The sequence below is a fragment of the Pelmatolapia mariae genome, linkage group LG20, assembly GCF_036321145.2.
Source record: "Pelmatolapia mariae isolate MD_Pm_ZW linkage group LG20, Pm_UMD_F_2, whole genome shotgun sequence".
Lineage (NCBI taxonomy): Eukaryota > Metazoa > Chordata > Actinopteri > Cichliformes > Cichlidae > Pelmatolapia > Pelmatolapia mariae.
Window position 1 is genome coordinate 5,266,028 of NC_086244.1, and position 236,076 is coordinate 5,502,103.

The window sequence follows — 236,076 nt, forward strand, 5'->3', positions numbered from 1 at the left end:
TAGCCATCTACTGATAACAAGACTGGCAGCACAAGAGTGTTAGGAAAAGAAACAAAGGAATAAATATAGAGTACCTCTGGAAATATAAGTTAAATAAATGCGGCTCTTATTTGTACCACATTTTTTCTCTTTGCTTCTGTTTTGCAAATCAAACGACCAGAGGTCATCCTGGACCTAACTTCACTAGGTTCAAGTCCCCCTAAGCGCCCTCTGAATCACTCTCAGAAATGGATTTGCAGACTTACAGCTAAGATTTCAGCTTAATGAACAGCTCTGCCCATCCTCGGCACAACTAAACCCACGTGAAGCTGAACCAGACCTCAGTCCAGGTTTTACTACTGTAGACGACAGTAAAACCTGGCAGGGTTGACCTCTGCGTAGGTGCGCTCCGGTTGAAGGCCTGCAGGGTCTCCGAGCGACATGCAGGCGGTTGATTGTACAAACTGGAGGAGTGCAAACTGTTCCAGATATTCAACATGAAGACACAATAAAAATAAGTCATTTCCCACTCTTTCATTAAGACTAAAAACTAAAATAAAGCTACTGTGAAAGTGGGTTTGGTTTGATATTAAAAGTGCTTCCTTTGGAAACAAAAGACTACGGAAAACAGATTCATCCTGGAAGAACAACTTGCTCTGTTGGACATACTTGGAAAAACCAATGAGGAGGCTTTTTTTTTCGCCAAGCAACTGACTCTGCTAAGAGGAATCAAGAACTCCTCACACTGTTCAGACATTTTAGACGGTATTCAGAATGACTCAAAATCATGGCCGAGTACAGTCACGAATTGGGTATAAATACTCACAGATTAGATTCACTACTTGTAGGAGGCATTCTGAAAATGGATGGAAAACATTAGTGCCCCCTCTCCGTTTATTGTTAGCTTAATGGAAAATGGGGACGAAAACAAATGATGAGATTTCCGAGAAACCAGTTTAAGGTGCAAACCGCCGCCTCACATCATCTCTGAGGCTTTCAGTCGAGGACTAGTTTCAGTAAGGGACAGTCAGTCAACAGGAGGAGTTAAGAGCAGGTTAAAAGTCAGGGACTGTCAGTCAGCAGCACAGCGATGAGTAAGGGACTGTCAGTCAATAATATCAGACTTTAAAGCTGTATAACAGAGACAAAACAATAAACTATCAAAATACTAAATAAAAAAAAAACAGGTTATATTCCGGAAGCAACGTTTCGTTCAGAGTAATGTGTTGTTAAGCGTTGGTTTTTAGTTCCAAACTACTCCCCCCCCCCCTCCCCACGGAGACTAGCGGGACACAACAGCTGCCTTTTGATTATATATACACACACACTTTTTATCGGTTTTTCCTTTTCATTTGTTTTTCCTAGAAAAAAAGACACTATCCATTTTCCACTCGAGGTGTCCCTCAGCGCCAGGTTGGTTCTCTAATCCAGAACTTTACAGAGTCTCCAGACAGAATCAAACAGAGAACAAGCTGCGACAGTCCTTCCAGCTCTGTGTGACGCTTTCCTTCTATCTGTAAACGGTGTAAAAACCATTACAAGGACATCCCAGTCATACTCCTCTTCTGCCTGGTGCTGATTCAGTCCGTCAGGCTATTGGTAGACGGCAGGTTCATCAGTCCAACCAATCAGCTGACTCTTTCGCTGACAGCAGTCCGTGACTCTACGGTTTCTTCTCGGCTGGGACAGGGAACAGCAGATTGCGGGACGATGTCTCTGAGCTCCCTACCCTCACCTGCTGCCTCTGGCTCCGCCCGGAGCCTAGCCCTACCATCTGCCCCAGGCACGTGACCAGCCCCAGATACTCCAGGAGGTCCAGGAGGCATGGAGCTGGGAGGCCTCGAGGTGCTGTTTGATCCTCTGTCTCCTCCTAAAACCTCTCTGCTTTCGGATGGCATGGCTGGCTCCCCTCTCCCCTCTGTCCTAACCCCTTCCACGCTGACGTCTCGGCTCGGGATCAGGCTCCCTCTGCCAGGCCTTGTGGTGCTCAGGTCTTGTGGCTGTTCGCTCTGGTTTTGCTGAGCAGGGACGAGGTTGGTCCTGGTTAGGCTGGAAGATGGTCGGCTGGATGAGAGGTGCTGCACGTGTGGCCTGGTAAGCTGAGAGTGGGGCTGGGAACGCAGTTGTGGTTGGATCCGCTGAAAGTGTGGTTGTGCTTGGGACTGGGGTTGGGACTGGGGCGGCCTAGGCTGGGAGAGAGATTGACTGGATTGTGGTCTGTATTGAGTCTGGAGTTGATGTTGCGATGGGGGCCTTGTCTGTGGTTGCACTTGGTGTCTGGGTTGCAGTTGAGGTTGGGCTGAAGTTCTAGACTGGGCTTGTGGCTGCATTTGGGTTTGAGGTCTGGGCTGGGATTGAGGCTGCATTTGGGCTAGGGTCCTGGACTGGGATTGAGGCTGCATTTGACCTTGGTTTCTGGACTGAGGTTGAGGATGAGTTTGGGCTGGGGTCCTAGCGTGGAGTGTCGACGGCATTTGGGCTGGGGCCCTGGATTGGGGTGTTGACTGCGTCTGGGCAGGAGTCCTGGACTGTGGTGCTGATTGTGATTGGGCTGGAGTCCTGGACAGGGGTTGGGGTTGCAACTGGACTGGGGTTCTGGATTGGGTTTGAGGCTGCGTTTGGCCCGAGGTTCTGGGCTGCAACTGAGACTGAGGTTGGACTGGAGGCCTGGATTGGGACTGACTCTGAGCTTGAGTTGGGGTCCTGGCCTGGGATTGAATTTGAGGCTGAAGTGACTGTCGGGGCTGGGGCTGAGATTGCTGTTTGAGCTGGGTTTGGAGTTGAGATGGGTGCCTTGACTGGGTTTGAGGTTGGGGTGCTGTGGGGGATGTGGTTTGTGGATGTGGATGCCTTGTTTGGTGCGAATGGATGTGCAGGATGGGGGGGGACTGAGGAGGATGTGACTGAGGTTGCGTATGCTGACTCTGAAGCTGGGTTCGGTGCTGGGTTGAGGAATGAACAGGTTGTGAGGGAGCTTTCTGGTTGGCAGCCTGAGGCTGACTATGGGTTTGGGATGGGGGCTGTTGGGGCCGTGGTTGTGTCAGGCCGTGTCGGGTAGGAGAGGACTGGGGTGCTGGGTAACGACTCTGGGCTTGGGACTCATGGGGAAACTGGGGCTGGTAGCGTGGTTGCAGGGTAGGATGTCGAGGTTCGGGCAGGGACTGTGGTGCAGACTTGGACTGCGGTCTGGGAGGAGCTTGCTGGGTGTGCTGCGACTGTTGGGAGGTGAGCTGAGGCACAGTCTGAGGCTCAACGTCAGGCTTGGACTGGCTAGAAGGTGCTGGGTGTCCAGAGGGTGGAGGAGGAGGAGAAGGTTCATCCAATGTTGAGACAGTGGACTGTTGGTGGCGATGCTGATGATGGTGGTGGTGGTGATGGTGGTGCTTGTGAGGTGTTCGCTCCTTCCTTTTGTGGCTTTTTGACGGACTAGTGCTACTGCTGCTACTGCTACCCCTTCCACCCAATCCCCCCTCTCCTCCCTTATCGCTTACATCTTCACCTACTTCTTCCCCTTTGGTTACACCATCACCTGTTGCCTCTCCTGATTTCTCCTTGTGCTTCCGCCCTTTATGTGTCTTGTGTCCATGTGGTTGGCTGTCATCTGAAGCAGAAGGCTGCTTCTGTGATTGTGACTGGCTCTGCTCAGAGGGGGCGGGCTCAGGCTCTGAGCTTGGACCTCCTGCCATTGTACTGCTCTCCTCCTCGGCCGCTGTTGACTTTCCAGTCTCTGTTGTTGTAGCCATTGGAGTCTGCACACTCTCCCTTTCCTCCACTGTCTCTCTCGTTTTACGTTTTTTGATTGGCAGAGCTGTTTCCTGGACAACAGGTTTGGTGGAAGACTCCTTAGCTGCTCTCCGTTTGGCCTCAGCAGCCAAGATGGCAGCTGCAGCGTAACTCCCTGCTGTTGAGCTACCAGAGGCTGATGCAGCGGAGGTGGATGCTGTGGCGACTGATGCTGCTGTGGAGGCGGACGCTGGTTTCCTGCCCCGTTTCTTGGGGGCAGTCTGTGGTGGAGGCGGAAGTTCTTGTTCTGATTTCCTCTTTCTGCCAGGGCGGGACTTGGTCACCAAGGCAGGAGACACCACCTGCAGGGGAATTGCCAGATCAACAGGAAAAACCTGCATTAGCATTGCTGCTGGAATTATAAAAACATATTTAAGATTTTAAAGCACTGACTAGACTACTTCCTGGATGCCTCCTAGGTGAGTTGTTTTGGAAATATCCAAATAGTAGGGACTCCAGGGTAGGCAATAAACATGCTGGAGAGATCATGTCACTCAGCTAGCTTTGGAACACCTTGGTGACCCAAGGTATCCCATATCTGTTTAGACTGCTTCCACCAAGATCCGGATCCAAATAAGCAGCAGATAATAGATGGATGAAAATACTAACCGTACTTCCTGCAACCACATACTACAGTCTATCTACTTTTACTCATCATTTGCCTCTGTTTGTGAGGATCTTCTCCAGGTAGAGCCCTAAGTTTCGAACCATGAAAATCATAAACACTAGTGCACAGCCAAGTCCTCAGTATCCACTCTCAAGACATTCTTGGCAGGACTACTGCCAGTCAAGATAAGTTGTTTATTTTAAACTCCTAATGAAAGTCTTTTCTACCTTCCAGATGGTTTGTGGATGGTGTTGACCTTATTTCAGTGTATGTTAGCTGTTTTGCCCATCTTCAGGACACAACTCTACGAAGGTAAACAAAGTCTTCCATGAATTCCCTTCCCATTCTTTTCACTGGGATATTCAGAAAGTCTTTGTAAAGATGGAACTGGAGACAATTTGAAAATCCTAGATTACTTCCGTCTTGAATTATTGAACTCACAAGATTTTAAGAAAAATTGACCTTGACCTTGAAGTCAAGATCACTGAGATTCAAACTTGTCCGAGGTACATACAGCTATGGCATCAATTTCAAAATCCTATGTTGCCTTGTTCTCCAGTTTTGCACTCACAAACTTGGGTGTCCATGTCGCCCACCCGCCCAGCAAAATGACGGCATCAGCCTTTCGCGGCTGAGGGGTAAAAATTACAGGACACCTACAAATATCCTTGAAGGTAGTGAGCCAGAATGGCAGGACAGCATGACCCAATGTTACTGGTTGGGAGTTGGGTCTTCAGTCTTTCCTGTCTTGCCTGATATAGGATGCTCTTTACATTACACCTGTAGGTCAAAGGGGGACCAGTTTTCCTTTGGAGGGACTCTCAAGAGCTGCTTTGAAGGTTACTGGAAAACACAAGTCAATCAACCTCAACAAAGTGGTGATTCATTGGATGACATTATGGTGTAGAGGTGTGATCATTTTAATCAAAATATCTTTAAATGATTATGTTTATACGTGTGGACATCAGTTTTGGAGAGATGCATATTTTCTCCTTGAAGCATATTTCTGTTAGCTTTCCTGGACAGAAGAAATGAGGAAAGTTGCTTAGGAAATGCATGTTTGAGTTATTCAGCTTACTGCGACAATCTCAACACTGTGCTTCTCGAAAATGTACGAATGACTAAACGACAGAGCAACCATACCTTTGAGGTGGTGGTCGTGGTGCCAGTGGAGGTCTCTGCTTTGCCGAAGGGCATCTTGACCAGCAGTTTGCCCGGAGTTTTCTCAACCACACGTTTCATTGCCACTCCTTCTGTAGCCTGCCTCATCTTCCCACTGCCTACAAAAACACAGATACACAATTACAGAAAAAACAAATACTCAAATAGAAATACTCAGGAACAGCTTTCCAGTATAACTTCTAGAATCACATCTTTTAGTACCTTTGGGCCTCCCACGACCACGCCCTGATGGTTTCACCACCTTTGGTTTCTTGGGTGGGCGCTTCTCGCGGCGGGAGGGGCTCCCACGCCCAGTAACAGTAAAGTCAAAATCATTAGGGTCGGTTGTTGTGTCACCGACCTTTTGGAAGTAGGCAATAAGCTCCACCTTGGAACGAAATGCTTTTCCCTCCGAGCTAAACAGCAAAAAAAAAAAAAGCAAAAAAAAAAAAAAAAAAGCATCACAAACGTTCACATTTGGGGGTTTTACTCCTCTACATCCTGGAAAACGAGCACACTGTCAGGGTGGCTCAGGGCATGGCTTACTTGATTAGGTAGACATCAAACTTCCCAGCAGAGCGTCCAGACTTTCTCTGTTTCAGTTTGCGGGTCCAGCCTTCGGGCAGAGATGGGTCATCATACAGCGGCCCTCGGTCCCGAATGATGGAGCGCCGCTGCCTGGAAGATCCGGCAGACTCGCTACCACCTGCAGACTCTGACCCTGGCTCTGAGGGACCGGCCACTGGCTCTGACATCTGCAAGGAAAAGGTGAGCAAAAACTTGTCCTTCATCCTGAGCAAGATGTGTCATGCTGTTCAGCAGCAGTGACGAAATTTGTCCCTCCATGATTCCACCGTTTCTACTAACTTCGAATGCAGTCTTTACCTGGGTCTGTTGCTCCAACCCTGTCTGTGGCTGCTGTGCTGTTGAGGTTGAAGCTGAGGCCATGGTCTCCGTCCCCCGCTCAGCATGACGACGTTCCCTGCGGGGTTTCTTGGTCTTGGACCTGTCTTTTTCCTTCCTTGGAGGCTGGGGTTCAATAGGTCCTTCATCACCTTCTTGCCCCTCCTCCCTGCACAAAAAAGAGAGAAAATCATGCTGTTGACATTATGACCACAACCTATTAACTGCAAGAATCCAAATAACTTCATAAATATAAAGTTAATCCACATAGAACACTTTCAGATCAGTGTTTGACTGAATCAGTAAGATCACGTTAGGCTTCCTTTAGCTTCACCCTAGGGCTGCCACAACCGATTATTTTGAAAGTCGACTGGTCACCGATCATTTTTGCGATTAGTCGACTAATCAGATCATGCATCCATTGGACGTAAAACGTACAGCTTATTGCACCAGCATGCGTCTGCTCTTATATAACTATCATTAGCTTACAGCTTGAAGTGTTTAAGGTATGTGCTGACTAAAGACAAGATGATAGTTTATTAAACTTTTGATGAGATTTGCAGATTGTCTCGGTGGAGTTTAATAAACTCGGCCGTCTGTTCTTTCTATGTAAAATTTAACAGGACATTGGAGTAAATTCTCTACCATTTCACACTTCTGTTTAATCAGTTCTGTTTGACATTTATTCAGCTGTGTAAAAACTATAACTTTAATCTCAGCCAAACCGATTTACTGAGGAACAAATAAAACACTGAAAAAAGCCAAACAATAACATTTTAAAATTATCTGAGTGACTTATATATCATGTTTAACCTGAGTAGCGAAAGACCGCGGGGGGTTTGAAAATGATGTGCCGGGAGTTCGCTGTTCTCGCCGGCTCTAGTGAGCCTTGAACCCCAGCTAGCTATCGAGCTGGTGGGTAACAGACGTCTCCGAAAACGTCGGAGCACTTTTGCAAATATGTGATGTCTTGATAAACTGAGCAGATACTTGAAGTTTACACAGCTACATTCCCGCCTGAAAATATGTTAAACGTTAATTTTGTGACCCAGACAGAGTAATAAGAGTAATATTAAAACTAAGTAGCTGCCGCCCTTGTTGAAAACTGGAATTGGCAGGGCCGCACTATGGATTCTGGGATAGGTTGGGCCACGAAGGATACACCCGACCCATCCTTCAAATCTGGGGAAATGAAGAATGCATTTTTTGGCCGTGTTTGGGGGAGTCTTCGAATTTGGACAGGCGTGCCGTGTTGCTGTAACGTAATTGACCTACAAATGCGGCCTCCGAAGAATGCGGCCGCTAAATTTGGACACAGCTATGAAACCGAACACTGCTTCTTCTTCTTCGGGGTTTAACGGCAGCTGGCATCCCTGGACATGCAGTGCTGCCATCTTCTGTTTCAGTCCGTTATTACACTCTTAAATCCTACTATTTATTCCTGCGTCTTTCTGGATCTTACAAAGCTTCAGTCGACGTAATCGTGACTAGTCGACTAATCGTGGCAGCCCTACTTCACTCTCATCAAATGTTTGCAGAACATTTAACTCCAAAGATCCTTCAGCCCTGATATCTGAGTTTGAACCATGTAAAAGCTGCATGAAGGCAAATTATGTGCCATTTTTCTAACTGCCAATACAAAGCTCTGACAAACTTCATAAAATTTAAAGCAGAACCTTCTTGAAGTGGATCACTGTCAGTGATTCCGACTGTATTACGTTCTTTGCATAAATGGTTAACAAGACCTGACCCTGGACCATTAATAAGCTGTTTTCCACTACAGCAATTTTGGCTGGGCAAAAAGTAGTTTAATAAGAAGTGATATTTTTAGTGAAAGGGAAACACTAAATTCCAGCATAAGAAACTAAACCTAATTCTGTTTGCCACATCCGTGGAGGACAGCTTGTTGTGATCGATTTCGGAATGAATTCTGATTAATTCCAGCAAATTATGTATGTCAGGACATCTGTCCACAGACTGTTCCTTAAAAGAAAATGGGTCAAGATATAACACGACACCCTAAAACACACAAATCATTCCACCTAATAATGTTCAATGAAAAGATAATGGTTTAACAATGTCCAACATAAATGTTGTGAGAAGGCCTGTAGTGAGGAAACCAAGCAAGCAGCAATCACTGAGGCTAAAAATTAAGTGCCAAAACCTCCACTTCCTCTAATGGCCAATTGAGGCTGATTCTAAAAGTGAGACAATCTTCATACACTCTAATGTTAAAAAGCTTTGGCTTCAATGGATATCTTTACCAGCAGCACCCGCTAATCCAAATATTGTCACTACTTGCTTAAAAAATTTGCTATACACACACTATAGCTGCCAAAATGCTAACGCTTCATTTAATGCCTTTAAATGAAGAGCCCAAAACCAATGGGTAACAAGGTGACTACATCCATCTTTTATGTACGGTTTGTGAAATCTTACTTATATAGTACCTTGCCTGACCCTTTACTCCTAGTTCTGATTGTGTAGTATTTCTTTTCAGTGTTGCACTTTGTAGACGTCCCTGTGCAGCACTTATCTCGCAGACAGCTACAAATGCTCTCTTATTTGGCTACTGGTGATTTGGTCTTCTATTTGCGAAAGCTAAAGCTGGCGAGACGCTGTGACTCCCCCTCCTTAATCCTGGTCTTGCCAGAGTATCTTTGTCTGTTTGCTAAATCTGACTGGTGTTTGTAGATTACAAAAGCTAACATGCGATCGCCTAAATGTTAATATAGAGTCCAACATCAGTGACACATGTCATGGTGGCTACTTCCATCAATCACTGAAAAGGAAAAAGTGGGCACCCAACATTATACATTATAACATTATTATTACTTTTAAGACTTTGGTTGTATTTATGCAAAATAAAGCAAATTCCAAAGGATTTACAAACTTTTTCTTGCAACTGTATGTAGTGAATGTTGGGATATTACACTATAAACCATGCATGTGATTGACTGGATCAATATCAGATTTCGGATAACCTTTCCAGAAATAAAGCCCATGTTAACAGTGGAGCTAAATGGGGTACAGACCTTTTTTTGGTGATGGATGGATGGTAAAACTCCCTGCCTTTGTGTGTGGACCTCATAGTGAGGTTATCAGCTCAAGCAGCCTGGTGCTCTTATCCGGTCTTTAAGTCGGACGTCATTAGCCGTGTCTGGGCCCAAACTACGCTGCAGGTCCCTAAGTCAAACGATCACTGCGGCATCATTGAGAGTTGAAAAACTGTCTAAATATGTTCATCTGTAATAAAATGACCAGTGTGGCTGCTCTACCAGGTATAACAATTAAGTTTAACATCCAGGCATCCATGAAAAAAATTATGAAATTTAACAGAGTTAGAAGTTAGCAAGGCAAGTTTATTTAGGCAAGTTTATTTATATAGCACAATCGAACAACAAGGTGATTCAAAGTGCTTTACAGAGACATTAAAAAAACAAAAACAAATAAAAAGCATGATTTAAAATTGCAGGGAGTAAGCTTGCTAGTTTCCATCTAAACATGATATAGCATGTGGTGACTGAGGGATTTCCGAAACAAATTAAGACATACAGCTCTGCTATCACTTCCAACATAAATGAAGACAGAAAACTAAACAGCAGTGACGTTTGTAGGGTTACTGAAGTTGGGCTAGCTGGTATATAATGATGTGCTACGTGATCGCTAGCAACACAGCTATGTTAGCATAATATAAACAGTGAAGCTGGAGGACGAAAACTAACTTTTTCCCACTCGATAAAAGTTAACGTGAGGATTCCTGATTGTTAGGAACAAATGCAATTAAGATAACCTTTATTAGTCCCACACGTGGGAAATTTGTTATTGTAATCGCATGGCAGGATGCTGTAAACGGACCAAACTTCAGTCAGAAGAACAACTGAGATAATCCATCCACAATACGAGGTTAGTCATTAATACACTGCTGCATGAGCTGGGCTGTAGTTACATCTTAAGGTTTTAAAAACTGAGCTTTAAAATGAATAAGGGTAATAAAAACCAAGAGAGGCCGACAGTGATCACTGACCGTTTTTAGGGGCTTGTAGATTAAATAAGATAAGATGACCTTTATTAGTCCCACAGGTGGGAAATTTGTTTCGTTACAGCAAAAGTGCAAAGTTATGTAGCAGAAATTAGAAAACACTGGAATGCAATAAAATAAAATACTATATACAATAGAATAAAATAGAATAATATATACAATATAATAAAATAGAACAAAATGCAAAGGATTAAAACCTGTTAAGAACACAACAGCCTTATTAAACGCAGAGTGGTTTGGGCCCGGAAGCAGGATTCATCACGTCATCACTTAAAGACGGGATTGTGAAGCAATTGCAGAAAGTGCTGAGTTACAGTGACTGACTACCCCTGAACGCACCAACAGGAAGTCTTCAACTCACGCTATGGTTCGTCTTTAAGTAATTGTAGGTCACTGTGGTGTTTTTTACCCACTGCAGCAGCTTTGTAACAAAAAGAGATAAACATCTAATGTTAGATTAGATAAGCATGAGCGGTGCATCTCCCCCTGATGCTTCTTGAAGTTAACAAGTGACGATGTAGTTTGTGCCCTTTGCTCAGCTGAATACAACTACTTTATCTAAGAAAGCTTTGGATCAGCTGCAGCACATATTTTCAGTGCAGATTAATCAGTTTTCACTTCCCTCAGTACACCAAATTAGTTTTTAAAGTTATATAAAACTGTGATGGTTTTTGTCTTGCTTTGACCGACCATCTTTATTTGGTGCAAAACGATGTTGGATTTCCTGTTTTTCTAACAGGGAGCAGAGGCTGTTTCTCATCATAAGTCTGACAGCTGGAACAAGATTAACCTTACTAAATAAACTCTGACAGAAACCAGAAGAGACCAAAATCAGAGTCACTGGTGGAACTGACAGCACAGGATAGATAGCTCTCTTCTGATTAAAAGACTAATCAGAATTCCTCATTAATATTTATGTGTTGATTGATTATTTCAGCTGCATGAGGGCTGAAGATGAGCCAGACCGGTGTTTACTTCACATTTCCAGTTAAATGTCACATTGAGACTGAAAATGTCAGACCCAACAAAATGCCTGTGTTTTCTTAAACTTTAAATCAGTCATTTAAAAACTTCAGTTCATAAAATTAATAAACATTGCTTCTGAATGCATGAAAACAAAAGCTCTGAGGTGGTTTTGAGACATCCAAAATCTGTAATAGAAAAGTCTTGTCTGAAATTGGCTGCATTCACGAGCACTTCCTCTTTTTCACATTCTCCTTCTCTTTTGCTTTAACCTGACAGATGTGTACAGATGGGTGCAATTGTTCTGTTTCTGAATGTTAATTGCTGGAACGAGATAAATCTGTGTAACACCAACTACTTTGTCTTTGCTGGCTATAAAGTAAAACCTGCATGTAGATTTATATATAAATAAAGATATTAAAGTATCTGTGTGTTGTGTTTGGGCGCAAGGAGAAACATTAGACATTCAGATTTCAATCACATTTATGTAAAAGCTTATCTGATCCATTATCTGCAGCACAGCCAAACTTATAGTTCACAAAGTCTATACATTCATGTATTAACTTATGAGGAGACGGATGTAAAATATATGTACCGTATTTTCCGCACTATAAGGCACACTTAAAATCCTTTAATTTTCTTAGAAATTGACAGTGCGCCTGATAATCCGGTGCGCCTTATGTATGAATTCTGGTTGTGCTTACTGACCTTGAACCGATTTTATGTAGTACACGGCGCTCAAAAATCTGTCAAAAAATGTTTTAGTACCACTTTGCTAAGCTACGAAGCCGCACCGCTTGATGGATTGTTGGAGCATTACAGCTACGGTAGTCAGGAGCCTCGCGGAGTGATCTGGGTCCAAAACTCCGTCTGCTTTAGGTCCCAAAGTCAAACGATCACTGCGGCATCACTGAGAGTTAAAAACTGTCTAAATTCTTTCATCTTTAATAAAATGATCAGCATTGCTGCTTTACCAGGTGTAACAATTAAGTTTACCATCCAGGCATCCATGAAAACAGAATTTATTACATTTAACAGAGTTAGAAGTTAGCAGGAAGTTAGCTCGCTAGTTTCCAGCTAAACATGATATAGCATGTTCTGACTGAGAGATTTCTGAAAAAATTAAGACGTACAGCTCTGCTATCACTTCCAACATAAATGAAGACAGAAAACTAAACAGCAGTGACTTTTGTAGGGTTACTGAAGTTGGGCTAGCTGGGATATAATGACGTGCTACGTGATCGCTAGCAACACAGCTATGTTAGCATAATATAAACAGTGAAGCTGGAGGACGAAAACTAACTTTTTCCCACTCGATAAAAGTTAATGTGAGGGTTCCCGATGGTTAGGAACAAATGCAATCGCATGGCAGGATGCTGTAAACGGACCAAACTTCAGTCAGGAGAACAACTGAGATAATCCATCCACAATAGGAGGTTAGTCATTAATATACTGCAACAACATAGGAATAAAGCAGCTGCAAGAGAATTCAACATCAGTGAATCAATGGTACAGAAGTAGAGGAAGGAAGAAGAATGAGTTGAGTCAAGTTTGACTTATCTGACTGTTTTGTTTCGCTTAATGCACCTTATAATCCAGTGCGCCTTATATATGAAAACAGACCTGTTCATCGACAGTGCGTCTTATATGGTCCGAAAAAATATGGCAAGGATTTGCTGGAGAGAGGAACCAAGCACAGGAAGCACAGGTAGGTAAACAACAGAACACCATCCAAAAAGGCCAAGCCAAGAAAATCCAAAAATACTGAAAGTCAAGTGAGTAAAAGTCCAACAAAAATCCACAAAGAGGAGCATGAGGAAGAAAGAAACAGACAATCTGACAAAGGGGAGGTCAACCTCAGTGATGACACACTGAGGTTGGAATACAATAAAATTGAGCAACAGGTGAAACTACCAGGTGAAGGCAAGCAGAAAGGAGGGAAAACAGCAAAAGTGGGAAGCAAGCCCATGAGACACCCGGGAAAAACTGACCCTTCAATATAAAACAGGAAGTAACAACATGAGCACTCACAGAGTGCAACTCTATTAAAAGGGTGTTGTACAGCTCTTTCTATCCCCTTTCATATGATATATTACTCAATATGGTTTCTTTAATTTTTTTTCCAAGGTAAACTTTGACCTGGGTCAAATACTTAGCCAAGGTACTAGGTACTCATGTTCCCCAATGCCTAATATACTGTTGTGAAGTTTGAAGACAATTCATAAAAAAAATTGAGGGTAAAATAAAGTTTTTACCCAGGCCTTGACCCGAGGTACACCAAAATAAAATCAGCTCGAGCTGTTATTGATATATCTACTGTCACACAAAATTTGAAAATGATATCTTGAAAACTGGATGCTAGACTGCTAACAGACAAACAGACAGACAAATGGGACTTATTGCACAGTCCCTCCCTTCAGGGGAAGAAAGATGAACAACAGAAACAAGAACACTAAAGACAAACAGCAACAGTGTCTCCCTGGTCAAAAACCATAGGTTGAACGGTTGTGATAGTCACGACACTGCAATAAAGAAGTTAAAGGCATGTGTCTATTTTTAACACTACACTTGACTGACAACTAATTTGGTTACTAAAGCCACACAGTGACCTCTCATACACAGACCAGTATTATCAACACCTGTTATTTTTTTCATGTAAACAACTTTACGTTAAAGGTTGTCAAGCTGTCAAGTGAAAATTCTGTCTCAGTTGCTGCATGGTGAACTTAACATGTGCAGGTTACCACAATGTCAGCATTTTAAAATCGATTACTGTGTAAGTAGCTAACAGTCACCTCAGTAAGATAAGAGCAAGAGGTCAAAAGTTTGATATTTTTATTTGATATAAGGATATAAAATGCACAGTGTTTATAATAGCAACTTTTCTTTTTTAGAAAGTGTAGAGAGGTTGAAAAACCACTTTGGTGAAACCTTTGTTTTGGTATTGTTTCAGTGCTCAAATGCTTAGTCCTATCTCAACGCAACACAAACTGTAATAGTCGAGATTCAACAACCATGGACATAAATCAGTACATATTAGACCACACAAATCAATAGAAGTCAAAAGTATTTCACAAACTGTTACGAGACTGTGTTAAAGTATTTGCTGGGTAATGAGAGAAGGTGGGGGAGGGACAGGAAGAAAATAACAGCAGAAGAAAACTATAAATGAATGGATACCACGAAGACCATGATGAGACAAGAGTAATCTTAAAACTAATCTTTTTTGGTCTTCCTGTCATTCTACCACTTCCTGTCCTCTGCTTCTTCCTCTGTCTCGCCAACCACCTGCATGTCTTCTTTCACATCAATAATCCTCCTGTTTGGCCTTCCTCATCTCCTCGTTTGCCTCATAGCTCCTCCACAGCATCCAACTCCCATTAATTCTCAATCACGCTTTTCTAATTATACAATAAAAGTGTATCTTAAGTGATTAACAACAACAAAGAACCTGTAAGCACCATCAGAACTTTAATATTTCACATCCTAATGTGTTGAAGCTGGAAGAGTTTCTCCAAAAGCTCAGTTCAGATGTGACAGACAAGTCTGAGCAGCTGACTGATTAGTCTGATCTTCATGGGGCTTCAGGCTGCGATGTAAACACAAAAAACAAAAAGCGCTTTTGGACCAAGTAGTTCTCTAGGTCCCTTTGGGCAATCTGGGAATCCATCTGCTAGTCTGCTGACTTAACCCCTGGAGGCCAGTCTTTTAGGTCCCCCAGTTTAGCTGGAGGATATCCGAGCCAAGATGTCCTCTTCCATCCAACGGTTATTGTTTACAAAATCAGAAACATAAAAAAACTAAATAAAAATAACCTGATAAAAAGTTAAACCATCATCAGAAAAACCTGTTCTAACCTGTGATTGGTGAATAGCGATCACACTACAAAAAGGTTTTAAAAATCTGATCCCCTTATTCTCCTTAAAGACCATTTTAAATGTATTTATTTGATGTTGAGTCTTTTAAATTTAGTCTTGCATATTTTTTGCAGTGGTTATTATGTCATGTCACTGAACTGCACTAGCCTGCATCTAAGATTACCCCTACTAACTTTATATATGTTGCTTTTTCTTAAAGACTCACATTTTACTTTAATTACTTGTATATAAACATGAATATTTGTTTATATGAACTGTATGCTGAAAACTCTCAAATGTCTTGTTTCTATCCAAACTGTGAAACACTCTGTGATCCTTACAATTAAAATGAGTATCATCATTATTATTCTCAGTAAGGCTGTGGTACTTTTGATAGAAGCTGGAATGAATGTTGGTTAACCTCACTTACATACTGATAAATGAGTCAGCCTGCAGTGAACATAAGTAGACGGATATCAGCTGAACAACAACAGGTAAAAAAAAAAAAAAAAGTAATTCTTTATATATATTTTCACTAAACCCTTCAGTCTTTTTAGGTTTAAAAAAGTAAAATACATTAGCTAACTTAAATATTGCACTTTGTGTCGCACTGGCAGAGACTAGGCATTGGTAACTATCCTTTTCTTAGTCTATGAAAATAGGAAGATGTGAGTTTAATGACAAATTGCACCTACATTAACAAGTGCTCTTGCTGGTTAAAGCCAGTGCTCAGAAATGCTTACAAAGATAACTCTGATGTACGTCTGAGAGGTTTCTTTTTTCCTTTTAACATTAATAAACACATTCTTAAAATTGGCCAGATGCTTTTGGTTTACTTTACTGTTAATTCTGAACTGACATCAACCAAAGAGTTTTAAATTTGGTTTATATTTCCATTTTAACTTCGGTCTAATGCTTAATTGAAGAAAATAATAATTTAAAAAAAGTATTTTCAGGTCTGATCAAGTAGTTGCTGGATGATGGGACTATTGAGAGTGTGACGCATGGAAGCCCTGACTGACTAGGAGGAGGTTAACAAGGCAGACAAGGTTAAAAACTTATCATTTTCTGACGTAGAGCAAACCACCAGTGCAGACAGGCCACTGCCTAATGAAAAGGGAAAAAGCATGGGAAAAGCTACCCATCATACGACTTCAGCTAGACCGAGGATGTTCCTTCAGCAGTCAGTTGGTGGGAATAGTTTGTTAATACTGACATGATGCCAACACTTCAAAACAGCACTATATCTGGACCAGAGGCAACCAGGCTGTTTGAAAGGCAATGGAGGCAAGGTGTATGGAGGTATGTGGAAATGGAGTGTCAACATGTCACATGACACCATGCTGAGTCCAGATAATGCAAATAAGCTGAAATAACAAGAGTCAAAAAAAGAACCGGCTGGATGCCATATGGCAAAAACGAAGGCCGACATGAAGTAAAAGCTGACCAGACATTGGAATGCAAGTCATCACATACAGTGTGGTTTTATTGAGCATTTAGACTAAATAAAGTCTGGTTTTCAATATCAGTCCATTACTCTATTATGTTCTATTTTATTGCTAGAATTTAGAGTCGTTTTATACAGCAAGTGTTTTACTTTTTTTCCGAACAACTAAAATCATCCCTTGTCCAACAGTGCGCAGATTTAAAAAAAAGGTAGTATTTCTTCCAAGAATCTAAAGAAATATTACACAGCTCCTACCTACTGAATTTTCAACAGGCATACGAAACCAGAATCAGCCAGCTCCAAGGACATTCAGAGTAGGAATGGGCGATGTATCGAATATAATCGGCGTATCGCGAGTTTTTTCACGTACAACGGCTAAAATGGCTTTATCGTAAACATCGAGAAAAAATTGACATAGAAATATTAAGCTGTCTGCCTGTAATTCAGAGGTTTTTTCTCCCACACGCTGCAAATGCACCATTAGTCCTCCCCTCCTAACCACAAAGTTTGCTACCCACACTGCACTGAGCATGCGTGTTTATTAGGGCTGCCACAAACGATTATTTTGATAGTCGACTAGTCACCAATTATTTTTGCAATTAGTCAACTAATCAGATCATGCATCCACTGAACGTACAACGTACAGTTTATTGCACCAGCATGCGTCTGCTCTTATATGACTATCATGACCTTACAGCTTTAATGTGCTAACTAAAAATAAAGACAAGATGATAGTTTATTAAATTTTAATGAAATTTGCAGATTGTCTCAGTGGAGTTTAATAAACGCAGCCGTCTGCTCCTTGCTATCTAAAATATAACAGGACACCGGAGTATATTCTCGACCATCTCACACTTCTGATAATCAGTTGTCTGCTTGACGTTTATTCAGCTGTGTAAAAACTATAACTTTAATCTCAGCCAAACTGATTTACTCAGGAACAAATAAATCACTGAAAAAAGCCAAACAATAACATTTTAAGTTATCTAAGTGACTTATATATCATGTTTAACCTGAGTAGCGAAAGACGGCGGTGGGTTTGAAAACGATTTGCCGGGAGTCCGGTGTTCTCAGCGGCTCTAATGAGCCTTGAACCCCGGCTAGCTATCGAGCTGGTGGGTAACAGACGTCTCCGAAAACGTCGGAGCGCTTTTGAAAATATGTGGTGTCTTGATAACCTGAGCAGATATTTGAAGTTTACACAGCTTCTTGCCTGAAAATATGTTAAATGTTTATTTTGTGACCCACGAAGAATAATAAGAGTAATATTAAAACTAACTAGCTGCCGCCATTGTTGGAAACTGAGCAGGGCTGCGCTATGAATTCTGGGACACAGCTTCTTCTTCTTCGGGGTTTAACGGCAGCTGGAATCCTTGTACATGCAGTGCTGCCATCTTCTGTTTCAGTCCGTTATTACACTTAAATCCTACTACTTATTCCTGCGTCTTTTGGGATCTTACAAAGCTTCAAACGACGCGTCGACTATTAAATTAGTCGTCGACGATTTTAATAGTCGACGTAATCATGACTAGTCGACTAATTGTGGCAGCCCTAGTGTTTATATACTACCAGATAGGGAAAAATATGGCGACAGCGGGAGTTTCAGATGAGGAAGGGAACAAGACGCGCTTTCGTTTGGATTTCACAAGGAGATTGTTGAACAAAATGTATTAATTTGCAAAACATGCCCTAAAATTATTGCTGCAAAAGACAGCAGCACCACGAATTTATTTATTGAAAAGTCATCCACTGCAAAATTAAGGATGTTTTACACTCTGAATGTCAACGTCCCCCCACACGCCAAAGAAAACGTTAAATAAACCAGCTGTGATACCTGTTCTTGGTCAGTCGTTTCTATGGTCACTATCTAGACTTTGTTTCTGTAATTTGAGGTCACCACATTTTTTATATTACTATTTTTATATTTTACTGTCATCTTTAGATTTACTGTCACAGTATTGTCATTTGTGAAAAACCTCTATGTGCAACTGATGGTTAAAAAATGGTTAAAATAAAACATTTCAATTCATTCAGATTTTTTGTATTCAAAGTAGAAAAAAAAGTATTGAATGATCCTTTTGAATGAGTATACCAGTGCAATTTTAAGCACTATATGGTTAAAAATAACATTTGTTTTTGGAGGTTATTTAAACATATCGCGATATATATATTGTATTGTGATATAGCCAAAAAAATATCATGATATTAGATTTTCCTCATATCACCCAGCCCTAATTCAGCGTGTGTGATTTCACTGAGTCTACTGTCTATCGAGCCAGAACAGCAGACAGGAATCCAAATGTGAACCTGTTGTCGGTTCCTGAACTTGAAGACCACCATCCACCACACGACACCAACCTACAATGTCCTCTATGATGCTCAGGTTGTTGAAAGACACATTCAGAGATAAACTGTTGTTCTAATAAATGAACAAAAAATTACTGAGGAAACTTTCTTGGCAAAGAAAGTTATCAAACCCTCAAAGGTCCAAATACTTTCGGATTCATTACCCTTATCACAGACAACTATCCAGCACCCGAGACGAACCTGGGGACTAAGGCTACGTCTACACTAATCTAGTTAAATTTGAAAACGGCGTTTTCGTCTAAAAACCTCCATGTCCACACTATCGTTTTCAGTTGTTTTCATCCACACTGAAAAGGCTATGTTACTGTACTACACATCCGTGAAACGTAAGATGATTGACCTGCATCACTTCCGTCTGCCGTTTATTTACTTTCCGGCTCTTTGAAAAGTCGCAGCAAAATGCAGAGGAAAAGTGCAGAGTTTTATCTGGAGCTATATGGTACAAACTGACATTAACCTTTAATAGAGCTGTCAAAATTAGGAGCAAACAAAACGACTCCTGTACAATGTCGTCTGCCATCTTAGTTGAATTCTTCACATGACTGCATCATATGACTAAAATGCGTCATCGTTTTCGAAAGCCTCCATCTTCTCAGTCCACACGGCGATGCGAAAACGGCTTTTCAAATTTATTCACTTTGGAGAGCGTCTTCAAAAAGTTCAGTTTCCCTTGACCAAAAACGCCATCTCGGTGTGGACGAAAGGCCAAAACGGAGAGAAAGAGATGCATTTTCAAATGAAAACGTATCAGTGTGGACATGGCCTAAAACACACACACACATATATTAATTTCAGTATATTTGGTTGAGATGATATGGTATTAGGAGCAAATTCTGAATTTGAATATTAACAGAAATTTGCTCTTTGTTTAACTGTTACATTGGATTTGATACCAGGTATCATAGCTGAGGAATAGCATACTGAAGCTGAATGAAAATACGTTGGGGTTTTTTGGTTTTGTTTTTTTTCCTTTTCAGGCTTTAATACTTGTGAAAACATTCATCTGATTTGAACCATTTTAAAGAACATTATGTGCCTTGTATATGAGAAGCTCTGAACTGAAATCAGTCCCCTACCTCCAAACCTGTGGTTTCCACAGGCCTCCAAATCTGCTGTCAGAGATCACATAAGGAATCTTTCTACGTTAACCTGAGCTCCACTCCCGAGAGTCCATATTTATAGAGACATGTCATGACATGTCTCTATAAATATGCTATGAATATGCCATGAAATTGTTTTTGGTTTTTTTTGTTTGTTTTTGCTTTTGAGAAAACTAATACAGTAGGGGTTGGGAATGTTGCATAACTCCTACTAAGACATGAATATTTCCACTGGAACTTCTTCAGGAAACTCTGAGATGGTCAGGTGGGAGGCACCTGGTAAACTGTCATGGAGTGACCCACAGGTTGTGTCTGAAATTATCCACTGATTCACTCCTCTTACTCCCTGTATCAGGAGTTGCTCTGGTCATTTTAATTATGCTGTCACAACATGACAGATCAACATTAGCTAGATTAATATATATCCAGGTGTATTTCTGTCATAAATTATATCATACTAGGGCAGGGAAATATGGCCAAAAATATTTATCAAGATATATATTTGAAAATTTGCGATAACGATATAACTGACAATATAATTGATGCGTGACAAAATACTTTACAACTCCACAACTTTATTAGTGCAAAAAACCCCATCAATTTATTTTCACCTAAACAAGCAGCTGTTTATATTAGTTTAGTTCATTAGTTAGTTCCCCCTAGTGTTTGCTGCTTTTGTCATAAGGCGTGCAGCTATTTTAAGCTACGCCGATTGTTTGTTGAGTCAGCGTCTTGTCACCATGCTAGTTACAAACCAATTCTGGTTCATCTGTTTCACTCAACGATCCGCTTTCGCCCTTCTCATTCTCCGCTGCCGCCATGTTTTTTGTACAATGTGCGTATGAAAACAAAGGCACTGCGCATGCGCGTTTTACCCATACTATATCGTGATATTTCATTTTTTTAACATTGCCTAACATTGTACTGGTATTACCGTGAAAGGTATAATATGGTCCAGCCCTATATCATACAGCAGTATTTTCCTTAAATTAGTAATTACACCATGAACATCTACACTGGTTGTTATTTTGAGATACTTCAAGTGCATATACAGGCTGTATAAAGAGTCACTATACATTCACACAGCACTATGAAATGGTGAACTCACCAAATATAGAGAGCTAACAGAAAAGCAGCCTGAAATCAGACAAAATTATCACCTTGTTGCACTTTCACTCTCACATTTGAAAAAAGTTGGACACAAAAGACAACAAAAAACATCCAAACATGTGTGCTGACTCAGCAGGGATCATAATAAATGTGAAAAGTTGAGAATAATTATTTTAAAATGCCACAGAATGTCTGATAGTTGAACTGATGTCAAGCATTCATCTGTGTTTTTCATCATAATTTGATGCAGAAAACATGAGACTGCAGGAAGTGAAGTGCATAACCTCAGAATTTCCTGGAGGGCCTTCAGACCCAGGGGTGTGTCCAGAGACGGGGCATGGGGTGGCACTGGCCCCCCTTAAGAGCTCCTTTCGAAACATTAGCTGCAGCTGTAAAATTTAAGATGTAAGTCAAATAAATAACTTAAATCCCTAAAAATCCCTAAACACTGAACACAATTCTTAAGACACACATAGTTTTGGTTGCACTACAGCTGCAACCAGTAAAATGCCATGACTGTAGTGATTCAAGTATTTATCCCGTGACTCATTCATCAAAGTACGTATTCAATATTTTAATACTTTACTTAAGACCCTTTTTTTCTCTGCTACTGTGGGTGAACAGTCAAGGCTTTGTTGATCCGGGATTTATTTAAAGTTTATCTTGAATGTGAACTTTACTTTCACGCTGGTTCTTTTGTTATGACAGTAATGTAAAATCCTACAAAGCCGGTCCACATATATGGATGTCAGTAAATTATTTCATTAGCACAAGTAAGAAATACTCCCAGACTGGCATTTCTCATTATACAACTTTAACAAATGAATTATATTTCATGCACAGATTGGAAAAGTTCTCATTATGCAAAAACAAACAGATTACATTACTGGACTACAATTACTGAACCAATAATATGTGTATATCATTTTAATGGGATTGATTTTAATTAGTGTGGATGCTGATTCAGCAAATTATTCTTTAATTGATTCAAATGGTCTAGCTTTTGTCAGATTGGTGTCATTTGGTGAGTTCAAACTGAATATTCCAATTGGCTGATTCAATTAGAGCCCATTCAAGCCCCATTTCCTGATTGGTGAATTACAGTTCAACAGGCAGCTGATGTGACCAGAGTAAGCAGAATGAGACAGACAACCACAGACTCTCACTACAGACATCTACAGCCAAGTCCTAAGTAAGATAGAACTTATTCAGAAGTTTGTCAGATTTTCCAAATAAAAATCCCAAGGGTGATTTTTCAAAAATAAAAAACTCCAGTTACTCACAGGAATATTGAAATAAAGCATTAAAGTGTTCAAAAAGAAAGTCTCCAGTTAATTACAGAAATTTACCAGGCCACTTTAAATGTGTCTCCAATTACTTTGGGGAATTTAAAAGTATGCATTAATATGTGCTATTTTCAAAATAAAAGCTTCCTGGATAGTTTTAGAAAGTTATCAGCATAGTCAAAAATATTTTTAGAAGAAATTCAAAATAAAAGGGCACTTGCATGAAACATTCATGAGAAAGAAATCTGTCTGTTCACGGAGAGTGACTTTTTTGTGCTAGCGCAAATATGAGACCAGTGTCTTTCAATAGGAAGTATATTCTGTGTCCGCAGTATGTATGTTATCCATACAAAACAATACATCAACATGGCAACCAGGACAACAGAGCTTTAAGAGTAGCAGTGACCGTTTTGGCCCCAAACCTAACCACTTCATATTTTATATATATACGTATATATATATATATATATATATATATATATATATATATATATATATATATACGTATATATATATATATATAAACGGGAAAAACAGGGGAAAGAGAAGGACACACTATTTAGTGTGTCCTTCTCTTTCCCCTGTTTTGTCTCAAGGCAGATTCAAACTCAGGCCTCATATTAGTTACACATATTTCTTAATGATGAAAAAAACTAAACCTTTGCCTGGCTTTTTTTTTCCACTGGCAGGAATGAGCTTCCATATAAATCAGTACATATGAGAACACAGTAGTGAAAAATTATTTTCAGAGACACAAAGAAATTCACATTTTTATCCACAAACACAAGTAAATCGACTGCAGAATGTGACATCTTTACAAGCTGAGTGTTTTGATTTGCACATAGACTCTCTATTTTGAATGTTAGCTTTTTGACTGGTACCATGGTGACTTTAGTGAGCCATTATATTATTGTATTATTCTTTTATCTATTATATAGATAAAAGAGTGACAATTTATCACCCAGTGCTAACATGTGCTAATTAGTAAATGGACTGATTCTTATATAGCACTTTTATGCTCTCCCAGAGTACTCAAAGCGCTGTATACAACATGCCTCATTCACCCATTCACACCCACTCATACAAGCACTTCTAAACACAAGTGCAAACTAATCTACATTCACACCCATTCACACTCCGATGAATGCATCGGAGGGCAACTTGGGGTTAGTATCTTGTCCAATGATATTTGACATGCAGACTGGGGAAGCCAAGGATCGAACCACCAACAGTAGCTGATCTGCTCTACCATCTGAGCCACGCCCACTAATTTGTACTAATTAGTACAACTGACTATTAAAACAAGCCTACAGTTACTTAAAAAAAACATCACCCTACTCATGAGTTGTTATGACAGGGGATACTATCCATAATAGTCTACAATGTATTTTGTACCAGTCTAAATATGATTTTGAATGCTGTAAAGTTTGGCATTTTAACACTGGACTCTAAGGAGATGGCCTCACTTTTGGACAGCCTCAAGTGGCCATTGGAGGAACAGTAGCTTGTAGCATCTCTTCCTGGGCTTCAGTTTTGCCCTGTGAATGTTTTTGGGTTTTTTTGTTTTTTCTTCAAGGGGGGTCGGCATGGCACCCAACCCCCAAACTTTTAGACACACCCCTGGATGAGTAGGAAACTGATGTGTTTTTATTTTGACAAATTCTGCCATTGTACAATGTGTGTGTACATTTAGTGCATGATGGCAGTGATGCTGTGGAGAGAAACGCTTAAGTGAGTGTTGGTGCTGCTGAAGCTGCAGGTGGAGGTGAGGAACAGGAAGTGAGCTGCTGAAGAAACTGGGACACACAAACACACGCACAGGGTGACGGGTTCTACTCCCGTCCTGCAGTTATAAACATCTACAAAAAGTGGCAGACACTCTGTGTCTATGTGGCTCAGCGGCACTAAGGCAGCTGGCCGCTAACAAGGTAATGATCTGTTTCCGCCCGCTTTGGGTAGGTGGGTGGGTGGAGGCTGCGAGTGCAGTGAGGGAGGTTAACCCAGGTTACTGGTGAGCGGGGTTAACCCGGGTTAGTGATGAGCAGTGTGAACAGCCGGACCCTCCTCTCATGAGAACACTGTTTGCTAACCAGCTAGCAACCGTTAGCTCCTGCCTGTCAGACGGAGCGCGGGAGGAGGGGTGCACCGTCGCCGCTAAGCCGCGGCTGGGATATTTGTGACAACTCCCCGGCCTGACTTCCAGGAGAGTTGTGGTAAAGTCGGAGGGGCCCGGTAGTGCGCGGAGGACGGGCTAAGCTAAGGCTAAGCTCCGCTCCGCAGCTAAAGTACAGACTGAGCAGTAAGTTGGTGACGTATTCCTGCTAACCCCGCTCCGCCGCGACAGGCCGGGGTAAAAATCAACGCACTTTCACTTCGATAAAACAAACGACAGAAACGGCTCTCGGCCGTCGGAGCCACGGTAGCGGCGGCACGGTAAGGGAGGATAAATGTAAAAAGCCACTTACAGTCTCTCCTCTCCGCTCTCCACGGCGGCCATTTTTATTTAAATAAATAATTTTATATTAAAAAAAAAGCTCCAAACATCTCTGCTCCCTCCTGCTGCACCCCGCCCCCTCCGACTCCATCTCCAACCGCCGTCAACCGCCAACACCGCGAGATTTGCTCCGACATGGGGTCAACAGCACGGTGCAGGGGCGGTGTAGTCCCGCGAGAAGACGGTCAAAGTGAGACGTTCTCGTACCGCTTTGAATATATCTGTAAAAATAACAAACGTCAAAATATCAGCGTCAGTAACGCAAAAAATATATGCAAAACCGATATAAAAATAAAACAATACATTTTAAAGTATTTAAAGTAAGTATTAAATTTGTAACTGTTTACAAGATACACTGTTAAAAATGGTTCAAAACAATAAATACGCCAAATCTTAAACTTTTATAAAATGTCTCATAATGTTTTTTATTACACTTTATTTTATGTAAATATTTTCTGACACACATCTACACTTTAACTCACGCCTCCAGAAGAATTTCTATTGCAACGGAAGACAGGGAGGCATGCTTAAGGTCTCCACTTTAGAAGGAGCTTTTTTCCAGAAGTTAGGTCAGTGCCTGTTGTGTCAGAAATCTAAGGACTTTCTGGTGGATGCTGACGGTGAAAGAAGCTGTCAGGCTAAAGAAGGAGGCCTTTGGGCTTAGTTGATCTGTGGGATTCGTGAAACACTAGAAAGGCACTGGAAGGCTAGAAGAGCTGAGAGTTTGGCTGGTTAATAAGCAAAAGTGTGGATTTTGGAGAAGTTTGAGACAGAAGAACCTTTGGTTAGCCTGAAGGAGCCACTCAGGAAGGAAAACAGAGAGTTCCTCACACTGTTTGCAGCCATGGAGGATAGTTTCTGACCTGGGCTTGGGATGTTCCTCAAAGTGCACTAGAATGAGAACGCTGAAGAATCCCTGAATGGTTCGATCTACGTTCCAATCCTCACCTATAGTGATGAGGTTATGACCAAAAGAATTACATCACAGATAAAAGAAGCTGAAATTAGTTTTCACCACAGAGTTCAGAGAAGCCCCCCCCCCCCCAATCACCATCAACAGCGCTGCTGTGGAGAGAGTGAACAGCTTCCGTTTCCTAGGTGTACATCTAGCGGAGGATCTCACATGGTCAGTACAGGTCAGTACACATAAACAAAACAGTTAAGAAGGCGCAGCAGCGCCTCTTCTTTCTCAGGAGACTAAAAAAGATTTGGCATGAGCCCCCGCATCCTCAGGACCTTCTACCGCTGTGCCATTGAGAGCATCCTCACTGGATGCATCACCACCTGGTATGGCAACAGCACTGCTTACAACTGCAAAGGTCTTCAGAGAGTGGTGCAGTGTGCCGAAAGGATAATTGGAGGTGAGATTCCCTCCCTCCAGGACATCTACAGGAAGCGGTGCCTGAGGAAAGCGGGGAGGATCATCAAAGACTCCAGTCACCCCAGACATAAACTGTTCAGACTACTTCCATCAGGCAGGAGGTATAGCAGTATCTGGCCCCGAACCAGCAGACTGAGAGACAGCTTTTTCCATCAGGCCATCAGATTGCTGAACACTTCATAGACACCTCACCTTCACTTACCGGAACTTCGACATTATGCACTCCATACTGTACATATAGGCCATTTCTTTTGCACAATATCCAACTGCTAACCTCTGTATATTTTATTTTATTTTATTTTATTGTATTTTATTTTAGATATATATGTATATACACACACACACACACACACACACATATTTGGTATACATATTTAGTAATGTGCATGCATTCTTATATTTGTACGTATATTTATTCGTATAATTCTCATATTTCTATTCTTATATTTTGCTTTGTTCTTATGTTATTTTTATTTTGCATATCTCTGTTGCTTGTGAAGTTTGCACACAAGAATTTCACTCGTATGTGCTATACTGGTGTACCAGCACATGTGGTGTGACAATAAAAACTTGGTTTGATTTGATTTGATTTGATTTGATTTGAGTGTCTGGGCTTAGCCTTAGACGTGACATCTGGTGGGAGCTTGGAGTAGAGCTGCTACCTTAAAGTTGAAAGGAGCCAGCAGAGATGGTTTGGGGATCTGATGAGGATGCCTGTCAGACATGGGCTGGAAGTAGAACCCAGGGGACACACTCTGGAGATAATATGTCTTATCTGGGCCAACGATTGTCTTGGAATGACTCCGGAGGAACTGGAAAACTTGCCGGGGAAAAGACTGTCTTGAATACCCTGTTGCTGCCACACTGACCCATCTTAACCTTTATTTAAAAATGAAGTGAAACTTGTTAAGAGTAAAAGTTTTTTTGGAGGCTTGTTTAGCACACATTAAAACCAGATTACCTGCAGAAGAGCCAAACACAAACACAATGCCCCCACAATCTGGCTGCACTGTGGGTAGACCCACACAGTCCATTACTGGCAGACCACTGTAGCAAGTACTAGCATAAAATGAGGGGACACCTGGACCCCACTGTGGGTCTGCAGCATACCCACGGTGTGGACCCAGGTGTGCCCCACATTTCAGACTGAGACCCAGTGGGCTGACTACCCGGCCACCACAATCCAGGGCACATTACCACCACCAACTGGTATGGAGTGTGACTCTTAATTTTTCAATGAATATAAAAAAAAAGCAAATTTTAGCCACTTCCTTAAGTATAATTTATGTCCTGGAATTGTGTCAGTCTGCGTACATATTTCCATTTGAACTGAGAGGGGTTTTCACTCACCACAGATGCGCTCCTGTGCAGTTCTCCAAAATCTCCACTATCCGTAGGTGTTGGGTCTGCCAAATCCTGATTGGTTGTTAAGTGGGCTGGAAGAGGGAAGAGAGCAACAGCGGCGTTCACCAGGAACTGGAGATGCACAAAGCAAACACTGAAGCTCAAAAATAAAGCATGAAAAGCACAGACAGTGTCTGCAGTGGACACTTTTTATTATTTTTAAAACTTGATTTCATTTCAGCTCTTTGTAACTTTGCCCTTTTCCTGGGCTGGCAGACAGACCAACAACAGCTGACGGACCAACAAAGAGTGAAAGTGACCCACAGGCCAGCTGTACCACATATTTTGTATGCTGCCTCTATCTACAACAGAGCGTGCTGTAGGTAGACGGGCCATCCTCGAGCTGCCAGCGGCCTGTGAACGCATTCCCTCTGCTGAGCCATAAATTCCACTTCATTCACATGTAGTTTGACCTATCAGCCTCGACAAAAACAAGTGATATAAAGGTATAAATCAATACAGTTCCAGCCATTAACAATTGTGAAGCTGTTTTGGAAACTACTAAACAACTTATAACCAATCCCCATCCCAAGGTCCAACCCAATATATATTTAAAAAAAGATACTCAAAATTAGGCAAGTCCAGTTGTTTTCAAGGAATTAAAATAAATGATAAAAAACTGCCACATCTGTAAAAACCTATTAGCGTTCCCTCTGAGTCTGAATTAGATTTTTGTCCAGTTTTATAAAAAAAACACTTAACATTTTTCAGCCAAAGTGATGTAGCGGCAGGATGAAGAGCTTTCAAGGACAGCAAAATGCTACAGTGCACCAACAGTGACTGTATGTATGAATGAATGTAAACCACTTCACTGTGGATCCACTTGCCCTCAAAGGGGTGAAAAAACCCAACAACAATAAACGCAAATCCTATCAAACAAATAAGCCTGACTTGAAAATATGAAAATTGGATATTCTCTGATATCTTTTACTTCTTGCCTGTGCGGACGTACACAGGATAAACAACAGTTTTGCCTGTTGGGGTCCCTCTGTAGGGACCCACAGATGGTTGACCCACAGAAAACTGTCATGGGGGCCCTGTGGGCTAAAACTACCGTGGCACCCACACAGGATGACCACAGGGGGGCCAATGAGCGTTTTTGGTGGGCAAGCCAACTGTGCAACGTCACCCATTTTATGTAGTATAACATGAAACTAGTGGTCAAGCCCATAAAGTCAATGAAATCATTCACTGAGGTCACAGAGCGGGGAATCTTAGGGACATTTTTTTCACAATGTGCTTCCACTTGAGTCGCCCCCTGGTGGTAATTATAAACATTGCAGATTTGGCCAATTGTCTTTAACATGGACAATATCAGAGTCAGAAAGGAGGAAAATCCAGGGTATTCTCAATGACTAATGACCCCGTGGCACGCTCACTTTCACAGTCATATCCACGCCTCACACGTCATGACCAGTTTCAAAACACTAAGATGGCAAAAACACTCTGTTTGGCTTTCAACAGTGGGTGGCGTAATGGTGGCACATTTTTTAGTCTTTTTTGCCAATCTGTCAAAGAGGTAACTCAGAGGGCCAGACAACCGTTCATGCTCATGATCACACAGTCAATTTAGAATCACCAGTTAACCTAACTCAATGCATGCCTTTGGGCTGTGGGAGGAAGCGGGAGCACCCGGAGAGAACCCATACGTACATGGGGAGAACAAGCAAACTCCATACAGAAAAACCCCAGACTGAATTCAAACCCACGACCTTCCTGCAGTGAGGCAGCAGTGGACTGAAATGACAATTATGTAGGGACCTCAGCATTGGAGGGGACCCACAAAAATTAATTCATGCTAATTTTTAGAATTTGTCTCAATATCCTTTAGGTCGAGTCAAGACAGCCACATAAAGGCAACGAAGAAAGCACCTTTAAAAAACAATCAAGCAAAATCCTCAGATATGAGAGCCCAGCTGCACAGGGTGAACATGAATCCCAGCGATCTTTATGCAGTCTCATACCTGACGGATAATTAATCTGATGACAAAACCAGATTCTTAAACCTGGAATTTTTTCAAATATCTCCACTGAGGTCAGCAAAACTACCGAGCTTCTCTGTTTTTCGCCGAGACGTGACTCAGTCCTTCGGTTTCACGGTTCTACTTCATGCTGTTATTTTAGCTGTATGTGGTATTAATAATAACAGTTTGCTGTTGTTAATCCTTTGACACAAACAAACTGAACTGAGCTAATGAAGCATTCAGGCGTTCCATTCAACGACTAACATTTAAAAAAATAAGGTGAGAAAAAGGAAGTGTGAAACGTGTGTGTGTGTGTGTGTGTGTAAGTGTGTGTGTGTGTGTGTGTGTGATGTAATGCAATGCAATGCTTCACATTTGTCATAGTTCAGACAGGAAAATGACTCATTTTAGTCAAAGCCACGAGGAAATACTCACTTAGGACTTCCTGTAGTGAAATGAAAGTCATATGTAGATACACAAACAAGGTCTTTACACACATCAGTCCTGCAGGATGTAAAACAAGTATAAAATGTGGTAAGCATAAAAATTTATATAAAATAAGTTAAAATATGATGAAATCTCTTAATATATTACAATAAAGTGTCTCTTTCAGGTGACATAGCTCAATGCATTGCAGGAAACATTAATTGCAATGTGAAAAGGACATTTTATAACCATAACACATCTACATGTTTTCAAAACTCTGTTTGTATTTGGATTCCATCACAGCAATCTCAGCACTGACCAAAATAACTGTGGTTTAAATCAAGCAGCTCTAGTTCTAATAATATCCTATTTTCTGACTGATAGTTAAAACAAAAAACAACAACAATCTGGAGTTTGTTATGCAGGAAATTATATTTAACCAGGAAACGGTCACAGTGGAGAAGCTGACACTTTGCATGTAAGAACGACTGATCTGATGTAATACACTGTTACAAATCATGGTATAGAGAAGAGTAATATTTGGATTTTCTGGTTATTTTTGGTGATTTAATAATCAAAAAGTACATTTTATGCTTGAGTAATTATCATTAACCCCCCCCCCCCCAAACAAAGAATTCATATTATTTTTTAATTTTTACTGTGCTTCATAAATAAAAATAATACATATAAACAAAATAAATCAATTGGAAATTTGGCTAAGCAAAGACTCCAGTCTGGCCCCACTGGGCAGCTTTTGAAAATGTGAAGGAATAAATTTTGGACTTTTAACTGCATTTTTCTACGTTTTACAGCTTTATTTTCCACAGATAAAGACCTCTCCCATGGCCATTTATGCTAAACCAAACTTATTAGGTAATAGGTAAAAAAATAGAGTGATAAGAGACGTTGCTGTTTTTACTACTACAGAAATGTCTGTTTGTTACAAAGGATGCACAATTTAAAGTGCCATTTTCTGCAAAAAGCTTTCTCTTTTATAATATCAGGATAGTCAATAAACTACCAAAACTTTTTTTTCCAGTCATTTTACATTTTATATCTTTATGTCTTACAATTTAAACCCAGAGTCATGCTGACAGATTTTTTTCATTTACCACGACAGATTTCTTTATCATGTAGAAAAACTGAGATGTCCTTTTATCTGTCGATCCGGTCCTAAGACATCTCGAGGATTAAATGTGTAATTAAACTGATTTAAACTGTCAGAAAGGGGAATTTCACTGGTGTGGTCCACTTGTGATCAAATGGGGGTGTATGTGGCTCACGAGGTAAAACATTTGTTTAAAAAAAAAAAAAAGAAGTAAAAAGTGAAGAAAAAAAGTTTTAAAACAGTGCATTTATTTGGGCTTTTATTTTGGTAGTACGGAGCGGAAGCAGCTAGCTTATTTTAGGCGGAAGCGCTGAAAGACTCAAACCTGTAGTTTGAGAGAGTTTTTGAAGTGGTTGAACAGGTTCGTTCCGGGCGGTTCTGATGTGATCCAGGTCCTTGTGTGAATCTCATACCCTACAGACCACCCAGAGTTCCCCGCGGTGGTCGCTGTCATCGGTTAGCTTATTAGCTTCAGCGTGGACTAACTTGTAGAAGGAGTTAGGTAAAGATGTCGGGAGGAGACCCGAGGGCCGTATTATACTACAACCTGCCCGCCTCCGTTGACTGTGAGTTCTGCCGCATCATGGACGGGCTGTCAAACCAGGACTGGACCCGCTTTGGTGAGTCAGAACCCGAACTTTGACTGAGAGCTAAAGGCCAGCAGCTTGGGGTAGGAGGGACGGTGGAGTCCACCGTTAATTGGGTGTTTGACCAAAATAAACTCTAGCGTGTTTATTCTGTGTAACAACTTTAACTGCTGCCATGTGAAATCACTACAGAAAATGAGAATTAAACAAGCTGTGAGAGCCTCAGCTGTGATCCATCCTTCTCAGTCTGCTCTCAGGTACAGGGCTTACCTGTCCCAACTATTTCCACAAAGTTGTAAAATATATAATAATAAAAGATTGCTTTAGCGTGAGTGTCAGCTGAGATTAAATCAGGTACAGTTTTCTTCCGATATCAGGTCACATTTTGACTACAGTTAGCCTAAATATAGATAAATTCACCGGTGACTGTTTTGAGGAAGTCTCTGGTAGACGTTATCTGTAAGTGCACTTGGTTAATATTGAGTAAATACGGAGCACAAGAATGTGACAGAAACTGAAATGCCTGTGTGTTCTGACACATAATGAAATGTGATTAGAAACAGTTTGAGGTTTCTCAAAAAATCCAGAAGTTTTCTGTTTTACTGTAAACTCTCTTAACTAAGGTTGTGCGGGGTTTATTTGACTAAAAATTAGGTAGAGCTCTGTTATGTTGGTGTACTATATTGAGTTCAGGTGACTTGAAAATCTTAAGTTTTCTTCGAATGAAATACACTTTTAAAGTTTTACATTGTATAAGCAGCATTTGGCGATGGTGGGGAGGAAGACCTCTGGCAGTTTCTCTTCTACTTAAATAGAAGTTTTACAGAAAAACGACAGCGTTTTGGCCACCTGTACCTCTTCTCTGATATCACCATCCGTTCCAATTTGCATCACCCTCGCAGCCATCAAAGGCAGCTACTTGTGATCCCCGAGACATCCTGCCATTGTGGCTTATCCTGGTCAACATAAGCCACAATGGCAGCTCTTTATCGAATTACCTCAAGTGGCTGTTTAAAATGGTAAATGGCCTGTATTTGTATAGCGCTTTATTTAGTCCCTAAGGACCCCAAAGCGCTTTACACGTTCACACACACATTCACACACTGGTGATGGCAAGCTAGATTGTAGCCACAGCCACCCTGGGGCGCACTGACATTGGCGAGGCTGCCGGACACTGGCGCCACCGGGCCCTCTGACCACCACCAGTAGGCAACGGGTGAAGCGTCTTGCCCAAGGGCACAACTACCGAGTCCAAGCCGGGGCTCGAACCGGCAACCTTCCGATTACAAGACGAACTGCCAACTCTTGAGCCACGCTCGCCCCCTAGCCACGATCGCCCCCTAAGGAAAATCAGTTTTTGATACTCGTTTTTTGTTTTAAACGTGAAGGTTGGCTTGTTGTAGCTGTCAAAAAAGAGACAAAGTACCACTAATGTGGGCTGTTCTAGCTCATATTTTTTGCTGTTGCTGGTAATTTCATTTTTGCCCTGCTGTGGAGACGGCAGAACAAGCAGAACAAGCACTTCTTTGAAATGAAATGAAACCAGTTGTTAGAACAATAAATTGCCATCGCCCGTGCTTCTCCTGTTTGCTTCTTTGGTCTATGTTGGGGTTTTTTTGCACCTCTTCCTCCTTGTGGTAAACTCTGGTCATTTTTTTTCTGTTTTCAAACTGAAAAGCGTCAGGCCCAGTTGTTGTGTATCCCACCCACATCAGGTGATGGAGTTGTGGTTTGTGGTGGACAGCACGTGCATTGATTATGTCCTTGAAATCTTTCAGACGAACTCTAATGCAACACTGCAGATGAAGCACGAGTCACAAGTGTTAACCAACAGATAAAGATGTTAAAAAAATATAAGGGCAAATGTTGCGTGCTGAATAAGACAAATAACACCAGATGCCTCAACATACAGTATGTGATGTTCCATAAGTATTTAGAGTAAATTTGTTTTTGTATTTTTGTGTTCTCGCCTCTGTACACTACCACGGTGAAATTTTAAAACAATCATCAAGATGTGGTTCTGGTGCAGATTTTCAGCTTTAATTCGAGCGCTTTAAAAAAAGAACTGCACTAGCTTTCTAGGAGTTACAGCCATTTTTACCCCTCAGCCGTAAAAGGCTGATGGGAATTGTCATTGCCCCGAACAGGCAGGTGGCGTGGACACCGAAGTTTATGATAACATTAACTTGAGAACAAGGCAACGTAGGGTTTTCTAATTGATACCATGAGTCCATCTACTAAAAATCTTAGACGAGCTTGAATCTCAGTGACCTCAACCTCAAGGTCAAGGCCACAGGTCAAGTTTTCTTTAATCATTGCATTCACAAGATTTTCAGAAGGAAGTCATCTAGGATTTTCAAATTGATACCATAGGTGCACGCTAGTGATTCCTGAATGTCTCTACTTTGCGAAGAACCAAAACAAATCTTCTTTTTCCTCACTTCTTCTGGAACGCCCTAATTTCCAAGTTCCGACATCTGGATTCAGAGGTATCTGGAATGCAGCATCATGCACAGTTTTAGAGGCTCAAAAGTGATTGGACAGTTAACTTGGAGGCCATGTCTTGGCTAAGGGAGGCTCGTTCCTTTGTTATTTCATGACAAACTAAGACAATAAGAGATCTGGAGTTGATTCAGAGTGTTGAAATTTGCATTAACTCTCAAAAAGAGGCACAAAGAGGTGTTGATATTAATGAGGGAAGCATTATTAGGCTGACAAACACAAATAAAGCTGTTAGAGAGACAGCAATCGGCATAACAGAATGGATGTACTGGCAACACCAGAAGGCCTGAAAGATCACAGAGGACAGCTAAAGTGTCACAAAATTATCTCTGAACCAAGAAAATCACAGAGTTATCTCCTTGGTTCAGAAGATCTTCACAGCATCTTACAGAGTCAGAAACATCCTGTGTTAGGTTGATATATCATTGTCAAAGTCTACAGTAAAGGGATGCCTTTCCTGTGCAAACCACTGGTTACACTCAAGAACAAGAAAGCCAGATCTGACGCTCCATGAAAACATCTGTTAAACATATTATGGTACGGTTGTGTATGGCTACCAGTGAAGCCAGGTCACTAGTTTTTAGCAGAATGATGAACTGTGACGTGTACGGGGAAATTCTCTGTTCGGATTCAACCAAATGCTGTTAAACTTTAGGTTTTAATATTTCACATGTTCTCTTTGTGCTGTTTTTGGTCAAATTTAAAACTCATTAGATTTTGTTTTTTATATTATTGTATTTTATATCAGTGATTGTTTATAGCGAGCTAGTGTTTGTCCTCTGAAGTCTGTGAGTGTCTGTAAAATAAGTTTACTTCATATTTCTGCAGTTTTTGATTGTACTGTTTCTGTCTCACAGCCTCTGGGATGCTGATGGATCAGAACGACGTGCGATTGGCTGAGAGGCAGGAAAGGCGGACCCACTGGGTGATGGTCAAATGCTCGAACAGGAACATTCGAGTCGGAGAGCTGATCGACTTGCTGGAGGGTCTGCAGCTGTTACGCCCCCGTGATGTCATCTTGAACTGTGAGTTTACCTCCAGACACTCATGACCTTTGACCCTGAGGGATAGTATATTAATGTTAATGCCACGGTGCACAAACTGGGTGCAGTTCAGCCGCGGTGCTTGTGAGATGGCCCTCGATGAATAGGAGTCAATAAAGAATTATTTACACCTGCATCTAGAAAAAAAGACCATATATTAAAAATTCTTAAATATAGTTGTTCCCAAGTGTCTTTTAAAAAGGAAAATAAGGTTTTAAAATGTGTTGGATTTCACAGATATATGCTGTAGGTGTTTACAGCTGATCACAACCAACATATGGTGCTTTGTTTTGTAAATGTTTTTTTAAGTTGTTGGGTTTGCTCAGAGTTGTTGTCCTTTAGTTATCACTTCATCTTGAATATGCTGCCTGTGGTTACCCTCATGCTTGACTTTGTTCACTCATAAGTTGATACTTAGCAATTTAAACTACTTTTGTAGTTGTAGCTTTAAAAAAGTGTCTATCAGTTGGGGGAGAATTTCAGAATAATATTCCTTAACATAAACCAACAAGACTTTGAATACCTCATCATCTACAGTACATATTGTCATCACAAGATTTAGAGAAGTTGTAGAAGTCTCTGTGTGCAAGAGAAAAGGCTGAAAATGAATATTGGATACTGTGATCTTTGGGCCCTCAGGAGGCACAGCATTAAAAACAGGCACGATTCTGTCATGGAAATCGGTGCATGTAGTTGGGAACACTTCCAAAAATTACTGTCTGTCAAGATAGTTCACTGCACCATCTGCAAATGCAGCTTTAACATACAAACAGGAAGCCATACGTGAAGAAGATCAAGAAAAACCTCCAGTTCTCTCTGAACTGAAGCTCATTTAAAATGACCTGAGTCGAAGTGGAAAAACTCTTCTGTGGTCAGATGAATTCAAATGTGAAATTCTTTTTGGAAATGTGCATCGCATCCTACTTACTAGAGTAGAAGCTTATTATCGGCACAAAAGCCTGAATGTTTGATTGTATAGAAGTACATCAGTGGCTATAGAACTGCTAGCCTTCACATCTGGAAAGGCGGCATCAGTGCTCCCACCTAGACGTCGTCTTTTTCATGTTTCTGCAAGACTATGCAAAGATAAGAATAAACTTGCCTCTTATCTTTGTTTAGTCATACCACATTAGATATTAATCTTGGACAGACAGTGCTAAACAAAGCAGCATTCGCACAATAAAACCAGCACCAAAAATTAATCAATCAATAAATTAATTATCCAAATTAATAATAAAAATTTGCTTCCCATATTACGACTCCAGCAAACATTTATGTACAGGATGATGTGGCTCCAGAGCTTTTAAACTGCACTGAGTCCTTATTTAAAAGTGCAATAGATGCTGGGAGTGATGAGAGCTTATAGCAGTTTGTTTTACAGTCCCTGCGGGTAATAACTCGTACTCTGAATAAAGAATATGGGATGGTTCATTAACAATTTTATGAGCCTGATGAACAACTGTTTCCTCATTTCGACATGAGAAACTGTTTCTCTTGGTTTCCTTTGCCTTTCATGATAGTTTTTATCAGTTTCTCAATCTTAGACTCTGAATTTACTGTAAGCGAGCCAAACCAGGCTCTTATCTCATATCTAATCAAACTTTCAAGTACTGAATTATATAAAATACCCATAACCACAGAGCTCACTTCAAACAGCCTGAGTCTACAAACACAGTGGAGTCTTTGAGCTAATTTTTCACATTTAAAAATCAACGTATTCTTCACAATTAAAGAATTTGTCCATATGTGCTCTATTGTACAGACATCAATTGCCACTGGGTCGTGTGCACATATACCCTTAGGGTCAAATAGCATTTTTTTTTCAGTTTTATCATTATTCAAAATGAGACGATCACGGTTACATCACACTTTGAAATCACTGATATCCCTGTGGGATAAAGACGAGCAGTCACCTGCATGTAGGAGATTTAAAATATAATAATAACGGGGTTATCAAATTCTTTGATGAGAATTTGATAATCCCATAATTAGTCCAGTTACCTCAACCGCCAGTAGTATACAAGGTGAAAAGGAGAGGGGAACTCACGGAGATTGAATTGTTTAACTTGTTGTGACCTGCTAGTCAAAAGGGATAAAAACCAATTTACAATTAAGGCATTTCTAAATTTAAGAGTTTTTGGACCTGCGGGTGTGGACGAACAATCAAATGCAGAACTAGAATCAGCAGATAGAATCTGATCATAAGCTTTTGAATCTTCTGAATGTTTGCTTATTTAAAGAGTGACACTTAGCACAGCATCCTCAGTGCTGTACCCGTCCCTGTACGCATATTGAAGATGTCTCTGGTTTGATCATATTCTCTTAAACACTTCATCACTACATGTTAGTGCAGCATGCCTGAAGTCCATGTTCTCAGTAGAACCTTTTGTATAGGACTGACTTTTTCTCATTCTGTCTCTCTGTCTGCAGGGGTGAGAAGTCTGGACCTTTACTCCTATGTTCCTGCTCCTCCTCGTCGTCTTCCTTCTTCGTCTCCTTTTTCTGACTCTCAGTTTGTCCCCCCTCCCAAAAAGCCTGGGGCCACGCCCATACAGGACACCTGTAGACTGGGCTCAATAGGTAACACAAGCATAAACAGACATTTTCGTATGTCCAGTCGGCTTGTTCTGTGACACTGATGATGTCACTACTTTATTCTGCAAATAAAGGAAGAGGAAGTCCATTACCCAGACCTGCATCGCCCCCCCCGGGGCTGCGCTCTGAAGTGCAACAACGCCACCAGGTCTCTCTCCCACACACGCACACTTACACACACATTACACAAGGTTTTGTTCAACAATCAATACAAACACATCACTACAACAAAGCCTGATGATGGTGGTGATGTCATCCCTCAGCCCCAGGTGATGGCGTCGGTGGCGGTGAGCAGCAGCATCCCAGTGATGCGCTTGTCATATGAAGAGGTGTATGCTGGAACAAATGGGTTCTCCCCCCGCCTGCAGATAGGGGAGGGGGGGTTTGGAGTCGTGTACAGAGCGACTCTGAAGGACATGAAGTGCGCCGTCAAGAAATTCAAAGAGGTCAGCCAATCACAACGCAGTTCAGTCTTGGGGAGTTTTCAGACGGCGAGCGGTTTTCAGGCAGCAACAGGACTGGTACAGAAAAACTCTGCTTACAGTTTACGCTGCAGTTAGAGTAAATTTATTTACGATGCCAACCGTCTGATTATTTCTGCGCTGAGCTAAAAAGTTAAAACTGTCGGGCACCAAAGAAATAAAAGGAAATGAGATGAAATACAAAAAAGTCAGAAATGGTGTTGCACACTTTTATTTTGAGGAAAGGGCCCTTTAAGTCTTTATGTAAGCAGAGGAGTCGCCACCTGCAGGCCATTAACAATGAAGTTTAAGCAACACAAAAGTTAGAAATAGATCAAAAAGGCTGTGCAGGCTTTTGGTTTGGCTTGTCACAGCTACGGACCCTATAAAAGATGAATGTAGCCTCCGGGACATTTGCCATTGGTTAGTCAAGTCCCCATGACGATACCTCTAGCTAAGCGTTTTAATGAGTGAGTAGTTGTTAGCCAATTAGAGTATTTTTTGATTCTTTATTTTACAAAATGATCTTCATGTTTTATTCAGCCTGACCTGGAACTAGTGACTGAGTCCAAAATGTTATGACGAAAGGTCACAGAGCAGAAGAGTCGCCCCCTGCTGGCTGTTAGAAGGCCGGTTTAGGTAACTTCTACATTTGCTTGACGTTTTAGACCGACCTGGAAGTCCTGCGATGGTGGTTGGGTCGGGTGATTCCCTTCTAAAGCCCGTCTCCACCCAAAACATGAGCTTCAATTTTAGCTTCTGGGTCTAAAAAGTGAAGCCAACGTAGAGGTGCCTTAAACCTGCATCATTTTTAAAGGCCACCAGGGAGCGACTGCTGCTGTTGAACAAAAAATTCCGCTCCTAAAGTGAGTCTGTGGGAAGACGGCGCTCTGTCAGGACCACAGTCGACGCTTTACTGCTGATGTTATCATCTCAGCTTCTCGTTTCAGTCACACTTAATGAAAAATTCAGTCCATTTTGTAAATTTGGGTCATTCTAAGTGTGAGAGAGGATTTTCCCGGAAATGCTCATTGTGTGTGTGACAGTGCACATCCTGTTTCAAAACACCAAGACGGTGTCAGCAAAATGGCTCATCTCGAGGGTTCAACAGACTTCACAATCCAATGGGTGCTGTCACGGTAGCTGGCAACATCTTTAACGTACAGTCTATGGTTTTGTCACAGACAGATTTTTAAAAACAACTGTCATTTTTGAGGTTTTTGCCGCCATGGAAACGGAGACAAAATTAGTCTGAAAGAGTCTTTTGGCTCTTTTTAGAAAAGTTAAAAGAAAAACATCGACTGATAATTAGAGAGGGGTCGACCGCTCACTGTCTGAAAAAGCCTTCTCATTGGTCCATTTTACTGCCAGGAAGTAGATTGTGATTGGTCAGAATTGCTGCTGTTGTTGACAGGACGGGCTGCTGGACTGGGCTCTGCTGAAGAAGAGCTTCCAGACTGAAGTGGAGCAACTGTCAAGGTGGGTGAAGTTCCTCAGTGAAATACAGCAGATTTCATCTGTTCTGATTAAAGTCACATGGTTGTTATTGTGTGTGTGTGTGTGTGTGTGTGTGTGTGTGTGTGTGTGTGTGTGTGTGTGTGTGTGTCCTCCTCAGATTCAGACATCGCAACATTGTGGATCTTTTAGGGTTCAGTGACGGAGGAGGTTCATTGTGTCTGATTTACAGCTACATGGAAAACAGATCTCTGGAGGACCAGCTGCACAACGTAACACATACACAGATGCACACAGCTCAGATAACTCCAGGGTTTTCCCAGGACTCGGGTGCTTTCTGGGCGTCATAGGTGGTCATTGCTGGGTCTTTTCAGTGTTGGCTTTTGCCATTATCCTTGCAATATTACAGAAAGAAAGCTGGCAACACTGAAACCTGATACACCCAGTGTATCAGCCTTCATCTGTTGCTCCAAGTAGATGTGAATAAAAGATTGTGATATACAAATAAATAAGATCCACTGATGAGAAGTGATTATAAATATGAAAGGCTTGTTAAATAATGATGGTGGCTCTTAAGTGTTTATTTATCACCTTTACCTCTTCATGTGCATTCTCCATGATGCTCTGTAAAAACACTCAGTCCTGCAGCCGAGTTTCAGTGCTTGGGGAAAACCCTGCACACTACATAATTTACAAATGTTTATTTGTTTCGGAGGGGTGTTTATTTCCATGGGTGTGTTTATTTCCGTGTGTGTGTTTCAGGAGTGTGCGGTGCTCTCGTGGCCTCAGAGAGTCAGTGTTGTTAAAGACGCATCAGAAGCTCTGCAGTTTCTCCACTGCCCCCCTGAAGGCGAAAAGCCACTGATCCACGGAGACGTGAAAAGGTGATCTTCACCCTGGAGCTCTTCGGTGTATTTATGAATCCATATGTGTTAAATGGATCAAAGTGAACAGCTGTATTACAGTCTTTAGGGTTATTTTTATTTGACATGAGTCACTGAAAAGTGCAGAAAGCAGAAGCTATACTGGATTATTTCCAGCAGGAAGAGAGAAATGACTGGACACGATGAGTAACTAATCTGAAAGTGACAAATATTATTTCTGCTTATAGGGCATAAATTCCCTTTTTCAAATTCCAGCCTTGATGATGAATTTATTTTTATTTATGTTATTGAATTGGAAGATGGGCTAGTACCTATGTAGCGCTTTTCTCACTGAGCAGTCGAAGCACTTTTTACTACAAGCTACAGTCATGCTCGTTCATACACATTTATAAAGTGCTGTATTCTACGCCTTTAAACAATGAAAATCACAAGGGATGGGACTGCAACATATGCACTGCAGGACCAGGGATTGAACCACCGTGTACGACCCGCTCTGTCTGCTGAGACCGAGCCTGCTCCATTTGTTTTCAATTTTTTTCATGATTATCCTTTTTTGTATGACCAACGCAGGAACAGTATGAAAGATGAGCTTTTTGTAGTCCAGGAGGTTGCAATTTCACCACAGCAGACCAACATTCACCCTCATGTTATTAATCAGTCTGTCGTGGACTGTAGTCTGTTCTCTTCTAACTTCTCACATTTTTCCTCTAGTCAAGGAAAAGTGATCAGGAAAATAAATATTTATGGTGTACTTTGTCATTCAGCCAAACACAACAAAGAGAGGAAGAAGTCCCACTTCTTCCTCTTCTGCTATGTGGAGGTCACCATCATTTATTTGTTTTCCTCTGAATTGTGTGTAAAACACGTCAGCGTAGGCAGACCGTCAGGTGAAATTTCAGTTGAAATCCATGCCTTCATTTCACAGTTCATACAAAGGTCACAGGAAAAAACATCAAGATGAAGTTTCCGTTGAAGAAGTAATGAAATGATTTGCATGAAGTGCATTTACCACCACATTTACTCATTTATCACAGTTGATGTGTTCCACCTGGTTATAAGGCTGCCTTATGTCAAAAAGTCATCTGTGATGTGTTTCTGTTGTTTCTGTTAGTGCGAGTATTTGCACTATTGCGACGCTCTGGCAAAAAGGCAGCCTCTGCTTTCACCTGGTGTGTTAACCTGAACTCTTTTTGTTTATGTGCCTCTGTTTCTCTCCAGCTCCAACATTTTGTTGGACAGTCACATGACGGCGAAGCTTTCAGACTTCGGTCTGGCTCGGCTTGTACCCACCGGCACCTCGGCAGCTAGCACGACATCCGTGGGTAAAACGACAACAGTGAGAGGAACGCTGGCTTATCTGCCGGAGGAATACGTGAGAGGCGGAGAGCTGGGACCCAAACTGGACGTTTACAGCTTCGGAGTGGTGAGATGACGCAGGGCCTCATGGGAAAAGAAGTCTGTTAGTTTAAGAGGAACTTTTAGTGCAGTATGGGAGGACTCTGTGTATTCATATAGTCCTAATTATAAAAATATTTCTGCTTTTCCAATAACGTTTTGTAGTTTGGTACAGAAACAGGCCCATTTCTATTATGAGAACAGTGGAAAATTGTGTGAAACATGTATGTTTTTAATATTATAGGACTTGATTTTTAATGCAGTTAATTCCTAATCACTATGATGTGATGTTTCGATGTGAACCATGGCTAACCGTTGAGGGGTAGCAAGATTTACAGCTGCAGGTCTCAATTTTGGTTGTTCCTCTAGAAAATGTTTTAAACACCACAAAAGATGTAAACAAGAAGTTGTAGATTTTGAAACCGAAGCACGGAAGTAAAAAAAAAAAAAGGACCTGGAAACAGAATGACTTCAATTTGTACTAAGTATGACGGTGTTATCGTTTGATCTGTAATACTAGTATACTGTAAAGCATAATTTGCACCCTAAGCTTCAAGCTTCTCCATAAAAATGTTTGAAAAGCATAATTAAATACACTAAAACATCAGCCATTAAACCATAAAAAATATCATAAACATAATAATTTGTAGGTGGTTTTGTTTATAAAATAAGTAACAACCATCTACTAGTTAGAGAAACAGCTTCGTCACTTGTAGGTAAGTTATAGAGTTGGCAACAGGAAATATCCTGTTTTAGGAACTGATGTGAAACTGAACATTTTTATTCTGAGACCAGAAAACAGAAGAGAAACACAGCAAGTGTCTGAAAATGGTGCGTGTGTGTGCCCACACATGCGTGTGTTTCAGGTGCTGCTCGAGGTGCTGACTGGACGTCGAGCTCTGGAGAAAGATGGGATGTGTAGAGATAGATTCCTGGTAATAACACACACCTGCTCACACAGTTGATTTGCAGATTGGGCTGTTTTGAATCTGAAGCTTTGGAAAATGGCAGAATTCTTCCAAACCCGGCTGGTGTGTTTCCTTGCCGGTAACCTGGTCTGTTTGAGTCGGGCTTACCCTGGTTTTGATTCTGGTTTGCAGAAGGACCTGGTGGAGGATATCAAGGAAGGTCCAGGTGGCTCAACTGAAGCAGTTTGGAGGAAGCATCTTGACAAACGGCTGATTTCAGGTCAGTGTTTCAGCTAAGACCACAGTCCCTGTCCTTGTTGTGCCTGCTCCATGTCCTTCCTGTTACCTGTTGTGTTCACTTTCGTTGCAGGGGGCACTGCTGAGCCTACTGGTAGCCTGCAACTGGCGGATCTGGCCTGCAGGTGTCTGGCAAAAGTCAGGAGGAAGAGACCGGTAATGAAAGATGTAAGAGCCAGCCACACTCACTTGGTTTCCTCTTAAACAGTTTCGCTAATCTGGACTTTGTCAGATGTAGTTTCAGTCTCTCCAGACCTCCTCAGATGTAGTTTCAGCGGTTGCAGACTCCTTCAGATGCATATCCTGTCAGTTCAGACTGGTTCTGGTGCAATTTAATTTAATCTGGACTTCTGTGACTGCTGGTTAGAGCACTCTGGAGTTCCTCAGGGCTCCTGTTTGGATCCTCCTGTTTTTCACCTCAGTGTGTTGTTTTGTTTTTTCATAGGTGTGTGCATCTCTTGAGGACGTATATAAAATGGTGAGGGAGCCTCCCTATCAGTCCTTCCCCAGACCTCCCCGCTCTCTGGACTCTAATATACAACAGCTTTCCAAAGAGCTGAGTAAACTGGGACCACTGGAGGATACCTACCAAGTGTCACAGTCAACCAAATTTTCTTCCTCTCCCTCTTTGTTCACCCTCGCCACTCCTGACCCACTTCACTCATCATCATCTCTTCCCCCGTCATCCATTTTCCCTCCTGTGTCTTCCTGTTCATTCGCTGGTCCATGTGAAACCGACGAGAGTCGAGGTTTCTCCCAGTACGACCTTCGCTCTCAGCTGAGATCAAACGGGACCAGCTGCAGGTCTTTATCTCCTTCCACCAAAGCCCAGTATCACAGTCCAGCTAGGCTCACAGAGGTTGAGTGCAACCAGCCTTCGGTGCCCACTGAGGACCAGTACAATTTCCCTCCCCAGCCCAATAGCACTAGTTTGAGTATAGCACCCGGAGCACTGAGAGGGGCCCCAGCAGGACCAGAGACTAGAGGGCAAACCACGGCAGGGGCCACTGCAAGGCTCTACGGCTTCTCTCCTGCAGGGTCCCTGAAGTCAACATCTCCAGAGCCCTCAAGTATGTGAGCAACTCATTAAAGGACCACACCTTAGTTTCTTCAGACATTATTGAACACCTGTCCTAAACTTTTCTGAAACTGAAACTATATCCATTTCCTGTTTGTTCAGTTCAGATAAATTCCAGCAAACAGCGACTCCTGGAGAAGAAAACTCAGTACGAGGAAGGAAGGATTCGTACTCCTGAGCTGCTGTCGTCTGAAAACATCTGTATGTAAACCACACTCAGGAGTTTTTATGATACCTGTTGGTTTTGTTTGTTTTTGGTTCACTCATTGTGTTTCTCCTGTGTCTGATCAGATGAAGAGAAGAGTTCTGGGGACATCAGAGGACCAGAGGAGAGCGATGAGCTGGATTATCTTCCCACTAAACACAAGTGACTGCGGTTATCTATTATGGACACAAAGTAGAGGACCAAAGATGGACAGTTTCTGGAGTGCAGCTGTGGATTTCATCATCACTAATGTTACAGAAAAAACTGCTGGATGGTGGAGCTGCTGGTGTGTCACATTTCAGACTGCTGGTGAATCCGGGTTTCATAGATTTCTCCAGCTGTGCATTTACCAAAAAACATCACTGGGTTCAAACCAAGTGATGCTCATGTCAGCGTAACGCAACATTCCTGTTATTTTAATCTAACTGAAATTATTTATTCATAAGTCTGTAATAATTTTAAAATTCACATGGAAATATTTTAATATTTGTAATTGTGTCATAAAATTCTGAAAACACAGTACATGCTATATGCTTTGAATGCCGCAGAGTTTGAGACGATGTTTTATGTTATTGAGCGCCAACAAAAACCTGCATCGGATTGATGGCTGTTGTTGAGCAAGACAAAGGTAACATCAGAACGTAGCCACTGTGATGTCACATGTTCTGCATTTTGAAGCTGTAATGTTATTATCGGTGGAGCCAGAAGATGAAATGTTATCAGGTACTGCTAGCTGGCTTTGATGGCAAACTGCATCTATACACTGTACAGGGCGAACACTGAGACACCGCTACCTGTGAAATAAAATATTAAATTTTCAGTCACCAAAACTGAAGCACGGAGAAAATATAATCAGATGATGACATTTTTGATTTGGAGCAGTCTCTAAACATGTTTATGTCTTCTATTTCTTGTAAAATTGGGCATTTTAACATTGGACCTTTTATACTAACTTCAAAAACTGGCTTAAGTTTGGTTTCTCAGTGTTCCTTTTTTCTGTCTTCATTCATCAGTTGCTTGTAGCAGATGTGCCCTTAGCCTGATCCTGGAGGGGCCTAACTGAGTTCTTCTTCCCCACTATTACTTAGTGCTTGCTCACAGGGGATTATCTGATTGTTGGGGTTCTTGTCCTAACATTTATCTTACAGTATAAAATGCACTGAAGCAACTATATAACACTGAAGATAATTATTGTTAATTAACTGGTTTACTTGGTTTTACTAGTTCTTCACTTGAGACAGTTTAATTAAATCAGCCAAACTATTTTTTATAATTTAATTAAATAAACAAGTTTTTAAAACCCAGTTGTTTTGTTCATCTATTTTAGATTGCTTTAATGACATTTAGTTTCCATTTCTACTGAAAGACTGTAGGTGTGTCTTTGTGTATGTCCTGAGGGGTGCGCTATTGTGCCGTGAAGTTGGGGAGGAAATGGCGTCTCTTTGAACGGCATGTCGAAGCTGAAGATGAGCGTTTGAAGCTACGGAAAGATTGCTCTGAGCTCAGTCTGACTGTACACGACAGAATCCGCAAAGTGAGTAAGTACTCCAGACCGGACCGGGCAGGACCGGGTCGAATGCTACTCGCGACTTTTCAGCCTGTTTGAGCGGTTAACGGTACTGCCGCCATGTTTGTTGAGGGAAGGGACGTCAGTGCTAACAGCCGTTAGCATAACCAGCTACTTATTTAATGCAAGCTCGTTGTTTAGCTACATTAACCGTTCCAGAGCGACTCAAGCCCGCGGGCTAAAGAATCATTTTTAACAGGAAGTTTGGTGAAAGCTCCATCAGTTAACCACTATTAAATTAGCAGATGCTAATCATTAATGAAGCTTCTGTGCTAGCTAAGCTATCCGTACGGCTACCTGCAGCTCTTTGTGGTAATTTGAGCTAATGTTGGACGCTATCTGATACAACGATGATAATCTTTGGATAGCACGAGAACGGTCTGCTAACAGCACATTAATAAAGTAGACTAGCATTAGCAGCCCTGCAGAATTGCTAACGTCTGCTTTTACGCTCCGTTTCCGGATCAGAATGGGCAGATAGCCCGCCGGCTTCCCGTAGAGAGAAAATGGTTTTGTTTTGGTTAGGTGGACAAATACTTGTTCCACCCAGGGGATCTAAAATGTCTCATAGAACAGCTCCTAAACGTTTTGATTTCTCCCCAGGTTTAATTTACAGTTGTGATAAAGAAGATACGAAATAAAACATTATACAAGTTAGCCGGTTAGCTTTGTGAGTGCATGCTAACAGCTTTATCCTAGCGGTGGGTTTTAGCATTAGCTAGCAAATAGCTGTGGCGCTGGATTCCACTTATGTTGTCATGAATGTTGCTGAGCAGCAAATAAAAGTGCAGCCGGGTGCGTCGGTTACCTGCCGAGCTAACCGGAAGCGGAGAACAGCAGGTGTACCTGAGCTTTTAATTGTTCCGACGTGAAACAGCCCGTGTAAGGTTTCAATGGGAGTTCAGGTGGCTGTGTTTGGATTGTCCACTTAGTCACAGCAAGCATTTCCATGTTTCTGAAACAAACAGCAGAGCATTAGCAGGACAGATTTTAGGACACGGTGAAAACAACGATACTGATGTTGTTAAAGTATATGTGTCCAAAAAATAAATATCTAAAATACAAATCTGTGTAAAGAATTCCAGCTTTACAAGCTCAGCTGTAAATTTTACACTATAGTAATGTAAAAATTCTCTATGAAGTTAAATGTAATAGATGCAGGACATAATACATGTGTGTGAACGAGAGGGAGAAAGGTGTAACAGTGAAACTGCAGCTTGATTTGAAGGTAGATGAGTTTAAATACCTGGGTTCAACCATCCAAAGTAACGGGCAGTGGACAAGAGAGGTGAAGAAGAAGGGTGGAGTAAGTGCAGACAAGCGTCATTGGGAACTTGTGACAGAAGGATAACAGCGAGATTGAAAGGGAAGGCAAGGCTGAGATGTGCATGGGAGGGATAGAGGATATATTGGACAAAGGATGCAGGATGAAGATAGAACTGCCAGAGAGGAGGAAACGAGGAAGACCACAGACAAGATTAATGAATGTAGTGAAGGAGGACCGTGCTAGCCAATAGGGTGAGATGAAGGCAGATGATCCTCTGTCGTGACCCCTGAAGGAAGTACCTAAAAGAAGAATGAAGCCAAATACAGTAAATTATATTACATCCATATTTAGTCTACAGTCATAGACTGTATGTTAAAAGTGGACACATCTACAGCAATATTACCAGTTGGTTTTGGACTACCAGCATGATCATTTTTTGATGGAAGTTGAGCAGGTCCCTAATGCAATTTGAAGCAACCTTTGATTGACCTATGAGGCAGTGGTAAAAAATATTATAGGGTTACCTAGGCAACCAGAGCCTTAATTGTCCTAATAGAAAACTAACAGTTAATTATACAGCAATGTGGTACAAACAGTTCAGGGGTGATTTCATATGAAATACTTAGCAAAGCTTAGGCAATGGGGTGAATTTGATGCAGCTGATGAGAATGTGCCTGTGCAAGTGAAAAATATTTCAGCTTAAGCAAAACGTGCTGCTGCTTGGATTATCCTGATTTTTAGGACACTGGAAGTTTCCGGTCAATGATGGTCTAAGCTGATAGATGTAGGATCTTCTGTATGGTGTTGTAAAGCCATGATAGTGCTGCTGTAGAATCCACAGTCTTGTGTCAGCAAGAATGAATTTTATTCGTAAAGTTACAGGACATAGGCTAGATGTCTTGGGTGGAATGGGTAGAACTTTTCAACCTATAATCCTACATCTGTGGTGGAGGCCGCTGTTGCCATGGAAATGTTTAAACCTATGATTATCAGGTTGTTTTGAGAGCGTGAAACTTTAGAAACCACAAGAGTGCTGATTGCAGTCAGGTGCAAAGCTCTGTGCCAGATCAATAAGGAGGCGATACTTAAACATAATGCAACACAAACTACAAAAATCCATTCAAACTGTTATTGTACAACATATTAACCATAGAAGCACTACAACAATGAAAGCATCGCATTTAGGGGGTTTACGGCCATTTGCTGTGGAGTCTTGGATTTGCAGTTAATTATGTTATGAGTGATTCCTTATATAATTATGTAATTATGTACACAGTTTTGAACCTTTGTCATTTTTTCCATTTTCCTTTATTTTTTTTAATACTAATAAAATCTTTTTATGGTCAAAGGTCACCTCTCAGCTGGTTGTCTCGGTTCAAGGATTAAAACTCTTTATAAAAGGATTTCCTGAAATAGGAAATGGGAAATTCAATTCTGGAAACAGAGACCTTATAAAAAAGTAGCTGTTGAGCTCTGTTGTGACATTTACTGTAGAGAATGTCAATACTGCAAAATGGCTGATTAAATATAGCATGTTATATAATGGGTGAGGTCAGGGTGAAGCTATCCAAGTGTTCATAAAGTTATTTTTAAAAACAACTTCATGTAAACCGTTCCTTAATACAATTTTCTGTGTTTATTTTGCAGTTAGTCTATTAGTTTTTTGGTGTGTTTATCACAGAAGCCGGGTGTGTTGTTCTGTTTGAGTATCTAAAAACGTCGATGCTATATTGGGTCTGCTTGGAGGGACCCTCCGCTTTGACTGGTTGTTGTTAATAGTAGATGACGGCAAACTCTCAGGGCCATCAGGCAGAGGCAGGCGAGGAACCAGGCCTTGGAAATTTGGGTCAAGTCCTGTTGAAAACATTCACGTTGTGTGGCATATTTAACTCTTTCACCCATAAAAACAGCATTTGAAAACCACTCCAGTAGGTGTCTAAGATGGAAGGTTATGGTGTTTTGACTAAATTCCTGCAGAACGTTTAGTTAATGTAATTATAAAATTTAATTAAATATAATATGCACTGAAAAGTGTAAGAATCCCAAATTTGCAGCTTTTCCTCTCTGCAAGTTTTAAATTTGTGTTTTTCTGTTGGGTGGATGAAGCAGTACGGCGATGGTGTCACTTTTAGCTCTAGGCCTTTTACGAATCCCTCCAGTTTTTTCGGGTGACACAGTCAGGGGGTAAAATCCCAGTTTGGAGGTGAAACATATTTATGCTACCTGTCAGCAGCAATGCTGTTTAAACAAATATTCAACAACCAGCTCAGTCAAGTCCACAACTGTCAGTTTTCCAGTGTCCAGAGCATCATCAGTCACCCGACAGGGAGGCAGCCAATCAGAGCAGGCCAGATCTCCAGGATCTTCTGCATTCTGACTGCAACTGCTGAGTTTAAATGCTGCAAGTCATTCAGGCACAAATAGTGACTTAAAACAGTCATTCAAGCAAGTTTTACACATTTCTTTCAAAACTTACACATGAAGATTAGCTTTTTTAATTAATCTTTTATATTAATCTTTTATATGCCTCGGGACTCCAGTGTAAAAAAATAATTATCTAAGAAGGTAATCAAATACATACTTGTAATAAATACACAATAATTAAAAAATGCAGTAATAAGATTAGTTAGTCCCAGGTTATTTGAATCTGCCAGCAGTTTTCTGTCATTTGGGGTCTATGTGAGCAGATGATGGCTGAACTGATCAAAGTTTTTGATTCTGTATTCAGATTATAAAGTGATTTTGAATTTTTCTGCAGAGTTTTAGAAATGAAGTCATTATTTTTTACTTAATATTTCTTCCCACTATTGTAAATGTACAGATTAAATTAGGTTAGAAAGTTTAATACAGTAGACTGAAAGCTGCTCACGGAGCTAATAAGTCACTGTTTTGTATATAGAGGTTACTACTGAGGACAGGAAGTTGTCTGTTAGCTGCTAGCTGTTAGCCGCCTAGCTTCACTGCCATTTTCAGCGGCTTCTGCTAGCAGCAAGATGGCGGCTCCCGCCCCGGCCGCTCTGCGTGTCTGATAGCAGCCTGCTGCCTCCGGGGCTCCTCACAGCGCTGCACACAGCAGCCGTATGCTCATTTGTGTTAGCCTGAGCTGCTATTGGCGGCTTCCTCCCGTCTCCAAGCAGCGCCCACTGGGCTGGATAGCATCCCAGTGGTCTCTGTCTCAGCCCGAGTCTGCGGCTGGATCTAGAAAGGAAGGCTTTTTTATATAGTGGGTCCAATAAAAGGGGACGGATCCGGGTTAGACCGCAGCTCACAGAGCGGCTCTTTAATCCTGGTAGCAGAAGCTAGTTAGCCATACAACAACGTCAGGGACATTAGCCGGCTAGTTAGCTTCTGGCGCTAGTTAGCGGGCTAATGCCAGCCGCATACCGTTTTAAACGCGCGACTGAATTTTGATCTTTGTCTGTCATTGAGGACCGAGAGGAGCGCACCCAGAGAACAGCCCAATGGAAGCCAAACCCGGGAGGCCAGTGGTGCTACAGCCCCGCTGGAAGCGCGTCGTAGGATCGACTGGTCCAGTCCCACGGCCCCGGCACGGACACAGGGCCGTAGCCATTAAGGAGCTGATGGTGGTGTTCGGCGGGGGGAACGAGGGGATCGTGGACGAGTTGCATGTCTACAACACAGGTACGATTCTACGATTCATATGCTCAATGTGTCCAAGTAATTATGAATATGGTCTGTGTGGCTGCATGCTAAATTAATTTATATGCTAAGAGAGCGGAGCTTTGTTCTGCTTGTGACTAATGAGGCTGAAATGCTCAATAAAGGTTTAGCCTGCTAGGCTATGCTACGCTAGGCTAACCTCAGACCACCAAATAAAACCTACTAGCCCCGCTCCGCATGCTAACAAGGTTAGCAGGCAGCTAGCGGCTAACCGGGCGGCTCTGGCAGAAGCACAGAGAGAAATGGCGCGTTTTTACTGAAAACATTGCTGACGTCACATGGACACACCCCCACGTTGCTGCAGAAAATAAAGAAAAACACTTAAAAACAAGCCAGTATAAAAACACTTACGTTTCAAAATTCGTTTTTAGTGTTTTTGTACTTGCGTCCAAGTGGTTTGTGGGGTCGTTATTTGTTTAATATGGTTGTCTTTATTTTATCATTCTCTATCGTGGTTCTGACCTGCAATCGACTGCGGATAAAAATCTGCATGTATCACTAAATTTTACATATTTGCGACTTTACTAATTTAAACAGAAAGCAAAGTTACTATTAAAAAACAGTTATCTAAGAAAACTTAATTGCTGTGTGTGAAGATTGTGTTGTTGATGATTTCCTAAAGCTTTAGGTTCAAAGCACAAATGTATTTTGAGCCAATTGGTGTCAAGCGTGTTTGTACTGTTTTATTTCCTTAATAACATTCTCTGGGGCTGCTGTTCATGCTTGTTGAATGTGTTTCTTTCAGTTGATGTAGATTTAAACATTTTTGTATGTAGTCTGTGTTTTCATGCCAAGTTCACATCTCGTTGATGTGAACTTGCAGGCTGCAAATGTTCCAAATCTAAATGAGCTTTTTTCAGGAAAAAACAAGTTCTAATAATATCATTTCTAAAGTTTGTAATGGGGTTTTCGCTCATTGTCCCTGTTTAAATCTTTTGAAATATTTGTATATTTGTCATGAAAATTTGTCACAGTGATCAGTAAACTCTGTGAATAACATAATTTAATAAAACTTTCCAGCAAGTGTTAGACCAAACCAATGACCTTCTTAGGTTCTACCATGTAGAGTGTGTATGTTCCACGTATCAAATCCCTCTGACTGAACATAAGACTCGAGAGGCTGGATCATCTTCCCATTCGAGCTTTTCAGTTTTGTCAGCGCACTTTGACCACAGTTTGCTGTTAACCAAAAGACATTTTGCGAACATACAAAGAAAAGGTGTTGGTGTAGCAAGTGCGAAAAACCTCCAAACTGCTGACACTTTGCTGTCCGCTTCCTCCACACTATGTCAGCACACCCACTAACTGCTGTCCTGCAACAAATGAAACATGGAGAAATTAAGCAGGTCCCGTTTTCTGAGTGGGGGTTGATCCGATGTTCCAACCAAATATTAGATTCCTGCATCCCTACTCGTAGTGTGTGTGGTGTCAGAGCATGTCTTAAGAGGTTCAGTACAGTCTCCCAGATTTCACAGTGACTCTTTTAACAGTCCCAACTGGGTCGAGAAGTTACATTGCTATCATGAAACACTGAAAATCAGGAACATCATGAATAACATCTGACCAATCTGACTTCCAGCCACCAACCAGTGGTTCATCCCTGCAGTCCGTGGTGACATCCCCCCCGGCTGTGCCGCCTATGGCTTCGTGTGTGACGGGACGAGGCTGCTGGTGTTCGGAGGGATGGTGGAGTACGGCAAATACAGCAACGACCTATATGAGCTGCAGGTCAGTGATGCTACTGCAGGGAGTGGGGTCTCTGGATGGTCAGACGCTAACTATCACAGATGACGATTGATGGTGTAGGTGTAGACAGCAGTGTGTTAGCCCGTAGGTACAGAGCTGATTAGCGTGGCTATGCTTTTTTTCTTTTTTTTTTATTCATTCATCCCAACTGTAAATGTAGTAAAAACAGTAATTCAAAGTGTCTGCAGAGCCTGTAAGTCTTTTTGAAGCTTTATAAAGCTCATGAAAGTTTCACTATGTAACACCTTATACCTTCAGGCGAGTCGCTGGGAGTGGAAACGTCTGAAGGCCAAAGCGCCAAAGAATGGCCCACCCCCCTGCCCCCGTCTTGGACACAGCTTCTCTCTGATTGGAAGCCGGTGCTACCTTTTTGGTGGACTTGCCAATGATAGTGAAGATCCCAAAAACAACATCCCCAGGTAGGAAACGTCGGGAGCCATTGCAGGTGCAAAACTATTGGTCCAGATACAGACCTTGAGCCTGTTCTTTGACCTCTGCCCTCAGATACCTGAATGACCTGTACTGTCTGGAGCTGCGGCCGGGCTCCAGCGTGGTCGGCTGGGAGATTCCAGCAACGTCCGGCCCACCACCACCACCCAGAGAGAGTCACACGGCGGTGGTGACAACAAACCACGCGGCCAGCAGGTTAATCATCTACGGAGGCATGAGTGGCTGCCGGCTGGGGGACCTGTGGGTCCTCGACATAGGTGAGGTGGCGTCATTGCTGAGTGTTTGTGTAGTTCTGTGGAGACGAGTGTCCTGATTGAACAGCTGTTAAATTTACAAAACATCTGGTCTGAAGTAAACAGAGCAAAAAAACCCAATCAAAAAATGGGACACTCTGGTCCAAACCAGCTGTACTGACTTCTGATTGGCTCCTGTCTTCTTCATAACACAGACTCTCTGGTGTGGAGCAAACCAGGCCTCGGTGGGACGGCCCCCCTACCTCGCAGTCTGCACTCCGCCACCACCATCAACAACAAGTACTGCCCCTCCACCACACACACACACACACACACACACACACACACACACACACAACCATTCAAAAGACTGGATTCACTTTGAGATCTCCTTGTTTATTTTTTAGAAGCACATTTGTTTGTATTTCAAATGAAGTGTCAGCATCCCAGAGCTTTTTTTTCTCTCTTGAGGACTTTAAACAACAGCGGATGAAGGGACAGCTCTGCTATCTTGCCATCAGGTTGCCACTGTACTGAACTTGCATATCAGCAGTGTGACTTTTACTATTGTATTAATTGCAAAAGCAGAGGTCACTCACCACACGCCTGTCGTAAAGGCCTAAGAGCCTTTATTATAATAACTTTTCTGTCCCTGAATGGCTCTTTTTGTTGGCAGTCACACAGGCGTTGGCTGATTTTTGTTAACAGCCCAAATTTGAAAGAAGCCAGCTGAGGTGGTCCTGGTGCTTCTATCTGGAGGTTATCTGGGGAAACCTGGAACTGGGTGGGAACACCGGGGAATACCCAGAAGTTTCTAGAGATATTGAATATATGATCTTTGAGCACTTCGGGTTTCAATAAGAGGAACTGGAAAACCTTTCTGTGGAGAAGGATGTTTGGAGTACGCTGGTTATTCAGCTGCTGTTGTGACTGAACTTTAGACGAGGAGCAGAAAATGGATAGATGCCAGAGTTAGGCTGTGTGACGGAGAGGAAATATGGCAGGTTAATGTGTGCGTTTTAGATGTATTTTGGTTACTTTGGTGACGGAGTAATCTATCATCTTGAGCACTGTTATAACTGAAGAAAAGTGAAATCAGTCTACTTGATGAACTTGGAACTTGTGGGAGAACTGAAGGCACACAGGAGAGATTATGTGTGTCAGATGGCTTGGAGACACTGTGTTTCTGCTTAAACTGCTGCCCTTACAATCTGGACCTGCATAAGTGGCTGAAAATGGATGGGGGTCAGATATCTAAACAAGGACTCTTAAGTGATCCCAGACATCTGAGCTGTATTCTACTACTGCACGCTGAAATCCAGACTGTTTTCTTTCAGGATGTATGTTTTTGGAGGTTGGGTTCCTCTGGTGATGGATGATGTTAAAGTGGCGACTCATGAGAAGGAGTGGAAGTGCACCAACACACTGGCCTGCCTCAACCTAGGTACAAATACACACTCGGATACACAGCAACACTCACAGGGGCACTTCACATGTGTGGTGCTGAGCGCTTCTGTTCATGCCGGGTCATGTAAATTATATTGCTGACATAACAGATGTTCTGCATGTGCATAAATAACTGAAACTTGTCTGCCTCCAGACACGATGTGCTGGGAAACGGTGCTGATGGACACATCAGAGGAGAACATCCCCAGAGCTCGCGCAGGTCACTGTAGCGTCGCCATCAACTCCAGACTTTATATCTGGAGTGGCAGAGATGGATACAGGAAGGCCTGGAACAACCAGGTGTGCTGCAAAGACCTCTGGTACCTGGAGACCGGTGAGTGCGCTAACAGAGGTGTACTAGTGCTGTTTTACCTGAGCTGACAGTCTGACCTGGTATAATTTGTCTGACCTGTTCTCAGAGCGTCCCTGTGCCCCCTCTCGGGTGCAGCTGGTGCGGGCAAACACTACGTCTCTGGAGGTGAGCTGGGGGCCGTCACAGACTGCAGACACCTACTTGCTACAGCTGCAGAAGTACGACATTCCTGCCACACCTGCGGCCTCCTCACCTGCCACAACCCCTTCCCCCACTATTGCCACACCTGGAGCCAGCTCCCCCAAAAGCTCTGCCCCCGTCACAGCAGTACCAGCCAACCAAACTGTCCCCCTGTCCGGCATCACACTCGTCCCTACTCCCACTGCATCTGTAGCTGGAACCCCGTTGGCTGCAGCTGCTAAAGCACCAGGTGGGTCTCCACACTTGCACAGGTAGATGTAGTGGTGGTCGAGCAGGTACACATGAATGTCCCTCACCTATCTTTTTGTTTCTGCAGCAATCTTGAAAGTGCCATCAGCTCCAGGTACAACAGGTGGAGCCTCCATCGTCACAGTGAGACAGGCCATGCCCAAGTCGCCAGTTGGTGTGACGACACTTCCTGCAGGTGTTCGTATGGTGGTACCTGCTCAGCCCGGTCAAACGGTAAACAGAACTTTTTCTTATGAGCTTTCACCTCACCTCCCACCCTCCTCAGTACAGGTGTCACACTTCGCTCAGCACTGTTTCATGTCTTCCATGTAAGCGTGGATAATCTGGTAAAACGGGCTTTGTTCCTGTAACAAACACTTTGTATACTGTCATAAACTTTGATATGGATTATCATTCATATTTTTCAAATGTTCCTGTTATAATGGCTTATTCCTGTCTCCCCTCAGCCAATCGGCAGCAATCCTCAGATGAGTGGCATGGCAGCATTGGCGGCGGCAGCTGCAGCGACTCAGAAGATCCCTCCATCTACAGCAACGGTGCTGAATGTCCCCGCAGGAGCAACCCTAGTGAAGACTGTCGCTGTCAGTCCAGGAACGAGCAGTCTGCCTGTCAAAGTGGTAAAGATAAAACTCGACTTGACGCCTCCAAGACGCAGGATTACATCAGAACACACGGCAGGTGACGTGTAACATCTTGCTCTTTTTCTCAGGTGAGTAACGTGGCCACGGGAATGTTGAAGACGGCTGCAGCCCAGGTGGGTGGGGCCTCTGTCTCCAACCCTGGGACCCCCAGCAGGCCAATCATCACGGTCCATAAGTCGGGCACGGTGACCGTCTCTCAGCAGGCTCAGGTGGTCACGACGGTGGTGGGTGGAGTCACAAAGACCATCACTCTGGTTAACAGCCCACTGAGCATGGGAGGAGGCGGGACACTGGTGAGTGATGTCAGCTGCAGCGCTGGTTTAGATGATAATTTATCTGATATCAGCATGTGCGTGTGGGTCAGAGTGCTGTTTATGACATCATCCCTCCCTCTGTATCAGCTCAGTAACCTCAGCAGCCTGGGCAAAGTGGTATCGGTGGTCCAGACCAAACCAGTTCAGAGTGGTGCTGTTACTGTCCAGGCTGGGAGCAACGCAGTAACTCAGATCCTCCAGGTACTGGTCCCAGAGTCCTGATGAGTTTGAACCCCCTCTTTAAATGAATACTGAGACACCCCTGACTTCAGTTTCAGTTCTCACTGGGACGATTAATAAACAATGTTTAGAATCGCCGTCAAATCCATTTAAAAACTGCTTAAAGTTTAGAAACTCTTGGCAAATTTTTTTCAAAACTTTTTTTTACGTCATTAATTTATCTGCATGGTGTTATACAACATTAAATGTAAGTTTCTTCTCTGACTAGAATTAAAAAATTTTAAAAAACTCAGTAACCCTGATTCTTCCTCCTCCGGCTTCCTGTCAGGCTAAGGGCGGTCTCCCTGCAGGAACCATCCTGAAGTTGGTATCGTCTGCCGATGGTAAGCAGACCACCATCCTCAGCACGGCACAGGCTGGATCCTCAGCAGGGAAACCCACCATCCTGGGCGTCGCGCCGGCAGCCTCCAAACCCGGAACCACCATCATTAAGACCATCCCAGTGTCAGCTTTGCAGGGAGGCGCAGGTACAACACCAGCACACACACCTCAAAGCCTTACATGATTTAAAGAGCCAGTAACACATCCAATAGCCTCACTTCAGTGTTTCAATGTTGTAGATTCTGCCTGGTTAGAACAGTTGTTTCATTGGTAAAGGAGATAAAAAAGTAGAGAAACCTTTTGCTGCATTAAGAGATCTCGACCAGCTCTTATTACGACTGCCACATTGGGGTCATTTCACTCCCCCAGGAACATTCCTGAAAGAAAGTCGGACCACTGTAAGTCCAGTTTAATGTTTAATGTGGTGGATGACTGAGTGAAGCTCCTCCCTTCCAGGTGGAAACAGTCCGATCACCATCCTGACTACCAAGATGGTGACTCCAGGGACCGCTGGAAAAATCCTCACCACCGTGCCAAAAGTGTCTGCAGGTGGCCAGCAGGGGGTCACACAGGTAATGCTCACACACACACACACACACACTGTAATGCGTGAACATGCAGACAGTAAAATTCTACTTTATTTATAACACTAATACAGCAGGCCGAACGAATCAGACTGATGAGACGTGTTGGTTATAGAATATCAGGAAAAAAACATAAGCTTAGAAATCTGTGAGAAACTGTCAGAAAACAATCCTCGGAAGTCTGTGTTGGTCGTGTGTTTGTTTAATAGACGGTACTCTGTAGATGTACTCCATGTATCAGCCACATTAGATGCCACATCCGCCACATTTGACACCACATCAGTTACAATAGACACCAACCCAAATGTATTCATTTAAAAAAATTATACCCAATGAGACACTTGAGGCTCCTTTACATGAACCCTCTGTTGCCACATCATTGTTATCTTTATGCTCATTTAGCATCAGGTTAAAGTGTCGTGTACAAAGTGCAGCAAGGAGGCCGCAAAGCTTTTCTCTTCAGATGTTCATGTTATTGGCTCACAGTCACCATGGTCCGCCTGTCATCACAGTTATTATAGTTTTGTTTTTTCTCATTTAATTTTTTTAAATTAATTACACATTAAATTTTAATTTGTGACATTGATATTTAAAATGGCTAAAAATATTAAATTCAGTGCATTTGTAGCTCAAGCCTCATCAGGCTGGTTGTGCTGACAGGTTTTAACAAAACTGTTAAATATTAAGACTAAATATATTTTCTTTTCATTTTAGTTTTCTAGTTCTAGGTCATAAAGTTATGTTTTTTCCAAAAATCTAGTACTTTTTTTTTTCTTTCAGTTAACTACTTTTTTTTTCTCCACTCTCAGGTTTAAATTGTATTAATTTTTTAATAACTGTAATAGCCCCAGTTCAAATACTGTACGGGCAGTGAGTTTTTGTGTTCGTTTGTTTTTGTTTTTGATGGAAACCCTGATTAACAAAGCTGTGTCTATTGATTTTTTTTTTGTTCTAAGACTGTTTTCACACCTGTAGTTCGTTTACTTTGGTCTGAATCAGTTGATGAGTTTGTAAACTTGTTGCTGTTTCCTGTGGTTTGGTTTGTTTACATCACTACAAACCACATGAGAATATTCAGTCTGCTCATTGGCCAGGTGTGTCTGGGGCGGGACAACAAGAGTAAATACAGGAAGATGATGCTGTGTTCTGGACTATAGGAGAACTGGAGACTTCTCCCACAGTAACTAATTTCACAGCTAGCTTCTAGCCCGTTCATACCTTTGCACATCTAGAGTACTTTGCTGCAAAGCAACAGAACTTTTTTAAAAAAATTTTAGCTCAAACTTGTAACGTACGCCTGGTAGTTTGTTCGAATCGAGGTCGGATTACATTCACACCGTAAACGAACCGCTATGGCGTTCATTGGAACCGCACCGAGACCACCACCTCCAGAGGTCTCACTGCGTTTGTTTTGGTCCGTACCCAAGCTCAATTACTGTGTTCACACCTGCACAAATGAACCGCACCAAGGAGGAAAATGAGTTTGATTTAGACCAACTAAACACCGCAGTTGTGAAAAGACCTAAGTCTTTTTGAGGGGTGTCAAAATTACCTTAATGAAGAAAAAACTGAGGATTGTCTTTCCAGCACCACCTAGGGGATTTAAAGCCAACTGAAGTATTTTCTGTGTGTGTGTGTGTTTTTGTGTGTGTGTGTTCAGGTGGTGTTGAAAGGAGCTCCAGGTACGCCGGGCACAATCCTCAGGACCGTCCCGATGAGCGGAGTCAGACTGGTCTCGCCAGGAGGTGTTGGCAGCAAGCCCGGCACAGTAACCACGCTGGTTGTCAAGGGAACCACAGGTAACCCACCTGCACTGACCCTCACAGCACGGGGATGCTGTCGCTACGAAGCTACAAACTAATGCCTGACAATGTATGATTTGTCACGTTTGTTTTGTCAGTGATGCAGTGACATGTCTACCAATCATACTCATATCAACTCACATTAGAGCAACATTGAGTTCCTCCAGACTCTAATGACACCTTTTTTCTAATAACACAAGCAGTATACACAGGGTGTGATGTTGAAACAGCTGTATGACGTAGTCCTCCTTATTGAAACATTTTGAATTTTCACACTTTGTGTTTTTGTCTGGCATTATTGATGCGTCTTTGTTGCCTCTGCTACTATATGTGTCTGTGCTTTAATATCCAGACAAACGCCTCCTTTCACTGCATGAGACGTTCTGTTTTTGGTATTAAGAAGATTATGGGACATAGGCCTCTAAGGAGCTTGACTTTTCACACTTAAAGCTGTCCAGTGGGCTACACTAGACCCTTTAGTGGGTCGGTTCTGGCACCAGGGCTCCATGATTAAAACTTATCTTCTACACTAAAAATATGTTACATGTATAAAATGTCTCACCAGTGAAACATTTGCATGCAAACTACAGCAACAGCATCCATCCTACATTATCCAAAAGTAGCAGGGTTAAAAATCTGAACCAAATTTGAGGTCAGAGATGATGACGACCAGCTGGCTCACGATTTTGTAGCAGCGATGATAGTGCTGTCCAAAATGTTCCAGCGGCTGTTGCATTGCACCCCCGCTAAGTCTGTTCAGTGTCAGTGGACATGTGACCAGTCCAAACACAGCACCTGTGATTTTACCTCTGCAGGTGTCTCCAGTCTGGGGACGGTTACAGGAAACATCTCCACTACCCTGGCAGGAACCGCCAGCGCTCAGGTTAACGCCTCCTTGGCAACACCAATCACCACCCTGGCAACTATTGCCACACTGGCTAGCCAGGTCACGACAGCCACAGCTGGAGCTGGACCTAAGCAGGTAATTTATCTAATACTGGAGAAATACTGGAATACTTTACTGTAGTACTGCAGTTACACTGGGCAGGACATGAAAAAAACTATCAAGCAGAACTTGTTTTTAGTACTTACAGTTTTCTCTCTCCATTATTCTGTAGTAATACTGTAATTTCTCTCTGTAGGTGACTCTGATCACAACACCAAGCGGTGCAGAGGCTCAGCCGGTCGTCCAGGATCTGCCAGTCTCCATCATGGCTTCTCCTACTTCAGAGGAACCTGGAAGTACTACGATTACGAGTACAACAACTACTGCACAGGGAGAGACTGGGGAAAGTGCAGTTGCTGCAGGTACAGAAACCAGTACCACAAGTATTCTATTTAGCTGCTGCATGAAATAAACTGTAATGCACGTTGAACTACATAATGGTTGTTTCAAAGTTTTTTTTATTCTGTTATTAATGATGCTGCAGTGACAATGGTCTGCTCCAACCCGCCCTGTGAGACGCACGAGACGGGAACGACCAACACTGCTACCGTCGCTAGCGCAAATATCGGCAGTAGCAACCAGGTGTGCTCAAACCCTCCCTGTGAGACGCACGAGACGGGAACGACGAACACTGCCACGGTCGCCACTGCAAATATCCTCAGTAATAACCAGGTGTGCTCCAACCCACCCTGTGAGACACACGAGACAGGAACAACGAACACCGCTACCGTCGCCAGCGCGAACATCGGCGGTATCAACCAGGTGTGCTCAAACCCGCCCTGTGAGACGCACGAGACGGGAACAACTAACACTGCCACGGTGGCCTCAGCGAGCATGAGGCAGGAGCTGCAGGTGAGTTCATGGAGTCTAATGCCTCTTTTTTTTCTCCGTAGTACCAACTCAACTTAAGTCGACTCTCCTCAGTCGTTCCGTTACAATTGAGTACCAGCTCACTGTGCATGTGGTTGTTATAGGAGCACATAGTCAAGTCTGTAAAACGGTTTAGCTAACAGTACAGGAAAAACTCAGTCCTGTAAGGGCTCGCAGGGTTTTTGCTGATTCTGTATGACCATCATGTTCCTGCTTTTCCTCCTCAGATGAGTTCAAACCAGTCTGCAGCTCCACCTGCTGTCATTCTGAACACCTGCTCAAATCCACCGTGTGAGACCCACGAGACTGGAACCACCAACACCGCCACCACTGCTGGAGTTGGTGGGCTCCAACAGGTTAGAGAGCGCTTGACTCCTGACACATGCAGGTTACTGGTGGACGGTCATTGGTTGAAGGTGTGGTGATGTCTGTAGTTAAACACCAGCTGTTTGTGTCTGCAGGTGTGTTCGAATCCACCATGTGAGACCCACGAGACCGGGACCACCAACACTGCCACCACTGCTGGAGCTGGAGGGCTCCAACAGGTGAGTCAGCTGATCAGAAGGTGAGTTGTGGCAGGTTAAAGACTTACAAACAAGAGTAACGGTGCACGTTTCTGGTTTCAGGTGTGTTCGAATCCACCATGTGAGACCCACGAGACTGGAACCACCAACACCGCCACTACTGCTACAGGTAACCTGCTCACACCTGACTTTTTGAAGACAAAGAAAAACGAGAGCTGAAATTCTCAGCAGGAAGTGACCTCATTTCCTGTCCTGTGGTCTTCAGCTCAGCAGGGTGGAGACAGCCAACAGGGAGAGTCCACAGAACCTTCCACATCTGAGCCCCCCTCCACAGCAGCCAATCAGAGCAGAGCTATTACTACTGTTACACAGGCCACGCCCACACCAGGACCATCCATACCTGTAAGAGGCAGACACGCGAACACACACCCGTGGCATCACTATTATGACACATTACACCAACATGTCTGTGCCTCTGCAGGAGATCTCCTCGTTGGTCGGACAGCCACGGGAGGAGTCCTCAGAGGCTGTTGCTATGGACACAGCAGCAGGTGAGGGGGAGGAGCCTATGCAGACAGACAGCCAAGCAGAGGATGTGATGTCATCAGCAGCGGCAGTGTTACACGTTCATGTTGAGGGCGGTGATACGGCAGCACAGGTAAGACGTCCACACACACACTTGCACAAACACTTACACTCACCTACAGGCAGCTGATTGGCTTGTCCCCACCCTCAGATGGCGTCCTCAGATGGTGGTCTTCCTCAGGAGCTGATGTCGTCTGAAGGGGACGGAGGCGAGGACGTCTCTGGGACGACGACAACCCTGATGGTGACAGGGGCGCTGATGCCGGATCAGCTGGCTGTTACCACGGCAACAGAGGAAGCAGCCCAGCAGGCGACGATACAGGCAGTACTGCAGGCAGCGGGACATATCGGTGAGAAGATGTCATTATTTTAAAGACTCGTCTGGCCGTAAGTGGACGTAAAAACTCCATGAATATGAAAAGCTGTTACTTCACTTATTTCAAACTTGTAGTTTTTTCACCAAAAGTGATACTTTCACTACCACTGCAGTTTCACAACATCACAGCTTCATTAATGTCTGGGTTCTGATTACTCTGCTCATCCCACAAGAGCACTAAAAACCAGCCATGATAATTCATGTTAAGCCAAGAAAAGAGTCCAAACAGCTGGAGCTATATCTGTGTCCTTGTATGTTTCCAGTTCCAGCTGTTTGCTCTTTGGGGTCAGGGATTTGATAAGCAAATTGCAGTGTTTCCCAACTCTCCCCTTTATTTGATCAAACGCCTCCTCGGGAAACATTAAGAGTTCAACGGCTCACTCACCTTGCTAGTTTCAGGTCATACTGATTAAAACATGAAGTTCATTTTGTATGCTACAGTTTTTGTAAGAATCACAGTGGGGGATTATCCAGGATAATCTCATCAGCTGATGACCTGCCAACCACAAGTCATTAGCTGATGGGTGTGTGGGTTCACAGTCAGGTCCACCACTCACTCATCACATCTGAGTGTGCAACAAAAGTAAAGGTTTAAAAGCAAAATGTGTGGATCAAGTGTGACATAGTGGCCTTCATGACAGATGTTATTCTGTCTGTCTTGTGCAGGTGACACTGAGGGCTCAGAGCAGTCTATTCCCATCGTTCTGACTCAGCAGGAGCTGGCAGCGCTCGTCCAACAGCAGCAGCAACTGCAGGGCATCCACCAACCAGAACCTGAGCCTGAGCCAGAACCGGAGCCACAGCACAGCAGCATCCCTACAGGTACACCTGCTGTCAGAAGTCTAAACTTAGCGTCATTATTGCATATTTAAATGTTGTCATTGTTGCTAGGCTGTTTGTTTTAGCTACAAACGAATCTCTACGGCTCTTACGTCTATGAATTTAGGCATAAAAACAGGAAAAAAATAAAACTGACGAGGAAATAAACAGATCAGTTTTCACTTGCAGTAAAGTAAATAGATCCCAACTCTGTGTGAGGAACAAATAAGTCACCTGTAAAGCTTTCAAACTCACCTGTCCATGGATAGATTCTCATTCAGCGTCATAGAGCGTTAGTTAGGAGACAATCGAAGGGACAGGCACACCAAAAATATTTTCTTCATTTCTAAGAGAACTGAGTTTGGCTCTTTTTAAACTTGATCACTTTTAATCTGTTCACAGGACTGATAGCTGATCAATAACTGATCAGATCTGATCAGCTGATGACTTTGCTGCTGCTTATAAAATCTTAGGCTTATAAACTATCTTGTGTTTCCCAGAGGGCCTTGCTCCCGCAGACAGCCTCAACGACCCGGCAGCCGACACGAGTAACGGACACGAGCTGGCATCATCGGCGGTAACGAGCGCTGTTGCGCGATTGGCCAGCACGTTTGGTCCCGCCCCCACTCTGACATCAGGGCAGGTGAAGAATGAAGCACCTGCCGCACTGCCAGAGGCACCCAACGGCATCGCACCGACTGCGCCGGTGAGTGACTGAAAAACAGGCTAATGACATGCTAACAAAACCGTAACGTCATGCTAACAAAAGGCTAACTGTGTGCCCCCTGCAGGTGAAGACGTCGGTGAAGGAGGATCGGTGGTTCGACGTCGGCATCGTTAAAGTCACCAACATGGTGGTCTCGCATTACTACGTCCCCTACGATGACAACACACCTGACGTAAGAACGCCGCCTTTAAATAAAGTTTTATTCAGTTTACAGGGATGTTCCTGTTGATCATGTCTTTGATGACGCCAATCCTGCAGGACGACTCGGGCGCGGTCCCGGACTACAGTCGAATGAGAAAGGTGGAGCTACAACCGGGGACAGCCTACAAGTTCCGTGTGGCGGGCATCAACATCTGCGGCCGTGGCGCGTTCTCAGAGGTGTCGGCATTTAAAACGTGCCTGCCCGGTTTCCCCGGAGCGCCCTGTGCCATCAAGATCAGCAAGGTGAGATGCGGGCTTTATGGCCGCCAATTATCCTGCAGTGTTACCAGTAGGGGGCGCCGAACCTCATGTTTTCATGTGACCTCTACTCCTGCAGAACCTGGACGGGGCCCAGCTGACTTGGGAGCCTCCCGCCGTCACGTCGGGGAAGATCACGGAGTACTCCGTCTACCTGGCCATCCACTCCAGCCAGGCTTCCTCCTCCTCCAGTTCAGGTTCTGGTGCCACCCAGCTGGCCTTCATGAGGGTCTACTGTGGCCCCAACCCGTCCTGCCTGGTCCAGTCCTCCAGCCTCGCCAACGCACACATCGATTACACAACCAAACCCGCCATCATCTTCCGCATTGCAGCTCGCAACCAGAAGGGCTACGGTCCCGCCACGCAGGTCCGGTGGCTGCAAGGTGAGAACCACCAGGATCAGGTGTGCTGATGTTTTTCAGAGAAAAATGGAGCTCATGTTTGTTTTTCTGTCTTCTGTAGAAACCAGTAAAGACCCCAAAGCAGCGGTGAAGAGACCAGGATCAGGACCCGCTGCAGACCTGTAAGAACATCTTTGACACAACTTTATTGTTCTATATTTAAAAAACAAAAGGGAACACCCAACATTCATTTGATTATGTGAAAATGTACCCGTCCATTTTACTGACTTTACACAAGTAGACTCCATTTGTGTTTCTCAGACGGTTTCCTGTTCTAAAATATTTTAGTTGTCTGTCATTTTTATGCAAAAAAAAAAAAAGAGCGAAGCCGACTCCCTCTGTGATTTCAGTTATTTTCATCGTGATTTTAGACTTTAAATATCAGCCTCAACGTTTCGACTGCAGTACATGCTGCCCCTCCACAGGGCTGCAGTCACCATGACTGCAGGCCGCCTGACCTGACGGAGCGGATAACAGAAAGATCCTGGATATGTTGAAGTTTCACAGCAGGAAATTATACTGTAGTGACTAGAAGGGAAGAAATTACAATAATTAAATTAAGCTTTTTTAAAATTAAGGTTTTTTTTGTTTTGTTTTTTAAGATAAAGAAGGATTATTCTGAGCTGTGAGTCATGCAAAGCTGAAATGAGTAGAATCATTCTTTAAATCTCACTGAACCTCTTTGTTTTGTCCCTAGTAAATCTGCCGGACCAAAGAAGTTCAGAACTGACCAATAGGAGGAGTCGACTTTCTCCTGAAGACTGTGATTGGTTACTGTTGCTTGGTTGCCAGAACCAGGAGGAGGCGGGACTCTGGAAACAAACAAAACAAAAGACTTGTAGGATATTTGTACATTTTTTTTTTTTTTGACCAATCAGAACTCTTCTTCCTTTGTTGTTTCTTTCTGCTGTTGTCATGGAGACAATGTTGGGCAGAGTCAACAGCATTTCTCCAAATGGAATTAAAATTTGAATTTATTTGAGTTATATGTAGGTAGCTCTCTCTCTCCCCTCTCTCTCTCTGAATGTCTCTCGCCCTCTCTCTGTCTGAGGTTGTTTTAAAGGTCACAGTTTATGGTGCTGTTTGTGGGCGGAGCCTCTGCAGCAGAGAGGGGCGGGGTTTAAACCAGCTCTGTTGTAAATTATTTTCTCCCTGTAGCATTGAAATGTTATTTTCATTTTTATAAACGTCTGTCAGGCTATTCAAAGTTCTTCTTCTGTGGTTTCTGTTTCTTCTTCTGTTGTTCACGGCATTCACAAATTGGTCAGTGAAGGAAACTCGAGCTGTTTGAAAATCAAACCAGATGTTTGTGAATATTCTCAGAAACAATAAAGATTTTTAGAACATTTCCTGCTCTTCGAACAGAAATCAGTGATTTTGCCACCTGACCCTTTCAGAATCAGCTGATTTGTAATCTACTATAACTTATTCATATCTGAGCAGTGTAGCTTTTATGTCCCTGATGTCAAACATATGGTCTGGCAGCTAATGTTGGTCCTTCGAAGGGTGTTGGATGGCCTTGAAAAGAAAAAGAGTGTAAATTTTGGACTTTTCTATTAAATAAAATAGGATCGTATAACGGGAGTAGGAACTGTTAATCTAATCTGAGCCAAAGGTCTCGGTCACCATCAGTTTTCTTACATACCAGCCACCACCAGGCTACACCAATCCAAGTGCTGGATCAAGCATTAAACATAATTTAGGGCTTTTTGAATAATTTTTTAATTTGTATCTCAGAAAAGACTCAAATTATGCAAAATAGTCTGCAGTTAAGTGTTTGCAGAACATAAAGAGGCTGATTGAAAGGAAGCCTGGCTCCAACAGCAGAGCTGTAATAATACAAAGAATTATACCTCCTTCAAAGGAGGAAGTCCAGCATGGATATTGGTTTTCGGTCAACTGTGTTCAAAATCTGGAACAAGTACAAACAAAATGTGACAGAAACAAACAATTGGGACAAAAAAGTCAACATGACTATTTAAAGTACTTTGTTTCATCTGTTTTACCAGGACGAAGAAATATTGAAGAATTGCTTTTGAAGTAGTGCCTAAATTCTGGGAAAGGAGACACAAATTATACTGTAAATAATTTAAGTACTGCGTCATTTGTACTGCTGTATCATGGAATGGTTTATTCTTGCCTAACCTCAGGAAACCAGGAAAGGAGATTCACCTTTAGAAAGTTTTGTTCAAACAGTGATTGTGAAAGGGTTGAAAAAAGGCTCCATCGTTACCGGACTTGTTACTCGTGCCTACCTTTAAGTATTTGTAGGTAAAGATAATTAAATTGAAATTCAGTTTAATTACAGGCATTCACAGCCTTACTTGTGGGCCTTATTATATAGTGTTACATTTTTTCCTTTGTTCATCACACCTAAAAAGGTAAACTCTAATATTTCTAGCACAGTCATGAGGAAGCTGCTAACTTCAAAGATGATGACCATCAGTGCCCTCCATAATGAGGTTAGGTCACTGCTGAAAAGGCTGGCTGTTCACAGAGTGCCGTATGGAAGCATATTGATGGAAAGTTGGGAAAAGTGTTGCAGGAAAAGGTGCGCAGGAAACTGATGTCAAGACAAGCTTATTCAAGAATGGGAGAACTTCACAAAGAGTGGACTGAGGCTGCTGTCGTTCCATAAAGAGCCGCCACACAGACGTCTTTAGGACAGGAATCACACCTGTCACATTCCAGATACTCCTGAGCCTGAGACGACATCAGGAGTGTCTTGGCCTGGCCCGAGGTGAAAAAGATCCGGACTGTCCTCTTTTCATTGAAGTACAGTTTGCACTTAATTTGGAGATCAAGATCTGGAGATAGAATAGAGAGGCACAGACTGAAAAGTCTTTGAAGTTTCCACAGTCTGTGATGGGTTGGTCTGCTTGATCGTGCCGGTGGTGGTCGGTCCACTTTTATCAAGTCCAAAGTCAACAAAGCCTCTGCCAGAAGGTTTTACTACGGAAGAGCATTCAGGCCACCAGGGAAAAAAAGTGGGCACATCTTTTTTTCTTCTTTTCCAGAATTCTGAGGAAAAAGTCAGAATTCTGACTTTCTCTTCAGATGCACTCTGAAGAGCCTGAAGAAGAAGAAGATGCTTCCTTCCTCCCCACAACCGCTCACAAGAGATGACCGCCCCTCCCTAACCCTGAGCCAGAGGCTCCTTCCTGTTGAAAGGGAGTTTTTCCTTCCTACTGTCACCAAAGCGCTTGCTCACATCATCAGACGCTGAAAGTCAGTCATATAGAATGTAATTGGAGTACAGTAGAGAGGAAGCAGCAGCAGATTTAAACATCATCTGAGCAGAAATCAGCGGAAACAGGAGCAGCTTAGCCTGAAGCCTCATTGTGTTTCTGCACATGTGGGTGGTGGTGGTAGGTGGGGAGCTATTCTTCTGGATTCGTCCCAGCGGCAGGATTATTCTCTGAATTAACCCTTCAGATGTGCTGCTCCGAGTCAAAGTGAGCTGCTCCGAGAATTTAGATGCACGTTTGTTTCACAGTTTGCCAGATGTCACCAGAGTTTGTGTTTCCACGTTTTCTGCAGGTCACCTGCTCATATTCATGTTTTTAAATATTGCTCACTGAGTAAAGTTCAACCTAAAATGATTTGATGTTTTTTTATATTTTTTCAACAACATATTTATATGATTAACAACACAGTGGATTTTAAATCCATCAGTCAAGACTTCACTTACTGAATTACTTTAAAGCCTCTAACAAACAGGGCGGATGGTGTTCAATAATGGCTTTAATCCTCGTTCAGTAAATGCAGCACTTTTGTTAAACCCCTGGAAATAAAGCTGGAAGTCTGCACTTCAATCACATCTTGAGTGTTTGACTTGAAACTAGAGATCCAGCCTGTTACAGAAAGCTGGTTTTCATGACTTTATCACTGAGTGAAGTTGATTTTTCGTGATCCCTGTGGTTCACGTAAAGGTGAAATGACTTGTTTTCCTTTGAGTTTTCAAGCTTACATATGATTTTTCTTCACCAGCTGATCACACAGACCTACTGCCCCGGCCTCCGTCAGAGCTGGAGCTGTTCCAGCATTCATCATGTGGAATGGGAGGGGTTTCCATCACAGAGGGAGCACAGTGATCGTACCTGGCTTCAAGTCTCTTCTGGCACACAGACATTCATCTCAGTAAAAGGAGGAACTGTGAAGAGACTGCACTGGTTGTGATGGAAAGTGTTCATATCATTTTCACTGATGCCTACAAGAAATCGGTATTTATGTATACAGTCTCTTGGAACACGTTCCAGCTTTTACGTCAAAGTCAAATGAGAAAAGGAAGCAAATTAAAGGAACACTTTTGCATACCTGACAACATCAGAGCATGCTCCTAATGAGGCTTCAGAGGTTGGTGTGTGGGATCTCCTCCCAGATCTGGACCAGGCCTTCTCTGAGCTTCTGGACAGTCTGAAGTGCAACCTGGTGGTGTCCGGTGGATGGCACTGTCCCACAGGTGAACTATTGGATCTAGAGGATGTCGGGGCCTCAGCCCACCCTCATGAAGTCTGTTGCTGATTGTTTTGTGAGAAACGTTCTCACCAGTGGCCTGCTGGAGGTCATTTTGTGGCTCTGGAAGTGCTCATTGTTCCTCCTTGCACAAAGGAGCAGATACTGGTCCTCCTGATGGATTAAGGGCTTTCCACAGCCCTGTCCAACTCTCCTAGAGTAACTGTCTGTCTCCTGGAATCTCCATGCTCCTGAGACTGTGCCACAGCAAACCTTGTGGTAATGGGTGAAATTCTGGAGGAGTTGGACTACCTGTGCAAGGTCCAAGTATCGCTTCATGCTACCAGTAGTGACGCTGACCCTAGCCAAATGCTAAACTAGTAAAATACAGAAAAGATGAAGAGGGAAAAATGTCAGTGGCTGTCAGCTGTAAAACCATTCCTGTTTTGGGGGTTGTCTCATTGTTGCTCCTCTGTTGTTAGTTTCATTAGTGCCAAAGCAGATGAAACTGATTAACAACCCTCTGACCACATCAATATACCTGGCGGTTTAACTGACCTGATGCTAAACTCTGATTAAAAAGTGTTGCAGTGTATAACACTGACAGATGAGGACTGGTCAAATACGTTTCATTGCTCCGAAAAGAACAGAGCTGGAGACAAAGCAGTTATTTTAAGGCTGACCACTGTCACATATTATAGAACTGTCCAGCAGTGCAGTCTTATTAGTCAGACACAGTAACACGAATAAGAACAATTAAAAGGTTTTTCTTTTCTTTCTTCGTGAAACCAGATGAGTCGCCCCCTGCTGGTCACGGAAAGGAAGGCACTTTCATCCATCCTTTATATCCAGTATATGACCTTCACTAAGACGTTTTTTAAAACTTAGTTTTTGGCTGAAACGTGTTTTATAAATCAAGTTATGAAAAAAGCGTGGTGTAAGCAGACTGATGTAGGTGTGCGGATGGATCTGCATCAGAAACAGTTTCCTCTGATTATCGTCGCGGATGAGAGGTGAAACGTCTTCAAGCAACTTAAAGAAGTCCAGACACTTTTCTTTCCAAGCTCCTTAGACTACGATGACCTGGATGACTGAGAACCTTCACAGACACGTCGCGTTGTGAAACATGAAGGGACCTCCTGCTGGAGTCGGGCGAGGGCGTGCGCATGCCCGCCGCATGGTGCTGGCGTCGTGAGCGCGCCTCGTGCTGCTGCTGCTGCTGCTGATGGAGCTTCACTGAGCACAGAGAGCGGCCGCCGTGTCGAGGAGGAGGATGAAGAGTGATGAACAGAGTGTCGACCCTACATGACTGATCGGATCGCTGCACGCGCGAGGCGACCGTCGGCGTCATCAATCGGCGCGCAGAGCCCAGCTGATGTGAGGCTGAGCGCGAGCCGCAGCGGGAGACAATCAGCTGAGCGGCACCTGGACGTTGTGACGGAGGAGCCGCAGGTGAAGGGTCAGGCCAGCAGGTAGGAGCTCTGTCACCCGCCTGCGCACCTAGACACGGCCCCGGCTGGCTGCCCGCCGCTCCGCCAGACTCCATTCAAAAAATCGCTGTTTTTAGTCTGCATGTCTGCGGGCTGCAGCCGAGCTGCACGAGGCGGTGCCGCGAGTCCACCGAGCCTCTCTTTAACAAATCGGGTCACAGTTCAGAGGGCGGCGGCGGGAGGAAGGCTGGGCCGGGCTCGGAGGTGTGCTCTGCAGCTGTGCCGGGTTTTTCCGCAGACACAGAAAAATCCTGAGTGAGGCTGATTTTAACACCGAAGCTGCTGCGATGATGAGATCTGACAGCAGTGTTGTTGTTGTGGCTGCGCGTCACACCCAGCGCCACGTGCTGCCGCCGCTGCTGCTCCTGCGCGCGCGCCGAGCTGTTACATATCGGTTTGTAATTATTTATTAATAATTATCTAATGAAAGGTTGGAGGGTTTTCCCAGCTTTGCTGCTCAGGATCATAAAACACTGACTTGACGGACAGACCCAGGGTATAGTGTGAGAGAGAGAGTGTGTAGGTGTGTGTCTGACTGTGTGTGTTTGTATGTATGTGTGTGTGTGTGTGTGTGTGTGTGTGTGTGTGTGTGAGAGAGAGCGAGAGGGAGACAGAAACAGTGCGTGTAGGTGTATGTGTGTGTGTGTGTGTGTGGTATATGCATGTTTGTACTCATATGTCGGGGTTCATCTCCTGTTTTCTCTTGAAACCAGTCCCTGTCTTAAACATGCATTCTCGCGAATGTCCAGTAGGGGGCGACTCACCTGGTCTCAATGGAATAGAAGTCTATGAGAAAACTTCTCCACTTCTTACCTGATCTACGAGCCCAGCAAACACATTCTTGATGAGTTAATTGGCTGTATCACTAGCTTTAGGTCTTAATAAATAAAACATGATCTTTGTTTTGTAAATTACGGCCCCTGAAAGGAGCTGGATGTGCTTTAAGCCAGGGTTGGGCAGCTCTTGTATTTTCTCCAGGGGGGACATAAAGACAAAATCATGATAGGGCCTCGCTTTGAATATCTAAATTAAAATGTGACGCACGCAAAAAACCTGAATTACTCCAAAAGCTATTTTAGTTAACTAAAACTAAATTAAAAAATAATTCTGAAGAAAATATGTTTAGTTTTATTATTTGTTACTTTGGTAAAATCTGTTATCTGCCATATATGTCTACAATACTGAGAGTCAGCTGCCATAAATCTGCAATAAATACAGTAATAATTCAAACAGAACTATATCATAAAATGTGCAAAATAAGAAGAAGTAATGAAAGCTTTAAAATAAATTTTTACGGAGTACAAAGTGCAACATTTGCATCTGAAATATAATGAAGTTGCAGCAGAAACTGTCCTAACACAGAAATACTTAGAAGTACATGAAAACTGCACCTCTGTAAAGTACTTTCTCCTTCATGCTCTCATCCAGTGGCGTTACCAGTACTCTACAGTACTGCAGGTGGGCGGAGCCCCCACAGCTGTGATGGCGGTAGAACCATTATTTTGACCTCCTTCTTTCTTTTCCCTTATTTTTCCTCCCTCGGATGTGCTCCCTGTGCAGTCGCTTTGGGACACACACACACACACACACACACACACACACACACACACATGTCTGGTTTGCTATCCTCGTGGGGACATCCCATTGACATAATGCTTTCCCTAGCCCCTTACCCTAACCCTAACCATTAAAAATGAATGCCTAACCCTAACCCTTACCCTAAACCTAACCATAACCTAATTGTAACCCTGACAGTAAAACCACATTTTGAGTGTGAAAATTGCTTTCAACCCCGAGGGGACCTGGATTTTGGTCCCCACGGTGCAGAAAGTCCCCACCAGGATAGTAAAAGTCAGATTTTGGTCCCCACCAGGATAGTACGAACCCGTACACACATACACACACACACACACACACACACACACACACACACACACACACAGCTATTCTTGCTGTCCTGCCTTGTGTGAGGCTCAAAATGAGCCTTCGGGGAGCCACTGTAAGCAGGGCTGGTCCACATATAGACACAAATATTGGTTTGTCTGCCTGAACACAAATCTGTGCATCCTGAGGATGAACAAAATGTCACCAAACTGAAGGAAAACTAAAATCATGTCAGTTAGATGTCCTGATTTGTTCCTGGTTTGTTCAGAGTATAAATTAAAACCAAATCGACCAATCAGAGAGGAGGTAGATCCGTGCTGCAGATATTTTTTTCCCAGACTCTTTATTAACTTTTATTACAAACAAGCAAAGAAACAGTGTCCTGCTTCAGTGTTGATGTAAAACTGAGATCAGAAGTCCAGCAATGAGTTCAGGAGCAGCTCGGTGACTTCATTCATCCGATGTGAGGAAAAAACTCAATGAGTGTGTTGAAGCAGATTAATTTAATCTGAGGAGATTTTCTCACATTAACTCAAGCGGCTCAGAAGTGGATTAGACTCTTCCTGAAGCTTAGACACAAGCTGAAGCCCACAATGAAACAAAAACCAGAGTGAAGAAGAAAGCCTGACCTTAACACAACTGAAATGCTGAGGCATGACCTGGAGAGTTCTGTTCAATTAAGACATCCTAGAAATGTCGATAAACTGAAAGGAACAAATCAAAGTTTTCAGTAAACTCTAACAGAGGCTGTAGCTGCTAATGGAGTTTTCTTCCTTTTAAAAAACTGTGTGTTTAGTCAGCTACAAGCTGCAACCTCCACATCAGAAACATGAACTGCAGTTCCTCGAGCAACACATGAGGCTAGCTCTAAAAGCGAGTAACTCCCCATATACTGTATATAAAAGATGGACGTAGCCACCTTCGAATTACCATTAGTTCTGGAATCCGGATTTTGAAACCTCAGTGTTACTGGTTGAGATCATGTTGGTCTTTTAGGGCAGGAAGTTACCATATTTACACCACAGGGTGGAGTGAAGCTATTAGCTAAAACTAGTTAGCTTAATTAGCAAGCCGCATCAACAAACTGTACGCGTACGATGCAGAGATACCCGTTAATTAGTTCTAATTAACCAAAACTGAAGCATAAATGTTTTGGATGAACTGTACCACATAGTAGGACACGATGTTTGTACGATAAATGCATTAAAACTGCAGTGAACAGGCTCCATGCAGCACCTCCAGCTAGCTGCAATATAGCTAATCACTGTTCAAAGTGATTAGCCATGCTCCCTAGCTTAATTACACAGGTGTATGAGAGGTAAAGAAAAAAATTACACCTCTTAGAGTTGTTATAATGGAGGAAACTATTCAAATCACTGTACTGGGCCTTGATACTTTCTACTGTTAGCACCACATAACAGGGACATGCATGTTAACATTACTGCATATAAATCCAGCGCATGTAGGACTTCTAGCCTCAGCTAATGTGTAGACCTCGTCTCTGCTTCTGCCTTTAAGACACAAAATGTCAGTGAAACAAGCAAACAAACAGTAACGGAGACAACAAAGACAAAAACCAGCCTGCATGATCACGCAGCACTCCGCCCTGTTGTCCTGATTTTGTCATGACTATGGGCTCCAACGCTGAGGCATCAACATGTTGAGTCCACTCACAGGCGGCGTGACGGTGGGTGTGTTCAGCTTTTACAGATGACATTAGATCACATTTTGAGTAATCAGTGGGGAAATCCTGGTGATTCCAGCTGGCTCACTACACGTTTACGAGTTTGCAGATTGACTGTGACACCGAGTAAGCGACTTTATCTTGTTTCGTGGATGGAAAAGCGTTGCAGCAGTGTAATGTTGTGTAGAAGTGTTGGTAGCAGGCTGAGATGTGTGCAGGACGTTTATTTCTGAGAGCAGGATGATGGGAGCTGAGGGGGACAGACTTGTTGTTTTGCTGCAGGAGCAGATGGATGTTTGTGTGTGTGTGTGTTTGTGGTAATCGGTGTGTGTTTCCTGCAGTTTGAACTCTCTTCTTCTGCTGTTTGTCTGTTTCTGTGCTCGCTCCATAAAGCAAATTAAAACTGTGAGAGAGAGAGAGAGAGAGAGAGAGGAGGATTAGAGGATTTAACGTGCTGGTCAGAGCTGAACATTAAATCTGATGAATTCAGATTTTCATCTCGTCTGCTCTCAGACTCACAGCCCATGTTTACTGTATTAATGAGGACCTTCAGGCTGACGTGGAGCCGGTCCTGCAGAACACCAAGTCTGAGTCTGATCACTCTGACGGGCGTTTGCACCTGCACAGAGGTCGGTGTGTCCACATTCGAGTCCGGTTAGGGTCAGCTGAACCAGCCTTCAGCTGTGTGCTTGTTTTAGAAGAGCCTTGAAGCTTCTGCTGGAGACAGTCAGCAGAAAGCAGGCAGCTCGAGGCTTCTGCGTTTGTTTTTCACCGGCAAGAAGCTGTCAGAGCAAAGTGATGCAGAGACTTTGCAGCATAGAGCCATAGAATAAAAATTTCACCCGATTCTTTCTTGCTTTTGTTTAGATCTTTTTCTTCTTTATATATTTTGCTTTTCCTCTTTCTTAAATTTTTTTGTGGCTTCTTTCAAACTTTCTTTTGCATGTTTGTTCCTGTTTCCTTGATTTTTCTATTTTTCTTCTTTTTTGATTTTTCTTTGTATACTTTGCTTTTTAATTTCTTTACACTTGTTTTTTTCTTTTCGTTTTGCTGTTTTGCTCCTTTTTTCACTACTTTTCACTCTTTCTTTCTTTCTTTCTTTCTTTCTTTCTTTCTTTCTTTCTTTCTTTCTTTCTTTCTTTCTTTCTCTCTCTTTCCTCCTCTCTCTCTGTTTTAGTAAAGCAGCTTATTCCGTTTCAGGCTCATGGCGGCATCGAGGGAGCCGAGGCACTCAGGCTCCTCTCTCTCTCTCTCTCTCTCTCTAGTAGCCTCCTTCAGCTCCTCTTAGGGGATCCCCTGCCACTCCCGGCTCAGCTGCAAGTGTAATCCCTCCTGAGAATCCTAAATCAGCCGCGGGCACCCCGCGCAGCTGGCTGGAGAGAGTTATACTTGTGGTTTTATTCTTTCAGTCATTACCCAAAGTTCATGAACATGGGTCAGTGTGGGAACATGAGCTGACATGACTCGCCTAACCGAGCTTCCTTTACCTTCTCTTTATTTGACCTTTAACCTTTTTATCCTGTTTAAAGTTCCTTTGTGATGCTTTGCGGTCGTTTCTGTGTGAACTGATATGTTGCTCAGAGAGATTCAATAAGATGGCCTTAGTTTATTTAAACAGGAAGTGATGTCAGATCCTCTGCTTCCTGTCCTTCCAGATGTCACCAATTCACTCGGACACCACAGATGTTTCAGATGCATAAAGCATATAGTCATGTAGAAGAGTGGTCCCCAATACCCAGGCCAGTCAGTGAGTCGTTTGGTACTGGGCCGCGAGAGTTGAGGCTCGGGTGTGAAATTTATGGTTTTCAGGGTTTTTACCATTTTTATAGTTAACTCGGTTTAGCTGGGTCTTTTCCTGTGTGTTATGAATAAATCTCCTTTTTTGGTACCTGTACTGGTTTTATTTTGTTGTATTTATCCGCGACACCTTAAAGGCCGGTCCGTGAAAATATTGTCGGACATAAACTGGTCTGTGGCGCAAAAAAGGTTGGGGACCGCTGATGTAGAACATCTGCAAACATCTGGTTTGAGATTAAATGCTGTCTCGTTGATTACATTATTGATTATAATGCAATTAACTTCACCGGCAGCGACGAACAGGACACACGGGGAGAAAGGAGCAAATGATGCGGAAGGTTACGGTGATAGGCGGGGATACTGAAACACTCATCAGCTGATCGAAGGTGCACGTAGTGTGAAAAGTGAAGGTCACGTGGAAGCGTATTGAACCTGCCTTCTTTCCAACGACCAGCAGGGGGCGACTTGTCTGGTTGTAAAAAGAAGTTTGATTGTATTGAAGTCTATGCAAAAAAGACCCAGCAGCTTCCCTGGTCTCTTTGAACTCAGTAAATTCTTTTGGTCTAGTTTATGGTCCAAGTCGCTTGTTTCAACTCTTATTTATTACGACACGAGGTTTGTGCTCTAAATTATGGTCCTCATTAATCGCAAGAAAGACAATAAGGTTTGGTATGCTTTAGGGTCAGCCGCAATAAGAGTGCAGCATTAATCACGTCCACAGTAAAAGCTGAGAAAAATTTTCAGCTTGAGGTTTTGAAGTCATGACTGTGCCTGTGTTTGTTTCTTATATTCAGTTTGTGCTAGTGAATGTGTGCTGCAGAGTGAATGTGTGCTGCAGAGTGAATGTGTGCTGCAGAGTGATGGGTGACAAGTAAACTGCTCTGAATGCGACCAGGACTTCACAAACCAGAAGTCCTCGGCTGTTACTGAGCGATCTGCAGGTGTGATGGTATTCATCTCTTTGCTGTTGCTCCTTCTTCTATCCCCAGCTCACGGCTTCATCGTTGTCAGCTGCAGGCAGCAGTGAAGAACATTTCTCAGGCTTCATGTTTGTATCTGTGGCTGTTTTCCGTTTTCCTCTCTCACGTGCATGGTCAGAGTAGAGGGTCTTCCTGTGTGTGGTTCTGTCTTACCTGCACTGTTCTCACATGGGCAAATATCAGATATCAGATGTGTTAAAGGCAGTTTAATATCTGATCATATGTCAGGTAGTCTCTAGAAAAGGTCAGGGCTGCAGTGCATGTGTGAGCCAAGAGGGGCAAGAGTTAGACCCCAAGTTTGCCCAGAAAGATGCAGGTTTCAGTGAAGCACTCGCTTTACTACGCTGTCATTTCAACGCGTCCCCCAATTATTAATTTTAGTTGTTTTCATGTGTTTATTTTAGATTAGCATGTGGCATGTGTGAGCCAGATGGGAAGCAGAAGTTTGTCCTCCATGCTGTCCTGAAAGATGCAATAAAGCTAATTCAAACTGGATGAGCGTGTTGACAGATGGAGAGAAAAGCAACGTCTCTTCTCCTCACTAGCCCAATTAGATTTAGCTAAACTTTGCCTTCACCAGTGTCTTTAAGTTTCTGGCAGGCAACATCTTCTACTACTACGGCTTCAGGATACACCCACTCATGAGGGCATCACCGTCATTTATCCTTAAACCCTGCCGATGTTCCAGGTGTCAAACCAAATTGTTTTGTGTCAAAATACCAATAAGACCAGGTGATAGTGCTGACAGACTCCACACTCGAGTCCTGTTAGGATCAGCAGAGCTCAGCCTTTCCCAAAGCTTCAGCAAGATTTAAAGAGCCTTCAAGCTTCAAGGCGGCAGAAGAAACCAGGCAACACCGTGATGAGTCTGGTTCTCCCGGGAGCAGATGATGCAGGTTTGAAATCAAAATATTTTGGGTCAAAATGAACAGAAAGTTAATTCAGGAAGATTCAGGGCAGCAGTGCATGTGTGAGAGCAGCTTGGAGGGGCAGGAGTTTGTCCCTGAGTTTGTCAGCTTCAGCACCGAGCCCACGCGCGCTCTGGCAGTTCAATAAAGGTTATTCAAACCGGATGACAGTGCTGACAGATGGAGAGAAAAGCAGCGGCACTGAGACAGCTCTGCTGGCTTCAGTTCAACACGAAGATGTCTCAGATTTTATTGGATTTGTTTTATAGATCCGAGTCTTTTCTCGCTGACGGGAAGCAGCGTTTGGTGCAGGAATGTTTTTTGGGAAAACAGACGCTGGATGGGATGATTTCATCCCGACAGAAACCGTCTCCTCCGTGTTTCCTTTGTTTCTCCTGCTGAACTGATCGGTGAATTGTGTGTGCACGGCGCTCTAGTTAAAGTCGTCATGTCCCTGCCTGTATCAGCATTAAAGCCATGTGATGATCTCAGAGAGCGAGGAGGTTTGGATGCTGCTCGGCTTTGTGAAGGACGCGTCCCGCAGCTCAGCCCGGCCCTCACAGAGACACAACAACACACGCGTCCTCCAGAGAATACACACATGTAGTATTGATGAAGCTGGTGCCTCTGTGCCTTTGAGCCAAACACACACTGATTCACACACTCAGCACCTGTGTGTGTGTTTCTTACAGTGTGTGTGTTTGAGTGTGTGTGTGTGGAGGATGAATGTAGGTCACGCTGCTGATTCTCTGCACAGCAACAATGCACAAAATCCCAACTCTGAATACTCGCAGTGGATTGGTTGAGAGATCCAGCCAGGCAGCCAATAACCTTTCAACCCCCGGGCACTGTCTGTGTGTGTGTGTGTGTTTGTGTTTCTGTGTGTGTGTGTGTGTGTGTGGACAAATTTCAGTTTAAAAACCGTGGTAGTGAGGACACCTCGGCCTGACTCGGGGTCAGACCTTTTTAAAGACTCTTTGCAGATTCAGAGTTAGTGTCCTGAACGATACAGCGTGGCGTTCAGGTGATATCGCAGTGACATCGCACATACAGCAGCTCAGAGGGCGGAGCCACGGATTGACACAGAAGACCATTTACAACTCCCCGAGACCCCTGCTGTGACACACGTCCAATCAGAGAGCTCAGCCTCTGTCTCTGTGCTGCTGCTGGTGAGGTTACAGGTTGACCTGAAAGTCACACAATCACAGGTCCTGGATCAGTTTTTCAGTTTCATGGGTCAAACGTGCTCGGAGGACGGCCTCAGATACTCTTTCTTTATCATCACATCTGACAAACAAAACATCACAAAGTTATATATCTCTTCAGTTCAAGCTCTGTAGCAAAAAAAAGAAACAGAGATTTTATGTCATGAGACGTCAAGTGTGGGTTTTTTTATCCATTTCTCAGCAAATCGTTTGAGTCTCCTAGAAAACCCGAACATATTTGGTGAAGTTTGGTTTTAGTCAGTGGTGGCATTGCTAACTTGTCTCGCTTGTACAACTCATCATTGCTTCAGTTTACTGAATTCTCAGAACACAATAAAGCAGTGTATGTACAGCGTCAGTGTCACCGTGCCGTGACTGCCTGATGCTGACCGAGGCCGGGTGGGCTGTTGGCAGGCTGCGTGTCCCAGCTGTTCCTGCAGACTTGCATGGACCAGGAGCTCCACCTCTGATCTGATTACTCGTGGTGCAAATCTGACTCGACGGAGATGAAATGCTCCAAGCTGTATTTGTGCCATTCTTGCAGCAGCACCCCGCCCTGTGGCCCTGTCAGAAGGACAGTGCAGGCGTTCGTAGATCAGCAGCATATTAAATCTCTTCCTTGGCCAGTGTGAACGCCTGGGACTCGCCCGGTCAGCATGTTCATTCCAGCAATTCCTCAACTACAGATCTGGACAGTTAAATTTTTTCATTGCATACTTCATATTTAGCATCCTGTTTATACACATATTATAGTGTTGCTCTATAAAATCCAAGCTAAGCTGATCAAATCTGCGGCACGCTGGCCTGGTGGTTAACTCTAGCACCTCACACCATGAAGGTCCTGAGTTTGAATCCAGGCTGGGCTTTTCTGCATGCAGCTTCTTTTCTGTGTACTCTGGCGTCCTCATGGAGTTCAAAGATGTGCGTGGCGTTAGGTTCATTTGTGATTCTAAATTGAACATTGGCGTGAACGGCGACCTGTCCGGGATGTACCCGGCTTCTCAATCTATGACAGCTGTGATAGGCTTATCTCTGCTGTAACATTGGACATTTTAACCTGGGACCCTAAGACAACTTATTTGGTTTTGGAGTCTGCCTCAAGTGGCCAAAGGTGGAACTGCAGTTTTTGGTACTCGGGCATTAGCTACTAAAGGAGGGGCTAGATGGGTCCAAATCAATTACTCCAAATATCTATACTATTGATACCAACGCTGGTATTGATATTGGATTGATAGTAGTGAGATATGATCGATATTTTGTTTCTATCCTTGAAGTTCAGATGTAGCCACTGAATTGTGTTAAATAAATATAAATAAAATAAAATATACCTCAAACATACACTATGAAAAATGGAATTTGGAGAAAATTAGTTTTATAACATCACACTTTTATCTATTCTGATATCAGAGCAGATTCATCTGAAGAAACAAAAACAACACACACACACACACACACTGAAGCACACTGGTCTGCTGTTTTATCTGCAGTTTCATATCTCATCTAAACATCAGCTGTTTGAAGTTCTCTCTCTCTCTCTCTCTCTCTCTCTCTCTCTCTCTCTCTCTCTCTCTCTCTCTCTCTCTCTGTCTGGGTCAGAGTCTCTCGCCCACTCTTATTTTCTGCCCCCGGCGGTGTCAGACACAACAAAACAGAGACCCTCGTGGGGAGAAAAGACCAGGATCGCGTCCTGTCACCAGTGTGCAGTGTGTGTGCAGTTCCAGCAGGGGGCAGCGGCTGCCTCACCTCGCCCTCTCTGACCCCAGTTAGTGCAGGGAGCCTCAGGTGTGTTATGGGAAATGTAGTACTACGACGACCTGGATGACTGAGAACCTTCACAGACAGAAATGTAGTGCTCAAAGCAAATGAGGTCCATCTGCTTCATGCAGGAGACACTAAAGCTGCGCAAAGAGTTTATAAATAAAAATGCTTTTAAATACCAAAAACCACAGAGTGACACTGATTACAGCATTTCTACAGTTAGTGTGAGGTCACGGCTCCTCCTTCCCACAGCATCTGCATGTGTGCCCTCTGTACCCTCTGTGTGAATCCAGTTTCTCATCCACGTTCTGTATTTAGACACTCAAAGTATTTGAAATCTCCGCAGTGAAGCCGGTGTTTATCTCTCTCTGTCTCTGTGTTTAATGAATACTCTCTCTGCTCCTGAATTAGAAGCCGGCTCTCAGCAGCTGCCCTGATTGGTCGGTGCCAAATTCCACTGTGTTGATTCTCCAATGGACCAACTTAACCACAGCTCCCCATAAACCGCCTTTATCCAACAGTGTCATCTGACTCTTCCTGTTAGAAACATGCTCAGTTCAACTTTGACAGACTGTCGAAAAGCAATAATACAATTCAGTGTAACGCTTAAGATTCTTCTATAGGAAGCAAAACGTTGCTTACTTGTTTTTATCTCATCAATAACAGCAATAAAAAGCATCAGGTTAGAGTGGCAGGGGTGTTAATATTGGGGAGGGAAAAAAAGAACTTTGTGGTTAAAGTCAAGAAAAAATCAGTAGAAAACTGTCTAATGTCAGTCAGTGGTGTTCTTCACTCTCAGTGGTAGTTGCTTCAGTTGCTGACCTGAAAGTTAAGATGTTTACCTCAAGTCCCGCCCACTTTGTGTTGTTATTTCACCAACAGTTGCTTAAAGTTGCCAAATATTGTTTACTTTCTCACTGCCATGTTGCTCCAAATCACCTCCATTGTGCTAGTTAGTCAACATCAGCTAGCTTAGCTCTGTCAGCCACACTGTAAACAGAGTTTACTAAGAGTGTGGCTAAACTATCTCTGACTGTTTCAAAATCTGGCTCAACAAAGCAACATGCGATTTCCCAGCAGGGGTGAAGGGGACTGGCCACCTCTGGTCTACATGAGCCTAGATCTGCTAAATTATTTTAATCCCTGGGGGGACTAAAGATGTACCCCCAGTCCTGGTTTTTAGAGCTGCATCTTTAAACAGTCTACAGAGCAAACAACAGTTAAGGGCCCCTTTATACCCACCGAATGGTGAACAGCACCTTACGACAAAGGTTATTCCAAAGTGACGTCATATTCACTGAAATAAGAGACTTAGAGCTTTCTATTGTCATTGTCATTATTTGTATCTTAATTGCCCCTTGGGGATAAATAAAGTCTCTCTGATTCTGCAGTTTCTTGCACAGCAAAATTGGGTAAAAACTTGAGGAAAAAGGGCGTTCCCATACCGGGAGTCAAACCCGGGCCGCCTGGGTGAAAACCAGGAATCCTAACCGCTAGACCATATGGGACAAGCTGCAGTTTCTGCAACAATACGTGCCAACACTTATTTGTTGTGTGAGATATTTTCTAAGCGGTGACACCTAACATCCAGGAGAATCTAACGGCAAACGAGATGATACTGGGAAATCATCTGATTTGTCATTAAACCACTAAGCACCAGTGTTTCAGTGTGAAAACTACTGTCAAACAAACAAAAGAGAAATTGACTCAATTAAAGAATCAGTAGACTTACAAAAAATCCTGGACATACTTGGGCTGCGTGACATCCACTTGCCTGATTGGTGACATCGAATTCCCTCCAAAGGTGAGATCTACAGCTTCTTCTTGTTGGGCTGACAGAGAGGAGCAGCCACATTGTATGAATGAATCCTAACCTCATTCATTCGCTGCATTCACAAGTTAGTACCTATGTTCCATGACGGTGTTGTCATCATTTATTTCATTAAACAAATATGCTACAATATTGTTGTAAAAACTGTAGTTTAAGTTCTAAAGTTATTGTAAAAAACATTTGAATGACAGTGGTGTAAAAATAAATACTGTAACAGGCTCTTCTGTTTTTCCACAAATCACACCCTGGTATAGAGCGTTTAAATAATAACCTTAGTCCAGATTTATTGGGGGCTAAATAAGCAAATGAAAAGTCCAAATAATCTATTAATAAGGTGCCGATTTACAAGCACAAATCCAGCCAGTTCATTTCAATAATCACCAATAATCTACCACAAGCAGCTCAGATTTGTTGGTTAAAAAACAAAAAGGCCTGATGAAGGAGCAAGAAACTAAAATAACATAATATAAACACATTTTCTCTCTGAAAGCTACAATCAATGGGAGGTAGCTGAAGGAGAACCAGTTTGTTCTGTTAGAAGTGCTAACCATTCTGATATTAAAAGGCACTGTGGGTTTTGGAGGTCGGAGCATAAAGGTTTCCTGATTAAAAGCAAGTCTGCCATAAAAACCTGAAATCTGTGTTTAACAGCTGACCCGAGACTTTTTACTGCAGGACTCTGAACGAGTTAGCGTGTTATTAATACAGCTCCATGTGTGTAAATGTAGCTCTGGTTTTCTTTTTCTTCTGCATGCTGTGTGAGGCGGCGGATATTTACTAAAGTCAAAGGAAGGAACCACTCACGGCCACCTGTGGGCAACACATGCAGAGAGCTGACACCTGGACAGATTCAGACATCATTTTAACAGGTTTAAGTCATGCTAATTGCTGCATTTGGACAGACATTTCAATATGTTATGTAACAGACCAGTGCTAGAGCAGATTTATGATGTTGCAGAGCCCTGTGTATGTGTGTGTGTGCGTGTGCGCGCGCACTGCTAAGTAGAGACTCTGCAGTTCTCATTATGGACCGATCTCTGTGAATCACCCTGTAAACATCAAATTTGCTGTGAGTAATAAGTGTCATATTCATGGCACATGTGCAGTGACTGGGGAACTCTAATTGTTTATTAAAACCTAACAAAAGTAATTTCACAAAGATGGTTGTTAATCTGTTTCTTAAGATTTTGCTGGTTTTTAGCAGCTGTTAAACTTGTTAGTGAACGTTACAGCATCAACTGCATGTTTTTCCAATCAGTGTTAACTCTGCACCACCGTCCTTCACTTTTAGATTTCAGCCTGCTGTAGAATCACGTTTGATCATTTGATAAAGCCTTTGACATGTTTCAAGTTTCATGTTTTTTCTTGAGTGAGATTGAAACATCTTTTGAGGAGAAACAAGAAGCCTTCGGGAACAATGAACAGAAAAACAGCAGAAGAACACAATAACCAGAGAGGTCATAAAAAACAGATGCAAGTATCATTAAAATCATTTAATTAATCTTTTTGAACTCCAGGGGGAGTGCAGATCTGCAGTTTGAGGGCGGTAAAAATAAAAGGAGCTGCTTTTATTCACTTGTGCCGCTGATGCCTCTGCCAAACAAGGAATAGCACACCCACATGTGAGACAAGACGCTGGTGTATGAATGCAGGAAGCAGCGATATCCTCCATCTGTGTGGTGGGTTGTTGTCCCTGATGCTTAAAAGCTGTCAGGTCATTCGAATCAGTATCTCTATATGATTCTGTATATGCCCCATTCATGGAAATATCTCTTCAAAGTCTGATTGCTCCCGATGATATAGAGGTTTTATGCTAAAATCAGGGTTTTCTTATCAATCAACCAGATTGTAAAGTATAATTTGGATAGGCCATCAACTAACAAGTGGCTTCAAAGCAGGACTTCAGAACAAACACACAGTAGCAATGTGTGTCTTTTATATTTTCTGTGATCCAGGAAGATTAATTTAAAAAGAAATCATGCCTTGTATGGATGTTATGAAGGCAAAAATTATCCACTGCAAAAAATATTTTTGCAGTAGGATCTAAACTACGGGACTGACTCACTTTTGAGGTCAGCCTGAAGTGGCCGTTCCAGTTTTTGGGACTTGCAGCTTTACCTTAAGTTATTTGAATTATCTGATAGAGTCTGCTTGCTTTTAGTTTGAAGTAAATGTCATTTACATCATTTACTAGCTTGATTTCTTGGCTGGGTGTGAGTTGCTGCACAGACTTGCTGATTCATGGCTTCAGATCTTCTCAGTCTGACAGACAGATTGAAAGTACAGCATCACCTCTCAGCTTTGATGGCTGCTCTTGATGTCATGTTTTACAGTTTAAATACTGGGCAGTACTCCAGTCAGCGACCCTTGTTTGTGGCTGTGCTCATAAATACTTTAACCAGTGTAACCAGTAAACACAGTAGAGCCAGTTTGTGTGGCTTCTGGGCTGTTTATGTATGAATAATGGGAGTGTGCAGAGGCACCGGCTCCAGACAGGCACTTGGTGGGAAAAATGGGAAAATCTGTGTATGAGAGAAAAGCCGACCTGCAGAAAGTCTGTAAGTACACATCAGGAGGTTTTTATTTCCCAGAATTCCCTGCTTCTGTCCTGCTGAGCTGGAGAATGTGAGAACAGACAGTTACAGGAGGAGTCTCAGTGTTTGTCTGTCTGAGTGTGTGAATGCCAGTGATTTATGTGTTTGTGTGTGCCTTTTGTTCTGCTAATGTTGGTGGGGGTGGGCACAGCGTTATCAAAACAGCTGGAAGCAAAGAAACAGTTTTCTGATGAGCATCAGCTCTTTGTCCTCTTAATTCATTTATTTTAATTCAATAAAAAAGTCTCACACATGTCCAGCAATCAATACACAAAATAAGATTTCATCACATGAAGAAATTGTAGAAAAATGTAAAAATAAAGTAACAATTTGACAAAGAAGTTCAAATTTTTTTTATTTTTTTAAATCTTTTTTATTTGTCATGATCACAGCTTTTTAGGATCTTCCCACTTGTAGTTATTTAATTTTTTTATGTAATTAAAGTTAAGTTTTATGTAATTACATTTTTTCACCATAATGTTTCAACATTTATAATATAAAGTATCAATGAAAATGACATAAATTTTCATATTACTTTTATTTTTAATGAAAGATTTTTTTTTCTCATGAGCGTTTTACATAAATAAACCTGAATATAGAAAAGATTAATAAAAAATAAACAAATGTGTTCAAATGTCAGTAATAGATTTTATATTTTACGTTGATTAAGTTTTTATTGACACATCTGTTAATTTCTGATGTTTCTGTGTTTCTGGGGCAGAAATCGATCTTTGAGTTTTGGCAGATTTTGCACAATCTCAAAATACAGTCCTCCAGCTTCCCGTCTTTAATGAAAATAGAGCCACATTAGAATCAGAAAACCTTCATCGTGGCAGAAAAGAAACCTTCAAGCTGCTGCACTTTAACAGGATGTTGCCACTTTCAAAATAAGAGCAGCAGGACAGAGTCAGGAACAGCAGGAGAAAAAATGGAGCTCGTATGAGAATAAAATAAATGTAACTTGAACAAATGTTTTTATTTCTTTTTATTTATATAATTTATTTTGTCTAAAGATAACAGACAACTTACCAAACAACCAACTTTAACTTGTATCTTTAGGCACTTACTGGCGATCTGACGGGTATAAAATTATATTTTTGTAACAACAAGGTGACTCCAAACAGCTATTAGCTGAAAACTTTGCAGTGTCCTCAAAAGATTTCAAATCGTCGGCAGTATGTACAGAGGAGGTCAGCAGAAAATTACAGTCAGAGTTTGATCCACCATGCAATACCATTTGGAAAGCATCTGAATGGCAACAGCTCCATTTTTCAGCATGTGAGTGATCCCAGACACATCCACAATCAGTCATGGATTGGCCTCACCAGAGCTCAGACATCAACACTACTGAAGCAGTGTGGGGTCATCTGGACAGCAGAACAAAAGGCAGACAACATCCAGAGAAGAGCTTTGAATGTCCTTCAAGAAGCCCGGGGAAATAGTTCTTAAAACTACTTAAGGAAAATACAGGAAAGCTGCGTATGAGAGTTCAAGAATAAAGGAATAAATAAATAAATGCCACATACTTGCTTCAAACTCAGTAGAATTGTACAAACTCTGTTTTAGCTTTACACTGTGCTTTAATTTATGTTTGGTTATGTTTCATTCCCGGGTCTCATTTCAGTAAGATTTTAAGATCCTCCATCGTCTCTGCTAAACTTTAAAACACTCAGTGGAAAGCTTAAGATTAGTAACATCAGTAAAATTAATCAACCACTCCAGGCAACAAGGTTTGCACCTGGTGGCGACCGAATTTTTATCTGCCGTTAAACGTGTTAAAACCTTTCTGACAAAACTGGTCACCATTCTTACCATGAGATAAACCAGTGCCCGAAACATCAGAGTCCACATGGAGTCACATTCATGCTGTGTATGAAATTTAAGCCTATTTGTTGTTGATCAGGATTCCCAGAGGGATCCAAACACCCTTCCAATCAAAAGTAGGGTTAAGCTTCAGGATACCTGTCTGCCAGACTGACTCTAGTGGGAGTGGGAGGTATGTTTCATTCAGAACATGCCAATGTAACTGGGAGATGTTTCCCCTGTTCCAGACACCTTAAGTAAGTGTGGTGTTAGCAGGGTTCAGAATTCGGGGTCATCATGTGTGTCATGTAGCCTTCAAATAGTTCCCGCAAGTGCTTAGCATACAGCTGGAATGAGTGCTTATGACATACAGACTTGTTTTTAAATTCTTACCTTTTAAAAATACATCTCAAACTTCTGTGCTGCCATAAGGCGCTGCTGCTAGCGTACGTTGGACTTTTATCCGGTCTTAAGTCTGACGTAATTAGCCGTCCAAACTCCGCTTCAGGTCCCAAACGAACACTGCGGCATCACTGAGAGTTAAAAACTGCCTAAATATTTTTCATCTTTAATAAAATGATCAGTGTGGCTGCTCTACCAGGGGTAACTATTAAGTTTAACATCCAGACATCCATGAAAACAGAATTTATGAAGTTTAACTGAGTTTGAAGTTAGCAGGAAGTTAGCTCGCTAGTTTCCATCTAAAGAGGATATATCACGTTCTCACTGAAAAATTAAAACGTGCAGCTCTGCTGTCACTTCCGACATAAATGAAGATAGAAAACTAAACAGCAGTGACGTTTGTAGGGTTACTGAATTTGGAGTAGCTGGTAAATAATGATGTCCTAGCTACACAGCTATGGTTAGCATAATATAAACACATTAGCACAGTGAAGCTGGAGGATGAATGCTAACTTTTTTCCACTTGATAAAAGTTAACGTGAGGGTTCCCGATGGTTAGGGAGAAATGCAATCGCATTTGTAAATGGACCAAACTTCAGTCAGGAGAACAACTGAGATAATCCTTCCACAATACGAGGTTAGTCATTAATATACTGCTGCATGGGCTGAGCTGTAGTTACATCCTAAGGTTTTAAAAACTGAGCTTAGGGTAGTGGTAGAGGCCAAAAGTGATTATTGACTTTTTTTAGGGGCTTGTTCAGATTAAGTAGAACAAGATACAAAGCATTAAAACATGTTAAAAACACAACAGCCTTAATAAACGCAGCTCATGACTTACGCAGTTCATACGTCATCGCTTAATGAATTCCCTTGGAAATGTGAAACGACTTCCTTTTGTCGTTTTATTTTGACACGGCAGAGCGGAAGTGGAGGGGTGGTGACAGCGGAGAGCTTGTTGGTGGGACTCAGCTGAGAGTCAGAGAGAGCGAGTCAGAGCTCAGAGACGCTGAGAGGAGAAAAGCGGAGTTTAACTGGCAAACGGGCGGGTTGATCCGCGGGACTGAAGCTGTTTTAATTCACTTTTCTCGGCTCCTGTTGCGGATGTGCCCGTCCTGAGGACAGCTGGAGCTGGACCACACCTGGTCTGCAAACAGGATGGTTCAGACTCGCAGGTATTTACAGCCTTTTCACCGCTGCTGGTTCGCCTCCGGCCTTACCTTCGTTACTTTCCTGGATGGACTTTTGTGCAGTTAAATAAGTTATGAAGTAAATAACTGATAAAGATGAAGGTCCTGGTATTATAAGAACTTTAACGCCAGAACAAAAGTAGAAAAATCAGGGAATAAAAAAATGTAAAAAAATAAATGAAAATAAATGTCTGCACTTTTTTAGAGAAGGTGCAGACTCCCTTTAAACGTGTCAGAGTAGCTAATAGATCTCAATAAATTAGCAGATTAATTATTCAGTTGATGCTGAGATTTAGACAGACGTGTTTCCCAGAATAAAATATAGAATACTGATTATCTAAACCCGACATTTAATTAAAAATTGTGCAAGGAGAACATAAAAAATGTTCTTAAGGAAAAACTGTGTTCCTTTTCAATCTGATGACGTCTCACACAGCTGGGACAGGGGCAACAGAAGACTGGAGTAAGATTAAAACAAAAATCTATTTACTTTTTTTTTTAGATAATTAGGTAACATGATTGGTAAAAAGAGAAGCGTGGTGGTTTATACGTTCACCTAACAGGCGAAAGCTCCCCAGTTTGAGCCCAGGAGGAGACAGAAGTCTCTTGAGGGTCACACTGGGTATAAAACGAAACACAGAGTAAGGTGAGGTCCTTCATTAGAACATGTGTAATAAAGCTACATGAAGGTAACATTTCATAAACTTTGGGGATTTTATTATCTACTGTTCATGACATTGTTAAAAAAACTTCATTGCTGACAGAGACAAAGCTGAAAACCTTTGCTGTGATCTTCAAGCAGCACAGCATTACAGACACACACGATTCTGAAGTGGAAATCAATGCTCGTGCTCAGGAACAAGCCATAAATGATCTGAAGAAACGCCGCTGCCTTCTTTTCATTAACGATGGACGGAGGCAAAGTGAACGCTGCCGTGCTGCCCCATCAAAAACCTGCTGGAAGCAGCTCATCCGGCTTGTTATCGGCACAAAGTTCAAAGCCAGCATCCACAAGGATGCAGGTATCACCACATCTGTGAGGGCAACATTAACACTAAACAATATGTGCAGCTTTTTCAATCTTTTTTTTTTTTAGAGAACGTGTTGCTTTTTTCAGTAACACAAAAACCAAACCGCATTCTGCACACGTATAAGGGAAACTGTCCGGCTGCTAAACCGGCCTGCCTGCAGTCCAGACCTGTACCAGCTGGAGGATTATGAAACAAAAACTGCAACAAAGGAGACCTGAAGTAGAAGAATGGGAGGCATGCAGCGAGCAGTGTCAAAAGGGAGAGGTGATGAATCACAGCGGGGAACTTGTTCCGACTTTACTGAAGCGTGTTCCTGGCACCGAATTAGAAATGGGCAGATTTTTATTTGAAAGTAAAAACGTCCAAGTTTAAACGTTTCATGTGTCACCTTTATGCAGTTTTCAAGTAAGAATTGGGCTTTAAAGAGTTTCAAATTAGTGTTTTCTCTTTATTTAAAGTCAAATTTTACACAGAGTCTGTTTTTTGTAATCAGGGCTTTAGATACGGTAAACTAACCGGGCTCATCAGGTAAAATTAAAAAAAGAGCACATTAAACATGTCGTCTTCTTGACCTTGGAACCAGAGACGAGTGTTGATGGTGAAGATCAAACACTCTGATTGACAGGGATCATAGGAAGGAGTCGGTGCTCTGTAAATGTATGACAAATGTGTGATTTTTAGTGGACGTCTGTGGCTGTGACATGGTGTGGAACAAACCTGTGGTCTTTCTGGACTCTCCATCAGGAGTCAGTTGTATGCAGGTGAACGTGTGGCGGATGTCTGAATTTTAAGCCGGTCCGTGACTGAGCTGTACTCAGACTGCTGGTGACTTTTAGAGGAGAGTTGATGGTTGATGTGTAGGTGGGGTGGACAGAATAGTAGGAACAGACTCGTGTGGACCCGCTGCTGCTGCGAGGACACGATTGGTGAACTCTGGGCAGCGTGATTTATATGTACGCCATGTTTCTCTGATTTCCTGCCCGAGTTTGGTGAGATGAATGTAAATGCAGCTGAAGCCGTGGTCACGCAGCACCGCACCGATCCGGTACTGGACCGGAGAGGGTCGGAGACGTGGTTCAGTTCCTACTGAGAGTGTTCGTGATAACAGGATTAGTGCTGCTGCGATCTCCTGCCTTCGCGGTTTAGTGTGAGGGCAGAGAGAGGACACACACACGCAGAGAGCATCCATCTCTCTCTCTGCTGAATATTTAAATCCTGTATTTGCATCTCTTTGTCTGCAGCTGCAGCCTTTCATCACCAACTCTCCCCGTGTGTGTGTGTGTGTGTTCAGTGTGAAGTGCTGAGCCTCTTCTGTGCATTTGATGTGTTAATCTCTCTCATCTTTAAATGTTCGATTTGTTGTTGACTTGTTTGGCTCATGAGCTCCTCTCTGTTTACATCATGTTGCTGTTAGCGGCGAACGTCAGATCCTGATTGGCCCGATGTGTTTCTTCTGGTTCTGGTCTTGCTCTGTGGGCGAGTAAAACTCCACAGTTGTGAGTCTGAGCAGAATCTGGAGGACGAATCCTGGAGCATGTCCAGCATGCTCAGGATATCTTTGCCTTATCTGGCTTCACTTAACAGCAGTCAGGCTAAGCAATCACATGAAGGTTGTTATCAGCTGGATGTGTCAGCTCAGGGTTTTCAGTCTAACTATCAGCATCTTCTCACAATCACAGGAACAGGTCTGCTGGCAGCGTTTCACAAACAAAGATCAAACTGAAATATTGCAAAAATATGAATGAGCAGCATGTGAGAGGTGGTTAGTTAAGCTGTAGTTCATTTAATGCTAGAAACAGTAATCAGGTACACTGCTCCTTCATTAATACAAGGGAAGATCTGGCTTCAAGTACAGATGTGTAGCCTGCTGCTTGAATAAAGGTTATTATGGTTATTCAGCTGCAGCCTTGTTGGTTTTAAATGGTCTGAGAGCAAGTGAAGAATTTTACAAGCAGAATTTTACCTGCAAGATGAACAAATACAAGGTTTAGGTATCCTGTTTTAAGGAAATATGGCAATTATTAGGCTTATAAAACAATGAAATATACTTGGCGTCTTTGTGGTGGGGGAGGTGGGGGGGTCACGAGTGAAGGAATAATTTGCTTCTGTGAATCTCTTTTTTTATTGGTTGTCATTCAGGAAAGACAAAAACCTTAGATCCTCTTACTCCCTGAGCATGGAAGTCTCTGGGATCTTCAAGGAATTCTGTCTCTCTTTTTTTTTTTTTCAGAGGACTGATTGGCTGGTAGTTTTACGCTTTCTCAGGTCAGTTAGGTCTGCAGCATAATTTCCAATAATTCAACTAAAGTTTTATTTATAGAAGACCCCAACAATCAGACAACCTCTATGAGCAAGCACTTGGCGACAGTAGGAAGGAAAAACTCCCTTTCAACAGGAAGAAACCTGTGAACCAGGCTCAGGGAGGGGCGGCCGTCTGCCACGACCAGCTGAGGGAGGAAGACGGGACGAAATGACAATGATGCGCGCTGATAAGAAGTGAACCAACATCTATTTTCTTAACCACTTGACCAGTTCACGGTTGCAGAGGTCCTGGAGTGTGTCCCAGGTGTCATTGGACGAAAGGCAGAGCACGTCCTGGACAGAGTACCAGTCTGATGCACGGCTCAGAAGTGACCCACCTTTGTAACATTGAAGGCGCAGGTTAAACCTGAGGTTCAGTCCTCACAGTGCAGACCTCTCGGGCCAGACGCATTAAACTGTAGAGATTCATGACTAAAAGTGCACAAAGGCAGAAACCTGTGCATTTTCTGTTTGACTTATAAAGCTTCACATGTGCTTGGTCGTCTTTGAATTCCAGTCATTTTGGAGTGTTGTGCTTGTTCACGAGCATCATTCATGTTTTCACATTTAGCTGTGAATGAATGTCATACTCTCTTAGGTCAGCAGCAAAGAAGAAGCACAATTTCACAGAATATAAAGGCGAGACATTCACCGGAGGGGCGGAGAAAAGGAAAAATGAGTTTTGGGTAATCTCAGATCTGATGCCACAAGCTGTATCGTTTTTAGTCTTTAGTGCTGAAAATTGGATGTAGCTGTAGTTCTTGTTCTGTATTTCTGAACTTTTAACACAAAAAGCCGTGTTTGTGTGTCGTCTGTGTGCACGCATCCTTCGTATATCCGACCCCTGGACTGTGACGTGGGAGAGCGTCGAGGCTCTGAAAGCGTTTGCTCCTCGGAGTAATGATGGAGGCTGTGCTGGTTCAGAGAGATCAGGGCAGGCACTCAGACTGGAAACAGATTGGCCTCAGCAGGCTGTTATCAGATCAGCTGTTCAGGCCTGCAACACCTGAGAGGGGGGAGGGGAGGTGAGAGTGACACCCCAACCCTCCCCCAAAACACACACACAGACAACAAGGTCAAAGACCAGGCTGTGAGTGTGAGAGTGGGAAAACAGATGTGATCGGTGGAAGCAAACCTCCGGTGACGAGATGCAACAAAACACCAAAGGATGCCAACGGTAAAGAGCGCGTGTCGCCCTCACAGCACAAACAACACGCTGGAGAATCAGAGCGGCTAAAGCGCTCAGTCAGAACTTCTGCAGCTGTCTCGGAGACTTCACTCCATCACAGCAGCACGTCACGGCGCGAGGAGACAGACGAGCTGAAGCCGATCAATCGAGCCGCTGATGGATGAAGGGAGGAGCTGCAGGTCTGGACTCGACCCGGCAGGACTCAGGAATGTAAGAGGCGGAGGAGGGTGGAGGAGGACAGAGAGGAGGGGGAGACCATTTGACAGAGCATTTGGTGTCAGAAAACCCCGTCAGTAAGCTCTGGCTCATCTCCACACTTGTTTGGTTTTCCCTGAGGGAAAAATTCCTTGATTAACGTTAAAATCCAGATCCAGTGTTTCCCACAGATTTCGATCTGTGCTGCATCTGTGCTGCAACTTTCACCTTTTATAAAAGTCTCCTCTGTAATGTCATACAAATAAATACCCGAGCAGTAAAAGCTGTGTTCGAACTCCATGGTCTCGGTGAGATCGGTGTAGTTCGTGCAGCAGATGATTTCATATGTCATGAAAATTGCTCACAAGTGGATACAGGTACCAAAATTGGCGCACACACCCGTTTTTTCACAATAGCTGCCAACTCGGGCAGGAAAATGTCACGTACAGCTGCTCTTTTCCCTTTTCAATGATCTTAGTGTCAAATTGTACATTTTTCTTTTTTTGTAGTAGTAGAGGCTGTAATTTTGTTTCTCCTCCGTCTCCTGGTGGACTCCTGGCACTCGTCCCTGCATGCCTGACTCACCAATGGCTCCAAGAAACAGTCTGAAAATACTGAAATAACTGCAGCGTCCGTACACGGTCAACAAATAAAGCTTTACTGCAAATTAGTTCTTGTTTTATTGTGATCAGCAGAACATTTTGCCCTCCTGGGCAGCTGGGTCAGTAGATGTGTTTTACTGGTCACAACAAAAGCCAGTTTAACGTTACATTTTGAAGCGTTTTATGAACATCCCTGCATCATCCACCCTGACCTCCTCCCTACACTGACTTTGTGTCTCTACACTAACTCTTTGCTCTAAAGGAAGCTTTCCAAAGAAACAGGACGTCAAACCATCTGCTGCAATCTTTCTTACACAGTTTCAACATCTGTGTGAAGAAGACGGTGATAATACTATAAGCTCCGCCTCTCTGATCCTCGCCATTTCTAAACAAGCTTGAATTTTCGTGTGAGACTTTATCCTCCGTTGCTGGATACTGTGGCGTGAATCACACCAGTGTTACCAACCATTTAGGCTGTTCCCAGTCAGTCCTTCCCATCCCCCCCCCAATTTCCCCTTTTTTTTTCATCACTCATTTCCTTCTTCCTGTTTCCTTTTGGGCTCCACTTCCTGTTCTCAGGGCTGTGCTGTCGGAGGACATCTCGTTCTCCTCCAGTTGGAGGGTAAAGGTGCTCAGAGGTTTCAGACTCCTTGTTGTTTTGTGATTAAGTAACACTTGTTGTTTTCTTCATGCCTGCTTTCCTCTGTTGGGCTGGAACATTTCCAGGATGGGAAGTGACGTCGTGCTGTGGTTTTATAAGATTTTCTTTAGTATTGAATCCCTGTTAGGAGGCAAACGGACAGGAGATGATCAAATCTGAACAGATCTAAAGCTAGCAAAACTTCCTTTTGCTCTAGTCTTGATTGCCTTGTTATAACAGATGCTCAAACAGGCAGGTAGATGTTGCATGAAAGAGGCTGTATGTGCACAACGTAGTCCTGTAAACACTACAGAAAGACATCTGCAGTGTGGATTCTCAGAGATCCATGAACTTATTTGTGCTTTTTACTAAATATTGTTAGGTTTGCTGTTCAGGTTCCTCAAGAAAACGTTTGCATGCTCCAGACGTGCAGTCTGCCACTGACAGCATTTAAAATTTAAAACCTCTTTATTCTTACAAAGAGCCTTGTATGGTGTATTTTTATCCTCTGTGGGCTTTTGAACTAATTAGGTTTAAACGCAGTGACACTGTCATCAGTCAGTGTTGCACATGTGGTTGGATTAGAAAAAACTGTTGATGAATGTTGAATAAAACCAGAGGAACAGCTGGAGATGGTTAAAGTTTACATGTAAAAATGTTACAAAAGCTCAGAGCCTGTTTCCATCGCGCTGTGACTTTGCTGCTGTCTGATGATGCAGATGTTTCTCGGTTTCACTCCTCCAACCAGCAGGAGGAGATCAAACACCTGCTCCCAGCCAATCACAAGGCAGGATACTACTTAAGCTCTCACTCTCTCTTTTTTAAAATTTGGATTTTCAAAGGTTCAGATAATATTTCTCCAGACAGAGGTCACACAAGCTTCAAACATCTGTCGCCTGACCACGCTGTCACTGTAAATGGGCTTCATGTGTTTTGGTCTTTCTCTGTTTTGGCTACAGACTGACAGATAAACCTTCGTGTGTGTGTGTGTTGTGTGTCTGTCTTTTGTCTGAGGCATGTCAGTACTCGTCGTTCGCTCCACATTTTTCCTTTAAACCCAGTAAATCTGGAGCCAGCTTTCTCCGTCTGCAGCTTCAGCACACAAACCTGCGTGTTTAATCACGAAGAAGCTCCACGAGAAAATACTTCATTGTTTCAGATCCATTTAAATCGTATCTCTGCTCATATTGTGCATTTAATCCCAGTTCAGAGACCGACCAACACAGGCTGAATCCCTAACCCGAGGATCTTCAAGGCTTTGCCTTTTCCAAACTATTAAAGCCTCTGAGTCATCCTTAGTGGCTGACATATTTAATTATCACCATGAACTCAAAGTATTTGTAGGTTTTCTTTGTAAAAACTCTCGAGAAAGCACCAAATGTGATTGTTTCATTCTCTAATGAACGCAACATCCTCTCCTGTTTGCTTGGTAAAACTGCAGAGACCGGCTACTTTAGGGCACGTTGAGCTTTTAAAGAATAAAACTGTATGAAGCATTTATGTGACGTGTGAACTTTGTGTCTTTATTTTGCAGTCAAACAGAAAATGGGTTTAAGGTTTTACCTGCACTCGGTCAACTTTCTTTGTATGTAAAACAAATCTGCAATTAAAATGTGAATCCAAACGTTTTGTTGGTGTTTGGGTCGAATCAGGTGGGCGAGATTGATGCTTCTCTGTTGGCCACTGAAGGCTTGGAAGCATCTACAAATAAGCCAGAACATCAGACAGATTTGTGAGAACCAGGTCAGGATATTTTCCACAGTGTCCCTGTGGGTGCAACACACTGGCACACCTACCTGCTAATTGGTGCTAATAAAGAAGTTTGTATCACAGAGCAAGCCGTGTTATTTGATCATCCATTAAAAACGCTCCAAAAGGCAGTAGCAGCACAAAAACATTGGGGAGGTCCAGTTCAGTGACTGCAGTTAGCTGAGATGAGACCCTGCAGACACCGAGCAGCTACATCTGTAGCAGATGGATCAGTTATTAAAAATCATCATTATTAAAATTATTAAAAATCCCCCCTGTACAGCTGTCCACAGACACCAAACCTTTCTTCATACCAGCCAATAAACGTGCTTTTTAATGCTGAGAAGTTGCACATTTTAATGAGAGTCTATGGTGAGCTACTGGCTTTTGCAGCCACCAACATGTGGCCAAACAACTGCAAGGTTTGATGCTGCTTGAGTTTAACAGCTCACTTAATGCACAGATGCACACATATAGAGTCATATGGAGTATACATAAATCGGCCAAATCAAGCGTGCAGAGCTACCTGCCGTGGCGAGCGCTGTGAATAAAGGAGCAGCTGAAAGTAGCTTTATTTTTTAAGCTTCATAACCCCCATATTATACGTGCATCTACGTGTTTCACTATTTAAACATTTGTTTGTGCTGTAGTTTGCTAATGAGACCTCGTCCTCCAGAGTTGGTGATTTTATTTCTTTTTTTCTTTTGGTCTTTATTGGACAGGACAGATATAGAGGAGAGTAGACAGGAAAGAGAAAGAGAGGGCAGGAAGAAATGTGTCTCAGGAAATGGTCCAGGATGGAATCAAACCCAGGCAGGGTCGCCTGCTCAGCCAGAGCGACTCCAAGTATTTCTTAGAAAGGTGTTTTTTTTTTTCTACCTTTATTTGTCATTGGTAATTTCTCGTGTAAATGTATTTGTTAAGGTTCTATGTTCAAGCTAACTGCATGTAGTTTTTACATTTTAACCTTCTTCTTCTTGTGCTTTTGTTCTCCTCCTAGGTCAGGAGCTCTGAAGACTGTTTGCCTCCCTCTTCAGGCCCATTTTGGAACTGCAGCTTCACTGTCAGCTAACAGCTAACCGAGCAGTGAGACGCCTAGTTAGTGAAGCAGTCCTGTGGTTTGTGTTCTGACTGTTGGATGGCCACAGGAGTGAACTACTGGAACTCTTATGAACCCAGTCGCAAGGTGAGAAAGTCCTGAAGGTTCTGATTGGCTAATTGGTCCAAACATGGTGCTGACATCACACGAGCAGCAGGGTTTGTCAGTGTCATCAGGACTGCAGGGAGTCTGTGCTAGCTTGCAGTACTAACTTTTATTTGTGATGACAACGTGTTGCAGGTGAGAGAGAGTGTGTGGGGAGGTGAACAGGAGTCGAGTAGTGAGGAAGGAGGAGGTGGAGAGGGCATATGGGACACACAAGCCATGGAGGTCAAAGGTCAACTCATCTCAGCACCTGGTGAGAATAAACGCTGACATGTGGTGATGCTCCACTCTCGAGTGTGTCTGTTCGCTGTCTCTTACGTGTGTGTGTGTGTTGCTTGCATGTTGCAGACCCTCTCACCTGCCCAGACAGGAAGCAGAGGGAGCGAATGGTGGAGCTACAGGAGAGGAGGCGGAGTCTCCAGGCGCTGCTTAGCAGCCGATTGGCTGAGCTGAGACGCATCTGTCTGCAGGAAGCTGTAAGTGATGTCATAAAAAGAGATGACAATATGACTAAGACACTGACAGAGCATTCCCACCTAAACCAAGGTCTTCTTAGCTCTGCAGCTAACTAGTCTTCTTCACTCTCCAACTAATCCTTTTATCCCTCTCTGCAACTAGTCCTCTCCATGTGGTCTTCAGATGTCTTTATCTGGTGCTTGAACCTCTGCAGATGCTCTTTTTATGTCTCTAACTCGTCTCCTCTATCCAGTCCCCAACCTCCGATTACTTCAGCCGACTCTACCTTAGTTTTTACTTTAACAATGACTAAAGTAACTGCCAGATAGCTGTAAGTTGGGTTTTCCTGTGTTTTCCTGGGTCAGGAGCTGACGGGTGCAGTGCCTAGTGATTTCCCCCTGGAGGCAGGGGAGAAGCCCCCCTGTGTTCGTAGGAGAGGTGGGACGTCCCACCACGGAAACAGGAAGTGTCGAGTAGAGGTGAGGAGCTGAGGAGTGATTTGACTCTAAATAATTTCAACAATGGTGGAGAATTTTACGGTCCCCCTGTGTGTGTGTGTGTGTTGTTTGTTGTTGATGGAACAGTTTTGACCTTTATGTGTGTTTCAAGCTGAGGCAGTCTGTTTGTATATCCCTGTGCGTGCATGTGTTGGTGTGACCTTTAGGTATTTGTGTGTGTTTTTTCTTTAGGAGGAAGACGCTCAGCGTTCGAAGCCGAAGAAAAATTTATTCAGCGGAGCTCTGAGGAAACACAGCGACTCTGAGCACAACGCACACACGCAGACACACACACACCACGGCAAGAGGACTGTCCACAGAGGCTGCCACACAGGTAACATACACAGACACACACACACTCAATACACATGCTTTCCCTAGGCGCTCTCCCTACCCCTAACCATCAAAAATGAAAGCCTAAACCTAACCATAACCTAACTGTAACCCTGACACTAAAACCACATTTTGAGCCTCAAAATCCCTTCAAACTCGTGGGCATAGTAGCATGCCAAATTTATGTCCTCACAAAGATGTCTAAACAAGTACACACACACACACACACACACACACACACACACACACACACACAGTATCCGGTTTCTGCTGCCATATTCACCTGGCACACATTTATGATACAGATGGTACCTGACCCATCTCGTTCTTCTATAGGGGAGCACTTGCAAAAAACAACAAGGACTTCGCAGGGCCAGTGCTGTTGTGCACTGGTGCTGTATAAATAAAATTAAATACTGTCATCCTCCAGTTGAGAGGTTTTCAGGTATAGTTGCTATGTTGTGTTTATAAGGCCTAATCAAAAACGTACATACATGTATCTCTAGAAACCGAAAGCCTGATTGAAGTTTGGGTACTATCCCCTTCAGAGTAGTCACCTCGCTCAGTGATACACTCGGGTCACCCTGGGAACTCTCTGTCAGCACATCAAACACCAACCACAACACGTCCTGCATCTCATGACAGCAGGCCATGAACTTGAATTTGGTTTGCATCAAATAACCTCCCCCAGATGTCCCAGGACATTATGAAGCAAATAGTATTCATTTATGCAACACTTTTCACAGATAGGAGGCACAAACTACTTTGCACTTTGCACTAAACTAGTTCCTAGACCTGTGCAGTGTGTACTCAGATCTTTGCAACTACTCTTCAAACCTCTGCAGTTAGTGTTACCGCTCTAACTAGTCCCGCTACCTCAGAAGTCCTCATACATCAGAAACGAGTCCCCAGAACCCTGCAACGAGTCTTCACACTCTGCAACTTATCCATCCATTTTCTAAATGATGCGAGGACTGATATGTATCCAGTTTGCCAGGCTCTGGACAGATCGCCAGTTCATCACAAGGCTCTCCAACTGGTTCACCAACCTCCAAAACTGGTCCTCAGATTTCTGCAACGAGTTCAAGAGGTTTAAAAAAATGTTGCTAAAAATCCCAAGTTAACGTAAATGTTTCTGACTGACTTTTAAAAGTCTACAGAATACCCCTGCCAGGGGTTCAGAAACTGCACTTCATAGGTTTCCGACATAACCTTGGCATCTCACTCATGCCCAAAGACACTAATCCCTTCCTAGGTGAGGAGAACTTTCATATCATGGACATGGAAGGCCTTTCTTATCTGCGCAAGTTTGTTCACATGCGAGTGGTCAGAGGCTGGGACCGGTCAACGTGAGGAGAGAAGGGGGATACAGTTTTTGCTTTTTGTAATCTCATCATTACTATCACATCTCACATGTTTTCATTTGAGTCCATTATGTAACGTTCGCGCAGCGAGCAAAACCCTGCAATCAGCTCTAGTCAAAGATATGAGTCTGTTTACATCACACTCACTGACCTCACAACTAAATTAATCAGTTTCCTGAAAGCCGTCCTCTTTGGAGGGTCTTCAAAGGACTAAAGACGCAGAAGGTGCAGTCAGTGCGATAGATGTGACGGCCTGAAAAGTTTCCATTCATAGATACACATGCATACATATGGAGACACTCACAGCTGGCAGTACATGAGAAGCCATTGTTTCAGGAAGATGAGGAAACCAGCGTCTTCCTGCTTTTATTCTTACTCTGTTTCTGTGTGTGTGTGTTTCCAGACGACACAGTGAGGTCAGAGAGCAGCTCGACATCAGACTCAACAGGACACGACAATGGTAACAAACACACACACACACACACACACACACACACACACACACACACGCGCGTGCACACCCTTCTATCTGTACGAGGACCATCACTTAATGTTTTTCCAACACTCCTGAGCCCGAACATAAACCCGATTCTGATGTTAACCCTGAAACAGAAGGTCTGTGCTGTGGACCTGCTCTCACTCTGAAGCTCTCAGTGGTCCTCGCAAAGATGGATGTACAAGCAAACACACACTGTAAAACTGGTAGTGTAGCTGCAGCGCCCTCAGCTGGCTGACAGGAGGAATAACAGTAAAAGTTAAATGCGGTTCTGGTCTCATTTTGGAGAACTGCAGGGCTGCTGGCAGTGAATAGGGGAACAGACTGATTCGGCATAGGATGTTTTGATTATTTAGCATTTTTTTTATTTTTAACAAATGTTTTTTCCCCTTCTTTTTATTCTCTCTCTATATTTTTATCATAGGACATTTTGTATACTAGACATCAGGCAAACACTAGACAGTTAATCAGTTAATTATTTTATCTATTTCATAATGTGCAGGTTTATCGATCTTTTTAAAGGTCGTGCTTATGAATGTGATGTATTCCCTACTACACTGTTCCGAAATTAAATGTCCTTAAATTATAAGACCTGCTTTTTTATGTATGTGTTATGTCTTACAAACATCGTGATATCTGACATAATCTTCATTGTGTACAGTTACCATGGTTACAGCTGTCTTTATCCTGACTTAAAATATCATAAGGAAAATATAAGTGATTGACAGCTTTTATAAGTTGAACTGAGGTATAGATTTCAATTAAAGTTAATATTTCTAGCACAAGTAAATTTCTGTCTATGTATCTGGCAGATGACGGTGTGTCTCAGTGTCGCCCCCTGCTGGTTTCTTCTGGGTCTCCAGTGGAGGTTTTCTATCAGAACAGAACCAGGAGGAACTCCGTGCACAACAGGTACAGCTCAGAGCACGTCCCCGTTAAAATCCACGAACAGTTTCAGCTTCTGTTCTTCTTCATGCCCCCGAAAACAGCGGCTCCATCAGGGCGAAAATGTCATTCTTCATAAATGGTAACTGTAGCAACATGTTTTATTGTACCAGAAGAGAAGCAAATGGAAAAAAAACTTCAAAAGCTGTTTTGACAACTATAGTAAATAGTAACTCATATTTGTCATTCAGAAGAAAGGAGTATTCCATTACTTTTCTTCACTTGGAAGAGCAAACAGATGTGTTTTTGTTGGGATACTCAGAACTGGCAGCTCAGATGACGTTTACGCTTCGAGGGAGGTGCATGTCAGGCTGCACTGTATGTTAAGGCGTATGGTTTCAGGGGGTTTGTGGTTAAGACGTAGCTACGGTGCAGATTTAGCTGATCTGGGAGAGCCAGTGTGCTGTCTGTTAACCTCATTGTACAGACATTCACTGCAGTCTATGAAAAGAAATGAACGGAGTTTGACATTAAAAAGGTTTTCACAACTGCTTCGAGATTCAGTTTTGTTCCTTATTGATATAGTTTTGATAATATGAGCAACCATAAAACGAAACTAATTTTTGCTGCAGAAGAGTCGATATTTGCATTCTGCTAGTACGTCCTGATTGGTCGGATAAGGACGCTCTGCCTTGATGGCATCTATTTCTAAATGATGACCTTATATTAGATTAAAATATGTCTGAAAGAAAAACGTTGTGAAGTTTACATGATTGAATTACATTCATAGGCAGCGCCCCCTGTGGGGAAGTCCAGAGACGTTCTTCTTGAGTATTTATTCTAACTCAAATGGTTCTTGTTGAAAGCATTGTTGAAGCTGCAGGAAACAGAGACAGAAGAGTACTGTTGCATTTTTAATATTCATTCATGGAAACTTAAATTCTCTAGCAGTTTTGCATGACAGGAAGTCTCATGTGGTAACAAATCTCTGCTGTGATGGTAGCTGTGCAGCGGACCCCTGAAGCAGCTCGCTGGCTAAAAGTGCTGCGACTGTGCAAATCTATTAGCAGTCTTAAATCTGACAGTAAGAATCATAAAGCAGCTTTCTGAAGTTTCCTGAGGTACTTGTAAGGTCTGCAAGCTCATAATTGGAGCTCACAGATTTCTTGAGGTTTCATGTTCAGTGTCACCTCATCATGTTTGGTTTTGGAAGCACGAACAGCCCCTCCCCTCTGTATACTGAAAATATTTCCTTTTGTCTTTCAGAACTGAGCATCCGGACACCCAGAAGCCCCTCCCACTGCCTCCCTCACAACCTCCTCCACCTCCCCCTCGCTCTCAGGACTCCTCTTCCTCTGGCCCCTCTGACACTGGAGCAGGAGGGGAGGCAGGACTCAAGGCTAACGCAGCTCGCCGTAGTAACAGCTCTGATGGCCTCCTGGACCGCATCACCCCTCCTGAGGATGATGTTGGGGTGCAGCAGGGGGGATTGTGGGTAAACGGGCTGCCGGGGTCCAGAGGAACAAACACAGCCGGCGCGTATTGGAACTCAGAGACGCTGACAGACGGACGGTCGAAGGCAAATAATGGAGTCAGCGATGGGAGAGGAAAAGGGGGAGGTGCAGGGCGAGGAAGAGGAGGAGGAAGGGGAGACAGAGGAGGAAGAGGAGCGGGGTACAGCGATGTCCTGCTGGACTATGTTTGGGGGAAACAGCAGCAGCTGCAGAGACAGCATTCTCAGCCCCACAGACAGCCAATCACATCGCAGCAGCAGCTAGTCTACAATGGCTACTCCCAGCAGCCATCGGGAGCCCCGCCCACCTACCGCGGCCCCCAAGGCGACCAGAGGCGGGTCACGGTAACCCGAACCAAATCGTGCGGTCCGTTCCTCCCGGTGCAGCAGAGCCAGACTGATACCCACAATCTCCCTCTGGTCGCCATTCAGCCCGACCCCCACCCCCACCTGCTGCCGCCCCGACCCCCTCAGCTGCCCCCCAACCAGGACTCCCAACTGGAGGAGGCCACCAGGAGCCTCCACAAGGCCCTCGCCCTGGAAGGTGAGTATTGTTACCCTTTAGCTGCTCTGCACTTCCTTTACAGAGGCTCTGGGGCTCATTAGCTTACAGCTCAGCCTCTCTTACCTCCTGATGTTTGCTGATCTGTGAAGCTGTGAAGCTCAAACATGTTGAATGTTTCATGGGATGGAGATAAAACTGGGTCAGTGCAGCAGAAACTGTCTACTGGTGTACTGCAGTGAGGAGGTGATGCCACCTGGTGGAAGTCAGACAGAATAACACAAATATGTTTGCTTAATCCATTCATCGCTTACCCAGGTTTGGATCTCGGGGCAGTCATCTAAGCAGAGAAGCCAAGACTTCTCTAGACGCGATTCTGCAGCATGTGCTGGGTCTGCCCCAGGGTCTCCTCCTGGTAAGACTCACCTAGCAGGCGTCCAGAAGGCATCCTATTCATCCTATTGCCTGAGCCACCGAGCAGGGACTCTACTCTGGCTCTCAATCCCTCTGTCGGTCTCACGATCCACTCTCCCTTCACTTATAAACGAGATCCCAAGATATTTAAACTCTTCCACTTGGGGCAGCAACTCATCCTGGACTCTCAGAGGGTACTCCATAGTCCCGGAGTTGGAGGTGCTAATTCTATTCCCACTCTTTCCCACAGTGTAAACTGGAGGTCACAGCCTGTTGTTTGTTTCATCACTTAATTTATCTACACTGCATCAAGTCAACTTTATTGTCTGTTATTAAGTGTCAGGCGCACTACCATAGAGTTTAAATAGAAGGGTAAACGGCGCTCACTCCTTCTGTGACCTCATTTCTAGTTTCACTTCTTGTTTAATGCAACCTGATGTTCATTTATTGAGTTATAGTCCCCAGTAGATAAAACGGGGTTTGTGTATTCAGACAGATAAGTTGTTACCACACGAGCGTGTGGTGACACATAATGAGGCAGGTGGTTTTAAAACACCCGGATTGTAACCATCAAAAGAATCAGAGTGAAACCTCAACCCGTTCATGAACCTTAGCTAACCAGCAAGTGATCGGTTAGCTAAGTGACGTCCTCTATTTTTTTAAATGTTTAATCTAAGAGCACAAGGTTCAGTACACGTAACAGTGCAACAGACCACTGTGGTTTTGGCTGATGTGGGTGTCATTAACAACTGTGGTTATATTGAGAGTCTTTGAACCATATCTTCTACCTAGACACAGCCGCTCTGGTGTTAAAGTCTGCAGGAGATTGAAAGGTTGGACTGAACCTGCTGAGATGGCTGACTCTAGTGCAATACAAACACTTTTTAGGTCGATTAAAGTCAGAAAAATTCAGCTCCAAAGCGTGAAACTTGCTCTGAGTGTGGTGATGGGAGAAGTTTCCATGGAGCAGAAACTGTGATGAGCTGTTGATGTGTGATTGACAGGTCTGAGGGACTGGTACCTAAGGAACACCTTAGGCTCCTCCCACCAGAACCAGGCCAATGGAAAGGTGACCGCAGGGACCAACGGCAGTAAGATGAATGGAGGAGTCAAAGGTCAGGTGGGAGGAGGCGGGGCTCTGCAGCGGAGACGGACGACACACGGTGTCATTCAGCAGTCGGCCTATCAGACTGAGACGAATCATCATCACGCTGCGCCGCATCACAAACACACGCTGCCGCATTCAGCCACGTTCCACGGACACCCGCTGCACGGCAGGTATGGGTCAGATGACCACGCCCCCTTTTATACTCAGAAGCTTGTTACATAGTTTAAGATGCAAATGTGTCCGGACTAAAAGTAGATTATAATTATAAAAACCTGCTAAAATCTACTTGATCCTTTTTTCGAAGGACGCTTTTTCTTCACTTCTAGTCTTTGCTTTGAAAGCCGGAGCGTCCGACTCGTCTTTGATCACAGCAGGTTCTTTATTCCAGACACGGCAGCAAAACTCGCTTAGATCTTCCAATATGATTATCCTCAAGCTCGATGATAGTAATCAGTGTAAATTAGTCAAAACGTATTCAGCAGAGAGCGCTTCTCCTCAGCTTTGAGCCTTGAAGTCTCCTCGTTACAGATCCGCTCCCACCTGCTGGTCACTGCGGTCGGTCCGAACCCTGAAGAACTCTTATCCTCTGTTCAGCAGTAATGTTTGTTTTGAAGCTGCAAGAGCGATATTTAAAATGAGAACAAATGTGTTAAAGTACCTAAAAGGTCAAACAAAATCAGCGCAATGAGTTTGAGGTGACTTTTAGGAAGACTTTCCTGCTGTGTGGGTAAATATCCATTTCTGCCCTTCCTACAGGTCTGTGGATGGCTCGCTCTACCACGACTCGTTCCCTGCTCAGAAGCAGGAAGTCCCTCTCAGAGATCCACCGATGGACCAACCGTCTCCTGGGACTCTGGTCTGACTCTCCAACCAATCACGATGCTGAGAGGCAGGCAAAGGGACTAATTCCAGGCTGGCTTCCTGGGATGAGCAGTATGAAGGAATGTGTGTCTTGGTTGGAAAACCCCGCCCACCTCGTTCTCGTCTGCCCTCAGGGTCGAGCTTCTGTTTGTATAAATGAACCAAACCCCAGACCAGGTCCAACCCTCCTCCCTCCTTTATCACAGCCTTGTTGGAGGTCTATCCTCCTCGCTGCTCGGGTCACTGCTGCTCTGCTCGATGAACTTCTTCTATCAGGGATGGACTTTAAGTCAACAGCTGCTTTTCCACCAAACTCTCCAGGAACATCAGTTCTACTAGGAACTAATGACAGGAAAAAGTTCCTGCAGCAATCTGTGTTGCAAAGAAGAAGATTGAGCGATTTCCTCTGAGAGTTGTCCCCTTCAGAAAGTAATCTGTCTCGTTCTGCTTCGCCCTGATTACTGCCACCAAAAGTGTCATCTGCTGTGGAAGATGCTACATTTCTGGACTAATTAGAGATGTTCACATGCACGACCTGCCCTGAGATTTCTCAAACTATCCTAACGGCTACTTCACTCTGAGGGATTTTAGTTTCTAACATGTAAACGACGTAAACGGTCGTGGCCAAATCTTTGGTTCTCTTCGCTCGATGGAGTCGCAGTTCTCAAAGAAACGAACTCAGCCCGACGATCAGTGGCCAAAAGCAGCCGTAACTGTTCAGAAAGGAAGGTCCAGGTTCCTACGGTGGCATCAGACTGATGCTGAAACACCAGTCACATGCTGTACGCGTCTTTTCCGAATACATTTTAAGATTTATTGTTAAAAGCTGCAGATGGACGAGCCGAAGATGATTCTCTGCTTTTGTGGAAGTCGTTATTTCTCAGGCGTTCAGATTGAAGATGGAGATACGGCGTCTCTCACAGGTTCCTGTTTCTGGGATAGCTAAAACAAAAGACTTCTGGAGTCCTTTCAGAGATGCAGCCATTTTCTGAAAGGTTTTAGATTAAAGCAGAAACTGAACAAGGTGTCCGTGGCTCTGTTTCTACACCCTCGTCTTCAGACTGTGCTTAGACAATCAGACTCTTTAAACACCAACGAGGAGGAGGACGTACCTCCTCCGAAGACAGATGACATCACCAGCTACCTGCAGCCAACCAGCAAAGCGCAAAAAGGAACTTTTTGGTGACTTGATCAGGTGACCTGTCGATCCCTCAGGTGAGTCCAGGCAGGGAGCGTCGCGGTGAGGTTCTCCAGCGTTCTCCCGGTTTGGACTCAACATCTCTGCACTAAAACTCGAGCACAGAGTTTACTCCTGACACCAGCTGAACTGTCGCTGCTGCTGTTTGTGGCTTTAAGCAGCTGCAGAGTCCTCGAGTAGAAACCAAACGTGAACAGAACAGAATAAATCCTCTGAAGAAAACGGAGCTTCCCACCTCACTGCTGCAGAGTGACTCACAGAAGCTGACGTACTCACGAGTCTTTTCTCCGAAAAAGGAAATATTTTCTGTACGCGTTAATTTATCTGACAACTTTAGATACTTGGAAACGAGGATGCTTGCAAACGGGACACTTTAATAGCCGATACAAACTGCTGAAATGTTCACTTGGTTTCTGAAAACTCGACTTTTTAACCGAGTCGAAGGATTTGAAATGTGAATATCTGACACTTTTCATTTTAGTAATTCACTTCTAATCATTTTAAGGTTTGGATAGTTTGTTGGTTTCCACTGCAGGAACACCGGAGAGGTTTTATTGTAAAGTTTTTAACTTTAGCAGCACTTTGCAGTGAGAAATTACAAACGCAGAAAGTTGAACCGGAGATTTTAACTGCCAGGCAACACCATCTGCTCCCCTGGCAGCTGTTTCTTATCAAAGAGCCATTTTCACACATGCAACTCACACAGCTTTACTATGACTTCAGCCCATGTCCAGCTCAGTCAGATCACAAACAAACCAGTATTTAATTCCCGAGTGCAAAGTCGACGCTTTAGCCGATGCATGAATTCTGGTGCATCGTGGCCTCCGAGCTGCCCATTCCAGGCAGTTTCCTAACTTAAACCCCAGAGAGTAATTTACATTATCCTGTTTTGTCCCCACATGTGACAAAGGAAACTTAAACTCTTGTAGTCTGAACCTAGAATTTGGACGACTAGCACATATTTTGTCAGAAACACACCTGGAAGACTCCTTTCAGGGCAAAACAAAGGCACATGCTCAGTGGTCGGTAAACGCCTCCTTTAGGGAATGTGCTTGAGGTGGCCCACAATGAGTGGGGCTCTATGGCGCTCTTCCACAGGTCACTGATTCGGTTTAGAGGATCCTTTTTAGAAATGTTAAAGGTGAAGTCATCAGTTTATCATTAGACATCAGTAGAACATCAAGACATCACAGGAATCCTCTCAAAATGTTCAACTACTGTGCCTATAAAAAGCAAAAGACACTAATTAAGTTTGGCTGCCATCCCCTTTGGTGTAGGCTTCTCTCATTTGTTTCCAATACTCTTTTTTATGGAGCTGAAACTTGGAGGGTTTGGATTGTGGTAAAATATCTTTTTTTAGTTATTAGGTATTTGGCAGCCTCCTGAGCTCAGTCGCCTTCATGCACCACAAACAGCTGCTTCTATATTTTCATAAGACCATAACAGACCAGTTAGCACACATTAGCAGAGTGACAGCTGAGAAAGTTGTTTGCATTTGTGAAAATTACAGAAGAAGAGTTAATAAATATTTAAGCAATTTGGCTCCGGTGACTCCCATTCATTGAGGGTTTTGCATTAACAGGAAGTGTAAAGGCTCTTTGTTGAATGACTTTGGCACCAATTCAAGGAAAATACCCCACAGCTACCCATAGTTCCTGCACTGGAAACCCCTCCCAAATTTTTGTTGTTCGTGTTTTTTTTTTAAACAGTGAATCCAGATTATGATCAGCAGATGAATCCATAATGAAACAGTCATCAGCTGCAGCTGCGACACAGTTTATTCTCACAGAAAGACGAAAATAGTCACATCTAAGGGAACCAGAGTTGTTTGATCAGACACTCGATTGATTAAGAGGGATTGCTTTGGAGGTTTCTGTATTTGTGGTTTAAATGAGATCCAGATGTGGAGAAACAGCATCAGCAGCTGGAAAGCTGCAAGAACCACTCAGACCTTCTGCCTCATTCGGAGCCCTCAGTGAAGCCATTGTCCTGCTGAGCTGACCGGGACTCCAAGTCCAGGACGACTGAAGCAATAAGAGGAGCTGTTCCAAGTTTCAAATTTTAACGCTGTTTCAGGAAAAAAAACAAAAAAAGCATTTGCAGCGACAATCAGGAAATGTCACAGTCGTCACAGTAGTGACTGGTTAATTGATGAATTTGAATTTATTCTGTTTTTTTCTTTTGTTTTTTTTGGTACTCTGCTCCAGAAAAAAGATTTTATAAAAATGCCCGTGAATGAAATGCAGCTTTTTCAGCGCTGTGAAGTCAGTGTTATTAATCCATAAGTTATTGATCAGGATCTGTGTCCACACGTTCCTACTGTCTGTATTTATTGATTGTCTTTCAGCGTGCGGTTGGCTCTGTCTTCATAAGTTGCAGCTTTGCCTGACCCAGTCCCAGCTTTGTATTTTTAAATTCAGCTTCACTGAAACCGGCCTGACCTCCAGCTTCCCCCACAATGAAGCCACGGTCACATGACCCAGTATGACGACAAACTCAGACCAAGTCGGTAGATCAGCGAGTGAAGACTTGAGAGGTTATGATACATCAAAGAAAGTTTCTCAGGTCACAGATTCACTTTAGAAGAAGGTTTTAAGACATTTTAAAGGTGAAAACATCAGATTTGTGTTCTATCACAAAAGCAAAAATCATATCTGATTTAAGTTTGGCTGTCGTCCCCGTTAATGTAGCACTATCCTGTTTCCAGCGCTCTGCTGTTGATTTCAATGTGGATCTCAAACTTGCTCAGAGAGCAAACATCAACTTTAATTTTGAGGATCAAGAGAGCTGGATCTCCAGTTTTCACACATGACCTGTAGCCCAGAACTGTTCCAGGACTTACCCAAATACATAAGCTGGTCTTTAATCTGCTCCAGCTCTTGGATGTCTGGTGTCATGTAGGAGAGCCGTCTTTGAGACAGTCCAGAGTGATTTGGTGCCTTATGAAGCTGAAGCTTCAGGCTATTTTCTAACACTGTTGAATCAGACATGAATGAGTATTTAACCTGCCAGCTGCCTAGGAAAAGTCATAGATAATGGGTTGTGGGTATGGCTGAATAGACCAACTAACAGTAGGGTGCATTCACCACGAGAATAAATCTATTTCCAGCAGTGTAAGAAGTTTAAAGTCTGTGTGAAAACAGCTGGAGACCAAATAGTCTCTTTACTGGAAGAGCCCACAGTGTTAGGAGGATGAGCTACGCCTGGTTTTCTTTAAAAAATAACAGGCCTGCCCATATTCTCTCCAGTTTCCAAGGAGCATATTTTATCAAGCGTTGTTGAAGGAGAACATTCGATGGAAACCAAATGAATTTAAGGAATTCAGCAGCAGGTGATTCGGGTGAGACTGGGAATGTTGTATTGACCTGGGAGTGGGTAATGGCCAAATCTAAATCAGGTCCATTTGTTTGCATTTTTTAGGCACGTTTGCAAAATCAGTCATATTTTGTGTAAGCATCGCCGACCTCCAGAGATCCAGGCAGGGTGTTGGATAGTTTTATTTTTCTGTCTGGAAGTCTGGTCATGTGACCCTCCGGCTTCAGAAAGTCTCAGCATGCCCCTCTCCTCACTCCACGCTCACACCAAAGCAGAAACATGTGAAGATACGATGTAAATACAGCACGCGTGTTCACGACTGTTTGAGCTGCCGTACTGCTCTACCTGTACATAATACTGCAGCGCCACTAAACATACTGCATTACTGCAGTACCAGGATATAATGGTGTGGTACCAGTCTGAATATTTGTCACATTCTGTACTCTCCAGTACCAGTATTAGCTTGAGTGCAGTACTGTACTCCTGTTGTAGTACTGGTAATGTGCAGTGCTAGTATTCAGGGACCAGGACTGCAGACGTGCTGATGTCCAGGTTCAGCGGAGCCTCTCTCAACCAAACCCTGTACAGTATTTTGATGATTTAACATTTATTTCTTTCTGTGTCTCAGTATGAGAGTAAATTTCCTCCAGCTGAGTTAAGCACTTGGATTTTTAGGTTAAAGCTCTGTCTCCTGTACTGCTGAAGTTGTACTAGTCTCCAGTACAGCTCTTTGCTCTGAGGGCCTCCTGCTGCCATTCTGTGTCCCAGTTCAGGTCCAGGACCAGCTGTAGTACCACTGTGTGGACTGTGGCTCTGCTACGATGCATTCAGGTGCACTGTGTACAGTCTGTTTTTTCTGCTGTACAGTAACCCTGTTTAAAAAAAGGTTTTCTATTGGTCGTTTGTACTTTTTCCACTCTGAACTCTTTCTGATGTTTCATGATGGAAATGAAGCTTGGTGTAAATAAAGCCTGAGGCTGTCAGCAGGTGCTTTTTAAATAAAGATTTCTCTTCCTTTAGATCTGCAGTGTTTTATTGTTGGATTTTTTTTTTCAGCGCAGTCGCACAGAGGAGTAAGTGTTCCTGGCTGTTTTTACTCGTTTCTCACAAGTAAATGCAAGTGTGCAAACATCACGATGCCAACAATGATCTGAGAAAAGAAAATCCACTGACATCTGTAGTTCAGTGTGTCTGAAACAACTTTACTGCGCGCACAGTAAAATAATACGATGCTGACAATGTAGGGACTCAAAAAATGTCTAAGGAGACAGTCTTACCTGCCTTAAGGAACTTTATATTGTAAAGTAGACTCTACTATAATACAGAGAAAACAGAGAAAACCCAAACAATTACATGGTCCCCTATAATCAAGCACTTTGGCCACAGTAGGAAGGAAAAACTTGCTTTTAACAGGAAGAAACCTCCAGTAGAACCAGGCTCAGGGCGGGGCAGCAATTTGGTTCGACCAGTTGGGGTTAGGGGAGGAAGACGAGACAAAAACATGCTGAGGAAGAGAGCCAGAGATTAATACTAACTAATAATTAAATGCAAAGTGGTGTAAAAACATACAGTGATTAATGAAGAAACACTCAATGCATCAGCAGCCTAGGCCTATTGCAGCATAACTAAGGGAGGATTCAGGGTCACCTGATCCAGCCCTAACTATATGCTTTAGCAAAAAGGAAAGTTTGAAGCCTAATCTTAAAAGTAGAGATAGTGTCTGTCTCCTGAATCCAAACTGGAAGCTGTAATTATTCTCATTATTAATATTATTATTGATAATAATGAATTATAGTAGTCCAACCTAGAAGTAATAAATGCATGAACTAGTTTTTCAGTGTCACTCTGAGATTTTGGTTCATATTGACATCAAATCGTCACACAGTTGTCATGAATTTTTCCTCTGAACATCCATGCACATTCGTGATGTGAATCCATTCCACCACATGTCAAAGGCGCTCTGTTGGATTGACATGCGGTTACTGTGGAGGCCATTTGAGTGCAGTGAACTCATCGTCATGTTCAAGAGAGGAGTTTGAGAGCTCTGTGACATGGCGCATTACCCTGCTGGAAGCAGTCATCAGAAGATGGGAACACTGTGGTGATAAAGGTAAGGATATGGTCAGCAACAATACTCAGGTAGAGTGTGGTGTTTTAAAATAATGATTATCTTTAAATAATGATCTGGCACCAGCAACCATGCCATGTACAAAGTCACTTCAGCCATCTTTCTTCCCTGTTCTGATGCTCTGTTCAAACTTCAGCAGGTCGTCTTAACCACATCTGCTTACTTCAATACATTCAGCTGCTGCCATGTGATTGTCTGATCATATTTGCATAAATAACCAGCTCGACAAGTTTGCCTGACAAAGTGCTGATGTGTTTTAGTGTGCGGTCCAGCAGTATGAAGTATTTGTGACAGAATATGCAAAGCAGAAACCAAATGAGTTCATTGTTTGTTTCTAAATGAAATCTTAAACCCTTTTAACTCAAACTAAGGTCTGTTTAATACAACTAAAGAATTAGCAGAAGATTATGAGCTACCTGTAAATGAACACTCAAGTTCATTATTGCTGCTATTTGTAATCAATATATTATAAACTGTATACAAAGGATGGAAGACACCTCCATGACAAACATGTTTTTAGGTATTGCTGAATTGTGGATGTGGCGGTTGCTGTTTTTGTTATATTTGAATATAATTTTGCATGTGCATTGTTCTTATTATGATTCAGTGTATGACTGCTACTTTTGAGCAGGTCTCCTGAGAGATTTTGATCTAAATGTAAGATCCTGGTGAAACTGGGTATAAATTCATGTTCTTTCTATCAAGTAGAAGTTATTTAGAGAATTTAGGCTTTCTGACTCAAATTGTATTTTTTAAAAATGAAGAAAAACGTTTATTCCTAAAAAAGAAATGCCATTTTCCTCCATAAATTTGCAGTTCTTTCTCAGACATTTGGCATTATTCTTCTCATAAAGTTCCAATTATTGTCAGGTCTTTTCATTGTACATTTGCAAATTTATTTCTCCAAAATTTCTTTTTTCATCTTTTAGTTTATAAATTTCCCATATTTTTGTCTGAAATTTGGTAGTATTTTTTTTTACATAAATTTGTCAATTTTTGCAAGGTTTTTTATTGTTAATTTAGAAGTTAATTTTGTAAACTTTAAATAATTTTATTTGAAATGTATCACTTTAACCTCCAACCATCAGAGGTTTTATTTCATTTATTTATTAATTTTTTTTAAATATCACACCCCCTCCCCACCACCGCCCAGCTACTTATATTTTGTTCGGATAAAAGCAGAAGGAGGAGAGGGAGGTCACGTCCTCAGTATCGGAACGCGGCCCGCCCTTCAGGGCACGTTGTGTCGGTATCCGGACGCGGCCCGCTGCTCAGGTAAACAGATGCTGAACTTTTCTCTGCCTCCGCCGGTGTGACCGTCTTCACACCGGTTCAGTGTAGCAGAAGAAGTTTGTGGAGGAGTGACGGCGGGTCGTGCGCGCGTCTGTCCCGGGCGGCTGTGAAGCAGGAGGAGCGATTTAAACCGGAACTTCGTGCGCTTTTCATGTCCACATCAGAGAAACAACAAAGTTCCTGTTAGCAGTTAGCTTCAGTTAGCAACCGTGGGTCCGCTGCCGGGTCACCCAGCCCGGGGTAAAGTTCGAGTCCGGGTCGAGAGCTGCTCGGCGGGAGGGCAGGACACTCTGCGAACGGCAGTAGTGTTATAAACGAGTTTGCACGACAGCGTGCCGTTAGCCGTTTGCTACAGTCGGTGTTCACAGGAGACTTAGAAGCTAGTGGGACCGGAGCTAACACACCGGAGCTGGACTCTGTACACCGACACACCGACTGTGGATGTTCAACAGGTCACCGATTGCTGCTGCTGAACCCGGGTGAGTGTTTACCAGAGTACCCGGAACACCGACAGGACACCTGCGGGACGTTAAAGTGGAGCCGGTCCTCCTGGTCGATAGTAAGTGAGAGAGAGAGAGAGAGAGCAAGGATCTTATTATTAATGTTATATAATCTCTATACGTTTATTAACGTTATATAACAGTGTGCAGTATATCACTGCACGTTTACTGACCTTATTTAACAACATTTTGTCAGATTATTACATATATCGCAGACCTAAATTCCTTCAGTCTGTTCACAACACTTATAATACGTATAAAGTTACACTAATCAAATCAGGTTACATGGGGGGGGGGGGGTCCACCTCATTTAGTTCATGGGTCACATACAGCTCAGTGTGGGCCAATGAAAGCATTGCGTAATAATCTTTGGGTTATTCCGTGTCAAACCAGTAAAAGCTGAAAATACCTCCACGTGATCCCCCCAGAATCAGCTGATTTCTTTAATATAATAACTTTAGCGTTTCTAATGAAGTAATGGAAATTTTTACCTTCATATTATGGCTGTTCTCAGAGTTAGAGACCCCCAAGCAAGAACACATTTGAGCCCTTTTAACTTAATAAAATCCCAGGACTGAAAACACATGTGAGCTCTGTTTAAACTGCACATGAATCAGGTTTAGATCCACTGCAGGTGTGACAGTCTACAGCCAACATTTCATTTTATTTAGATTTATTTTTCTATAATTAATTTTAAGCTTTAATATCATGAGATAAAACATAGATTCAGCAGTGAAAATGCACTAATTTAATGTGTATAACATGTTTTATCTGTGTGCTTATAAGTCACTGGAGAAAATTGGGAAAAGTACTTTGAGTTACCTTTCAGGGCTCAAGGGTCAGAGGACCACGTGGGACAGGTGGCTGGACAAACAGGTTACAGCATATGAAAGGTCTTTCCACGTTTTGATAGCAGGGTCGTCCTCTGGCTGATATTCCTTCTGCGTCAGAATAATTTTATGTTTTTAACAGAGCGTAAATGTGTTTTGTAGCTGGGGATGTTTAACATGGATATCCTTTTAAGGTATAAAAGAAGACATAACAAACCGCCTGCGTTATCTCAAGAAAGTAAGAGCAGTTGAAACAGCTTGTCTCGAGCTGACATTACATGTGTTTCACAGATTTAAGTGGCTCTTTAAAAGCTCAGGTGGAGTTATTTAGGTCTAAGTAACAATTTTATTTGATGTTTTTATAGAACAACAGATTACTTTATTAAGAAGATTAAATTATTGAAGACTTTTCTGCAATTTTCTCACCTTGCAGAGTCATCCAGGGTGTCGGATCAGACCCTCTGGCAGGCTGGGCTGCATGCTTGACACCCCTGCATTACACACTGACACACACGGGTGTAGATAATATAGAAAGGGGCACATTAATGTGGGGGTCCTGGAGGAAATTGTGAGAGTCAGGCCCTTAATTTCCTGAATTCTGCTGAATGGGTCATGCACCAGATTGTACTGCTAATGTCTTTATTTATGGGTGAAATCAAAGAGCTCTCCCAGTTAAGACTGGTTGGTCTGACTCCACCAGAGCAGTGGTTTAGTCTCAGACAAAGCAAGAAATGTTGATCAGTCATTACAATAAAAAACAAATGCACATGTCTTTGCTTTTTTTAATATAATAAAAATTGATTGATGACTACTTTTTTCACTACATGATTGTGAGCATGGAGCCGTGCGATCCTATCACTCATTCACAGCCACATGTTTTTTGGGTTTTTTTTGGAGGGCCTTGTTGGGGCCCCGTGCAGCTGTTTGCTTACTCTGCAGTGTTACGGAGTGCATGAACTGTCTAACAGTTACAGCTGGACTGAGGTGTAATCTAAAACCTGATCCTGTCTGTGCAGGTGGTGGCTCACGCTCTGAGGTCAGCATGACGTTTCCTTGACAAACCCGCATCAGTTCACAGTGGACCCGTCTGGGATCAGGTTCGGTTTGACCTTAGGTGACACGCTGCGATTTCTGGACACCAATTGGTCGTTTGTCGGCTACCTGTCAGCATGCAGCTGACCTATGAGAAGCTGCCTGCTCAGCTGAGGCGGAGCTCCAGACTCAGGAAATTGACGGCCATCCTGCTCACGGCATATGCCGTCAAAAAGCTGTCTCCATTTGTGTGGAGGAGGCTGCAGGTACGCACACACCTGTACACACAAAGGTCATTATTGTTGAATGAAACATTAAAACTAGGTGTGAAAAAAAACCCATTTTAGTCACCAGAAATAAAAAAATTAATTATACCTTAATCATGAGAAATTGTTGCGTAGCTAAACTAAAGATTTACAGTCAAAGTAAAAGCCCCAGCTTCAGGTTGCAGATTCTCTTTGATGTTTATCGTAGCACTAAAAAAGATTTATGACGCAATAAATCACGGAGTCACTAACAACAGTTTTCTTCCCTTCTGGCAACTTTTCTCACACACAAGCTCTTAATCAGGCTCAGTCACTCACATTGGAGCTGTTGTGTTGCTGAGCGAGGCACGGCTCCTCCCTTCTCCTCTGCTTTCCAAAGGTCTAACCTGTCACTGTGGTTAGCTTTGGACCCGTAGCAATGCACTGACATGGATATCTGCTAATTACTGCTAAGTAGTAACAGATCAATAAAACTCTAGACAGTCACAAACATCTTGGATGGTCTGTAAATCACAGCAGGACATTATTATTATTTCATTAAAAATGCTTTGAGAGGCACAAAGACTACAAACATGGTGGAGAGGTCCAGTTTAATGAGTGAGCCTGGCAGACAACGATCAGCTGCAGGTGCATGACAATCAAAGTGGCCACACCCCTAATGTTAACCTCATACTGCTATACAAATTTCACCCACTGAACAGTTCTTATGGTGGGGCACATTTTACATTACAGTGGGTTTCTGCTGTAACGTTGTACATTTTAACATAGGAGACAATGGGGATTGACTCCCTTTTGGAGTTTGCCTCAGGCGTTTGTTAGAGGAAAGGCAGTGTCAGCTTCATGTTTCAGCCCCGGAGGTTTTTACTCCTACTCTGCCCTCCACCTGGACTTATAGGTGTTTCTTCAGTTTGTGGGTCAACTTATAGCTGTGACATTTGTTCATACTGGTTTAATCAATGCTTTTTTCACTCATATTGGCAGTAGCCAATTAGTAAAGTGAAGTATATAAAATATTTTCTTTAATAGACCCTGTGCACGAGAAAATGCTAACTTCCTGTTTTAAGACCGGATGTAGGGTTGTACATTTCCGTTAGCTTTATTTTGCAGTCAATTGCTACTGCGAAGATGGACTCCAGAATCATGTCCAAAACACGAAAACAGAAAGATCGCGTTAAGTTACAAAGAGCAGAGGTGGGAACACTCACCACTGCTGTGTCATAAAAAAATCAAATGGTCAATTTTGACGTTTGAAGCGTGTAGATCGATCGGTTGTTTACGTCACGCAACACAAGCAGAACTGCATTACAGAATGAGAAGACACATCGGCCACATTCAGAAGCACATCTTCTTCATCATTTATTTATATAGCACTTTAAAAACACACCTGGTAGACCAAAGTGCTGTACAATACAAATATGCATATAGTAATAATATAGCAGAAACCAGACATAGCAATAAAATAAATAATAATAATAATAATAAAAAATGTCAGTTACCCACAGAGTTAAAAGCCAGGGAATAAAAATAGGGTTTTAATAAAGACTTAAAAACTGGCACTGATGTAGCCTGTCTAATATGGAGAGGAAGGTTATTCCAAAGCATCGGCGCTGCAACAGAGAACGCTCGGTCTCCTCTAAGTCTCAGCCGTGACTTTGGGACCGAAAGCAGCAACAGCTCAGCTGACCGAAGGGAACGAGTGGGGACGTGGGGCTTCAACAAGTCAGACAAATAAACACGTGCCAGACTATTTAGAGATTTAAAAAACAATAAAAGGACTTTAAAACGGATTCTAAATTCAATTGGAAGCCAGTGTAGAGAGGCCAAAATCGGAGTGATGTGATCAAATTTCCTTCTCCCAGTTAAAAATCGTACCGCAGCACATCTCTGTATACTGACAGTTCTTATGATTTAAACAGGCAAATGTTCAGCATTCAAACTACAGGCGAACAATAGTCAAATGTTTCCCCCGTTATGTTGATATCAGCTAGTCAAGAACACACCTACACAGCATGTCAACAAACCATGAAAAAAGCCACAACAAAATAAATGAATCATTGCTGGTAAGGATTTCTATACATTAGTATTTACGAAGGGTATGTTGTGACTTCAAAATTACAGTGGTCCCTCACTATAATGCGGTTCACCTTTCGCAGCTGCGCTGTTTCGCGGATTTTCTTAGTGCAAGTTTGCATGCATCATTGTGTTCTGCGTCCTGATCGGCTGCAGACCACTGTCGATCTCCTCCATGCCGTCTCTCCTGTACAGTACAGAATCGCTACATCGATCGCTGATTCATTAATGATTCATTGATGTTGAATTATCTCGCAGCTGCTCTATTCCCATGTTCTGGACCTGAAAACAGGGTTTGATCTTTGGTTTTATTCTATAATACTGGACTTATTTTTCTACAAAGGTTTGAACTTTGAGAGTTTAAACAAGAGAGAAAAGTGTGAAAATGTTCATGCCTGTCTGAGAAAAGTGTATAAAGTGTGTAGTGAGGGGCTTTACAGTCATAAAACATCTATAATAATTGTTAAAAATAAAGTTGGCTACTTTGCGGATTTCACCCGCTTGTTATTTTTAGAACATAACACCCGCGAGAAATATAAAATTTGAATCCTTTTTCTCTTTTGCTCAGAGGGGCGTGGGAAAAATATCGACAAGTCGACGAACATCATCTACAGATATATTCGGTAAATGCCCAAGACATCTTGAGAAATGTAAATCGCCGCTTGATCCGTCCATTTGGTTGACTTGTTTTGGAAAAACCGACCGTAAACAAGGAGCGAAAATCACACTGGAAACGAAGCGCTCTACAGGAGTTTCCCCACCGGAAGTAGCATATGCTAAGGTGCACAGAGTCTATTGTATATTTTCGGTAGACAGGGAAAATTCTTATTCTCAGGGAACGCCTTTCCTGATGCAACCTCGAAGGGATTTTTATCTCCTCCTGATCTCGAGCCTCTCACACGTTAGGCACATGTGTAAACCACCACACTGTGGAGCCACTGGAGATACTGTGCCATTCTTGATAGTGAAATGTATTTTAATTTAACTGTGGTCGGTGTCGTGACAGCCCTAACAAAAGATTCCTTTAGTTTAAGTCTTTGTTTAGCAAGCAGAATACAGGGAAGCATTAGTTCATGTGTTTGCTGAGGCTGGGATGTCTACGTGAAGGTGAGTCTGCCTACTTTTCTGTTTGGATTATTTGTTCTGAACTTCCTAAATACACAGACAAATCCTCCCCAGGATTATCAAAAGAACATTCACAAAAACACTGAAACTAGTAAAAACTAAACTAAAAATGAGATAAAAAAACAAAAAAACAAAACTGAAACCAGTAAACATATTCTGGACGCTGACTCAGAATAAACTGACCTGAAAACAGAACTGCACAAACCTGTTCACACCTGTACAAACAGCGCAGGTGACTGTGGGTTTGTCTTTGCAGAGGAAAGCAGCAGGTAAACAGCTGGGTGTATCTGATCCATCAGTGGGTGCAGTGAGCTCTGCTGATGATGGCGGAGAGCAGAACAAGAAAGAGAAGAAGCAGAAGAAGAGTGACAGCAGGTGTGTTTTTAAAACGGCAGAGGGTTTGCTCGCCTGTCTGGCTGCTCCGGGCCTTCAGGGTCGAGCTCAGGATGAACTTCTCATGTGTTTCTGTCCTCAGGTCTCCGTCGGTCAACAGGGACTTTTTCCTCAGACTTTCCCGGCTGCTGAAGCTCTTGTTTCCACGGTTACTTTGTCCAGAGATCGCCCTGCTCGCCTTACACTCTCTCACCCTGATGTCCCGGACCTTCCTGTCGATTTACGTCGCGTCTCTGGATGGTCTGTCTCCTTGTTTGTCTATAAAGTCATTAGTTATCCATCGCTATTATTGATCATATTTTTAGGATAAATGGTGATGTAGTTAGTTTGGGATCATCACTAATCAGCAGTATTGATCTGCTGTGTGTGTCAGGTGTGATAGTGCGGTGTATTGTTCAGAAGGATCCTCAGGCCTTCGTGCTTCAGCTCTCCAAGTGGCTCCTTGTTGCAGTTCCTGCAACTTTCATAAACAGCGCCATCAGATTCCTGGAGGGTCAGCTGAGCCTCAGCTTCAGGACCCGATTGGTTAACCATTCCTACCAGCTGTATTTCACCAATCAGGTAACACAAACACACACAAATAAACAGCTACGACAGGTGTGTTATCAGGACTAATGTCTGATTTTTACACTTCACTGGTTCAAGCACAGATGGACGGGGACAGTCTCGAGAGACCTCGAGCCTAAAAACTAGCACTGAATGACTGATCACCTCCATCAGGCTGTCACACAGCATTTCATTAAACCAGAAACTAAATCACTGAAGCACAAGTCCATCATACATCCATCACTGAAACCACAAATAGAAGTTTACAAACAAAAAACACAGACAGATCTAGAGCTCAGTTAAGATGAAGTGAAGTGGAGACGTGGAATCGTGAACTCCGCATCCTCTGAGCTGAAAATGGACATCCAGTTTGATATCAGTTAGAGTGCATGGGTAAGTTGGTGGTCTGTAAAAGCACTATTAAAGCTGAGTGATATGTGAAGATTATAAGGCAGCATGTGCTACCATCCAAACCTCCTTTTTGTATTTTTTCAGGCGAGACAATACCAATACGTATTCTGCACATATCCCATTAGCATGGCTCCGTAAACGAGTCTGTACCTTTGAGAACTGGGAGAAAACTGAGCTGTTGAGCAGCTGAAAACATGTAGCATTAAGCAGAATCGGGGAAACATTTGGCTTTGGAACAGCAGCAGCTCGACTCCTCGGTTCCCAAACACTTAATGAGTGTTGTTAAAAGCAGACGCAGTGAGAAACCTTCCCCTGTTGCTAACATCAAAGGAAAAAAAAGAAAGAATGGAAGTATTTCTCCTGTTTCAGGATCTGGGATTTTGTCTTTGTGCTACTTTTAATTAAATGTGACTTAGATTATCTGCAAATCTTCACATTTTCTTTGGAACTAGTTTGTGAACTGAACAGCTGTCAGGCACATTTTTCACACCTTTCTGCTGCCAAGTTCATGAACAAGACAGTCCGCAGAGCCCAGCAGGCCACGATTTCCTTACTTGGACAGCAGGGAGAAGCTCTATTTATGTTACCCTTAAGGAAGGTTAGCAGGGACAGCTGCAGCGCTGCCTCACCGAACAGCTGGTGGCTCAACTAGGTACTGCAGCAAATCTCCAGAACGTTTTCTGACAGTGAATGACATTTATCTTCCACCTTATCCGTTATCAATCAGTTACAAGCTAATCTTTGACCCATTATTATAACCCATTATTATAGTTGCATGTGTCCCACTTGAGGATGATCTTTGTGTCCTTTTTGTTATCTTTTGTTATCTCATCCACCGTGTTTTATCAGTCCCCATCCTGACGGAGTGTTCTGAAGTTTTTATGTTCTGATCATTAGTCTGACGCTTATTTTTGACCTATTTATACTCTGATTGGTGAACTTGTTGATCTCTGCAGACTTACTACAGAGTCAGCAACATGGACGGGCGTCTGTCCAATCCCGATCAGTCCCTCACTGAGGACATCGTCATGTTTTCGGCCTCCATCGCTCACCTCTACTCCAACCTGACCAAACCCATCCTGGACGTGATCGTCACCTGCTACACGCTGATACGCACCGCCCACTCCAAAGGTTGCTTATGTTAGCGCCAAATGATTTCACGCATGATGTGAACACATTGGTGTGTTGCTTGTAATTAATCCTTATTTTTGACTGAGGCTGAGGTTGTTCTAGCAGCGTGTCTGCGTTACATGTTTCTGCAGGAGCAAACACAACATGGCCGTCGGTCATCGCCGGCCTGGTCGTAGCACTCACGGCTAAAGTCCTGCGCTCCTGTTCGCCTCGATTCGGGAAGCTTGTGGCCGAGGAGGCGAAGAGGAAAGGAGACTTGCGTTACATGCACTCACGAATCATCACCAACTCAGAGGAAATTGCCTTCTACGGAGGACACAAGGTAAAGAAAACACTGATGTTTTAAGAAGTGATCAGTTTTGATGACAGGTAGGAGATTTTCACCATCGCTGTTAAACTTTGTGGATGGAGATCGCCATGCCTGCGGTGTGTTTGATTTGTAGGTGGAGCTGGCCCAGCTGCGGAGGAGCTACACATCTCTGTCCTCTCAGATCCATCAGATCCTGCTGAAGCGCCTCTGGTACATCATGCTGGAGCAGTTCCTCATGAAGTACGTGTGGAGCGCCTCCGGCCTGGTGATGGTCGCCGTGCCCATCATCACCGCCACTGGATACTCTGAACACGGTAAACGCAAACCTGTTGTCGGTGTACAGTATCACAGGGAGTCTGGTGCGAGTATGGCGTTCAGCTGCTTCACCTTTGACCTGTCATGTGCTCAGACTCGGAGGAGGTGAAGCAGGCTGCCATGGTGATGAAGGAGGAGGAGCTTGTGAGTGAACGGACGCAGGCCTTCACCACGGCCAGGAACCTCCTGAACGCTGCAGCCGATGCCGTGGAGAGAATCATGAGCTCCTACAAGGAGGTATGCACGCCGTGCTTCCTCCTCTTTTTCACCTCCTCTGATTCTCTGGCTGATGGTTAACAGAGGAGTATTTGAAGAAGGCAGCTGTTGGAGGGAGACTATCACTTCCTTTCTTCTGCTCGTCTTCCTCCAGTCTTTATCTTGTGTTTCCTCCCTTTCTCCTTCATGCCATGTTGATGTTTAAATGATGCACACTGACAACTGACTGCTGTGCAGGTGACGGAGCTGGCAGGTTACACTGCTCGAGTCTCTGAGATGTTCGATGTGTTTGAAGATGTGAATCAGGGGATCTACCGCCGCTCCGCAGACAGAGAGAAGGAGGAGTTAACAGCTGAAGGAGGAGGAGGAGCAGTTCAACACGGGCAGAGAGTCTGTGGTCCGCTACAGATCAGAGGTGAGTCTTGTATCATGTAACACCTCTGCAGCACTTTACTCCCAAACTCTTAGCTGGGTTATCTTTGGTCCTGTGTCATTTGTCGCTTCAGTCACCAAAGGGCAAAACCCCGCCCACACACAAACTCCAAACAGGAAGTTGAGACAGCTGTTTTGTCTGTTGTGTTGTGTGCAGGTCAGGTGATCAGTGTGGAAAAGGGGATTCGCTGCGAGAACCTGCCAATCATCACGCCTACCGGAGATGTAGTAGTGTCCTGTCTGAATATCCAGGTAACACACACACACACACACACACACACACCAAAGGCCTGTACTTTGAACCAGCTTTGAGCTTATCCAGGTGACTTCAGGGTTATCCCTGATATTTTGGTACTATGAAGGTGGTTCACTTGTTAGTGGGGTACATCGCCATGGTAACCTATCCTGCCAACCTGTTTTATCTTGTTTTGTTTTTCAACCTTTTGTGTGCAAACAATTTTACAATAATGTTGTTGTTCTGTAAGCATAACCAAACAAATTGAGACACTTATTTGTACTTGTGGCCTTCATATCGACTGCAGGTCGACTAAGCCAAGGCTAAAATGTATTAAATACAGTAGCTCGCACCTAGATCAGGAAACCCTGGTTTCCGAGTTAATTACTTTGTGTGACCGCTTATCCAGACTGCCAGTGTTAGCATGAGTGAGTCCAAATAATGCAAAGATATCCTGGGTATGTTGAACTTTCTTTGTAGCAGAGGACGTTGCTGTGGGGCTTTCCTTTTATTTATTTTTAATTTAATGTCTGTTACGATCCGAACCATGAATCCTCAGTGTGGTCAGTGTCGCCTCAGTGTGCAGCTAACATTTGTGGCCACATGGTGGCACTGCTGCAGTCCAGTCCTTATTTGGATTAAGCACAAAACCATCACAGATTTAAAGGGAGTCAACTGTACATGCTCGCTTTACAGACACACAAATGTATTTTTACTTTCTGCACATAATAATAATAATAATAGTAATAATACTACTACTAATGATAATAATTTCTTGGCACATTTGAAAGCCCTTAAAAACAATGTCACCTTACAACACAAAACTAAAAGGAACAGTAATAAAAAGGATTTAAAATCCTGGAATAATATGATTGTGAATGATATGAAACTAGATGGTTGAAGCTGACATGCTGATGAAAACAGATCGATTCTGAGCTGTGATTTGTCAGAGAGTCTTTCTAACGAAGGTGAAGTGTTGATAGGTTTCAAAGATGAGGTGCGGCACAGCTGAAGTCCTCCGGCACCCCTGGTGTTAAGTCTGAAGTGAGGAGCAGTCAGGAGAAGCTGAACATAGGGCACGAGAAGAGGTGTAATGATGGAGGTCTGACAGATATGGGAGTGACGAGCCACTGAGAGCAGAATCCTGCACTGAATATGCTTCTTCCTAGCTCTTCTCTTACAGATGGGACGAGAAGAAACAGTTACATAATCAGTTTTCTCAGTATAGTCAAAACATAATTGAGCAAAAATGAAAAAGAATAAACAACAAACACGGCATTCATCTAATTCTGTGTAAACATATTTGTACTTGTAACTTTCAGTCTGGCTGATCCGCCGATGCTTTCTTGATTAAGTGTTTTTCCTCTGAAGCATCCCCTGCAGCCTCCGTGTTTAACGCCACAGCGCTGTGAACTGTGGGTAATTTCCCTCAGGCAAAGTCTGCAGCAATTACAGAAAAGCATGAATAAAGGGCTCAAAATTTCTACCAAAGAGCCGTCCTGCAGCCTGTTTGACAGTGGGCGTCAGACACCGAACCCTCGCTGCCTTTGCGGGAGCAAGCCTCAAAGACTGTGAGTCTGTGGACATTGGGATTGGGCTCATTCTTTCCATATGCGCCTGGGGTCAGAGGTCATCGCTCATTAGCATGTGCCGAAACAGTGAGAGAGTGTGTTACTTTGTGTGTTTGTGCGTGCTCGCGGCATAGAATGAGGTTCCTGTGTTCAGCACAAGAGGATGAGAGAAGAAGAAGCAGCAGAGATGGAAACAGAGGGGAAGAAGAGGAACATTGATGGACACAGAAACTCCTCTCTGTTGTCTGGTTCTTGACCTTTGACCTCTCTGCTCTCACAGCCTGTGCTTTGATTGGTCTCTTCTTTCAGTGTGTTGTTGTGAGGGGGGACCTCCGAGATTCAGTCACATGTTTACAGGCATCATGGGGGCCTGCTCAGGGAACGAATTCAGCATCAGCATGCTTAGGATAGATTTGAGCTTTTTTTGGCTTAGCTAAACCCAACAAACACAACCACACTAAGCTAAGGACAGACGTAGCATAAAACAACAGCGAACTAAACAAATGTAAGGGATTTAAAAATATAATCTAGGCTAAAAGAAAGACAGCTGCTGTAGCCAGAGCCAAGAATTAAAGCTGGTAAAAGATCCAGACTGTATGGTTAATAATGCAGTATGTATTTGCCCCAGGTGGGTCCTTGGGTATTTTTACTGAACTGAAATAAACTTTACATGTTTGTAGATTTGTATTTTATATTAACAATCTAAACTACCACAATAATACTTAACCAAAGCTTAAACATTTACGCTGTGGAGCAGAAGCAGAACAAAAGCACGACATCGAATTGCAAAGTTATCAGAATTGTGCTTCAGTGCAGTGCTTGAATAAACATAATTACATGTTTTGAAGTGTCAGGAGGCTACTGCACACCCTTGCTTTAGACGCACCCGTGCCATCTGCAGGTTTGCAGAAGGGGGGGGGGTTCTCCTACAAGCTTACGAGAATCTGCCAAATTTGAAGATAATAGCAAACCAAGCTCGCATGCTTCTCATATTAGGCAAAAGCTTGTTGTACAGGTGGTTTGTACACCTGGTGTTTGTACCCACAAAGGCTTTGATTGCAGTTACAGTAATGGCCATAATTGTTGTCAACAAAGGATTATCTTCACAGTCCCGACTCTTTGTTGTCTGCTGCCCGCATTTCACCAAGAGAGAAGAGAAGCTACAGCTTCACTGTTAATTATACACACGAGGACACGTTATCAGCCTTTATGTGGGGAACAGATCGAGATCACACGGGATACGTTTTGTAATACTTTTTATTTTAATATGTGGGGGTTGGGCACTATGATAAAAGACAGTCGGTGAAAAAAAACAGGTTTCTTTGCAGGTGTCTGTGGTACTTTCAGCCGTAGCTCAGCACTACATAAATAAGGAGTCTGTGCTGTTGAGTAGTTGTGCTGTAGGAGGTAATTAGTTAGGTAGTTAATCAGTAAATAATACAACAAAAACAAAGAAAAAATTATGACTTTTAAAACCCTGCCTCATCTTTAAGACAAGGTCGATCTGACTGTATTTACCACCATAGTCTGCTAAATGAATCTGTTGCTGTTGCTAACAGGCTTATTAGCCGTAGCCTCGTTCTTTCAGCTGCAGCCTGGTGGTGTTAAACAGTGTGGAGAACAAGTAAAAAACAAATAATAACTAAATACAAGCCAGTGAGAAGGATTATTTACAAGTTTAGTGCCAACAAGTGCAAGGTTTTAGTGCTTTAATTAGTATCTGGAGTACACAGCTACAGAAAACAATGAGAACTTGTATTTTCCATTCATGCTCAACAGCCTTTAGATGCTCTCTGCAGACATTCATCTGTTGAGCTGTTTTCTCAGAGCAGATCAAACTATGTTTTCATGGCTGTGCGGGCCTGGCTTGCCTCAGTAAACCCCTTTGTCATATTTAAAACCCGGGTGTAATCTCACATCTTTAACTCCTAAATCATGCTTTGCAGTACAGGCTTCTGTGCACATATGTTCTGTAAAGACTTGGAGAAACCTTTCCAGAACCGAGTCCAATCCTGTGGATTTGTCTCTCTGTGTGTCTCAGGTGGAAGATGGGATGAACGTGCTGATCACCGGTCCAAACGGCTGTGGGAAGAGTTCCCTGTTCAGGATCCTCAGTGGGCTGTGGCCTGTTTATGGAGGAGTCCTGTACCGACCGGAGCCAGAGCACATGTTCTATATCCCACAGAGGTAACACTACTACTACTACTACTACTACCAAATTCAGTTCAGCACTTTATATTTATATGGTTCCAATTACCACCAACAACCATTTTTTGGTGTTTTACAAAGTTAAGGCCCTAGATTCACAGCAGTTGTGGTTTCCTGTTCCGTGTGGTTTACAGGCCTTACATGTCAGAGGGGACCCTCAGAGACCAGGTGATCTATCCGGACTCAGTGGAGGAGATGGTTCAGAGAGGAGTCACAGATTCAGACCTGGAGGAGATCCTTCGCACCGTCCACCTGCGCTACATCATGGACCGAGAGGGAGGTCAGTCCGAGTGCGTGTTTAGCTGTGCTCTGCGCTTTGTTTGGAGTAAACAGGCAGAAAAACCTCCACAGCAACTCAGACTCAACTACACAAACAAACATAGAAGACGGGAAACTCGTGAGGCAGATTATGAGGCGGTGATTGAACCAAGAATTAATTATGAGGAGTCATTTCATATCTAATGGTGCCTCGACCTCATTTCATTTCATAGGACTCCTTAATTTTGAGAACCGCTCTATCACAAACATTCATACCGGTTTGAATGCTCAAATCAAATTCTGCTAAATATTTAATCAGTGCCCCGTCCCCAGCCTGCCGTGAAGGGTGCTCGACTGTTTGACTGACACTTGCAGTCAGTTTGAGAGCTCGCAGCAGCTGCAGGATGATGCCAGGATGTGTCAGGTGGCAGGATTCAGGAAAGACTGGCTCACCTGTCACCAGTATTAAATATGAAAATACAGAGAGAGCTTTTCACTTCACCTGAATCAAGTTAATGAATGAACATATTTATCATTAGTTGTAAAAAAAAAAGTGTAGAAAAACGTATAAAATGATGTCTTAGAGAGTGGGAATCAATCAGTTTGATTGCTATAAACATGTAAATACTGAATTAGTAGTGTTACACGTACACTTGAGCCACATCATGTGTACATCAGCGCTACCAGAAGACTGTGTGGGGGGGAAATTTTACACATTTCCCTCTGGACTCGGATTCATAAAGCGTCAGTCTGCAGGTTCATGGACACACGCAATTGTAAATTAACTGGGATAATCTGTACCTGTTGTAATGCAGTGCTGCTGTGGTGACACCTGTGTATGTGCTTCTCAGGTTGGGAGTCGGTCAATGACTGGAAAGATGTTCTGTCTGGAGGAGAGAAGCAGCGGATGGGGATGGCTCGGATGTTCTACCACCGGTAAGGTCTCACTCTTTAATGAGCGAAGGATGCTCACAGCATCTGGCTGTCCTCGGGCTGGACTTTGGACAGAGACATCATGAAAAAGCGATGAGGTGCTCAAAGAGTTCTGAACAGAAATCTGAAGGAAGCGTTTTTAAGGGTAAAGGTGGTAAACCTGCCCTCTGCCTCCACAGAGCCAGTCAACAGCTGAACCGAGAAACATGCTAACTGAGGTGGTGTTGCAGTAGAGGTTTACTGCTGTGTAGTAGCTGTTATTATAGGTGATATGTAGGTGAGTGTAGGCTTACTTTGTCTATAATGTAAACTGTTGTGTTTCTTGGCTCAGGGTGGGAGGATCTGAGACGTTGCTTGTGTTGGTACTTTGAACTGAGCCCCTATAGAAACTGTAATGTGTTAACTTTGCATATGAAATCAGATTTGACTCATGATGATTCTGTATGTTTCAACGGGGTCCTGGTGACCATTGAGATTAAAGTTAACGGCTCTCTCCCTGTTCAGTTAGATAGCTGCTTTAAAATAACCACCCCAGTAACGCCCACATTGGACACGCTCCCTTCGAGCAGACTCTAAACGCTGGGCGTGCTCGGGTTGAGCTTCAGCGTAGCTCTCGCTAACTCGTAGCCCTGCCTCTTCGTAAGCTCTGGCTCTCTCTCTCAGTTTCACCTGGAAAAGTTTTTTTTGTTTTTAACATATAGTTTTTGTGCTTTTAGCTTTTATTGCATTAGGATCGCTCATGATTGGCCTCAGTATTAGCATTATGGCCTATTCATTATCAGGTCAACCCGGTGAGTTAAATTGGCACCCCCATGACCTGGTAATGTTTAGGACTGTGACCGCTGCCGTGTTTATTTTACACACCTCAGCACTTTTAAACCAACATGTTTCCGTTTTCCATCAGAGTGAAACATCCCTGCAGCTGGTTCAGATGCAGTCAGCGCAGGCGTCAGGCCTGTTTCTGTTTATTCTGTCAGATTATGCTCCGCTATTAAAATAATGGTTTCATCTGCTGCCACCTTTATGATGACTAACATGCTGTAAGTGGCATGTTTATGAGCCGTGAACAGATTTCGCACCAGTTCAGACAGCTGACGACAAAAAGATTAAAAAACATGTTTTTTTTCCTTCTTGTGTTTATTTTTTCCCAGACAAGAATAACAAATATTAAAGGACAGTTTAGCCCCAAATCTGTACAAATTCTGCAGTGAAAGGTCAAGTTTGCATTTAGCAATTATTTCCTTTCTGCCAAACTTCCAGCTGTATCACAGAAAAGCAAGTGTCTGTCTACCCAAGATGAGACGGCGTGACACATGAAACTTACACAAAATTAGTAACCAGGTCATCATTCCTGGAAAGAGACACTTTCAATAAGTTTTTTAAATGTGTTTTTTGGTGTTTCCATGAGGAAAGTGCAATTTAAACGTCTGCATGTTGTGTTGCTGAGATATAAACTGAAGTTTAAATGGGACTGTACTTTAGCGTACTGCTAAATGTGTGTTTACGTTTGTAGAGAATTCATGTTATTTTCATGCCGACTTTTTTTGGTGGCTAGAAAAACTCAGAACGTAGAAATAATAGAAGCTGCCTTTTGAGAAAGCCGTTTCAGACAGACCTTGCAAATCATACAGATGCTCAGCGTGACAGTGACTCTGTGTGCGCCCATAGTCACCCTGTCTTCTCTCGCTCTTTTCCTCTCTTTGTGTGTTTGTGAATGTCTCTCGCCCAGCCCAAGGTACGCTCTGCTGGACGAGTGTACGAGCGCTGTGAGCATCGACGTGGAGGGAGGAATTTTCCAGGCTGCGAAGGATGCTGGGATCGCGCTGCTGTCAATCACTCACAGGCCTTCCCTGTGGTCAGTACACACACACACACACACACACACACACACACACACACACACACACACAGAGTCACCAGAGCAGCTGTTTTAACAGGAAATAATAAATCTTTTAGATCTGTTGATTATTTTTTTATTTTAGTTTTCACTGCTCAGCCGTAAAAGGGAAATCGGTTAAATTGATATCATAGGTGACAAGTTAGAATCTCAGTGACCTTGACCTCAAGGTCAGAGGTCAAGTTTTCCGAAAATCTTGAAGGAGGAAGGATTTTGAAATTGATACCACTAGTAATCTGCTAGGAGGCTGAGGGGTACTGCTGCTAGTACTAAAAGTAAAAAGGTGTCATTGGTCATGTGGGTAGCTTCCAGTATCATGTGAGTCCAAAGACAACAGTTACACTGTGAGTGCTCATGAAAAAGAGGGCAACTCTTAAAATGTGGCTGGATGTTTTTTATTGCAGTCTGTAAAATATCATATCTGTGACCGGTCTTACATTTTGAGAGTGTGTTATAACTGAGACGTCACCGATTACACATTTATTTGAATTTTGTGGATTATTTCTCATGTCTTGCATTCAAGACGCAAAAGAAACAAGCATGGTGTCAAAATGAAAGTGTGGTATTCTAAAAGATCAGATGCCAGCTGAGTCTGTCATCTCTGCTGCTTCTGTGTCATCAGGTTAAGTTTTGTGGGTTAAATTTGCACAATTTCTAAACAACAATGACATTCAAACACTTTTCAAGGTGATGTTTCCTGACTTGGAACATGTAAATGCTTTCATTTAATATGTTTTTGTCTTTAAGTCTTTACAAAGTCTTTAAATGTCATAAATAAAGTTTTACACAGCGTGCAGCAAAACTGAAATCCACAGACTAGTGAAACTCGAGATGCCGAAACTGCAGATAAAACTACCTGACTCATGTGACTCTTACTCAGTTTGACTCAAAGATCAGGAGTGAACTCAGGTTTTATTTAATTTTATTTTCAGCCTGCAGGGGGCAGCATAGCTCTGAGCTGCTGCCGGCTGCCACACCCTCCAACTAATCTTCTCCTTCTCTGTCTCACAGGAAGTACCACTCTCACCTGCTGCAGTTCGATGGAGAAGGAGGGTGGAGGTTTGAACCTCTGGATGCCTCCACGCGCCTCTCCCTGCAGGTCTGTGTGTGTTTAATTCGAGCTCTATGATTGGTCCCCGGCAGCAGGTGTTTTATTTGAGTGTGTGCTGCTGTGAGACCGTGTCATGTTAGAAACAAAAAAGGTGTGCGTGGTTTGTTTGGAGGGTCCAGCCCCCAGGTGGCTCTTGTTCAGGTCTGTTTGTAAAACTTATACTTAAACTTAGCTGTAAGACATAAAATCCCTGGCTTAAATGTGCTTATTATTGATCCATAATTGTTAAAACAGCTTAAAGTGAATGCAGCTGTCTCTGATTTTCCTTCAATAATACAGCACAGATCAGGATTTAGTCAGGAATGGCTGTGGAACAAAAGAGAAAAGCATCTCAAAGTGCTGTCATCAGTCTCTTACAAAAATGCCAGAAAAGCTGTGATTACTTCTTTCTAATGCGACGCCGCATTATGCTTTTACTTCAGCACACCTGCATGTGGAAAATAACTTGTCAGATCTTTAATTTATGCTGGATTACCACGCTTGGACCCTAGAGCTACACAAATAACATTGCTGCACATTTAGGCTGGGTGACGACACGGCGACATGCCAAGAGTGCTTTTATTAAAAGACTGATCAATATGAAATGCACATATATGATTTCATAGTGCACATTAAAAAAACTGTTGGTTTCAGAAGTTTAAAACAAATGACAGCTACACAGGACAAACATGTTTGACGTTCTGATCTGGGGTGCTACCTGCAGAAACTCACCTGTGCAGTGCTGTGGACACGGTCATTAGCAACACTGATTTTAGCCAATCAGATGCTCTCTCTCACAAGCAGATGAAGCCATTAAACTCCACTGAACTGTTAGTTATTTGTGTTCATTTGGATCCAAACTAAAGTGTTAAAACTCAAAAGTCTCAGAGTACGAACAGCAGCTCTCATCTTCTGTTAGCTAAAAAGCAGAATTTAGCATTTGTCGATTGTTGCCACACACACAGTTTTAATATTTAACGTGTGTGTTCAAACTCTGGACTTGTTGGTGTTGCTGTGAGAGTGGGCACGGGAAGGTACGCTGACCCCGAACCACCGAAAAAGCTTTTATACGCAACAGGATGGGAGGGGACGACAATCAGTGTTCAGCAGAGACAAAATGTATAACATGAAGAGTCTGGAAGATAACAGTGGGTGACGAGATCAAAGGCTAAAACATACACAGGTAAAACAAAGGTGATCAAACGCACCACGGAGTCGCCAACTGCCTTCCGCTTACAGGGATTAAACAGCGAGTCGGTCTCAATATTCTTCATCATTCGGCCGGTGCTGCATCTCCCTCCGTGATGAAGGAGACCTTTGAGTCCGAGCTTGAGGCGTACAATGTAAAACATTCAGCAAAAAAATTTAACATTAAAATTATTTTGTCATATTCAACGTGTCCTTTGAGAAGCTCTATAGGAGGCGTAGTATCCCAAACTTCACCAGCACGAAAATCACTTTGCATAGAGTCAAGATTATGTCAAAGTAACTTTATAAATAGCTGTTCATACATATAAAAGTCATCTCGAGTGACCCCTGTAATCCCAGCTCCCCGCTCTGTATGTAAATCGGTGTCGGTTGTGTTTGCAGAGGCCAGAGGACCGCACAGGTTCAGGTTTGGAAACCCACATTTATCTGCAACCACAGAGCTCAAAACACAGAGGCTACACGGTCACTTCATCTTTACTCATAACTGGACTTTTTATTTTATTAGCCATTTGCAAGCTGAATTCTAATAACAGCTCACTGCTTAATACATACAGAACGGCAAGGCTGCTCTGCTCACTGGGTCATGAATTCCTTTAATTAAACTGAATCTCAGAGGTATCTAACTTATTTTTACATTGAGATCACTTATTGCAGCTTTATGGGCTCATTGGACTCTAACAGCTTCTCCTAATGTGACAGAAAGTGGAGAAACATGAAGGATCATGATTAGTGATGCCCCGTTGTTAGACAGTTTCCTCTTATACGTGGGATCTAAACGGTTCTCCCTTCGTTATGCAGGGTTATCAGAGGTCATTATCATTTGCAGACTTTAAGCTTTTACACACAGTTCAGTCGTTTCTGATATTTTGTTGATAACTTTAGTTCATTTTGGGATGTTTTTTACTGCTTTTAAAGACAGAAATGTACCAAAAGCATCTCCAAGTTTGGCAGAAATATCTCTAAACCCTGCCACGTGTCCAACATCATGTGGATGATTTGTTTCTGAAAGATTGCGTCTTGTTATCGGGGTTCAGAGTGCACTGTGGCTTTGCAAACTCCTCGGCAGAGTTTCATTGAAATGCTTCCCTTTCTCTCAGTTTCGTGGTCACATGATGGGATTTGTTAGGTGAAAGGTTGAGTTGATGGCATTCACAATAAAAAGAAAAACTAGGCCTGCTGATAGCTTTATAGAAATTTATATGGTTCAGATTTTTAGATTATAATTATTTCACACAGGGGAGGGGCTTTGGTGCCATACTTAGGGCTGTCACTGGAACACCCACACACAGCTCAATACCGCGCGCGAACAGAAACCTAAACTCTTTGCAGGAGTTAAACAAGCTCAGCGTCCTGACTGTGAGCCTTTAGCAGCTGCTGGATCAGTTCTGTCAGTGCGTTCCTGTTTCGTACCCGCAGGACGACCCCCCGGCGTCACTTACGGGGCGTTCAGCATCTGTAACTCCGTGAAAGCGATGTTCACATCCTGCTGTGATCATCCCGCTGCGCCGAGGAGAGAGAGCGGAGCTGATCACTGAACCCTCCTGACTCGTAAACACGCTAAAATTACCGCGACCCCTCTGACTGCTGCCTTTGCGCATGCAGCGGTTACTGTGGTAACCATCAGCACCACAACAACACGCCTGCGGCACATGATGTGTGAGCGAGTGAGGTCAAAGCGCGGAAGCAGCGAGGAGAGTGAGAGCAGCCAGTCAGCTGGCTCCTCTCTGTCATGTGACGGATCATTAGTGGCTGCAGTTTATCATTAGCCTTCAGATTTGAAGGTAGAGTTTATTAATCCAGAGCATGAAGTGTTTATTAACCTGCTCAGCTTCACCTGAAACAGTGAAAACAGGTTTCAGCAGGAGAAGCTGCTGTGGGAAGAACACACAGATCTTACTCTGCGGGAAGTCTAACAGACTTCACCTCCTCAGGGGTCGATCCCAACACCTCAGCAGTGATGATGATGCTCAGCCTGCAGCTTCACAGAGAAAACTATAATAAGGACAATCAGACAAAGATACATATATTTAACACACAAACACAGCAGCAGGATTCAAGCACATCATCGTACACTTAATCTGCGATTAAACACAGTATCTAATTATAGGATTGACTGGTGCACAAACAGGTCTCTTGTTCTTCAGTGCACGTTGGTGACTTTGTTTATTTTACCCTCACTTATGTGAGGAGCTCGGGTGAAGTACTGACTTCAGTAACTCAAGTCATTACCGTTTAGAGCGGCTAAAATATGCAAAAATATTGATATTAAGCACCAGCACATCAGCGGTCATGTCACACGAGGATCCATGCAATGATTTAGCATCGCGCGTCGTGTTTGCTGCCAAATACAAAAGGAAATAAAGGCTCGGCGTATACACATTACACTGATTGAACTGCAGAAATAACAAAAAAGCAATCTGTGTACTCGTCCCCACGGACTAAGGCGTTCCAGGATAACAGATGGCCTATCGTTACATCCCGGTATTTATGGGAAAATACCTGCTGGATAGTTGTATTATTGATACCAGGTGAAGGATCTGATACAGTCTCCTCTGGTGTGATTCTGGTAATTTCTGTAAGAGTATTACTTTCACTGCACTCACTAAAAACGCCGCGTTGGTGTTCACGCCCAAGATACTCAGCAGCAGTAGCAGAGCTGTGTGATTAGAGTCCTTAAGAACGTATCGATCGTGTCTGAGCTGACCCTAAGCAGCCTGGTGAGGTCCCAGCCGGGTGTATTGATAAAGGCCCGAGGATGCAAACATTGTTAATGAACTCTTGTGTCAGAAAAGTTCACTGTGACCAAAGTGGAGGTAAAAATTGGACCACTTACCGTTTCACTCTGTGCATTATGCTACGTTCACATTACAGATGTCAATGTAATGTACGTGCCATTATTTACAATTTTATTTCTGCATTTTTTTCTCCTGTTCTGGAAGAGAATGGATCAGCTCGAGGAGAGAAATCCAACCATGAGCTCGTGTTTTGGCTGTGAAAGTGTAGAGAGACACAGGCACACGAGAAACAAGTATAAACAACAGCGTGAGCTACATGTGTAGTCTAGATTAAACGCAGAGCTATAAATCACACATCAGCTGGCTCCCAGCCACATAGAAATGCGGGTGGCAGTACACATTTGTAGTAACGCTTCCTCGTGTTTCTTTGTTTTGATAAATTTAGTATTTAGTGAGTAACTATGACAGTCTTGAGCTTCTTCACAAGGCTCCATTGCATCATAACAGCGCTAAAAAGTTGTGGTATGTTAACATGAAGTTGTGATGGATCATGCAGTGTCGAGTGTCAGGCTTCAGTTTGTAGCGTCATATTTTCGTCTTCCATTGACTTGCAGTCAGTTGTTTCTTTGCCTGTAGAGTAAACATTAATGACTATTGTTTAGCTGGGGTATCAATCAGAAACAGGCGGCCACATTAAGGAAGCAAACACGCAATAACCAAAGTTATTATAATTCTAGTAGATGCTGTTTGTAGTAATGGTGGATAAAGTTGCTGAATCAGGAAACAGCTTTCAGGTACAAGTACAGACACCGGCGGATTTAAGAGTGACAGGAAGCTTAGAGAAAACAAACAAGTGCAATACCTGTAACAACAATATTCACAGAAAATTAAACATAATATATTCATTGTATTTCTATGTGTCTGTGTTTGTGGTTTCTGTGATGTGCTGTGTCTCAGGAGGAGAAGCATCGTTTGGAGAACCAGCTGCTGGGAATTCCTAAGATGCAGCAGAGACTTTCAGAGCTGTGTGTCCTGTTGGGGGAGGCCGAAGGGGAGAAAGAAGAGAAGCTAGCCTCCTGAGATTACACACTGATGGAAGAATGATGATTTTATTTACTGGTTAGCGTTGAGAGAAACGCACACACACGTTTGTATTCCTTCCTTGTAGGGCCCCGCGTTGACTTGGTGTAACTCCTGTAATGTGCACTGGACACAAAGTCCCCAGAGAGCGGAAGTGACCGCACATGTTATAAATACCCTTATGATGTACAAATGCCTTTGTAAAGCATAATTATCCCCAAAGTGTCCTCAAACTGCAGAAATGTCCTCATAATTCACAAATGTCCTGATTGTGAAGATATGTCCTTACAATTCAGAAGTGTCCTCAAAGTAAAAAAAAAATATCCTCAGAATTAAAAGTAGCCTAAAATTACCTCAAAATGTCGACGTCTCACCAGAGTTCAGAAATGTCCTCATAATACAGAGATGTAAATGCTCTGAGAAAGCACAAGTGCCCTCATAATGTAGAAATCCCAGTATAGTTCAAAGTGTTCCAAAATGTCCTCATAATTCAGAACTGTCCTCGTATTACAGAAATTCCATCACAGTGCATGGAAACCTTTTGCTATGCAGAAATGTCCTCATATTGCAGTGTGCCTTATGGATGGGCCACACAAAGATGGACAAACATGCGCGCACACACACACACACACACACGCTGAGCAGGTAAATCGTATGACTGAAGTGAGTTTTAACTGTGAGTTTTTTTAGATTTTATCTCATGAGCACTGCCGGGGTGCTGTCAGAGCTGCTGTTTCTCGAAGACGCCCATGATCAGTTGGCTTTTTTGTTCCGAAGCACTTCCTGTCCTGATTGATTATCTCGCTTATTTTAAATGGCTCGTTTCTACTGTTATGTAACCTTGTTTACATACATTAGTTGGCTGGAATAAAAGAGCACCTAGAGTTTTTATTCAATTCAGCTTTATTTACAATAAGAAATCGCAACAGCAGTCACATTAGAGCGCTTTGCATTGTGAGGCTATGAGAGGTTGGCTGTCTGCCTGAAGTGGTCCAGGTGAGGTGAGGGGAGGTTTTTTCTGCTGATAGCTCAAGTATTCTTGTATAGAAACAGCAGGTTTTTATACAATTTGATAAATGGTCTTGATCACCTGGTAGCCTGTGTTAGGAAAAATATGCATTCCTCGACCAGTTTGCCAGTATGGTAGTTGTGTAGTTGTGCTGCATCAAAAACTTAGTGATTGCTTTGGTCGCTGCCAGATTGCTGCAGTTGCTGGTGGTTTGCATAGAAGATGCCGTTTTGTGTGCAAACACTCGCTAAACACTGAGTGGAGGTGAAATGCAACTCGGAGACAGAGACCAATTTGCCTTCAAAGTAAAAGTTGTGCCTTATCGGTGAAACAAATGTTTCAAAATGTGCAACTTTTACTTTGAAGGTGAGCAGTCTATGTTAGTGAGTAGTTGGTGAGTGTTTGCAGACAGGTTGCCATCTTCCATGCAAACTGCATCCGTCTGTCGCAGTCTGCTAGTGACCAAAGAAATCTCAGAGAGGTTTTTGGTGCAGCACTGTATACATTTTTTAAACCAGTTTCATTTAGATACTACAAGCAACCACTCGCCAAACAGTTTGGGCCAAGTAAGCTGCTTTTGCAAACAGACTTTTAATTTGAAAGGTGAGGATCAGTTTATCAACATATGCCATTGACCTCTTTTCCACCAACTGGTCCTAAAACCCCCCACAAAAAACCAGAAAAACAAATAGCACCAGTATAGCTCCAGAAAAATAAGAGTTCCACTGGGGGAACCACTGATGTCAGAGGCTCTGGGCGGGGCTACACTGGATAATATCTACCTTTTAAACCTGTGAAATTTGTGCTGGTTCTCCAAAGATAGGACTGGCACAGTGTTGGTGGGAAAAGGCTTCCCGTAAACACTGATCTGACAGCAGCCGTCAGCTGACTGAGAACAAAGACAGGAGCAGCAGATTTGACAGAAAAGGATCAGCTGATTCACATGACTGCTAAGCAGTCACGTGACAGCTGCATCCATTTATATATATTTTTAATTGTGCCATATTTAATCCTTTCCCGCGTGTACAAATAAAAACTATATTATATACACAATCAGTAATATAAACAGCAGCTTCACTGATCAACAACAGAATAATCTGCTGCTGCAGTTTGAATAATGAAACTTTATTTAGAGAAATGTAAAGTACATGTTACAGTGCAATCAGAATGAAGAAGAGGAGGGTGATGAAGATCCAATTATAACGATGCTGTATGATGTCATGATGATGATGTCTGGATGTTTATTAAAAATAAATAAATAAAAAGTTTACTAATGCGTTTTGTTTGTTGTTGTTTTTTCCTCTGATCAGGTGACCAACAAACAGGATAATAAATTATTTCCTCTTAAGTGCGCAAAATATCGATTGATCACTGAAGCTGAAGCTCAGCTAACACTGACCTTAACACCACAGCCTGTCCAATGTTACTGCAGACTTTTTCACAGTATTACAAACTTAAGATTTAAGTTTGTAATCAGATCAAATCAAATCAGATCAAATTGAATTTGCTGAGCAGTCCTACCTTTGAAAATAATCTTCATCTTTCTTACAAATGTCTCCATGTCTGAGTCTGACGCACGTTAACAAACGTTATTTTTTGCGCTGGCTACCTTCTGATTACCACGGGCGCAATGAAGTTACATCTGCACCTTGACCGCATCACAGGGATGAGGACTAGAAAAGGTGCTGAAGGTGTATCCTGTTCGTAGGATGTCATTAGTTTCTGATTACTGAGCGAGTATGTGCATGCCGTCGCTGGAAACGATGCCGGGCTTATTTAAAAGGAACTCATTCAACAGAAATACGCACTAACATGCCTGTGAGACTCAACTGCGTTCCGGACCTTTAACCCCTGCCAGCCCGTGGTTTAAAAGCGCTCCTATCTCTGCCCAGTTTCACCAGTTTAATCCCTGTTGGCTTTTCAAATTAAGAGTTTGGCTAATAAAACACGTACTCCACTGTGGTTTAGTAAACTGTACTGGTGGTTTACGGAGACTGGAAACCACACGACTCTTTAAATAAACGTCACACGGGTACAAGATGTAGCATCATACTCGAGAATTTACTGTTAGGGATGCGTCTGTACTATACTAACTACACGTTTGCTTGTTAGTACTGCTATTAGAACAAAAGTATCTGGATACATCCTCATCCGCTAAAAACCCACATTGTAATATTAATAATAAAACTTTGCGTGTCGAGTTATTTAAACGTGGATTTAATTGGCCCATCTTAAGTATCAGAGGTAAAAGTCGCCTATTTTATTCATAATACTTTTTTTCTCATATTAAACCCACGCATGAAGTATTTCACTTTCAGAGGATCGATATTCTGACTGACACTGAGTGTTGACTGGACAGATGGGATCGATAGATTTTAATTATTAAAACCTCTGGATTTCTAAGCCAGGCTTCGCGGTGGGTTTTCGGCTGTGGACCTTGGAGCGCAGCGGGGCGGGGTCTCTGTCAAACCTGTTGTGCGTCTCTCCGCGCGGACTGTGCGGATCCGGGTGTCTGCTGGGGTCTTTTGGAAGTTTCTCTGGCTACTCTGACGCCGGGAGGACGGCACATCAGCCTGGCGAGCTCAGGTGAGTCGGACCCGGACCTCATCGCCCCCCCTTGTCACGGCTCTGAGTTGTCCCGCTGCTGTAGGAAGGAAAAGGCGTGAGAGTCAGGCGTGTCTGCCCGACACACGCCAGACTCCATTCAGGAATGTAGTAGTTTTAGATGTTGCCAGTTTTCCGTTAGGCTGTTTATCTGAGGGAGGCAGCTACCGATGGTTTTAGAACCGGGAGGAGATGCTCTTTGACTCCGCTCAGAAACATTGATAATATGACCAGCAGCAGGTTATGTTCCCCGGGTTTAATTTACAGAGCCGTAAATACAGAGCGGCTCAGACTCTGGACTGGGAGTTTAAAAGTGGACATTCCCGTCAGGGAGTCTGGCCGGCGGTCTGAGTGAAGCCGGTTTAACAGCAGGAGTGATAAATGTGGTGCTGGGTTCAGTTTGTAAGTTTGCCTCCTCACTGAGTGCTTCTGTGTGTGTCCGTGTCGGCCGTTTCCAGCCTGTCCTGGCACGGCACGGCACGGCCGCAGCAGCCACTGAATAGCTGGCATTCCAACACACACAGACACACACACTCACACTCTGCGCTGCTGTTATGGCTGGAGCGAGTTTAGAAGTCACCTTTGCAGACTTGCATAAGGGAAGTGAGCATCACGCGACACTCTGAGAACATAAACAAAAAAACAATACAGACTCCCCCCCCTCCACCCATCCCCCTCCCTCCCCGTCCTCCCCCTCTCCTCCTCCTACACAAACACACAGAAAGTTGCTGGACCTGCTCTTTGTTCCATTTTAAATTAATGTGGTCAGTTTTTCTAGGGAAACTGGGCAGGGCTGCTGATATTTTCTGTTTGGGCCCTCGGGGCCCCTTAAGCTCCTGGATACCACATGACTCCAGGCTGATGCAGATCTGCTGGTCCTGATTCAGTTTTTAAAGTTGCACTGTGTTACCCTTCCACAGATCCTGCTCAGGCTTTAACTGCTGCTTTGTTGGTGTATCAGACTTCCTGTCTGTGGTTGCACCATGTTGGCTCCTGCTGAATGTAGCCTATAGAATAGTAAAGTTGTTGGGACTCCTTCCAGAGGCAGAAGTGGCACTCTGGTTTAATTTGCAGTGACAATCTGGTTGATGGTGCTGAAGGAGATTATCGGTCTGAGTCTGTGGTTTGCTGACAAAGTGGGAAAAAGAGCAAAATGCTCCGTTATTTTTTAATTTAAGGAACAGCTGAACCTTTTTTTGTTCAAACTCTTGATGTTCTGCATGAAGGTTTGAATTACTGAACACAATACATGGAAAACTGGGGAAAATGGTTTGTTCAGATACTTAAAGTTCATGCTTTTAAAACAGAAAGAAACTGTGTTTAAATCTGGATTCCAGTGCTCAGTTAACTTGCTTCAGTTTATCCTACTCTTCTTCCAGACATCTTGCTATCTTGGGAATGTTTCCAGTCACTTTATTAGGAATGTTTCCAGCCACTTTATTAGGTACACCTGTTCAACTGCTTGTTAGCACAAATATCTAATGAGGCAACCACATGGCAGCAGCTCAATGCATTTAAGCATGTAGACATGGTCAAGCTGACCTACTCATCAGAATGAGGAAGAACAGTGATGGTTGTTGGTGCCAGAGGATCTGTCCGAGTATTTCAGAAAATGATCATCTGCTGGGATTTTCCCAAACATGCATCTCCAAGGTTTACAGAGAATGATCTGTAAAAGGGAAAATACCCTGTGAGCTGCAGCTCTCTGGGTTAAAATGATGTGTTGACAGGCTGCTTTGAGGCAATAAGAAAGCAACGTTTACTCAAATAACCACCCATTGCTACCAAGGTATGCAGAAGAGCATCTCTGAACGGCCAACACGTTGAACCTTGAAGCAGGGTTACAGCAGCAGAAGACCGCACTGGGTCGACAGAAAACTGAGGCTGCAGCTCCCTCGGGCTCACCAAAACTGGGCAGGAGAAGACTGGAAAGATATTGTCTGGTCAGTCTCAATTTCTGCTGCATCATTCACATGATAGGGACAGACTTTAAACAGCATGAAAGCATCCTGCTTTGTATGAACAGTTCAGGCTGCTGCTGGTGAAATGGTATGGAGCATATTTTCTTTGCCCACTTTGTGCACCTTAGTACCAACTGAGCGTCTTTTAACCATCACAGCCTGCCTGAGTATTGTTACTGAGCATGTCCACACCTTTCTGACCTCAGTGTACCCATCCTCTGATGACAGCTGCCAGTTTTTAATGGTCACCAGGACATGAAAGCTGCAGGTGAAATATGAAAGAATCTGCCTAAAAAGTTTGACTTTTCCTCGACATTAAGTTTTAAAAACCTTTCTTTTCCTCTCAGATTTACTTGTACCTCCATCTGTGCTGCTTTTCGTTTGAACACCACGTCTTTCTTATAATTCTGGTTGAAATGATTTTCTGTTTGAATTTCTGACTGTACACACTCCAGGTTTCATTTATACAAAACCTCGTTCTTTTAGAGAAAAACAGAAAAAAAAAATCACAGAGACTTTGAAAAAAATCCAAACATGAATTTTGATTATCGATTAAATTATTTCAGTTTAACTCACAAGTAAAGCCGTGTTATTCCTCCAGCTCCTTTTTATTTAATAGAACAGGAGCTGCCCACATGCTGCATAAGTAAGACAATAAGATTATAATAGAACAACAAAATGCATCAAATACATAAAAACAGTCCAAATAATGAAAAAATATCATAACCGATGTTTAATAATCTTGATAAGAGATAGATGGAATAAATGGAAACTGATGAAAATCAATTAACAGATTTAAAATAGAGGCGGTGTGGTCAAAGTTTATTGAAAACAAAATGAAGGTTTCGCTGCTGGCAGTGAGGAGCAGCTCTAATGCATGACTTTGTTTCTTTGTGCAATCATTAGATTCCTGGAGCAGCCTGACAGTCACAGTTCAGGGCCGCACTGATAAAACTGTTAAATTGTAGATTTTCTGAATGGACTCTGGTTTAAAGAGACAGCCTGAAGACTCTTTTACCCGATTTAACCCAGAAACCCGAATGAAGCTGACCCACTGACCACCCTGGCATGTGATCGGCGTGAGGCAGTGACATCATGCTCCTCCTCCTCATCCTCCTTTTCCTCCTCATCATCAGTGAGATGAAGATTACTTAACCGAAATGCCCATTTGACTAATCTGAAGGGTTTAGTCTGAGTCCAGCTTCAGAGTCAGATTACTGCTTCTGCTTAATCACGTCTAATCCACACACACACACACACACACACACACACACACACACACACACACACACACACACACACACACACACACACAGGGTTAATGTGCTTTAATCTGCAGTTTTAGTCCAACTGGGCTTGCACCAGTAACACCAGTACAGAGTGCTCTAGTTTCCTGAAAGTCACCATCGTGTTTCCTGCTGCAGAGGATTTGATGCAGTGTTAGCAGATGAGCTGATCTGATCAGCTAATTGATTAATCAGCAAATACAAATAGAGTGAGGTCTTTTTAAACGGGGCAGAATCTGCAGAATCAGTGACAACATCACTTCACAGATGTGAGAAATATGTGATCATTTTAGTACTGTGTGTGATCATTGTGAAGGCCACTTTGGTTGCAGGTGTTAATGTGTCATTTCTATATTTATATATGCTCTGGTTGTACAATGTACTTTACTACATTGTGCTGAATGTGTTTGTGGAGGTGCGAAGGCATAAATAACAGATAGAAAAAAGGTCTAAGTGTTCACGATGATGTGAGAGAAAGATCAGAATAAATAAATGTTAACGAGGAAGCTTCTTTCGGCTGCTCCCTTATTCACAGCGTGTCTGATTTGGCAGTTTTTACACCGGATGCCCTCCCTAACACAACCCGAAAGAGTTTTGTTTTTTCTCCTGGGATCGAACCGGGGATCTTTTGCTTGTTAGGTGAATATGTAAACTAATATTGGTCATCATATTTAGGAAACAAGTTGGAGACGGTGGAGATGGGGGGGGAATCCTAATACAGGGGAAGAGGATTGTTAAATGTCCCCAGGAAGCATGACTCCCTCGTTCCCAGACAGAGTACTGACTGTCGTGCTCACCTGTCATTTTTGAGTATCTTTCTCTGGACAGGATCCAAATAATTTGACGGAGATTCTTCAGAAATGTCTTGCTCAGTGGTTTCTTGCTTCTGGTTCTCCACCCCCCGCCCTGTGCTCCCAGTGCTGTGGAGAGACTCTGAGGGAGGATCTGCTTCTAACATCTGAACTCAGTTCGTGTATAAAGGTTTATAAAGTAACAACAAGATAATCGGGGTTAAAATTTTACTCTCATAGTATTTTATGTTTGCTTTACATTGCATTACCACACCCTCCATAAATAAAAGCCCACACTGACTCACAAGAGGAAGTGACATTTTCTCAGTGAGCCTGTGGAAAGATCATCAGGCGCTCCTGCAGCTGCCTTTGTCTCTCACAATCTTTTACTGGGTCATGTGATACTTTATAGTCCCAAAGATGTGAGTCATGACCAAGATAAAACAGCTGGATGTCCTCCCTCACACCCACCTCCTTATTTTCACTTATTAATATAAAATTAAAGTTCAATAAGTTGAGGAGATCCAACATAAAAGGAAACATTTCAAAAAGTTTAGTAACTGCACAATGTTTGTTAAGTTAGTGAATAATCATGTTCAGTCACCTTAATTACAATTATTACATTTAGATAAGTTTGACTGAAGCCATGTGGAGGCAGAAGACATCCAAGCAGGTTCTATTTTTCTTTCATAATCTACTCATTGTTCAGAAAACGTCAAATGACATCTCAATGAGAGCGACGGAGCACGTTTTTTCCTCTTTCTTCTTTTGTGTTTAGAAATGACTCACAATACTTATCAGTAATAAAACTGCTTCCGGATAATTTCCCGTCTATCTGCTAATTGAGTAATCGGGTCAGGTGTGGACTGCTCGCTGGTTTCTGGGGAAATAATGCTACTGACATGTGTGAAGGGGGCCAACGGGGGCCCCGCTAACAACTCCTTCCCCTCAGGAGGGGAATTATTATCGTCAGCCCTGCAGATAATGTGATAAAGACTTTTGTAATTATTTATATAACTCTGTCTCCTAAAGATAAATGACAGTTTGGGGAATATGAGAAACACAAAAAAGAAAAAATAAAGAAAATACATTTGAGTTGAAATGTGATTTGTTTCGTAAACACGCAAAAATAAAAGTGTTCGCCCGGTTTGCTGTCAGTCTCGAGGAGCTGAGCTGAAGTCAGTGTGACGTGACGGAAACAGCAACAGTGTGTGCGCTTCACTGTTTGTGTGTCTGATTAGCTGTCAGTTTCTAATACAATTTGTGTGACCATCTGTTTTACTCCACTGTACACACTGTGTGTGTGTGTGCGTGCGTGTGTGTGTGCGCTCCTGGGAATTGTTATCACATGTTCCATGTATGCACACACGCCTGCACAGGTGCTGTTATGTGTCTGCAGGTTCTTTTAAAGATAATTGGAATTCATTTAAGATCTAATATCTGCAGAAGGTTCAGTGAGCGAGGCTGATCTCCAGATCTGGATGATGTTTGGGAACGCGATCACTTAAGATCAGTTAAGTCTGGTTTAAAAATAGGTAGAAAAGTTTGGTGTGTTTGTCGGTGAGAGTTCCCGGCTCCTTCTCTGACACATTATGATGCAGTGAACCAGAAAGAGTGAAAACATACACTGGGCTATATCTTTGCTCTGATAAGGAGCAGCTGTACTCACCAGCACACAGCTGAAACAGTCATCAAGCTGTGTGCCGGCTGTGTGCCCCGTCACGATTGGCTAATATGTTGTAAAGCAGATTGGGTTTTTGAGAGGCGGCGGGGCAACCGCCATCACTCCATCACTGGCGTTGGGCATTTTTCCCATGAATTTCTACTCAAGAGTCTCCTGAGTGGCGACTCACCCGCACGCTCGCTGCTGTGTCAGCTGTAATCTTGCTTAGCGCAGCTACCAGTGAGCCGCATCTTCCCACAGAAAGCTTCCCCCGATCACTGCTCGCTGTATCTCTGCTTGTCTAAGTGTCTAAAAGTCTCCAGGTTTCATTTGTTTCCTCCGAGCGAGGAGCTTCGCGAACCAACTGAAAGTCGTCCCGCTCGTTTCTCAAACCGCCCTCCTCCATGCTGTCTGCAGCAGCTCCTCGTGATCTTCACTCAGACCTCCTTACTTCTTTATCGACTTATTTATAACGTTGTAGTCTTGAAAGTTAAGATATAAAGTAAACTGTGAGCATTTTTGTGGATGAGCAGCAGAGTAATGACTGCTGTAGCTGCTCTTGGCATGGTTTTCAGTTCTTCTCAGTTTTGTCACCTGAAGCTCTTTATTAGCGTTTATCTTGAACAAACATCAGCAACAGAAACAGCAACAGTGAAATAACCGGAGATTAGCTTCAGCGCTCAGAATATTAAAAACAGGATTCTCCTTCAGAGTCACATTTTCCAGCAAAGACCCTGAGACGAACCAGCAGAGCCGCACGTATCAGGCCGTAGATTGATCAGCTGATCAAAGGAGAATGACTGTTTAAGTGTTTGAATCAAGAACTTCTTAAACATGCTGACGTGAAGCGAAGTGTTTTCATGGTTTAGACTTTTGCTGACGTCACACGCTGCTCTGTGAAACTGAGCCGAGCTGTTCTCTGATGTTTTATGCACCGAACGATTAATCGATCTGTGGCCCGAATGATGTTTGCTGCTTTTCATACATAAAATCTGATTAGAACATAGTTTGACTTATAAAAACAAGAAATACAGAGAAAATCTGACTTTATGTTTTATCGATTTATGTTTCTGAATTCTTAATAAAATCAAATCTCCAAACATAAATTCCCCCAAACGGACCTCAGAGTCCACCTGGAACCAGAATCAGACCCTCTGAGCAGAAAACGGCACTGCTGGTTTGGGTGAACTGACCCTTTAATGTTATTAATCCTGTAGGACAACCACTGGCTGCAGAACATCAGAGGATCTTGTGTGTGTGTGTGTGTGTGTGTGTGTGTGTGTGTGTGTGTGTGTGTGTGTGTGTTTCATGTGTTCCTGCAGATGAAAGAGTTGCTGGTTTGATTCCTCAGGGACTCTCAGCCAGCGGCTGGCTGCTACTGATTTTAACCACGACGACGCACACACCAATCCTCAGGAGGCTGTGTGTCTGCGTGTCTGCGTGTGTGCGTGCGTGCGTAAGTGTGTGTGCGTGCGCGTGCGTGCGTGTGCGTGCGTGTGTGTTTCTCCTGATCCAGGTTCCATCATGTTTTTCTTTTGTTTTGGTTGCATTCTTCTGAGCAGCTTTACTTCAAGAGTACGAGTTTTCTTGGCTGAAGTTGTCTCACTCCCCGTGTTTTGTTTGGACACTGTGGCAGCCAGCTATCCCAGAATGCATTTCACACTCCCCCAGCGGCTGAATGGAGGTGCTTCATTTTTCCCTCCAGGGACTGCTAGTCAATCAGCGAGGACTCCAGCAGCTGCAGAGCTGAATTCAGAGCCTCAACTTTTACACTGAGGATTAATCAGATTGATCCAGTAAATTGAATCAAAGCGGACTGATTTTCTGTAAATAAACCCAACCTCAGGGTGTAAAGAGCATGAGCCAGAGTCAGTGTACTACAGGTGCAGTGTGACAGGTACTAAGTGGTGGTGGTGGGGTACCGGGGTGTGACATCAGCACAGGGGAAGCCTGAGATCAGCAAAGCCACAGCATTTAGAAGAAGCTGTCATTCAGTGAGTTTTTATTTTTTCTATTGTCCAAACACTGTATATAAAAGATGGACACAAACCCCATGACGACACCTCGTTTCTGGATGGACTTTGCTTTGAAACCTGGGTGGATAAAGCCAGCCAGAATCATTGGTTGACATCTATAATGCTGTTGGGTCAAACAGTAAACATCATTTAAATGACTGTTTGTAAACTATTACAATATCTATTCAAAATGTAACTGATTACGGGCCAACTGATACAGAATATTTAGGATAAGGACCCAAATGCAGGACTGACGAACACAAAGGGGTGGCTGATTCTGTGATGCATTGAGTATTTCTTCTTCAGTCACCTTTCTCACTCAGCATGTGTTAATAGACCTCTCTGCTGAATCACACTTGTTATTAATCTCTGGCTTTGTTCCACTGCATGTCTTTATCCTGTTTTCCTTCTCTCACCTCAACCAATCCTAGCAGATGGCCCCGCCCCTCCCTGAGCCTGGTTCTGCTGGAGGTTTCTTCCTGTTAAAAGGGAGTTTTTCCTTCCCACTGTCGCCAAAGTGCTGCTCATAGGGGGTCATATGATTGTTGGGTTTTTCTCTGTATGTATTATTGTAGGGTCTACCTTACAGTATAAAGGGCCTTGAGGCGGCTGTTGTTGTGATTTGGCACTATATAAATAAAATTGAATTGAACTGAATTAAACTAAAAGAGGCAGCTTTATTGCAATGTAGCAAAATTACTCAATACAGAAACCAACAACAGGAAACTGGAAATGAGGAACTGAGATGCTGGGAAACTATAAACTGGAGAGCTAGAAACTAGGAGCGTGGATGATGAGGACCACGGAGAAAACACTCAGGACGTGGGGATGCCGAGACAACGGGCAGAGGAAAACACACGAGGGACTAACGAGGGAGGTAGAAACACAGCTGGGAGAGATCAAACATAACAAGACGGGGAATACACTAACACAAGACGTGAGACTGTCAAAATAAAACAGGAAACATGAGACAAACACAAAGACATGGACTTGACACTGAGACAAGGAGACACAAAAAACATGAAACACAGGGAGACAGAAACCTAAAGACTATAAACTATAACATGAGCACAAAACCATGAAGAGAAACGAGACCACCAACAACAACAAATCAAAGAATATGAACTCAAACCAGAAAGAACCAGAACTGATATTTGGTTATTTAAAAATATGTATTGGCCAATTTTTGTTACCGTTTTTGCATTTCAACACACAAAGCACAAATATTTCCCTAACATCATCTTTTTATCCTTAGTTTTCACATGATGTCAGAGCTACTGGGACATGCCCACCTGGAGCACTGCAATCCTTTGCCCTCCAGCCATCCTTTGAACGTCTTCGAGTTTAACTTGCCAGATAGCTCCTGTGCAGTCGGTTGCACTAATCAGCGTTTATTTACAGCTGCCAGCAGGGCAGAGTTTGTGGAGTATGGCACCAACACCTCCCTCCACAGCAGCCCCGGCTGTGGCGGCTCATTTAAACCGTAGGAATGATTTACCTGACACTGGAAGAATACTCGGTTGACTTCACTGTTATGATGCGACATTAATGTGACAAATTAATACTACTGGAACTTCTCTGGCCCTACTCTGTCCAAGTCAGCAAAACATAACTGTGGTAGTTCATTTAAGCTAGCTATGTAGCACTTATGTTTGTCGTAGCCACACACAAGTTCTTGTTCTTCATCTCCCACACGGCCGCCTTACCTACCCATCCACAAAGAAAATGCATGTAGCTGTCTGTACTTTGAAAGCTTTCATCCTTGCAGTGGTGTGAGGTGAGCAAAGATACACGTAGATAACACTGAGCTGAAACTCTGGGGGACACATCACCACTTTCAGAGATTTAAATAAAACCGCTGGTTTTGGAACAAGTCCCCAAAATTTGTAGTTTCTCTTCACATCTTAGTTTTCGATTGATGGATGTGTGGATAGATGATCCAAGTCAGCGGTCCCCAACCCCCCGGCCACAGACCGGTACCGGTCCATGAGTCGTTTGGTACCGGGCCGCGATAGTTGAGGCTCAGGTGTGAAATTTATGGTTTTCAGGGGTTTTATCGTTATTTTTTAATTTGTTTTTATCATTAACTCGGTTTCCCTGGGTCTTTTCCCGTGTGTTATGAATAAATCTTCTTTTTTTTGTACCGTACTGGTTTTATTTTGTTGTATTTACCCGCGACACCTAAACCGGTCCATAGCGCAAAAAAGGTTGAGGACCGCTGATCCAAGTAATCTTGCCTTGAGACAGGTGAAAAAAAAAAACGATTTTGTTGTGCAGTACTCCGACTGTCCACAATCTGCCCTCATGATGGAGTAATGTTTGGCCCGCCAGGGTAGCGAGTTGGTCATGTGACTAAACAAAATATGAATGATCACATTAAGTCAAGGACTGCTTGGATCTACTAGTTGTTGTACTGTTGCCTTCTGTTGAACAAACTGTGTGATGTCATCATTTTATATCATTGATGGGAGTTTCTCCCATCTCTTCTTTACTGTTTTAGATTTTCATTTATTAAATATACAGGCCAATATATGGCTAAAATGGACCAATATATTGGCCCTCCCAGTAAGGCTCTAATGAAGGCACATCTTTCCCCGGCACTGCAGACATCCTGTCAGACAGACAGAGGTCCTCTTTAATGGGGATTCCCAGGAGCCCAAAGGTGGGGGCTCTCTTCAAAGACCTCCTTGGTCTTTGTGGTATTTCAGAACCAGGTTATTGTTGAACATTGTATGTTTTCAGGTTCTGATTCTCCTCCGTAAATGCAGCTTCATTGCAGTCTGATGAGCCTGATGGCTGTCATATCACCCGCAAACCTAACAATAGGTTTGGAGTGTGGCTGGGCTAGCAGCCATGCGTGAAGAGTGCATGAAGGTGGGGGCTCATCACACAACCATGGAGGGATCCCAGCGCTCAGGGTGGAGGATGTGCACTCGCCCAGTTGGAGAGTCTGGAGGCAGCTGATGAGGGAGCGGAGCGTGCCGAACAGCTTCTCCTGTGTGACTGTGTTAACACCAAGCTGTAGTTAAAGAAGAGCATCCTTATGTTGGTGCTGTGTCTGTAAAGGCCTGCAGGGAAAACGTACTCACCTGCTGCTAGACAAATTGGTGTTGGTCTCTGTCAGCTGGCACAGTCACAGCGAGCATTTTAACAATATATCTGTTAAAGTTTTGATAAACAAGGCAGTCCACTGCAGAACGTGGTTAGCTGTCACTGTATTCCTGTGGTTTCGTGCCGGTTTACTCTGACACAGCGGAGATAAAATCACTCATTTTTTAATGCAGAACTTGTTCATCCAAATGTCATCTTAGCTTGCCACTGTGGGTGTTTATAGCTTACCAGCACAGACAGGCACAGCTGTATGGGAATGCATCCTAATGAGGGTTTACTAGTGTTTTACACTGCTGACTTATGAGTGATTCCTTTAACCAACTAGTATTTTGGGCGATAACTCCTGAGGGCATTGATGTTCCCTTGCTGTGACGTCCCTAAAACTCACCTGAAGGTATTTTACTGCAATCAAAATCTGAACTATTGTGTCCAACTCGTTTATCAAAAACATGATGAACATTTTTCACTTCATTTTCTGGACTTCACGGCTTTTCCTTCAGGATTATCTCATGTGTGCCCTCTAAGAAATCTGAGAGAGTGCGAGTTACTGGTTATATTAGAGATTCTCTGGCTTAGACTGCAGTCTGCTTCTGAAGTCATTTAATGGACAGACTGAGGATAATCTCCACCTGCTGTGAGAACCAATGAAGTCAAATTCACACAAAGATGGTGGAAGAAAACACGCTTTAATTGATGTTTTTGAGATTTTCATGAAATTTGGTTACAGCTTGTTCTACATTTGGACAAAAGCCTGCTAATGTAAAATAACTCAGTTATTTAAGTTCTTATTCAGTGATATACTGAGCGAAACTTCTTAAGTTTTAGATGTATAAAAGACATAGAAGGATGTCCCCACGGATTCATGTTTTTACCGGTTTTTGATATTTTATTGATGAAATTCTCAATCGATGAATCCTGCGGAGAGTCTTTGGATAAGTCAGAAATTAAAAATAGTTACTTCTGCGATGAACCATGGCAGAATTTAGTATTCTGCGACGGTTCATTAAGTGGGCCGTGTGCAGTCTGCTGTAGCAGGTGTGTTTGATGTTTTTTGTGGCGTCTTGAACCTGAACTGACAGAACTGATAAGACGGAGGAAGAGGAGAGCGGAGGAGGGCGGGGTGCATTGTGGTGTTTGGGGGGTGGAGGGTGACCGGAGGACAAGTTGAAACAAACAAAAACTCACAAAGACAAGTAAAGGGGGGTTCTGCATGGGTGTTTGGGGGTCTATTGTTGATCCCAGATTAGGGTGGGGCCTCCACACCGATTATACACACACACATGCATGCACCGTAGAGTGGAGTGTGAATGAAGTGTCCTTGATCGCACCAACTGCTGAGCCCCCCCATCCTATTCCTCAAAATCATCCAACCCTCCCCCACCCACCCTCCCATCCTCCCCCGTTTGTGTGTGTGTGATTTCACACACACACACTAACTGTGTGTGTGTAGCTGGAGGTGATATTAATAATCCATAAAGAAGCTGGTTTCTCTCAATCGCTCCCTGTGGAGCGCACACACACACACACACACACACACACACACACACACACACACACACACACACACACACACACACACACACACAGTGCTAACCAGCTGTCTCGCTGCCTGTCAGACAGACAGGATGGTGGAGTCACTTTCTGCCTTCTCACTGTAACACTTCAGTTTACAGTCACATATTTTCAGCTAATTTCCTGGAAACTTGAGCCGAATCTTTACCGACTCTGTTCTCAGCAGCGAGCGTTCGGGAGGACGTGCACATGGACAAATTAAACGATCACCACATGTGATGCGTTTATATTTAGACATTTTATACAGAAATGAACAACAACAACAAAAAATAAAAACCCTTCTTGCTGTTTACCTGCAAATTTCCATAAAACATCTGTGAGGTGCCATATGTTAGGGATCTGCTTTAGTGCATCTTCATTTTGACTGACGGTTCTGCTGCACGTGGTGGAGCTGCAGACATGCTGCAGTGTTCAGCTGTTTGTGGAAATTCCTTTGGTTAGTGTTTCAAGTGTCCTCTATGCTGTGAAAGTTCAGCCACTCAGCAGTTACTCTGACAAACTGATCTTTAGCTTATCAACAAATGCACCTGTAGTGTTTCCATCATAGACTGTTTATGTGCAGTTCCCTCATTTCTCTGAGCAAAACAGGCCAAATTTTGGGGTGGAATGCTAATGCTAACTTACCAGCTGACGCGAGCAAGCTTGGTTGAGAAGCTGCATATCGTTAATATGCAATGATTTTCAAATTTGCTTAAAAAGCAGAAGAAAATAGTGGATTTGTTGTTTAGGAGTCCAAATTAGAGTTATTTACTTGGATTCCTGAACAGAAAAAAATAGTTTTAGTGGTTGATTGTTTTGATTGATTCATTTCTGACTTTTCAGAGAAGTCTGGTGTGTCGGTTAAATCTTGCTATAAAAACATGAATTCAGTTTGTAAATTTTTAAATAAATAACAATAAAACTTTAAATTTTAAAGAAATTATAAGGACATAAAAATGATTTCTTGTTCTTATAGCAGATGGTCTAATAAACCATTTACAATATGGCCTCTAATTAATTAATTCTCTCATACTCTTATATAATATCATGTATTTTATTTGAAATGACAATTTATTTATATTTATCTACAGATTAAAAGTATACACACTAGAATGAGGGCTAACAAGGGAGGTTTTTACATAAACAAATATATAATTACGTAATTTTAAATAAGGTGTAAGTAATATTGTGTAGACTTCAGATGTTTTACAGTAAAGGTGACACAAATATTAAGTAATTTTAGGTACTACATAAGTAAGAACCACGTAATTTCTTGTTAATTTTGCAGAAAAACAAATAATATTTCCCCATCTTACAAAATTAAAGTACACTGTACAGTTTGGGGTGTGGCCTTACTATGGAGTGACTTAACCTGGTCCAGGTATTTTACAGCAAGGTCGGCACACCTGTCCTGCACACTACTTTTGGAAGTTGTGTTTGAACAATGATTGTGATGGGGGGAAAATGAAGTTCATTATAAGATGGCATAGACATGCAAATGTTGATACTAGTGATTTTTTTCTTGTAACCTGGTAAAGTAGAACAGCACATTTATATTGGTAAAAATACAGGATAGTTGAGAAACAAAACCTCTATTATGCACATCAGCATAATGAACAATAAATAACGATGGAAAAAAGCAAATCAAAAAACCAGGATATTCAAAGTGTAAGATGGGAAAGATTATCTATTTTTCTGCAAAACTACCAGAAACGCAGTACTTGAAGTTACTTGCAGTGTAATTTTTCCTTCTTTCCTGTAAAATACATAAAGATATACACTACTTGAAATGACTTATGCAGTACTTTAAATTACTTGCTGATTAATTTGTCTCCTTTCCAGTGAAATACCTGAAGTTATGCAGTTATTAAAATTACTCAAGCACTTTGGAAACTTACATATTACTTAAAATAACTTGTTTATTTGTGTCCTGTAAAATGTGTAAAATGTGCTGTATGAAAAGGTTGTGAGCAGGTTTGCTTTCACCTTACAGTCTCCAGAGTTGCAGGTAGCAGCAATGTACCAATTACATGTACCATCACTGCCAATTAAAGGCTTTGTAGTATTATAAAGGATGGGTGTAGCCATTGTGACATCACCCACTGGTTTGCATGGTACAGTTCTCAAATCCTCAAACTAAGTGTCTTCACTGACGCCATTTTTGGCTTTTTAAAAATTGCATGACAGGAGTACGCCCATCTTTTATATACAGTCTATGCTGACAGTGAAGTAGAAAAGGAGAGCTATTCCTTCCTCGACTGCTTTCCAGCACTCTGCCAGTCAGTTTTGAGTGGGTACTGCTTTTCAGCAGCACAGGCAGAAAAAATTGTTGTGCACAGATTTGGACCTGGCACACAAACTGCCAGCACCAAGAATTATAACATCCTCATAACACAGCTTCTTATACAGCTTCATTCGGGTGGATGCAGTTTTCTTTTTGCATGAGTGAGATTCATTCATTCACTCATTGGTTTTGCAGTGAGGTGCACAAACACTGCAGTTACTGGCTCTCGATGCTTCTCATGGTCAGCTGTATAAACACCACAGACTCACGGCACACCAGTATGAACAGCAGCCACAATCAGCCAGTTATGCCTCACCTCATCGTTGTCTTTATGAAAAGATAAGAAGCCCCATAAACGACTATTTATGAGCAGAGCAGGTGGAAGATGAAGCTTTTATTGGGGCAAAGTCAGCTAACTTTTTAAGTATCAGATTTAATTGATTATTCTATTCATGCAGCTTTTATGTCCCTGTGTCTCTTGAAATTAAAAATGATTTATAATACTTCAAAATAACTGCCAAAAATAAGCAGCTGGAGGCTTTTCAGCATGATTACAGAGCAGTAAGACTCGCTTACAGAAGCACTCGGGTTTAATTTTGTGACATGTTTTATAATAAACAAAGAAAGTAAATTAGAGCTGAAACTTAATTTGCTGAAACTGAAGCTAAAGTGAAAAAGAGCCAGTGACATTTTCCAGTGCAGGAGCTTTTCCTGGCAAGCAGCAGAGACAATCAGGTCTGAGCGAGGAAGTTGTTTTACACCCAAACTGCTCCTGCTCAGGGGAACTTTTCAAAAAACTGTAAAATCTAGACTTCTGTTTTATAAGCATGCTAAAAAAATATTCAGTCTTTCACAACGAAGGCCTTAAGGCAAAAACTATATGAAAGAAATCCGGTTACAGCTGCTACAATATGAATCACTCGCAGGACTTTAACTGAATTTGCTGTTGTAATAAGCATTTCAGCCTCCCCGGTATCAGCTCACTGACAGTCCAGAGGTGTTTGGAATAAAACTGAGCATTAATGGGAGTGTTTCCTCCCGTTTAGTGGGTCCCAGTGGACGGCAGCCACACTTCCACCTAAAAGCGAACCTGTTGGGATGTTTCACTCTCTCTTGCCTCCCTGTGACAGCTTTCACACGTCCATGGTGTTGACTGCAGCCTGACAGCTGAGAGAGGAGTCACATCACTCTTCATGTCACTGGAGCCAGTTTAAAGTTCAGACTTGCGGCTTTGGGTGAGGACCAGGATCCGGACCGGGACCAGAATTACGCAGGGTTCAGTTTCAGGATTCCTGCACAGACAGGAAGAAACTCGCTCTGTGGTTAAAGTCAGGCGAGTTTCCATGGAGACGGTCGGGGTTACCATGGTGATGAGGAGTATGGCTGACGGCGAGCAGTGAGGGACCTCAGAATGATAGGAATACCAACACGAGCGTGTGTGTGTGTGTGTGTGTGTGTTTATAATTGGCTGTGATAAAATATTCTCTTTGATGTTGAAGTGAAGCCAGAACCAGTAAGCAAAGAACCAGTCACCCAGAACCAGCCGTCTCATTTGTGATATACATATACAGTAAGAGTCAACACAAACTTGAGCTGTGACACAAACATCAGTGACAAAACAGCGTGTGTGTGTCCGAGGACGCTCTCCAGCCTCACAAACGTCGTCCAGAGAGACGCAAGAACAAAGATTTCAGCAAGCTGAGGAGATTTCTGCAGGTGTGTTCCTCTTAACCTTGAGCTCTTTTCATCTCTTTCAGAATGACTTGTTATGCTCTTTGTGTAATATTTGTAGGACTTTCACTCTTAGGAAGGAGTAGCAGCAGTCCTGAATCTCTTCCTTTTGTCAGTGGTTTGTCTGGCTGTGGACTGATGAGGACTGTGGTCTTTAGAAAAGCTTTTGTAGTCTTTTATATCTGTGTGCATCTCTGTAATGGTTCCTCTGACGCCCTGTGAAAGTTCATGCCAGTCAATCTTTCCTAATAGGCAGTCTTTGAATGCCTTTATTTATAGACCGGCTCACCTCTGAATAAAGCAGTGTTGCCCAATTCACTCACTCCTTAACTTAAAACACCTGACTCCAAGTAGCTTTTGAAGAAGCCGTTAGCACAGAGGCTTGCTTGTTTTTTGCAGCCTGCACTGCACAGATGACACAATGTGTTCAAATGATATAAAAGTGTAGCTGTTGGTGCGCTATTAGTTTAGCGTGGGGCTGTCAAAACTGGTCAAAACTTGTGTTAAAATGTAGAAAAAAACGCCCACGCTGTCATGAAAACTGGGTGTTCCCGGGGTTTGAGCTGGAATTCTTTATTATTGTTCACTGTTTGGTTCTTTGTTGTCTTTATTGTCAGTTTTTGTCTGCGCGTGTGTGAAAAAGTAGTCGGTCCCGATCAGTGTTTAACTTCTGCTTACCTCTGTTGGGTATAGTATGTACATAGTGTGTAAATGTAAGAGTATTTCATATTGTTTCATATGTTTTCTTGATTAAATACTATATGCAGAATAAATTAGTGATGTTATAGCTGACCTTGGACCCCCGAGCCCCGTGTCCTGCAAAAGGGGCGTTTTAAATCAAACTCAGAGAGGATATAATATATATATTACACAGGACCTGATATGTGCATTCTGCAATTGATACATCATGCATCGTATGAACTTCCTTTTTGCGAAGCAATTGGCCAGAAAGATTCAACACGTTCATGGGGATTCATCAAACCATCCATAACATTTAGATATTTATAGATATTTAACTGCTCTCCTCTGGGTTTCTCTGTTTCTTTTCTTTTTCTGTGGCTTCCCGTGTCGTGAGTTATACTTCAGCAGGAAATTATACTTACATGACCCGAAACGCCTTTTAAACCTACATCATAACCTCACACGTAACCCAACGTGCACCTCCTGAGAAATGTAATTACATGCTGGAACAATTTTCATGGTGCAGATGGTTGCATTGTGGGGTTAAGAGGGATTTCTGGTTGTGTCCTAAGTTAAGGCTTAGATTACCTGCAGAAGTGTAAATCAAACTTCAGTCTGGGTCTCAGTATGTGTGTGTTTTAGTTCCTGTTTTATTTTTTATCATATCTTGTGTGCTTCATATTGAGTTTTACTTCCCTTGTCTCGTTTATCCTGATTTGTTGCAGATGTCTTCCCCAGTGTTTCCCATCTCCCTCGTCTCATATGTCTCATTGTCATTGATTGTTCACACCTGCATGTCTACCCTCACCTGTGGCTTGTGGCTGTTTCTTGATTAGCCCTCATGTGTATAAATAGTCCTGTCATCCCCTGCTACATGCTTTTACTTTAGTACATTTTATTATTTTGTGGACTTTTATAAGCCAAAAAATGGTTTTCCTTCTGTTAATAAGTATGCCCCCCCCCAAAAAAAGTTCAAAACATAACCCACAACAAAATGACATCAATAAAGTAGTACAACACAATTAAAACACACACACACACACACACACACACACACACACACACACACACACACACACACACACACACACACACACACACACACACACACACACACACACACACACATTATAACAAAGGTAAATAGCTCATTAAGGAAAAATACACACACAAAAGGAACTCAATGAAATACAAAACAAAATAAAGTAAAAATAGAAAGTAAATTACCTTTAAGTAAAGTTACTTAAAAAGTTAAATAAAATACAACAAAGCATGTAAAATGTCTCAAAAATGTTTTAGGAGGGATTTCAAGTCATCATATTTAAAAAAACGAAAAACAAAAAATGTAAAAATAGATTTGGTTTGAAGAAAGAAAACCAGGCATGAAAGAGGAAAAACAAGCACATTTTTAGAAAATATGAAATATTTGGCTGCCACACATAGATATAAGCATTTCCAACAACTGATATTATGAAACTGAGAGAGAGCATGATCACAAATTTAAAATGTAGAAATAACAGAAACTCACTCTGTCTAAAAAAAGTTAATTTGGATTTGGTACATGGTGTCCTGTCTGGGGAATATCACGCTGAAGTCCCTTCACATTCAAGCTGTAATATCTGTGAAACCATTCACCTGATTGGGCTAAAGAATATTATGAGCTTCGAATCTGAGAAGCTGTAAATAAAACATCAGTCGCTTCGCTGCAAACCTGTGGTTTCTACAGGCCTCCAAATCTGCTGTCTGTGGTCGGACATCCATATATTTTACAGAATTCAAGCATCCATCATCCCATGTTCACTTGAGCTCCACTCCACAGTGTCCATATTCATCGAAACACGGTACCAGATATTTACCCTAAAACATTTCAAGGACCTAGTTCAGGTAGTTTTGTGGATAATGGAATTTTAAAATGCCCCCCCTCAAACCCCACCCCCTGAAATGTCCTTAAAGCAAAAAAATGAAAAGTTTTACTAAATATTTCTACAGAAACACGTCTTATAAAAGATCCACATATCTACGTATCCAGCAGCTCTGCAGCTTTTGAGACAAACAGCTGTCAGAATTGGAGCCTTGTTAGATTTATTTTCTTGTCATTAAACTGCATCGTGTAACTGAATTTAGAATATCTGTTGTTGACAGTTTACAGTCCGATTGTGCTTGTCTGTGATTATAACTTAAATGAAGATCAGACCACATTTAAAATTACGGTAATTTTAAAGGGTTCGCAAACTTTTTCTGGCGACTGAATAATGGTGGTCCCTGTAGCCCCCTGGCACTTTAATCAGGGACCCCCTGGGAGTTCGGGGCCCCTCAGGGCTTTAGTCGGGCCTGCTATACAGAGAGAGCTGTTTTTGTTGTCGTTGAACATCTCTGTGTGTCAAACCGTCTCTGGACACGACTTGAGGAACCTCGCGGCCTGCTGGGTGTTCCAGCATATTCGGGACCGCTGAAGTGAACTTTACTGAAAACAGGATCTTCACAGCAGCACGCTGAATAGTTTTTATTGAAACTCCAGGCTTTGACACTGTCTCTTTATTTAAATGAGCTCTGCAGACAAAGACCGCCTGAACAAAAGGATGTGAATTTAAATGAACTTTATTGAAAGACTTGGGGTGAACAGTGTTAATGAACAGTCAGGCTTCAACAGGGAGCCTTTATTTAAACAAAGTCTGTGAACAAAGGGGAACAAAATGACAGGACGAAAAAATGAGCTCTTTGGAAAACCTTTATTGACAGCACGCGGTGTTTACAGTCTTATCGCTGTGTAAAGTTACTGGGGCGAGGCAGCGGAACTGATCGATCTACGATCAGTGAAAATGTTAGAATCATAAACTATATTTAAAACAGCGATAACAAACCGTGAAATGATTTTACTCTAAACGTGAAGGCGTCCAACAACGACTCGATTGTCTTAGCTGTGTGATTAGTCTTTGAGTTTTAAGGTTGGAGCTGATTCGCCACGAGTCTGTTATCATACAGTTACTGTTTGAAAGACCTCGCTGACCCTGGATCAGCCTGTAATGATGCACTTGGTTGTTACATTGTATATTTAGAGGGACAGAGCGAGCTTCAGGATGAGACGGTGACTAACAGGATAGTTTGTCCCAATGAGACACTGCTTCACTCTGATACTGTCAGTATACACACCGTGTGTTTGTGTTACTTTGTGTGTGTGTGTGTGTGTGTGTGCTTACTGTGACTGTATCCTGCTGTGTTTAATGAAGGAGGAAGTTCCTGTTCTGTGGTACAATGAGCTGTTTTTACTGTCTCTGTGTTTCCATTTCCTCCCCTTGTGCTGCTCTTCCTTCCTTTTCCCCTCTATTCTTGGCTCTTTCTGTGCGTCTGTCCATCTGTCTGTATCATTCTGTCTGTCTGAGGCAATATTTTATTAAAACAGCACAAAATCATCCATTCAAGGAAATGTCACATGTGCGGATTATAGTATCCTCCATTTTTTTAGACTATTTGATTTTGATATTCAGAAAAAAAAACATCCAAAAATTGTCTTGTAATAAAGACAAACTGATCTCGGTGGTTAGATTGACTTATCCATCCACTGGAGGTATTGATTCATTGATCTGTTTCTATGTGGTTCTTGTTATTTAACAGCTGCTGATTCCCAGTTTGACTCTAGTCAACCTTGGATTGTTCTGTTTGCCATGTTACAGAAGCGTTTTCAGGACTTCTATGTGCTGCTATTTATTTTAACATGACGTAGTTTGAGCCTCTGAGTGTCTCAGAAGCTTTTTCTCTGACTATATTTGTCTCATTTTTTAGCTCTGATGCAGTTTTGCTGTCTTCTGTGGTGGATGAAACTCTCCTGTACTCAGTGTTGGGAAGGTTACTTTTAAAATGTATTCCATTACAGATTACAGAATACATGCCCCAAAATGTATTCTGTAACGTATTCCGTTACGTTACTCAATGAGAGTAACGTATTCTGAATACTTTGGATTACTTAATATATTATCATGCTTTTTACAACTACATGAATGTACTATTGCTGTGATTTATTACTGTTACTGAAGGTCCGCGGCTCCGAACCGTAGTAAAGGGACCTCTGGCTAGTACGTTGGGTTCCGTGTTGGGCTCGTAGCCGAAAACTAGCTTTACTTTGTTGTGTGGGTCAACTTTGCTTGCGAGAGACAGAGAGAGGCGTTGAAAGGCTGCTCCAAAGGAACTTATTGTTTTCGGAGGAAAACACGAACACAGCGTACAGTCGAGTCTTAATAGCTTACTTACAAATGGGCTCCTCAGGCACTCTTCTTGGCTGCAGTGGTTATTATTATATTTACATGCTTCCAGCTCCCGTTTCTGCTCGATGACAACTCGTACTTTTCCACTCTCCTTTTTCTCCCTCCCTCGCTCACAGACACATAACGGGTATGGCAGTCCATTCTCGCTGCTGCACGGACTACACTGCCCATCAGGCTACATTCTTTAGAGCTATGCCTGTAGCATTCTGCCTATTAGCTTAGCACAAAAACAACAACAACAACAACAACAAAAAGGCGCTCTCTCACCCAGGAAACACGCAGAGAGAGAGCGTCGCCCTGTAACCATGGCAACCGTAACGCTGCCGCCTGGAACAACAGAACATAGCTGTCAAACAAAACCCAAACAGTCCTGACCCGCGACAATATGAAACAGGAAAATACAGCCGTGTAATCCATTTATTTCAACAAAGTAACTGTATTCTAAATACCACCTTTTTAAACGGTAACTGTAACGGAATACAGTTACTCATATTTTGTATTTTAAATACGTAACGGCGGTACATGTATTCCGTTACTCCCCAACACTGCCTGTACTTTAAAGTGTGTTAGGGGAACTTTGGACCCTCATGCTCTACCTTGGGTAGATGGGCTGTTGCATTGAATGCCAGTTTTTTTAATCCATCCATCCTTCCATCCTTCCATCCTTCCTTCCTTCCTTCCTACCTGGGATTGGGTCGTGGGGGCAGCAGCCCAAACCCAGACTTCCCTTTCCTCCACCTCCTCCTCAGGAGAACATCGAGGTGTTCCCAGGCCAGCCAAGAGATGTAATCTCTCCAGCATGTCCTGGGTCTCCAGATAGTACATGCCCAGGAGGCACCCAGGTATTCAGTCAGGGATTGGTCCGCCAGACCCTCCTTACTTGACTGCCTTCTGACACACACTATCGACCCCTACAGCGCCTCCTGCAGGTGGTGGGCACACATCACTGTAAATGCTGGGCTGTTCCTTTACATGTTGCTTTGGGTACGACTGTTCCCTGTTGGATTCCCATATGGAAAAGATATATATAAATCTTATCAAGTTTGTATCTGTCTTGTGTGAAACTTGTATGAAAAGCATACAAGAGTGAAAACAGATATAAGATCCCTTGAAAAATTATATAAATAAAACTTGTATGTTTTGGATACTTACTAAAACAATATATGAAAGTAATGAGAAAGTGGCCACTTCCATGAGTAAATCATATACGCCTTATATGATTCACTATATGAAGATGGCCACATCTTATGCAAGTCTTATAATTTTTTTACTATTTCTTTTCCATATGGGTTGTTTCTTTACACCTTAGACTTTGGCCTGTATATGTTAGGCTGTCCTGGTAAATATTGCACTTAATGTGTGCTGTTGCTTTAAATGTTGGGCTCAAAATTATATTTTAAATATTGGATTTTTATATGTTACACCCGTACTTTACATGCCGTTGTACTCTTCATTTAAATGTTGGATTGTTCCTTTTAATGGCCGCTGTCAGTGTTCAGATTACAGACTGAAATAATGTGGTGTCACTGCCTCACACTGAAGATTATACAGTCTGTATGTGTGTGTGTGTGTGTGTTAGTGTATAATTGGTATCTTGGAGTGCAGCTGTCTTCATTCACCAGCATCTGTTACACCCCCAACTTAGAAACACACACACACACACACACACACACACACACACACACACACACACACACACACACACACACACACACACACACACACACACACACACAGAGTGAGTGCACACATTCAGAGCTGCAGACGACACAAGCAACAAAGGCAGTAATGAATAAGTGAGAGTAGTGGTGCACGTGTGGCGGCATCGCAGGTGTGTTTCATGTTTGGAGTTTAGATTGTTGCCATACGTATTTACAACCACATTTGCCTTAGGCTGCTGTGTAACATGTAAACAAAAAGCAGAATGACGCTGCAGTGGAAGGTGAAGGTGTGAGAGTGCAGGTATGGATCACATGACAACACCAGGCGTAAACACAGCTTGAAACTGACCTTTCAGACTTCTGTGCAAAAAACCTGCATCAAAAAGACGCCGCATATAAGGCTGACTCTATGTGTGTGTGCGTGTGTGTGTGTGTGTGTGTGTTCCATATATGCAGATTATAGCTCTATAATGTCTCAGTTTGCAGAGTTACAACCATCAGATTAACTCCACAGATTAGTGTTTGAAGGCAGGCTGCCTAATCTACTCACTGTGTGTGTGTGTGTCTGTGTGTGTGTGTGTATGTGTGTTTTTCAGGGGCAGGTTTAATGGGGATTTAAAGGACTGGTGGCCTATTTGGAAGCTTCAGTTTAATTTTTTTGTGCACCAGAAATAAAAATTGAATGCCGAGTTTGGTTCAGTTTCACAGATCAGATAGAAGCAGCAGAAAGTAGAGGAGCACTCGCTTCCACATTAGGTGCCCTATTTCACAGTTTTAGTGAAAGAAATGTAGCTCTGCACCCAGATTTTATGGATTATGTCTTCAGCCATGCACTACATCTCCAAATTTTCATGAAATTCTGCCTGGTTTTGTGTAATCCTGCAAAACAAAACAAATTTGAACCTGTAAGAAGAACAACAAGATATCAAAATCTGAAACAAGCTTTTATTTAAAGTAATATTTTAGCAATAATTTAGATTCCTGAATGGATAGTTACATTTCTAGAAGAATATTCTTGCTTACTTTTCCCTACTATATGTAGCACGAGTGTTCATAAATATGAATTTGTGAGTAAACTAATGCAGTGGCAGCACCACTGCATTAGTTTGGTTTGGTGGTTTGAACTGTTGCCTCACAGCAAGTGGGTCCAAATCTTTCTTCCCCCACTGAAAACACCAACTTATTGCTGCCTTTCCTGGTCGAGGACACTTGCACAAGGTTAAATAAAGAAAAAGAGAACAAGAATTTTATTTTGAAGTCGCCCAGCTTCTGAGTTGTTTGATGCAAACGTATTTATCCCTGCCACGCACACACACATGCACAGTGTTGTGATCTCAATCAGCAGTGGCACAGCATCTCCTCCTCTCATCTGGAGCCCTGCACAGGCAGTCAGCCTGATAACTATCGAGGAGCGAGAAGAGCAAAGGAGGAGGAGGAGTTGTTTTAATTAAAATGAATTAATTCATCATTGATGTGAACATTTAACCAAAAACTCATGCAGACAACGCACAAAGTGGTGCACAAACATTCACCAGAGTGCGGGAAATAAAGCAGAGGATGCTTAAAATTTTACATGATGGGCAAGAGTAGGCGCATCGAGCCAAACACACACAATCGTGTTTTCGTGTCTTTGTGGGGACATCTAATTGACATAATGCTTTCCCTAACCCTTGCCATCAAAAATTAATGCCTAACCCTAACCATAACCTAACTGTAACCTTGACCCTAAAACCACATTGTGAGCCTCAAAAACACCTTCAAACTTGCAGGGGCGGGGTTTTGTCCCCATAAAGGTTGTTGGTCCACACGATTATAGTAAATTTCCAATTTTTCGTCCCCACAGAAATATGTGAACATGTACAGACACACACACAGAGCACTTTCAAGCACGGAAATGTCTCTCGCTTTAAGCTCTCATATCAGTGCATCAAGTTTTCCCTCTTTTTAATTGATTAAACATTTCTTAGCTGCACCAGAGTCTTCTGGAGGAGGTCAGGGTGGATGGAGGATAAACAGGAGGAGGTCAAATGGAGCTGCGTACGCTCAAAGGCAGAAGTGTGCATTGTTTTTGTGACATTTGTTAAATGGTGCTTGCACGCGGTCCACTGTCATAGATCTCAGTCTTTGCTGAAGTCTTTGGTGAATTAGTCACTGGCGGAAATGAAAACAGAAAGGAAACAGTTAAATTTCACCTAATGTGAAACCGAGACTCACTGAAGAAGTTTACGGATCCAAAAATGTAGTGACAAGTAAAAGTGATGAAAATGCAGATACACGCATGTGTAGCTAGAAGAAGTGTTCAAGCATGGTCTGATATGTGTGTGTAAGGTTGAATGTTTGCATGCTGATTAACCACACATCAGTAATAAGCGGTTAGACATTGTGGTCACGGTTGAATTGCATTTTCCTCAAAATGTGCTCACAGCTGCTTCTCAGCTCTACAGAGGCACCTTTGTCACAGAATACCAGCGTGTCAGTGACGAGCCTGCAGCCTGTTGTTCCCACATTAAAGCACATCTGAGCTGTTAGTTATGAAAATATTTGCAGATGAGTCTCCGTTAGCTGATGATGCAACGCTCAGAAACACTGTCAGTCAGGGTCGGGGCTCCCGCGGCGCCCCTTCCTAACATTCTCTGGGTCTGGCTCATCATTTCCCTGCAGAGTTACACGACTTAAAACATCTCAACCACCCCCTCTTGTTAATGAGATGAGCTCCACATCTGCAAGTTTAATCCAAACCTGAGAAACCTTCAGCACAGAGTCTGATAAACTGTTGAACCGGTTTGTCCGGTTTATTTAGAGAAGTGTGTGAGCAGGAGGACTCTGACCCAAACTGCCTGATGAAACATCCGACAGTTTACAGACACGCTGCTGCTTTATCTCAGATCTGCTGTCTGCTACAGAGGGCTGCACATGAAACGGGCGAGACTTCGAGACGAGATACAAGAAACGCAGGAGGATTCGAAAACAGAGACGCAGGGAGATAAAAGATAAGAAGATAAAACGAAGAGATTAAACACTAGAATAAAAATCACAGAACAGTGGAAGATCTAAATAAACCAAAGGCACCGACGCAGAATGAAAGTCTGGTTCTGGTGAAGAGCCAGGGTCGGTCTCTCTCATCCAGGATGAGGTTCCTCATCAGCTGCTCTCTTCTCCTCCGCTTGCTTGAAGGTTTAGAGGTGTGAACGAGGATGTTTGTCAGTTTCTGAAAGGCAGAGATTTTGTAGAAATGTGTGATTTTCACAGTAATGAGCCCTTGTGGTTTTCTCAGAGGTGATAGTGGTCAGAGCGAGGTGACAATTTTCAAGCATCACAAGTTGAAAATGTGACAGCTGCATTGTCAGAGTTTTTCCGAGTACTGCTCAGCCACTGCCTTCATATTAAACATAAAAGAAGAAGTCTGGGAGTCGTAATGAAACATATCTGCTGACCTCATGGAGACGGGGATCGCGTTTCATTATAATTATTATAGAATATATAGAGAGAAATGTGTCTTTATGCTTTAATTCAGCTACACTTGATCAGCAGGAAACATAACGCATACAGGAGAACAACCACAGGGAAGACGAGAGAACTAAAATGTAAGACACAGGAGGTAAAGTGGAAATTCAAAATCCACTTTTTTAAAATCCAGGCAGACGTCACGCACATAGAGGCAGTCAGTGAAAAGAAAAAATATCAATTTTAAAAAGAGAGAAATCAGACACAAAGAGCACAATAGGGATGGCAGGAACTGCTGACTACTGTTCTTCAAATGTTATACACACACACACACACACACACACACACACACACATATACACACACACACATATACACACACACACACACACACACACACACACACACACACACATATACACACACACACACACACACACACATATGTATCTATATCTAAGGAGAATGATTGGCTGATTGGACAGAAGCGTAAAGTGAGCAGGAACAAACAAGTCTGGTGCAATGACGTGCTTTACCTGGATGGATCGTTTCCGTAGCAGTGCTTGCAGATGTAACTTTCTGCATTAGCAGGAAATAGGCAACAACCCTTTGATCAGATGAGGATTGTCCAGAGGATTTTAGCAGCAGGACATTTGTAAAGTCAACCTGAAACTATAAAAATGCATCTATACCCACCGATTTAGCAGGTCTCCTACTGTGATGATGTGCTGTTCAATAATGATCAATATCACGGTGGAGCTTCAGCTGAACGGGCTGTTTCTGCCTGCTCGGCAGCTTGTTACAACCAACGCTATTTTTCTTTATCAGTTAGTGCACCCTGGAGTTCATGTGGACCCCATCTGTATACTCCAGGGCCATGAAGCAGTGAGGGAGGAGGATAGCTGGGTTTATTTTGACACACCTTCATCTGTTCAAAGAAAGACTTCACCTTATTGGCTCCTTGGAAGAAATCCTGACAGATAAGAGTCCGCTTTAAGTTCATCAAGTTTTTATTCAGTGGATTTCCAGCATCAACAGATCAGCCTCTGTTAGTGCGAGTAACAAGGTGTCTTCCTCTGGATCACCTGTGGTGGTGAGGAGCACCGAATGATCTTTACTAGGTCCAGTTTCCTTCCTTATATGAATTCTTTGGTTCCTATTTGTAGAAAGTCTCAGATCTTTTTGTTTTCACGGAGATGACGCCCAGCTATACTTTAAGTTTTTTTTTTTTTTTTAATTAGTTTCCCTTTCACCACATTGTTGTTATTCTAACCATGATGAAACAGGTCTGCTAACCTCAACAGAGTGTTTATTTCTACCCAGAATGCATCTGTTCTCTAAACTGCAGCAGGTTATTTTTTTTAGCCCCAAACCATGCATTTACCACAGCACTGTCACATAAGGAAGAGTTAATTACTGGTTTTAACAGTTTACCTCTTGCTGGTTTGCTGCAGCGGATCCCCTGAGAGTAACAAAACACCAATGTGGTGCATCAGGTTGGAGGACTTGTCAGTGGTTAATGAATAATATAATGCTTTCCTCTGGTTTCTGTGGCATTTTCAGATTGTTGTTTGGAGCTCAGCATGTGTGACGGTCGAGCTTCTTCTTTCTTTTGTGAAAATAAAACCCTTTACCGGAGTTAGCGGGCTAATCTGAGGCTACCACAGCAACAACCTGGGAAACCATCCATTATTAAACATTACTGAACAGGTTGTTGTGTAGTTCCCCACCATATAACCCAGTATATACCAGTCTCCATGTGTGTTCTGGCTCGTTTGACTTTGGGGCTGTATAAAACTGTTTAAGTGGCAGGGAAAACCCTGGATTTTGACTTCCGTAAACTTCCTGCTGCTGAACACTGGGCTGAATGTGAACACTGGGCCGAGTGACGAAAGAGCTGATATTTTACTCTGACGGATGAATGAATGCATGAGTGAATAGCCTCTGTGTGTTTGTCGGAGACCTTCTGACCTCACTACGGGATCACTTCCTCTGACGCTCGCGCTGTTAGATATCGCTACCAGGCCGACTGTAAATCAGTCACATGTGCAGAGTAAGACGCCGACCTCGTGTAGAACCTGAGCCTGAAACACCATCAGTCGGCATCTTCTGCTCTTTTAGCCTCTTTCAGCTCCTGTTTTTGGTTCTGTGTTTACTATTAGAACCCAGAGACATGATCTGAAAACCTCTTTAGCCTGCCTGAACTGCAAAATCCACATTCACAACAAATACGTAATGTCGTTTTTCAGAGAGATATTTCAGCTTTAATTGCACCACTTTTAATTAAACAGACTATAAACTGTGTTTATTATCCCACTGTATTTAATGACAGTGTGAAAACAGATTTAATTGTTATAGTAGCAAAGCTGCAGACAATTATGAGCTGATTCTGCAGCTCTGCTCTTTACAGCGAGTCATCCCTTTGTTCAGCTGTCCAGCTACAACTGTACAGCTCTGCCTCACTCTTGGCGGTGTTTTATGGAGAAACGGCTATAAAAAGCCACATGCAGCAAACAACTGACAGACAGAGACGAGCTGCTGAATATAATGGAGACTTTAGTATTCTGCAAAAAACAGCTCTGCAACAAACAAACAGAAATGTAAGTTTCCTTGAAGTATAAAAATTAGCATAAAAGAGCATTAAGTATGAAAGTATGTGCACAAAAAAGAAAAATTGCAATCCAAACAAACAGCCAACAAAAAGGCTCGATATGGAGCCTCGTATGAACAATAAACTGTGTGAAATAAAAGTTAATGATCCTCCAGGCTGGATTATTTGTCTTTAAAGTCGCCTCTGTTCAGGAGTTTATATCACAAAACAAAGAAAATTCCTCACATTGTCGGCAGTAATCCTTAAAGCGTGACTTTACAAGCTGCTGAGTCTTAAAATAGAACAAATCTACAACATCTGTGTCTGACTTCAGCTCAGCTTAAGGACGAACATCTTCAAAGAAAAACGCGAAAACATGAATAAGACATGAACTCTCCAAAAAATTAACTTCATGTACGTTTCCTCTTGTTAAAATCTGAAACAAACGGACTCTTAAGATCAGATTTTATTGCTGTAAGAGGGAGTGAAGGCTGGATTTATCAGCAGCGAGGACACTGATTCTCAAAAAGAGACAATGACAACACAAACACACAGCAGGGTCGTAATCCCTGGTTTTTGTCTTCAAGGTCACCGATTGCCTCAGCTGGCTCTGCGCTGTCGGTCGTCCTTCATTCTTTTTAAAGCGCCTGACAGCAACAGAGCGAAGCTGCCCTCAGACGCCACTTTAGTGCTTCAGCGTTTGTGACCTGATGACTGTGTTTGATTAACAGGGGGCGGAGCCACAGGCTGTGTTCATTAAAGGACAGGTTCAGTTTTTAAAGTTAGTCTTAAGTTGACTGCGAAGGGTTGGAGGTGGGAGGCTTTTCCTCGGCCTGTTCACACTTTAGCAGATGTTTCCGACCCTCAGTCATCATGTAGATATTAACCTCAGCTGAAGATGCCAAAATACTTATGACACTTACACATATGATTCACTTAGAGGGCAAGTATTGGTGAGCAGCTGTCAGAGAATCTCCCTTTTCCCAGTTTGGATTAAACTGGTGAAACGTCCAGTTTTAAAGAGAAGTTCTCAGTGCACTTTAGCCCAAGTCCTCTTTAAATGTGCTGATGTCAGATCTCGGGTGTGTGCAGGTTAATAAGCGAGAAGCGGCTGTATTGACGAGGACAGATGAGCAGGAGCAGCTCGGTCTATAGATCATCAATCAATAGCTGCGGTGATTGATTAGCTGTACACTCCACGTAGCTCATTAACTCATTATAGGCTCCGGCAGGCAAACAGGAAGTGATTCATTGCTTGACCTCACAGTTGGCCTTGAAGGCAGATGGCTGATGAAGAGCCAATAAAGGAGTAATCCACCCAAAACACGAGACTGTGGGCACATGGCCAGGAGATGCAGGAGACACTTTGACAGGGTGAACACGCCTGTTTCCATGGTTTCCTAGCTCGAATGATGACAGAAACCTTTAGGGACTTTAGACCCTCAGGGGCCCGCAGCCGCTGTCTGCTTTGCCCCGATGACAGCTCTGACATCTCAGACTGTGGACGGGGAAATGTCTGTGATTACACATGAAAATAATGCCGAAACCATTGATTTATCAGGGAGCCGATCAATAATTCATCTGCGTTGCTGACAATTGTTTTTGATTAACACCTGAACCCCGGGGGTCAGATAAACCTGCTGGATGTGAGAGTGGGAGTTTGTCAACATGATGACCAAGAGAAAAAGTCTTCTGCCTCAAGTTTAACGAAACTTCATTTCACTAACAGAGAGGGATACTCATAGACTGTATATGAAAGATGGATGCAGCCACTGTGACGTCACCAACTGCTTTCTGAAAGCTTCAAATCCTTTTTCATGAAAGAAAACTGCCTGCTTGTTTATCCCTCTTTCTGACCCTAGTATGACCATAATTTTCACAAATGAACTTTATGTTTTATCTAGTATAATGTGACACTTACGCCCATAAAGTCAATTTTACTGAGGCCAAAAAGCGAGGGAGCCCAGGAGCAGTTTCCCTTCTATACAACTGGAAGTCTTCTTTCAACCAGAGGAGTCGCCCCCTGCTGGTCATAAAAGAATACAAGTTTAAGGAACTGAGTTCAATTTTCAGATTAAGCCTTATGTTTAACACTTGTTTATATGTTTCTTCTAGTGCTGTCGGTGTTAATCTCGTTAAAATGACGTTAATGCCATAACCGCGTTAACGCCCCAAATCTCTGTTAGCGAGTTAGCGCGGATCGCCCCGTCCGTGGGGCTGCACTGCTTCAACGCGTTAGCGCAGTTAGCTTGTTAACGTGTTAGCGCCATCCAGTCCCATGCATGGGGCGATCCCAATAACTCGCTAACTGAGATTTGGGGCGTTAACGCGGTTATGGCATTAACGTCATTTTAACGAGAGTAACGCTGACAGCACTAGTTTCTACTGTTTTATCACCTGTTTTACTCCACACAGGGCCAAAACTTTAAAAAATTAGCATCATGTTGTATTCAATAAGACTTTAAAGTAAAGGCTGAGTTCATAAACTCAGAATTGTGTTTGCAGAGCTCATAAATCAGGTGAGAACCACAGTCATTTTCCCATAGACTTCTATACAAACTGATCTGATTTGAAGCCAGGGAGGTCACCCCCTGCTGGCCATTAGAAGAAAAATTGGGATTAACGCACTTCACGTCTGTGCTGATGTACATCTTTGTTTGTGTTCCTCCAGAACGTCCTCCTGATGAAGAAGGTTCCTCTTCCTCACAGCTCAGTTTCTACATCACAGCAGCAGGTTGCCTCAACAGGTTGGTGCAGCTCTAATCTCTGTCTTCTGATAAGTCCGGATGTCCTCACCGGTGACCTCACAGGCAGCTGCCACATGGCTCCTGATGATGTCATCATTCTTGAACATCACTGAGACTAAACGCTTGCCCCGTAGAGTTGCCTTTGTGTGATATTCTGCTGCTTATTGTGTCTGTATTGCATTTCACACCTGTAGCCTTGAACCTTTCTCAACTGACGGAGCTGCACGTGAGAACGAGTTGGACGTTAAACAGTCTTTAACCTGCCAGCTCCCTGCTACAGAGTCCATGTGATGCTTGATTGTGCCCATGTGAGAGTACCGCAGCTAATTGTTCAGTTAATTCACAGCGAGTGAGTGGGCGTCGTGTGTGCTGCCTCTGCGCCCTCGCCTAAACCAAACAGATTAGAAACAAGAACGAGTCTGAAGCGGACTATTTCCTGCTGCGCGCTGCACATTAGAAATGACAACTGTGGAATAAGTCCTGACCTGATTGTTCCGACGCCGAAGTTCACGTGTGAAAACGGCTTATTACAGTGGCTGGGAGTTCAGTGATAGATGGAGGATGCAGTGATCTAATTAGTTGGTACAGAGAATCTGCAGATTCAGGATCAGTGACCCAAAGATCATCAGAGAGAGTTACTGCAACAGAAGAGCCATTGTTACCAGGGCGCCTCTCTCTCTGTGTTCCTGTGTCTCTCTCCCTCTCGTAGGATAGTCAATCGCGTGATTAATCAAACTTTTGCGTGATCAGGTTTCAGCTGCCTTGCTGTTGAAATGAGTTTCTGCAGATTACAGACAGGAAAATTCAGACAGATGACTTTAATAAAAGAAACATTTCTACGGCCATAAATTCACCCAAAATTAAATTCCACATTCAGCTGTGTCATAAGAACATATTTTTCATTTCCGTCTCCTGTCTCTCATACATCTATATCTGTATCCATATCTATAAACACAGATGTATTTCCCGTCATGTGCTAGTTTGCGTTAACCTAATTTATTTCACTGATTGTTAAACGAAACGACCCCGAAGATAAATAAAGCTGAATTTGATTTTTTGATTTTTATCTGGGACACGTCGCCTCGCTGCATCGCGCACACACATTTCCCCCAATTACTGCGTGTCACCTTTCACCTCCTCCTCCCCTCCCCCCTCATTCATTACTCCGCCTGGTTGGTTCGTCTCTGTACAAGCTGCTTTTCACGCTCTCTAAACCTGCCCCCTCCTCTCACCCCCACCTCCCCCTTCATCACGTACCTCTCCCCTCCTCCCGCTCCTCCTCGACCCTTCCTCCGCCCCCTTTAAAGCCTCTTCACTCGTCCTTCATCTTTTGTTTCTACTGCAAAGCCTTGCATACCTGGGAAAAAACACACGCACCCCGAAATATCATATCTTATCTCATGCCGAAGTCTCGAGGAGGGCTGCGCTGTGAAGTTTGACATAGCCAGCCTTCTTTTGTGTTGGCTGCCTACACAAAACCTAAAACTCCAATCAGAGATAATGGGTATCACATCAGCGGTTATCAACTTTCTTTGTTACCCCAGGCTTTCTTCCTCAGGCTCACATAAAAGAGGGCTTTTGATGCATCAATTGACTCTTTGCAGAGCAAATCTCTACACTGGTGCCGAGAAAAGACGAGCTAGCAGGATGCTGGCAGAAAATAGTTACCTCTGTAAATTCATATATGAATATATTTTTTCTATTATTCATTGGCTTCAGTGTTGCCGATCATGTCTAACGTGAAACTGCATGAAAATCTGGTTTTAAGGCCCTGTGCGCGCCTGCAGACTGATTCCCAGCAGTTAACAGAGCTCTAAAATTTTAAACTAGAAATATTTAAACATGCTCACAAGAAGTGCATTTAGCTGGTTTTAGCTGTAATAACAGCTGCAAATCAACACTAAACATGACATATATTTATGCTCTTTTTATTTTTTCCCCATTCTGACCTGCATACATGCAAACTCCTGAGGGAATCCTGAGGTAAAAACAGGCTGCAGCCTCCTCGTGACTATGAAAAATCAGTGGTGACTGCACTGACGTTTTTGTGATTTGTTGACTGCAATTAGTTGTGGCGACCAACTGGTTCATAAACATTAGTGTGCAACACGCCCAAGACCTGGGTGACCACTTGCAATAACACGTTGATTGCACAGATTGGGTGGTGGGAGGCAACCCGACTCCAAACAATCACTCTCAGACAGATTGATGAAAACTTGCAAATAAATGCAGACAGACTGCGAACATATTTGCAATCTATCTAGGTAAGGAAATCCCAAAAAGTTGATTCTGTTCATCTGGACGTACCGTTTTCAGTGGCAGAAACGTACCTACGGGCCAGTGGACACTCTTTCATTGATGAGGATGTACACTTCCTGGACAGGGAGGAACGCTGGTTTGAGTGCGGAGTCAAGGAGGCCATTTATGTGAAAAGGGAAAGACCATCTCTGAATCGAGGAGGGGGCCTAAGGGTACATCTGTCACCATCTTACAATGCTGTGATTGCAGCCATTCCCCAACTCTCTGTGAATGGTACTCATGGCCATTGATCAATGGTCGTGACAATTTGCATATTAGTGATCAAGAACCTGACCTCACAGCCCATTGTTCCCTCAGTGGTGCTAGTTTCAGTTATTGTGCAAATGTACTGTTTATAAGATTGGGGAAACCTGCAGTCAGCTGAGACTGAAGAAGTCACTTGGACGAGTGACGAAACGTTTCTCCCACGTCCAGATGAACAGAATCAACTTTTTGGGATTTCCTTGCCTGGATGATTGAGCATCTACATGGAACCACAGTAGGCCAGGTGTAAAGATCCCTTTATGAAATATTGAAAACTCTGACTTTAGTCTCAGTGTACTTCAAGAATCTATTTATTTTCCTTCATGTTTACATCAGATGTTTTAGGATGCACGAGCAAGCCGGCAGCAGAAAGTAGCAAAGTTTTGAATTTCAAGTTAGCAAGTTTCAAGTTTTTTGTTTTGTTCCCATGGGTGTTATCTCCACTGTGATTGGCTCAATTTATTTTTTATTTGTCCAGTTTATTAGCAAGATTGCTCAAGAAGTTGTGTGTGGGTGGATGGTATCCAGAGCTCGGCCCAACATCATGAACTTTTGGAGTTGTTTCAGACCAGGATCTAGAAGCAGGAATCTTGAAGGAAAAATGTAATATTTTTTTATCCATCCTTTCATCCTTTGAGATGAAATATCTACTACTAACCCAAATATGATTCTGAATCGAGGGTGTAGAGAGACTTTCCAGCCTTGGTGGAGGTATGTGGTCTGTTGTTGTTTGTTGAACAGCTGCTGAAACTAATGGAAAAGCTGAGAACATGAGTGTGTGGCTCAGTGAGGACACAGTCCTGCAGTGGATTATTTAAAAAAAAGAAAGCAGGCTATAATTGGTCACATGTTTTATTTCCTTTGTGTGATTGGCAGTAAATTGTCGAGTGGACGGATTTTAAATGGCCTTTAAATAACGAGTGTTTGTTTGAGACGTTAATGCAGAAATATAAAATCACATCATGGACGCTGCTGCACCAGCTGGCCACACACACGGCCGTTCTCCTATCTTTGCGAGGACCCTCAGGCACACACTGCACTCCTGGGACACTCGGGCCCGGATTATACTGGGTTGCGGATGCACACACGGACAGCTGCAGGCACAACGGACGGGTAGCTGCTCTTATTATATGCACTTTCTGGTTTGCTTGGAGAAAGCGTTACTTACATGCAGAGTTGGGTGGCGGCAATGCAGACAAGTCTACACAACAACAGCGACAATGTGAAGTTCGCAGACAACCGCACAAAGAGCCCGATGACTTAATTTAGCCCACGAGTGCGGAAAGTGTGACGCTTTTGTAACCCTGAGCGTAAGCCTGCTTCTGCTCCACAGATCTGAACCCTGAGTGGCCCTTTGAGGCCCGTCCCAGAGTGAGGCCTGAACAAAATGTCCCCACAAAGATAGATAGTAGTTAATCCTGGGGTGTGTGTTTCTCTTTGTGTGTTTGATTGATGTGATCGGTGTGTGTGTGTGTGTTCAGTAGTGCGTGTGACCCTAAGTATGTGTGTGTGATTAATATTACATGAGGGCTCCTGATGAGAGGTGGACAAACACTCCCAGCTGAGCTCTAACACACACACACACACATGAATGAATGCATGAGTATATCGTCTCACACACACACACACACACACTGAGTCACTTGAGGTCACACACATGTTTTACCAGCAGAGTGTGTGTCACAGATAAGATGACGGCGATAACACACACACACACACACACACACACACACACACACACTCACGCACGCACCAAGTCTTCACGCTGTCTTCACATCACATTAAACAGTCGGTGGTTACCATGACGACCTGAACACTTTGGGATTCTCACCTGCTGTGACCTGTCAGGTGTGAACCAATCAGGCGACAGAAAACAGAAACTTTCACTCACCTTAGCAGAGACGTTTAGTTGAGACAGACTCTTCTTCTGAAGTGACCGATCAGTGCCGATCACTGTCGATCCCGAGCCAATCTGATAACGTGAGTCTGCTCGTTGCTCTGCTGCTGGATTTCATTTCTGTGTGGGACAAAAAAAACTGACAAAGGAATAACAAAGAAGAGCAAACAACATCAAAAAGACATGAATAAGACCGACCTCGGTCCAGAGCAGGGAAATGACGAGCACCTGCTGCAATTTGAAGACTGTGAGAACATGTAGGAGACTAAGCAGCTGGTTCCCATCATGCACTGTGGCTCGCAGTGGGATTGCTGGGCCGCCCACAGCAGCAGCTGATGGAGGAGAATCAAAGAGACGCGTCGGCTGTGGGACATCCTCAGAGAGACGTCCTCAGAGGGACTCTGCTTTCTCTGTGAGACGCTTCATTTTATCTGCAGAGGAGGTTTTACTGAAGAACACGGCGTTCCCCAAGCACGCGAAATCTGAGCCCTGAGCCTGTTAATTATGACTCAAATATCTCATAACATGTATAACACGGACAGATAACGTCCGGCTGCCTGCTTTGACAGGAAGTGGCTGCAGCGTTGTCAGATTTTGGCAGCTGTATCCTGTAATCCTGCAGGTAAATTGGTTTTGATTTGTTTCCAGTTGTGAAAAGGCAGTTTTCAGACTGTCAGCGAAACATGAGGCCAACATCCTCAATCAGCGAACTGCAGGTTATATAAGCAGAACAGGAAGTTTATCTTATACCTACCACACTCTAGAAGACTTTGAAAAGACTTGCTATGGTCTGGGAAATTGTCACGTCTAAAGATAATGTGTCGGTTTTTAGTCAGAGAGAAGGCCAAGTCGGAAAAATGTACATTAATATTAGAGAAATCTGAATTTATCAGTCATTCAAGAAAAGAAAAAGACTTTTTTATGCTCACTCTACACCTAACCATCAAAATGAGCTTCCACAAAACTGTCAGGATTTTAAGACCACGATGGAAATTTGTCTGAGACACTAAAAGTGCTTGAAAAGTTTGGTGCGAGGCAGGCATTAGTGTTAGATATGAGAACTTATACCTCACATTGAGGCGCACACACAGCATGTTTAGATTCTGTGTTACTTCCACTTCCTGAGGATGTCATTGTGTCTGATCTCTATCCAAAATAAACCACGAGAAACCCACAGAAAGTTCTGACTCTGCCTGAGAATCTTTTAGTATTTAAGTTTTCTTCAGCATCAAAGTGAACAGAGATAGATGTCTGAAGATTCACGATGCACTTCAGATAGCAGCTGCTCGGCTTTCACGCGAGAAAAAGTCGCTTCTGTTCAATTAAAGCAGTTCATGAGAAAGCATGAACTAAAAAACAGAACCTGAACAGCACAGAGGTATGGATGGTCTCCATCCTGGACATGCTAAATCCACTCCAGCCTCCTGCTGCAGCTTCTCTCTTATTCTTTTAGCAAAAATCAAATCTGGGCTTTCAAGTTTGGCTGAGATTTTGGAGAAGCTCATCAATAGTCAGTCAAATATCTGGAACACTTATTTATATAAAGTGTGTGATTCCACTGGGTTTGGTTGAGATTAGTCCGAATTGATTTAGCTGCAGATTGTCCCCAGTCCTATTCTGTTTGCATTTTCACTTCATTTAAACTAACACAAAGTTTTGACTAAACAAGTATAATGTAATAATTTCCCACTGCATGTATTGGTTTGTTCTAGTTCCAACAGCAGGAACTGCCTTTGAAGAGCCTCTTTTACTGCTATTTTCGGGGCAGAACAAACGGCCTACTCTGGGGTAGGTACTTCTCTGGGCACAAAAAAACTGCTGGGTGGAGCTCGACTTGGAGAAAACGATGACAAGAAGCACCAAATGTATTAGCGGTAGCATTCGTCTCCTCTTCCACTTGACTATCGACAACATAAAACTCACCATTTAGGTGGATGCAACAAACAGCAATGATGCAACTACATCACAAAGCTGTTGCAAAATCATTTCATCATCAGTTCGATCTGATGGATCCTACTTCACAACAGTGGAAGCATAAAGTCTAAAAGGGTCCGTTAGAGAGCAGCAAACCTCCAGGCTGAAAAGGAAACCAACACGGAAGTGGAAAAAAGAAACTGCAGTTCCTCCAATGGCCGCTTGAGGCTCTTTCTAAAACCAATTAAATTTCCATAGATTCCCATGTTAAAACTTCCGTAAAAGAGTTGTCATGTGTGCTACTGTGGGGTCTTTACCTTACAGTATAAAGTGCTTTGAGGCTAACTGTTGTGTTGATTTGCTGCTATTTAACAGTCCAACTTTCCTGCAGTGCAAAGGCACCCTCACAAAGATGGATCGGTGCCTTTCTACTCAACATGAGCACTCAAAGTGCTTCCTACTACAAGTCTCATTCTCCCAATCGCACAACTCCATGCCTGAACACTTTTTCTAACATCCACGCACACACCCCAATAGGTGCACCGGGGACATCTCAGGGTTTGGTATCTTACCCAAGGATACTTGGATACAACATGTGGACCGGGGTAGCCGGAGTAGCTTAAACACAAGTGCCACAGCCCTCTCGATAACCGCGTGCAAATAAAACTTTTAAACCACTTTAAAAATACTCAGAACTCTTGTTTGTGTGAGAAACGTTGTGTTTTTGAGCTTTGCTGGTCGGTTTCCTTTCAGGTGTAGCAATTATTTTTCATTCTCATAAAGTCGAATCTGGCCTGATGCTTGTTGAATATGTCGAAGCACCTGGTCTGATCGTGTGTAGCGATAATAATAATAGAAGTTTGGTGGTGCTGCAGTATTTTGGGGCTGGATTCACGGCTGGACTCCTTCAGCCCACAGCAGCTCACACAGTTGGAGGGGTGTGGCGACACTCTGATTTACCACCTCTCGCCCTCTCTTTCTCTAACTTCACGCTTCAACCTACCTATTAAATATTAATATAAGACCACGCCCCCTCTGACACCACCTAGAAGAGTGTGGCAGATAAGCCACGCCCCTTTTATTCCCAGTGGGTCTCTCTCTCTCTCTCTCTTCCCCGCTCTCTTTGAATGTCTCTCTCTCTCTCTCTCTCTCTCTCTCCCTGCTTCCTGTGAACGTCTCTCGCTCTCTCTCTCTCAGAACAATGTGTCGTTCACAATAATGGGATTACAGCCATCTAGCCGGCTGCTCACCCTCCCTCCCTTCCTCTCTCTCTCTCCTGTCATCCCCTCTCTCTCTCCATCTGTCTGTTGGTAGTCCTGCGTCCTCCCTCTCTCCCCCTCTCTCTCGCCCGGTGTTCAGGCTCTTTCAGTTCTTGTCGCCTCTTTAATTTTAATTTTCTGGAGGAATGAAAGAAAAACGGACTGTTTCCTGAAAGAAGTAAGTGCCCGTTTCTCTCCCCCTCTCTTACTCCGTCCCTCATGCGCTGTGCGCTCCTCTCGCTCGTTGAGGAGGCTTTGATTGACAGCTGACTCTCGTTAATTGCGCCGTTATTTAATTAGTGGAGCAGGAATCAGATCAGTGGGACAGAGCCGTGGACTCTGACCGTCGCTTTCTCTCGCTGTGCGCAGAAGTTTCCCGCAGCTGTGTTTCTTTTGCTCTGAAATGTGTCGCTGACTGTTGAATTCTGTTTTCACGCTGGTTTTATTCTGTGGTAGTGTAGTCACGGCTTCAGTAAAGTGTTCAGAGTGATGAACTTCAGTCATGTCAAACAAGAAAGAAAAAAAGCTACAAACGTGAAGCGTCTCCCTGTAAACATCTTTTTGTGTCTTCCTCCTGCTGCTGGCAGTTTATTCAGCGCTGTGCACATAAAGGTGCAGCCGCTGTGTCAAGCTCTGTGACAAAGCTGCTGCTGTTTGAGGGCTTTATTCAATTAAGATGTGGAAGAATTTCCCACGAAAACCCTCCCCTCCACTTAAAAATGTGCCAACCCGAAGATGCACGAGTCCATGTAATGCTGAAATCTGCGTGCTTCTTTGCAGCAGAGACTCTTGTCATGGTCTGTGTCTGAAGTCTCATTTGGGACAAAAATGTTTGACGTGAAACATGATAAAAACTCACCGACAGACACAGTGAAATAAAACAGAAACAGTAGATCCTGCAGTTTGAAATGAAAAGTGTCCCCGTGTGCAGTGATCGGTAACTTAACCCTTCATTATTGTGTCTGAGTTGTGTTGTTTCCTTTGAAAGCTGCTTGACAATGTACACTGTAGAAGAAGTGCGGCGGGTCTCCATCTATCCATCCATTCACCCATCTGTTAGCTCTGCCTGCTTTATCCTTTGGAGAGAGGCAGGGGGGCTGCAGCCTTTTGCAGCTGACATTAAGCGAGAGGTGGGGTTCACCCTGGACAGGTCACCGGTCGATCACAGGGCAGAAATGCAGCATTGCTTCAAAAGTGCAATACTGTGAAGTAAAACCCTGGAAATCTTTATTCAGAACAAAATATTTTACAGTAAAATACAAGTAAAACATCAAATTCAGGATGAAGCAGCATTTCAAAGCAAGCAGAACCATCCCAGTCAACAATGGACCCGCCCCAACCTGTTAGTACAAGTGTAACAGGATTTAAACGCAGTCAGTTTTACCTGAAAATGCATAGAAACTGGACATCTACAAACAGTCAGCTCAGTCTGCTTCACACAGCGTCAAACACTGCTGTTGTTTCAAAGCCCCTGCCACTTCTCAAAGCAGTTTAGATTTAGTGAAACAGGCCCGTCACTCACAGCTCATCACATGTGGACACTTCTAAAGCATCACGTTAAATGCTCTTGGTGGCTGTCATCGTTTAACCTACATGACAAATGCTGTGAAGGGTCTTATTTTAGCCCAAGAGTTTAAAGCTCCAGCAACTTTTAAGTTTTAGTTTTGACTGCTGCGTTTGGGCTGCCGGTCATAACATATGTATATTTTTAAATAGAAAAAACAAAAGGCAACCAACACGCGTGGCATCCTGCGAGCATCGTTCCCCACCAATGAGGAGTGCCCAAATGGAAAACATTGGTGGCAAGCCAGCGGTGCTTTCCAAAGCCTCAGAAAGTTTGTGTCTGATTCTCAGCCGTGAGTAAAAGTGAAACACATTTGTGGGTAAAAACAAGATCAAAACAAAAACATGCAAACTATCCACTCCTGGCACACAGACTTACGTCACACTCGCCCCTCTATGTGTGAACACCACACAGTACTGGACGCACGGGGACGGGAACGCTGCTCCAAACCTGCTGAACAACAGCAAAGCTTCTCGTACCGTCTTATGAAGCGCTTTAATTAAACTGAACCAGCTCATGACGTGGTCCTGCAGGGCCCCGAGAGAGACACACAGAGCCGGACAATAAAACCTGGAGTTAATAACTGAATAAAACTGTCTGTTTCTCAAAGGATCCTTTAACATCTTTACAAATGAAGGTCAGTTAACGCAGCTTTATGGGCTCATTAGACAATAACAGCCCCGCCCTGTGTGGCAAAAACAGCAGAAGCAATGAATCAAAGAATAATTAACCATATTTGTCTGATCGGTCATGTCAGGTTCTTTGCTTGGGTGTGATTTCTGAGGCGAAAGGTTGTAGAGTTTGGCAGAATAATTAATTAAAGCTAATTAAGTTTTGATGATGTCGGCTGATTTGGGTGTTTAAAAAACTCATTTTTATCTTTTTATCTCATGAATAAAGTTTAATGAATTCTGATCAGTGAATGTACAATCCTTCTTTTTATGTGTGTGTGTGTTATGCTGTGTGAAACCCTCCTGTGTTTATATATTTCATTATTATTGATGCATCAGTAATAAAGTAGCTGGAGGGGCAGATTTTAATAGCTCTACAGTGATATCACATTCAAACTGCAGTTTAGTTTAATAAATCTTTATATTTTATTATCTCATTGTAGTTATTGTTTGTAAACTATTAGGTTGCACAGCAATAACTGAGAGCAGTGTGGTGGGATAAATATTAAACGCGCTCTTTGAATGAAGTGCAGCGTTTTAATGCCCTTAATGAGTTTTCATGGTGACTGAATGCGTCACAGCTGGAGATTCAGACTGGAAGCAGCAACAATTAATTGATTAAATGGGAAAATAATCTGCAGATTGTTTGCAGATGTTGAAAGCGAACTCGCCGGAGTTCGGTTTTCTCTGCCGTCTGCAACACGCATGCACGACTGTCTGCAGCGTTTGTATTGTCTGTCAGTTCAGACAGAGGCTGAACCATCAGGACATTTCAGTGAGTCACTGAGGAAACTTTGAGCTCCGCCAGGAAACACAGTCGAGCGCTCTGAAGGTGTGATGCTGCCGTTGCAGAAAAATTTCCTGCAGCAACAGAAATGTGTCACATCTGAAGTATTTGGGCTTCCTGTGTTAACAGAGTGACATTTCTCAGTATGTAACATGCTCTGTGGTTTGATCATCTCACTCCAATGTTCTAAGCATCTGCTCACCTGTCATGAGAGAACCTGACCGCTTTGTGTCCACGTAAACACGCCTGAAGTATCCAACCATTTCCAAGAATTGAAAGTCTCACTAATGAATCAGGTCATAGAGGAGGAAACATCCCAAGTTTCAGGAGACTTGAGTTCAAATCTGGTTTGGGACAGTTTTTTTAAAGATCGGTCTTCACCCGTGTCCTCTTGATCAGGTTAGGAAAACATCAGGCAGCCCTTTAAAAGGTTAAAAGCTTTTGAAAGCTTGAAAGCTGTTTGAAGGCTTTATTTTCTGCGGGGCTAGGTTTGGATTAGAGCGGTGGTGTTTAAACTGGCAAGTGAAGACGCTGCAGGTCGTGTGCAAACAATTAGGTTAATAACACGAAGTGAAGATAAAGTGAATTTGATGTTTTTGGTGGGGGAAAGAGAGTAATAGCTCCCGCAAAAATAAAGGTGAAGTGTATTTAGATAAAGCTGTACTTGGATTTTTGTATGAAGTGAAAAAAACAAACAAAGCATGAAGTGTGATACAAGGACTATTTTCAGCATACCAGAGGAAGCCACAGGGTTAGCGATTAATTCTGTCCCATCTAAAGGTGATGAAACTGAAGCACTTGTTACATGCACTCACATTGCTGCACAAACAACATGCAGAGCTGCCGTTTGTCAGTAAATCATCCAGGTTTGCAAAAAGAATTTAACTTGAGCCATTTTCACACATTAACCTTGTGGAGATCCCTCTTCTCACACGTAGCACACAGTGGGACGCAGCCCACCTCTAATGCATGTTCATTGTATAAAAATACTGGGAGCTGCTGGGATGGAGTGTGCAGGTTGTGTTGCACTCATTTACCTGTGTTATTCTCACACTGGTGCATTCAGGTGTGACAGGGAATGTGTGCTAGAGAATTGGCAGGTTAAGGACGGTTTAACTTCTGCACTGACAGACTGTATGTGTTCAGGTGATGGAGCAGCCTGGATGGAGGTTAGAGGAGGCAGACACCAGCCTTTAATAGGGAGTGCACTGGAATTAGTTCCACTGTTTGCACATCTGTGGCTTTGAACAACGCACGGTCTTTGTGCCAGCGAGCTGGCAGGTTACGTTTATGTTCTTTGTTGGTCCAGAGTAGTTTCGAGCTGAAGCACATGTTTGAACGAATGAATGCTGAGTTTGGATTTCTCTGCTCTCGACATACATTTAAACGGATGTCGTCTCTGTAAATAACAAATTTGTTGGCTGCTGTCAGGTGACAGAGCCAGCTGTTGCTTGGACGAGGGCACGTTCTAGGATGAATCTTTGACTAGCGGTGGCATGACAACCGAAAGTGATAGGTCGTGTTAGTTATGCACGTATAAAAATATTATAAATATTTGTTCTTTTTGTACACTTTAGACTTATTTTACAGACTCTCAATACCTCCGTGCACCTGTTCTATGAGTTTAATTATCTTGCCACAGATAGTATAGTAACATAATCTGAATTTGACTGACAGCTTTATTGCTTTTTTTTAAATTTATAGCTGCAATAATGCCAAAACTATGATAATCATGAAGGGAAATCCTGATTCTGTTAGTGCCATTTTAAACCAACAGAAACAGCCTTTTTCTGCCATGTTTTCTGATTCCCTTTTGCACTGTTTGAGCTGCGATTGGAGTCATTTTAATGACCTCGACCGCGTGGGTTCTTCGGTGGTTCTGTGGTGAATTTTCTCCACCTGCTGCTCGCCCGACCGGCCATCAGCCACAGTGCATGGAAACGAGCATTCAGTAAGAAATTTCTTTTGAACGTTTTCTAGAAATTCAGTTAAATTTGAGCTGATTTTTGGTGGAAGGCTAACCATCTGATGTGTCGGCCTGAATGTGTCGGCGTCCGTCTCTGTGGGCGACCGCATCCAGTTTACATGTTAATGACTTGAATCTGTTCTCTGTAAGGGGACAGATCAACCAATCAGATCGGTGCTGTGGTCCACATGATGCTGCAGTAAGGGCCTTTTGTTGTGTGGTTACCTGTTTGTGCCAAAGTCTGGCACCTGACATCTTTGCATTCCTGCTCTGAGACCCTGAGAGATGCAGATGTGTGCAGCAGAGACGGTGACGGAGACACTTTACTGTTTCATCGCTGACAGTCTCTGATCATTTTTTTCTTTTATGAATGAACCAAAGAGAAAAATAGCCCGAAGCAGCTGGATTCTGGCCGATGGTCGGCGCATTCGCCTGTTTTCTGGCAGCAAAGACCCAGTGTTTGATGAAACTCAGGGTTTGAAGCACATCTACCGATTACTTAAAGCAGAACTTTGAGTTTGTGGCTGCTGATACAAATTTAATTTTAAAGTGTTTGAGACTCATTGAAAACAATTCAGAGTCTTCTCATTAACTTCTCTAACCTGATTTCTGCTCACAAATGAAGCCAGTGCTTAAAAAGAGCTGCAGTTCCTCCAATGACCACTTGAGGCTGGCTCCAAAACTGAGTCCCTCCCCATAGACTCTAATGTTAAACTGCACAGCAGAAATAAACATGTTTACAGCCTGATACAAAAATGGTTTTAGGATTTTAGGCTTTAGATGCAACTGTTTCATAACCCAGAGAGTTTAGATTGCATTAATGCCTAAAGTTTCATAATTACAGGCGTGGATTTTAGTACCAACCTCTAGCTGTCTGCTTGCACTGAACGCAACCAATTCACCGTGTTTGTAATGTGAATGCCTTTTGGAGCATTTTTAATTCAAGTACCTAAAGAATATTACATCGAGTGCAGTTAATTATGAATATCATTAAAAAGTCTGAGCAAAAGTTCAGCACGTTCAGCACTAATTAACTGCGTGATGACCTCACACAGACAATGGAAGCACCTCAGTTACGAAGTGCATTAGCCAAAAAACAACACAAGCATAATCACCACCTGAATTTCCACCTATCTGCTATCTGCTCTGCTTTGTGTGAGGAAGTAAAATATTTTAAATTCCTGTTCCAGATATCTGCTGGTGGGGAAACTTCTGTAAAAGCAGACCTACCACTTACATAAAAGCCACCTGAGGGAGAACTCTAGCGTAGCTAACTAAAGCTACTCAGATAAAGGTGATCTAAACTAGTTTGTAAAAAAAAAAAAAAAAAGATCAGTCTTTGCAGTGCAGAGTGTGTTTTACTCTCGGCTTTCGTTGCTCGCACACGAACAAAGGACTTGTTGGTGACTTTTGTGGCAATGCTTTTTTTAGGTTGAGATGCAGGAGATGTATGGCATTGTTGCTGTGTGAATGCTGGGTAACACCCGCTCTTTTCCCCAGTGGACTCCGGGGAAGTTAAAGCCTGTGGTGGCGGCTGACTGATGAATGATTGCATACCTTTACAGTGGTCAGGATGAAAGGAGAAGGGAGTGAGGCAACAGAGGAGCACTGGTAAAATGAATTAACACAGCATTCCTCTCTTTCTGTGCTCCTTATTCAATAGTTAACTTCAACAAAATGCTAAAAAGTAATCTAAATACCTGAAGGATGACTGTGATTGTAGCTGAAAGCTCAGTAAGATGCAGTGAAATGTAGTTCAACTACGGGTTTAATTACATTTCGCTGACTACTCCCCAACACTGCAGATACCACAGTCGGGGGTTATATAAGAGCAACTGAAACGATGATATATTAAAAATAAAGCTGCCATTGGAGCAGACAGAAGAGGGGAAACAATGTGACATAAAAAAAAGCAATAAAAACGGATCTAATGAGCAGTTCAGACAAGACTAGGTCTAACGTAATGGTTATGGAGATGTTAAAGGAGAGAATGTGACTATAAAAATCATAAAACTTGTAGCCATTAATGTGTTTTATCTTCATTTTATTTTCATATTCCTTCTTTTTTATTTATATATATTGCATGAGTGACTCCAACACTGGAGTCACTCGTGCATTTGGAAATTCAATTAGGTTGTTAGAGGAAATCTGTGCTCCACGAGGCTCATTGGCTTTAGTCGTCCTCCGGTGCGGGAGGAGATGATGGAGGTCCAGTTGTCTCCTCTCGTCCTGGTCTTCTTGTTTCTGTGGGGAATCAAACAGATTGTTAAATAAAGGAATCTCCTCCCTTTGCTTTTTCCCCCCATGTTTATTAGAGTTCAGATCTCCCCCCTCCTCTTTCTCCTCCTCCTCTCTGTTATTACAGTATTTTTGTCATTTACTGCCCCCCTCCGCCTCCCCCACCCCCCTTCAAAGCCTTGTTTTAATCTTGTAAAAAATTCTTCTCTCATAAACACATAATGAAGCTGGTTCACGCCTGTTAGCTACAGAGGGAGGGGCGGCAGGCAGCAGAGACAGCAGCTGTAAAACACAGTCAGGGTTTTGGTTTTAATATAACTGCACCTCCTCCTCTTTCTCCTCTACACGTCTCCACCCTGATGCAGGAAAATGTAGCCCTCTTTTTTTCTCCCCAGTTTGCGCCTCGGTAGTTTGAATCTGCTGATGCGTCACCTTCACGCTCGCACTGGATTATCGGTGTCAGCGGCGACGCTCTGAGGTCGACTTCCTGTTTCATTCCCGTTTTAACCATTTCTCCGTCCAGCTGTTGTCTTCTTCTGCTCGTCTTTGTGTTTGTTGTCATGACAACTGAATCTGGACCAACGTGCGATTTAATAGAGGGTCTCAGTGCCGCAGCTGAGGAGTTATTACCGGCAGCAGTTATGAGGGCTGAATAGATGACTTGTTGAGATGATGCCCCGGGTCCAGGTGAGGCTCTGGGGTGAATTCAGGTCAGGGTTCAGAATAAGACACTTTCACCAGAATTAAACATGACTTTGTTTCCCTCTTCTTTGTCAACCCCAAACATTAAATCACTGTATCTCAACCCCCCCGATCCTCAGCTGGGCTCGTATTGTGAAAGGGGTAGAACTACCTTAAACAATTATCATTTAATCCATTGATACTGGACATATTTGAGGATTTTTCAGCATTCTGGTCTAAAGGCAAACACCTGGTCCTCAGCTGGGATTGGGTCCAGGAGGGAGTCTAATAGCCTGGGGGCCAGAATTAGATCTGATGGAGGGGCTGGTCCCGGTGGACCCCAACCAGCAGAGTGGTGGACAGTCCAACAAAACAGCCTCGGGGGCTGAGAAACAGAAGTGCCCAAAACTGCAGTTCCTCTAACGGCCACTTGAGACTTCAAACTGATTAGATCCCCACAGACTCCTGTGTTAAATGGGCAAATTTACAGCAGAGAACGCATGTTTACAGTCTGGCACAAAAATGGTTCAGGCCTCTTTGGCTAAGCTTGCCTTTCAAAGGAACTGAGGGAGATTGTTTTATTAAAATTTTTATTAAGGCTTAAAGAAAGGGGAGTGGCCACTTTGAGTGACAGGCAGCTGTAGCTGACTTTACCTTAGCGCCATTGGTTCACTGAATGTTTGTGCTGAAAGGGGGGAAAGATGGCGACTGTTGGAGCATTTCCAGTACAACTATCTGACAAATAATATGGTTTATTGTGTGGTTAATTGTACTAATAACTCAAAAATGAAGAAAAGGTTTACGTTTTGGTGTCTGTGTGATGTGTCCATACAGCCTGTGAATGAACTTAGCAACAAATATGGTTCTTCTTGGCTCTAAAAAGCCCACCACTGATAAACTAGAGGGTCATTCTATAGTTTCCAGTCAAGAGGACTAAGGTGTGGCACTGTTTGGGTGGGGGGTTGGCTCCATAAACATGAATCAACTGGGAGACTGGAGCTAGAGTTTCATTATGGACTCATTTTAAGAATCATTTTCATTTTTTGTTAAATTTAGGTACAAAAACAACTTTAACCTTTAATGTTAAGCATTATTAAGATCGTGATTTTGGTTGAAATGCCCCCTTTTACAGTGTTAAATAAATGTTAATAGATTTCCTTTTTTAGGTTTCCAAGGTGCTGAGTACCTCCTTCTTTTGGCTTTAGGGGTTACCACAGTGGATCATCTGCCTCACCTTATCCCAAACGTCCTCCTCTGTCACACCAACCTCTGTTCATGGACGTAGCGAACAAGGACATGCAATCTCTGTAGTTCTCTTTTCCTCCTGCCTGGCAGCTCCATCTTCAGCACTCTTTGTCCCATATATCCTCTATCCCTCCTCTGCACATGTCCAAACCATCTCTTACCTCTCTACCACCTCATTTAGAAGTGGTGATACCAGTGCACATTATACATTTTACAAGTACTCACATGGCTGCTAGGGGTTGCTTCTAACACCAAAATGCTAATATTAGGGCTTAAAACAGGACTTCACTCTCTGGAGAGTGACACTGTGTACAGTTTAAAGGATGGTCTTATGTGGTGGAGGATTACGATTGCATAAAAAGGCACTCCTCGGAGAACGATTATTTGTTTACATCATTTGTGCTCATCGTTTCTGTTCTGAAGGCTGCATCCTGTCAGGGGTGCCGACAGGGACTGGAAGTGTTACTCTGGCTCACTGAGGTGTGTTAACAGCCTCTCAGTGTGGCTGTGATGGACCCGCGAGCCGAGGAGGTGTAGGTAAATCCTGTCATGTGATCTCCTGCTGATCAGAACCACTTACATAGTCTGCTAATTGGAGAGGAGGCTGGAGCGATAATATATTCACACACATACCCCCACACACAGACACGGATGCAGAAACACACACAGAAACACACATACTTGCACTCAGAGTGATGGAATTAGCATCAATATCATTAACGCCCATCACCTCTCTGCACTTGTTCACACATTTACCCTCAAACACACACACACATCTGTGTGTGTGTGTGTGTGTGTGTGTGTGTGTGTTATAGTTTGAGTATCAAAGTCTTGTAGTTATTAATATTTAATGTTTGCAGTGATCAGTATTCAGTTTGTGGAGGAGAACAGGCTGCTGCTGCTGTGGCTGCAGAGGACTGCACTGAAATACAGTAGAAACAATTACAGTAGAGTACAATAGAGTACAGTACAGTGCAGCAGAGCACAGTGTGAGATGAAAACTGTGAAATGAACACGGTACAGCTGGAAAATTTAAAGATTTTATGCTGCGGTGGAAAACCAAGTAGAGACCCCCAAACATCAGTGCAGAAAGGGAGCAGTAGAAACTATTTGATGTGTGTTTGTCCAGAAGAAGAAACTCCTCTGCTGATCTTTCTGAGCTTTGGACGGAGCAATCCCTTTTACTTTTGCCCTGCTGTCAGTGTAATGGTGACCTTTCACCTTCAGTTAACATTTTGCTGCATGGCCACTTTTTGAAATATTTATGTTCAGCAGGAAAAAATGCGAGTATCTGATTACAAAAATCTATTGACAGCACAAGCACAGTTGTTGCTTTTACTCAGCACAGATGACTTCTGAGGCCTCAACGTTTGGCGCTCACTGTGAAACCCAATAAGTTGACAGAAAATTTAAGAGAGGACAACTGAGGTCCAGTGCTACACCTTTGAATAACCGTTATGTCCCCACAGTTAGGGTTAGATTGGAGTAGAAGGAGCCTAACCTTGACATTTAACTCTAAAACTAAACCAGGTTATCCACCAAGTTATTTGTAACCTGGTGGATGTGATGAATAGAGAAATATATATATATTTTAGAATAGAAGTCTTTGGATTTGTTTCTTCTTTCAGTTACTCTGAATTAGTTTAGGTTCATCCGCAATGCACAAACACAAACAACCAGAAAAAGCTGCTGACACGATACAGATTTCAGTGGCTCATAGTCAAGCAGAGTTAAGACTGCTTCCAGAGACAGTAGCCAACTGCAGCCACAAGATGGCAGAAATTTAAAGGTATAATGCAAACAAGCCAGAAGCTTTAAGACAGAACACTGTGTTAGATGCAAGTAGAGAAATTGCTTTACTTTGGTTTTAATTGATGTCTGTTTTTCGAACTTGGTAGTGCTAAATTAGAAACTAGTACTCCTCGCCTTGCTTGCCCTGAAGGAACACAACTGTTAGGTTTTAACCCTAAAATAAAGAGTTCTTGATGTGTTGCTTAGAACTATTTGCTTTGTTCCCTGATTGTCAAATATGGGAGAACAATAAAAAAACTCATATATTGACAACAAAGCCTTAGGGTTGGGGTCATCACAGATCATGACTTGGATCTCATTTTTGCCTTATTAGTTCTTAAAATATTTATGGTGAGTGACGTTTCACTTTTGACGAGCGGCAATAAAATAGCTTTACTTCAAAAGCTTCCCTTCTACAATAAGAAGGCCATCCCTCAGTACACTTCTATCAGTGCTGACACGGCGATGAAACCAGCAACCTAATGTATTCATGGTGTCAGAGTTTTCAGAGTGTTTCTACCATGAAGGTAAAACAAACAACCTGTATGACAGCATGCAGTATGCATGCAGTATTTTAGCTAACGTCTGTAATTTGCTCCTGCAGACCTGCAGCTTTGCCTACATGCTCAGTCTGGATCTTACAGCAGTAATGGACAAGCACAGAGAAAAACAGATCCACACAATAGAAATAAGCAGTAAAGTCATTATATTGACTCAGTAGGTGCTCAGTCTACTAAATATTTAAATTTAATCAAACATAAACAGTTTGCACAGAAGGAAAGAAAACTGTAACAGGTATATCAAAATATTTAAATTACTAGAATTTTCAAATAAATGTATGTTTAGGCTACTTAGTATCTTACTGCTTTATTTACTTTGAGCATTTCCGTTCACAGTGTGCTCACATACTGTGGCTGGAGTGCACTGAATGACAATAAAGTACCCGTGTACCTAAAAGCCTGAATCAAATATTTGGTGTCAATATTTGCCTTTTAAACACCTCGTGTTCAGTGCTGGCCTTCACTGACATCTATCTAAAAGCTTCTGGTTTGAAAGCACAATGAAAAGCAGTCATAACCTGCAAGCCAGTCTGCACAGGTTCTTACGGGTTCCAAAAGCACTCAGAACAGAGATATTTACAGACTGCTGGACTGTTGCTTTTATGAATAAGATGTGATGCGCAGCAGAAATGTGAATTCCAAACTTGAGCTGCAGTTGTTCACAGAAACGCTACGACTCCTTTAATTCCTTCGAGTTTCAGATATTTTTAGATGGTTGTTGTTTCCCTGCAGGAGAACTGCTGTTAATCTGCTGTTATTCACATATTATTCTGATCTGGTGTCTGGGATTAAACTGAGGAGAATCTCTAATTCTTCTTATTCTGATCCGATCCTGCTGTCAAGCGTTCGGCTCTGAGTGTGTTTACATGTGTTGTCAGTGCAAACAGGATTTAATCCAGATTAAAGACACAGAGGCAGGAATAGCTGCTCAGCAGCCTTGTCATCATCAAAAAAGACCCAGATGATTATGTGAAAGCACACAGTTACAGTTTAAAGCCCGATGGACCATTCTTCTGTCTGTGCAAAAAAAGAGGAATTAGCTCCATTCAGATCGGATCAGAACACAACGGTGCAGAATCAAAATGAGTCCCACTGCTGCTGAAAACAGTTCAGACGGAGACAAAGATATCTGCTGCACAAAAACTAAAGTCTGAGCTACAGTTCTGTCCTGTGTCCACATCAAGCTAACGCGATTAGCCGTGAGAAATTATCGACACACTTCTATTAAAACAGTTCTGCATGAATAGCTTGCTTGTGTAGGCCACCCTGGTAGTTAGCATTGCTTTCCTCGACACAAGGATTTTCCCTCAGGTCTTTGGATTATCACAAAAAATAAGGTCTGCTTGGCATAAAAGTTTATGACACTTAAGAGACTTTATTTAGAAAGATGATCTACAGAAATTAGTCTGTTTTTGTGGATTCTGAGTGTAAATGCATTTGGCAAAAGTAAAACTCTAATGACAAAAATAAACTACACCACTGTCGTATGACTGTAAGGTCATTATCACTAAGCTCCTTTGTTCCGCTTAGTGATGTTGAGTGTCTGTGGCAACTTATTATCTTATCATCGTTTTATCTTATTATCTTATTTAGCCACTTGTTAGCAAATAACAAGTAAAGCTTTTACAGGGAAACTGTTGCTACCTCATTCCTGGGTTGTAGCACAGCGTTAGTTTAGCTGTAATGGCGGGAGATCAGCGGCTCTCTGTGGCCGTCGACATGACCTGATAGCTCAGCTGATATCCTTCTACACATCCAATTGAAAAATCTAAGACAGTGTGGGCTATTTAAGCTGCTTCAGCCTTCCCACACTTCTGCAAGCCGCTCTGCAACCCACATTTATGTCAGGTCCCCCTTTTCATGCTTTTCAGACCCATTCCACCAAATACGAATTACTGCAGACCGAATAACAGTTATATTTTGATGAAAGTGCTCCTGACTGAACTGTGATGAAAGCAAATACAAAGACCACAAATCTAACAGTATAATTAAGTGAGGTTTTTAATGCATGTGGTTGTGTCTTCTTTATAGTAAGACAAATTCTTTACAATCAGATTTCCTGAAGGAAATCCTCAGAGTATCACAAAGTATTGAGATATATGATTAAATCTAATCCCAGTAACATGATATGCATCACATTGCTATGACACAATATGCAGGTAACAGTTTGACCCATTATGTTCTTTAATAACATGTCCCCTGTAAGTCAGAATTTAGAAGTGAAAGGTGAAAAGTAATCTTCTCTTGAATTCAACCAAATTTCAACCATTGACCTATTCACATTTACCCCCTTTGGACAGCTTCCTGTTGATTAGTGAGCTAAAGAACATCAGGTGGGACGTCACTATCAAAGTGAAAGTCTCAACGGTTTAACTTTAGGAGGCATTATCTGAGAACGATGCAGAAATAAAGAAGTGACTTTCTAGACTTAAATCGAAGCTTTTTCATTTGGCAGACACACCCTTACATTTTACCTTTTAATAAAACCTCAGCATTGTTTAGAAGTTTTTGTTGGTTGGTAATATGCTTCCGAGGCCTCCTTTTAGTTCTACCAGCTTGTGTATATGTTGTACTGAACAGCAGCAGAAATAAAAAGTGACACAGAGGCAGAGTATTTAAATTCAAATGCTAAACATTTACCAACAAACACTAAAAGACCTCCGAGTTCAAACCCTGCTACGAGCCTGCTGTACAGTAACTGCCATAATAATAGCACCGGAGCATGGGCTGTTTGTTTTTAAACATCTCATCATGTTTCTACATCAATGAGCTGCATCACCACGGCAACAAATTGACTTCCTGTGGGGACGATGATGAAGGTCTGTGTACAGTCAGCTCTATGATTCACACGCAGACATAAAAAATGCCTTTTTGGGAAATGACTTTTTGTGACAGTAGCTGACAACATGCATAACACGCACACAGAGACACACAGAGAAACACAGAGAAACACACACACTCTAAATCCCACTGGGATTTAAAGTGTGTGTGTCACGGAGTGTGTCTGTGTGTCACAGTTGTCACACACCCTCGATGATATCAAACCGTCCTCGTCTCTTCGAACACCAAAAAATATTCATGAGCTCACCAGGGGAGTGTTTTTTAATGTGTGTGTGTGTGTGTGTGTGTGTGTGTGTATGTGTGTGTGTGTGTGATAACAAAGCCAAACACACAACAAAATAATCCTGAAGCAGAAGAAAAAGACAAAGAAGGAAAAGAAAAACAAAGGAAGGGAGAGGAAATGCATAGAGAAGTGGTAGTCCTCTGAGTGTGTGTGTGTGAGCGTGTATTCATATCTTTGTGGGGACCAAAAGGTGAAGTTTACCATACTTGTGGGGACCAAGAGCCCTTATGGGGACCAAAATCTTGGTCCCCACAAGTTTGAAGGCATTTTTGAGACTCAAAATGTGGTTTTAGTGTCCGGGTTACCATAAGGTTATAGTTAGGTTTAGGGTGAGGTTAGGGTTAGGCATTTAGTTTTGATGGTTAGAGTTAGGTTAAGTAGCTAGGGAAAACATTATGTCAATTAGATGTCCGCACAAGATATGAATACCCGACATGAGTGTCTGTGCGTGTGTGTGTGTGTGGTTCACATTCTTTAGTATTTGAGGTAGTATTGCTGTGTGTCTGTACCCTGTAGTGTACCTGTCCCCAGGACCTCCAGCACTGTTAGGAGTCTCATCAGCCGTTGTTCCCGTTTTCGGTCCCACAGCAGCTCTGACCTGCTTTCTCCTCATAACAAAGAAACTTCTCATGTTTTTACCACAACACTGTTGTTACCAGCTGAAGCATTTGAATACTTTTCATGTTATTATGAAACGTTTCAGCAAATAATTCTGTCTGTACAAGAAAGTTGTTGTTGTAACGACACGTCACATGGTTAAGGGTGAGCCTCGATCTGTTAGAGGTCTCTTCCTGTTAAAGCGCTTCCTTCCCACTAAGTGTATTCTGCGGGGGTGTCCAGAGTCCACAGATTAGCAGGCGACCCATATGACGTAAGGATATTGCAGACAGTGAGTGTCTTCTCCCTGCTCTCTCCTGCTTTCTTACCACTGTATTATCATTCTATTGCATTTTGCTTTGAAACCTTGATAGTAGCGTTTTGTCCATAGCAATGAAAGTTTCTGGAGACATATATTTGTGACTGTATTTGGATGATTTGGTGGAGTGTTATAGTAACAGCAGGGTGTACTTAAAATGCAAATGTACTAATGCACAAATAAAGCAATAGAATATTACTGAAACTGGGATTGCAGACCTTTTAGGTGGGCTGTTAGCCATACTAACAGCCAGTTTGGCTGTTACCTCCACAGCGAGTCATATTATTTGTCCAATAATTATATTAAAATGCATCAAATGCAGTTGAGAGGTCCAGGGCAGTGACTGGAATTAGCTGAAGAGAAGCTGAGCAGCTGTCAGACCAGCCCAGCCCTAACTTTAAACCTCAGTTTAGCCTTAATGGGTGAATTAGAACACAGTGCACAATCCAGTGCAGCTGATCAAAGTGTACAACAGCCACAGACCGAAACAAAGACGGCTCATTTTTGCTGTTAGGTTGGGGATTTAAAGATGAGAGTTGAAGGGATCGACTCGCTTTAAGAGTCAGCTTTGTGATGTGGTCATTAGAGGAACTGCAGTTTTTGGCACGTCCACATCAGCTGTAGTTGGTCTGCAGATGTGCCCTGATTGAGATGCTGTGATAGATGTGAGTCCAGAAGCAGCTGTGAGGTTCTCGTGTCCTGGTTGTTCTTCATCGGCGTGTAAAAAGAGCTGGATGATGTCCCTTTGTGGCATGTCACAATGCAGTCATAATGATGCCATCAGGCTACATGTGCCTAACATACAGTGTGCCAAAAACTGGAGGTGGAAGGAAGAGGCTGCAGACACTAATGTATTACTGTGCTCATAATATTTCTTATTACTCCCACAGTGCAGCGTCTTACTTTGTGTTACTGCCACACTTCAAATGCTTTTACTGAATACTTGCATGGATCCTGTCAGTGCTGCAGACACAGTGCATAGATTCAGGCACCACAGATCATGTGACGAGCCTCTGCATTATATGATGCTGAACATGTGATGCTCTGCAAGGCCGTTGATGCATCAGCATGAAATTTTTCCTTCTCTGGAATGTTGCCTGAAGGTAAAGAGGGAGGAAGACGGCGGTCTGAATCTCCTCCGCTGGAATGTAAGCGGGAAGGTGTGGCTGGCTCATTTCTGCGTTCTTATGAGGTAGAAAGCGGGAGCCAAAGGTTGTGCTGAGACCGGGTTCAGGACGGACCCTGATGTGCTGAGGGTATTCTGCAGCTGCCTGGCTCTGAGGCTCCTCAGCAGACCGAAACTAGGACGAGTACAAACACAGAGGGAGGGGAGTCGCCGAGAGGGAAGGACAGGAAATGAACAAAGACAAGAAATTTAACTGCACACAGTAACACACTCACAGCTGTGTGTGCGTCTGATTCTGTCGTCTCTTTGAAGAGTGAGTGTGAGAGTCAGCACCAAACCACAGAGATAATATGGGGGTGGAGGTGTGTGTGTGTGTGTGTGTGTGTGTGTGTGTGTGTGCGCCTGAGGTAAGGCAGCCTGTAATCATCACCTCACTGTGTTGAAAGCAGCCTGTCCTTCATTTACATACAGAGAGAGAGAGGAGGGAAGCGGAGAAAAGAAGGGGGGCAAGCGAGGCGAGGAGAGGACCCATGAGAAAATTAAAAAAAGAGAGAAAGAGAGAAGGGAGAGAGGGGAGGGAGGGCAGGAACAAAAGATGAGTGAAGTACAAACTGCTGCGATTAGCAAAGTAAACTGCTGCATGTTTCACTGCAGACACACCTGCAGCATCGTCCCTGTTGCCACGGTTACTGGCACAATAAAACACCTGGAGCTGCGATGCAGAAACAGAGGTTAACCTGCCCACCTGGCGGTCAATCAGAGAGCAGGACCTGTGCTTCACGGTTGTTTAATTCTGAGCGCTAGACAAAGTTCCAGGTCGTCCTAGCAGTCCTGGAGGAGGTCTCAAGGCTTTTGGAGAAGTGATGGTGGTCCTTGAGGAAGTAGGAGTAGGGTTCAGAAGTAATGGAAGATGTTTCAGGTGCCTTTTAGTGCAGCTAATTCCTCGGGTCTGTCCTTGGAAAGGACTCGGGTCACAAAAGAAGTTTCGGGGGACCTGGAGGATGTGAAAATGGCCCCTGGGGTGATTCCAAAGGAGCATGAAAAGTTTCCAGGGGTTTTCGAAGAAATTGTCAGGCCTTTTAAGGAGGTTAAATAAGCCTGTAAAAATGTTCCTCGAGCCCCTGAGGAGGCATGAAGGTTACTGGAATAGTTTCTGGGGATCCTTCAAGGGGGTTTGGTCAGCCTGGAAGGGAAAAGGATTCTCCTCGGTCATGTTTCAGTTTTTGTGTTTTTGCCTGCATGTTTCTCCCAGATCAGGGCGTCTCAGACCTTTTTTAATAATATTCCCACCTTTGAAATAATTTTTCAGACAACTGTCCCCTGAGCAGTTACTTTGTAACAATCATCAGTAATAAACGGTAAAGTGACAGTTAATTAAACTCTAGTTAATAAACATCTTAGAGTGGAAGAATAATTAATACAAAGTGAGTGGTTAGTAATTGTTTTGTAAAACATTTCTGGATAGTCAAGTCAGTTTTATTATCATGTACAGCACATTTAAAAAACACGAAGTGTCGGTCAAAGTGCTGACCAGAAGGCCACTTCAGGACCCTTAGATAGTTTTTCAGGTATATTGGTAGGTTGCTGTGTCCTCTAATGTCACTTTCACTCACTACACGGTCAGGTTTAGGCTCCAGAACTGCTTGATTAGGTTGAAAATGCACCAATTCACATTGTTAGCCTAACGGACACAGTCATGAGCAAATACAGCTTTAATACAGTACATAAGACATTATACTAAACAGCTTACTTAAATTGAACCATATAAAGTGTTACCAAACTATCATTAAATAATAAAGTTTTACCTAAAAATAAATATGAATAACATATCTGTAGTAATTGTGTAATGTCAACAGGATTTTTGGGAAAGTTGCCTTTAAATTTAGCGAGAAACTCGGGCGTCTGCTTCACTGTGGATCTTTGTCTGTCTCGATGGCCGGGAGCAACTGCCTTGATCAAACTCTTTTTCCAGGCACAGTCTGTTTCCTGGCTTTGTTTTGATCAGAGTCATTAGGAAACTGAGGCATCACACAAATATGTAAATCACGTCTCACTTTTCAGCTGTATAGCTGTTTCATTTAAACCCTGAACACATTTTTGGAGTTTTGGCTGTCATTAAATTGAGATGCTAGCTTTCCGCTCACAGTGAACACGAAGGCGTTTGTTGCTTTCTCCTTCTGTGAGCTCTTACAGCAGCTGACAGGTTACGACAGCTAATGATTGCATTGAAAAGAGAAGCGTTGAAGATAAAACGTGGTCTCTCAAACTTACTTTTTTTTGTTTAGCTAATTATGGTTTAATTATTTTAGCAATTATTATGACAATGAGCTTGTCTGTCTCATTCAGGGGGTCCTTTCCTCCTGAATAATTCCACTGGACTAAAATTACGGTTAATTTGCCACCTCATGACAGAGATGGGACCAATGGTGGAATACAACTTGGTACATCTACTCGAGTACTTTACTGAAATGTAGTTTACTCTAATATATTATAGCTGTAAATGTACTCCACACCCCCGATTAGATTTTAGTTATTATTTAGTTATTATTACACTGTGACATATTACTATAGACAGCATTATATTATAGATGTTAATTAAAATGATTTCCCATTTTTGTGAAATCTAATTTTTTATAGTATTTTAAGACAATGCACCAGTTTTTACAGTGTATTTATTTATGATGAGCTATTCTGATTTCCTGCAGTCACCCCTGCCTCGTTCTCTGACCCTCCTCGCCCTCCTGTTGAAATAATCCTGAAAACATGATGAGTATAATAAGAGCAACATGAAAATTAACATTAAAAATTCAATTCAAGGGTTAACCAACTAGTCATAAACTATGCCTGTTTGAATGCATTTTATTTTTATGTACTTTCTTCTTCTGTGCTTTGACCGAGCATCCACGCTCGCCTGGCATGTGGAGGCTTCTGTAAATGCAGCTGAGTTGAAACTGAAAATCGAGCCTTTGACGGAAACTTTGACTTTCGGAAACGGCGATGCAGGCGCACATGTTTGCTGGGGCGCTAAGTGTCCCACTCTGATTTGTGACACTCTTATCATATGATGCTTTTTGAGAAGATAACAAAGACATCAGCCTTGACTAACACGCAGGATGAATAACAGGCGTTGCTGACCTTGATGTCTGCCAGCAGCTGTTGCTATTCAACTTTGCCTTTTATCATTCTGCTTCTGCATCTGTGCTTAGGAGACGTGGCTCGGTGTATGCGATATGTTCTTAGGCGCGTTAGTATGGACGGAGACTGGCTTTATTTTAAAAAGGTATCATGGACGTGTCCGTAGCACTTTCCCAGGCCTGAGCTTTCTTAAGCTGCAGTGTGCAGAGCTCTCAGGGTCAACAGAGAGACAGATAGACAGGCTGACAGAAAGCTGATCTGAATTCAGCAGATCAAACATGAATTTATTTTCTCTCTGAGTCTTTTTCCTCATTTTTTACTTTAACGCTCCGTCGCCTCCAGCACTCTCTCTCGCCTTCTTCTGTCCTTCTTATAACCTCTCTCTCTTTTTCTTTCTTCCAACTTTAACTCTCCCTCTCATTTTACTTTCTGACAGCCTACAACTCTCTCTCTCTCTCTCTCCTCAGCAGCATGAATTATAGATGAAGCCCCCCTCCCCACCCATCAGGCTGAAGGAGGAAGTGATTAGCATACAGACTGACTGTGTGTGAGGATGATCAGTATTACCATGGAAATGTTGAAGCATGTGTGCCTCTTGCTGTGTGTGTTCGGGACCGTGTGTTTGTGTGTCCCGAGGCCTCACTGGCTGTTTCCCAGCATGCACTGGGGGGGAAGTTAAACAGCGAGTTTCAGTCTGTACCAACACGCAGCAGGAGGGAGGGTAGAGCGAGCGTGAGTTAACCAGGAGAGAGAGAGATGAATAGTGTTTTGTATCAGAGGAACACACTCTGTAAAACATGTCAGAGTCTCTTATTAATTTTACTGGGGCAGAAAATCTTGTTTTCCTGAGAGATATGAAGCCAAACTGACCGTGTAAAGTCCTCTTGAAGCTTTGGACCGAACTGAAGTTGGCTGAAAGCTACACGGGCTAGCCGAACTCAGATTAGCCTTTTCTGTCCTTGCTGGTTTGAAGCCTTCACTTTTTTCTTCATCAGCCCAGCTGCACAGAGATTTTTTTTCTTCTGCTTCATTTTTTAAAAAGAAACTGTTACACTCAGTAGTATGCTTTTATTTATCTACTCCAACTTCAGCTTTTATCTGACCAGCTCACCTAGGCTCAAATCAGCTGTCACATCCAATTCCTATTCCTCATGGCAGGACGGCACTGGGATGTGCATATCAGCTGATATGAGCCCCGTTGACTGATATCTGCTCGTCACACTCAGGGTAGATCATGCCATTTTAAGCGACTGCCCCCTGTTGGAAAATGAGTTTGCATCAAGGACACTGCACTTGGTTGGTTTTAATTCTTATCTTTGAGAGCAGTGATCTCCAAATGGTGTGCCTTGAGGCAAGTGCAGGTGTACCTTTGCGAGATGATCTGACATGGTCCTGGGTCTCTGACCCATCATTTTGTGTATTTGGACTCATAAGGTCTTATGATTAGTTTGATTCCTAGTATATATATCCCCAGTTACAGGTATTGTTTGTCTTTGTACTCAATTTTGTCTCTTTAGGTCTATATTTACAGTTCTCCGCCTCCCGCATGTTCCCTAGTACCTTGTCTAGCCTTCGTCTCTGTGTTAGCTGTTCCCGTAATGTTATTTCCTATTTTATTTTGGTAGCCTTTGTCTCTGTATTTTGTATTCAGTTTTACTTTCCCCAGCCTCGTTACCTCGATCGTGTGTTCCCGACAGCTATGTTCACCTTACCTGAGTGTCTCTCTGTGTATTTGTAAAAAGTGTCTGTGTAGCTGTGGGATGGTTATAAGACTGCGGCACATCAAAGGCCCCGCTTGACATTGAGGTGGTTCGTATACAGGAGCACCGATTACAACCACAACTAACCACCTTTGCACAGGACCTAAAACCAGAATGAAAGAAAGAGAGAGAGAAAACCTTGTCAGTTGACAGATAAAGCCACCTCTTTTATGGCTTACTATGAGTGAATAACTTGACTTATACTCACATGGTACCAAAAAAATTGCACCAAGTATCAGTGATGGAAACATGGCCCACTGCTATAAAGCACTGGGTATGAACCAGATTCAGTGAGACCGTTTGTGTGATTGAATTAAGGTATTTGATAAAGGGATGAAGGAGAAGCTGTCAAACGTGTCTTAAAGTGGCCTTGAAGTTCACATTGTAGTTTGTCCTTTGGTGGGCACAAAAAGCATGAAAGCTGCTGTGATTAAGCTGCAATTCACACTAACTGTGGTGTACCGCAAGGTTCAATTCTAGGTCCTATTTTAATTTCATTTTAATTTCATTTCCATTCAGCTAAATCGTAAATCTTCTTTCTTTGCTACTCCCACAAAATACAGATATGTGGACTAAAATGTTTTCAGTCTCATATCCGCAGGTATATAAAATCAGGCACCAGGCCATGCCGATTGCCTTTACAATGAATCACTATTAACAGGTCACTGAACTCGACTGTAGAAAGTGTTTAAGAAGCACAGCAATTCAGCAGATAAGTTAAAGAGTGTTGTTACCAAGTGCTGAGCTGCACAAAAACTACACACCAGGAGCTTCATGGCTGGGTTTCTATGGTGATGAGGTGTAATGTGTAGGTGACCCAGTAGGTTTGTCCATGCAGTGTACCTTCCCATGAGTTTCGGTGACCTTAAGAGCCTAATTGCTGTTTCCCACCATGTTAGTCTTTTTTTTTCTGACTCAACTTTACCCACGCCCCAATGACCATTACCCTGACCCTGGTCCACATATGTGAAGCCCATTGCCACGATCTTGGGAGCACAAGTTGATTCAGCTTTGAGGCACACATCAAAAATGCCGCCCGGTCTTGTTTCTATTAAATCACAGCTTTCACTTTCATACCTGGAAAAAGTCATCCCCATGTTTGTTTTCTCCAGGCTTGGCTACTGCAACTCTGTCCACACTCGTATAAACACAAAGTTACACTCTCGCCTCTGGCTCATTCAAAATGCAACAGCTGGGGTTTTATTGGTTTTGGTGGACTGCAGAGCTTCACCCCAGTCCTGACTTCTGTGCTTTGACTATCTGTAAGTTTATAGAGTCAACTTGTAAGATTTTGCTGATCCCTTTAAAAGTACATCTGGGTCTGAGCCTGAGATACATACCAGATATGTCGATCCTCCTGGGTGGTGACTGTGCTTTTGCTATCAGGGCCCTCGATTTTAGAACAACTTGCCTGAGGAGATACGACTGATGAAATCAGTAACCTCCTCCTTTAAACAACTTCTTAATTCATGTTTTCATAGACCTTCTTTTATGTGATGTCATCACATGTGATATATTAACAATCTGTTAATCAATGTTAATCAGTTTTGTTAATCGGGGCTTAATGTTTGACTTTCTGTTTGAAATCACCCTCTGAGTGTTATATGTATATGTATATACTAGGATGCAGATTTTTATTTTAAAAATTGCAAACAGTACTGACCCAGAATTTCACAATCGGTGCACGCCTGGTGTGTCGTCTCCCTCAGGCTCCAGCTGGATTAAGAGGAAAAATCCTGATGATTTATTTTTTGGTTTGGAGGTCCCAAGCTCTAATCAGAGGCACGCCACAGCACAGTAAAACCCACAGTTTGTGGTATTTTCTGAGACTACAGATGTAAATGAGTTTTTCTTCCTCTGATTTGCATGAAGCTGAATCAGATCTGATGTGTGGCTGTTTTGACGTGTCGGGAAAGCAAAAGAAAGTCCCCTTTGTTGCCGAACTGTGAATATTGTTAAGAAGAGGATATGCGCTGGCTGTTTGTGTGGAAATGTGAGTTAAAGATCTGTTTTGCTGTCGAGAAAAAGACCACTGATTGAAAGCATTCAGAGGAAATTCTGAGGCTTGTGGTAAAACCTTTGGTCACATTAGTGCTCAAGGTCAATCTGACTGACCTTTGTTAAAAAAAGGAGATTAAAAACCATTTTATTGGGAGTATGATGATCAAATGTCATAACTGTGAGTTTATGTCATGGATAGAATTTGGCTTTTCTAACTGCTGAGGTTTGATTTATACCTGATGGTTGTTTGAAAGACTGGATATTTGCCAGGATTATTTGATGTTGTCTTTAAGCAAAAAAATATATATATACAGATTTGCAAAAATGTTTCCAAACCAGTGGATGGTTAATGTCAATAAGAACTATATGCAGTGATTTGCAAATGACCCCCAAACAGATGGTGGCTCCTCCTGCGCGTGGTTCTGCTCGAGTTTTGGGTTTTTTTTGGCCCCACTATCTGAAAATACCAGTCAAAGAAATGGGCTTCTCTTTATAAGGTAAAAATGAAAATCAAAACAGATTTTATCTGAACTGAAAATGTTTACACATTATTACACCGATGGACAAGCTAAGCTGTTTGTGTGCATTCTCTCCATATTTTGAGCATCTAAACAGGCGTGTTTTCCAACACATACTGGATAGAACCAAGTGGCAACCACTTGGGACAGAGATATGAAGTCCAAGTAGAAGCGCCAAAAACTGTAGTGCAAATGGCCACTTGAGGCTGGCTCAAAAAGCGAGTCAGCCCCCATAGACTCCTGTGTTAAAATGCCCAGATTTACAGTACAAATAAACCTGCTTTATCCCTTCATAATGACAGTGTACACACACACACACACACACACACACACACACACACACACACACACACACACACACACACACTCGTTTTCATATCTTAGTGAGGACATCTCATTGACATAATGCTTTCCCTAGCTCCTTACCCTAACCCTAACCATCAAAAATTAATGCCTAACCCTAACCCTCAGCCTAAACCTAACCATAACCTAATTGTAACCCTGACACTAGAACCACATTTTGAGCCTCAAAAATGCCGTCAAACTCCTGGGGATGGACATTTTTGTCCCCATAACTGACTGTTGGTCCCCACAAGTATAGTAGTTTCTGTCCTCACAAAGATGTCTAAACATGTACACACACACATGCATAAGCTAAGCATAAATGACACTATTAGAGTCATTTAATGTAATTATCTTATAAATGATATGACTAATATGAAAAGTTAAAATTGTATCACAGCCATGGAGCCAAATTCCTGCAGATTTGGCAGAGATGCATAATTCAGTGCCAGCTGATGTCGCCTGATACCCCTCTGAACATCCTGTTGGTAAATCTTATACATAACATTTTATTTAAGCTGTCCAACATAGGGTTACTGGTACCTCTGCATGCCACTTTGCAATCTCACCTCCACCCCCAGCTTGTTTCAGGCCATTCATGCTATCTAACACAGCCATTGTAATAATACATGCTCTGCTCTGTGAGTAGGTGGTGCTACTCTCACTGCCTTCTGGCTTTCCATTTAAAGCCACACAACCAATTAGAGACGACTACAGATGGAATAACAAAAGTATCATCAGCACTAATTAGCAGGTTTTCTGTGTTAGTGCCAGTCACCCCTGCAGTCTACGAAGGCTGATAACGTAGTACTCCACCCTCATCAGTATATGGTTACTTTTGCCTTCCACAAAACAAACCCCATAACAGCTAACTAACTGCTGACCGTGTCTGTTGTAGGCGGCATGTGAATAAAACAGTTTGAATGTTAAGCATTGGAAGAACACTTTTTGTGCTGCTTGAAATTTCATCTTTAAATAGTGAATCTTTCTCCTCGTTTCGGCTGTATAGTAAATCAGCTTGTTTCAGGTGAAGTGAAGGCGGAAGCTGTTTGTAGCAGTAGTGGGAGAGCTTGAGGAAAGATCGTGGATTTATCCTCAGGAGAAGAGGAATGAGGTCTGAGCCGTGATTATTTAACAGGAATATTTTACACTTTGACAGAGTGATGCAAGGACCCGCAAGACTGAAACCAGTTTGACACCAGTTTAAAACTCCACTCTGTCATAAAAACCAAATAACCCACCAGAGGTTTGAGTCGTTTCACAGCGTTGCCGTGGATACCGGTTTGTTGCCATGGTGATGTTACTACAGGCAACTACAGTTTGACCGCCAGATGAAAAGTGTGAAGCAGCAAAAATATTTTATTAATAACTTCAGAGAGAGAAAGAGAAACGGTGCAGAGAGTCTGCAGGGCTGAGCCTCACCTGCTCAGGTGTATTTTACATATTTAAGATTTTTTTTTTCTTTTTGGGGTATGAAATAGATCCGTGTTTCTCCACCTTAATCTGAGACAGTCATGGTTCAGTTCTGCTCTGAAACTCGGGCGAGGTTTTCTGCTGCAGGGGAGAAAGTGGAAATAAGATGCAATCACAGCTTTGAGTTTTGTATTCAGACAGACCGCTGCCTTTCTGTGGGCGGATGGCGAAGCCAAGAAGATATTCTTTAGTGGATTTCAAATTTTACAATGAAGTTCAGATCTGGGGTCAGTTTCTGCACAATTCAAAAATCTACGATATTGTCTTGTTTCAGTTTCTCAGAGGGTTTTATTTCAAAGGGAATATATTTAGGGTTTGGAGAGATAAAACAAGAAAACAAGTTTTGTCTGTTTTTGACCAGCGGGCAGTGAGATTAACTGCAAGTAGGCATTTAAGAGGCCCTGCTGACCAGTGACTAATCATAAGCAGCTCCTTTTCACAAGTTTTAATTCTCCTGAACTTTAATCTGTTTCAGGTAAAGAGGAGCTGCCATGTTGGCCTCCTCCATCCCCCCGCCACTCCTCCTCCTCCTCCACATCCTCTCCCCTTTCTCCCAACCTGTGGATGCCTCGATACACGTGGAGTTGAAGGGCGCCCCCCTGTCGCACCTGCTCCTGGATCCTGGAGCGGGACATATTTATGTGGGCGGGGTCAATAATCTGTACCAGCTGACCACTGACTTCGAGGTGTTGTCGCACGTAAAGACCGGCCCTTACCGGGACTCCCCAGAGTGCCTCCCACCAATCGTGCTCCAGGAATGCCCATCAGCCAAGGACACCGACAACTACAACAAACTGCTGCTGATGGAGACAGGGCAGGGGGCGGAGCCAGGGAGTCTGATAGTCTGTGGATCACTGTTCCAGGGAATCTGTGAAAAGAGGTACGTCAGTTTACTCTGCTAGTTTTCCTCACTGTGTTCCCAGAGTTTATCCAAATACATTTTTCTCACACTGTATCTCTTCTTTGCTTGTAATAAAGGTGACTGATGTCTGGATTAGCCAAAACATGTATGAAGAATGACTTTTCTGTCCTGTCTTTCTCTGCAGGAGTCTGTCCAATATTTCTCAGCTCATCTATCAGACGTCCAATCCCGTTGACACTCAGTACGTCGCAGCCAACGCTCCAGGTGTTTCCACTGTTGCCGTGGTAATAACCACAAAAAATAAGCAGGAAGGGGGTGGGGATGGTGACGTGCTGCGTCTGATGCTGGTTGGTCGAAGCTACACTAGCAAAGGCCCTGGTGACATCCCACCAATCACGACACGGCGGCTGTTTCCAGTGGTTCCACCCCGCAGAGCGTTCTCTCAGGAGGAGGAGCTTGGAAAACTTGTTGTAGGAAGTTACTCCGATTACAACAACCACTTTGTGAAGGCTGTTGTCCATGGCAACCATGTCTACTTCCTGTTCTCACGGCGGCACAAGAAGGAGTACCGGACTTATGCCTCCAGGCTCTGCATCTCTGATCGTAGCTTCTACTCATACGTTGAGGTGCCGCTGCTGTGCCAGGGCGGGTATAACCTGGCACAGGGTGCATGGTTAGGCAACCACTCAGGTGAACCTCACCTGTTTGTCGTCATGGCAGCGGGGCAGGCGTCCACGCCCGTAGCAACAAATCGTTCAGCTCTCTGCGTTTATGGCATGGCGGAGTTAGACACAATGTTGCGGAGAGCACAGGAAGTGTGTTACACAGAGGGAGGACAAGGCAGCGGTGGAAAGGAGGAGGCCTACATCGAGTACGGCGTGTCATCAAAATGTCTCAAACTGCCGAAGGTAAACTCACAAACACCTGAGCAGTGCTGGGGTGATTAAAAAACGTAATCTATGAATTTGTCCCCAGAGAAAGTACTCATTACGTTACTTTCCTGCTACTCTGTAACATGACCTGAAACACAATGTAAACCTGAGCCTATGTAAGAACACAGAGCCGACATAACAAAGCAAAGTTTGAAACCAGCTCAATGAGACTTCAAAGTCATCGCCACAATGATTTTGGTGTAGAAACATGAACAGAAGTGGAGGCTGCGTCACTTCATCGCTGCCTTTGTTACCTGTTGAAGCTCAGGCTCTGGATGCAGGCCTGGGGTCAGCATACACTCAGCTTTAACATTACACTGGCTTCTTCGTTAGCTCTATTAGCATGCTGTCTGTGCAGATGCTCACAAGAGTTGATGTTAGCGGTATAACACTGTCATTTTTGTCCTGGACACAGTTTGCACTTCATATAATCACGCTCTTGTAATAAAAGCGATTTCCATATCACCACTCAACAAATGTTGTTGACCACTAAACCATTTTCCTCCTCCTTGTACACAATCAAAATGAGGTGTTTTTGCGTAGGGGTGCAGAAGAAAAAGTGAATGTTTTTTTCTTTCTATCTGCTCAGTGTGCACAGGACTAAAGAACCTTTGTAATGCAAGTAATGACATAATTGTAACTGTAATGCAACTACTGAATTTCGTACAGTAACTCATTACATTACTGCATGACTGAAAAATATGTGATACCAGTAACATGTTACACCCAGCATTGGCACTGGGGATGGCTGTAGCTCAGGAGGTAGAGCAGGTCATCTACTAATCAGAAGGTTGGTGGTGTTCATGCCAAATATCCTTGGGCAAGATGCTAAATCGATACTCTTCGATGCATCCATCGGAGAATGAATGTTGGATAGAAAGCACTAATGTAGATTTAACACTTACCATTACCGGCCGTGAGTAACCTCCTTACCTGGAACACTCACTAGCTTGGTGCACATAATACATACATAATGTATTTTGATTTTGCAAATCATTATTCTTCTTTTTTTTTTTTGAGGGGGGGGGGTAGCCCCGGTAGCCCCTCTTAAAGCGAATGAAAGCTGTGGTTTCAGTTTTCCATGCAATAACTTTGTGGCAGGCTGAGGCCTGTTCAAGTTTTTTGGGAATAGAGTTGTGATAATATCAGTTCTACATTGAAAATATATATGAATGGACTGATGCCAAAGCTTCAGTTCAGGCAGACCACAAAGTCGAGCTTATTTGTAATCAGCTGATTTTTACCCTTCGACATGTCCAACTGGTAAATCTCATATAGGACATGTTTTTAAGCTGCTTTTCCCCTCCCAATGGTTGCTTTGATCTGCAAGTCACTTTGCAACCCACCTCCACCCCAGGTCCTTAATTTCATGTTTTTTTTTTATCTAAGTTGACCAATCTGTTGTCTTTGCTGCTGCTCTCAGAAGTAGGTCCTAGCAAAGAGCGATAGAGCCAAATATAAACTCCAGATACTGCAGATGACAGAGTCAGAGTTACTGCTAGTAATGAGAGTGCAGTACAGAAGGGTGGGTGACAGTTGAAAACAATGGGACAGTAAACTTGTTCCAATGAGAGTCCAAAGATGACCCCACGGATCGCTGATGTCCTGGTCGGCCAAGTGGGACATCATATGACATCACATTTTACACGTGATGACATCACAGATTAGCAGCTGCTTTAGGGAAGAAGCTGTCGATGGTTGTCATCTGCCTCGCTGCTGACCTTAATACTATGTGTGTGTGAGTGAGTGTGTGTGTGGATTAGAGTGGTTATCTTCAGCATCTGGACTTATCATCAGACAGCTGCCACTCAAACACAGAGCTTGTAGCACAGAGCTGACCCACATAGAGCAAAAACACACAGATTAAAGTGACAGGCTGAGTGGAAAAAAGCACGAGTTTTAAAGGTGAATGGAAGCAATATTGTTTGTGTGTTTGTTTGTGTTTAGAGACGTAAACAGATAAAGCAGGGCTGACCACATACCTGTGTTCACTGGCTTCTCTCTCTCTGTTTATTCATCTACCAGGACTCTCTCTCAGAGTACCCCTGTGGAGGGGAACACACCCCCAACCCCATCGCTAGCGCCGTGCCCCTCAAAGCCACGCCCATTGTCAACTCCACTATACAGCTGACCGCTGTCACCACAGCAACTGAGGCGGGCCACACCATCGCTTTCCTGGGAGACAGAAAGGGACAACTGCAAAAGGTGACACCACCAACATTTTTTACAGCCGTTTCACACATGAAGTAGAAGGCGTCGGTCGGGCCATTGACCTCAGTTACCCTTTCCCACATGTACCACACAACAGCTGAAATGGTGCAGATTGTGGCTGAACATGGAGCGATAAGACACATGATGCTTAATCTCCCTGCTGTGAATTTAGCAGACAGTTACTTGTAGTATAAAACCGTTTGTACTCTCACATGAAAAGTTTTGGGGAGCAAATGCATATATGAATAATGCTTAATTGAACAGGCTTTAGACCCCTCCACTCTAATGGAGCTGCTAAGAGACCAGCTGGTGAGACTGGTTTTTACTTGGCAGTGAAAAGGCCTGTTCAGGCGTTTGTGTCTCCATCTCTAGCTACAGGGAGGAATCAGCTGTTTCCTGTTTATGTTGTAACTGGAAGGTCTGAAGAGAAGCACCAGGAAAATGATCACACACACACACACACACACACACACACACACACACACACACACACACACACACACACACTGAACAGAGCAGCTTGTAGCCTGAAGCTCTTTATAAGCAACACAATGATACACTCTATGTATGCGTGTGTGTGTGACTAACAGGCGTTTAGCTCGAGGGTGTGGTGCGTTTGGGAAGAGTGGGTGGTGTTGGGGAGGGTCACATGGGAGCATGCTCAGACTTTTGTTGTTGATTGGTGATTGGTCTCTCAGGTGCAGTCTGGTAAGAATCCAGCAGGACACCCCTGAAGCTTTTAACTGGGTGTAAGTGTGTGTGTGTGTGTGTACTTGTACATGTGGCTTATGAGGACCCAGTCTTACACATTGTTAGAGAGGACATTTGAAAAGTGACGAGATTCTGCACCCAATTGTTCTCGCTGCGGGACACCTTAAGAGGCATTTTTTTCCATTTCATTTTGAAGTTTTTATCAAGTTCAAGTTTAGGGTAAGGGTCCTGGGAATCCACCATGTGACTCATAGTCCTCGCAAAGTTAGAAGGACAAACTTGTGTGCGTGTATGCGTTAATGAGCTCTAATCTTGCCTCGGAGCCTCAGCGAGGTAAACAGCAGAGCTTTGATTCTCCCCGTTAATATTTAATCACACACACTGTAAATGTTTCAGGGCCTCCTGCTGGATCCTTACCCAGAGTGCACCTGAGGGACCAATAACCAATCAACAACAAGAGGCATGTACAAGTGCAACACCACGTTTTTCGCGGTGAACCCGGGCACATGTTAACTGCTGTGCTTCTGCTGGGATTGTGAAATAGTGAAGCTATCAGAAAGATGCTCAAGCACCAGTTTCTCCAGCATGTGACGCTCCTGCAGTGTTTCTGTGGGCGTGGCACCCGAGGCTATCCGAACTAAAGAAACACATATGCACATGTGTTCCCAGGAGAGAAAGCTCCTGCACTTTAACATATCTAAAGACAGAGTCCCCGCACATGTTTTGAATTTTTGTGCGGACGTATACTAGAAGCACAGTGACTCCTGACTCCTCTGCTTGTAAAAGGACTTCTAGTTATATAGAAATCGATGTGAAAGCAGCTCTGGCTCCTTTGCCCTGTAGACTTTGTGGGCTCACTCACTTGTTTCGGGTCATTCAGGTCATTATGAGTGGGTGTGGCTGTTCTTCGGGAGGTAGAGAAAGTCATTTACTAATCAGAAGGTTGGTGGTTCAAATTCTGGCTGCTGTAGTCTGCATGTCTCAGTATCTTTGGGCAGGATACTGAACCCCAAGCTGATCTCTGATGCGTTCATCGGAGCATGAATGTGTGTGAATGTAAGATAGAAAGGACTTAGGTGTAGAAGAAAGTGCTTGTGTGAATGGATGAATGAGAAATGCTGTATGAAGTGCTTTGAATGCCCAAGTTGAGTAGATAAGCAGCATATAAGAACTAGTCCATTTACTGTTAAAACACAAATATGGTTCTTTTAACAGTCAGAGAAGATAGTCTTTGTCTTTTTAAATTGTTAAACATAAATGAACCTGTGATGTCCTCAGTTTCCCAGTCAGAAAAATCCTTTCCTCATTGCATCCTGTTTAAAAGAAGAAGACGGTGATGATGAAAATGCTCAGCATTAAACTCCACTAAGCATTGTGTTTTTAGGTTATTGCAGTCTGCGGTGCAGAAGTGTCTCCTGAACTCAAATTTACACCCTGATGCCTTCAGGTGAAATCCAGGAGACAGGTTCGCATTTCTACAGGAAAAAGCAGTAACAGTACTTCAATTCTTCTAAAAAACTCAGTGTTTCACAAACTCACAGCTGTACACATGAAACGTGACAAAAGTATTTGAGTGAAGATTGAACACAGAGGGATAAGAGAGACACTAAAGCCCTGCCATACCTTTATACTTGCACACAATTGACCAATCAGTGAGTGAAGTGGCTGAGATATGGTAGAGATTTCCAGAGTTTCTACTTTGTCAGGATGCTGCTGTTCCATCTCAGCAAGAATAAAAAAAGACAAAAAATAAACTGGATGTGGCACAGCAGGATCGAGTCTGTTCAAACTCAAACGATCCTCCTTTCTGCATTTTTCACTGTCTGAATTGTTCTCTTTGTCACACGCTGCTGATAGTGGAGGTGCCTTGAGGGGTGTTGTCGGGGTGAAGCAGCTCCACCTGCTGGCGGGTTGTTGCTGCTGCCGCAGCGGCAGCAGGCACTGCTGCTTTCATGTTGTCACTTTACTGAAATTAAATGTTGATGATCATCATTTTTACTTGTCACAACATTTCAGCTCTTAGACATTTTATATTTGCTGACACGAGTTTCTCCATCTTGAGTTAACTTTCAAAATACTTCACACAGTCGGCACAGCAGGAGTCCACATGAAAGGATCCCGTCTCATCGCTCGAGCAGGAAAGTCATTCAGTGACAAATACTGTGCAGCAGAGAAAGAGCGTTCTTTTGTTGTACTCAGAACAAATAAACAATGCACAGTACACAGAGATGTGTGTTTGTGTTTTAGTGGCATTAGTACAGATCCAGAACATCTCAGGGTGTGGATGTATCAGGCAATTAGTGAAACTGGGATGGAGTCAGCCAATTTTCCGCCCTTCACTGAGATCTACTGACAGCAGGGAGGGTCCGACCAGGCCCTTTCCTGTTTCTCTCTGTCTCCGTGTCTCTGATCTGGAAGTCAGTCATGCCATCTTAAGGGGTTTGTCAGTACCTGAAGTTGGAGACGGGAGGCTTGCTGTAGGAACCGTGATTAGAGGAGGCACAGGTGTACCCTCTGTGGACGTCTTTTCACCTGTGATGTTTAAAAGAGGCATTAGACATAGCGGGAGGACAATGATTCTCTTTTGTATTCATACCTTATTTTAGAAATCTGCTGTCAAGCTTTCTGCTTTTCTCCAGTCGTGTGTGTGTGAGAGAGAGTGTGTAGTTTACTCTGGTTGTGGGGACCAACAGCCCTTGTGGTGACCAAAATCCTGGTCCCCACAAGTTTGAAGGCATTTTTGAGACTCAAAATGTGGTTTTAGTGACAGGGTTACAATTGTAATTGGGTTATGGTTAGGTTTAGGGTAAGGGTTAGGCATTCATTTTTCATGGTTAGGATGAGGGGCTAGGGAAAGCATTATGTCAATTAGATGTCCCCACAAGATATGAATACCTGATGTGTGTGTGTGTGTGTGTGTGTGTGTGTGTGTGTGAGAGAGAGAGAGAGAGAGAGACAGAGAGAGAGGACTCTTGTCACGTTCTGCCACAATGTGAGTTAAAAAAAAAGTAACAAAAGCAGGAGGCTGCAACAGAAACTACCACAAAGGTTTAAACACTGATGGGAGTGTCTCATGTGTAATTTGTTGTTTGGTATAAAGGACACAAGGAAAGGAGGTGAGGAAAGGGATTGAGGTTGCACAAACCAAACAACAGAACAGTGTCGGAATCTGTGGACTCACCTGTGTTGCTGTTTTTCAGGTATTGGTGATCTCCAGTCAGTCAGGCCATCTGTATGGCAGCGAGTTGGTGGACAGTGACAGTGCCGTCAGCGCTGATCTCCTATTGGATGAGAGCCAGGAACATGTTTATGTTTTAACAAACAGCAGGGTGAGAGACAGTCGACCTCCTTCCTCAGTTCCTGTCTCACTTTCTTTTCTTCAGTTTTTTTCCCTCCTCCTTCCTCCCTTTGTCTCCAATATCCAATCAGACGATCCATTTAAGAAAAAATGAAAACAAACTGTTTCCTGTCTTTCTCTCAGCTGTCGAAGGTTCCTGTGTCATCCTGTGAGAAACAGACAGACTGTCGCTCCTGTCTCGCTGTCCGAGACCCGTACTGTGGCTGGTGTGTCCTGGAGGGAAGGTAGGTCTACCTGTCGGGTGGTGGTTTGTAACTTTTTAAAAGTGCATTTTTATTCTTTGTATCTTTTTGTAAACTTTTTGTAAACTTTTTACTTTTTTTGTAAAAAGTCTGACTGACAGTAGAAGAAGAAAGTGTAGTAGATTTGGTTTGATCACAGCAGCATCTGCACGTTGATGTGACATCGCTCTGACGCCGTTTTGCATTTTGGTTGTTTGTTGCTGTTGTTGTTGTTACTAATCTGCAAATGTTTGTATTTTGTGCAGATGTTCCCGGAAACATCAGTGTCAGCGTCACCTGCAGCCCAACCACTGGCTCTGGAGCTTTGAACCAACGAGTCAGTGCGTGACAGTGCAGAGCCTGCAGCCGGCCAATCACAGCAAAGAAGAGCAGACGCAGGTAGGCTGCTGTTGTTTTGATCTGATTCTGACTGACAGCGTTATGATGCAGTCAGCCACTCCCGCAGTGATGACAGCCTGGGTCAGGGCACCCTTAGGTGTTGCTGGCAGGTGTCTGTATCAGTCCAGGTTGAAGGAAAACTTGAGGTGCTAGTTCAGCAGCTCTCTGATTGACTGAAGGTTGCTGATTCTGTTTCAACACAGTTGTGTTGTTGTGTTGGCTGTGTGTTATTGCAGAGGCACTGCAAGTCCAGCCAGTTCCAATCCTTCAGACAAGATTCACAGCAGCCGATGAACATCTGCAGCAGCTGTTTACTGCTGCAGCGCTGACAGGATGAAAGAAACATCTTCATATTTAGTGCCTCACCGAGTATCTTCACAGGGTTTATAAGGATCAGCGCAAACATAGGAGTTATTGTGGACTGAGTGAAATGAATTCAGACAATAACCGTGGTTGTGAACCTTTTAAGATTTTGTGATGTGAAGTAAAGTTATTTATTTTTAAAATAGAAGGAAGAGAAAGTAACACTGAGAGCTTTTCAACCAGCACAGAAGTGGTTTTGTTCTCGTTTGTAAACCTAAAATATATAAATAAGTAAAGAAAAATAATAGAAAGACCCCAAACTGTCAATGGGCGTTTCTTTTTTTGACAGTAAGACAATGGAAGGATTGCTGATACGAGACACAGCTGCTCTAGAGACAGAGAGAAGCGTCCCGATGGAAAAGCAGTAACCGTGTTTCTGTGTTCGTCTCTCAGGTAACGCTGTCGGTCCCCCAGCTTCCTACCCTCGCAAAGGAGGAGTCTCTGTCCTGCATCTTCGGGCTCCTCCCGCCTCAACCTGCCATTGTCACGGGAAGCAGCATCACCTGCCAATCCCCTGCCCCGGAGCACCTCCCACCTCTGCCCACAGGAAGCGGTGAGTAGGAACTGTGGGCGCGTTCCAATCCTCCATAATACCATCCTACTTAGTATGCCAGAAACAGATTTAGTGTGTCCCAGTACACAGTGTTTCAGAATAAGTCTGCCAAAAATATCAGGAGGTTTAACTGCATGTGAAGCATTTTACAGCACGCAGCAGTTTGAGCGCCGGTGACAGAGTCCGAGTGCAGCACGTAGTGACAGTAAAAACGTCTTCATTCAGGTGTGCTACTGTGTAACTTCTCTCACCTCTCACCTGCAGATCACATGATCCTGCCCGTGTCACTGATGTTTGGTCATGTGACCGTCACAACGGGCAATTTGACCTTCTATGACTGCATGGCTGTAAGCCGACTGAACCAGAGCTCCCAGTAAGTCACGTAGGCACAGTGACAGTGCTGTAGGTTTATCTGAATCTAAATCAGTGATGGAGGAGACGCTGAAGGCCGTGGTGTGTGTTTCAGGTGTTTGGCGTGTGTCAGCAGTGTGTGGCGCTGTAACTGGTGTCCTCTGGATCAACTCTGCACTCACAACCACAGCTGTCCAAACCAGCACATCATCCTCAACCACAGAGTAAGACGGCCCGCTGCCCCGTCTGTCTCCATCTTTTTGTCTGTCAGCCTGTCTCTAACCCCGCCTCCTCTCTGTCTGCAGGACTCTCCTGGTCCTACTTCCTGTCCGCTAGTCTACGACCTACAGAGCTCTGCTTTAGTTCCCATGGGCCTGAGCGCCACAGTGGTGCTGCGGGGACGAAACCTGGACGTCTACACTGTAAGTCTGCGGGGATCTAAATGGAACTTGAGTCTAATCGAATGGTCCCATTAACAACTTAATTCAAAACACTGTCAAACGCTGTTAGTAATATTTAGACCACAAAATTAACACTAAAAAAACGTTTTTCATGTCTAAAACTGTAAAAACAGTCTTTGTTTGAAGTGGATGAACATTAGTCAGATCAGACTGATATTTCATGTTTCGACTGTCTGGTGCTGCGACATCTGCTGTAACCTCCCAAAAAGTGACATTTAGCGTAACCAAGTTAGAGCTTTTGTTTCTTGGAGCCTGGTTGTTGTATCTGGTTGCACTGCTACACTGTTCTCTGTCTGAGTGTGGCATACACATAAACACGAAGCCGATCTGATGCTGTTCAATTTAGATTTATTTATATAGCGTCAAATCACAACAACAGTCTTCCTTAAGGTGCTTTATATTGTAAGATAAAGATCCTACAATATTACAGAGAAAACCCGAACAATCAGATGATGAGTAAGTACTTGGTGACAGTGGGACAGAAAACCTCCTTTTTAGCAGGAAGAAACCTCCAGCAGAACCAGAGGAGGGACAAGAGACACACTGTGGAAAAGAGCTAGAGATTAATCATAACTAACGATTAAATGCAAAGTGATGAATAAACATGTAGAGAGGTGAGTGAAGAAGAAACGCTCAGAGACTGAAGAGTGTAGGAGTCTCTGTTAGTTTCAGTAAGCCTTGGCTCCTCATCGTGTTTCCACATCTGTGTCTGCAGCAGCTGTAGGCAGGCGTTTCCAGGAGTGCGTCAGGTCTTCTGGCTCCACAGAATGGAAATTTTTACTCGATATCTGCTTGTTTGTTAACAGCAGCGAGTTCGAGGCAGCTGAGAGAATCATAAATTCATTTGTGCTTTTTCAGTGTTTTAGTCTGAGCTAATTATCAGGTTGCTGCTGCTGGATGGGAACATAAATTAATTTCATTCTTATGCAAACTGACATTTATGAAGCCACAGGCCGTCTTACAGAACCCTGCGGTACACCACCATTTGTACAAAATAAAGACTCCTAGAACAGAACTGCAATAACTCTGAATGTAAATAGTAAAAGGCACGGAAGCCTCATCAGAAGCCTCAGTTACTTCTTCATCTTCAGAGCTGTTGTCATCAAAAAACCTCCAACATCAGATAAAAATTCAGCTTTGAACTAATCCTGAAAGCAGCTGCAGCTCCATCATGTTACTGTGATAATATGCACTTAAAAAGTATTGCTTTCAATTAAAATAAACGACCTCCTATATTATGTTCATCCATCAGTCTGTTAATAAAACGTAAGCATGTGCTGCAATTTATGATTTGGGACTTTGGGTTGAATTTATTTAGGTTTACTCTTCTTAACAAGAAACAAGATCAACATGTGCAAAACCACCACCTACTGACCAATCATTCCTCAGGAAAATAATAATGCGGCAAAATTCTGTGAACCTCTGTGTGCAGATAGTGAGAGGGTCTATAGCAGGGATCTCAAATTCATTTTACATCATGAGCCACATACAGCCCACTGTGATCGTGGACCGAATCAGTGAAACTCCTCTTTTTGTCAGTGTCAAGTTTAACCACACGTTTAACTCCTGAGACGCTTTAATACAACAAAAAAGTGCAAATTCAACAATACATCTCAGTTTGTCTGTGTGATACAATAATGATACTTTTGGCTTAAATTGTAAGAAATAAATGTGTAAAAATTTTGTTAGCTCATTGCACAGATTGTTTTTTGTTAATTAACAGAATTTTTCTTTTCTTTTTTCATGTTTTTCCTGTGGACTCACTGTAAAAATCATGAATTCCTGTAGTAGTGAAAAAACGGGAAGTTTCTGTTATTTAATTGTTTATGTATATCGTATTTACTTTCGTGTAGTATGAATAGGCATGGGGGAGGTCTTTATCAGTAGTACAAGCTGTAAAACACAGTTAAAAGTCTAAATTATACACGCTCCTTCACATTTTCAAAGACTGGAATCATTGGCAGGCTGATTCTAGCCCCCAGGCTTTGTCTGGTACCTACTTTAAAGAGATTGGCCGTTTAGATGAAATGTAACCAGATAAGGCAAAGGTATCCCGAGTATGTTGAACTACTTTCGTGGTACCAGCCTTCGGGCGTTGGTCTGTTCTATTGACCTGAATCACTAAAATCAAACAGCTGAGCGTCTGTGTGTGGTCTCTCTGCAGGATGAAGCTCCGTATGTGTGTGTTGTTGAAATCGAAGGATCCCGGACTAATCTGACAGCTTCTGTGGAGAAAATGCGCGACAACACGCACACTTTCACCTGCATGCAGCATCAAGTAAGAGATGCACGCAAACACTTTTGCAGATAATTAGTTAATGGCAGTAACCACACAGCTGATATTTAAAATTCTGTCTGTCCACCTGTCCCACTGTCTGTAGTTTCAACATCCAGTCAGTCAACTTCAGTATTCTGCTCCTGTCTACCTGCGGAGAGGGGAACGACGCATTGATGCCTCACCTGGACTCCGACGTAAGAGCCTTACCTGTGTGTGGATGTAGTGCGCACTGAGGGCGTGGGCCTCCTTTACTAATATTTAGATAAAAAATAAGTACACATGTGAAATTACACTTGGATTCATGACAAGTTTCTAGTGCCCAGTACTGTTTTTACTAGTGAATCAGAGTGTTGTGTCCCCTGAATCCGGAACTGTATGTGATACATAAAATAAACACAGACCAGGAGAAGAGGAAGCAGGGAAAGGGAAAGCTCCAACCTACGACAAAAGCCTCGTTGCAGTTACTGAAACCATATGTGGAATATTGCCAAGAAATGAAGGTTCAGCAGTAAGGATGAAAGGACATCAATTTCATGGTTATTTCATACAGCTCTAATACCAAAGCATTAGAAAATGAATGGTTTTAAATGTTAAAGCATTTTAATAATTCTAATTTAAACATTTGAAACTCAGATATTATCTTTATTAAGTCTTTGGATCTTTTTTAATATAGTATAAAGATCAATTGCTTATTAGAATTAGAAAATAAAAACTATAAATTTAACTCTATTTTTGATATTGTTTCCATTATTAATATCACTATTAGTATTATTCAGTTTTAATATCTGCATTAACATTTTCTAGGACAGCTGTGTGTCATTCTATACCTGTGCATACAGTCTGAGTCTGTGTGAAAAAAACTCAGTCTTCACAAAGACAGAGAAATGCATTCATGATATTTGTCTCCTTTTCTTATTTATATACAGTCCAGCTGTATGACTGCTCAGCTGGCCAATCAGATTGCTCACAGTGCAGGGCGGTGCCTAAAGAGTACGGCTGTGTATGGTGCCCTGGAAGCCCAGCCCCGAGCTGTGTGTACAACCGAACCTGCTCCAGTAAACCTGCAGACACCTGCCCGCCTCCTCAGATCACAAAGGTGGGTCTCGTCAAAGTCCATCTAGAGGAAGTCTGTGCACCATACTGGATCAAATCCAGGCAGTAATTTTGAAGCCCTGTCTGAGTGAACCTGGTATAACTTTAATTTCAGTGGTCACTGGGACCTAAAAACTGCATGTATAGAATCATCAGTCACATCCAATAAAAGCAGCTTCAAAGGTGTAAGAAGCTTTTTTTTTTGCCTCTGTAAGTTATATTCCTACGATGCAAGCACACACACTGAAACAGTTGGTACTTCTGCCTGTTTCCCATTTTGACTGGTTGGCTATTTGGGGGCAGGACAGCTGCCATCTTTGTGTTCCTACAATTCTCCCACAGATTTCCATCTCTCGTCCTTTTATAATGATCGGAAGATCAGTCTGTCTGTCTGCAGAGCTCGTTTTAGCACAGGAACGTTCAAACTGTTTCTACCTGTCTGTCTGCAGGTGGAGCCTGCCTCCGGTCCTCTAGAGGGCGGCATTCTGGTGACGATCACAGGATCGAACCTGGGCATGAAGTATGAGGATGTGGTGGGCGGAGTCACTGTGGCGGGTATTCAATGTCTGCCTCAGTCTAAAGGTTACAAGATCTCCACCAGGTAACATGATGATTACATTAGTGTTTACGGGATTCATTTATGCAATCATTCAGCACATAACTGAATCACAGAGAGACGTGATGAGACCTCCCTTTCTGTCTGCTTTGTTACAAACCTGGCAGTCACCAGTTCAGCACAATAACATATCAATAACTGGGATTCTCGATGTCTTGATGATGATAGTCCAGAAGTTTTCAATCCATCAATATTCTTCTGAAAAGTGTAAAACCACAGACACCCACTTCTAGCATAGCCAAGACTGACGTAGCAGCCGTGACATCACCCACTGGTTAGTGAAGTCCCATTAAGAAGCCTCAAGTGAGTCTTTATGCTGTCGCCATCTTTGTGTTTTTAAATCATATGTGTGATCTGATGGAGAAACTGAGGCTCATTGGCATAGGTTGCTGATTACACCTTGGATAGTCCTCCTTTCTGACCCTAGTAATGACTATAATTTACAAAATGAACTAAATGTTTTATTCATTATTACTGGAAATCAGTGACTGAGCTGATGATGTCATCAGGAAAATGTTTACTGAATTCGCAGTGTGGAAGCCCAGGGCTGTTTTCTCATGGACGTCCATACAAGCTAGAACCTTTTCGCAGCAGAGGAGTCGCCCCCTGCTGGCCATTAGAAACCATGCAGGTTTAAGACACTTCTGCATTTTTACGATTTTATTTCGTACTGTGGATGTGATCACAAAGTTGTGTACTGACTTCTGACACGTGATGTGATCTCCTAAATCCAAACAGTTACAGGTCAACTTTGCGACATCATAATAAAAACCAGAAACACTTCCAGCCATGCTTCAGTGCTCGACTGTGCTCATATGTCTCATATTAAAGCGGTGAAACAGTCTTCAGTGAACACCTTGAAACAGAAAAAGTCTAGAATCAGGTGAAATCCTCCAAGGACACCACTCTAGCGTGTCCTCTCTCATTTCCTTTCAGCAGCTCTAACATAGTCAAATATTCTTATTCCTGTCTGTGTGACACTAGCAGCCTGCTCCTACTCGCTGTTAAACTGTTGAGTCACTTTTCTTTATTGCCCTAAGGAGCTCTACAACCTGTACAGCGCATAACGCCTCCCATCCTCAGAGCCTCGATTTAGATCAGGGAGAACCTTTAACAGGAGACAAATCTATCTGATGCTCACACAGAGAGAAAATTCAAACACAAGCTTTTATGGAGCGAAACCTTTTTCTCTTCAGAACTGATTCTGTTTGAACTCACTCCCTCGGGAGCAAAATCTCCATTTTGATTTAGCCTCCGTGCTTTTTTTGAATAAGCTATCAGATTGAAATCTTCCGCATGCCTTTGTTTAATTTTCGAATACTTTCACCAACTCAGCCTCGGGGATTTCGTATCTTTAGGAACTTGGGGACCTGCTCCAAAGTTTAAAACTTTATCAGTTTAGTTTTATGTTGTTGTCTCAACTTCAGCTTGATGTTACCAAGTAAAGACAAACACGTTAAAGCTTCCTCAAGGTTGAAGAACAAGGACAAAAAAAGAACTGGGTCACATCTTCTTTGACCTTCATGGAAAATGTCACAAGGTCAAGAAAAGATGCAAAAGCTTGTGACAGTGAATTTTGTTGACGCTGGTCTTCTGTGATAAAACTACAATTTTTGAAGAGGGACTACAAAAGCTTGTATTCTTAGCTTGATGTTTTATGAAGGCTTTATAAATATGAACAATATAATGTAACATTCATGATGGTGAAATAAAATGCTGGAATTAAGAAATATTGTTAAATCTAACATCTCCTAACCATATTAAGGCTTTTAGCATCTCTGAAATAGAATTAATTGATGCTAATCCCGAAATATCCCAAATGAGAACATAGCCAGTGTAACACTGTAACCCTCGCTTCACTTTGATCATTTTAATTAAGCTTATTATATTTCTAAATCTACATTACAGATAACACGCAGATTTTAATAAAAGGCTATTATAAGTTCAAAGCATATGCACATATTAAAGTTATTGTAAAAGATGGAAGCCGTAGCTGTAATTTACACGCTGGCCTCCATCATTGTGTCAGATATTTTTATCTTTGCTTTCATTAATAGTCTTATGGTGCACTCGTTGAATTGTAGGTTATCATTATCTCCTTTACTTCCATGAAGGATGCTCCAGTGCATTCTTTGATAAATGAGATTCACAGGGTTTAACCAGGCTTGTTTATTATATGGTTGTCACACAGGTACTTCTGGGTCATCTGATCCAGCCCTAACTATTATCTTAATCAGAAAGAAAATGTTTTAAAGAGTAAAAAGAGTAAGGGTGAGACTGCTACAAAATCTGGAAAGTTCTGAGGATGGTTACTTTGGTTCCTGAGTTGACTTTTTCCATTTCTATTCCAGTGTGGAACCAATCAGTTTCTGAGTTGTGACACCTGTCATGTAGGTGTAGTAAGACTGCAGCGAGTCGAGTGTGTCTTATAGCAGGGCTATGTTATCAGAATATGTGATTTTGACCTTGAAAATTGATTTTCCAAAACAGTCACTGGATAAATAGATAAACACACACATAAGTGACACATGTCAGAACAGTTGGGATGTGGTTATGGTGACTCAGAGCTCAAAGGAATAAACAAGAAAAAGTTGTTTTTTTCCCAGTGTTGTTCCACCAATAGGAATCTTCCACAGTCGGTACACCAGTGTAGCTGTCCTCCTCTGCATGGAGACGGGAACATCACACGTTTTATGACTAAAGCACAAACACACAAGCTCATGTTTGCTTTTCTGTGTGTGTGCATCAGGGTTGTGTGTGAGCTGCAGCCTAGTGGGAAGCAGAAAGAAGGGCCCATCTTGGTTACTGTGGGAACAACTCGTGGGAGGTCAACAAAGATGTTCACCTATCAGGTAAGACTGAGTAGCCCAGTGTTACGTGGTATCTGGTCACCAGTATAAAGGTATATCTGATGTCTAACGTGTTGTGGTTCAGGATCCCCTGCTGCAGGATCTCATTCCTAATAAAGGTCCCGTCTCCGGAGGAACCAGGCTGACCATCAAAGGACGACAGCTGCTCACCGGGCAGACGTCTGACCTGAGCGCCTTCCTGGGCACCCAGCCCTGCTACATGTAAGTACAACGCTACGGCTTCTGGTACTGCAGCACTAATACTACTGCGTGCCTGACTTTCCGTCTCCTTGCCTGTCCTCAGAGTTGAAGAGGTGAATGACACGCAGCTGGTGTGTCAGACTGGTTCCAGCAATCGGACGGGTCTCGTCCCAGTTCGGGTTCTGTTTGGTAAAGCCGAGCGGACTATTCCAAACGTTACCTTCCATTACCTCGAAGACCCCGTCATCACCAACGCCATACCTGCTGAGAGCTTCTACGCGTAAGCACCAGTCGCCTTACACCTGCACTCGATCCTCACACGCACACGCACACCTGCTAATTAGCTGTTGACTATTTTAGGGGTGGGCGTGTCATACGAGTGGAGGGCAGGAACCTGGACGTGGTGCAGCAGCCAATCATATCTGTGTGGGTGGAGCCTCTAGAGGTACAAAGGGTGAAACGGAAGAAACGACTGGCTCTTCTCACCTCCAAGCAGCAGCTCGTCTTTAACAGCACCATGACAACGGTAAGACAAACGGACCAATCGGAGACGAGCTTTTAAAATTTTTAGCCTGTCTCACGCCTGTTTTACCTCCCCGTCTGCCTCTCAGGTATCAGAGCGCTGCTCCATCCTGTCGTCCTCTCAGATGACTTGCCCGACCCCCAGAGTGAACCCGGAGGTCAAAGTTAAGGGCGTCTGGTTTCAGCTTGATAACGTCAGAGTCCACTATGAGAGCATCAAGGTACCTCCCGTGATTAAAAGGGTCAAACACCAGGGTGGATTATAGTGAGAATTCATCCTTGATGACTTCATTCATTCGTCCAGTTTTCTTCAGCGTCTGGTTCTGTGACGTTTGCTCGTACATACACGATGCACTGCGAACAGGAGCTGCTCAGAGTCAATTCTGCTGCTTTCATAGGAGCAGATTAAATCTCCAAAATCTGAATTTTGTCAGTTCAAATACTTTTTAAGGGGTGATATTGGGCTGCTGTATGGATTTATTGGAATTAGGAGTGAAGCAGCACACATGCATTTCTTTATCAAAGCCAAATTTTTTACTTCACTTTAAACACGGTGTGACGCATTAATATGAACAAATGGGGCATATGTTGTCACGTTGTTTCCCTAACGTCTAGCAGAGCCGCACAAAAATTTCCACTTCCTTAATTTTCACATAGTCAAATATAAAAGCATAAAAAAAGGATGCAGATGATTGAAAATAAAGGATGAGGCTCTAGAGGGATTTGAATAGCAATTTACTTAAAAGAAAAGGAAGGGACTGAAAGGGTTTTAAATAAAAGGAGATTAAAAAAAGCAGATTTTAACTGGAATTATTCCCGAGGCTGAAAAATGAGGCATACGTGCTTTGAAACCTGCCGCACTGCCTGACAGACAGAAATCCAGTGTGAATGAAGCCTTACTGAACAATCTTCCACTTCTAATGCTTGATGGAAAACCTTTCTGTCTCTCTGCCTGTCTGTCTTCCAGGGTAAAAGCTTCACTTACTATCCAAACCCGGTTTTATTTCCAATCAACCGAGAAAATCTAGATGTGCCGTTCCGTTTCAAACCTGGAGGAGTGATCGCTGTGGAGGTACAGCAACTGTCGTACGTGAATCCTGAGCCATGCGGACGGAATAAATTCAGATTTAACCTCCGTTTCTGTCTCTTTTCGTCCGTCAGGGCCAGGACCTGACCAGAGCCATGTCCAAAGAGGAAGTGAAGGCTTGGCTTGGAGATCAGGAGTGTGACGTGAAAACTTTGGACAGTACTCACCTGTACTGTGACCCTCCAGAGGTCCAACCACTCAGTGTGGATGACAGCAATGAACTTCCTAGCCTCAAGGTGATCTTTGGTAGTGGTGCTTTTGGCTTTTACAGGGATTCATATCCAAGGCAGAGATGCTTTTTAGGGATTTTCATTCTCACACTCAGCCTTTTTCACTCTCTGTCTGCATGTCTTCTGTTAGGTTTTCATGGGAAACCTGCAAGTGGACCTGGGATTGGTTCAGTACGACAGCAACTCTCTGCTGCCTGCTGTCCCATTGGCTGCTCAGATCGGTTTGGGGGCGGGAGCAGCTGTCATCATCCTGTCAGTGTTGGTCATCATCCTCATGTACAGGTAAGTATCCACCTGTGTCTGAAACCAGGTGTGTTTTTAGGCGACTTTTCTCTGCAGTTGTGACATCTCGTTTTGGATTTTGTTTCCTCTCAAACCACTTTATTTGTATCTTTGTGCTTAAAAAACAAGAAGGACAATCACTTCATTTTTGTCTGCAGTGACATTTTAAAAGTCGACTCAATGTTTTTATGAGAATATTCTTCATCTCATCATTAATCTTCAGTTAATGTGTTTTTGCTTTGTTGTTTTTTGCTTTGTGCAGGAGGAAAAGTAAACAGGCGCTCCGAGATTATAAAAAGGTTTTACTGCAATTAGAAACTCTGGAGATCAACGTGGGAGATCAGTGCCGCAAAGAGTTCACTGGTATGAAAACACATTAAACTGCAAACCTTCGTATCGTGTTGGACTTCTCATTCATCTGGATTGCCTGATGGCAGATCTACCCAAAAATGTTAAAACTTTAAAGATTTACTGAGCCCTCTGTGTTTGATTGGATACATTTAAATTTAAACTCTTTATGTTTTTGAAATCTCAAGCTGCCATTTGCTCAACATATACCTCTTGTCCTTCAGACCTGATGACAGAGATGATGGATCTGAGCAGTGATGTGGGAGGACCAGGAGTCCCCCTCTTGGACTACAGGATATATGCAGAGAGAGTTTTCTTTCCTGGCCAGCAGACGGCGCCACTGAGTCGTCAGCTAGATCTGCCTGAGTCGAGGAGGCAGACTGTGGAGCAGGGCCTGCAGCAGCTCAACAACCTGCTCAATAACAGACTCTTCCTCACCAGGGTGAGTGGAGATAGTGGGAGGAGGCAGGAGAATGGTCATATGACGTCTAAGACTCACTTTCTATATGCCTCTGTGTGTGTGTGTGTGTGTCTCAGTTCATCCACACTTTGGAGGCCCAGCAGGGTTTCTCCCAGCGAGATCGTGGCTACGTGGCCAGCCTGCTCACCATGGCTCTGCACGACAAACTGGAATACTTCACTGAAGTCATGAAGAGCCTGCTGCAGGACCTGGTGCAGCAGTATGTTGCCAAGAACCCCAAACTCATGCTGCGCCGGTACGCAAAGCAAAAGCAACTTCAGTCACATTAGAACTCAACAGGAAGTCTTTTCAGGTTTAAATTTGAGATGTAGTTCCCTAAAAAGAGCCCAACATTTTTATCACAACCAGTCAAAGTCTTTGTAGAATCAGGCTTTGCCACTGCCCCCCACCTTAGGAACGGCTAAATAAGTGGAAAGATAGCCAAAATGTTAATTTCAGCGTTCACTGTGACATAAAAAAAACAGAACATATGTATGAAATCAGAAATTTATGGCTCAGATTTATACCTTCAGCTGGGAGGAGCTGTCTGTCCTGCTGATGTCTTGGCTTGCCTGTTTGTCTTTCAGAACAGAGACGGTTGTTGAGAAGATGTTGACCAACTGGATGTCTATCTGCCTCTATTCCTTCCTGAAGGTAACTGTCTCTCTGGCTCTGTCCCACTGCCTGTCCCATCTCACCAGGTCCCAGACCACATCCCAGTAGAATCATTGAGGTGTAGTCCATTTTTCTTTTGCCATAATTGTTAATTCACATTTCAGCAGAGTGTATCCAGAGATTGATACATTTCTTTTTGAGTGTTGTGAATTAGAACCAATCAAAAAACGCAAGATTGTCTCAGTGTTGGGTATAAAACTACCATGCATAATGTTGGCCACCCGGTCACTGCTCTTTTTGTTTATCAGGAGGTGGCGGGAGAGCCTCTCTACATGCTCTACAGAGCCATAAAGTATCAGGTGGACAAAGGGCCGGTGGATGCTGTGACGGGAAAAGCCAAACGAACGCTCAATGACAGTCACCTGCTGCGGGAGGACATTGAATATTGCTCAGTGGTAACCAGAGTAACAGACATCACACTGCTCTGCAGCTGAATCACTGATTCATTTATGACAAGTCATCTCTTTCTCTCAGACTCTGACAGTGCTGGTGAAAAACGGAGTCGAAGTACAGCCATGTCCTGTTAAAGTGCTCGACACCGACACGATCACACAGGTACATGCTTGTTTGTATGGTAGGGCGGTGTCTATTTTTAATGCCTTCACACCTTTTGGTTATACTGCATATGATAGTAAGTGATATGTGATGGTGATAGAAGTTATTGTGGCTACAAATATATATTTGATTAGCTGAATAAACCTTGCTATCCTCGCTAGCTGGCATAATTTCAATTCAATTCAGTTTTATTTATACAGCACCAAATCACAACAACAGTTGCCTTAAGGTGCTTTATGTTGTAAGGTAGACCCTACAATAATACATACAGAGAAAAACCCAACAATCATATGACCCCCTATGAGCAAGCGCTTTGGGTGACAGTGGGAAGGAAAAACTCCCTTTTAACAGGAAGAACCCTATGCCAGAACCAGGCTCAGGGAGGGGCGGGGCCATCTGCTGCGACCATATGCTGCTGCATAAGAAATAACAGATGATTTAATAATTACTAATGTTTCATCAAGGTACAACTGTTAGGTCATGCAAGCAGCTATCAATACACGTGGCTACAGCCCATATAGCTGCAACTGAGGGCAGCTGTACTCTGTCAAAACCGAAGTCCTGATGTTGTAAACCTGCAAGCTGGAAGGCGGAACAGGTGTTAAATGATGATTTAAAAAAGTGTTATTTTATCTAAACTGTATTGGTTATATTAATAATACTAATAATACTGTGTGTGTTCATTTGCAGTGTTCATTTGCAATGAAAAGCCCCTGCAGTTAGTAACTGCTAAAGTTAGCCACCTTTGACTAGTTTTCTTACTTTTAGAGTTTTCATTTAGGCAATTACTCTTTGGGAAAATGCCTACCTTCTTGTTTCTGGTTGCCGAAGGGTCCAGTGGCATTTGCAGTGTCTAGCATTGCCATCTTTTGTCTCACCTTTCTGACCTTCTGCAATGTAAGCCCCCCCCCCCCAGTCTCGCTATTTTTCACAGCTCACTGAGCTCAGCTACATCGATCCATCGATAAAAAGTGCCCTCTGGTGGCATGTTCTTTCTGTTGCACTGCAATACAAAATTTCACTGTAGCATTTAATTTCAGATTCATAGAAGTAGTCGTCTATATTCTTAATTCCACTGGGATTTCTAAATACCTTTGTCACTTTGCTGTCTGCTTGTGTTCAGGTGAAAGATAAGATTCTGGATCAGGTCTACAGAGGAGCTCCATTCTCTCAGAGACCATCAGCTGACAGTCTTGACCTTGGTAAACACCTGTCTCACCTATCTGTTGTTTGAGATGTCTGAAAGTAGGAGATTAAATTGGCCGAAGCATTAGTGGGTGTTTTAAATATTCGGTTAGTGGATCTGAGAATGCATAGTGTCATCATATCCGTAGATCCAGACTGGCAGCTCATATGTACCTGTTTCTTTGTCAATAGAGTGGCGTTCAGGCCAAGCAGGTCATCTGACCTTGTCGGATGATGATGTCACAGCAGTGGTTCAAGGTCGTTGGAAACGACTCAACACACTGCAGCACTATAAGGTGAAAACAACTGGCCAGTCATGTTCCACCACCACCACCTTCTCTGCTCCTCCTTCCAGTTGTCCATCTCCTTGTTCACATCGTTCTCTGCGCTTTGGTTTTTCAGGTTCCCGACGGCGCCACAGTCGCTCTCATCCCTCGTTCTCAAAGTTCAGGTGGAGTGGGAGTCAACCAGGTCTTCCAAACTGGAGAGAGTAAGAAACACATCTTAACAGAATATCTCAGTATTAAAAATATAATGTAAAACCCTAAAATCTAATACTCCCAGAGATTAAAATTAATGTAGCACAAAAAAGAGGAAAAATAAAACTCTGTGTAAAAGTATGACACCAAAACATGGTGGCTAACCGTCTCTTTATGGTGGCTGCAGAAACGCCAATGCTGGAGGGTGAGGAGGAGGAGGGTCTCCGTCTATGGCACCTGGTGAAGAGCAGTGAAGATCCTGAAATCCCAAAACACAGAAAGAGCAGTATGAGGGAGAGGGAGAGAGCCAAGGCCATCCCAGAGATTTACCTGACCAGGTTGCTGTCCATGAAGGTAACACACATATCCTTACCTTTAGGTATTGTGGGGACGTCAGACATTGTGGGCACCATTGATTCTGGAGGTTAAACAGCAAATTAATTTCACATGGTGGAGATATGTGCAAAATAGATGTGTGTGTGTGTGTTCTGATATTAGTGTGTGCGTGTTGTTGCAATACCATCTTCTACCACTAGGGGGCGGTAAAGAGTTAACTCACCACCACACACCTCCACAGACAAACTCTTGGTCTGAGGGGTGTGTGGGATAAACACTAAAACCTTTACAGGTATACCTGTTAAATCTAAGGTTATTTTTGTGCAGACTCGTTTATTTGGTCTCCATTCTATCAGGTAGCTGTCCTTGCCATGTGATAAGTACAAACAAATACACACCAGAGAACTGACCACGTGGCTATCTGTACTTCAGCTTTACTTTTCTGTCTCTCACTAGGGGACATTGCAAAAGTTTGTGGATGACGTGTTTGTGGCGATACTCAGTACAAAGCGTCCTCCTCCGATCGCCGTGAGGTTTTTCTTCGACTTTTTGGATGACATGGCTGAGAAACATGGAATTGATGACCCAGAAACTGTCCACATCTGGAAGACCAACAGGTGAGGCACACATCTGGTTATCTGATTGAGATTTTCAACTCCCAGAGCCCTCATCCCTTTCCCTCTCTCTGACCCGTGTCTTTCTCCCTCCAGTCTCCCTCTCAGGTTCTGGGTCAACATCCTGAAGAACCCTCAGTTCGTTCTGGACGTTCAGGTGACCGACAGCATCGACGCTGTTCTGTCTGTCATCGCTCAGACCTTCATAGACTCTTGCACCACCTCTGAGCACAAAGTGGGACGGGTAAGAATTCTGTCTATTGTTCAGCCTGGCTATGTATTGGTTTTGGTTTTTCGATTTTGTTTTCTAGGTTTCATGGTTACTTTTTCTCCAATCAGGACTCGCCTGTAAACAAGTTGCTGTACGCCAGAGAGATCCCCAGATACAAACAGCTGGTGGAAAGGTGAGACAGCTTCCTGTCCCCATTGTTTAACTCATAATGCACTATAGAGAGACTGTTTTTATGCTGTGGGGAAGATAAGATCTAATTTAGCCGATGATTCTTTGAGCCTGAAAGCCGCAGTACTGATAACTTTCTGTGTATGCGCTCAGGTATTACAGTGACATCCACAGTGCTGCATCAGGCTGTTATCAAGAGATGAATTCCACTCTGACTGAACTTTCTGGGGTCAGTAAACACAGACTCAACAGAGCCTGAAATACTGAAATTCAACTGTAAGAAAAACTGATGTTAAAACTGTCTTTGCCTGTCTGCCTCCAGAGTTTTGCATCAGAAATGAACAATCTTGTGGCTCTCCATGAGCTCTACAAGTACATCAACAAATATTATGATCAGGTAATACACACACACACACACACACACACACACACACACACACTCGTTTTTATATCTTAGTGAGGAGATCTCATTGGCATAATGCTTTCCCTAGCCCCTAACCCTAACCCTAACCATCAAAAATTAATGCCTAACCCTAACCAACAGCCTAAACCTAACCATAACCTAATTGTAAACCTGACACTAAAACCACATTTTGAGTCTCAAACATGCCTTCAAACTTGTAGGAATGGGTATTTTGTCCCCGTAAGTGACTGTTGGTCTCCACAATTTTAGTAGCATGCACATTTTCTGTCCTCACATAGATGTCTAAACATGTACACACACACACACACAGGCTATGGGCTGGTAATGGATTGGATGCTATTGGGATGAATGTAGATGGACGGATCAATGGATGGATACTTTAATACTTTAATTTCCCTTGTGGCATCAATATTGTGTTACAGCAGCAGGATAAAAATAAAAATAATGGAGTCTACAATAAATAAGCAACATAGTTAAAATAAAGGTGCCACCTATTAATGAGGGCCTTATACTGTGAGAGAGTGCTACATGGTATTTATATAAAAGTGATAAAATACAGTAAAGAAGTAAGACTGGGATTGTGCAAGAGAGTAGTGCAAATTGCAATAAATTAATATAGTATGTACACTTTAAACTATAACATTACATTAACATTGCGCCATCATACTATGAACTTAGAAGCAGCTAGAAGAAAGTGTAATACAGAAATATGGGTGTCAAATCTTATGTCTGACAGGCATTTTCACCTCTCACTAAATCTATTTTCAACCCTGACTTTTTTTTAAGCAATTGTAAGTAGATTACAGGTTCATTGTCAGGTTTACCTGATAACTTTTTTAAATAACATAAAATAAAATAAAAAATAAATTCTTTTATTTACAAGAAAAGAAACAGAACAGTAAATCTGATTTTATCTCAGCATATGTTTCTAAATAAATCTAAATGTTGAAGTCAGTGTATATCAAAGTAAGTCACGCTGCCAGATCATTATCTGTTTTTTATGATAATCTGTGAAAAATAGCCATTTTATTTGTTTTTAGTTATAGTAAAAATAAAATATAAAAGTAGTTCTGAGGGAAAACTTATCTTATACTACAATATGTGAGTCCTTCACAAGTCTTCTGATTAAAAAACAGTTTGTGTATGAATAGTTCGTATAAAGTTTATTTACTGTGAACACCTGTAAGTTCTCACTTAGCACTTTAATTGCACTACAAATGTTTTATATACATTTGCAGTGCATAAAGTGTAGTATATAAATAAAATACTTGGTAACAGGTGCACTCTTTTCTTCTGAAGAAATCATGAAGTATTCAGATTACATTGCATTTTTGCAATCCAGTGGTTTAAATGACAGATTACAAAAAAAGAAACAAACTCCAAAGCAAACAAACATGTATTTGGTTATTACCAACTCACTTGACTAATCTTACACTTCTGCACTTGTCCCCCTCTCTCTACTGTGTCTTCTGCTCAGATCATCATGTCTCTGGAGGAGGACAGTTCAGGGCAGAAGATGCAGCTGGCCTATCGGTTGCAGCAGGTCGCCGCCTTGGTGGAGAACAAGGTCACGGACCTCTGATGTGTTTTTATCCTAAATGAGCAGAGGAGGATGATGGAGGATGGGGATGAAGAATCATAAGAAACATCTTTACAAAGACTGAAGCAGTGGAAATGACTGGACTGCTGTGGCACTGTGTCTTCCTGCTGTGTGCATCTGTGTGTGTGTGTGTGTGTGTGTGTGTCAGGATATATGAGCTTTTATAGTCCGACTCAGGAGATCCCAGGTCTTTAGATTTCCTCACAGAGCAGCAGCACTGAAACTAAAGTTAAACTAACCTAAACCAAACCTGAAGCCGCATTACGCCGACTGACACCAGCCTATGGTGGAGAACGACAATCTTACCAATTAGATCAGGGAATATCACCATCACCTGCTGCCTTGCACTATGTTTCCCAGAGTTCCCTGCTGTTCTACTGTCTGTGAGTCAAAAAGCACAAGTGAAATACTCAGATTCTCATGTATTGATTATTGAGCTCCTGGTCGCAGACGTGCTGTTTGTAAGTTTCGCCTTTTCTACTGAAACCAGCAGCTCTGATGTTGCCGATCTGGGCAGAGTTTTAAGAAGCGCAATAAAAGAACCAAAATCAGGGAGCATTTAAACCACGTTTCAGCGTGACTCCAGTTTCTCATTAACAGTGACCTGCTGGTCCTAGTCCTTCCAGACTTCATCAGTTACAGGTGTGGGTCCAGACTGCTTCATCAATCTGTTTTGTATGAGTGCAGCTTTAGATTTAGTTTGAAACTAAACCAGCGAGTGCTGAATGTGACCAAATGAGGATCTTTGTCAGAGATGAAAACAAATTTAATCCACTTTTTTAAACTGTGGACTCCAAGGAAGGGACTGCAGTGGTAACAGGATCCAGTGTGACAGTCAGACTGTCCCAGACTAATGATCCAGTCTGAACTTTAGCTTTAAGAAGCGTGAGAGTTTGAAGCTTAGTCTTCAAAGTAAACAGGGTGTCTGCTTCCCAAAGCCAAAGTGGGAGCTGGCTCTACTTCTCTTTCTATTTTAGGAAACTTTCACTCTAGACAATCCTTTTGATTTCACCAGATGTGTTCAGCAGCATCTCTCCACTCTGATATGCTGAAAGGAAAAAGTACTTTTACCACTTACAGAAGTAGTTATGAATCAGGTGGGTGTCATGCATGCTCATACACACCACAGTTGCAAACTTCAGCCATAGTCCTCACCCACATCAGCTGGTAGCTCAGCATGTTTTTAACTGCTTCAGCCTGCCCGCAGTTGCTTTGATGTGCAAGCTGCTTTGCAGCCCAGCTTCACCTTTCATGGTGCATCTGACTTCATCAAAGTGATATGTCTTCACTGATGCCTGCTCTGCCCTGTGCTGGGTCTTTATCTTGCTCTCCCTGCCTATTGCTGACGTGCATTGAAGGATATGTGCTCTAATGTAATTTTATTTCTAATTGTTAAAGTTCATAGATTATTTTAATGTTATAAATAAACCCTTTTGAATTGTCTATTCAGAAGGGTTCATAACCGTTTTCCTGTAACTCCATAATGAAGCTAAGAAGCAGGTCACTATGGCTATTGTGTGCAAGAAACTGTTTAACTCTTTACTCCTTGAAAGGAACCCTTGAAGCTCTTTTCTGTCATGTTTCAGTCCCTGTTCCTGCTAGTACTCTTGCTGGAGCATTTTAGGTGATTGAAGGCTTCTCAGAGTGCAGCTGGAGCTTCTTAGGACTGAAGGAATTGAACAAAAGTCCAGCCTACGAATGACTGATGTCCTTAATTTAGACAGTATTGTACAGGTGAAAGGAGGCAGTGGTGGAGACGGAGACTGGAGTCACACTGAATGTTGAACTGAAACATTGAAGTCGAACCTGCTGAAAAAACAATCTAAAATCTGTGGGAGGAGTTAAAGAGTGTGTGTGTGTGTGCTTGTGTGTGTCTGTGTGTGTGTGTTTGTGTAAGCGACATAAAGAGATAAAGAGTGGCTGTGTGCTAGCTAGTTACTAACTTATTGTGTGTACATACTGTAAGTCCTATTTATACTTATTTAATCCCAGCTGTGCCTTCACTCTTGCAGCTAGGTGGCGCTGTCTGTTCTGACAGCAGCCTTATTGATCATGTATCCCCCTGCTAATTGGGAAAATAAATCAGTTTAAATGCTTAACTTGTATTGAACCAGGGAAGGAAAAAAAAAACAACAACAGCAACTTACACAAACCCTGACAATATGCCAGAAGAACCCACCCCCACCCCCCAACAAACACAGCAGAGTAAAGCCACAAACCCTGAGCACAAACAGCCTGTACCACACTGTGCTCGGCTGCTGTTTCAGGTCACAGATTGTGGCGATTGTAGCTTCCTGTTTTTCTCTGCTTGGCGTGTATGTCCCCCAGCATTTCCGCTGAGTTGCAACTGTTAAAAATGTTTGGATGTGTGGATGCAGTGTACTTCAAGAACGAAGCTACGAATAACTTGAAACACTGGTCCAGGTGTCGTGCCACGGTTGTTACCGGCTGCTGCCACATCCATTGTTATGGTAGCCGTTTTCATCTACTTTAGATCTGCTGAGCTACACGTGACAGGTGTTAGTTTACAGCTCTGATATCAGATCTGCCCGAATCTAATGAGTGAAGTTTAAGAGATCGAAGGCTCATTTTTATTACCATTACCCAACACACGGTGGTAAAAGGAAATTGTAGATGTAGCTGCTGCATGCTACTAATGAAAAAAGGATGGACGATGAATTCAGCAGCATCGCAGCCTGAAGAAAAGAAAAAAAAGGAAGAAAAGAAAGAAATCTGGTGGTGCACCACTGGATCCTTCTGCATTGCTTGGCAGATGGCAGCAGGGTGAACAGGCTGTGGATGGGGTGGGTTTTATCTGTGCATGTATCTCACCAGTATCACTTTTACTGGGAAGATGGATGCTGCTGATGCCCTGCGTGGTTTTAATCACCAACCACAGAGCTT

The 236,076-nt window shown here is 42.9% G+C and overlaps 6 protein-coding genes and 1 non-coding gene across 12 annotated transcripts; 5 read left to right on the plus strand and 2 right to left on the minus strand.

The window, feature by feature from the left end:
* Positions 1 to 1,267: 1,267 nt before the first annotated feature.
* Positions 1,268 to 25,253, minus strand: mecp2 (methyl CpG binding protein 2). Its single transcript, XM_063465274.1, has 6 exons — positions 25,071 to 25,253; positions 6,416 to 6,602; positions 6,077 to 6,285; positions 5,753 to 5,946; positions 5,513 to 5,649; positions 1,268 to 4,064 (listed from the first exon to the last, which is right to left on the minus strand). The coding sequence occupies exons 1-6, from the start codon at positions 25,100 to 25,102 to the stop codon at positions 1,608 to 1,610; spliced, it is 3,216 nt and encodes a 1,071-aa protein (XP_063321344.1). The 5' UTR covers positions 25,103 to 25,253; the 3' UTR covers positions 1,268 to 1,607.
* Positions 25,254 to 31,696: 6,443 nt separating this feature from the next.
* Positions 31,697 to 46,045, plus strand: irak1 (interleukin-1 receptor-associated kinase 1). Its single transcript, XM_063465312.1, has 15 exons — positions 31,697 to 32,002; positions 35,329 to 35,496; positions 37,945 to 38,094; positions 38,184 to 38,257; positions 38,373 to 38,555; positions 39,985 to 40,049; positions 40,186 to 40,297; positions 40,788 to 40,909; positions 42,128 to 42,332; positions 43,171 to 43,239; positions 43,405 to 43,492; positions 43,583 to 43,677; positions 43,955 to 44,579; positions 44,690 to 44,788; positions 44,879 to 46,045. Exons 1-15 carry the CDS (start codon positions 31,891 to 31,893, stop codon positions 44,956 to 44,958), a joined length of 2,247 nt encoding a protein of 748 aa, XP_063321382.1. The 5' UTR covers positions 31,697 to 31,890; the 3' UTR covers positions 44,959 to 46,045.
* A 156-nt stretch (positions 46,046 to 46,201) lies between these two features.
* LOC134618240 (host cell factor 1-like) lies at positions 46,202 to 66,912 on the plus strand. Of its 2 annotated transcripts, none has more exons than XM_063463546.2 (32): positions 46,202 to 46,330; positions 51,056 to 51,268; positions 52,887 to 53,035; positions 53,312 to 53,472; positions 53,558 to 53,760; positions 53,952 to 54,036; positions 55,074 to 55,180; positions 55,337 to 55,516; positions 55,602 to 55,925; positions 56,013 to 56,158; positions 56,392 to 56,562; positions 56,655 to 56,879; positions 56,988 to 57,101; positions 57,409 to 57,607; positions 57,918 to 58,033; positions 59,706 to 59,844; positions 60,663 to 60,829; positions 60,990 to 61,155; positions 61,278 to 61,645; positions 61,891 to 62,019; positions 62,125 to 62,208; positions 62,290 to 62,356; positions 62,453 to 62,589; positions 62,669 to 62,845; positions 62,924 to 63,122; positions 63,815 to 63,970; positions 64,468 to 64,673; positions 64,759 to 64,866; positions 64,953 to 65,138; positions 65,233 to 65,536; positions 65,616 to 65,676; positions 66,252 to 66,912. In XM_063463546.2, exons 2-32 carry the CDS (start codon positions 51,088 to 51,090, stop codon positions 66,289 to 66,291), a joined length of 5,055 nt encoding a protein of 1,684 aa, XP_063319616.1. In that variant the 5' UTR covers positions 46,202 to 46,330; positions 51,056 to 51,087; the 3' UTR covers positions 66,292 to 66,912. The 2 variants fall into 2 exon arrangements, with proteins under 2 accessions (XP_063319616.1, XP_065325698.1); XM_065469626.1 differs by having other exon boundaries at positions 46,202 to 46,326.
* Positions 66,913 to 70,789: 3,877 nt separating this feature from the next.
* ccdc120a (coiled-coil domain containing 120a) lies at positions 70,790 to 112,395 on the plus strand. 4 transcript variants are annotated; one of them, XM_063463941.1, is made up of 11 exons: positions 70,790 to 71,481; positions 98,240 to 98,425; positions 98,579 to 98,696; positions 98,792 to 98,919; positions 99,265 to 99,378; positions 99,589 to 99,730; positions 101,497 to 101,553; positions 102,402 to 102,501; positions 103,741 to 104,531; positions 105,908 to 106,181; positions 106,768 to 112,395. In XM_063463941.1, the coding sequence occupies exons 2-11, from the start codon at positions 98,378 to 98,380 to the stop codon at positions 106,871 to 106,873; spliced, it is 1,878 nt and encodes a 625-aa protein (XP_063320011.1). In that variant the 5' UTR covers positions 70,790 to 71,481; positions 98,240 to 98,377; the 3' UTR covers positions 106,874 to 112,395. The 4 variants fall into 4 exon arrangements, with proteins under 4 accessions (XP_063320011.1, XP_063320014.1, XP_063320012.1 ...); XM_063463944.1 differs by lacking the exon at positions 70,790 to 71,481 and adding an exon at positions 75,126 to 75,193; XM_063463942.1 differs by lacking the exon at positions 70,790 to 71,481 and adding an exon at positions 89,414 to 89,517.
* Positions 83,152 to 83,223, minus strand: trnae-uuc (transfer RNA glutamic acid (anticodon UUC)). The gene has a single exon. It is a non-coding gene; the product is annotated as a tRNA-Glu (tRNA).
* A 2,384-nt stretch (positions 112,396 to 114,779) lies between the features above and the next one.
* On the plus strand, positions 114,780 to 139,867 carry abcd1 (ATP-binding cassette, sub-family D (ALD), member 1). Of its 2 annotated transcripts, none has more exons than XM_063464487.1 (17): positions 114,780 to 115,365; positions 117,153 to 117,434; positions 120,886 to 121,004; positions 121,105 to 121,262; positions 121,396 to 121,583; positions 122,936 to 123,110; positions 123,242 to 123,432; positions 123,554 to 123,734; positions 123,830 to 123,972; positions 124,189 to 124,366; positions 124,541 to 124,635; positions 128,231 to 128,376; positions 128,532 to 128,677; positions 129,507 to 129,591; positions 131,318 to 131,443; positions 132,497 to 132,584; positions 137,477 to 139,867. In XM_063464487.1, the coding sequence occupies exons 2-17, from the start codon at positions 117,306 to 117,308 to the stop codon at positions 137,597 to 137,599; spliced, it is 2,271 nt and encodes a 756-aa protein (XP_063320557.1). In that variant the 5' UTR covers positions 114,780 to 115,365; positions 117,153 to 117,305; the 3' UTR covers positions 137,600 to 139,867. The 2 variants fall into 2 exon arrangements, with proteins under 2 accessions (XP_063320557.1, XP_063320558.1); XM_063464488.1 differs by having other exon boundaries at positions 114,780 to 115,285.
* A 40,790-nt stretch (positions 139,868 to 180,657) lies between these two features.
* plxnb3 (plexin B3) lies at positions 180,658 to 235,368 on the plus strand. The gene is made up of 39 exons (XM_063465539.1): positions 180,658 to 180,797; positions 206,993 to 207,397; positions 207,564 to 208,287; positions 210,337 to 210,516; positions 214,434 to 214,562; positions 214,715 to 214,815; positions 215,079 to 215,211; positions 215,968 to 216,127; positions 216,392 to 216,500; positions 216,594 to 216,702; positions 216,784 to 216,900; positions 219,104 to 219,217; positions 219,321 to 219,411; positions 220,144 to 220,313; positions 220,759 to 220,910; positions 223,675 to 223,777; positions 223,860 to 223,996; positions 224,079 to 224,255; positions 224,336 to 224,501; positions 224,587 to 224,718; positions 225,465 to 225,569; positions 225,659 to 225,820; positions 225,945 to 226,096; positions 226,359 to 226,459; positions 226,669 to 226,886; positions 226,982 to 227,160; positions 227,492 to 227,558; positions 227,828 to 227,974; positions 228,054 to 228,134; positions 229,258 to 229,336; positions 229,512 to 229,615; positions 229,722 to 229,809; positions 229,986 to 230,152; positions 230,591 to 230,751; positions 230,845 to 230,992; positions 231,088 to 231,152; positions 231,302 to 231,377; positions 231,471 to 231,545; positions 233,050 to 235,368. The coding sequence occupies exons 2-39, from the start codon at positions 207,009 to 207,011 to the stop codon at positions 233,152 to 233,154; spliced, it is 5,673 nt and encodes a 1,890-aa protein (XP_063321609.1). The 5' UTR covers positions 180,658 to 180,797; positions 206,993 to 207,008; the 3' UTR covers positions 233,155 to 235,368.
* Positions 235,369 to 236,076: the final 708 nt, after the last annotated feature.

Excerpts from the sequence above, each read along its gene's own strand:
- ccdc120a (XM_063463941.1), top strand. The coding sequence starts at position 98,378 with ATGGCCACAGGAGTGAACTACTGGAACTCTTATGAACCCAGTCGCAAG. Across the intron at positions 98,697-98,791 it reads TCAACTCATCTCAGCACCTG|ACCCTCTCACCTGCCCAGAC; the intron begins GTGAGAATAAAC and ends TGCATGTTGCAG. Across the intron at positions 99,731-101,496 it reads CCACAGAGGCTGCCACACAG|ACGACACAGTGAGGTCAGAG; the intron begins GTAACATACACA and ends GTGTGTTTCCAG.
- abcd1 (XM_063464487.1), top strand. The coding sequence starts at position 117,306 with ATGCAGCTGACCTATGAGAAGCTGCCTGCTCAGCTGAGGCGGAGCTCC. Across the intron at positions 128,678-129,506 it reads CATCATGGACCGAGAGGGAG|GTTGGGAGTCGGTCAATGAC; the intron begins GTCAGTCCGAGT and ends TGTGCTTCTCAG. Across the intron at positions 129,592-131,317 it reads GCTCGGATGTTCTACCACCG|CCCAAGGTACGCTCTGCTGG; the intron begins GTAAGGTCTCAC and ends TCTCTCGCCCAG.
- plxnb3 (XM_063465539.1), top strand. The coding sequence starts at position 207,009 with ATGTTGGCCTCCTCCATCCCCCCGCCACTCCTCCTCCTCCTCCACATC. Across the intron at positions 207,398-207,563 it reads CAGGGAATCTGTGAAAAGAG|GAGTCTGTCCAATATTTCTC; the intron begins GTACGTCAGTTT and ends CTTTCTCTGCAG. Across the intron at positions 225,570-225,658 it reads GAGGAGTGATCGCTGTGGAG|GGCCAGGACCTGACCAGAGC; the intron begins GTACAGCAACTG and ends TTCGTCCGTCAG.
- irak1 (XM_063465312.1), top strand. The coding sequence starts at position 31,891 with ATGTCGGGAGGAGACCCGAGGGCCGTATTATACTACAACCTGCCCGCC. Across the intron at positions 38,556-39,984 it reads CCGTCAAGAAATTCAAAGAG|GACGGGCTGCTGGACTGGGC; the intron begins GTCAGCCAATCA and ends TGTTGTTGACAG. Across the intron at positions 44,580-44,689 it reads AACATCTCCAGAGCCCTCAA|TTCAGATAAATTCCAGCAAA; the intron begins GTATGTGAGCAA and ends CTGTTTGTTCAG.
- LOC134618240 (XM_063463546.2), top strand. The coding sequence starts at position 51,088 with ATGGAAGCCAAACCCGGGAGGCCAGTGGTGCTACAGCCCCGCTGGAAG. Across the intron at positions 55,181-55,336 it reads ACTGGCCTGCCTCAACCTAG|ACACGATGTGCTGGGAAACG; the intron begins GTACAAATACAC and ends GTCTGCCTCCAG. Across the intron at positions 63,123-63,814 it reads GCAGGCAGCGGGACATATCG|GTGACACTGAGGGCTCAGAG; the intron begins GTGAGAAGATGT and ends TGTCTTGTGCAG.
- mecp2 (XM_063465274.1), bottom strand. The coding sequence starts at position 25,102 with ATGGCCGCCGTGGAGAGCGGAGAGGAGAGACT. Across the intron at positions 6,603-25,070 it reads GAGAGCGGAGAGGAGAGACT|GGAGGAGGGGCAAGAAGGTG; the intron begins GTAAGTGGCTTT and ends TTTTTTGTGCAG. Across the intron at positions 4,065-5,512 it reads CCACGACCACCACCTCAAAG|GTGGTGTCTCCTGCCTTGGT; the intron begins GTATGGTTGCTC and ends ATTCCCCTGCAG.